Consider the following 233661-nt stretch of genomic DNA (forward strand, 5'->3'; position numbering starts at 1 on the left):
TGTTACAGGGTGAATAGCAATATAAATTACTTTTCTCCTACTTCCATGTCACTTACAGTGGATAGTACAAATCTGAGTGATCTGACAGGTGGAGTTGGACAAGTCCATCTTCTCATGGGGTATTCTCAGGGATTTCTGTATTTTCAAAAGCACGTACTGAAGTTGGTAGGTGCTCAGCCCAACTGCCAAAATGGTGTGCAAACTTATGGGAGTAGGTAAGGAGAAGCTGGGCAGCATCTTGAGGGCTCGTTTCCACTATAGCGAATCCGCATGCAGGCACTGCATGCGGATTCGCATAGGCAATACAAGTGGATGGGATTGTTTCCACTTGTGCGTCGTGCGGGTGCGTTTCGGCGTGCGGGAAAAATCTGCACGACAGGGTCAGGGTCGTCAGATTTTGCGTGCGGCAGGAATGCGGGCGAATCGCCGCTAATGCATTCAATAGGGAAATCGCATGCGGCTTTGCCATGCGGATTTCCCCGCGATTTCGCATGTAAAGCAATGGAGCTTTACACAGGCAGTGACATGGTTAAATTCGATTGGCTCCTTGCCATGCGAAATCGCGGGTAAATCCGCATGCGGAAACGCAGCCGCATGCGATTTCTTCTGCGGTGGAATCCAGGCGATTCCGCACCGCTACAGTGGAAACGAGCCTTTATATAAATCCTTTCCAGGGGGTGCTTTTCTAAAGAATAAAGGAAATATTTAGTACCCTTCATAACGAGATGGACTAGCCCAAAAACTGTCAGATTTTCACTGCATATTGTAGTAACTGTAGCAACACAGGACAAAAGTAATTTATAGTGGATCTTACTATGGGAGAAATGTAATTATGAGTATGTGTACACATATATTTTAAATGTTACAATTTTTCATGATAGTGGTCCTTTAAAGCAGGGGTCCCCAACCCTTTCCGGCCCGGGAACCGCTTTCCGACTACATTTTTCTCCGGGGACCGGGAGAGGGGGGGCTGGAGCATAGTGGACAGTGTCGTGCGCAGCGGGTTACGGGGGGGGGGGGGGGGGGGTGAGGATACTGGGGTGCAGCGGCATAGCTAGCATAGCTGCCCCAGTATAGGGAGTTTAGTTGCCCCAGTATGGCTAGTATAGTTACCCCAGTGTAGCTAGTATAGTGCCCAGTATGGGTTGGTAGTGCCCCAGTATAGCTAGTATAGTGCCCAGTATGAGTAGGTAGTGCCCCAGTATAGCTAGTATAGTGCCCAGTATGGGTAGGTAGTGCCCCAGTATAGCTACCCCTGCCCCCCACAGCCGCCGCTGCTGTTACCTTAGCTGGCGGCCTCTTCTCCTATATTCCCCGCTCATGCTTGTGTTATGATTCACAGCAGGGCGCCCCGCAGCTGCTGTAATGAGGAGGAAGCAAGAGAGCGTTACCAGGGGAACCTCTCTCCTGCTTCCTGCCTCATCACAGCAGCCGCGGGGCGTGCTGCTGTGAATCACATCTGTGAATTGCGGGGGGCGGGGTAGCTATACTGGGGCACTACCTACCCAGAAGCGGGGGCGGGGAGGCAGGCAGGGGGGGGGGCCAAGAGGAGAGACCCACGGCCCAGCTGCAAACGGCCCATGGACCAGCAGTGGGCTGCGGACCGGAGGTTGGGGACCCCTGCTTTAAAGAACCAAGTGAATAGGCCTTCTTCAGCTGTGAGAGGGTTTGGGCAGCGAGGACTCAGCTGCCCATCTTTTGGAGATTATAGTTGATGTTTTTCCTTACCCCAAACCTTGTTTTTTTTAGTTTGTTTTTTGTTTTTAATTTTAAATAAATTAACCTCTCCCGGATCGACGCAGTACGAATCTACGTCCAGCAGGTGGTGCTGCGGGCCTGACTGGATGTAGACTCTACGTCGCAGTAAATCTCCCGTCCCCGCCTACCTCGCTGCTCTGCCGCCTAAGATGTCAGAGCTCTGTGAGCTGGCCCGGAGCCGTTTACATTGGCTCCTGGCCCTGTCACCACTGTAAGCCAATCCCATTGGCTTACATTGATTGATAAGGTCAGGAGCCAATGAAAGCGGCTCCTGACTGGCACACAGCGCTCTGCCGTCATACAGAGTCTGGGCGGGGACAGAACGGCGTGATTGGCGGGGGCGACGGATTATTGCAGCGATTCGTCGGTATTCATTGGTAAGCACAGTTGTACAGTACCAGCAGTCTCTGGTCCTTAAGGGGGCAGAGACTGCTGGTATGGAAGTGGTTAAAGAGGAATCCCTTATTTTTATTTATTTCTTTATACTATAGGATAACATGGATAGGGGTTAGAACAATGATATCAACACAGATGATCAATGAGATGCAAATATTTTTAACTTTCAGGTGAATTTAACTAAAATTTAATGCAGCTATGAATTGGACCAAACCAATCAAACAAAAGTAGGAAGTGCATCCAGTTGACCTCGATTTCAAGCTGGATGCAACTAGCATAATATCTGCATGCAGTGGGGAACTGGGCTGATCAAAGGAACTCTGCCTAATTTTTACCTACTGTTTGGTACTATTTCATAAGCAGAATGCTGAGAAGTTAATTTAACCACTTCAGCCCCCAGGTGTTTTCACCTCTAGGACATAAGCAATTTTCCTGTGTCAGCACTCCTCCCATTTATTCCCCAATTGTTTTATCACACAAATGATTTATATCTGTAACGATTAGTGTCAGCAAAGAACAGAATTCTGATTATTAGGCGATTCTGCAGTATCACCTATAATGCAGATATATACCTGATTATATGGTGATCTGCAGAATCACCTATAATACTGGTATATAAGAAGCTGATGTGACAACAAATAGCAATGAGTGATTGGTGCAACAGTAGTACTGATAGCTTTAGCAATGGCTCACCAGAGGAGCTGGTGGGTACTAACAGTACAGTGCCCCTCACCAGAGTCAAGGGCTGGTGCAACAGTAGTACTGATAGCTTTGACAATACCTCACCAGAGGAGCTGGTGGGTACTAACAGTACAGTGCCCCTCACCAGAGTCAAGGGCCCTCTGGTGAGAGTAGAGTGGTCAGACAGATCAGGTCCGGCAACAGACAGATGCAGTACAAAATCAGGAGGCAGAGACAAGAAGGTATAAGCAAGCAGAGTCGGCAGCAAGATCAGATGGGCAAAGGTACAGAATCAATGAGCAGAAGAGTAGTCAGAACGAGCCAGAGTCATGCACAAGTAATAACACAGTAATGTAAATCTTTAAGGCTATTACAACAATTCCTATCTTGTGTGAAATCCCCGGATTCCTCCTGGATCAAAGCACACCGGAACTCTGAGCGCTAACACAGAGTATTCGCAACAGCAGACAAGTTGCGAGTGATTCAGCTAGGCTTAAGTAGCAGAGGAGACCCTTCTGGCACGCCTCCTCCTATCAGCCAATGAGGAGCGGCGAGCTTCTCCTCTGACGTCAGCCGACTGGCCGGTCAGCTGACGCGCCTCCTCCTCGCATAAAGGTCCTGTCTGTGCGTGCGTGCACACTACAAAGCAACCCTATGTGCAACTGACAGACCCATCCTCGGCGCGCTAGACGCCTGAGGCACGGAAATATCGCTGAACAGCGAACTGGAGGCAACTGCGGTGGTAGCGCTGTTCACCGCGGCTGCCTCTCCAACATTTGTTACAATATCTAGGTTTTTTCACCACCAATTAGGCTTTTTTTGGGTGGTACATTTTGCTAAGAATCATTTTATTCTAAATGCATTTTAATGGGAATAGTAAGAAAAAATTCATTATTTCAAAGTTTTTGGCCATTAGTTTTAAAATAAAACATTCTACTATGCATAAAACCCAAACACTGTATTTGCCCGTTTGTCCCGGTTATTGCAACGTTTAAAATATTTCCCTATCACAATGTATGGCACCAATATTTTATTTGGAAATAAAGGTGCATTTTTTCAGTTTTGCGTCCATCACTAATTACAAGCCCATATAGGCAAAAGTTAAAATATACTCTCACAACATAACAAAGTTCAGTCCTTAACCACTTTCCCCTCCACTACAGTATATCTACGTCAGCTGTGGCACCCTCCAAGCCACAGCCACGTAGATATACTGACCTGGCTGCAGCCCTGCTGTGCACGGTCGGGTGCTCTTTAGAGTGCACCCTCCGGCACTGTCAGCTGCAATACTAATTGGTGGAAGGGAACATGTTCCCTTTTGGCCAATTAGTATACCCTCCTCCCATGAATGATCGCTGCAGTAGTGAACTGCAGCGATCCTTCACCTGTCCCCCTCGGCGCACATAGAGTTAATAAACCCCCCCCCCCCCCCCTTTTTCCCATTAACATGCATAGAGAGGAACATTTTACTTGGGACCAAATACCCCCCAATGAAAGCTTAGTTTGTCTTGAAAAAAAAGATATATAGATCATTTATGTGGCACGAGTACAGATGAAGTTATTGGTGATTAAACAGGGACACCGCAAAAGCGTCAAAACTGCTCTGGTCAATAAGGGGAAAACAAGGTCTGGATGCGAAGTGGTTAACCACTTCCCGACCGCCGTATGTACAATTGGCGGCCGGGAAGTGCACCCCGCAAGGACCGCCGTATTGACAATTGGCGGCGGTCCTTGTAGGGGCATGGGCGGAGCGATCGCGTCATCAGTGACGCGATCCTCCGCCTCCGCCTGGCGCCGCTCACCCGCCGCAACATCCCGCCGGCCATACGGAAGCGCCGGCGGGATGTTAACCCCGCGATCGCCGCATACAAAGTGTATAATACACTTTGTAATGTTTACAAAGTGTATTATACAGGCTGCCTCCTGCCCTGGTGGTCCCAGTGTCCGAGGGACCACCAGGGCAGGCTGCAGCCACCCTAGTCTGCACCAAGCACACTGATTTTTCCCCCCCCCCTGCCCCAGATCGCCCACAGCACCCATCAGACCCCCCCCTGCCCACCCCCCAGACCCCTGTTTGCACCCAATCACCCCCCTAATCACCCATCAATCACTCCCTGTCACTATCTGTCAACGCTATTTTTTTTTTTATCCCCCACCCTGCTCCCTGCCCCCTCCTGATCACCCCCCACCCCTCAGATTCTCCCCAGACCCCCCCCCCAGACCACCCCCCCTGTTTACTGTATGCATCTATCCCCCTGATCACCTGTCAATCACCTGTCAATCACCTGTCAATCACCCGTCAATCACCCCCTGTCACTGCCACCCATCAGCCAGCCCCTAACCTGCCCCTTGCGGGCAATCTGATCACCCCCCCACACCAATAGATCGCCCGCAGATCCGACATCAGATCACCTCCCAAATCCATTGTTTACATCTATTCTCTCCTCTAAACACACACTAATTACCCATCAATCACCCATCAATCACCCCCTATCACCACCTGTCACTTTTACCTATCAGATCAGACCCTAATCTGCCCCTTGCGGGCACCCAATCACCCGCCCACACGCTCAGATTGCCCTCTGACCCCCCCTTATCAATTCACCAGTGCATTAATTACATCTGTTCTTCCCTGTAATAACCCACTGATCACCTGTCAATCACCTGCCAATCACCTATCACCCATCAATCACCCCCTGTCACTGCCACCCATCAATCAGCCCCTAACCTGCCCCTTGCGGGCAATCTGATCACCCACCCACACCATTAGATCGCCCGCAAACCCGCCGTCAGATTACCTCCCAAATGTATTGTTTACATCTGTTATCTTCTCTAAACACCCACTAATTACCCATCAATCACCCCCTATCACCACCTGTCACTGTTACCTATCAGATCAGACCCTAATCTGCCCCTTGCGGGCACCCAATCACCCGCCCACACGCTCAGATTGCCCTCAGACCCCCCCCCCTTATCAATTCGCCAGTGCATTAATTACATCTGTCCTTCCCTGTAATAACCCACTGATCACCTGTCAATCACCTGCCAATCACCTATCACCCATCAATCACCCCGTCACTGCCACCCAACAATCAGCCCCTAACCTGCCCCTTGCGGGCAATCTGATCACCCACCCACACCAATAGATCGCCCGCAGATCCGACATCAGATCACCACCCAAGCGCAGCGTTTACATCTATTCTCTCCTCTAAACACCCACTAATTACCCATCAATCACCCCCTATCACCACCTGTCACTGTTACCCATCAGATCAGACCCTAATCTGCCCCTTGCGGGCACCCAATCGCCCGCCTACACGCTCAGATTGCCCTCAGACCCCCCCTTATCAATTCGCCAGTGCAATATTTACATCTGTTCTCCCCTGTAATAACCCACTGATTACCTGTCAATCACCTATCAATCACCCATCAATCACCCCCTGTCACTGCCACCCATCAATCACCCCCTGTCACTTCCACCCATCAATCACCCGCTGTCACTGCCACCCATCAATCAGCCCCTAACCTGCCCCTTGCGGGCAAACTGATCACCCACCCACACCAATAGATCGCCCGCAGATCCGACATCAGATCACCACCCAAGCGCAGTGTTTCCATCTATTCTCTACCCTAAACACCCACTAATTACCCATCAATCACCCCCTGTCACTGCTACCTATCAGATTAGACCCCTATCTGCCCCTAGGGCACTCAATCACCCGCCCACACCCTCAGAATGCCCTCAGACCCCAGCCCTGATCACCTCGCCAGTGCATTGCTTGCATCTATTCCCCCCTCTAATCACACCTTGAGACACCCATCAATCACCTCCTGTCACCCCCTAGCACACCTACCCATCAGATCAGGCCCCAATTTGCCCCGTGTGGGCTCCTGATCACTCGGCCAATCCCTCAGATCCCCCTCAGACCCCCTTCCGATCACCTCCCCAGTGCATTGATTGCATCTATTTTCCCCTCTAACCACCCCCTGAGACACCCATCAATCACCTCCTGTCACCCCCCTAGCACTCCTATCCATCAGATCAGGCCCAATACAACCTGTCATCTAAAAAGCCACCCTGCTTATGACCGGTTCCACAAAATTCGCCCCCTCATAGACCACCTGTCATCAAAATTTGCAGATGCTTATACCCCTGAACAGTCATTTTGAGACATTTGGTTTCCAGACTACTCACGGTTTTGGGCCTGTAAAATGCCAGGGCGGTATAGGAACCCCACAAGTGACCCCATTTTAGAAAAAAAGACACCCCAAGGTATTCTGTTAGGTGTATGACGAGTTCATAGAAGATTTTATTTTTTGTCAAAAGTTAGCGGAAATTAATTTTTATTGTTTTTTTTTCACAAAGTGTCATTTTTCACTAACTTGTGACAAAAAATAAAATCTTCTATGAACTCGCCATACACCTAACGGAATACCTTGGGGTGTCTTCTTTCTAAAATGGGGTTACTTGTGGGGTTCCTATACTGCCCTGGCATTTTAGGGGCCCTAAACCGCGAGGAGTAGTCTAGAAAACAAATGCTTCAAAATGACCTGTGAATAGGACGTTGGGCCCCTTAGCGCACCTAGGCTGCAAAAAATTGTCACACATGTGGTACCGCTGTACTCAGGAAAAGTAGTATAATGTGTTTTGGGGTGTATTTTTACACATACCCATGCTGGATGGGAGAAATTTCTATGTAAATGGACAATTGTGTGTAAAAAAAAATCAAACAATTGTCATTTACAGAGATATTTCTCCCACTTAGCATGGGTATGTGTAAAAATACACCCCAAAACGCATTATATTACTTCTCCTGAGTACGGCGGTACCACATGTGTGACACTTTTTTACACCCTAAGTACGCTAAGGGGCCCAAAGTCCAATGAGTACCTTTAGGATTTCACAGGTCATTTTGCGACATTTGGTTTCAAGACTACTCCTCACGGTTTAGGGCCCCTAAAATGCCAGGGCAGTATAGGAACCCCACAAATGACCCCATTCTAGAAAGAAGACACCCAAAGGTATTCCGTACGGAGTATGGTGAGTTCATAGAAGATTTTATTTTTTGTCACAAGTTAGCGGAAAATGACACTTTGTGAAAAAAAACTATTAAAATCAATTTCCGCTAACTTGTGACAAAAAAATAAAAACTTCTATGAACTCACCATACTCCTAACGGAATACCTTGGGGTGTCTTCTTTCTAAAATGGGGTCATTAGTGGGGTTCCTATACTGCCCTGGCATTTTAGGGGCCCTAAACCGTGAGGAGTAGTCTTGAAACAAAAATGACCTGTGAAATCCTAAAGGTACTCATTGGACTTTGGGCCCCTTAGTGCAGTTAGGGTGCAAAAAAGTGCCACACATGTGGTATCGCCGTACTCGGGAGAAGTAGTATAATGTGTTTTGGGGTGTATTTTTACACATACCCATGCTGGGTGGGAGAAATACCTCTGTAAATGACAATCTTTTGATTTTTTTACACACAATTGTCCATTTACAGAGGTATTTCTCCCACCCAGCATGGGTATGTGTAAAAATACACCCCAAAACACATTGTACTACTTCTCCCGAGTACGGCGATACCACATGTGTGGCACTTTTTTGCACCCTAACTGCACTAAGGGGCCCAAAGTCCAATGAGTACCTTTAGGATTTCACAGGTCATTTTGAGAAATTTCGTTTCAAGACTACTCCTCACGGTTTAGGGCCCCTAAAATGCCAGGGCAGTATAGGAACCCCACTAATGACCCCATTTTAGAAAGAAGACACCCCAAGGTATTCCGTTAGGAGTATGGTGAGTTCATAGAAGATTTTATTTTTTGTCAAAAGTTAGCGGAAAATGACACTTTGTGAAAAAACACAATTAAAATCAATTTCCGCTAACTTTTGACAAAAAAATAAAATCTTCTATGAACTCACTATACTCCTAACGGAATACCTTGGGGTGTCTTCTTTCTAAAATGGGGTCATTTGTGGGGTTCCTATACTGCCCTGGCATTTTAGGGGCCCTAAACCGTGAGGAGTAGTCTTGAAACGAAATTTCTCAAAATGACCTGTGAAATTCTAAAGGTACTCATTGGACTTTGGGCCCTTTAGCGCAGTTAGGGTGCAAAAAAGTGCCACACATGTGGTATCGCCGTACTCAGGAGAAGTAGTATAATGTGTTTTGTGGTGTATTTTTACACATACCCATGCTGAGTGGGAGAAAGATCTCTGTAAATGGACAATTGTGTGTAAAAAAAATTAACAAATTGTCATTTACAGAGATATTTCTCCCACCCAGCATGGGTATGTGTAAAAATACACCCCAAAACACATTATACTACTTCTCCTGAGTACGGCAATACCACATGTGTGGCACTTTTTTGCACCCTAACTGCGCTAAGGGGTCCAAAGTCCAATGAGCACCTTCAGGCTTTACAGGGGTGCTTACAATTTAGCACCCCCCAAAATGTCAGGACAGTAAACACACCCCACAAATGACCCCATTTTGGAAAGTAGACACTTCAAGGTATTCAGAGAGGAGCATGGTGAGTCCGTGGCAGATTTCATTTTTTTTTGTCGCAAGTTAGAAGAAATGGAAACTTTTTTTTTTTTTTTTTTTTTTCTCACAAAGTGTCATTTTCCGCTTACTTGTGACAAAAAATAATATCTTCTATGAACTCACTATGCCTCTCAGTGAATACTTTGGGATGTCTTCTTTCCAAAATGGGGTCATTTGGGGGGTATTTATACTATCCTGGAATTCTAGCCCCTCATGAAACATGACAGAGGGTCAGAAAAGTCAGAGATGCTTGAAAATGGGAAAATTCACTTTTTGCACCATAGTTTGTAAACGCTATAACTTTTACCCAAACCAATAAATATACACTGAATGGGGTTTTTTTTATCAAAAACATGTTTGTCCACATTTTTCGCGCTGCATGTATACAGAAATTTTACTTTATTTGAAAACTGTCAGCACAGAAAGTTAAAAAAATCATTTTTTTGCCAAAATTCATGTCTTTTTTGCTGAATATAATAAAAAGTAAAAATCGCAGGAGCAATCAAATAGCACTAAAAGAAAGCTTTATTAGTGACAAGAAAAGGAGCCAAAATTCATTTAGGTGGTAGGTTGTATGAGCGAGCAATAAACCGTGAAAGCTGCAGTGGTCTGAATTGAAAAAAAGTGGCCGGTCCTTAAGGGGTAGAAAGCCCTAGGTCCTCAAGTGGTTAAGGTAACTATTTATGTATTTTTTTAACGTGTTTTTGATTTGTTTGTAGCCAAGGTTAATAAAGCTTTATTAATAATGTATTTATTTTTTAACTTTAATCTTACTTTTTGGCCACTAGGTGACACCAAACACTCTCCTGCTAGTTACCAGGAAGTGCTAGTTTTTTTTTTGTCTTTACATTTTGAAACTTGCAAATTTTATGAATCAACATGCCTCCTGATTTGAGGCATGTCGATTCATTCACACGGGATCGGTTGCCTAGGGGGACCACTCGTTCCCCTTCAGCAATCGATCCCCTGTAATAGCTGCCGGGACCGAGCGCGCAACCACCGGGAATGAGCGCACAACCACCACAAAACTGCTGGACGAATATATCCATCCAGATTGCCGCTAAGTGGTTCCTGCTGGACAAATATATTCGTCCAGTTGAACTTAAGTGGTGAAACAGAGGGCCATATGCAATTCACTTTTTCACCTGACTTTTCTCCCAGGAGATAATTTTTCATCTTTGATTAAAATAACTTTTCAGTACTTTTCAACTAAAAAAAAGTACCAAAAAGTAGGTGAAAAGGTACTATCAAAATTATTTTGAGTATTTTCTTGTTTTCTGGTGGCTTAAAAGGCATTTTAATGACAAGTTTAAAAAATATCATCTAGGAGAAAACTCAGGTGAAAAAGTGAATTGCATATGGCCCCGAATATGAAAAATGATCTCCTAGGAGGAAACTTAGGAAACAAAGTGAATTGAATAAAGGCCTTTGTATCAGTGCTTGCATGGGTGAAAAAGGAGTGGTCTCATTTTTCAAACCATAGGGCCCTTTCACGTTGTGTTCATTGCATCACAACAGACAAACGCAAATGTAATGATAGTCTTATCACATTCATTGCAGGGAAGCGTGGTGGGTTACGACTCAGTAAACCACTACATGAAGTGCATTAAAAGGGTGCCATGCATTTTCATTGACATTGACTCTTACTTACATGGTACTGTACGGTCGCACTGTCAAGGTGTGATGTAACTTTTCTGCAATGTCGCGGTGCTATTGAAGATTAATCATACCACAAAAAGTTATCTAAATAGTGCAAAAGGAGCCTTAAAAATACATATATACAAAAGTAAATAGTTTATGTGTCAGTACAAAAAGCAAGCTTACATATAAAGAAGCATAATAACATTCTAGTTATGTTGCAGGTTTTAAACCAGCACAAGCATTTCCAATATCTAGCCATTTGTACTGATATGTAAAATACTGCACTTCCCTCTATCCAGTCCCTTGCTTAATGCACTGATAATATCTATGCGCAGTTACTATTTTCATATCACAGTAATTTAGAAATTATGATAAGTGATTTGGATAATTGAGATGGAAAATGTACCTTTTGGCAGAAGAAAATGACAAACATAATAACAGAATGACCAATTTAGCAACGGAAAACACATTAGAGGCAAAGGCCAAATGAACACAGCCAAAGTGTGCGGGTTGTGCTAAATTTGAAGCAAGAGGCGTAGGCATAGTTTTCAGAGGGGTGACAGAGACCTTCTTATTCCAACTCTTCACTGAGAACACAATTACTGTGGTGCTGAAACATTTCCATTCTGCTGATGTGAAAGTAAAGACTAATTAAAGTCTCTCTAATATACTGCAAATGATCTATTTCTACAATATTAGCATGCTCAGTTTGATTTAGGAGATCTGGCAGTCTACTGCAAGACGTGGAAGCCTTCACCACAAACTGACAGAGTTTCATGTGACAGAATACTGAAAGATTGCTAGTCAAGTCACAAAACCCCCTTTCCCAAGCATAATTCTATGAAGTATTGGGATAGGCCAAAGTGACATTGGCCTGCCCCATGGGAGAGAATAGTCTCCAGGACTACCAAGTCATCAATTTGTACTGGAAACGAAAATAAGTACTATATAGTCCACCGAAACAGAATCCCCATATTGCTTGTATATGGTGCTGGGGGTGTGTTTAGCTATCAGGGACATCAAAGAGAGGATTTGCACATTCAGCAGTGATGCATTGTGGGACACCTCAGAGCTCACTCCAACCTGAATAATCACAAATACCTTCTGTTTTTACTTCCGATTTTCATAGCTTAAAAATGGCTTTCACTCACTTTTGGTTTAGCCTCAGATGAAGAGCGTTTTTGTGCAAAACAGCTGAGAGGCTCATCAGTGCACTGCACCCATTGCCTGTGCATCCACATGGTATGTGCTCTTCTCCATTTCAAAAGTAGCTTAGATAGGTAGCTGCCCCAGGATAGGTTAGATTAGGTAGCTGCCCCCCAGGATAGGTTAGATAGGTAGGTGCCCCCCATAATGGAGGGGGAGCCGCAGCCGCGGGGAGGGCAGCCCGACCTCTTCCTCCCTTCCTCTCCCCGGGCCGCCCTCCGTGCTCCCCCCTCGGACTGCAAAGCAATGGGCAGGGAAGCGCTATACAAAACTACTCACCTCCCTGGTTCCAATCGCTGCTCACTCGCCGCCGGTCTCCTGCATAGACGCTGATACACACGCTGCTTCCTGTTTAGCCGCAAGCAGCGTGTGTGTGTATCAGCGTCTACTCTATGCAGAGAGGAGACTGGCGGTGAGTGAGCAGCGATTGGAACCAGGGAGGCGAGTAGTTTTGTATAGTGCTTCCCTGCCCATTGCTTTGCAGTCCGAAAGGGGGGGGGGGAGCACGGAGGGCAGCCCGGGGAGAGGAAGGGAGGGAGAGGTCGGGCTGCCCTCCCCATGGCTGCGGCTCCCCCCTTCATCACAACGCCCCCCTCCCAACAGTGCTCAGGGCGCCTGCACGGGCCTTGAAAAGGCCATGCATACACAAGTCAATCTCATGTCACAAGTCACTTCGGGTATACTTTAAAGTGTAACTGTCGGGCATAAAATCAAAAATCTATTCTTTATATTTATCTGGTAAACAAGTAATAAGGATGCTAACCAGGCAATCCAAAATTTGAAAATCACTTACTTTTCTTGTTGTAAAATGATCATTCCCTAGCTTACCCAACTCTTATTTGGTACATTGCTGCACAAAGGAAGTTGCAGGGCATGCTGGGTAGTCTTTTTTTCTTTCCCCTTAGGACTTAACTAATGCAGCCTAATTGGTTGAAGCCTCTTTTCCTCCTGTTTTCCCCTCCCACACCTCTGCTCCTCTCATATTTCGCATGCTGATACAATGCACTTTCTATTGTAGAGCTGGGTGGAGTGCTTGAAGACTGGGAGGAGGGCGGGCAAAGCATCAGGCAGATAAGTGTAAGGGAGGAAATGACATCAGGATTGGCTTCAAGATAGACACAGTTAAAATGGAGAATCCTAAGAAGAATTTTATCTTTCTTTACTATAAAAAAACAGTGCAATACATATGTTATGTAAGTAGAGCAAATAGTTATATACTTATATATGTAATTTTTTTCTGAGATAGTATGGCTGACAGTGCCTCTAAGTCTGAAAGTAATAACAATTTCATATATAGCCATCTAACCTGGGCGATATATTAATCCATTTGCTACTCATTGGCATTAAGAACTGTGCCCACCAAACCTGGATAAGTAACCGTTGTCTGAAAAATCCATCCAAGCAGATTGAGTTACTGGCGCAGAAGAGATAAGAGGACACGACATTGTGAATTTATGGAAACTGGTTAAAGCTGGATGGACTTCTTCCTTCAAATATCTTATGAAAAAGCACAATGAAGCCTGTAAGCAGAGGGCCCAACCGTCCCGACGGTCACGATTTGGGGGGGCTCTCCCGCTATCACGGTATGAGCCCCCCAAGTCCCGGACGGCAGTGGGCAGCGAGTACAAAAAAAATGATCGAGGCGCCAGCCGCGCCTAAGTGGGATGCGGCCATAGCATTACTACCTCCCTCCCTCCTTCCTTTGAGATCTGCCCCCGTGTCCCCCGTTAGCAGAGTGCACAGCGAGCGGAGCGGGCTGTCATCTTACCTGCGTCCATGCACGCGTACCAATGTCCGGCTTCACTCTGCTTCCTGTGACGTCACAGGAAGCAGGAAGCTGGATAAAGACACGGTACGCGTGCATGGACACAGGTAAGATGACAGCCCGCTCCGCTCGCTGCGCACTCTGCTAACGGGGGACACAGGGGGGAAGATCTCAAGGGAAGGAGGGAGAGAGGTAGTAATGCTATGGCCGCATCCCACATCCCACTTAGGCGCGGCTTTTTTTTTTGCAGTGGCACCCATCCTCCCCTTCCTCCCCACCCACGGGCACCCTTATCCTCCTCTCCACCAGGGTGTATGAGGGTATATGTATTAAAAAAAAATATGTAAGGGCATAAATATTTAATAAAAAAAAAAAATCTTCAAAAAACAATGGTAGGCGTGTTGGGGGTGTGGTTAGGGTGTGTGGTTAGGGGTGTGGCCAGTGTCCCGGTTTCTTATTTTAAAATGTTGGGAGGTATGCTGTAAGCTCTGTTTTTCTAGTAATCTACAGTGTTAGAGGTCAAATCTGCTGACTATAAATACGATCATGTGTAGAAACATAGATGCTTTTTAATTGTGGGTATGGAGGAAGCTTCTGAGAGTTCCTTGTTCTACCACATGATCTGACCAACACTTAAAGAAATAAGGCCAGAGTGTTCACTAGAAGGTTTGGTACTACTCAAAAACTTAGGTCACATAGGCCCTTATCCAATTAACTTTTCTCTCAGGAGATAATTTTTAACCTTAACTAAAAAATTACTTTTCAGCATTTAGCTATTGAAAAGGTACTATAAAAGTAGATAGAAAACATAAAGAGAGGGGAGTACATGGCGCATCCGTAGTAAGGAAACGGCCAAGGCATCACCTTGTTCACCGCTGGCGTAGCAATGCTGTGCAAGTTGTTGGAAGTGCTCACATGCTAAAGTGGAGCAACATGGATTTAGTAAAGCAGAAGTAGCCGAGCACTGTCCAAAAGTGTCATTTAACTAAATATCCAGATACAGTGAAAGTACAATGAAAGTGCTCACATGCTGGGTGTAAAGGCACAACAGTAGAGGTGGGGTGGGACGCCAGGCACAGGCGGACTGTCACAACGGCCATTTTGCTTGCTCATGTGTGGGAGGTATTTTATTGTTAAGGTTTAAAAATATCTTCTAGAAGAAAAGTAAGAAGTAAAGTTAATAGGATATGGTTCATAATGAAAAGATTGTTTGGAGAAATCTTTGATGCTTGGGAAAAAAAAGGCAAAAGAAGAAGTGGGTGGCAGAGGCTAAGATGGATAGACAAAATATATGAAGATGTGAACATGCCTATGCAACAGCTGAAAGAAGCAGTGATTGACAGACACATTTAGTGTGCAAAAGTACATATGGTCACAAAGAGTCAGAGTTGAAGTGAATGAGGAGGAGGACAGTCTCCGAGGTCAAATTTTCTCACTTCTCAATATCATCTTTGTCTGCCAATGGTAGGCTGAAAAGTCTTTCTGATCCACCAAAAGCAGCCTCAAACACTTTAAAATATTATCTACTAAAACAGTGGCATGATTACAGCAGACAAACCTCAAAAGAGTATGTGGCAAAGGGAGGCAAGTCCATGCAATGTTAGCCAGCATTTTCATAGATGGTGTCCACCTGAAAACAAATCTATGAAGATATCAGCAGTTGTCATTTACCGGGTGTGGGGACAGTAATATTCTAAACCGGTGGTTGTCGTCCAAGCAGCTTGCATGTCATTGTATCAGGTCTACAGCAGTTCTGAGACTCCAAGGGTAAGATTTCCCACTGTAATGTCTGCAAAGGTGTCACGTTCTCTCAAAATGTGAAATCAATTAAAAGATGAAGAATGCAGTGGTGAGAGTAACACCCTCATAATGTCCTCAGCAGGGAAGTTCCCAAGAGATAAACCGTAGCAACCCTACTGGTGAGTCACAGATCTACAATTACGCTTCAGGGCAGACAGTGAGCGCAGGTGATAGATTTGTGAATGCTGATTCATTCCTGAGCACATCCAACACAACATACTCTATTTTTACAGAAACTAGTAAAAAAAACACCACCATTAATATGTATCCATGTGCAGGACTGGTGCAGAGATAAACATGTCTAGGAAAACTGCATTCAGCTTTTACTAGTTGGAGGCAACAGCAATACCCCCAGACAGTTTGCGTCTGCATTTGTGACTACAAGGAGAGCCTCAGACATTTGTAAAAGAAAAATGGTGCTTTTATTGAATACCAGACAATGCTTAATACATACACCGCAATCAATTCTGTAAAAATATATTACATAAAATACATTGGTCAGCACCATTTTATAGCGTTAACAGATTGGTAAACACAGCAGTATATTGAAATATGAGTACAGTCAATAATAACAAATGTAATTCTGTGTTGACCTGACAAATTGATTCTGATCCCAAGAATGTAACGGAGTTATTTTGCATATGGGATTTATAAATACACTGATGCGTGTGACGTATTACCCAGAATTCCTTGGATGTAGGCTTTAGCAAAAAAAAAAAAAAAAAAACCTCTTATAAATAACTTGTATGGAATACAATAGTTTCATACCATTAAGTACTCTTTATAATATCTATCAGAGAGATGTTTTTAGAGTACAGTTTATGGCCCTAATTCAGTTCAATTTTTCTTCTAGGTGATATTTTTACACCTAATCAGTAAAATGCCTTTTAAGTCACCACCAAGAAAATAATAATTTTACCAGTACTTTTCTGTACATTTTCAATTGCAGAGTGTTAAAAAAAATTATTTTAATCAGAAGCCAAAAATAATAAAATAATAATAATAATCTTCTAGCAGAAAACTTAAAGGGACTCCGAGCAGTGCAGAAACTATGGAAAGATGCATATCATTTTAAAGCTCTCTTTCTCCTCTTTTCAATGATATATAAACCGCCACCCTACGCCTTTTAGTTTTCGCTATCTTTGCGATTGAAATTGCCGCGACCACGATTTCAATCGCGAAAATCGAGAAAACTAAAAGGCGTAGGGCGACGATTTAGGTGTCGCCAGAAAGAGGAGAAAGAGAGCTTTAAAATGATATCCATCTTTCCATAGTTACTTTGTATTACACAGGGCGACTTTTTCTGTTGAATGGAGTTGCTGACACTGGGGAAAGTGTCGTCCTGTGTAATACAAGTAACTATGGAAAGATGGATATCATTTTAAAGCTCTCTTTCTCCTCTTTCTGGCGACCCCAAAATCGTTGCCCTACGCCTTTTAGTTTTCTCTATTTTCGTGATTGAAATCGCGGCTGCGGCAATTTCAATCGCGAAAATAGCGAAAACTAAAAGGCGTAGGGCGGCGGTTTATATATCATTGGAAAGAGGAGAAAGAGAGCTTTAAAATGATATGCAACTTTCCATAGTTTCTGCACTGCTCGGAGTCCCTTTAAAGCGGTTTAACACCCAGCATTACAACTTTTCTTTAAAAGATTGCTTACAGCTTAGAAATTATTATGCCAGATTTTTTTTTAAGCAGAAATTCACTGAATGGGTTAAACATGACATTTTAGGGCCCTTTTCCACTTGCAATCGCTAGCGTTCACGCTGAACGCTAGCGATTGCTGAATCGCAATTACCGGCGATTCCCCGACGTTCGCCGCCGCGATTTTGCTATGCTATGCATTGCATAGCAAAATCGCGGCAATTATCGCTCCGCCGCGCGTTCGCGTTCCCGACAAAAGCGAATCGCGGTAGTGGAAATGACCTACCGCGATTCCTATGTTAAAAAGCAAACCGTAGCGATTGTAAAATCGCTAGCGGTTTGCGGTTTTGCGATTCAGCCAGCGCAAACGCGCTGGTGGAAAAGGGCCCTAAGGGCCTTTTTCCACTAGCCTGCGATTTGCGATTTGCTTCTGATCGCAAATCGCAAGGTACATTAAACTAATGGAAACTGCAGCAGCATTTTCCATTAGTGCGATCCGATTGCGATGCGATTTTGGTCAAAGCGCAATCGTCGTCCTGCCGCGTTTTGTATGCGATTGAGCTGGACTATAATGAATATAGTAGCTCAATCGCAATCGCATAGTGGAAATTGAAACGCGATTGCGATCGCAATTTATAGTGGAAAAGAGCCCTTAGTGTTGGATTTAACTAGGAATCCGCATCCATTCTTATCTTTAGTTACAAATTTATCTTTGTTTGGAATGCAATTAGACCTCTGAAAAGCCTGCCAGGGAAGCCCTCTTTGTTCTCTCAGAGCAGTGTTTGTTTATTACTTTGTAAATAGATACATTTGTAACTAAACCTAAGCACGGTGGAGGATTTCTAGCTAAATGCAGCACTAAAATGTCATGTTTAATCCATTCAGTGAATTTCTGCTAAAAAAAAAATCTGGCATAATCGTTTCTAAGCTGTAAGCAATCTTTTAAAGCAAAGTTGAAATGCTGGGTGTTAGACCACTTTAAGAGAACTGAATAAGGGACTATGGGCCATATGCAATTCATCATTTCTCCTAAGTATTCTCCTAGGAAATACGTTTTCATCTTCTCTTTAAAATAAGTTTTCAGCACTTTGAAATTTTAACAAGTACAGCAGGAGAAAAGTACTAACAAAATTATTCTGAGTATTTTTTTACTTGCTGATGGTTCAGAAGCCATTTTATTGATAAGGTGTGAAAATATCAACTATGAGAAAAGTCAGTAGAAAAAAAGGAATTGAATGACCTATGGGCATATATGCAATTAACTTTTTCACCTGAATTATCTCCTAGGTTATAATTTTCATCCTCTCTTTAAACTAAATTTTCTGCATTTTACAATTGAAAAAAGTACCCAAAAGTAGGTGAAAAAGTACTGTCAAATTTATTTTGTGTATTTTTTTGCTTGCTGGTGGCTTAAAAGGCATTTTACTGACAAGTTGTGAAAATATCACCTAGGAGAGAACTCAGGAGACAAGGTGAATTGCATTTGGGCCATGGAGCTATACACAATTCACTTTTTCACCTGAGTTTTCTACTAGGTGATATATTAACGACTTGTAAATAAAATGTCTTTTAAACCACCAGCAAGTAAAAAAACGCTCAAAATAATTTGGACAGTACCTTTCCACCTACTTTTTGGTACTTTTTTATTGTAAAGTGCTAAAAAGTTATTTTAAATCGATGATGAAAAATTATCTCCCAGGAGAAATCTCAGGTGAAAAAGTGAATTGCATATGGGCCATGATCTTTTAACTAAAGATAAGATCAACAATAATGCATGGTTCCTGCCTTTGTAGTATTTTGGACCTTTCTGGGTAACTGGTTTCTTCATGGAGAATCTTATATCTGATAATATAAATAGATTTCATTTTCCAGTCTTTGATGAGTACACTTCTTGTGGATTTAACCACTGAGATTCCTGTCAGTGACCTATGGGCAGTAAGATGTACACAGTCACAAAAGCATACTGTAACATATCATGTCCGTAGAATATAGCAGCTACCACAAGGGTGAAGGGAGCATTACAAGTACAATTCCAGGGCTGACCAACAAGCAGCAAGATGTGGCTCTAGTGCACTTTGTTATAGCATAATTAAGGAATCAACATGTCATTACCCACATCTGCCTATAACACAGAAGCACATATTGCAGTAATCTATCAACATATAACACTTTTACTAAACACCTATTATATAGACTCTGTTAAAATGTATTATACCGTTCCATTTCTTTGAAGGCAAAAGTAAACATGTATTTTAAAAATGTGTAGAATAATTCTAAACATTGATACTATTTGTTTTGGATGTCTTCACCACGTTTGACCCAATTAAGAAGTTCAGGAGGACAGCATCAGTGCCAGTCTGCTGTTCTTAAGAACCAACTTGTTTGGTACCAGTCACATGGTGCTGGACTGACAGCTCATGTTACAACTAAAGGCAATGTTCTACTAGTGCCAAGTACCAGCTCAGATCATGACCTTTCCCCAAATTACCACTGTGATCTGTTGACTCACATCCTATATAGACTATAAGTATGCTAGATGGAGTTGTCCACAGACAAGCAGAACTTCAATAACAAAGAGACCTATCTGACCGTTATGATAGCTGTCAAGATCCCATGGCCTCTCTTCTTCCAGAATCATAAAATTGTTCATTAGTGCAAGGATAGATCCCTTGCTGTTTCTCAGCACTAAGAAATAATTGGTTTGCCTGTGACCAATGCTGTGTTTAGCAATTGTTCCTTCATGTCGCTTGCACTGCCCAGCAATCACAATGGGTCCCACACCTCAGAGAAAACTAACGAATCTTGTCTAGTCCAATGAGATCAGCTATGCCTATACCTTACAGCATGTAGTCATGATCATTTTAAAGGAGGAGGAGAGAGGTGTCATCAAACCCTTACTGGACATAAGCATCCTATGAAATGCATGGGCATCGTGTATATACTCACCAACCCCTGCCATTTTAAGAGGACAGTGTGGTACAACATGGGCATCCTATAATAGTCCCAATGCTTTAAAGGTAAAATGACTGTGTTATACACGGTCTGTTGGCAGAAAGCTAAGAAAAAAAAAGCTACAGCCATGGCTTATGACCTATGCAGAGCAGTAAGCACATATCACTAAATACATAGATAACATCACATCACGGGAATAGAATATCATAGAGCTGTCAGGCTAATTCCTAAAAAGGAATAACAGATTTGGTATGTACAGTATATTCTGCTTTACAAGCCTGTTTAGAATACATAAAATGCAACCAACGTAATAGTGTTTCTCCAGAGACATATGGAAAATCTCTAGAAAAATGTACAACATTTTACCCAGGCTCACTCACAATTTAGTGCAACTGCAATATGTGGTACCTGCACTAATCACTTACAGTAAGACACATGCTAGATACCTGTTTTGGTGCCGGTATATACATTTACAGGTAAACCATTCTCCCCATTTATTATAAATGCCACTTTTCAACAAGAGATACAGGAAGTCTGGGACTTGAAGTGGAAGCTCTTGCATCTGTATGTAATAACGTAAAGTGGACCTACCACTTACACATTAACCTCTGTGTGAACAGACTCCATATATAAAAAGAAAGCTAGGATTCATTTGCTATGCATTGCTGCTTCTGTAATGGAAATTTGTGTGCATGTGCATGAGATGGTCATCTTCTGAATACATAACTATCATGATTAGGCAGGGGAACCTAAAGACAAAAGGTCGTGCTAACACCATTCCTGAGACATTACTGGCAATTCATGCACACCCCAATGACTGGCTATAAATGGACGCATTCAACAGTAACTATTGTCATGACAACTGATCCAATGGAATGATGGGGCAGATTTTTTGCAGGTTTCTATTCTCATGAAAGATATATGGGACAGCAAATACTCATTTGGGTTAATTTACCATTAGATGGCAAAAGTTGAAAAACCTTGACTGGGTCATGTCAAAGACATAAAAACTAAGTGACTAAAGGTGCATGTGGCACAATAACTGTCGCCTGTAGGGATCAGGACTCAATACTTCAGGCAACAGTTTGGGGCTAAGTTCTGTAGAGACACATCGCTAGCATATTCTATTGCCATGGAGAAGGGAGGAAGGATGATGGCACTGCACACAATGGAGGGGCTTCAAGCTAACTGGGAGAGTAGGTAGACAATGAGCTCGGTCTGTGCTTGCCAGAGAGGATCAAGAATCCAGATTTCTTGAAGCATCCGGATGCTGTACACATGTTGAAATCTCAGCAAAGAAACCCTGATCAGCCACCTCGATTTAGAACCCACCAGCGTATGTATGAGACTTTAGTGGAACGGTTTTGTAACAAAACAAGGTCATTTTAAATGTAAACATTTGATTTATAAAAATAATGGTTCTCATGGCAAGTGTGAACCTTTTACTACAATTATACAACTGCTAAGTCATTTACCTTTCAGCAACCTCCATCTAAGGAATAAAATGACCCCGGCAAGGTCTGCAGGTATTGCCACATAATTGTTATATATATATATATATATATATATATATATATAATATGTAGACCAATTTGGCACTATAGCCATATGCGCTCAAACATTCTGCAGCCCACAGAACTGTGGTAAACCAGGCCTGTTAGATTTCAGAACTCATGCAGGATGAGGATTTTTCAGTTTGGCATTACAGGTCCACTTTAAGAGCTGGAAAGTGAAAGCAGAGCATCCTTATAACAAAACAAAAAATAGCTGGCCTCGTTTTACATAACAGATGCAATGGCTTAAAACCAAGCTTTTCCGCAGACTGAACATGACATTTGGTTCTGAGACTATTTACAAGACTGCACAGTGACTGCAAAGACCCTGTCCATAAAATGCCTGTGCAGACAGAAAGAATGTAGACACAAAGAAAACTCTTCCCTGTTTACCAGTGTATGGCTGCTGGCATAGGCAGCATATACCTTGGAAATTCAGATTTTTGCTTAATAAGCCTGAGGTGCTTTCATGTAAGTGCTGAACAGGTATATGTGCCTGATCCAGAGACAGTCTCAGAAATTCTGCAGTTCTGGGATATTGCGGTACAGATCCAGAGACTGAGGATTGGAGAACGCCCCGCGATGCGCTACCTCCTTGCCAGCGATGATTTGTTTCACTGCAACTTCAACTTTCTTCCCACTGATCGTGTACTGAAAATCAAAGGCAGACTGGAGTTACACAGGGAAACTAAAAGACAGGTATGAAAACATTTAAGTCACACACACAAAATGTTCTATGCGTCTGATGCTTAAAGGATACACGAAGTGACATGATGAGATAGACATGGGCATGTACAGTGCCTAACACACAAATAACTATGCTGTGTTCCTTTTTTTTCTTCCTCTGCCTGGAAGAGTTAACCACTTCCCGACCGCCCACTACACAGGGGCGGCGGGGAAGTGGAGCCCTGCAGGACGGCCTCACCCACAGAGGCGGCGGTCCATTTAAGGGCATGGGCGGAGCGATCGCGTCATCCGTGACGCGATCCTCCGCCGGCGCCTGTCACCGCTCGCTCGCCGCAACATCCCGCCGGCTATACGGAAGCGCCGGCGGGATGTTAACCCCGCGATCGCCGCATACAAAGTGTATAATACACTTTGTAATGTTTACAAAGTGTATTATACAGGCTGCCTCCTGCCCTGGTGGTCCCAGTGTCCGAGGGACCACCAGGGCAGGCTGCAGCCACCCTAGTCTGCACCCAAGCACACTGATTTCTCCCCCCCCTGCCCCAGATCGCCCACAGCACCCATCAGACCCCCCCCCTGCCTACCCCCCAGACCCCTGTTTGCACCCAATCACCCCCCTAATCACCCATCAATCACTCCCTGTCACTATCTGTCAACGCTATTTTTTTTTTATCCCCCCCCCCCCCCTGCTCCCTGCCCCCTCCTGATCACCCCCCACCCCTCAGATTCTCCCCAGACCCCCCCCCCAGACCACCACCCCTGTTTACTGTATGCATCTATCCCCCTGATCACCTGTCAATCACCCGTCAATCACCCATCAATCACCCGTCAATCACCCCCTGTCACTGCCACCCATCAATCAGCCCCTAACCTGCCCCTTGCGGGCAATCTGATCACCCCCCCACACCAATAGATCGCCCACAGATCCGACATCAGATCACCTCCCAAATCCATTGTTTACATCTATTCTCTCCTCTAAACACCCACTAATTACCCATCAATCACCCATCAATCACCCCCTATCACCACTTGTCACTTTTACCTATCAGATCAGACCCTAATCTGCCCCTTGCGGGCACCCAATCACCCGCCCACACGCTCAGATTGCCCTCTGACCCCCCCTTATCAATTCACCAGTGCATTAATTACATCTGTTCTTCCCTGTAATAACCCACTGATCACCTGTCAATCACCTGCCAATCACCTATCACCCATCAATCACCCCCTGTCACTGCCACCCATCAATCAGCCCCTAACCTGCCCCTTGCGGGCAATCTGATCACCCACCCACACCATTAGATCGCCCGCAAACCCGCCGTCAGATTACCTCCCAAATGTATCGTTTACATCTGTTATCTTCTCTAAACACCCACTAATTACCCATCAATCACCCCCTATCACCACCTGTCACTGTTACCTATCAGATCAGACCCTAATCTGCCCCTTGCGGGCACCCAATCACCCGCCCACACGCTCAGATTGCCCTCTGACCCCCCCTTATCAATTCACCAGTGCATTAATTACATCTGTTCTTCCCTGTAATAACCCACTGATCACCTGTCAATCACCTGCCAATCACCTATCACCCATCAATCACCCCCTGTCACTGCCACCCATCAATCAGCCCCTAACCTGCCCCTTGCGGGCAATCTGATCACCCACCCACACCATTAGATCGCCCGCAAACCCGCCGTCAGATTACCTCCCAAATGTATCGTTTACATCTGTTATCTTCTCTAAACACCCACTAATTACCCATCAATCACCCCCTATCACCACCTGTCACTGTTACCTATCAGATCAGACCCTAATCTGCCCCTTGCGGGCACCCAATCACCCGCCCACACGCTCAGATTGCCCTCAGACCCCCCCCCCCCCCTTATCAATTCGCCAGTGCATTAATTACATCTGTCCTTCCCTGTAATAACCCACTGATCACCTGTCAATCACCTGCCAATCACCTATCACCCATCAATCACCCCCTGTCACTGCCACCCAACAATCAGCCCCTAACCTGCCCCTTGCGGGCAATCTGATCACCCACCCACACCAATAGATCGCCCGCAGATCCGACATCAGATCACCACCCAAGCGCAGTGTTTCCATCTATTCTCTCCTCTAAACACCCACTAATTACCCATCAATCACCCATCAATCACTCCCTATCACCACCTGTCACTGTTACCTATCAGATCAGACCCTAATCTGCCCCTTGCGGGCACCCAATCGACCGCCTACACGCTCAGATTGCCCTCAGACCCCCCCTTATCAATTCGCCAGTGCAATATTTACATCTGTTCTCCCCTGTAATAACCCACTGATTACCTGTCAATCACCTATCAATCACCCATCAATCACCCCCTGTCACTGCCACCCATCAATCACCCCCTGTCACTGCCACCCATCAATCACCCGCTGTCACTGCCACCCATCAATCAGCCCCTAACCTGCCCCTTGCGGGCAAACTGATCACCCACCCACACCAATAGATCGCCCGCAGATCCGACATCAGATCACCACCCAAGCGCAGTGTTTCCATCTATTCTCTACCCTAAACACCCACTAATTACCCATCAATCACCCCCTGTCACTGCTACCTATCAGATTAGACCCCTATCTGCCCCTAGGGCACTCAATCACCCGCCCACACCCTCAGAATGCCCTCAGACCCCAGCCCTGATCACCTCGCCAGTGCATTGCTTGCATCCATTCCCCCCTCTAATCACACCTTGAGACACCCATCAATCACCTCCTGTCACCCCCTAGCACACCTACCCATCAGATCAGGCCCCAATTTGCCCCGTGTGGGCTCCTGATCACTCGGCCAAACCCTCAGACCCCCTTCCGATCACCTCCCCAGTGCATGGATTGCATCTATTTTCCCCTCTAACCACCCCCTGAGACACCCATCAATCACCTCCTGTCACCCCCCTAGCACTCCTATCCATCAGATCAGGCCCAATACAACCTGTCATCTAAAAGGCCACCCTGCTTATGACCGGTTCCACAAAATTCGCCCCCTCATAGACCACCTGTCATCAAAATTTGCAGATGCTTATACCCCTGAACAGTCATTTTGAGACATTTGGTTTCCAGACTACTCACGGTTTTGGGCCTGTAAAATGCCAGGGCGGTATAGGAACCCCTCAAGTGACCCCATTTTAGAAAAAAAAGACACCCCAAGGTATTATGTTAGGTGTATGACGAGTTCATAGAAGATTTAATTTTTTGTCAAAAGTTAGCGGAAATTAATTTTTATTGTTTTTTTTTCACAAAGTGTCATTTTTCACTAACTTGTGACAAAAAATAAAATCTTCTATGAACTCGCCATACACCTAACGGAATACCTTGGGGTGTCTTCTTTCTAAAATGGGGTCACTTGTGGGGTTCCTATACTGCCCTGGCATTTTAGGGGCCCTAAACCGCGAGGAGTAGTCTAGAAAACAAATGCTTCAAAATGACCTGTGAATAGGACGTTGGGCCCCTTAGCGCACCTAGGCTGCAAAAAAGTGTCACACATGTGGTACCGCCGTACTCAGGAAAAGTAGTATAATGTGTTTTGGGGTGTATTTTTACACATACCCATGCTGGGTGGGAGAAATTTCTATGTAAATGGACAATTGTGTGTAAAAAAATCAAACAATTGTCATTTACAGAGATATTTCTCCCACTTAGCATGGGTATGTGTAAAAATACACCCCAAAACGCATTATACTACTTCTCCTGAGTACAGCGGTACCACATGTGTGGCACTTTTTTACACCCTAAGTACGCTAAGGGGCCCAAAGTCCAATGAGTACCTTTAGGATTTCACAGGTCATTTTGCGACATTTGGTTTCAAGACTACTCCTCACGGTTTAGGGCCCCTAAAATGCCAGGGCAGTATAGGAACCCCACAAATGACCCCATTCTAGAAAGAAGACACCCAAAGGTATTCCGTACGGAGTATGGTGAGTTCATAGAAGATTTTATTTTTTGTCACAAGTTAGCGGAAAATGACACTTTGTGAAAAAAAACTATTAAAATCAATTTCCGCTAACTTGTGACAAAAAAATAAAAACTTCTATGAACTCACCATACTCCTAACGGAATACCTTGGGGTGTCTTCTTTCTAAAATGGGGTCATTAGTGGGGTTCCTATACTGCCCTGGCATTTTAGGGGCCCTAAACCGTGAGGAGTAGTCTTGAAACAAAAATGACCTGTGAAATCCTAAAGGTACTCATTGGACTTTGGGCCCCTTAGTGCAGTTAGGGTGCAAAAAAGTGCCACACATGTGGTATCGCCGTACTCGGGAGAAGTAGTACAATGTGTTTTGGGGTGTATTTTTACACATACCCATGCTGGGTGGGAGAAATACCTCTGTAAATGACAATCTTTTGATTTTTTTACACACAATTGTCCATTTACAGAGGTATTTCTCCCACCCAGCATGGGTATGTGTAAAAATACACCCCAAAACACATTGTACTACTTCTCCCGAGTATGGCGATACCACATGTGTGGCACTTTTTTGCACTCTAACTGCGCTAAAGGGCCCAAAGTCCAATGAGTACCTTTAGGATTTCACAGGTCATTTTGAGAAATTTCGTTTCAAGACTACTCCTCACGGTTTAGGGCCCCTAAAATGCCAGGGCAGTATAGGAACCCCACAAATGACCCCATTTTAGAAAGAAGACACCCCAAGGTATTCCGTTAGGAGTATGGTGAGTTCATAGAAGATTTTATTTTTTGTCAAAAGTTAGCGGAAATTGATTTTAATTGTGTTTTTTCACAAAGTGTCATTTTCTGCTAACTTGTGACAAAAAATAAAATCTTCTATGAACTCGCCATACTACTAACGGAATACCTTGGGGTGTCTTCTTTCTAAAATGGGGTCATTTGTGGGGTTCCTATACTGCCCTGGCATTTTAGGGGCCCTAAACCGTGAGGAGTAGTCTTGAAACGAAATTTCTCAAAATGACCTGTGAAATCCTAAAGGTACTCATTGGACTTTGGGCCCTTTAGCGCAGTTAGGGTGCAAAAAAGTGCCACACATGTGGTATCGCCGTACTCAGGAGAAGTAGTATAATGTGTTTTGTGGTGTATTTTTACACATACCCATGCTGAGTGGGAGAAATATCTCTGTAAATGGACAATTGTGTGTAAAAAAAATTAACAAATTGTCATTTACAGAGATATTTCTCCCACCCAGCATGGGTATGTGTAAAAATACACCCCAAAACACATTATACTACTTCTCCTGAGTACGGCAATACCACATGTGTGGCACTTTTTTGCAGCCTAACTGCGCTAAGGGGTCCAAAGTCCAATGAGCACCTTTAGGCTTTACAGGGGTGCTTACAATTTAGCACCCCCCAAAATGTCAGGACAGTAAACACACCCCACAAATGATCCCATTTTGGAAAGTAGACCCTTCAAGGTATTCAGAGAGGGGCATGGTGAGTCCGTGGCAGATTTCATTTTTTTTTGTCGCAAGTTAGAAGAAATGGAAACTTTTTTTTTTTTTTTTTTTCCTCACAAAGTGTCATTTTCCGCTTACTTGTGACAAAAAATAATATCTTCTATGAACTCACTATGCCTCTCAGTGAATACTTTGGGATGTCTTCTTTCCAAAATGGGGTCATTTGGGGGGTATTTATACTATCCTGGAATTCTAGCCCCTCATGAAACATGACAGGGGGTCAGAAAAGTCAGAGATGCTTGAAAATGGGAAAATTCACTTTTGGCACCATAGTTTGTAAACGCTATAACTTTTACCCAAACCAATAAATATACACTGAATGGGTTTTTTTTATCAAAAACATGTTTGTCCACATTTTTCGCGCTGCATGTATACAGAAATTTTACTTTATTTGAAAAATGTCAGCACAGAAAGTTAAAAAAATCATTTTTTTGCCAAAATTCATGTCTTTTTTGATGAATATAATAAAAAGTAAAAATCGCAGGAGCAATCAAATAGCATCAAAAGAAAGCTTTATTAGTGACAAGAAAAGGAGCCAAAATTCATTTAGGTGGTAGGTTGTATGAGCGAGCAATAAACCGTGAAAGCTGCAGTGGTCTGAATGGAAAAAAAGTGGCCGGTCCTTAAGGGGTAGAAAGCCCTAGGTCCTCAAGTGGTTAAATATCAGGTATGTAAGTGGCTGACTCAATCCTGACTCAGACAGGAAGTGACTACAGTGTGACCCTCACTGATAAGAAATTCCAACTATAAAACACTTTCCTAGCAGAAAATGGCTTCTGATAGCAAGAAAGATAAAAAGGGGAATTTCTTATCAGTGAGGGTCACACTCAGGACTGAGTCAGGACTGAGTCAGCCACTTACATACCTGATTATTAACTCTTTCAAGGCAGAGAAAGAAAAAAAAGGAATACAGCATAGTTATTTGTGTGCTAGGCACTGTACATACCCATGTCTATCTCATTCTGTCACATGTTACTTCAGGTATCCTTTAAAGAGACTCTGTAAGGAGAAAGGGTCCTACAACCTCGTACATATACAATCAGGTCCATAAATATTGTGACATCAACAGAATTCTAACATTTTTGCTCTATACATAACCCCAATGGATTTGACATGAAACAGACACGATGTTCTTTAACTGTAGACTGTCAGCTTTAATTTGAGGGTATTTCCATCCAAAGCAGGTGAACGGTGTAGGAATTACAACAGTTTGCATATGTGCCTCCCAATTTTTAATGCGTAACTGTCAGGCATAAAATCAAAAATCAATTTTATTTTTATCTGGTAAACAAGTAATAAGGATGCTAATCAGGCAATCCAAAAGTAAAAAATCACTTATTTTTCTTCCCCATAAAAGATCATGCCCCAGTTTCTCTTGCTTTTATTTGGTACATCTGCCACAAAGGAAGTTGAAGGGCATGCTAGGTTTTTTTCTTTACTTTCCCCTCACACATAACTAATGCAACTTGATTAACTGAAGCCTCTTTCCCTCCTGTTTTCCCCTCCCATATATCTGATCCTCTCTGATTGGCCAATAGTTCTCATGCTGAGACAATACACTTTCTACTCCAGAGCTGGGTGGGAGTGGCTGACGACTGGAAGGAGGACGGGCAAAGCATACACAGACAGGGAGTAAGGGAAGAAATGATGTCAGGATTAGCTTCAAGATAGACAAAATGAAAAATCCTAAGAAGGATTTTTCTGTTTTTTTACTAAAAGAAAAATCACTAAAATCAAGATGTGGACAGTGCAATACATAGGTTATGTAAGTAGAGCCAGTATTAGAGCAAGTATTTATCTACTTTTATATGTGGTTTTTTTCTGAGTTAAGGGAGCAAAAGTAATAGGACAGAATAATAATCATCCTGCTGCTTTTGTTATAAGAGAACCAGTTCCATTGGCAGCCATCCATGCCCACGCCATGACACTACCACCATCATGCTTCAGTGATAAGGTGGTATGCTTAGGATCATTAGCAGTTCATTTCCTTCTCCATACTCTTCTCTTCCCATTACTCAAGGTGCAGGTTAATCTTGGTCTTGTCTGCCCATAGGATGCTATTCTAGAACTGTGAAGGCTTTTTTTAGATGTAATTTACAAACTATAATTTGTCCTTCCTGTTTTTGGAAGTTTAGCAATGGTTTTCATCTTGTGGTGAACCCTCTGAATTCACTTTGGTGAAGTCTTCTTACATTACTTCTCTATGGGGTGGATCATACATGACATCACCGACGTCATGCGCAGTCACAATCCTCTTCATTGAGAAGACCGTAGTTGTGCGCGGAGGATGCGCCGATCGCTGGAGCCAGGCTGGGTAATGTATAAGCGGCTGGATCGGGCGGATCAGAAGCGATCGGGGGGTGCTGGCCACCAATACTAGCTAGTCTAGTGCTAGCTAAAGCTTTTGCAGGAATGTGATCTGCTAGATTTTTACTGGGGGTATTCTAAAGCCAGCGAGCGGCATGCCTGACAGTGTCGGGCATACAGAGAAGGAGGTTAACAAGTGGGAGGCACATTTGCAAACTGCTGTAATTCCTGCACCGTTCACCTGATTTGTATGTAAATACCCTCAAATTAAAACTGCAGTTAAAGCTCACCATGTTCATTTTATTTCAAATCCACCCTGGTTGTGTATAGAGCCAAAAATGTTAGAATTGTGTTGATGTCCCAATATTTATGGACCTGACTGTATGTACGCTGCCGGTGAGCTGGGCACAGGGTGAGCCGTGCTGCCTCTAAAATCCCCGGTGGTGTGAAATACTATTCCCCCTCTGGACTGTCACAACTCAGAGGGTAATGTAATTCGGGGTCTGGCGACAGACCTTACGTGCCACGCGCAGTATAACATCATTGTTACGGGGATGCTTAGAAGATACGGCGATGAGCGCTGTAACCACCTGCTTCGCTACAACCCTAATGTTTGTAGGAAAGTAATCAAAACAGCCCCAAGACCATACCATCCAGAAGTTTAACTGAAAATCAAAACATTTTAACTTTATTACACTTCAATACAATTTGCATAATGATTGGGAACGACATGTATAGGAATCCAGTAGCAGTGTATATATGTCTGTACTAGGAAAAGGATCCGCAAAACAGGCAGTGGTTGAACAAAACGCTGGTATTCTTACTATCTTTACTACATCTGTACAAACATGGTAAATATTATTATGCTAGGTACACACCATACAATTTTGTGTTAGATAGATGGTTCGATAGATCATTTCCGACATGTCCGATCTTATTTTCGATCGTTTTTCTGATCGATTTCTCTTAGAAGTGAATGGAAATAGATAAGAAAAGATAACAGATCCGAATTGGAAAGCGATCAGAAAATCGAATTGGAAATTGATCGGATGGAAGATAGGCTAAAGAAACGCATCGTGTGTACCCAGCATAATGCTGGGAATACACGGCTCGATTCTGAGCGGATAAGATGGCTCGATAGATAATTTCTAACATGTCCGATCACCGCTCGTTCCTTTTGCCGCTCGATTTCTCAGTGAAGTGAATTGAAAAAAGATAAGAAAAACAAGCGAAGATAAGAGAATCGAGCGTGAAAAACGATCAGGCGCAGAATCGAGCGCCAGAATCGGCCAGTGTATTCCCAGCATTAAATAGGGAAGTACAGTCTATTTTTCACTATCTTCCAGTCACAATGGAGGAATTAAGCATGCAGTGCATGTTTAATGGGATAACAGGTGTACTTACAGTTATAAAAAACAAACAAAAAAAATACACTGCAACCAGTTTCATGGAGCACTATAGGGCAAATTTAGCTGACTGGGTTTTCAATAAACAGCTGTGAACTGTTGCATCCCCAGAGAGGTATAGGGAAAATCAGCCAGACTGATGTGCTAGTGTCCACTTATCACACAGCCTCTGTGTTTGCTTCTACAGCACAACATTCTTATGATGTGGTCATTCTCTTTGTGCTGTCCTACATGTCAGTGAGGAAAGTGAATGCAGATACAGCCCAATAAGAGAAAACAATCATCAGATACTAAGGATGTCATAGTAAGCGACAAAAACTTTTCGTCTCATGTGCATCTAGTATAGTGTATTTCAATAAGATAACCATCAGTTTCCACCAATTATCCTTCCCTGCTGCTGACATCCAAAATCTGCTGTTCTTTTCCATTATTTAAGGCAATACTGAAAATTACACTTAAAAGCCCTCTCTGAATATCAACTAAATGTGAAGTAACACATTTAACACATATACATAATTTGTTTTCAAGAAAAAAAAAATCCCCTGAAAACGACAGAACAGATCTGCGTATAAAAAACGGGCTATACTCTTGGGACCTCCCAAAGTGAATAAAGTGAACTAGAAAGTTATGAAACGGGCAGAATAAAGACATTTTCTATCCCACAGATACATTAGAGGCAGCTTAGGAATGCATATCAGTCTCCGCTGTTCTCTGCCAAACTCATAGTTCCTTATATTAAATCTAGTGAGGCAGCATTATGTTAAATCCTGTTTTTCAGATGCTTATGACTTATGGGAAAAGGACTCAGATCATGATGAAACTTGGCAGTTCTATAATCATTCAAGGTCACAATTCTTTGCCAAACTTCCATAACATTTTACTCGGTAGTTTGTGATTCTCTTTTGAACATTTTAACACTATCAAAGCTGGAGGACAGGATGTAACAAGTAGGAAAACCGTGCCAGTTTGCAACTAGAAATATGAAAAGGCTCGCTTTCTTGTTGGGTTGAAAGCCAGCTAAAACAGCTTATGGTTATGTACTTGTATGGCTTCATGGCATACCAAGATGTTTTGTACACTATGCGCCACTCTCTGCCCCCACCCCCGCTGTCACCTCCCGAAATTGCAGACATGTCGCTTGTTAACAATCTCGTGGCGAAGGGGGCGTCGTTTGAAGGAGAGCCACTCCTGCAAAGCGCCCACTAGGGGTGTTCCTAACAACCCTTCCCCAGCTGTCATTGGGCAGCTCTGCCCAGTTCTGCATCTCCTCCACCCATTCCCTGCTGCTCCCCCACCTCCCTGCACTTTGCTCTGTGATGAGACACACAGAGCAGAGATTGCAGTGATGTGACCCCAGGGGTCAGTGGAAGTGGCTGATATCTAGCCACAGGAGCGGTGCCAAGTGCCGGGCTCTCATGTAGATTGTTGTACATGGAAAAAGGAAATGGAGATTTTTGTTCAAGAATTGCAGTAGATTGCGGTTGATGAAAAAATAAGACCATACAATAATAATAAGCCCAAATGCATCTTTTTGATCAAAAATCACGCAAGACCCTTACTTATTTTTTTACAGGAAAATATGGCATTAGAGGCAAAGCATCAGCACAGAAGTCAGGCAACTGGTATTGTTTATTAAAGAGTGAAGATGGTAGCCTCTCACATCCTGTCCCTGTAAAAGCAAATTTGAAGCTGCAGGAAAAAAAAAATGATACTTCGCTAAGAAGGATCTCTTTCAATCCTTCCTCCACTGACTGGGACCCTCTTAATTTGTGGCCACCCTCCCCTTTGTGCGCTAGCGTGGATGTACTGCACCTGTGCAAGCACTGCTGCGCCTTCAAAGTAGCACAGAGCCGCTTGTGGACAAGCAACTTGGGCTAACCGCACAGGTGGGGCCATACTTGTGCAGGCATAAGACGGCCGCGCTTGTACATGGCAGGAAGCCCAGCCATGAGAACATATCACTTTAGGGCTATTTGTTCTCAGAAGGAAAAAAAAAGTGTCTTCAGCAAAAACATTCACAAGATAAAGTTTTATATAGAGTGGAGAAGACAAAGAACCTTTGTCAGATTTTTATTGTCGTCCTTAAAATGTATTTCCCAAAGAGGTCCCTGAGTCCATGTTAGAAATACATGCCTATTTCATGTCACATGGATAGCCAGCAGGATGAATGAGGGTTTACCTACACATTCTGCTCATCAATATCTGGTGCAGGGGCGTAACTAGGCCCCACCGGGCCTCCTGCAGAAATTCTGAGCGCCCCCCGGGGCCCGCTCGGGGCCGTTTTGGGGGGCTGGAGGGGTCACAGCATGAGGGAAAAGCCATACCCACAGTCGGCGGGGAGGGGGCTCTCCCCTCCAGCTTAAGGAGTGTCCGGGCAGCGGCAGGCAACGGCTTACCTTACGTCTTTTGTGCGCTCCAGCATGCGTTCCTCACTCTAGTCTCTGACGCCACTTCCTGTATAAAACAGGAAGTCGCATCAGAGACTAGATTGAGGAACGCACGCTGGAGCGCACCGAAGACGGAAGGTATGTATCAGCCGTTGCCTGCCGCTGCCCGGACACTCATTAAGCTGGAGGGGAGCGCAGAGGGGAGAGCCCCGAGGTGAGGAGGGGGGGGGACCGTCCCCCCCTCCCCGCCGATTGTGGGCATGGCTTTCCCCTCATGCTGCGACCCCTCCAGCCACCCAAAACGGCCCCGCGCGGGCCCAGGAGTTGCATCCCCTATTGTTACGCCAGTGATCTGGTGCCCCTCATACTACATGGAGGTGGTGAAAATGGTCAGATATTGGCCAATCATAATTAAAAGAGTGTACCAGGCTTAATTAACTCAAAATAACTGCAGTGGTTTTAGATTAAATCCAATCATTTCATTAAAGGATAAAATAATACATTTAATAGCATCAAGCAGATCATTTGAAAACATTCAACAGTTTCAGATTCTTTAAGATCTTTTCAAAATCAGTAGTGACAGTCCTGCACATGCGCGGTTTTCTAACTCTAAACTGTGCATGTGCAGGACTGCCGCCCGATATGCCTCATCACAGCGGCTGGCGTGATGACACCAAGCGTCAAGATCCAGGAAGTGCCAGCCCGACAGCTGCCAGAAACGGGAGCCGCCAGAGGGACACGGAGAGGTGCCTGGAGGACACCGGGGGACCTCGCGGCCTACGGTGGGCTAGAGGAAGCCACGGGTAAGTGAATTTTTTTTATTCTATGTACTGCTCAGGGTCCCTTTAAGCACTTGACCACTGAGGGTTGTTTCTCCTTCTGGACCAGAGCAATTTTCACCTTTCAGTTCTCCTCCCTTTCATTCGCCAATAACTTAAAGGGACACTTAAGTCAAACAAAAAAAAAAATGAGTTTTACTCACCTGGGGCTTCCAATAGCCCACTGCAGCTGTCCGGTGCCCTCGCCATCTCCCTCCGATCCTCCTGGCCCCGCCAGCAGCCACTTCCTGTTTCGGTGACAGGAGCTGACAGGCTGGGGACGCGAGTGATTCTTAGCGTTCCTGGCCACAATAGCGCCATCTATGCTGCTATAGCATATATCATATACCATATAGCAGCATAGAGGGTGCTAATGTGTCTGGGAACGCGAAGAATCACTCGCGTCCCCAGCCTGTCAGCTCCTGTCACCGAAACAGGAAGTGGCTGCTGGCGGGGCCAGGAGAATCGGAAGGAGACAGCGAGGGCACCGGACAGCTGCAGGGGGCTATTGGAAGCTCTAGGTGAGTAAAACTCATTTTTTTTGTTTGACTTAAGTGTCCCTTTAATCACTACTAAATCACTACAACATGATCTATATCTTGTTTTTTTCCACCAATCAGGTTTTTTTGGGGTGGTACATTATGCTAAGATTAATTTTATTCTGAATGCATTTTAATAAGAATAGTAAAAAAATGGAATAAAATCATTTTTCAGCCATAGATTTCAGCCATTATAGTTTTAAAATAAAACGCTCTACTGTGGATTAAACCTACACATTTTCTTTGCCCATTTGCCCCTGTTATTGCAAGGTTTAAACTATTTCCCTAGTACAATGTATGGTGCAAATATTTGATCTGGAAATAAAGGTGCATTTTTTTCAGTTTTGCATCCATTACTAATTACAAAACCATAATTTAAAAAAAATAAAAAATATATATATATAATAAAAAAAAATAAAATTATATCCCCTCCGACATGCATATTAAAAAATTCAGTCCCTAAGGTTTCATTTTTTTTTTGTCATTTTTTTATTATGCAAAAGTTTAATTTGGGCAACTATGGGAGAGTGTGAGAGGTAAGGGGTTAATTTTAAAGAGAACCCGAGGAGGTTCCATGGGGGCCGATGGGACACAGAGGCATGTTCCCTGCCTCATGACATGCCTCTGTGTCCCCACACCGCTCTCTCTGCCCCCCCCCCCCCCCCCCCATTGAGATTAGTGACAAAATTTGTTGCTATCTCAGAGGTAAACATAGGGAAGAAGAATTCCATGGTTAAAACACCCTCCAGGGGCGTTCCTGCAGGGTTTCCAGAGCTGCCATTGGACAGCTCTTTCTCCCTGGCCGCGCCCCCACCTCCCTGCACGCTGTGGATGAGAGACCATCTCTCATTCCTGCCTCGTGACCCAGAGGTTACGAAAGTGGAAGTGGTTCAGTGTGGCCCACAGGAGCGTCTGTTTTTGCGGCTACCTGATCTGCTCAGCCCCCGAATTCAAGTAGCCTACTTTTTTTTTTTTTTAATTTTATGAACCCATCTTGGGCTCTCTTTAAATGTATGTGTAGGTCTTTTGTTAAAACAAAACAAAAAATAATTGTATGTAGGTGTCATTTTACTACTTGGCCACAAGATGTCCTTGCGCATTACTTTCCTGTACCTACTATTAGTACGTGAACAGGAAGTAATGCGTGGACGTGTTACTTCCATAATTACAATGACCGCAGGCATCTCATGGATGCCGGAAATCATTGACACAGGGACCAGGGCCAGTTCTCTCATGAAGCAAGGTGAAACATTTGCATCAGACACAGATTTCAGGGGCAATATTTTTGTACTGTGTGTACCTTCCTGTGGAGGAATGGAGTGGCTGAGGGTGAGCAGTTTGTCACAGACTCACAGCCAGCCAGTGTGCTACTGTGTTGAGCTGCAGCATGTCATGTGAGAACATTAAATGAAGCAGAGTAAATTGTTGGGTGCTGTGCGATCATTCCAAATCTGGGTGGGGGCACATCTTCACAAGTTTGCCTCAGGCAGCAAAAAGCCCAGAACTGGCCCTGACAGGGACTTAGATCAGATTAAAGGATACCTGGGGTGACATGTGACATGATGAGATAGACATATGAATGTACAGTGCAAAGCCTACAAATGGACTATGCTGCCTTTTTTTCTTTCTCTGCCTGAAAGAGTTAAACATCAGGTATGTAAGTTACAGTTTCTGTCAGGACTGGGTCAGACTACAGTGTGACCCTCACTGATAAGAAATTACAACTATAAAACACATTCCTAGCAGAAAATGGCTTCTGAGAGCAGGAAATAGAAAAAAAATTGGTCAATAGTTCAAATATTTTAGCTTCTGCAAAATTCAATGAATGTTTTATTGAGCAAAAACAATAAAACAGTAAAAATTAAAAAATTAGATTTAAATAAAAAACAAAACAAAACTGTGTAATATCTTAAAAAGTAATTTTTAGGAGGAGGATAGATCTAATTGTTTATTTAATTCGTTTATTTTCACCTCAGGTGTCCTTTAATGAATGGGAACTGCGTTCCTATTCCTGTATAGCGTATATAGTGTCATTTTATTGTCCCTCAAGAGGATTCACAATCTAATCCTTACTATAGTCATAGGTCCATCCTAGTCTACTAACCATTTAGGGCAGGTATGTCAAACCGGTCCTACGAGGGCCGAGGTCCTCACACATTTTTGACACAGCTCAATGGGTCTGAATCAGGAAAGGCGTGGTCCATCAGGTAGAACACATTTTTCTCATTCTCAGTGCATCCTAAACACTGGCATGGATCTGGCCCTCCAGGCCTGGAGTTCGACACATGTGATTTAGGGAGAAGCAAATTAACTTATGTGTATGTTTTTAGGAGGTGGGGGCAGCCAGAGCGCCCAGAGGAAAACCACACAAACATGGGGAGACCATACAAACCCCATGCATATAGTGCTCTGGCAATCTGGGAATCAAACCAGCGACCGAGCACTGCAAGGTGAGAGTGCTAACCTAAGACAGTGGTTGACATTTACATGCAGAGCACATGCACTGCAGAGTGTAGTTAAACCTTCAGCAGTTGAGCCATCATACCCTGTATAATCTAACCATTGTTTCTAGATGTGGATAAATACGATATTTTTTAATGAATCCTCTATATCACCCTCCTAACCAGCTAACCTGTTAACCAATTCATACCGGATTCATTGAGCAGTTCTTCTTCCTTCGTGGTAACTTGCGGTCACTTTCACACAACAGCCGAATGGCTACAGTGAAGGTATGTTTATATATTATCACAAAGCATCCAATTGTAATTAAGTCAAATGATACAGTTTTTTTTAGTAATGAAGTCTCCATAAACTTACTGGAATGTCTTTGGTTTCAAGGATCACACCTGGAACATGCCTGGCAGACAGCGCCACTCTAATAGCGTTCCTTATCCTCTTCACTAAGTCACCGCCAAAACTGTAGTTGTTGTTCATTTTAAGAAACAGAATCACTCGCTCCTCTCCATCCTTGTTGTACTGGGGAACACACAAGCTGTCTGACACCTCCACAAAAGATTCAACTGTGAGGAAAAAACGTTCATCCAAAGTCATAATAAGAAGAAAACAACATCCCATAATGAGAAACAAGACTACCTTAGAGGACAAATTAGTATGTTTGGGGGTTGAGGGAGGTCACTTTTCATTTCTTTATCAGGGGTCTGTAAGGATCAGACACCCCAAATTTCCCCTTTGGAACCTTTTATGAAAGGATTATGAAAAGCTCTTAGATTGGAGGTATGGTTAGAATTTTGAGATGTTTGTCAAGGTTGGTAAACCTGCTTAGGTATTCTACTTAGTTACCCCCAGTAAGTTAGTTAACTTATTAACTTATGCAGACATACTCCACTAATATTTTTGCTCCCCAACCAAACTAGTGCTCCACAGAGCTGCACATACACCCTACAAACTGGAGGGTTGTGCCAGGACCTTTTGCCAGAAAGGGGACACTCTGTTCCAAAGCAACTACCACTCTGTGGATGTTGGAATCTCAAAACGCATGAAGATGGTCTGCATAGAAGTTCAGAGTCAATCTGCAAAAGTGCATACAAAGCAGTCGGGATACTTCCTGTACAGCAAACACAGAGCCAGTAGCTCTATGGAAGCCAAATGGGAAAATGATGTAAGAAATCTTGGTGAAATGTAAAATGTTTAATCCCAGTGGAGCTTTTGAAAAACCAACCCAGATAATCACGTTACAAAATTCCAGTTCTTCACCTTGCCTGCTTTGCTATAGTTTTTGTCTACACTTTTGATGATTTTTGGCTGCCAAATCAACTCACCATTCTAATTGTGGCAATGGAATTCACTACTGAAAGCACAGTGGTGCTTAAAAGTTAATGAACCTTGTTTAGTTTAAATATTTCTGCATAAATAAGGCCTAAAACACTAGCTTTCATGCAAGTGCTAACACTAAGTAACGAAAGCAATATTTACATAATCAAAAGAGTACAAAACATTATGCCTGTTCATTTATTTGATGAAAACAACCCAAGGTTACCATACGTGTGGGCAAATTATGTAATGTGGCATTATCAGTTCATTAGAAGAGTAAATTAGACTCAATCAATGGGGTGATATATCTGGTGTGAGTGTGACATATGCCCTGTCTTATTAAACAGAAGAGGAATGATTTTTCATTATTTACTTCAAATTTTTACAACACGGGTCAGTACATGCATGTCATGGTTCAAACAGAAGAAGATTTCTTAAGACCTCAAACAAACAGTAATTGCCATTCACCATGCAGGAAAAGGCTACACAAGTATTTCTAAAGAAACGGGACTCCACCAGCCACGCTCAAGCAAGCCATGTGCAAATCTCTCCAAGACAGACAGAGGCATCATCAAATAAAACTTTATTAAATGTATGCAAATAAAACTTTATTCAATCCAATTTATGGAAATCCTAAAAAAGCAAAGTAAAGTCCACACGTTGGTTTCACTTTAGAGGTAGGACTGAAGTGGTTAAGCCTCAGTATCTACAGCAAAGCTCCTGCAGTCTATTCACAGCTGCTAAGAACTAATTAGACACTTTGGTCTGGCTAAATATGTACAGGAACACAGAGCCGTGGATTTCAGCAACTACATGTGAAATAAGAACTTTTCATTGTGTGCAGTGCAAGAGTTTGGGCCCACTTTAACCGTAATCAAACTTAAGACTAAATATGGTTACAAATGAAATAATGTTAACCATTTCTCAGGCTACAATCAAAGACATTCATTTCACTGGGTGGAACGCTGTTCCCAGCAGACTATAAGTGAAGCTGTATTACCTTTAGCACGCTTTGCACTACTTAAATCCAGCATTGTGAAGTTTTGCCATATTTGGATGTCACAGAATTCCACAATAATGACATCTGATTTAGTCAGGCAGAGTGATGAGTGGAGTGAGGAAGTGACCACAATCCATGTCCATCTTCTCTTTTACCTGCAATCTCTGCACAGCAACCACCACCCAAAACAAAGAGTGTAGTTTTGGATGAAGGTCTGCCTGTTCTCATTGCATTCGTTTATTTTGTGGAACAGTGTTCCTCTAAGCATCTGTGAACTGCTTGCTGTCCCTTCTATTTGGAATGCAGATGGAGCTCAGTGAGGTTTTTCCAATAATGACTATGTGACCTGATCTATCCTCTAAGCCCCAGTAATAAGCAGCAGTTAATGTCTGATGGAGAAGCGTAAAAGGGAATTGGAGGGGAGCAGTGGGAGCCTAATCTGTATCTATTCAGGAGACGTAATAATGGCTTTGTTAGTGTAGCCAGTCAGCAGCCGAATGCTGAAAATGTGTTTAATTAGCAAGTCCCAGAAGTGAACTTCTGCATTACAAATCTTGGCTTCACATTAGTCATTTCTTCTCACTTAAAATTCTGACAGTTTCCTATTTTACAACCTCCTCTTTACCATTAAGCAGAAAATTAACCTATTCCCTGGCTGGAGGGCTTGTGCAAATATACATAATTCACTTTATAGAGAGGGGAAGATTGCTTACCGATATTGTAGATTTCAGAGCTTCCAAATCTCACCCCATTCGGATTCAGGGTGCCGTCACTGCAATGCAAGGGGGGGGGGATAGAATATTACCAAAACTAAAGTTTGCCCGTTTGTACACTTGAAACTTGAGGTGGCCATTTGCGATACAATTCCCCAGGCAATCAATCGTCTGATTCAGTCGTTAGATCGATCAGAAATTATCTTTCAGGCCCACTTAATGAAGGAAAACTGCTCACCAATTTGATCAGATCGATGGAATCCGAAAAACTGAATGATCCCATTAACCTGATCAAACTGGTTAGCAGGCTTCCTTTTGTTAGTGGGCCTGAACGATAGTTTCTGACCGATGCTATGATTGAATCGAACAATCCATCAACCAGCGAATTGTACCGTTAATGGCCCATTTGATGTGAAAACAACTAAAGATCAACATACAAAACTTTTTATTTTCTACTTTTACGCTTAAATCCCACCCGAGGTGGGATTTACTTATGCTAGTGGGGCACAGAGGCTGGTTGTGCACACTAACACCAGCCTCTGCTGCCCCATGGTGTGCCTCCAGGAGAGTATATTTAAAATCGGCGCCCGTAGACTTGGGCGCAGGATCCAGCTGTTATATGGCTGATCCTGCTTCTGCACAAGTCCGGGCCGATTTAATTACTATTCCCCCTCCAGGCCGCCATGGATAGTGGGGAAATGAAATAATTCTGCTTCCTGCAATTGCTGGAGGCCGAATTATTAAGTTTTTAAGCAACCTCGGCTCCGTCCTCTGACGGAGCCGACGTTACTGAGCGCTGCAAAGAGGAATGATTCCTATTGTAGTCTATGGAGGTGCCGGCTGCGCCCAAATCTATCAGCGCTGAAAAGCACTGCTCCGCCTCCAGGACCCCCCTGCATGCCGCTATACCCCCCGCAGTGCTGGCGACACGCAGCGTGTCACCAGCACAATGTTTACCTCTGCCTGTCTGTTAGCGCCGCTCCCCCACCTCCTCCGTATCGGCGCTACCCGCCCGCGTCCCTTCCCTCCCGCTGATTGGAGGGAAGTGACGCGGGCAGGTAGCGCCGGTACGGAGGAGCAGCACTGCGGGGGGTATAGCGGCGCGCAGGGGGGTCTTGGAGGCACACCATGTGACAACAGAGGCTGGTGTTATTGTGCACAACCAGCCTCTGTGCCCCACTAGCATAAGTAAATCCCACCTCGGGCTCTCTTTAAAGAGGATCTGTAACCTCAAAAAATCCCCTGGGGGGTACTCACCTCGGGTGGGGGAAGCCTCCGGATCCTAATGAGGCTTCCCACGCCGTCCTCTGTCCCACGGGGGTCTCGCTGCAGCCCTCCGTGCAGCCGTGACGTAATATTTACCTTCCTGGCTCCTGCGCAGGCGCTCTGACGGCTGTCGGCTCCGAACTACACGGAAATACCCGATCACCGTCGGGTCTGCTCTACTGCGCAGGCGCAAGTTTCCGGCGCCTGCGCAGTAGAGCGGACCCGACTGAGATCGGGTATTTCCGTGTAGTTCGGAGAGGAAAGCAGCCACAGCGCCCCCGCTGGAGCCAGCAAAGGTAAATATTGAACTGACAGTCGGCACAGTCGCCGGCTGTTCGGAGGGCTGCAGCGAGACCCCCGTGGGACAGAGGACGGCGTGGGAAGCCTCATTAGGATCCGGAGGCTTCCCCCACCCGAGGTGAGTACCCCCCAGGGGATGTTTTTCATGTTACAGAGTCTCTTTAAAGAACAACTGAAGCAAAAGGGATATGGAGGCTATCATGTTTATTTCCTTATAAGCAATGCCAGTTGCCTGGCAGCCCTGCTAATCCTCTGCCTCTAATCCTTTTAGCCATAGACCCTGAACAAGCCAGCAGATCAGGTGTTTGACTTTTTTTTTTTTTTTAGAATATTTGCTCTTTACTATAATCATAGGGATTTAGAAAATCAAACATTTAATTTGATATTACATGTAAATATGCTATATTAACACTATTAAAGGGAATCTGAGCCGCAAAAGGTCTTAGGTTCCATACTTACCTGGGGTTTCCTTAAAGAGGAGCTGTTAGGTATAAGGTCTCAGAGAAAATAAACACATATCAGTAGCTAAAGATTGGCTGTACTTACTTTACATATGCATTTCACTGTCCACGTTTGGATTTCACAGAATTTGTATATAGTATATGCAGAGATAGATGCTCCTGACAGCTCATGGCAGGCTCCATGTTTTTCTGTCAAATGTGTCGTTATGTCCTGCCTGCTTCCTGATCACAGAAAAGCTCATACTGAATAACACAGTGTGCAGTGAATATTAATGAGCCATGTGGCTAGGAACAATAGCTGACTCCTGCAGTGTACTCTGCCCAGAGATTTATCAGTGCTACGCGCTGGACTGATTACAAGCTGCTGTAACGTCTCATTAGCAGCCGAGGGGAGGGCCCCAGAATGCTTTGCAGTATAGTATGCGGCTTGCGTCCTCTTGGGTCTAATTAGCTTTGCTGATAAGCACACAAAGGTAAGAGAGATTTTTATCTTCACTAATGCCTTTCTGGCTTCCTTCTAAACTGTTTAACACAGGAGAATAGAGGTTTAAATTAGCTTCTGCAGCCTGACAGTTACTCTTTAAGCCCCCTTGAGGCCGCACAGTCCCTCACCGTCTACCTGGGTGGCTCCTATCCCCCGCTGGATGGCCAAATAGCCTGGCAGAGTCACTCTTCGTCTCTCATGTCTGGTCCGCACATGTGAGACGAACTGCGACTCTGTCAGGCTATTGGGCCATTCAGTGGGGGATAGGAAACCACCCAGGTAGACTGTGAGGAACCGAGCGAACTCAAGGGGCATAAGGAAAGGCCGTCCTACTTACCGGTAGTAGTGTTTCGGCGAATCCTCCAGGACAGCCACCTGAGATTACCATTGAGCCCCTCCCCTGTGGAAACAATGCACATGCAATTAATTAATTACTCCTCTGGTCCACCCTCTATATAACCAGCCTCCTCCTCTACCTCCCTAGTTCATTACAAGAGTAACAGGCTCACCCTTCTTTAGTTTATACTACCGAATCTCTTAGGGCTGGGTACTAAGGCAGCTGTCCTGGAGGATTCGCCGAAACACTACTACCGGTAAGTAGGACGGCCTTTCTCTCATCATCCTCCAGGACAGCCACCTGAGACCAGCGAGAAATCTTTACCTTAGGGTGGGATGACTGCTTGGAGTACTTTACGACCAAACGCCTGATCCTGGCTGGACAACAACTCCACCCTGTAGTGCTTCACGAATGTAGAGTGTCCTGACCATGTAGCCGCTTTACATATCTGGTCCAGAGTTGCCCCGGATCTCTCCGCCCAGGATGCTGCCAGTGACCGCGTAGAGTGTGCTCTAATGTCTGGAGGCGTGTCAGTCTGTGAGTTGTTGTACGCTAGCTGTATCAGCTGCCGAATCCATCTGGCTATGGAACCCTTAGTTGCCTGTAACCCCCTTCGGGTGCCAGAAAATACAAATAAATGGCTGGACCTTCTCCAATCCTGTGTCCTCTGCAAATATGTGATAATTGCTTGTCTCACATCTAGCTTTGCTAGCTTTCTTTCCTTATTCTTGGGGTCTGTAAAAAAGGATGGTAAAACAACCTCCTGCAGTCTATAAAATTGCGTGGCTACCTTTGGCAAATATGTCGGGTCTGGTCGGAAAACTATTCTGTCCGGGTGAATCACCATATAGGGGTCCTTTATTGATAGTGACTATGTCCCCTACTCTCCTTGCCGTTGTAATCGCCACCAAGAAGGCCACCTTTAGCGTTAATAACCTAATAGGAACGGTCTCTGCTGGTTGGAACGTGTCCGACATTAGAAAATCTAGGACCAGTGCCAGGTCCCATGGGGGCGCCATCTTTACCGGGACCGGCTGTGATCTGGCCACCGACTTCAAGAAGTTCTTTATATGTAATTCAGTGGATAGTTGTCTATCTAAAATACAGATAAGGCCGATACCTGGACTCTGAGGGTGCTAACTGCCAATCCTATGTCCACCCCATCCTGTAGGAATTCTAAAATAAATCTTGTTTCATTCGAACTAATCCTATTCTTGTCCTTCCATGAACAAAAAACCTTCCATACTTTGGAATAAATCTTCCTAGTATTCTCCTTCCTGCACTTTAGCAGAGTATTAATTACTCTACCTGAAAATCCTAGTCCCTCTAAAGTCTGCCTTTCAGGATCCAGGCTGTGAGTTTTAGGAATCCTGGGTCTGGGTGCATCTGTCCATTCTGTATTAGTAGGTCCCTTCGGTCCCCTAAGTGCCAGGGCCCCTGTACCTTCAAGGTCTGTAGAAAGGGAAACCAGGCCCTCCTTGGCCACCAGGGTGCTATGAATATTACTCGTGCCTGGGACTGCCTCAACTTGCTGAGGACCCTCGGAATTAAATTGAATGGGGGAAAGGCGTATAGAAGGCCCTTCGGCCATTCCAGTGTCAGGGCATCTAACCGGTCTGTTGAAGATGAAGGGTGTAGGGAAAAGAAATCCTTTGTCTTTGCATTTTGGGGTGTGGCAAACAGATCTATGCTTGGTCTGCCCCATTCTGCTATGATGAGCTCGAAGACCTCCTGATTCAGCTGCCATTCTGCTTCTATTAAGACCGACCTGCTGAGGGCATCTGCCCAGCGGTTCTGACTGCCTAGAATATGGGTTGCTGCTAGTGACTGTAGATTTTCCTCTGCCCATGTAAGAATCTGCATTGTTAGCTCTCTGAGAGCCTGCACCCTGGTGCCCCCCCTGTTTCCTGATATAGGAGACTGTGACCATATTGTCGGAGAACAACAGTACCTCCCTGTTTATGTGCGGCAGCAGGGCCTGTAGAGCCAATCTGACCGCCATTAATTCCCTGAAGTTCGATGATTTTCGGCTGAGTTGAGGGGACCACTGACCCTGTACCTGCTGATCCAAACAGTGGGCGCCCCAACCCCATGCACTGGCATCCGTGTATAGTTTCACTGGAGCCTTCTGCATCCAGGGACGTCCCCTGGACAGGTGGTCTGCATTCACCCACCATTGGAGGGAGAGCAACACCCGCTGTGGTGGGTTTAATCGTTGATCTAAGGAGGACCTCCTTCTGTCCCAGACCTGAAGAAACCAGGCCTGTAATTCCCGAGTGTGTGCCTGAGCCCACTCCACTGCCGGGATCACTGAGGTCATTAGGCCCAGTAGGGACATTGTCTGCCGTAGGGAAACTGACGGGGCTGATGTATACTCGGTCACTGCTCTCATCAGCTTGCTGACCTTCGGTCGAGGAAGCAGAATCCTTTCCTGCTCTGAGTCCCAGATTAGCCCCAGAAATAGCGCTGTTTGGGATGGCTGAAAACACGACTTCTCTCTGCTGACTAACCAGCCCAGACTCTCTAAGGTCTGGACGCAGAGATGTAGGTTTTCCCTTAAAGACTGTTCGGTATTTGACAAAATCAAAAAATCGTCCAGATACGGAAGAACCCTTACATTCTGGAGATGTAACTGTGCGACCGCTTCTGCAACAACTTTCGTGAATATCCTCGGGGCCGAGGATATTCCCGAATGGCAGGGCACGGTATTGGTAATGGCATACCGCATCCCCCATGACTACCGCAAACCTCAAAAACCTCTGAAATTGCGGATGAATTGGAAGGTGGAGGTACGCGTCCTCCAAATCTAGCGTGGCCATAAAAGCTCCTGGCCAAATTAAATTGCGGATTGATGCGACGCTTTCCATTCGAAACCTTTTCTCCAGAATGTAAGGGTTTAGGGGCTTCAGGTTGAGTATCATCCTGTACTTTCCTGACGGCTTCTGTATTACAAAAACTCTTGAATAAAACCCCCTGCAAAACTCCTGGACCGGAACTCTTTGAATCACTCTCTGTTGCAATAGTTTTATCACAGAAGAGCGAATTGCTTCTGCCTTCTCTGGGTCCCTGGGGGTCCCCGTAATCACAAAATTTTTTTTGGGGGGGGGGGCTCTCGGAATTCTATCCTGTACCCATTCCTTATTAAATCTAAAATAAACTTGTTTCCTGTTATACTCTGCCAGGCCTGAAAAAAATAAAGAAGCCTTCCCCCCACCTGTAAATCTGTGTCATTTGTCGGATTTTGGGGTGGCTGGCTGGGCTTTATTGAACAGGAAGGTAGATCTTCCTCTCCCTGTACTATAAGGGCCCGTTCAGACTACAAAATGCGGACCGCAACGCATGCGGACCGCAACGCGTACGAACGCACGCATGTCCGCGTTCGTATGCGTTGCGTGGCTGATCCCATCACTGAAAAGTGAATGGGACAGCCGCGCGTTTTTGTAAAATCTGCGTGCAGCATGCGTTCCCGGACCGCATGCTGTGTGAACATCAGACATTGCACTCTATGCAATGTCTGATGTCGTGCGTTTTGGCCACCTGCACGCGTTTCCAAAACGCGGCTGGAAACGCGTGCAGTGTGAACGGGCCCTAAGTCCACCTTTTGGATCCCTGCTGCTGCTGCTGCCGGGACCCCTAACTTCTCTCCTGGGAACATAACGTCTCCCCTGAAAGGGCCTATTTGTTCCTCTTTTCCTCTTGTCCGGGAATTTCTTAGCTTTATCGGAAGATCTCTCTAGAATACCATCTAGATCCTTCCCGAATAACAAGTCCCCCTAAAATTCCATAGCACATAACCTGTGTTTGGATGAAACATCACCCTCCCAAGTGTTTAACCATATTGCCCGCCTAGAAGAGTTTATCAAGGCTGCTGTCTTTAGCCGCAGATCTTAATGATTCTGTGGCCCCATCTGCTAGGAAAGCTACTGTCTTCGACATGACTGGAAGGGAGTCTAAAATTTTCTCATGTGGGGTACCTGCAATAAGGTGCGCCTTTAACCCTCTCATCCATTTCTCAAGGTTGCGAGTAAGGCATATGGCTGCAATAGCTGGCTTAAATCCGAAGGATGCTGCCTGCCATGCTCTTTTGAGGAGGATTTCCGCCTTTCGATCCATAGGATCCTTCAGGCTGCCTGAATCTTCAAATGACAAATCTGTGGACTTGGAATATTGAGCTAATGATGCGTCCAATTTTGGGCATTTTGACCATAACTCCTGGTCCTCTTGCTTAAAGGGGAATCTCCTTTTAAATGATCTAGGGATAAACAACCTTTTCTCAGGCTGCTTCCACTGAGAAGATATGACTCCTTTAATCGATTTGTGTACCGGGAAAGTTCTGCTATCAGTCTCTTCTAATCCCCTGTATATATCGTCTTGAACTGACGTAGTAGGGGTGGTCTCCTGAATATGCTCAGATTCGTATACAGCTATCAGGAGCTCCGATGTATCCTCTATACTAAACAGGTATCTAGGCATTCTGGCCGTAGCCCTCACTGGATCGTCCGAATCCTTAGCCTCCCCCTCCTCCAGAGATTCTCCTGAAATATCTTCCCATGAATCATCTGGAGAGTCAGGTTCTACTGGCACAGCTGGTAATATACGCCTGGGTTGGGTCAGATCCTGTCTGAGCCCTGAACCTTGCGGCTGTTCCGCCGGTGGAGGTTGGATGTTCACTGCCACCGCTTGCGTGCTACTGTCTGTTATCGATGTAGTCGGGGTTGTGGGCTGGGCCTGTCCCTGTACTGGAGGCTGAGTGGGAAAAGCTGCCCTGAAGGCTGCAAAGGTGGTAGTCAGTTCTTTTTTCATAGACTTCATTAAGTCAATCATTATCATATTAGTGTCTGGGATAGTGTCCCCTCTATGCCTGCACTTGTCACATGATGAGCGTGTGCAACTTGGTGGCATCACCTCCCCACACTTTGAGCACTTATTAGTCTTTTTCACATGTTTCTGTAAAACAAACAGACAAGAAAAATAAGGCTGTTAGTATCTTCTGCAACCCCAAGCCATGTATAGTGTAGCGCTTATGGGGTGCAGAGTCACTTTCAGCTGTACCTGTGCCGGCTGGCTGTGTGTCTCTGCGGCTGGTACATTGCTGTTGTCCGCTGTGGAGGCCTCTGACTGATCCATGCCCCGCAGCGTGTCGGCGTTCCACGTGCGCTCTGCAACTCGGAAGCTGCCTCTCCGCTTGTAGCCCCGCCTGCCGCCTTCCGAAGATCTTCCGGCTACTAGCCCATGACGTCCTCGGTTGGCGGAGCGTACACGCCTGGTCGCGTCCGCCCCCCTGACATCAGGGCGTCACGTGACTCTCCGGCTCCCCGGAACAACGCCGATGGTACTCGGCAGCGGCCACAAGAAAGGACGCTTCAGGCCTTCTTCCCAGCCTTCCACGCCGGCAGGTAGTGTATGCTGGGCTCCGCTCACCACCTCCTGCCCGTTCGGCCGACACAAGCCTGAACTGCAGTCTCATGGGGAAAGGTCAACATACTCCTGCTAACTATAGGTGCGACACACGCTCCCCTACAGCATAACAAAAAAACTAGTGCACTGTCCACGGGTGAGTGGAAACAATGAAAGAACTAGGGAGGTAGAGGAGGAGGCTGGTTATATAGAGGGTGGACCAGAGGAGTAATTAATTAATTGCATGTGCATTGTTTCCACAGGGGAGGGGCTCAATGGTAATCTCAGGTGGCTGTCCTGGAGGATGATGAGAGAAACCCCAGGTAAGTATGGTACCAGAGACAGTTTTTGCCTAAGGCGCACTAGAATGCAGTTATAAAGCACTATTATTATTATTATTATTATTATTAATTTATAAACTGCCTTTCTGAAAAAATATATGGAAATACACAGTTTGTTTAAATCGGTCTCCTATACAGCAGTAGTACTTATACACATAGGGATGGTAGGGAGACTTATAGGAAGCTGTCAGCTGTTGCACCTCTATAAAACTGAAAACAGCAAGACATCCAGGAATTTAAAATACATCCATAGTTATGTTGTCCTGTGGCTCATCGCTCACCAAAAATCTGGTTAACAATTAATAAGAATGCTATTCAGGCAATCCAAAAGTTAAAATCACTATTACTTTTCTTGTTGATAAATGATCATTCCCCAGTTTACCCGACTCTTATTTGGCACACACAAAATTTGGTACACAAAAAGGAAGTTGCAGGGCATGCTAGGTTGTCCTTTTTTGCTTCTCTACTTCCCCTGAGACTTAACTAATGCAGCCTGATTGGCTGAAGCCTTTTTCCCTCCTCTTTTCCCCTCCCACACCTCTGTTCCTCTCTGATTGGCCAGTATTTCTCATGCTGAGACAATGCACTTTCTATACTGAAGGGCGGACAAATCAGGCAGAGGGGAGTAAGGGAGGAAATGACATCAGGATTGGCTTCAAAATAGCCACACATAAAATGGGAACTGCCAAGAAGGATTTTCTCTTTTTTTAACTGTAGAAAAATCACTAAAATCAAAACGTGGACTGTGCAATACATAAGTTATTTAAGTAGAGCAAGTATTTATCTACTTATATATGTGTTTTTTTTCTGAGATAGTATGGTTGACAGCTCCTCTTTAAAAGGGTTCGTAACATCCCAGAAAAAAAAAAAAAAATTAGTGCCCCAAACATATTTGTGGAAACCCTGTTTTTGCTATAATAGGTCCCTATATGCTACCTATTTTACCTGGTCTGAGTGCATTTGTCGAACTGTACAGTGACAATGGGATTGTGGGAAGTCCTTTCTTTTTTTGCTATAGGAACAAGCTTTTCTAAAAATGCAACAACGTAAACTTCTCATTTCGGATAAGAAATCCCCCCCTCCCCCCTTTAAAGAGTTTACAAGAGTTTTATACACTAAGCTGGGTAAAAAAATAAAAAAAGGCCAGAAGTGATGTCACTTTTGGGATCGCATAGAAAAAAGATGGAAACCAGCAGAAATATTCTTTTCTTTTTTTCATATCACATTTCTCTTAAAGGGAACCTGAAGCGAGAAGTATTTGAAGGCTGATCTATTTGGCTGCAGTAGTGTCTGAAGCACACCAGAAAGAAGCATCAGTGGGAGGGCAGGGCTACATACCAACATACGCAATATATATGTCTGACACTAAAACCAGAAAGATTAGCATAAAAGTGGGTATCCTGAATAATTTACTGCATTCTACCATGTGTCACTGAGGTGTCTCATTATAGCTGAGTCTGTCTTCTCTGATGTCTTTCCAAGCCCAAGCCTGCACCCTTCTGGCTCTACTATAATGACTCCGCTATAATGATTCCAGAGCAAAGCCAGACTGATTGCTCAGTCGGGGATTTTATCAGAGCTGATAACAGGCAGGTTCAGCAGTGATGGATGAAACAGAGAGCAGGGTGGGTGTTTTCTGTAATGTCCCCACTGATATATATGGTAAAACACATGAGGGCGCTTCGTCTCTGGTTCACTTTAAAGCGGACCCAAACCCCAAAAATTTTTTAATTAAAGATATTTAGTTGCACCACTCTGACACATACAAAGATAAATAAACACTCCTTCAAGCCTATGAGCATTTTAGTGCATGCTTTTCACCCTTCTCTTTTCATAACTAGGGTTATACTGGGGGCAGCCATTAGCAATTCCTCCTTTGCCGGACACCTGCTACTCCACCAGTTTGCCGGATTCTGTCCCGGCAATATGAAAGGAAGGGAGGGGTTCCTCCAATAAATGTAAAATATTTTATATTTGTCATCATGCAGCTGAAAAAAACGCTGCTATTTATTGTTATACGGTAATTTAGAAAATAGATTTTATTTCTGAAATCTTGTATTTTTAATTTGGGTCCACTTTAAGGACTTGTTCAGATGGACGGTTGCAACATGTTGCTTCCAGGATCGTTTACCGCACTGTTCCGTGTCCCCCTGCAGGGATGAAAAATGCTGCATGCAGGGAATTGCCGCTGAAGGCAGACAAATGCTTTTATGCAGGCTTACAGAAAAGCATCTGGAATGAGATGCTGGGCTCCCGGTCTGGCTGGTTCAGACATCTGTCTGATCCAGTCCTTACCGCTCACGGGAGCCTGGTGTCTCATTCCAAATGCTTTTCTGCGAGCTTCCATAAAAGCATTTGTCTGCCTTCAGCTGCGTGCGTTTTATTGCTTCCAGGACCGGCTAAGCGGCCTGAACCAGCCCCGAGTCATCCACCACAGACGAATACACTGCTCTGCTATAGCAAACAACAGTCAGATAATCTACCTTGGATATGAATAGTTATGGTGGCACTTTACAATTAGCCAAGTAGGCATAGTCCATGAGATGTAAGAGTAGGAATTTGTTCAATCTGTATAGATTTGCATACAAAATTTGTATAATCCTGAATGAACTTGAAATGATTAGCATTTCACGGACCATCCCTATTGCTGATGTAAGGAAATATCTATAGATCTCTCTTAGTTATGCACTTTCACACACCTGCGTCCGAGCATGACAATACCTCCAGTTTTAGGATTAATCTTGCAGTAGTCTCCGTGAGCCCAGACACCTAGAAAACAAGGCAAGAATCTGTTTACTGGCAGTTGTCACGATCAGTTCTGTGAAATTCTGTAGGTTGACCATACACTGTTAGATTCAGTTTATCAACAGTCAACAACTTTTAATCAGCAATAGCATCTTGTCATATTGAGAGGACTGCGTATTGCTGGCATGTGGATGTGACAGGCCAGTTCTGAAAGCATAATTGTATTTGGCCAGTACAAATACATGCACGTTGCTTTTATGTCTTTCAATGGCAGACCAACAGTTCATTTGGACAATGAAACAGTCTGCAAACCTAAGCAAACTTCACCATCTAGAATTAATCATGAACAAATGTTTGGGGTTAGTGTCAAGTGAGAACATGTCACAATTCCTTGGGTTTTTTAGTAGATGTTGTAGGTCTAGTTCCACATATGGTGTAATATCCAAAGTGCCATAGCCCACATCAGTCAAATCAGAAATTCTCATTCCCATATAACCAAGATTCTGGATTACTGATTTGAAGACCTGAATGTAGGAGACTTCCATGAAGGGGAACTGAAGAGAGAGAGGTATATGGAGGCTACCATGTTTATTTCCTTTTAAGCAATACCAGTTACCTGGCTCCCTGCTGATCCTCTGCCTCTAATACTATTAGCCATAGCCCCTGAACAAGCATGCAGCAGATCAGGTGTTTTAGACTTTAAAGTCAGATCTGACAAGACTAGCTGCATGCTTGTTTCTGGTGTTATTCAGATACTACTGCAGAGAAATAGACCAGCAGGGCTGCCAGGCAACTGGTATTGATTAAAAGGAAATAAATATGGCAGCCTCCGTATACCTCTTACTTCAGTTCCCCTATAAGTTCAAAGAAGTCTGGTCTCTCCATTTACAGTTTTAACAGCGTATGAGTTATAACCAGCGGATATTTATTTCTGTGCAGAGGAGAAGCAGCAATTATGTAGAGAAGAATGAGACAACTATTATGCATCCGGGTATAAGACATCTATTATTATGCACCCAAGGATATTATGCAGCCTAGGATGTGACGCTGTGCACAATATTGTGTCTGTACATGCCACCTGCATTACAGCCTATGACAGCGCTATATAAACTGGAGAAAATGCGACTGCATCATAGATGCAGAGTTTTTTTTTCTTGCATCAGATGTGGTCTTGTAGGACATGCTCATACTCAGAATCTTAAGTTACGGTAACAGGCAATGGAACTGCAACGCAGCTTACTTTACAGGAAAGTGCTGCACTCTGTTTAAAGAATGAGGTTAAGCTTTACAAAAAGGTGTCTGGTGAAGATTTCTAAGAGAGGCTGTAGAACAGTTAAGGGGAGGGTAACAATCTGGTGCACAGCCTTGAGGCGAGACAATTCTGATGGAAAAATGAACAGTATGTTCCAAGAGTGACTTCAGTACCTCACACATCCAAATGAATGGAAATGACACAAGCTTATGTGACAAGAGAGCAATATTTGCTCCTGAAAAGGTTTGAAGTTTATTAGAAAGGTTCTTTTGGAGATGTAGCTTTAATGTGCAGTCTCCCAGCATGCATTTCTAAAAGCATGAAAATGTAAGTGATGCAATTCAGTACCTCTGACCAATCACATTCATTGTTAATGAGTCGGTTTGGCACTGCCCTAAGTGAGTAAAGCCCAGGACTGGGTGTTCCCCACTAATGAATGGCACTCACTACTGAGAACACAGCCACTACACCTACCTCCTCCACCAGCAGACTACAACACTGCCGCCCTCTCTGCTACACAACAGACTCTCCTTTGGACAAGTAAGCATTTCTTTTCACTGCTGTCCATCTACATGTTAGCAGTCACAGTTGCTCTCCCCTCCTCCCTCTCCCAACACATCCATGCCTCAGCTTGATGTCCTGGGACCCTAATAGCCCCCTTCAAACATCTTTCTGCACCCAGTGCTCCTCCACACCGAGATGGCTCAGTCTTTCCAGATATAACCCATTTAACTGATCTATAGTTCCTCAAATTGTTAATGGACTACTACAACAGGGTGTTCTACTCCCCTTTACTTCAGAGTACACTGTATCAGGAACTGTAGGATGCAGTGTTTTGGGTGGCACTATTTTCCAAACTGCTGAACTTTCTCTGGCTGTCCCTCCATCCTAAGCTTGCCTGTAGTTCCTCGCTATGCCTGTAGGTGGCAGCAAAACAATGAAGTATTTTGGACTTCTACCTCTTACCACCTGATTTGTAGGATATCTCCAGCTGAGGCTCCAGCTTCCAGCTCAAACGGAGAACCCATGGAAATATTGGATCGAGGAACTCCACTGACAAACGATCCTTCCCAATCCAACTTTCATCATCGGGAATGATGGGTCGCAAAGGATAGTTAAAACAATCTTTTACATTTTTGTTAAAGTCGTGTGTGATCCGTCATGACGGTCGTTCAAAATGAACAAGTGCCACACTTCATCGTCCGGCTTTTGATTAAACGCGATGTCAAGCAAAACATTCGCCAGTCAAAATATTACACAATAATCTTGCCACGGGTATGGACCTTCAGTTTGACCTCACTATAAGCTGAAGGGGGTGAATGCACCCTGTCAGCTGGGCTTGTGCCTGCTTGCTAGCACCATGCATGAGCAGTGGAGAGGATTCCGCAGCATTGAGCCACATCTGAACCTAGCAGAGGCTGCACTCAGACCACACATAAAATATATGAACTACTGATTTATCCTCTGCAGTTAAACTATTCTCTGCCAGGAAAGAGTTTTATGGCTAGAATTCCTCATCAGAGAGGGTTATTATGCATTAATCTGATTGGGTCACAGTTGCATACCTGAATGGTTAACTCTTTCAGGTAGTAAAAGAAAAAGAACATAGCCTAGTTATTTGTATGTTTGGCACTGAATATACATATGTCTATCTCATCATGTCACTTAGGGTACACTTTAAATCTGTGTAGTCACTCAGCTACAGAGTTTGTTAAATGGGTGTACAAACCCTTTTATGAAAGAATGATAAATACCTGGTAAGAAGCTAAGACACCGACTACTTTCTTCACCTGTAACGGTTTGTGCTATTGGCTGCAATCTACTTACACAAATTCAGGCTGTTTCTTCCTACTTGCAGTCTAGTGGGGATGATGCAGCAAAGACATCAGCAGCTCCCCACTCACAGAGCCAGAACACCAACCCCCTAAACCCAGCTGCTTCATGTATTGAAAATGTCAAGATGGTTTCTAACTACCCATTTCACATGAGAAATGTTACATCTGTGTACAGTGATTTCTAAGCAGCTAGAAGTATTTGTATTTTCCTCTCTTTTTCATTTCACTTTCACCACCTCTGTTTCTTCTCCACCTCTTTTTCCTCTCTCTCTAGTTTCGACATAGCTGACCCTGATCTATAGCCCAACACATTATCCTACCAGGCTATTTGGGTTCTACTAAATTGATAGACACCACAGTTCAACTGCATAATGTTTTATCCTACTGTTATGCATATAGACCAGTGATGATGTATGAAAAAGAAATTAAGCGCTACTATGTATCAGTTATGAGGCCTAAATACTCATATTGGCTCTATGTCTGAGTCTCTGTGCCATCTCTTGTAACGGTTTTTCTTTGTAAAAACAATACAACTGATTAGTTTAAAAAAAGAATGGGTTTTAGGCCCACCAATCCATCCACAATTGGCACATGGGACAAGGAGCTTAGCATCTGGACTGTTAACAGGTTATTGCAGACTTCTTTCCACAAGGTGTAGACAGTAACTACTAACAGCCGGAATTCCCGATGGCTGTTTGACAACAATCACTTCCCTCGTATAGTAGAAACATGGGTGCTAAATGAAAGGCTAGCGCCCTGTTTTCATTACAAGTACATTTTAGTTAGCATTGCTGTGAAAAAACAACAACCTGACAGCTTGCTGCATTTCTCTGCATGCCGCAAATGTTTGCATCCCAATCACGCATAATGATTCTCATTGAAAATTTGCATGTGCTCTATAGAGGAAGCAATGTAAAGAAAAGTGGTCACATATGCTAAGCAAATGTGAAAATTCACAAAAAATTCTTCTATTGCATGTAAAAAAACAAGACACAAGCCTGTAGTGGAAAGAAGCCAAATGCAAGTGATATGCCACAAGTCTATCAAGTTCAGCCACTCACTCCTCTAGTTATTTTGATCTAGGGCAGGGGTCTCAAACTTAATCATGTAAGGGGCCAAAATGTAAAACATAGTCTAAGTCGTGGGCCAAATTGTTTATTGAGATTCAACATTTACTGAACAGTCTCAAAGTGGTGTAACTATTATTATTATATTTAAAAAGCCGCCAACATATTACGCAACTATAGCGACTTTGGGGGGGGGGGTCCTAAATCCCAGCTCCATCCCCTTCTGTAGAGTAGCGCAGTTGAGCAGATTAATATCTACCTGCTCCAGGGCTGCTCTAATCATCCTGACAGACACATGCTGTATGATGTATACCTCTGCCTCTGAATGCATGTCACGTGATCGGAACCTGGAGGTATAGAGTGTGCAGCAGCTGGAAGGACAGAAGAGACACCACACATGGCTGGAGCAGGTAAATATTACAGGGGAGAGGATACCAGGGGAAAGGTGGGTGTGTTTTATCAGCCACAGGGGGATTTGAAACTAAGGAGGGCGCCACATGCTAATTTTGCAGGAGTCCCGTGGGATTTTTCTGCACCCATGCTCAAACTAAATGTTTTAACCAGAAACCAGGTCATCCTCTGGATGGGAAGGCAGTGAACTGTTGTTCTCTTAGGCCTGGTGCACACCAAAAAACGCTAGCAGATCCGCAAAATGCTAGCAGATTTTGAAACGCTTTTTGTCATTTTTCTGTAGCGTTTCAGCTAGCATTTTGTGGTTTTGTGAAGCGTTTTTGGTGTAGTAGATTTCATGCATTGTTACAGTAAAGCTGTTACTGAACAGCTACTGTAACAAAAAACGCCTGGCAAACCGCTCTGAAGTGCCGTTTTTCAGAGCGGTTTGCGTTTTTCCTATACTTAACATTGAGGCAGAAACGCATCCGCAATCCAAAATCTGCAGCAGCCCGGGAGTATGCGTTTCTGCAAAACGCCTCCCGCTCTGGTGTGCACCAGCCTATTGAAATACATTACCCTAGCAGATCCGCACCCGCAAGCGGATCGCAAACCGCAGCAGAACCGCTCTGGTGTGCACTAGGCCTTACTGCTTACATTGATAAACCTTTGAAGCTCTGGAGGGACACATAAAAAGGCAAGAGGGGCCGCATTCGGCCCACGGGCCTTGGGTTTGACACCTGTGATCTAGGGGAAGGCAAGACATTAACCCCTTTTTCATCTCAAAAGTGACATACCAATACAAGAACATTTTGCATATAAAGAAAAGTTCTGCCTCAACTTTTCATACACAGCTGAATGAACCTACAGTTACAGGACATTTAACTGGTTGAGACGTGACAGCTGCAAACTGAAATCCACTTACATATTTCAAATAAAATCTCTACCACCAAGAAACTGGATTTCTGCCAACAAGCAATTAAAGTTGAATGTGCAACTTTAGGCTGGCTTACAAACCAATACAGATACAGTGGCTCATTAAGGACAATGCAAAGTATTAAATGCATTTTTCCCACTGACTTTTGGTCAAACCTGGCCGCCCACTGCCTCTGTGTGCTCTCTAATTGCAGAGGATAGCTGGCAGTGTCAGACAGTTTATTCATTAATAATGCTACATCTTAATGCGGTACCTGGGAATTTGGAGAAATACGCTTTCTGGTATTTGCTGCCATCTTCATCATTCCAGAAGTGCGTAGGCTGAGATGGTAGCGGAATTAAGCACACCAGCTCCCCGCTTTCCCCCCACACCGCTTTTCCTAGAGAAAATGGAGAGAGCTAAGTATGAATATCTATTTGCATAATTAGATGATAATGTTAGCATTATGATGTGCAGAAAAAGAACGATGAAGATTATTCACAAAGTGCAATACAAGGGTCTTTAACAGCAGAAGCAAGCAATTCAGTACTCTTACCAACCAACCATTTGCATTTGGCTTTGATACATCAGACAGGCCAAAAGCAATTTCTGATTGGCTGCTGAAAGGGTACACCACAACTGAGCTCTTCAAATCACGCTATTTCTGATCTGTTAAAGAGTGTATGAAGATCAGACACTGCAACAAGCATGTACAATTGTCACTCAGAGACACTACAAGCAAGTTCCCTTCTGATCTAGCATTCACCATAAGAAATGCAAAATAAGCTTGCTTGCTTACGGTTTTAAGACTTGTTTGTGTGGAATGTAAATTTGGCTGGCATAAACGTAACTGATTCACAGATTGAAAGCTCAAAGAAGTGTGCTTAGTGTGACCCACTTAATTAAGTGTATTCATTGCAAATCTGACATTAACACCTTCACAGAGGAGTGCAATGGATTGACACAACAAACCGACAACTATGGCAAGGTGTGTTGCTCTGTCAGGGTGTTAACTAGTTGTGTGACATACGGTAGATCTTTATAGTTTGAAGAACCCAATGTTAACCTGTTGGGACACAAATATGATGCCAATACAATTATTCATCAAACATGCAGTTACAGGGACTGTCGTCCTCATCTAACTAGAGACACCTGGAACAAGTATGCAAGACAAGAACTCAAGACTTTTAAAGCTGGCCATAAAGGCATCGATTTTTACCGGCAGATTTGATCACTGTGATGGAATATGACGGTTATCAGTGGCGCAAAAAGCCACATTGATCACAATTTCGAACAATTTGCTGCAAAAAACAATCAAAATTAAGATCAGTCCGTAAGGTAGATTTCAGTTGATCGGACTGTGCATGAAAACGCCGGTAGATCAATGGCCCATAGTGTTGCAATAAACACTGCACTGCTGCAGTTCAATAGATTTTCAATATATTTCATGATGAAACCTGTGTGCAGCGAGTGTGTGGGTGTGTGTGCGTTCCAATTCCTCTCTGATCAGATTCAGATCAGAGAGGAATTGCTCTGTTAGCCACATTGGGCAAAAAAGCTATGCACGTATAGCCACCTTTAAGCCCCTTTTACACTTGCCTTGCATGTGTGTGTTGCGTTAAAGAGAATCTGTATTGTTAAAATCGCACAAAAGTAAACATACCAGTGTGTTAGGGGACATCTCCTATTACCCTCTGACACAATTTCGCCGCTCCTCGCCGCATTAAAAGTGGTTAAAAACAGTTTTAAAAAGTTTGTTTATAAACAAACAAAATGGCCACCAAAACAGGAAGTAGGTTGATGTGCAGTATGTCCACACATAGAAAATACATTCATACACAAGCTGGCTGTATACAGCCTTCCTTTTGAATCTCAAGAGATCATTTGTGTGTTTCTTTCCCCCTGCAGCTATCTTCCACTGAAGTGTCAGGCTGTTTCTTCCTGCAGAGTGCAGACAGCTCTGCCTGTATGTAATTCCTCAGTATGTGAAAGCCCAGCCAGCTCAGAGGAGGATTTATCCAGCTTGTAAAAGATAAGAGAGAAGAGAGAAGCTGCTCTAATCTAAATAATACACAGGCAGTGTGCAGAGAGGGGCCTGGAAGGGGGAGTTCATAGCAGAACCACAACACTGAAGAACTTGACAGCCTTCCAGACACAGGCTGACAAGTCTGACAAGAGAGAGATAAGTTGATTTATTACAGAGATGGTGATAGTAGAACGTGCTGCAGTAAGCCAGAACACATTAGAATAGCTTTTGGAACTTGTAGGATGATAAAAAACAGGATGCAATTTTTGTTACGGAGTCTCTTTAAAGCAGGCTTTCTCAACCAGGGTTCCCTGGAACCCCAGGGTTCCTTGAGGACTCTGCAGGAGTTCCTTGGCATTTTACCCCATCGTGGGGGAAGTATAATAAAGCACACTATAATAGGTGGTACTGTAACAAGAAGCACTAAATTGGGGGGTCAGGAGACAGTATAAGTGGCAGTGTAATAGGAGATCGTGAAATTAGCAGCCTAACCTACTTAAAGATTATTCCTCCTGAAAAATAAATGTAGGAGTTCCTCGAGACCAAAAAATTGTTTGCAGGGGTTCCTTGAGATCCAAAAGTTATTTACAGGGTTTCTCCAAGGTAAAAAGGTTGAGAAAGGCTGCGTTAAAGTGAACATCCACACTAAAAATCTACTCAGCAGCACTAAAAAGGCTTGGTCTTTCTTGAACAGTTTCACAGTCCCAGAACTTTGTGTAGAGCTGTACAGAGGCGCCAGTAGGATAAAAGTCATTAAAATGTTTAAAACATTCGGGATGCGGTGGTGGACCAGCCAACCCAAAACAGACACAGGTACTGTCGATTCAAGTAATAAATAATTTATTTATATACTCCAAAGACAAGTTGCAACGCGTTTCACGGGCAAAATCCCGCTTCCTCAGGCAATAAACAACTGGAGTGATACACAGCACGGAGTCCAAAATACGCTTGGCACCTCTGAATCGACAGTACCTGTGTGCTTTGGGTTGGCTGGTCCACCACCGCATCCCGAATGTTTTAAACATTTTAATGACTTTTATCCTGCTGGCGCCTCTGTACAGCTCTACACAACAAGAATCCACCCTTGGTGGAAGGGTGGTACACCCTCTTTTTTTCCTCTATCCACAGAGAGCGACGTCTTAATCCTGAGTGGGGACAGGTTTGGTCTCCCCACCTGCCTTTTCAGTGGTTGCCTTGGAGGTAACCCTGGTTTGTAAGTACAATACTTACGTTTCATCATTATCATTCGCACTCCTCCAATACAAACTACACTATATTGGGCTCTCGGTTTTCTACCTTTTATAGTCCTAGAACTTTGTTTCTCTTACCAATGCCTCATTTTTAGCTGCACAGAAGAAAACTGACCGGGAATTTTCCCCCTGATGCTGTACAAAGCATGATAGGATTTCTGATGTTGTTCTCGTTCTGCTGTTTTGGTGCAATTTTTTTTTTTTGGTATTTGAGATTTGAAGCCTAGCGCAGCAACTGGGAGGGGTGATCAGGACACAGGACAGTTGGAACTGTGTTTCATGCTCCCTGTCACCTCCTTTCAACCAAAAAGATGGCTGCCCCCATGAAAAAGATGGCTGCCCCCATGAAATCACAAACATTTGCCCGTTCTTTTAAAACAGAGTGGGTAAGAGATTATATTGCCCATTTTAACTAACATAACTAATGTAACTTACTGACAGTATGTTTGTTTAGGCTGAAGTTCCCCTTTAACCTATTTTGCCTCAAGGTAAAACAACGTCAGTGCAATGCAATGGGGCCTAGAACGCTTACCACCGCACCGCCAAGTCAACAGCGCATTACCGTTGGTTTGGACTTCTGCGGCGATGCAGAGGAAGTCAGGTAAGTCAATGGGCGACAAAGGGGTTTTAAATTTGCTGGTGGCTGCAGTGTGGTGCGCATACTTGGACTGACAGGAATACAACGGAGAAAGCCAGGAATCCCGGTGGCGTACTTCCTGTCTAGCAGGGAGTAGGACACTGGGTGAGGGTGGCGTCAGGGAACAAAGCGTAGGAGAAGGGTCAACCAGCCTCAGGATAACATGTATCTTTACAGGGAGTCTTAAAGGAGAACTGTAGTGAGAGAAGTATATGGAGGTTGCCATACTGATTTCCTTTTAAGCAATACCAGTTACCTGGCAGCCCTGCTGAGCTATCTGCCTGCAGAATCACACCAGAAACCAGCATGCAGCTAATCTTGTCAGATCAAATGTCAGAAACACCTGATCTGCTGCATGCTTGTTCAGGGTCTGTAGCTAAAAGTATTAGAGGCAGAGGGTAAACAGGACAGCCAGGCAACTGGTATTGCTTAAAAGGAAATCAATTTGGCAGCCTTTATATACCTCTCACTACAGTTCTCCTTTAATGGGATAAGAGGTCCATCACACCTCTCAATGTCCAGCATTCCAGAATGCACAGTAATTCCCCTAAGACTCAAACCTTAGCGGATATTACAGTGGTTTGCAAAAGTATTCAGCCCCCTTGAAAATTTTCCACATTTTGTCATATTACTGCCACAAACCTGAATCAATTTCATTGGAATTCCACGTGAAAGACCAATTCAAAGTGGTGTACATGTGAGAAGTGGAACGAAAATCATACATGATTCCAAACATTTTTTACAAATAACTGAAAAGTGGGGTGTGTGTAATGATTCAGCCCCCTTTCGCCTGAGTGCAGTCAGTTGCCCATAGACATTGCCTGATGAGTGCTAATGACTAAATAGAGTGCACCTGTGTGTAATCTACTGTCAGTACAAATACAGCTACTCTGTGATGACCTCAGAGGTTGTCTAAGAGAATATTGGGAGCAACAATACCGTGAAGTCCAAAGAACACACCAGAAAGGTCAGGGATAAAGTTATTGAGAAAGGCTACAAAACGATTTCCAAAGCCTTGAACGTCCCACAAGCACTGTTCAAGCGATCATTCAGAAATGGAAGGAGTATGGCACAACTGTAAACCTACCAAGACAAGGCCATCCACCTAAACTCACAGGCCGAACAAGGAGAGCGCTGATCAGAAATGCCGTCAAGAGGCCCATGGTGACTCTGGGCGAGCTGCAGAGATCTACAGTGGGGGAATCTGTCCATAGGACAACTATTAGTCGTGCACTGCACAAAGTTGGCCTTTATGGATGAGTGGCAAGAAGAAAGCCATTGTTAACAGAAAAGCATTAGAAGTCCCGTTTGCAGTTTGCCACAAGCCATGTGGGGGACACAGCAAACATGTGGAAGAAGGTGCTCTGGTCAGATGAGACCAACATGGAACTTATTAGCCAAAATGCAAAATGCTATGTGTGGTGGAAAACTAACACTGCACATCACTCTGAACACACTATCCTCACTGTCAAATATGGTGGTGGCAGCATTATGCTCTGTTGGGACTTCTCTTCAGCAGGGACAGGGAGGCTGGTTGATGGGAAGATGGATGGAGCCAAATACAGGGCAATCTTGGAAGAAAACCTCTTGGAGTCTGCAAAAAGACTTGAGACAGGGGCAGAGGTTCACCTTCCAGCAGGACAACGATCCTAAACATAAAGCCAGGGCAACAATGGAATGGTTTAAAAAAAAACAAAAAAAAACATATCCATGTGTTAGAATGGCCCAGTCAAAGTCCAGATCTAAATCCAATCGAGAATCTGTGGCATAGGAGTCATAATTGACAAAACTGGTTGGGCGGAGCCTAGCAGAACGGGAGACGCTGGCCACACGTGGATTTTAGGATATGCACATTATTTTATGGAGCTTGTAAGTGCACTACTTTTTTAACTTTGATAAAATAAAACAGTATTACCCTATGTGAGCGTTCTTGTGAGTTTGAAGGTGGAATCACATGCTGGAAAAGATTTGGATGAAACACAAAGGAATAAGCGTTGTTGCTGGTCTGTGCTGGGTCAGCCAGACAATCTGGTAAGCGGCCTATGTTTCTCCAATGGTGGTGTGAGGAGCATGTTGGAACACTAGTGGGGATTGCATATTCCTTGAGCATACTACACCATAGATTGTTTTTTGTTTGTTTCTAATGGGCACTCAGAATATCTGAAGATCGATCAGGAAGTAAGGGAGAAGGTTTGTTACTGGCTGGGCCGAATGCGAATTCAGCGAATCTGTAGTCGGTTAGCCTACAAATCTGGTGAGCGCAATCTGATTATATGTTCCTTTGGATCGTTGCCTAACTTGACTTTGTGATATTTGCATTGCTGGAGGAGAAGTGATTAAAGGGAATGTGCAAGCAAAATAAAAAAATGAGTTTCACTTACCTGGGGCTTCTACCAGCCCCATGCAGCCATCCTGTGCCCTCGTAGTCACTCACTGCTGCTCCAGTCCCCCGCTGGCAGCTTGCCGACCTCGGAGGTCGGCGTGTCACATTGCGTACATTTTTACGCATTCCCACTAATGCAGGAACATTAACACATACATTTTTATGCATTACTGGTTCAAGGCGTAAAAATTTACGCATTGAACCAGTAATGCGTAAAAATGTATGTGTTAATGTTCCTGCACTAGCGGGAATGCGTAAAAATGTACGCAATGCGTCCCGCTGACCTCCGAGGTCGGCAAGCTGCCAGCGGGGGACTGGAGCATCAGTGCATGACTACGAGGGCACAGGATGGCTGCATGGGGCTGGTAGAAGCCCCAGGTAAGTGAAACTCTTTTTTTATTTTGCTTGAACCTTCCCTTTAAGGACTGTGTTGAGCACTATGCCTGTATACTAATAACTAGATCTGCTCTTACCAGATCTCTAAGGAACTTACCTTTCCTGTAGATGAATCTTGGTGAGGCTCTACAGATAGGAGCAAGTTAAAAAAGCCTTAAAAAAGCGAAAGAAGGGGAGGTCAATACCAGCAAAGTATCCCCTCTAGCGCGACATTTTGTTGAGCAGAGACACAACGTGAGCCAGCTTAGGTGGCAGATACTGGAAGTTGTTAATTGTCCGGATAGTATGTCCCACAGGAACATACTCCTTAGACGGGAAGCTTTTTGGATGAAGCGATTGGGAACTCAATCACCCAATGGTCTTAACGAAGAATTCAGTCTCAGTTGTTTCCGTTAACAGGTATGCTGCTCTTTTCCATAGGGAAGGTTAATCAGTAATGAAGCATGTGCCTGCCACCCCAATGCTTGGGGTGTGGTGTGTAGTGGTTGTCTATATACATTGTATGTTGGATCAGAAGTTCAAGCACTTGATAAAGGGCCAATGCCCGAAACGTTGTGCGGTTTGTATGCTGTATATCTGGCATTATTAAATAAACACAAAATTGGATAGAATATTCGCTGAGGGTTGAGTCTTATGGGAATTACTGTGCATTATGGACAGGGGGCAAAGGGCATGAGGTAGAGAGCACTATGCATATGACCCGTTGATCAAATTAAACAGAAAATGAGACAGAGCTGCAGGACTTTTCAGCTCAACCCGTGTACCGCGTAGGACCTGAGTTTGGTGCGGCTTTAGCAGCCTCAAAATTACTTTTCCCCCTGAGTTGCTGCAATTCAGAGGGGGAATAGTCATTAACGCCGCCCGGAATTTCAGCGGCAGCAGGGTGAGCTGTCATGCAGTTCACCCTGCATCAAAGTGACCGGGCGGCAAAAATTAATGTACGCAGAACTTCTTAAATGCTCACAAATAGACTATGCTACTTCACCGGAATTACGCTATGTCGTACAAGCTTAAAAGGTACTATAAAAATGAATAACTAGCTTATTTACTCTACAGCTTTACTGGTCCATGAACATGTTCTGCTACCATACACACACAAGACATGAACACACAATTGCCTATGGATGGCGCTGTGCTGAAAAAAACAAAAACACATAATCACGATTCATGAAGGCTTTTTAAAGCCACGCTCAGCTATGCCTCTGGGGCTAGATTTACATTGCTTGCAATTTTTCCAATCATGTTACAATTATTCACATCACACAAGTAACCTAATTTTAATCAGCTCAGAGTGTTTTACAAAGTGTATATATTTAAATGAAATGAAGTGTGCTTGAGAGCCTGACTCTCCTCAGAATGAGCAAACAAATGATTTCTAAAGAGTGCAATGTGCCATATACCAAAGTCCTTCAGAACATGATGGGCTGATAATCAGCAGGCAGGGGCGCTATACTGGTGGTCATTTACAAATCTAATATAAACACGTATGCCAACATAGTTATCTAGGGTTTCTAGGTGACAGAAAAGGAGTTTTATCCTTTGGTTGTCCAACCCTGGACCATATTGTTACATAGCAAACTGTCAGGCTTCTTTCCCACAGGCAGGTGACAATGTGGTGCAACCACTGCCTGCTGCTGGCAGCTGTAAGCACTCCGCACAGGAAGTGGAGTGGCACCTGCGTCTTTGCACCATGCAGCCACCCAACTGACGTAACGTGGCAGATTTATTTTGTGGAGTAACCTCACGGTGTGTCAACTGCTGACATACGTATGATTACAAATGTTACTACTTAGGTTCCCCAGCAGATCAGTGGATGAACTACCCAGTTCAGCTGTCTGTGTGAAAGGGGCTTTAGGATATACAGTATTTAGCATGTGACTGGGAGTCCTGGGTAGTACAAGTACATAGTACATAGTTATTTGGGTTGAAAAAAAGACATGTCCATCAAGTTCAACCAGAAAAAGTAGTTTCTCTCAGTGGAAAAGTGTAAAAAACCCACAAATGTGTGAAATCATTTTTAGTTCTCTGATTCTTCTACAAATTACAGAATAATACGATTATGGTATAAATGCAAGATTGTTAACAAGACTGAGGCTATATTACCTTCTTCACTCCATGCCTCCACTCCCATTGCCACATTCCTGGCCTGGATTTCTCCTCTGTATACAGGAATGGTCGGATTCTGTCCCATGAAGCAAGCTATGATGTCTGTGCCACCTACAATGAAAGCAGCGCATTACACACAACGTAACAATATAAGCTGGTCCAACAACCAACATAATAAATGCATTCTACCATTAACAATGTCTCTTTGCCATCTACATTACCCAACAGAATCCAACCCTTACCAAAAAATCCATTAAACTTATGGATTCGTTCTTCTACCAAAGCTAAATGCTGGTATACACAAAGCAGCAAGTGTCAAGTGTAGAAAGATGTGTCTGAGAAATCCTCATTACACTGACCTTACCAATCATGCTATTTTCCAGTTCATCCCTATGGAAGTACTCTTATGCAATACATTGTTTATTTCCATTGGCCAGCATTTATGATGAATTTATAATGACCAATGGCATTCTGGAAATAAGACAAGTTAGTGAATGCTATTTCTATTAACATTTTGCAAGGGACGCAGTCCAAGGATCACCATAATTTTGCCACCTCTGCTGCAGTTCATAACAACAACATATTTTTGAAGGTTCTAGTCTAGGCACAAAGGTTATTCTAGATCTATGTAGGCAATCAGTTGCAGAGCTTGTGTTGAAGTCCCTTGATCAGCTTAGGAAAGTATTTTTAAAAATGCCTTGGCAGAAGTCCAGACACTTGCCAATCCCTACACTACACAAAGGCATTGTTATAGGCTGCCATTTTTACAGAGAGATTTAGTCTATGCTTGCAGTCGGAACAGCAGAATGAGGCAATCTAGGAAGAAGCAGCAGCCATAGGCTTTACTGTAATCTGTGCCCCCATCTGGAGGTATTAATCACACCTCCTGTCCTGACATAAAGTTAGTAACTCTCTCCAACAGGGATAGAGGCTGCAATCAAAATACTTTTTTTTTATTTTTTTATTTTATTATTAAGAGGAGTTAAGATTTTGTATAGATGTTGAGGTCACCCCTTTCTACTTAATCCCAACATCACCTGGGTACACAAATAATGGAGGTCACAACATTTTATCTCCACAATAGGAGGGACAGACAGAACTTCCAATCCTTAGTCGTTATCAAAAACACCACCAACATATAGAAAACACACACACACACACACACACACACACACACACACACACACACACACACACACACACACACACACACACACACACACACACACACACACACACACACACACACACCTCACCTGATATAGACCCAAGGAGGACATTGCTTTTAATATGTTCATAAACATAGTCATAGCTTTGTGGTTTCAGTGGTGACCCCGTTGAAAGTATGGTATGGAGTGTTTGCAGGTTGTTGGTTTCACCTGTTCAAAAATATTATGAACGCCATCAGTCAATGAAAATTAAAGACCAAATCACTATGTACTTTAAAAGGGAAATTCCCTTTCATTAGAAAATTACCATTAACATAGGTCAGTAACTTCAAGTCCTTTTTCAAGTTAATGTTAAATGACAATTATTCCTACTTGCAGACCATTACCATTTCTAAAACTGACAGTAAACCCAGACTGCACTGCTTTACAACCATATCAGCAGTACGCGATTTGCATTGCAGATTGCTAATAAAGTCCCACCTTGCTGCATGTGTATTTAGCTGCACATAATTGTTAAAAGCACCCATACACAGACAGATCTTTCCAGCAGAATTGGATCCATTAAATCCAACACATCTAAACAGTAAATGTCCAATCACTTTTCAACCATTTGTCACTCACTCCCAGAGTAGTGACAAGGGGAACAGCAACAGCTGTTGAACATTGTTTTCTGCAAGCCTGATGGAACATTGATCACTATTGTTCTATTGATTTCTGATCAGTATACAGCAGGTCTCTACAGCATCCCAAGGTCAATTCATTCACCAGTATTTGGGGGCTGTAGGAGGAATACAGGGCAACCAGCAGATAACCAAGTACAAGGTAATACAAAGTTATCTTCTGGGGTGTGGGCGAATGATTATTCCTTTTATTTTTTCCTATCTGTCTAAAGGTGGCCATACACTCGTTAGATTAGTAGCAGCTAGATCATTAGATAGATTTTCTGATCTATCTGATGTGTTTAGGAACATTTTTTAATAGGAACAGATTTCCAATGGATTTCAGTATGAAATCTATTGAAAATCGATCTGATGGCATTTTTTTGCCATCAGATTTCCATTAGGTCCAATGCAAATTGATAAGCAATCATCAGATCGACCTAGATTTTCCAGCATGCCAGATCGATTGAAATCAATCGAAATCGCCCGCAAATCGATCGGGCAATCGATTTCGATCGATCATCAGCTGAGTGTATGGGCCCCTTAACTATTGCAAGACTCATCTCATTCCCTATAGAACCGTTACGAGTTACCAGGCATCTGATTGGTATGCACTGGTCACCTGAGTTGCAGAGCAGGCTGTACAGGTGATAAAAAGGAAGTCTCCCAGTTTACTTAAGGTGGATCCGAGATGAAATTTTACTCATTGCATAATTGTGTTTCTTTCCTATTGTTTATAGGGCATTCCTCAAGCCAAATACTTTTTTGTTTTTGTTTTAATACTCTAATTACCTATAAACTAAACAAGCCACGCCCACAGGTTTTCAGAGAGCCAAGGCACTTTCAGACAGTAGCAAGGGCTCATGGGAGCTCAGTCTGGGAAGGAGAAGGGGAAGGTATTACTAGCCAGAGATTTCAGAGGCAGAGGGGAGGAGGAAGGAAGGGGGGGGGGGGGGGGGGGTAATTAGGGTTTTTTTGCTCAAGATGCAGATACGCCTGCCTCTGTGTAATGTTTACAAACAACATGGCTGCTGTCATTGTATCACAGGAAGAAATAATCATATTCTATTAAAGCTGTTTGCAGCTAGATTTACTGTGTAAACTATCTAAACTTTAGATAAGATATATAGACAGGTTACTTGTTATAGTTAGTTTTTAATCTCGGATCCGCTTTAAAATCTACATTGGTGGTATTTGATTTCATCTGAGAATGCAGGGATTGCTACGCAGCTGTAACATTTCTTTCATGGGCCCTGGATACATGAAAGAAATGTTACAGCTGCAGAGCAATCCCTGCAATCTCAGATCCACAGGTTCTAATAATCGAGTCATACCAAGAGTTAACTTGAAAACTTTTGGTCCCAGAGCCTTCTGTCATGCTGCTCCTACGTTTTGGAACTCCTTACCTCATGCTGCATGCATTTTTTTGCATTACACATGCGATTCCCCATAGCCATAAATCACATGCATATTCCCAATATAACAAGTGCCCGCATGCGATTTGGAAACGGCACCAGGCACAAGTGGAAGCCGGCCCTTAGACACATCAGCAAAATTCAACTTACAGGGCTTGAAGTCCTTCTCCTCCAGTACCGCCAGCCACTTTGCTCCAGTCCCCAGAATGGTGATCCTTCAATAGGAGAAAACGTTTCAGGACAATATGTTTCAGATTAATGTAAATTATATTTAATGTGTCACGAAAAAAAACCCTAGCAGTGCAGAGAAGTGAGAACACGACTTTGTAGTAGAGTATTTGGTTCTCTCTTCCCCTACCACTGACTGCTGCCTTTCTTTCTCTATATAAAGGCTGATATTCTGGATTCAACTATACTGGATAAATTGTTCAGTGGTCAGTTGACCCCCCCATGTGTGTGTGAGTGCGCGCGCACACACACACACACACACACACACACACACACACACGTCTACTTTCACACTGACACACTGCCTAAAACAGTATAACCGCATAGCAAACGCATAGCGATTGTATTATAATAGGACATTCACATCGACGCATTCATGGCAGATGAGGCATGTCATGGGGTATTAGAGAATGTGTGAATTTACAGTTGCAATGAAGCATACATTTTGTCTACTGTATGTGTCACATAATGCACAAAGCGCCTACTCTTCCCCCTGGCTCTGATCCTGTTTGTTTTTTACAGGGTATGCAACATCCCATTGTGAAACTAGCCTTAAAGTGAACCCAAGGTGAAAATAAGCTTATGAGATTGCTACAATGGGGCCCTGAGGCAAAAGTAACTGGGGGGGGGGCACCCTTGCAACCAAATCACCCCCAGGGCCACTGCACACACACACAGTAACATAACATTAGGTGTCCATCATATGTCTCCTAAAAGGCGTTTTTGGGGTTTCCATTATTCACCTCCTCATTTTCATATGCGTAGTGTACACAGCATCCCTGCTCACAGCTGGAGGGAGGAGGGGGCACCTTGGGGGGGCCACCACAGGCTCTGGGGCAATTACCCCCTTTGCCTCTATGGAAACGTGGCCCTGTATTTATACTCCTACTTTTTTTAGAGATCACATGGTTTTATTTTAGATTTAACCGGTTCAGCACCGCAGTGCCGAAAAGCTCATGCATCCAATGTTCACCTCCCATTCATTCGCCTATAACTTTATTGCTACTTATCACAATGAATTGATCTATATCTTGTTTTTTCCGCCACTAATTAGGCTTTCTTTGGGTAGTACATTTTGCTAAGAATAATTTTTTTCTAAATCCATTTTAACAGGAAGAATAAGAAAGAAATGAAAAAAATTCATTATCTCTCAGTTTTTGGCCATTATAGTTTGAAATTAATATATGCTACCGTAATTAAAACTCATGTATTTTATTTGCCCATCTGTCCCGGTTATTACACAGTTTAAACGATGTCCCTATCACAATTTATGGTGCCAATATTTCATTTAGAAATAAAGGTGCATTTTTTCAATTTGCGTCCATCACCATTTATAAGCTTATAATTTTAAATAATATAATAAAATACTCTCTTGACATGCATATTTAAAAAGTTCAGACCCTTGGGTAACTATTTGTTGTTGTTTTTTGTTTTGTTTTTTTTGTTTTTTTTAATTGTATTTTTTAATGTATTTTTTTTTTTTATAAAAAATGTATGTGGGTAATTTTTGGTGTTAGAGGGAAACTGCTAATTTTAAATGTAAGATAATATAATTGTTTAATTAAAACTGTATGTGGGTACAGTCCTGGATGCGAACGATCTCGCATCCAGGAACTAAAAAGAAGAGGAGAAGTTTCCTGGGGGCAGAAATACCGCGCTCTCTGAATAGAAAGCGTTGGTATTTCTGCGGGGAAGTTAGATCGGTGAATGGGAACCATATTCCCATTCAGTGATAGGGGGACTAGCGGCGGGCGGTGGGAGCACGCACGCACCATGCGGCGGGAGCAGCAGTGCCAGATAGGCCGAACTGGTTAAACATTTGCCAAGTAGATTGAAGGTTTTCTTGTCTCTGCTCAATGGCAGCCTATTGTGTCCCAGAATTAGAATACATGAACTATTGACCTTTTTCTATCTCTTCCCTGCCCTCAGACTATGTATTCTGCCAGGAAAACCTTTATGGCTGTAATTTGCTTATCGATGATATTTACTATATTCCCAACAAGGTACTGACAAAACAGAAGCTGTCACTTCCGTGACTAGAAATTAACTCTTTCAGGCAGCAAAATAATATAAGAAACACAGCCCGTTTAGAAATATGCTTTGCCCTGTACATACACAGGTTTATCTCATGTCACATGTCGCCTCAGGTACACTTTAACCTTTGTATTAGCATCAGATACTTTAAACCTGATTGGATATTTAGTAAATATTTGTCAGACTGGTGGGTAGGGGAGCAACAGGGGACTGCTGTCTTATCAATTTGTTAGGGTTATGCTGGGAATACAAGTTTTTACTTTAGATAGATGGGTTCGATAGATAAATTCCAACCTGTTGGATCTGGTCGATTCTACTTTCGTTTCGATTCTCCTCATTCAAGTGAATGTAATTGATAAGAAAAGATAAGGAATCGAGAGGGGAATCGAGCAGTGAATCGAGAGTAGAATCGATCGAAAGCGAAAACGACGGCAAAAACGAACGCAAAAACGCATCGTGTATTCCCAGCATTAGATGTAAGCAAGCAGGGGGAGATCAACTTGGGACAGCAGAGCAACAGGATACAAGAACTGAAAACAAAGGTGAAAGGATTATCACAGAGCCAATAATGGAGAGTGAGGAGTGAGAGAGAGAGTGAGTGAGTGAGTGAGTGAGTGAGTGAGTGAGTGAGTGAGTGAGTGAGTGAGTGAGTGAGTGAGTGAGTGAGAGAGTGTACATGAATATAACTATTTGAATGTTTACCTTGAGAGTTAAGGTAGCTCTTAAACCCAATAATTTTTAAACGATTCCATTAACCTTTCACTGGAAAAAGCCATCTCAGTGGGGTGTAGCCTTTCATCAGGGCTCTCAGCAAAATGTCATTAGAGAAATACAGCAGCAACATCAAAGCCGAACAAAATAAGCACAGTGACTTATTTACTACCACCACCACACAATACTGCACAATATGGCAAGCTCTTTGCGGTGTGAGGTGAATGTACCGTACATACGCCTTGCATATATATTCTGCTGTGAGATTCCCAGGCATATCTTCTCTGGTTCTCTACATAGACAAGATGGGCGCTGGACAGGCAAGCATGATCAGGAGTCTTCTAGCTTTTTACATGACAGCAGCATGGATGCTGGACTGATCACTTCAGTACTATGGAAGCAGAGGGGGAAGCCAGAGTACAAACAAAGCCAGGGCAGGCGTATTACAGGACAATAAGGCTTATTTATTAAGACTAGAGACAGCCAATCAGATGCAAATAATTCCAGCTTGCATACAAATGTAATGCAAACTGTATGTAGTTCTCTACCATATTCCTGTGCAGATATTAAATTGATCTCTGATTATAATCTAGTGTTCACAGCCCTCCTGATTTATTGCAGAAAAAGCCGGATCATCTCTGGCGAGTACATGGTTACCCTATGCCCCACTATGGTACCTCCTCCTCCTTCCATAGCAACACAACAGGTCGCTTGATTCTAGCCTAGCGACGAGTCTTTGCAGCACTAGGCCCGAACTGCCAGCCGAGGGTCCAGTCCTATATGAGCTGATGTCATTAAATTATGCTGCACTGCTGTAAGTTTTTTTCCTGCAAGTGATATTTACATTTAAATGTGAACTACCCTATTGACTTACATTGGTTTTAAGTTGTAATGCTGGTGAGCACAGGAGCTCTTCAGGCAAAGCCCTTGGCTAATAGGGTGTCTGGTAATTGGAGCAATGATTTACAATGCTGTCTATAAAAACATGAAATCAGAGCCAAGCTATAAGCACCTTGGCTAATGTATACAGGGGTCTCCTGACACCATTTATACATCTGCTCAAACTGTGTAAAAACAACAGCCAAACCGACAGAGAGGAGAAGCAGGCAGCTAGAGGTTGCATACTAACATATGGCTGTAAAGGTTGGACTATAGATACGGCCATGCGTAGAAAAAAATTATGCTTTTGAATTGTGGGCGTGGAGAAAGCTACTGGAGAGTTTCCTGGACTAGAGGCCTGTATTGGGTCAGGTACCCGTGAGTTACCCAAAATGCGGGATGGGTTCGGGTAGTCTTTTTTCTTGTGCAGGTCTGGTTGCGGGTAGCATGCTGCAGGTAGGAATTTGGTAGAGTAGGCGGCAAGGAGCTGCTATAATTACCTGGCTGAATCGGCTTCTTCTCCTCCACGCCGGACAGTGCTACACTTCAGACAGTTATGCTAGTTTTCGATTACATAATAAGACATGTAATCGTAACCCGGAGGATGGTGGAAGTGTTTCTTCCATCACCCCTCTCCCACCACCGGGTGGCGATGTAACGGTGACACCATGCTGTGGGACCCGATCACATATCATATCATGAGATCGGAAGCAAAAAGGACACGTCGGAAGTGCAGCGCTGCCCTGAATAGAAGCAGACAAGAAGCCGATTCAGCCATCCGGACAGGTAATTATAGCAGCTCCCTGCAGCCCGGCCTTCATGGCTGCATTAGGCAGCCAAAAAGTGGGTTGCTGGTCTGCAAGCTCGCGGGTCGGTGCGGGTAACAGATACCCCAGAAACCAGGTCGCGTTGCGGGTACGGAAGCTTGTGGGTTGGGTGTGGACCCACACAGGCCTCTATCATGGACTGCTAGAAGATCAAACCAGTCAATATACTTTAAGAAATAAGGCCAAAGGGTTCACTAGAAGGGTTAATGCTACTATTTAATCTCAAATCCTTTGGTCACACAATGAGAAGAACGGATTATTTTGAAGAAATCCTTTAGGTTTGTCAAAACTGAAGGCAATAGAAGAAGAGGGCGATACAGGCTAAGATGAATAGACAGCATATGTGACGCTATCAACATGCCTGTGCAACAGCTGAAAGAAGCGGTAATTGACAGACACATCTGGCGTGCAAAATTCATATGGTCATGTAGAGTCGGAGTCACCCAAATGAATTAGGCGTTTTACCAACTAATTCTATAAAAACGGAAAATGTTTACATGATTAAATTAAAATAATGTTGGATTTTTTATGAAATGAACTTGGACTTATAGTTATAATATGCAATGGATATTAGTTTTTATTTAGTAGGGGGTTCCCTAATTTGCGCGATTATGTATTTCCTCTATTATGCAGTTCCCCTGTGACGGCACACTGGGTTGAAAACCAACAGAAAACAATATATAAAAAAATAAATAAAAAACAAAAACAAAAAAAAGGTTTGGCTTTCTATTCAGAGAAACTGCTTAGTAGTTCTCTCTACTTCACACTTAATTTGCAGTGACTAACATGAATACACTTAACAGCTACGTCTATGCATCACACACTCTCCATGCCACATACTGCGATATGCAAAACACATGAGCATTTTTAAGAACAGGGTATGAGCTCATCACCTTTTGGAAGGTAAACACTGGTGTGTAATCAGAGCAGATGACATGACTAGACATGCAATCCATACAGCACACCAGATGCGTAAATGGATCTGACCAGATCATCCGGTGTCTCTAGTATAATGTAATAATGCTCTCTCAAGGTGATAGAAACACTATTAAAAGTGTTGGATTGGTGACTCAAGTAACAACATACCATGTTGTCTGACAGAACTGTAGATTTTCCCCTAATGTAACAACATAAGTACATTTCTTGACTGAAGTCCCTGGGCCTGATTGGTCAATACCTTGGAAATAAGTGATGCTCAAAGCACAGTTGTCAGCACTACTAGCGATCCAGATTCTTTCAGACCTGTTTTTAGCACTACTAGGGGCCCAGATTCTTTCAACCCGGTTTTCAGCATTACTAGGGGCCCAGATTGTTCCAGCCCTGTTTTCAGCATTACTAGGGGCCCAGATTGTTCCAGCCCTGATTTCAGCACTACTAGGGGCCCAGATTGTTTCAGCCCGGTTTTCAGCACTACTAGGGGCCCAGATTGTTTCAGCCTTGTTTTCAGCACTACTAGGGGCCCAGATTGTTTCAGCCCTGTTTTCAGCACTACTAGTGGCCCAGATTGTTTCAGCCCAGTTTTCAGCACTACTAGGGGCCCAGATTGTTTCAGCCCTGTTTTCAGCACTACTAGGGGCCCAGATCGTTTCAGCCTTGTTTTCAGAACTATTAGGTGCACAGCTGCATTAGCTAGCAACTTGTTTGAGAAGGACACCAAGAAGCTGATCAATTCATGGCTTAATCTAACCTATGTAGCCAAGCCTTCACTCATTTCATATACTGTGCATAGCAGTATAGCAAAGTCCATAGTATCCAGTCTCCTCCGTGTACAACTCCTAGCGTGTCACCTGACCCACGTGAATCACAGGGAGCCGCTACCAGCCCTCTTGGGAGTTTAACAATGTCGCTGGAGGCTTGGTGAGTATTTTGTGGTTGGCAAAAAAAACCCAAATCAGTCCCTGTTATCTCCTCAGGCATGGCGGTTAGTTGAGTTCCGGATAACATGGACTTTGCTATAGAATGTTTTACAGTGTTGTAGACCTGCAATAAAATGGTAGACTACTCAATCAGAAGACTAAAGGCACCCTCTAATACTAGGTACACACCAAGCAATTCCCCGTCAGATCAACAGGTAGAATCAATTTCCAACATGTCCAGTCTGCTCTCAATCGATAATGGGGATTGATTTTCAGATCACTACTGCACAAAATCTATACCGTTATCAATCAGAAGCAGATTGGGCATATCAGAAATTACTGATTCAACCCAGCGTTCTGATGGGACATTGTATCATGTGTACCTGGCAAAATGAGACAATTTTGATTGTACAATTTTACCAAGTCTGAAGTAACTTTGGCTCAAACTCACAAATAGCCACCAGATACACACAACACCTCTAAATGAGATTGTTGTTTCCACATAACAGTCATGGGTAAGGCCCTCTATTGGCGGCAAGGCCAAACTCATTGAGGGGCCCCTACACTAATGTTGGATTCAACGGCATCCTACCCATACAATAAGTGTATCCATGATTGGACACACAGCTGACAGGAGAGCAGACTTACTTGCGGTTGCCCACTGGGACTTGAACCCCAAACCCCATGGGGTGCAGTTAGACATCAGGGGCAGCAACAGCAGAATCCCCCTTTCCAACTGCACTCACCATGCCCCCCTATATGTTGCAGTCAGGAAAACAAATATTTTAAATGCACAATTATTTTTTCTTTAGAACTGCAAATGTTGGCAGATATTTATCCATGCATGTGCCTTACCCAAGTCGGTCCACGAGATCCCAAAGGACATTGGGATTAGGAACAAGAGGGGACCCATCATACAGCACCACTGATGCGCCAGTGGCTATTGCTGTAACTAGCCAGTTCCACATCATCCACCCGGCCTGTAGGAAAACACACACATTACAGTCTATAGAGAGTTTCATGGCAGACAGCTTTCACCTCACACAATGCAGGAAATAAGTAAGTCATCATCACAGATCCATGGAGGAAGTGCCACAGCTAAATGTTGCTTAGAAAATTAGGTTTCATACTTTTATATTATTTAGTGCAAAAGTGAAATTACCGTGGTGTAGTACATGATGATGTCACTGCTCGTAGTATTTCCATGCAAAATGTGTTCTGATAGATGCTTTATCAAGGTACCCTGCAATGAGGATAAACAGTATTACAGTATCTGTACTGAACGCTGCTGCTCGACTCATTCATCTCTCCTCTCGCTCTTCCTCTGCTGACCCTCTCTGTCAAGCTCTTCACTGGCTACCAATTAATGAGAGGATTCAGTTCAAACTCTTAACCATAACCTACAAAGCTCTCCACAATCTCTCTCCCCTGTACATCTCCTCACTAGTCTCCAGATACCAACCCAACCGCAATCTCAGATCTGCACACGAGCTTCTTCTATCCTCTTCTACAATTACCTCCTCACATTCACGTGTACAAGACTTCTCACGTGCCTCACCCCTCCTCTGGAATGCCCTTCCACAACACATCCGCCACTCTCCCACCTTTGAAATCTTTAAACGCTCCCTCAAAACCCACCTTTTCCGACAAGCATATTCTCTAGCTTAGGCCATGCACCCACTAAATAACCTAATTACGCACTGCCTGTACATATACTGTATACTTCCCCCACCTCTTGTTTCCACCCCATTCCTTTAGATTGTAAGCTCGCAAGGGCAGGGCTCTCACCCTTTTGTGTCATGGAATGTTATTAATTCAATTGCTTGCACACTGTTAGAAATTTATACATTTTAGTCATCCTGTTAAATCAAATTGTAATCAGCAGTGCTGTATCTTGTATCAGTGTTCATATTTCCATGTATATCATTGTCTGTATCATTATGTATCCCTTGTTTGTTTTCTAACATTGTACAGCGCCACGGAATATGTTGGCGCTTTATAAATAAATAAATAAATAATAATAATAATATTAGGGTTTATAGTCTAAGGCCTTTACATTTGGTTTAAAGCAAGCATGTAGTGAGATAAGCGAAGATGGCTTTCTTCTATATAATGCAGATTATTATGCAGATCACCTCACTTTCATTCTGAACCATAGAACCTGAGTGCAGATCAGGTATGTCTTCAAGGACTGTGTGTTTGTTCCTTGTAAAAGAATCACAAACTACTGACACCAAAACACAAGCATGACAGTGAGATACAGTGGTGTAGCTAAGAAGCTCTGGGCCCCAGTGCAAGTTTAGCATTGGGGCCCCCAAGCATGCTATAGATACATTGATAGAACACACCAAAACCAATCAAGGACAACCACAGGGTCAGAGGTGCAAGAAGGGAATGGGAAACTGTGTGTCAGTGATCACTACTATGCAAATCAACTATAGAAGTGAATACTATCAGCACAGGACCAATAAAGACCTAATACTGTGTATGAGGGATGGACCCTTCGGGGACCCTCTAGCCCGAGGGACCCGATGAGGTTGCCACCTCTGTACCCGCTATTGCTACGCCACTGATAACATAGCAAACAATGGCAGCCTCCTTACTGTGCTTAAAAACAATTCCTGATTTGCTTTCACACTCCCCACCACTTGACCCCTTTACTAGTTATTTTTTCATTTACCACGCTGATCCCAACCTGGCTGCGCACAATGGGGGGGGGGGGAATTCATTGAACTGCGCTGCTAAAGCAGCATAGCTTAATGAGAGGAGCGCCCATTATGCGCATGCTATGTGCGGTGGTGTACGCTGCTAACTACCTCGCGTTCCTTGCTAATAACAGCCGCTCCACTGAACCTGCCCTGCGCCCCGGCGGGTCCAGTGGCTTTAATAGACGTGATCCCCGCCTTTGATTGGTCCAATACGCTGCCTATCAAGTGGCTAGTTTCTCTTAAAATTCCACAAAAAAAGTAATATAAAAAAATTAAATTGAACACGTGGTAAAAAGTAAATCATCTTTAGCACAAGACAAAAATCATTAAAGAAAACTTGTACCGAAAAAAAAAGTTTCCCTGTGGGGTACTCACCTTAGTAGGGGGAAGCCTCTGGACCCCATCGAGGCTTCCCCCGTCCTCCTGTGTCCCACGGCAGTTACCCTGCAGCCCCCGGAACGCACAGGCGACAATTGTCGGGCTGTGCAATATTTACATTTTCTGGCTCCAGCAGGGGCGCTGTTGCGGCTCTTCCCACGGAGATAGGCGAAAATAGACGATCTCCGTCGGGTCCGCTCTACTGCGCAGGCGATTTGCGCCTGTGCAGTAGAGCGGCCAGACGGCTATTTTAGCCTATCTCCGTGCAGAGAGAGGATACTGCGCTGGAGCCACGGAGGTAAATATTTACATCGCCGCCACTCTGGGTGGATTTTCGCCGCCGCCGTGGTACCGAGGAGGACGGGGGAAGCCTCAATAGGATCCGGAGGCTTCCCACACCCGAGAAGAGTACCCCCCAGGGGAGGTATTTTTCATTACAGATTTTCTTTAATACAGTACTTGTGCCATTTCAAACTTAATGGGCTCGATTCACAAAGCGGTGCCAACCCAGTTAGAGACTTTAGGCGTGATAACCATTGCACCACGCTGGTGAAAGCCAGTTTAGGCGTGATGAGTTTAGGCGTGATAAGTTTAGATCGCGTGCAAAGTCCCGCACACAAAGCAGCGCCATTAAAAACTCTATGCGAAGTGCACTAGACTTTGCTAGCGCAAAACTTTTGATCAGCTGTGCACTGCGGTGCTAACCCAGTTGGTGCTATAGTTATCACACCTAAACTTATCACACCTAAACTTATCACGCCTAAACTGAGTTTAGGCGCGATAAAGGGCTTTTCACCAGCGTGCTGTTTGCACCGCTTTGTGAATCAAGCCCATTGTCATGAAACATCACTCGTCTGTAGTCTGCAACTGCATTTGCTTTCTAGAAAACTTGCATGCAGCTCAGTGAGAAGTCTACACAAAGCAGAAAGTAAAATTTGACACATTGCTTTGCAACCCTAAATTCTGTTTGTTTGTTTTACAGGGACACATATTACAGTATAGAGGAGAGATGCTGCTCATCAGTGAGTTTGCTAGGGATGAGTCAGCAATGCACAGCAGTGGTGCTGCACAATGGTGTTGTAAAGCTCCAAGGTTTCCAGGTTGTGGCCACATGCACACTGCACACCATGGTAGCAGAGGGCAACTGCTCAGGATACCTGTTGGGAGTGTGTGATAGAAGGCAATAAGGAGAGCACAGTAAAATTATGCCTTCATATTTATCTACAGTACATATGTGGAAGAGCCAATGAACCCACAGGCTTGAAACTTCAGTATCCTATCCTATTTCAGACATTTAGGCAGGATTAATGTAAAAACACAATCAGCGCCAACAGGTAATTAAAAATAACCGCTGCTGTGAGAGAACAGTGTCCAAAGTTCAAATGCGTAAATGTCAATGGTAAAACAGCACAGGTCTCCACAATCCTAAAAAGGATTAAGAATGACATCAAATCACCAAACGGTGTCCAAAGCTGTCTCAAACATGTTCACCATCACCAATATAGGAAATGAAGTTTACCAGATACTAACAACCCACATTATAAGGTTGCATATAGGCTCAAGACACATCCCATGGCAGTGGTAATCATCAATGGAACGTCAAGGCGTTACTCCCAGGAAATGCCACAAGTGGTAACAAGCAATGTATGAAACACAACAAAGGCAGTGCTAAGTGCAGACTGCTTTATTCTCCACAACAGTTATATGACAATCACTACATTGAAATAGGATAAAATGGACTAAAAACAAACACTTGCATAGGGAACCCTGGTATAAAGATGCGCGTGTGAGTTATCCAGACAATGGAAAAAGGTCTATAGGTGCCGCCCGTCTCCTTCCCGACTGTTTTCGCAAACTTGCATCACCAGGGGATCCTCCATTTAGGCAGAATTACTTGCTTTTCTCATTTAAACACAATGCACAAGTTGAATAGTGCAGCTTTTGTGCGGTTTTGGGCTACCAGAACCCATTAAGAAGCTTATGTTTAGTACGATAAGATGATAGATCTGGGTATGATTTGCTAGCCACAATTATATGTCACCTCTGTTTTATGTGTAGGCTAAAGCAAGTACACGGCATGAAGTTTGTAGATTGTACTATTTGTGTGAGATTTCTCGGGACACTGGTGTTTTCCCACATACTCCATAAACATACTGGTAAGTTGGTCCCACCCACTCCCTAATGTATTAATATAGGAGTAGATTTCTTCCAAAATTGCCACATTCTGGGAACAACCCTGTAGGTCTTATGTACTGTATTCAAATGTACTTTCCATACAGCATTGTCTGAAATACCAAACTGGATGGAGATAGGCCAGATTTATGATAGTCAAGAAGAGGAATGGCAATAAAATCCAATTTCTAGAGATCCACTGTAACAGAATCAGTAACAGGCTGTGCTAATGACAGGAGAATAGAAGACGTGTAAAAGGTAGATGCAGTTAATCTGTGCTGATTCCCAAGCAAATACAAGTATGTAATGTAGGATAAAACAAATTTACAGAGATTAGTCACCTGTCTCTGGCTGCAACAAAAGCCCTAAGTATTCAATCTGTTTCTGTCGTGAACTGCCAATAAAGTGTAGACTGTCTAGCTAGGGAGTTCTATATGACTGTGCTGTGAGGTACTGTAATACTTCAACAAGGTAATGACAACTCTCATAGCTGTGTGTGTAATATTCATACAGAGGATGAGGGGCCCAGGAAATGACTCCATTTAACCTCTGTCTGCCCCATGTGTGAGTACTCCGTGTGTCTCTGTGTGCAGTGAGCAGGTTAAAGTGGCTGCTGCAGTCTCACACACGGCATAAGTCTCCTGTGTATGTCCCATGTGTGAGTACTGCGTTTCTCTGTGTGCAGTGAACAGGTTAAAGTGGCTGCTGCAGTCTCACACACGGCATACGTCTCCTGGAAGTGCTGAGGACGCAGCAGCTCTGTAGGTGAGACTTCACACTGCAGTCAGCAGACAGACTCGTGCACCGTTCACACATCGTCTGCTCTGCTGACGTACTGTCAGAGGAGTAAGTGCTTGGTGATAACTGTTTATTTCTGCATTCTAAGATTTGCAGAACAATGACAGCAATCATTTTCACCAGGCGTGACAGATACAATAATAATACTAGAACTGAAGTCATAAAATATAAACATTAGCCATTACTAACCACACAAGAGTAGGACTCCACATCCAGCTCTTGCCCAGTAGTGCAGTGCTACACATATATTAGCAGTTCATTCAGGTGGGACACAAACGTGATGCAGACACATTGTACATGAATTCAGTATTTGGGCTACACAGCTGCTGATGCTACGGCCACTGTAAAGACCTCACAGAACTACAAAGTACATTACCTAGAATTCAATTCATAAAGGGCTGTTTGATTAAAAAAAACAAAAAAAAAAAAAAAACAATTTGGCATTTTTTTGCGAATTCATTTTCACAGGTTCGGTAGAAGTTTGGTAATTTACCAAAAACATAACTTCAATTCACAAAGACTTGTGTGGTAGAACAGCATGGCGTCTCTGTTTTGTTACATGATGTTCTCCCACTTCTGTGCAGTGAGGCATTACAATAGTAAAAAGCATCCCCGGCATCCTTTTAGATGTTCAGGTTTGCTATATGCTGGGTACACGTCACTTTTTTCGTGCGATAGATGGATCAGATAGATAAAATCCGTCATGTCCGATATTGCTTCCGATCGTTTCCGCTCTCGATTTCTCATAGCGGTGAATGGAAAAAGATAAGAAAAACGGAAGATGATAAGAGACTCGAGCGCGAAATACAGTGTGAAATCGTTCCGAAAAAAAAACAATCAGGTGGCTAAATCGCACGAAAAAAAATGTAGCGTGTGTACCCAGCATTAGACCCTTTGAATCTGTTCATTAGTCTTTCTGAAAGCGGTATCGTCACCATAAAAATCAAATTTCAACAGCAACTGGTCTGAGTGTATTAAGTGATAAAGAGGTTAATCACATACTTAAGGAACACTGGCCCTTTAGTAGTCGTGCCAAAGAATTGCATGCTGGGGGTTCTTTTTATCTATAATCTATTCCTCCCTCTTCCATTTATTTCCCTGCCAGCTGCTTATCTGAAACCTAATCCCCTACTCACTTTTATTTACAAGCAAGGCTGAGGCGACTCAGCGACTGGAGGAGACCAGAAAAAAAGGGCAGAAATGACATCACGAGTTAGCCTTAAGGGCCTTTTTCCACTAGCCTGCGATTTGCTTCTGATCGCAAATCCCAAGGTACATTAAACTAATGGAAACTGCAGCAGCAATTTCCATTAGTGCGATCCGATTGCAATGCGATTTTGGTCAAAGCGCAATCGTTGTCCTGCCGCGTTTTGTATGCGATTGAGCTGGACTATAATGAGTATAGTAGCTCAATCGCAATTGCATGGTGGAAATTGAAACGCGATTGCGATCGCGATCGGAATCGCGATCGCATTTCATAGTGGAAAAGAGCCCTAACTGTGGGCAAAAGACATGGCCCCACCAGGAACAGAATTATCGTCATTTACTATATAACATTCACTGAAATCAAAACGTGGACAGTACAATACATGTGTTATGTAAGTAGATCAAGTATTTATCTACTTATATATGTGTTTTTTTCCCTGGCATAGTATGGCTGATCCTACTGCTTTAACATTTTATTTAATGGTCCAAGTTTAGATGAACTTCCAAGAAACTTAATGCACATCATTCTTGGAAGATTTCACTAGTTGCTCCTCAGCATCTTCAAACAGGAAAGTAAAGCGTTAAAGGACATCCGAGGTGAAAGTAAACTGATGAGAAAAATAATTGTATCTATACTCAGTCTCCGTAAAATGACTTTTTTAGATATCCCCCAGTTTTATTTTATATCTAACTCTAGTTTTTACGTTTTTACTGTTTCAATGCCTCAGGTCAATGATACCTTCATTGAAGTATGTCAGAGCTCAAATCTATGAATTATTTTTTATCTCTTTCCTGCTCTCAGAAGCCATTTACTGACAGGAAAGTGTTTTACGGCTATAATTACTTATCAGTGATGGTAATGCTATAGTCTGACCCAGTCCGACCTGGGCAGAAACTGTCACTTGCATACCTGATTAACCCTCCTGGCGGTTTGCAAAAAAATCGCCAGGGGGCAGCAAATCTTTTTTTTTAAATTTTTTTTTTTTTTTTTCATGTAGCGAGACAAAGTCTCGCTACATGATAGCCGCTGCTCAGCGGCATCCCCCCAGCCCCTCCGATCGCCGCCGGCGATCGGAGATCCCGTTCAAAGAACGGGATCTCCCGGAGGGCTTCCCCCGTCGCCATGGCGACGGGGCGGGATGACGTCACCGACGTCATCGACGTCGTGACGTCAAAGGGGATTCCGATCCACCCCATAGAGCTGCCTGGCACTGATTGGCCAGGCAGCGCACGGGGTCTGGGGGGGGGGGGCGGCTGCGGCGCGACGGATAGCGGCGAATCGGCGGGTAGCGGCGGCGATCGGGCACTGCACGCAGCTAGCAAAGTGCTAGCTGCGTGCAGCAAAAAAAAAAATTATGCAAATCGGCCCAGCGGGGCCTGAGCAGTGCCTTCCGGCGGCTTACCCCGAGCTCAGCTCGGGCTTACCGCCAGGAAGGTTAACTTCTTCAGGCAGAGAACGAAAAAAAATGAACACCGCCTGGCTGGATAGTGTAATGGTTAAGGGCTCTGCCTCTGACACAGGAGACCTGGGTTCGAATCTCGGCTCTGCCTGTTCAGTAAGCCAGCACCTATTCAGTAGGAGACCTTGGGCAAGACTCCCTAACACTGCTACTGCCTATAGAGCGCGTCCTAGTGGCTGCAGCTCTGGCGCTTTGAGTCAGCCAGGAGAAAAGCGCGATATAAATGTTCTGTGTTTGTCTGTGTTTGTTAATTACTTGTGTGCTTGACACTATGCATACACATGTCTATCTCATAATGTCACATGTCCCCTCGGTTGTCCTTTAACATCAGAAGGGCTGCAGGGGAAATCTATTTTGTGCTGTTTCTCGCCTCTGCTGCCTGGGGGGTAGAGAAACTCATCCTTTCTGAGAACATGCCGGAGCCAATAAATAGAAAGTAGCAAGGGGAGGGGGGCTGTTCCTATTGGCTCTCTGCTTCAGTCTGTCATGTGCCATCACAAGCTTAAGTTTCTGACACATCAGATCTGGAGGTAAATACCGAACATGTTACTGGACTTTACCACATGCTCTAATCTTAATGAATTGAGATTTACTGACATGTGTTTAGGAATTTACCGCACAAGTCAGTAATTTACCTCAATTTACCTCACTGCACGGTAATTTCAGCTTATCATGCAGTAACAGCCTTTATGAACTGACATTTTACTAAATGCTCGGTAAAATCAGCTGCTTTATGCATTCATTAGCGCATGCGGTAATGCATTATGAATGGAAGCCCTAATCTATTAAGAAATTGCAAAGTCTTGTATACTTGAAGTGGAACTAAACTTAGAACACCCTCTCTCCTCTGAAAGATTAGCCGCAGCATGATAACCTTTATGGGAAAAAAAAATCTTCATTACAAATTTATGGAAATTCTAAAAAATTCCTGATGTTTTACTTCGTTTCACTTTTGCAGAAGGCATGAAAAATGTTTACTATATGGAAAACTGCCTTGGCAGGGCCCTCCTGCAGACTATTCACAGTTGCTGTAAGAACTAAATTAAACAGGTTGATCTGCCAAAACAAACACAGAACAAAGAGGAGTGAATTTCTTCAGCAACTATATGTGGAATAAAGACTTTTTGCTGTGTGCTGTGCAAGAGTTCTGGTCTGCTATAATTTACCAGAGGCTTTTTTACAAGATTAGAAAAATACAGCCTGTTGTAAGCTGCTCCACACATGCTCTAGGGAACTTTGCACATTGTCATTGATTGGAAATGATTCTTGTGTAGACAAAAGGCACAGGAATCCTCCTCAGTAATGAAGATCATGCCTGTACATCCAAATCCTATTAGGCTGTGAGATTGCTGATAGCTGATGTATAATGATATCATGCTATATCTATGATAATATCATCCCAGCATATATTGCTTATGGTAATATAGTGTTTATAGTGAGATGCACAAAGATGTAAGAATACCATACAATAACCCCATTACACAAATGTAAGAGAATAGAGACAATGTGGTGTGTGAAAACATTGGTTAGCCAAGCACTGACCCAGGTTACTATAATAGGCTTGTTTGAAATTTTCCGTTCAGAAACAGTATTAAGGTACAAAAGCATATTGAAAAAAAAAAGGATTCAAATCATGACCACAGCAGATTAATAAACATACAACTATATAGAATACAGCTAATGCAATATGTATGCAAATATATCTATAGTTGACTTCTCACTTGTAAATTAATTTGGTTTATGAGAACAGCATGATGGCTGCACAACACAAATGAACACAGATGTAGCTCAGCGCTCTGTAACTATGAGCTGCTGCGCTGCATAAAGGGAGAAAAGGGGTTCCTGCAATGCATACTCACTCCTGCAGAGTGCACCATACACTTTGGTGCTCCAGTGGTGCCAGAAGAATACATAATGTACAGGGGGTGATTGAAGGGCAGTTGCTCAAATTCCAACTGTGGATCTTGGTCTCCAACTTTGCCGGTTGCCAGGAAATCATCCAGGAAGACACTAAGAATAGACATACAGGATAGTAAGAAAGGCTTAGATTTGGCAACTGCCATACCATAATGATAATGAGTGTTTGAATCTAAGGCCAGTTTCACACTGCGGATTGGCAGTAGCGGTGCAGCGCATGCGCAATGCATAAAACTTGCAGCAGGCATTTTAAAAACACGCGTCGCTATAGACTTACATGACTTCCGGTCCGCCACAGGTCTCTGTACGGAAACATAGGTTTGCCCTCATGCCGGGGATGTGGCGAAAACACCACTTCTGTCGCATTGAGTCAGTAAGAAAAGCCCCACAGACTAACATTGCCCTAGCGGTGGGCTGTGGTAAAAATGCTGCATTGTACCAGCATAAAAGGGCCCCAAAGGGTCAACAGGTTTTCTGAACAGGGCAAAAGTTAGGTTATTGACTGGCATAGACTATTTGTATACATTATATAAGCTTTTTATCTTCAACTACAATTCCAGTGGACAGTTTACATTATCCAAAAACAGCAGAATACTACCCTCCAGTCCCCATTTCTGCCGCCAATCACAGAATAGGCTGACTTCACTGGCTTGCAGTACAGCCAGAGCAGTAGTATACTTCAATCACAAGGTTATAACCAGTATAGAAGTCTCTAAAGTGATTGGGCTGGAATAGAGCAAGGGAACACTAACCATCAGCATGTGAGACACTGTCAGATTCTGCTTCAGATTTCATCTGTCAAATCAGCGCAGTCACATGCGCTAATGCAAACCATGTGGTGAACAGATAAAACCTCACAGTGTATGGGCAGCATTAGAGTGGTCATACATGGCTCAATAGCAGCCTGCCTATACAAGTGATTGATTGCACCACAGACACATTGCAACATTCAATCGCTAGCAGATTTCTGTACTTCTGTACTGCTCAATCCAATACAAAACTACCCAGCTGCTGGCTTAAAGCCATTCCTGGTCATGCTTTTGATCAGTAAATTGTCTAAAATTGATTGTAAGCTAATCAGTCACAAGGTAGCAGTTAATAGATTAGTAACAGGTTTCAGCAAAGTGATTGGATCGGTTGGAAGAAATCGACCAGTGCTAACTTTAGTGCTTCATGACTTTAGGAGCAACTGAAGAGGCTTTTGAGTAAGATATTACAGTTGTGGTGTAAAATACCAGGATACGTCTATGTTTTGATTTTCATGTTCCTTTGATAAAGCCGTCAGAACATCACATTAGATAAAAGTAATCAAAACCTGCAATGAACAACTACATACGTTACCACTGGTTAACCCATATGGTTCTCCTCAGTGGTGTTCCATATGCCTGCTTCAACATAATCTGCCCTGCTTTCCTTCATTAGGTAAGCCATCTCTGGTGCTGTGCATGGTCACAACTGAAGTGGTATTTGGTGGATGTACAGACATTACCTTTATACGGAAGCAATTGCAATTTTTTTTTTCACAATTTCACAAAGCGATTTGATAGTGAATTTGTGTTCCTATACTTACATAATCGCTCACAAAATGCTGCATGTACCGCATTTGCACATTTATCAAAATGGAATCACTGCAGTAAGAACACCTCCATTGCTTTACCTTGTCATAGTGCTTTGCTGATCAGCAAAAAGCGCTGAAAATCACAAAAGCTCTGCCATGGGAGTGAGCCCCAATTGTGATAGCATTTCAGAGAAGTCCTGTAAGTTGTGAGGTGTGGACTTGATGGATCGCACTTGTTACCCAGCACATTCCACTGATGTTAACTGAGATATGGTGAATCTGGAGACCAGGCAACCTTCTTCCACTGCTATAGGGTCCAGCTTTGACGCTCATGTGTGTACTGTAGGTGCTTTTTGCTTAGGATAGGGATAAGCATGGGCATTCTAACTGGTCTGCAGCACTTTACACCCCATACTGTGATGCACATTGGCTTCAATTCATCAAGCATTACCGCATTCGGTAATGCTGAAAACAGCTGACTTAACGAAGCACTTTAGAAAATGTTAATTCATCAAAGCTGTTACCGAATGAGAAGCTGAAATGACACAGCAATGAGATAAATTACCGACATGTGCTCAACAAATGTTAATTCATCAAGGTTCCCACATTCGCTAACACATTCGGTGTTTATCTCAAGCTCTCCCCTGTCGTTACAGGCTTCGAAAGCCTTCTGTGTGAATGTTTTCATGATTAGCAGGAGCAGGCAGCCAATAGAAACAGCCCCTGTTCTCCTGCAAGTGCCGCTGATAGGTCACACAGGCTTCTCCACACAAGCTTTCAGACCCCCCAAGCAGTGAGCAGAGAGAACGGGTCAAAATATATCCCCAGATTCCCTTCGGTGGTGTAACCCTTTCAGGCCCTGTTTGATAATGCAAAGATGCTGGTGGTGAAATCACCAAGCATGGCATTTATAATGTCTCCAGGAAGTTCATCTACGTTGTGGCAAATAAATAAAATGTTAAGAAAGACTGATGGACAGATTCAGAGCAGCAGAGGCAGTATAAATAACAGTAACTATAACACCTTTACATGTAAAGGGATGTCTGGATGCCTTCTATTGTTATCAGCTTGTAACAACACAGAGACATTCCAAGCTGCTCTGCACCACTCTGCTGTTATCTAACAGCCTTTGATGAACTGAAGCCGTAGTACTTCGGTAACTTAACGAACCTCTACCACACATGGGAAAATATTGATGAATTAGCACAGTGAAGTGTAAAATACCGAATGCGGTATTTTAAGGACTGGGGTTTTGTTATCGAACACCCTTTGATGAATTGAAGCCATTGTGTTCTGTTCCAGTTTACTCTTGGCCAGCATAAGGAATTTCAGCAATTTGTGCAACAGATGCCTTTCTGTGAATAACGGACCAGATAGGTAATGCTCCCCCACATGCACATTCTCTGTCCTTGGATGACTTTTAGTAGTTACTGACCACTGTGTAGTGGGATCACCCCACAAAGCCAGCTATATTAGAGATGCTCAGACCTGGTCTTCTGGATGGCACAATTTTTGCTTGCCCCTTATTTTGTTGCTTGCCCCTTTTCCGGCTTTCGACATGTGCTCTTTAAGAATGGACCCTTTACTTGCTGCTCAATATATCCCATCCCAAATGATAAGGATTTCTCCTTTCAGTGGTTTTATCATTGTAGTTGATTGGTGTGTGAAAAAAATTATATTAAATAAAATTTTATATATAGCAAAAGCAAAAATGTCAAGGTCTGTTTCAATGCACAGCGCAGGCCCAGACCATACTGGGCCTGCGCAGTACGCTCCTGGTGCCATCAGCGGGAGTGAGGACACGGCAACGCAGGCGCAGTGGTTTTCAGACTTTAAAGTCTGAAATTCCAGAAGTGAACCAGAGGCGGGGCCGGAGCATCGGCGAGTGGCTGCGTGTGCACAGGATGTCTGCGGGGGACCATTAGAAGCTCCAGGTAAGTTCAACTCATTTTCCCCCGACCCCCCCCCCCCCCCCCCCCCCTACAGTATCCCTTCAAGTTCTACCTGGTAGACAATGTACACAACTTCCACTGAACTGAAATAAGTCAGTGCTTTTCATAATATCAGGCTGCGCACACCTCATATTTTTATACTGAAGTTCACAAAGGCAAACTGCTGTCACTGAATAATTTTTCAGTTGCTTTAGAAAAACATGGGACGTTTACTTGATTTATAGTGAAACCCAACACAAATACACATGTGGAGAAATAGATGTCCACACATCATAGTCATTACTGAACTGCGTATTCTGACTGGCACCTTTCTAAGCCTCTATTTTATCTGTCAGGGAATTTTTTATTGTTGCAGAGAAGCCTACATAGCTGTGCAGAATAAGAATGATGGCCAGTGAAGCACTGTGCGTTTGGCATGCAGTTATCTGTAGCCAAATGCAATGGGCATTGAGGAGTGCCCACTAAGCCCTACACGTCTGCTTGGCTGTACTGGAGGATGACGATATTGTCTATCTAGCCTGCAAGGTCTTGTATTATAAATGGATAACTGCCAGAGCACGCTATGAAAAATTACACTCGGAAGAAAAATAATCAAACAAAAAATAAATAAAATAACAGAAGAAAAGGGAGGGGGAAACGCTATAATATGAATTTCAATTTTCACTCATTATGAGAAGATAAATCTTCTCTTCCAGACGTTCAAGTGAATGCATGCCCCAGAAATTTACATGAAAAATGTCAATGCATTACCATAACTTAGCAGCTGCTGAAGAATCTGTTAACTGCTCAATGACCGAGGGTGGAGCACATGCTGCAACTCTCATTTAGGGGAAAACAAAAAAACGATAACTTATAAAGCCAATGAAAGCTGCAGTGATAACTATTAAAATGCACATTTGATTCACTACCTATTGTAATGAGATCCAAGAAGGAAGATTGTTAGTCTGTTGATATAGGTTACTGAACAAGAAAAAAACACACGACTGCTATTTCTGTAATCTTTTAGCAAATGCATATGCTCCGATATGAGAAAGATTGGATTTCAAAAAAGTCCAGCAGGACCCTAGTCTCTAAACACGCATTTATATAATGAATCAGTGCAGCTGTATGGATGCTTAATATGAGCATTACCAGCTGCTGACATCAGTAAAGACCTATTGAACCACAGAGAGTCCCCAAAATGAATAGAAATCTGACTACAAACCCAACAACTTAGCCTAGTGACCCTACAACACACATAATTGCAGCCTAGTCTCTGCAGCTCTTCCAGCTAAAATCAGAGACTACTTTATAATTTATAAGGGAGGGGGTGTGTAGGGAGATAGAAAACAGGCTGGGTAGAGCTGCAGGATTAACTATACTTGGTCAAATGTAACCAGTTTTTAGCTGGCTGGCTTAGGAAAAGGAATTCTGTACAAGGTAAGACACAGGGTAATAAACATCAACAGTACTTTTAGTAATGATATCTCTGAGGATACACTACTAGTTCATATATACGGATCCACTATGGGAAAGCTCTCAAACCACTCTCTGCCTGCTCAGATTGGATATTTTAAAATATATACATATAAAATGTTTATTTCTCCCAGAGCAAAATACACTACAAATTACTTTGTTTCCTATGTTGCTGTCACAGCAGGTAGTAAATAGCTGACAGATGTTGGACTAGTCCATCTTCTCAAAGGAGATTTTCAGTATTACCTTTATTCTATACAAAGATTTCAGTCAGCTTCCCTACTTTTTTAAGTAGCTCGACCAAGCAACTGCAGTTCAGTAAGTGCAGCAAGTGCTTTTTTCAAATAAATACCTGGGAATCCCCTATGAGGCGATAGACTAGTCCAAAACCTGACAGATCAGATTTTCACAACCTACAGTAAGTGACAGTGAAATTAGGAAAAAAAAATACATTTATAGTGTATTTTACACTGTGTAAAATGTACATTTATATGTATGCCTTTTAAATGTTATATTTTTTCATTACAGTTGTTCTTTAAACCTTAAGTTAATAAGCAGGTCTTTTCCCTTTTCTATACTGCTAAAATACTAGGGGCTTGATTCACTAAACCGTGACAACTCGTATCACGGCCGTTTTCGCGTGCATTTTCATGTTTGCACACGGTCGCGAATTTGCACGCGCAATCGTGCATTTTTGCGTGAAAATGATATCATTTGTGTGTGAAAATCCACGATCGCATGCAAACACAAAAATGCACGTGAAAGCGGACGTGATACGAGTTGTCACGGTTTAGTGAATTAAGCCCTATATATGTTTTTTTTTTTAAATTAGGCACACATTTGGATTAAAGCTATATATATATCAACTAAACATACTATGTGACTGCAATGTCTTTAATGGTCATCTTAAGGCTTTCAATTAGAAGTTAATCTGATTCCTGTTCACCGTCTTATCCATCTGTTAGCGTTTGTCTTCCACAGACATGTAAACAGCTGACGCTTTTGGGTTTTCATTCATGCACACAATGTGCAGTAGGCAGTAATGTTTACTCCAGAAATAGTCCATGTCACAAAAATACATGCTTAAAAAAAAAAATAAAGATCAACAAAATATGGTGTAGATGTGCAAATGAAGCCGCAATGTGTTGTAATAAAGTGCCCTGTCTCCTTCTATAAGCGTATGGAACTGTAACGTCATTATATTTAAGTACTTCCCTTTCACTGTAACCAAGTGAGACAAATGCATCCATTTGTTATTAATTCCTTGCTGGCTCAGTCATGCTGCTTTCAGACCACGGGAAATTAAATGAACGCACACTAGAACACATTTCAAAGCAACACAGAGGAATACAGTGGTTACTGTGACCGGTACCAATTAAGTGCCTGAAATTTTGAACCTGCACTGGTATAATGCCAACTGGAACCTGAAGTGTCTCAGGACAGAACATATACTATGCTTTGCTGACATTTTTCTATTACAGAAGCTACGTCAACCCTCTTGTTTACCAATCAGACCTGACAAGTGCCAATGCTCTGGAGAGAGCTGGATGTGGCCGGATCAGAAAGGGATTCCGCATTAATGTACTCGTGCTTCTCACTGAAACACTGTGCAGCTGCACTACCCCAAAATACATTGGGACAAGAATTTAAGGACACCACAAATGCTACTTGCTTGTCTGTTGTATTGATCCTCTCACCTTCTACCCTTATTGCCTTAGCGGAGTCTCCCATTTTTAAAGCATGTGATAGTAAATTTGCATCAACCAGCAACAAACAACATTTTATGCACTGAACATTTATAGTTATCGCAATAAACATAATTAAAACATCTGGCTGGTTTAGTCATATAGCACAATTTCCATTTTTATTGGACAGACAGCTGTCTAAACATCTCTGCCCGCCCATTATAACTCTCATAAGATAGTCAGGAAGAAGCATAGGCGTAACTACATTGGGCCAGGTCTCTCCCTCCCCTTGTGATCTTTTGACCCCCCCCCCCTCAAAACCTCCATCACAAGGGAGGGTGGGGGGTGGAGGCCCAAAGCTGTGAGGGGGCACCTGTACATGTAAACGTGGATCGCCAACAAAGCATTGCCTGCTCCCAGGAGCGATACAGGTCCTCTTCACGTTTGGTTTGGCTTGCAAGCGCCCTGCAGCCAGACAATCACAATGCAGTCCCATATCATGTGACAGAAGCTGCATGGCGATTGGCTGGCTTCCAAACTGAACAGGAAGTGAAGAGGACCTGCATGGGCAGAGCTGGCGGGTGGCCCAGCATAGTGGCATCGGTGCGTTATACCTTATTTGCTCCCAGCACCTATACAGGCTGTATAGTTGCTGGGAGCAAACAAGGTATAACGCACCGATGCCACTATGCTGGCCCCCCCCCCGCCTCCCTCAATTGCAGGGGTCATGTAGCTATTGTTACACCCCTGGGAAGAAGCTAGAACTAGACAGCAGCCAGTCTATCTGCAGAGTGTTATCTCCCTGGTCCTGCCTAAAATGTAAAAAAAAAAAAAAAAAAAAAGTATTCAACAATTTCCACTCCTCCCAAATGTCTTTACAAAAAGTATTTTTTTTTTTATAACATGAAAGGCAATGAGAAGCTTTTATAAGCGCATTGAAAAAGGGTGACAGAAGGATGAAATGTTCTATTATACAATGAGCAAGGAGAACTGTAGCTACAGTGTTTGCCACAAGCAGTAATCATTGTCAGCTCTATGCTTATGAATAGGGACCCCACACACAGCAGATACTTCTGTATTACAAGAAACGCAGAAGGGAGAGAGCGAATTCCCCAAAGAGGAATAAGAACACCAACCTGTTGGGAATCTTGGAGATATCTATTTTCTCTTTGGCATTGATGTAAGGGATCACCACCACCTTCTTCAAGTCTGGCAATCCTGAGAAAATGACATGTGGGACATGCAGGTTTAGATGGTGACATGAAGACATCAAATACAAACTAAGCAAAAATACACAGACATCTGGAAGAAGAAAATCACTTACGTATATTTGATACACATATAAAAAGGTTTTTCTATCTATTCTCAGTAAGAACTCCATTTCTTCCTTGCACAATGAATATATTGACTAGACAGCCTTCTTCACCTGCCATGTTACCTTAGTACTAGTATGAGGTTTCATGAGAAGAATAAGTGTGGTGTTTTATGGAGACTGACAGATTCAAGAGCTGTCATCCGACATTTCAGCAGGGCCTTAGTAGGCTACTCTAGAGAAGCTATGTGGTGTTATGTATGTATGACAAGTTGGGTGACACTTGTGTCACTGAGTAGTATTGGGACTTGGCACTATGTACTGATTGTCTGTGTATGAGCACATTATAATTTCACACAAGAAGGTCAGCATCTCAGCCGTATGTATTCAGCTGACAAAGTTTAAAACTATTGCATCTACTTGCAATATACACTTTGTAAGAACCTGAGAGGTTCTTGCCAGGTATTGCCCGTATTCTAAATGAACCATTGTTTCCTGAAAAGACTGAGATGCAAAGGTCTGTTTTAATATATATTTAGAGTATAGAGTATATCTGAAGGAGAACAGTGAACAGCTTGCTCAGTGAGTAAGGTCAAAATGCATCGTTATCTAGCATATGTGCAGACTGACCGTCTCAGCTTAGAGTTGTGAATTCTAAACAATGGCCTGGTGTTCCTAAACATGTATTTCTATGTATTGAGTACAGGTCATAAAATGTTCCTAATATGGACCGAGGTTTTACGCTTGCGCAGAACCATCTGTCAATCACAGAGTTATATAAGCCAATAGCACGTGTTTAATAGGGGTGACACCTGGAACCCACCCATATCCCACCTTCGGGGGCGTGTGGTTAGTTAACACTTGTGGATCTGGAGGTTTTTCCATATATAAGGTTGATCCCTAAATGTCTGTGGTAGCGCGCTCATATTAATCTCAGCTTTGCTCAATATCCGTATTGTTACATGCTGATGTTTGCTTTGCTTCGTGTGTTTTGGATTAATGGAATGCCATTTTCAAGATAAGTTTTGTAACCAAGATTGCACCAAGTATCCCGGTTGGATACAATACAAACTCTTAACTGCTCTGGCGTTCCAATTCTGTGGAAATCTGCTAACGGTTGTATACTTTCCGAAGGTGATAAGGATTTCTAAAACTTGAGGGGCAACCTGAGCAAAGCTTGGATCCAGCACAACAGATAGCTGTATTCCTGGAAAGCTCTATAATTGTGGTTCTTCAACTATTCACCATTTACCCGCCCTAGCGCCCACTCAAAGCTGACTCATAACCAGGGCCTTGGAGTTGGTACAAAAATCATCCTACTCTGACTCCTCAGTTTATGAAACCACCAACTCCAGGTACCAAAAAACTGCTCAGACTCCGACTCCACAACCCTGCCCACAAGAGACCCTCTGTACTTTGAGTAGTAGTCACAGTGGTTCTTATTCAGGACGTGTCATACTAGGATACTAGGCACAGCTCACCATTTTATCTACTGAAATGTGGTTCTGGAGTTGAGAAATTTTGGGAAGCTCATGGGATGAAGTGGCTCTTCTTATTATCCATCAGTTTAGGAATCCAAAACATACCAATGAAATGCTGGCTATTGACATTCTTTGCACAAGAGAAAAATGTAAGACATTCATAAGCATTTAAATGCACAACTTAACCCATAATTGAGGCAAGTTTTATAGGTGTGCTTACCTGCAGCTGTACACCTGTCCATACAGAGGCAAGACTCTAGAAGCTTGCTGCTTCTGGTTTACAAAGTAGGGTCTTGAGATCACACTTCCTGTGAACGTCAAGTCTACAGCAGGCTATGTCTGCATGGTGACTGACGCAAGCTCCCATCTCTGACATAAAACAGAATATGTATCATGTGGGTGGTGAACTATACAAACTAAAGAGGTCTTAATTTCTGAAGACTGTCCTGCTGTAAAATGATCACAATGCAGAGATGGCAGCAGTGGAAGCACTTTGCTGGGAGCATAGCAGACCCATGCATTAAGATTCTGCCTGGCGAAGCAGGGGTCAACCTCCCTTCGCTTCCATTAGAATGCGGTGCATCATATGAGAGTCAGGCTGCTGCTGAGCTGGTCAGGGAAAGCTCTCATTGAAGCAGTCTGCTGTGCTTCTGGTGAAGGGCTTTTACTACTGACATCTCTGCATTATGACAACAAAACCACAGAAACAGATTCCTTAGCATGTAAGACCTAGAAGTGTGCGCGTGATTGTGCATGTAAATCAGGTTGCCCAAAACAACTGTTGATGATAGTCTTGAGCACCATTTCAAATGGGGTACAGGTGCCCCCTGAATATTTGCTGGCTGATTGTTGGTGATCAGGGATATTGTTGCAACGTTCCTGTTACAGCTCACTCTAGCTTGTTATCCCCCCATTATCTATACAGCATAAGATGAAACTTGGTCACAATGGTGGAAGAAGGTGAGGAGCTCAGAAGTGGTGCAGGCTGCCTACCACATAGGTGGGATGAAGAACAAGGATATACAGAGCAGACGGATCAGCTTATTTTACTGGTCTTACCAGGTAGCAGTGCCAGTCGGCCTGAGCCTCTGATGTTATCATTGTGATCAGGCACAGCAAGTACTGGTTGTAGTGTCTTGATGATGGCTCTTTTTATTATAGTACACAGTATTATACAGAAATATGGATGACAAGAGCACTGTACCTTTCACTACACTGTGCAGTTTATCCAGATGAATATGTTCCTTCCCATTATAAACCACTGCTTCCACAGAGAAGATCAGTTTAGGCTGGATTTGGGAAAATCTGTCTAGGACGCCCTAGAGACAAATAAGAGTAATAAAAAACACATGAATAAAAATAGTGACTTATGCAACAAGACATGACCTTTGTTTTGTTTTTTTTCCTTTCTTTAAAGAACATCCGAGGTGAAAATAAGCGGATGAGAAAAACAATTGCATCTATCCTCCTCCTAAAAATGACTTTTTTTTTTTTAGATATCCCCAATTTTTTTTTATATTTTAATCTAGTTTTTAAGTTTTTACCGCTTCACTGTCTCTGCTCAATAACACCTTCATTCTATGAATCCTCAAATCTATGAACTATTGACCCTTTTTATCTTTATTGCTCTCAGAAACCATTTACTAACAGGAAGGAGGAGGAGGAAGAACAAGGCCTACCTTGCCTACTGTGAAGCATGGCGGGGGGTCAATCATGGTTTGGGGCAGTTTTGCTTCTGCAGGTACAGGGAAGCTTTAGCGTGTGCAAGGTACCATGAATTCTCTTCAGTACCAGGAGATATTGGATGAAAATGTGATGTAGTCCGTCACAAACCTGAGGCTTGGGAGACGCTGGACCTTTCAACAGGACAATGATCCCAAGCATACCTCCAAGTCCACTAGAGCATGGTTGCAGATTAAAGGCTGCAACATTTTGGAGTGGCCATCGCAGTCCCCAGACTTAAATCTGATTGATAACCTCTGGTGGGACTTAAGGTAGCCATACACTGGTCGATTTGCCATCAGATTCGACCAACAGATAGATCCCTCTCTGATCGAATCTGATCAGAGAGGGATCGTATAGCTACCTTTACTGCAAACAAATTGTGAACCGATTTCAGCCTGAAACCGTTCACAATCTGTTGTGGTGGTGGTGGTGCTGCTGCTGCCGCTCCCCCGCCGCATACATTACCTGCTCCGCCGGCGCGACTGCCCCTGGTCACCGCTGCTCCGTCTCCACTCTGGTCTCCAGGTCCGGCAGGCTTTACTTCTTCCTGCCCGGCAGGAAGTTTAAACAGTAGAGCGCCCTCTACTGTTTAAACTTCCTGCCGGGCTAGAAGAAGTGAAGCATGCTGGACCCGGAGACCAGACCAGCGTGGAGACGGAGCAGCGGTGACCGGGGGCAGTCGTGCCGGCGGAGCAGGTAATGTATGCAGGCTCTATTGCGTCGGTCGTCGGGTACTCGAACGCCGCTAGCGACACGCTCCCTACCCGCGGGCGATCGACAGTAATTTCCCGCACGGAGCGATCGGACGAAATGGATCGAAATTCGGCGTGTTGCAGGAATGATGTGACAGCAGATTCGATCCCAGTGATCGAATCTGCTGTCGATCTGGTGGGAATCTGCCTAGTGTATGGCCAGCTTTAAAGAAAGCAGTTGCAGCACGCAAGCCTAAGAATGTGACTGAACTGGAGGCTTTTGCCCATGAAGAATGGGCTAAGATACCCATAGATCGCTGCAAGACACTTGTGTCAAGCTATGCTTCACGTTTAAAAACTGGTATAACTGGAAAAGGATGTTGTACTAAGCAGCAGATTGACCTAGATCTTTCATCCCGTCAGATAGATCAAATCGATCAAAATTGGTCGCAAATCGATCGAATGGGGAATATAAAAGAATCGACTTCTGATCGATTCTATAGAATCGATCAATGGCGGAAATCGACTAGTGTATGGGCCCCTTTAAGGTGCATACACACGTCAGATTTTTGCAAACGACGGGTCGTTTGGACGTCAAATCGGACGTGTGTACGGTCAGTCGTTCACCTAATAAGACTGGATCTGGATCCAGTCTTATCAGGTGAACCACCGACCTGTCGTTTGCAAAATAGCTTTGGGCCCCCTTATGGCCCTTTTGGTAAGCTGAAGTGAAGAGAAGACAAAGAAGGTGACAGGTGGGCCCCCTGACACCCACTAGGCCCCAATTACCTGCCTAGGTTACCTAGTGGATGATCCTGCTCTGCTTCCACTAGCCGGATGCTTTCTGCATCCAGCTTTCCATATCGCAGACCGCCACAAGTGTCTTCCGGAAGTCCGGATGCGGCTGTCACTCACTGCTGGTGGGGGATAAGATGCATGCTGCAGAAATACGCACCGTATTGCAATGGCACAACCGCAGTCAATGGAAAATTATTCCATTGGCATGCATTGGTTGTGGAGCCATTGTATAATAAGTGGAAATAGGCCCTTAGATAGAATCGTTTACTGTAAAGCACTTTGCGTGGAAGAGAAAAAAAAAAAAGGCATCAAAACTGCAGACACTAGTAAGGAGATAGGCCTGGTGCACACCAGAGTTTTTCTGAGCGTTTTGAGTTTTTAAATCTGCTGCTAATGTTATCCTATGTGTCTGTGCACACTGGAGGAATGAGGTTTTGTAAAAAAAAACCCATAGCATTACATTGGGAAGAGCTTTTAGAGGTTTAAAAAGCTCTTCCCAATGTAATGCTATGGGGTTTTTTACAAAACATCATTCCTCCAGTGTGCACAGACACATAGGATAACATTAGCAGCAGATTTAAAAACTCAAAACGCTCAGAAAAACTCCTCTGGTGTGCACCAGGCCTTACAGCTGGTTTTAGGCAAAAGTGAGAGAGGAGACAATGGTTGGACACAAGGCTGTGAGGTGTGGCTGACATAATTGGTATGGGGGAGGAGTTTTTATAAACCAGTTAGAGCACTAGAGGATATTGAACAATTTACAGATAGGGGAATAAAGTTTTCCTGCCATCTGTGGCCACTTTCAGCAGGCACTGAGGTTACACAAACTGATTACACCCAGTGATCTGTGTGCAGGTACTAGCTGGCACAACCTAGATGCATGCCTAGATTTGTGAAAAGTCAGAGGAACAACTGCTGAACAGAGGTAGGCCACGGCTGAACCACCCCAGTAGAGGATAATTAAGAAACATCCAGATATTGTAGTTGCTAGATTTAACTTGTAGTTCAGACTCAGTAGTGTCCTCTCCATTTGCCTTTTGCACATCAGACAGCAGACCTACAGACGTCAAGGCTACAATCTGCAATGCTCAGACATTGAGGAATTAGTGAAGAGGTCAGATCGTTGGAAGAACTGCATGCTATATACAGTGGGATGCAAAAGTTTGGGCAACCTTGTTAATCGTCATGATTTCACTGTATAAATTGTTGGTTGTTACGATAAAAAATGTCGGTTCCGGCGCCCGGATGGTGGCAGGCTGAAAGAGGAGCTCCGCGTACCGATCCCCCTCCGCTAGGCTGCACAGCAGAAAAAGCACCCCCTGCACAGCCACAACATAGAGGGAGGACACCGGAGCACTCAGGCACGGAAACCGCCGCTTATGGATCGCTATTTGCTACGATCCGTCCCGCGCAAAGGAAAGGCCGACACGGAGCACACCAAGATGGCCGCCGCGGCCTCTCCACAGCACATGGAACAGTCTCAGCCCCCACAGGGAGAGGACACTTCTCAGCGGGCGGCAGATTGGGGGTCGGAAGACGAATTCTCCACACAGCAATCAGGTGAGGGGGATAAACTGGCCATAGACTATAAACTATTGGCAACGGAGGTGGCCAGACAGTTAGCCCCAGAGCTGCAGGCCACGCTGCAGGCAACTCTGGATAAGTCCATCCAGGCCATTAATAGCAATCTCCAGGCACATGCCCAGAGGCTGACACATGCTGAATTTAGGATCCAATCCTTAGAAGATGAAGTGGCTAAAGAAAGCACAGATCATAAGAAACTGCTTGAGGAGAATAAGGCTATTAAAGACAAGTTACAGGACTTGGAAAACAGGTCACGGAGAAATAATATCAGAGTGGTGGGGGTCCCTGAAAATATAGCAGCTCCAGCTCTCCGAGAACTATGTATGACAACAATTCCCAAAATGCTGGGGTTCAAAAGGCCCATGAAAGTAGAACGAGCCCATAGGGTCGGGCCACCCCGCTCTGACCAGGACACAAAGCCCCCCAGACTGGTGCTCGCTTGCTATCTAGACTTTGCTGAAAAAGCAGACCTGTTAAGAGCCTACAGGGACCTGGGACATCCGCTGGAATACCAAGGCCGAAAAGTATTCTTGTTTAATGATTACTTGGTGGAAGTGTCTAAAAAACGTCAGCTATTCAAGTCTGCATGTGAAATGTGTATAGGCATGAATTGGAAATTCGCTTTACAATATCCAGCAACAATGAGGATCACGGACGACAAAGACAAGGATCATATATTTACAGCCGCTAATGAAGCTCTATCCTTTTTACGTTCAGTGTCTGAAAATGCCACAAATGATTAACTTTCTTTCTATTAACCTTCAAGCTTGAGGGACTGCCAGCAGGGGGTGCTGTTGTATAACTAGAGAAAGGTTTGTGCCAGAATGACATAGTACATGTTATTTTCTATCAATGATAGCATTCTGGTATACTATGGTATTAAAGTTTGAGTTAATGCTCTAGAAAAATGTCATAAAAGAAGCCTGAGATTAGTGAGAGGGGGACCGGTTTTGGAGTTGGAGGAAGGTCATCCGGGAAAAAAGTGAAGTCACATTATGTGGGGTTATAGATGTTGGATAATAATTTTTGTTCGGTTTTTAAGTTGGGGAATTCACAAGGGGGGGAAAGGGGAGGGAAGGGTCCTGGCTAAGCCACTCCAGATCAGACGGGTCAAATTGTCAGTGGACGCTTGGTGGTCATTAGATCCAACATTTTCGTGGAAATGGCATTACGAATAACAACATGGAATGTTAAGGGACTTCGGTCCCCGGGTAAGCGATCTATTATCTTAAGACATCTGAAGAAGGTAAAAACCGATATTGCACTGCTACAGGAATGCCATCTAACAAGAGACCAATTTAATTATATGCGTAAATCCTGGGTGGGACAAGTATATGGTTCACCAGCTCAGGGGAAAAAGGCGGGGGTACTTATATTAATACACAAACAAATACAGGGTCAGGTAATTGAAGAACAATGTGATAAAGAAGGGAGGTGGGTAAGGATTAAACTTCGTTTAGCGGGTGAGGAGGTGTCGATCATGAGTGTCTACGGGCCTAATGTTGAGGATAAGTCCTTTTTAGCAGATCTTTTGACTAATACCCTTTCTACAGACACGTGCAAAATTATTCAAGGGGGAGACTTTAATGCCATGGCCAACTTGGGGGAAGATAGGTCCAAAAGAAGGACAGCCAGCTCTCAAACCACAGCTAAATCTGTCCTATTCCAGGATTATATCCAAACGGCTAGCCTATGCGACGGATGGAGGTCATTACACCCAGATGGTGAGGAGTTTACTTTTTATTCACCCCCCCATGACATATGGTCAAGGTTAGACTACTTTTTACTATCCCAACGGGCCATGTCCCAGGCTCTAACCATTGATATCTTAGACCTAGTAATTTCCGACCATGCTCCAGTACAACTGACCTTCTCCCCTACGGTACCTAAGGGAACTGACATATTATGGCGGTTCCCGTCCTATTTGTATGAGGATGAAGGATTCGCACAACTGCTACAGCAATGGTGGTGGGAGTATAAGGAAGATAATCAGGCACATATAAAAGACATCTTCTTATTCTGGGAGGCAGCTAAACCCACATTAAGGGGAAGAATTATTAGCTATGTAGCGGCCAAACGTAAAGCAGCACATAACCAGTACACGAAATCAATAGAATCGCTACGGGCGGCCCATAAGAAATTCCTAGATAACCCCTCTCCTGAGACAAGACTAGAATGGCAAAGAGTTAAAAGAGACACGGAAATAAATCTAAAGACACGGGACATGTACCTAAAATCCTATAAAGATCTATATTTTTACAAATTTGGTAATAAAATAGGTACATTACTTTCACGCATGTCAAAACCCCCTTTTAACGCCACAGCAATCACTTCCCTCCAATCGCCCCTAGGTCAGGTAGAACATAACCCGAAAAGCATTAACACCATATTCCAAGAGTTTTATAAAAAAATTATACGCTGATACTACCACTAAAGGGACTAGGGACGAAGTGCAGAGTTGGCTGGACAGAGTGTCTCTCCCCTCTCTTTCAGAGGAAGACCTTTTGGAACTAAACTCCCCTATAACCGAAAATGAAGTCCAAAGCACGATCAAGAATCTTGCTAATGGTAAGGCGCCAGGTCCAGACGGACTATCCTCGGAATTTTTCAAACTGTTACGCCAGGACCTGGTGCCATATCTGACGACTCTTTTTAATACAGTTCTGAGGGAGGGTAGGTACCCCACGTCGGCAAACACGGCTTATATTAAACTTCTCCCCAAAGCTGGCAAGGATTCCCTACTACCAGGATCATATCGGCCGATATCCCTAATTAATCAGGATATAAAAATATTATCAAAAATAATGGCAGACCGATTGGCCAACCTTCTTCCTAAACTTGTTAGCCCAAACCAAGTGGGATTTGTCAGAAATCGGTCAGCAGTGGCCAATGTTAGGAAACTACTCCTGGTTCAGGATTATGCTAAGGCCTATCCCGAAACATGCAAAAATTATGCCATTTTAATGATCGACGCGGAAAAGGCCTTCGATAATGTATCCTGGGAGTGGCTCGAGGGCGGGCTGGATAAAATGAAAATTACTGGCTCGATACGAAATTTAATAAAAGCTATGCATATAAATCCCAATGCCCGTATTTATACCCCAGGTTTCTTGTCTGATCCTTTTACGCTGGAGAAAGGCACGAGACAGGGGTGCCCCTTGTCACCTCTGCTCTTTAAATCTAGCCTTGGAGCCTATGACCCGATTTCTTGAGGCAAACATGGCGGGAATCACTATCGGGGGACATAAGGTGTCTCAAGCCATGTTTGCCGACGATATTCTGCTATTCCTACAGGATCCTAGGATACAATTAGAACAGGTACTCAGGAAAATCGAGGAAATAGGCAAACTAAGTGGCTTCAAAGTCAATGTATCTAAATGCAAACTAATGTACTTGTCAAAGTCAGCCCCGAAGATAAATATGACACACCTCCCAGTGAAGATATGCTCACAAGTAACTTATTTAGGAATCAAATTTCCTAGAGACCCATCTCTTATGTACTCAAAAAATTATTACCCCCTGATACTGGATATTAAGCGCCAACTAGCTAATTGGGAAAACCTGCCCATTAATTTGATGGGACGGGCTTCATTAATCAAATCGGTGTCTTTTGGCAGATTGCTTTACCCTCTACAGACAATACCATTGCTGATGAGGCATTCAGATGTCAAAGATTTATACAGTGCATTTACACGCTTCCTGTGGAAGAAAGGGAAGGCAAGAATAGCTCTCTCCAAGCTACAACTCCCTAAAATTTGGGGGGGCCTAGCTATACCTGATATAAGAAGATACAATATAGCTTGTCTAACCCGCCATGTAAGGGATTGGATTAATGGCTCGAGCATTTACTCAAATTATGACCTAGAGTCCTCATATGCCGAACCATGGTCCCTCTCTGGTTTGCTACATACATCATATAAGCATTTACCACCAAAATTTAGAAGTAGCAAAATCTTGAATGATACTATAGTGACTTGGAGGGAGCTGTGCAAAATATTTAACATGCCTTACTTGGTCTCTAAATATATGCCCCTACGAGGCTTGCCGGAGTTCCCGGCAAGTCTTGCCCATGGAGGTTTTTATGAATGGCAGGACAAAGGAATTCACCGGTTGGGGCAATTATTAGATCTGAATGCAGGCAAATTACTATCCTTTATAGGTATCAGGTCAAAATATGGCATTCCGCGCCACCATTTTCTTTATTATGGCCAATTGAGATCATTTCTAGAAAGCAAGGGAAACCAATTTAAAAAAACAACCACATTAAATAAATTGGATGAATTCCTAGCCCCGCATATTCCTAAAATATCACTGTCTGCGATCCAGACGGACCTCCAGCAACTAACAGTTGCCAAAAAAGCAGCAAACAATCTAGCCAGCTGGTCTAAGCATATACCAAGCGATGACCTTCCACAAAAAATTCTTGAGGGATATGGGGTGATCCATAAATTGATAGTGGGGGAAAACTGGCGAGAGTCCCATTTAAAATTTATCCATAAGGCGAAGTATGCCTTCAATATTAAATATAAAAATCCACCAGCGTATTACACAGCTAAATGTCCTAAGTGTAATCAAGCGGATGCAGATTTATACCATTGTGTGTGGAGCTGTCCAATTGTGGTAGATTTTTGGAAAAAAGTGACGCAATATACTAAACAAATGTGTAAAATCCAATTGGAACTGAGCCCTCTGTTAATGTTGTTTAACTTTGAAGAATCACACACAGAGTCAGAAGGCAATCCACAGGCCATCACTAAAGTCTTGAGTAAACTAGCTCATCTGATCCTAATCACAGCTCGAAAGGTGATCTTCAACAAGTGGATCTATACAAGTCCTCCCACATTGTGGGATGTTAAAGAGGAACTCATGCACCTCCACCAATTGGATAAAATGGACACATTAAACCACAAGGACAAGAAAACAAAGACATTCTTTAAAAAATGGAAACTCTTTATTGAAAGGATTTACACACAACAGGAAATAAGAGACTTGATGGAACACTTCAAGTACACAAAATGGTACCTGACAGAACATTTGCTGGGCACGCTTGGAAAACTAGACATTTCCTAAGGTCTTTTTGAAGTGTATGGTCTGGAGTGACAGGGAAGGGTGGAGGGAGGGGGGAGGGAGAAATGGGGGGGGGGGGGGTGAGGAGAGAAAGGACGTTCCAAATAACTGCTCCACCACGGCACTACAGGGGGAATTTCCCATTGGATCTTTTATGCTTATATAATTTGGTTTGTAAAAGTTACTTCCTGTATGCTAAAATCGTTAAGCTCAATGCCTCATGGAGGGAATGAAACGTTGCTAATGTTAATTGTGAAAAGTTTAATAAAGTTTTGTTAAAAAAAAAAAAATGTCAGTTAAGTATACCATACTAGCGGACCTAAGCCCGTTTAAAATTGGCTCTAGGTCTGTGTGTTTCGCCATGTGCCCGGTACCCGCCACGCACGCACCTGCCACACACCGGGCCGCCCGTCGCACACCTGGCTGCCCGCTCACATGCCGCCCACTCGTCTCCCTGGCCCCGTCCCCCTGTCTCTGTGAGGCTGGGTCCGTGCTGCGCACATGCGCAGTAGCAGAAAGCATGGACAAAGCTACACAGGGACAGCGTGACGCAGGGACACAGGGGTTTTATTATAGAGGATAGGAGACACACAGTGATATTTGAGAAGTGAAATGAAGTTTATTGGATTTACAGAAAGTGTGCAATAATGGTTTAAACTAAATTAGGCAGGTGCATACATTTGGGCACCACAAAAAAAGAAATGAAATCAATATTTAGTGGATCCTCCTTTTGCAGAAATTACAGCCTCTAAACACTTCCTGTAAGTTCCAATGAGAGTCTGGATTCAGGTTGAAGTTATTTTGGACCATTCCTCTTTACAAAACATCTCTAGCTCATTCAAGTTTGATGGCTTCCGAGCATGGACAGCTCCCTTTAACTCACACCACAGATTTTCTATTATACTCACGTCTGGGGACTGAGATGGCCATTCCAGAACATTGTACTTGTTCCTCTGCATAAATGCCTTAGTGGATTTTTAGCAGTATTTAGGGCTGTTGTCTTGTTGAAAGATCCAGCCCCGGCGCAGCTTCAGCTTTGTCACAGATTACTGACTGAATCCATGCGTCCCTCAACTCTGACAAGATTCCCAGTCCTTGCACTGGCCACACAGCTCCACAGGATGATGGAACCACGAACATATTTTACTGTAGGTAGCAGGTGTTTTTCTTGGAATTCTGTGCTGTTTTCCTCCATGCATAACATCCCTTGTTATGCCCAAATAACTCAATTTTAGTTTCATCAGTCCACAGCACTTTATTCCAAAATGAAGCTGGCTTGTCCAAATGTACTCTTGCATACAGCATCTCCTTGTGTAAAGTGCGCCGAATGGTTTAACAATGCACAGTGACTCCATCTGCAGCAAGATGATGTTGTAGGTCTTTGGTGCTGGTCTGTGTGTTGACTCTGACTGCTCTAACCATTCATCGCTTCTGTCCATCAGAGATTTTTCTTGGAAAAATGACAAGTGCCTAAATTTATGCGCCTGTCTAATTTTATTTAAACAATTATTCCGCACTTTCTGTAAATCCAATAAACTTCATTTCCCTTCTCAAATATATCTGTGTGTGCCTCCTATATGATATATTTAACTGACATTTTTTATCGTAACAACCAACGATTTATACAGGAAAATCATGACGATTAACAAGGTTGCCCAAACTTTTGCATCCCACTGTATCTATATAGAGCTAAAGTAGAAGTATGGCTGTCTGCATCTCCTGCTACAGAAAACAAAAAAATTACCAACCAGAGTTCTACTTTAGCACATTCCAAAGCAACATAATATAGGATATGAAAAGAAAAGATTAAACAGAATATATTATTCAACTGTCACACAGATAATCTGTAAACATCAAAGTTCTTATTTCCCAGCAAGATGCATTAGTTCCATCAAAAAAACACTACATTCTGTGCCTGCCTACAAATAGCATGATATGCAGCTGCAGGAGCAGTGTGGTTTTGTGAGTGTTCCGCAGGCATCTTAACCAAAAGACAAAAACACAGAACAAAATTCCATCTAGAAACCTTGGCTATGTAAATTTAGGGTTGCCAGGTGTCCGGTTTTACACCGGACAGTCCGGTTTTTGTGCGCTGTGTCCAGTGTAAAAAAACATGCTAAACCGGACAATTAAGTTGTCCGGTTTTAGAGCCCCCCCGCAGCGCAGGAGGAGAACAGCGCAGCAGAGAGAGCTGGGAGCAGCGGTGGAGAAGGGGGGCAATCTCCCCCCCCCCTTCCCTCACCTTAGGGTGCTCTCTCTCCCCCGCTGTCTCCTCCAATATGATGTGCAGGGCTGGCGAGTGGCTGCAGGCGGAACTTACCTCTGTGTCGCTCCAGCGCCGGAAGTTCGGGTCCCGCAGCCGCTGAGAATCTCATTCATGAGCCGGACAACACTATCAGTCTGAATAGTGTTGTCCGGCTCATGAATGATTCGGATCTTTGATCCGGATCTTTTTTGAGTCGAAACTCAGCGGCTGCGGGACCCGAACTTCCGGCGCCTGCGACACAGAGGTAAGTTCCGCCCGCAGCCACCCGCCAGCCTGCACATCAATATTGGAGGAGACAGCGGGGGAGAGAGACAGCACCCTAAGGTGAGGGAAGAAGGGGGGGGGAGATTGCCCCCCTTCCCCCCGCCCCTGGCTACCTATTCTGGGCACATATAGCCCCTGGCTACCTATTCCGGGCACATATACCCCCTGGCTACCTATTCTGGGCACATATAGCCCCTGGCTACCTATTCCGGGCACATATACCCCCTGGCTACCTATTCTGGGCACATATAGCCCCTGGCTACCTATTCTGGGCACATATAGCCCCTGGCTACCTATTCTGGGCACATATAGCCCCTGGCTACCTATTCCGGGCACATATACCCCCTGGCTACCTATTCCGGGCACATATACCCCCTGGCTACCTATTCCGGGCACATATACCCCCTGGCTACCTATTCCGGGCACATATACCCCCTGGCTACCTATTCCGGGCACATATAGCCCGCATTTACTGGTGAAAAGCTGTCTCTTATGTGCATTTACTGGTGAAAAGCTGTGTCTTATTATGTGCATTTACTGGGGAAAAGCTGTCTCTTATTATGTGCATTTACTGGTGAAAAGCTGTCTCTTATGTGCAGTTACTGGTGAAAAACTGTCTCTTATGTGCACTGGACCAGTACTACTGGTGAGGACAGTTAGTGACATGGCTATGTACTCTGTAATGTGCTGCAGAAGATGTCAGTGCGATATAAATACTATACATTTTTTTTTTAAAAAGCCCATTGCTTAGCCCCACTCTACATAAAAGTGCGCTTCTGACTCCGCCCCTAACTCCACCCCCTGTCCTGTTTTCTCCATCAGCCGACCTGGCAACCCTATATGTAATCCAGATTAATTAATGGTTAATAGCAGAACTGGATTTCCTGTATTTTTAGTACAAAGCTAGAGGCTGCAGCAGAAAGAGCTATATTAGATTTGACCTAGCTGAGTTCTAATTTAACATCAAGAGGGCCACTGTGGCAAGGGGCAAAAAATAGCACCACCACTTGTTTTTGCTAAATGGCTTCCTGTGTTGCCTACAAGCTCATTAATCACCCAGAAACGGTCAGGAAACACAAGCAATCAGAGACTGTAGTCCTGCCTAGATTAGGTAATTCTGTGCTGAACTATGGCAAATACCTTGATGACCACACACTTTAGTTATCATCCAGGCATACTAGTAAGGCCACACAGTTTGTATTAAACTCCATTAACCACTTCTGGACCATAGGCTCCTCCCCTTCTCATGCTCAGACTATTTTTTTTACAATTCAGGCCACTGCAGCTCTTTAACAGTTCGTTGCAGGGCCATACAACTTAGCACTGCATCTGCCCCACTTTTCTGCCCACCAACAGAGATTTCTGTTGGTGGGCTCTGATCGCTGCTGCTATCAGTATTTATCAATTTTTTTATTTATTTTTTTATTAATAGCGATTATTTTTTTCATCCTCCCCGACAGCCAATCAGCAGGATTGTCTCTCATAGGCATCAGTCTATGAGAGCGCTCCTTTTTGTTTGCCCTCCAGGGGACAGCCAAGTGACAGGGCTGTCCCCAGTACAGCGCTGTACAACAAAAAGAAACGGCCGTTTGTTCTTTTCGGTCTGCTAGCGGCGATTGCCACTGGCAGTCACTCAAGCGGGGATGCGCGTGCATCGGCGCGCACAATCCCCTCTAATCTCCTCCCCCAGGACTTGATACCGATCACCGTTAGGCGGTACTGGGGGAGCAACCTTCCCGATGCCTATCAGCATTAGGCAGTTGGGAAAGGGGTTAATGACATTGCTTAGTTTTTCTCCTGTGCACAGACCACTTTTGTTCTGATGTTTCTGGTTTACTGCACACAAAATTAAGACTTAACTTCACCAAAAATTAAATACTATATATTGCCTTTGAAAAAACCTCAAGGCATTTCATCTGGTTTCCTCGGGTCCTCACACCTATAACTGTAATTTACACAGAGCAAGGCTGGGTTCCCACTTCAGCAGATGCAAAATGGACACAAGTGCATACGCTAACCGCTCCGTGCATTTTGCATCAGCTGTGTGCTGACCGCTCTGCATCCGCTTGAAGCAATCGCTGTGCACGTGTCCAGTGAGGATTTTCAATGGTCCACCATGAACCAATGGGAATTCTCCGTTGCTGCGGATTCCCACTGGTCTTTTGCAGCCCAATGGCGAGCCCCATGTTTCTGCCAGCCACCAAGCTGTGTAGGGGGACCAAGCGGCGGCGATTGCCGGCTGGATATGTGGGCTGTAGCCTGCTGTGGTCCTGTTGTAGCCTGGGGCAGATGCGCTCCCCACAGGCTATATGGGGGGGGGGGAATAGAACGCACCAGACTTGCCCAGGATTATCACGGACTGCACAGAAGTGAGGTCTGCTTACTGCAATGGATTACAAGGATCCACAGTATGGTCAGTAAAAAAAATGTTTTTATTGAATATTATGTCAGTGTTTAATCCCGCTTTAAGCTTTCAATGGAAGCAGTCATTTTATAAGTTCTGGGCACCAAACATTTGCACTATACAGCACCAAACAGAAGCTATGAGGATGAATCTATTGCTGAGCATACAAGTGTGCTGATTAGTACAGAAGAGAAATCATGAGCTTTACTCCTATTGAGATCTTTTCACGGCGAGATACTGCTTATCTGACCATTTTCATTGCAATCGTCTTGAACTGGCTACAGACAAACCCATTAATTTAGTATCAAGATCTATGCAATTTGAATCTCTCTTCAAACTTCTGCATGTAATGGAAGTGACTAATGTAAACGTTTTTACGTCAGCTGAGTGGCTTGAACATAATACAGTGAAAAGACAGATAAGACAATAGTTAAATTAAATGTGATGATGGCAACAAAGCACAGAATTATTCTCCCAGAAATGAGTCAGAGAACAGCTACTGTGATAGCGCATTACTGTGTAATTTTGCTTGAGCAGATGATTTAGTGCAATGACCCCAAGTCCTGTACAACTGACTGGTCAGCAATGAAGAATTATGGGAAGGGACTGATTTTTAATGAAGTGAGAAGTGCAGAACAAGCGAACATTTACAAAAGAAATGAAAACCTTAAAATATGGTTAACACATTCACGTCCCTGCCTGTAAGTACAAGTCTAATGCAATTCCTAAAGATTTTTTACTGTCAGTACCAGTAATTAGCTTGAGGTTGATGAAGCTCTACTGCTCTCTGGTGGTCACATGCGGGAAGGCAGATGTAGAAAACAACAAAACAGATTTCCTATTCCCGTCTATTTAAATTTTTCTAAGACAGCCCTTAAGCTGATATTTAACAAGTTAAAGTCTCGGTATCATAAATGAGAGACATTTTGTCTGTTTTTCACATTTTATTGTCCACTACCATGTTGCACGGTTTACGCAGAAAGTTAAAGTTATATTGCAGAGAAGGCAACACTGTTGATAATCAAAACACTCATGCAGGAGTATTAGGCCCCTTATACATAGACAAGAAGATTTTCCACTTCTCCCACATTGTTAAGGCATGAATGACCAATGCTCCAATGAGTAAAAAAGAGAGGAGCGCTCTGAAATCTCAGAGCGCTCCTCTCTTTTTTACATATTCCTCTAGTGATTAACATGGGAGCAGCCGAGTGATTGTCGGGTGGCCAGATCGCACCTTGAGGGGCTCACTACCCCAGAACTTTTTACTCAATGCTCCAATGAGGACTGCTTGACCACATGGTGCACTAGGAAGCATGGTTCTGGGCTGCTGCTGCAGAGCTCCACGTGTCAGATGTCCTGGAGATGCATGCTTCAGAAGTAGTAGCATCTTATCTGCATCTCTGCACCTGAGCTAGACCAGACAGGCTGCAAGAGTGGTGAGATCTACACACCTGGGAGATCTACACTTGTCCAGTTGTAGTTCTGTGTAGCACCATGACAGCGACTGTTGTGCCATTCTGGCATGCTCTTGGACATTATTTCCAGCTTTGTCCAAATATCTGCCATTTCTCATTTACAGCGAGTGTGTGGTTTGATAGAGGAGTGCAGGGCTAGTCCTGGAGTCAATTGTTTTTTTTAGATACCAAGCAGTTGGCTCTTGCTATGGTGCATGTGTGTGTGTGTGTGTGTGTGTGTGTGTGTGTGTGTGTGTGTGTGTGTGTGTGTGTGTGTGTGTGTGTGTGTGTGTGTGTGTGTGTGTGTGTGTGTGTGTGTGTGTGTGTGTGTGTGTGTGTGTGTGTGTGTGTGTGTGTGTGTGTGTGTGTGTGTGTGTGTGTGTGTGTGTGTGTGTGTGTGTGTGTGTGTGTGTGTTGGATGACCACTAACAAGTAAAATTTCCACTGGCCCAAAAGTTGGATGCAATGTTAGCAAATGAAAGTCAGTATCTGTCAAACCAAGCAGCAGCTACTGCAGTTGATCATATGCCAATGAGCTGACCAGCAGCCAATAGCTTTCATTTGCCATCACAGCTTCATCTTCTGGGAGGTTAGCATGTTAAAATTTTCATCTCCTGGATGACAACTTATTGGGGATAAGAGTCTTAATAATGAAGACACTACACTGATCTACAAATACTGATAATATAATGATAATACTGATAATATAAGAGCTACAATATGCATACTTCCATTATGGCTGTGTAAAATTACAGAGCTCATTTTTTGAGTTACCTATATTACCAACCACTTTATGGAAACAAAGGATATGACTAGTTTGTCTACCCCAGATTTATTTATTTTTTGGATACAGGAAAAGGATATGTTATTCCTTCACATCACATGTCAAAAACTATCTAGGGCTACTAACATGGTGCTATGAATGCAAAAAAAATCTAAGTAAATCTCAGAAAACTGCGAGGAAATCTATATATCTGTGGCCCAGCTAATTATCTACCTTACTGCTGGACCCTGTGCTGGCCTTTCACACTTATATGCAGGCCACCAACAGGAGAGGATTGAGGATCAAACAGAAGGTTGAGGAAGCTGTGGTTCCAATTGACTTACCTATACCTAATCTAGCACCAGTTGCATACAGTATGGACTTATCAGGGAGGGAAACTGTACCCACTTGTGTCTGAGGAGGAAGTGGCGGCAGAGAGGGATCATTTGCTCGTATGAACACCTCTTGCCGTAGCGCCCCATTCTCCTGACATTTCACAGCCAGAACCCAGGAAACTGCTTCCGAAACTCGCTCATCTCTTGTGATCATTTTGTAAAGACAGGGGCCCTTATTCAATTCACTTTTTCCCCCTAAGTTTTCCCATAGGTGATTTTCACACCATCAATAAAATGCCTTTTAAGCCACCAGCAACAAGTAAATATTATTTTGACAGTACTTTGTGCCTGTTTTTTCATTTGCAGAGTGTCGAAAAGTCACCGTATTTTAAACAGAAGCAAAACTTAATAGAAAAAGTAAATTGGTTTTATTTCACACAAAAACCTGAGTACTCAGATTACTGAACATTTAGATGGTATTTGTAGGTCTGTGTCAGGAGATAAGCTTCAACCTCCTCGGTGGTGTTCCCAAGTGTGGCTCAGGGTTAATCATTTCAAAACCGGTAACCATGAGCCACATTCGGAGAAACAGGCCTGAGTACAGAGTAATTAATAGAGGGGTGAATAACTCACCTCTCCAGGACCTAGCAGATTCAACTGACCTGTTTTCATCCCCTTGTCCTAAGCACTCCGTCTCCATTGCACATGGGAATGGGGGCATCCTTTCCAGCTAACTATACTGGTGGCCCCCTGGCTATATATACTGGGAGTACTGGCACTGTCTAGCTACCTATACTGGGGGTAGGAACTCTTTGGCTACCTATACTGGGAGGGGCTCTCTCTGGCTACCTATACTCGGGGGGAGGGGGCACTCTTTGGCTACCTATACTGGGGGTACTGGGGGTAGGAACTTTCTGGCTACCTATACTCCGGGGGGAGGGGGCACTCTCTGGCTACCTAAACATGGGGGGCACTCTCTGGCTACCTATGCTGGGGTAGGGGGCACTCTCTGGCTACCTATCCTGGGGGGTGGGGGGACACTGGCTACCTACACTCACCTAAAGGCTTATTAGGAACACCTGTTCAATTTCTCAATTAATGCAAATATCTAATCAATCACCACATGGCAGTTGCTTCATTGCATTTAGGGGTGTGGTCCTGGTCAAGACAATCTTCTAAACTCCAAACTGAATGTCAGAATGGGAAAGAAAGGTGGTTTAAGCAATTTTGAGCGTGGCATGGTTGTTGGTGCCAGATGGGCTGGTCTGAGTATTTTACAATCTGCTCAGTTACTGGGATTTTCACGCACAACCATTTCTAGGGTTTACAAAGAGTGGTGTGAAAAGGGAAAAACATCCAGTATGCGGTAGTCCTGTGGGCAAAAAATGCCTTATTGATGCTAGAGGTCAGAAGAGAATGGGCCGACTGATAGAAGAGCAACGTTGACTGAAATAACCGAGGTATGCAGCAAAGCATTTGTGAAGCCACAACACACGCAACCATAAGGCGGATGGGCTACAACAGCAGAAGACCCCACCGGGTACCACTCATCTCCACTACAAATAGGAAAAAGAGGCTACAATTTACACGAGCTCACCAAAATTGGACAGTTGAAGTCTGGAAAAATGTTGCCTGGTCTGATGAGTCTCGATAGAGTCAGAATTTGGTGTAAACAGAATGAGAATATGGATCCATCATGCCTTGTTACCACTGTGCAGGCTGCTGGTGGTGGTGTAATGGTGTGGGGGATGTTTTCTTGGCAAACTTTAGGCCCCTTAGTGCCAACTGAGCATCGTTTAAATGCCTGAGCATGGTTTCTGACCATGTCCATCCCTTCATGACCACCATGTACCCATCCTCTGATGGCTACTTCCAGCAGGATAATGCACCATGTCACACGGCTCGAATCATTTCAAATTGGTTTCTTGAACATGACAATGAGTTCACAGTACTAAAATGGCCCCCACAGTCACCAGATCTCAAACCAATAGAGCATCTTTGGGATGTGATAGAACGGGAGCGTTGTGCCCTGGATGTGCATCCCACAAATCTCCATCAACTGCAAGATGCTATCCTATCAATATGGGCCAACATTTCTAAAGAATGCTTTCAGCACCTTGTTGAATCAATGCCATGTAGAATGAAGGCAGTTCTGAAGGCGAAAGGGGGTCAAACACTGTATTAATATGGTGTTCCTAATAATCCTTTAGGTAAGTGTATACTGGGGGTCCCTCTGGCTTTATATACTGTGCATGGGCAATGTCTAGCTACCTATACTAGGGGAGCACTCTCTGGCTATATATACTGGGGGTGGGCACTGTGTTGCTACCTATACTCGGGGAGTGGGGGGGGGGGACACTCTCTGGCTACCTATACTGGGGGGGGGGGGAGGCACTCTCTGGCAATCTATACATAGGGGGCACTCTCTCAATTACCTATACTGGAGGCCTCTCTGGCTATGTATACTGTGGGTGGGCAATGTCTGGCTACCTATACTGGTCATGCACTCTCTGGCTACCTATACTGCAGGGGGCGCTCTCTGGTTACCTATAGTGCAGGGGGGCTCTCTGGCACAGAGAGAGAAGGGGCACTCTCTGCCTACCTGTGCGTGGGAAATGTCTAAATACCTATACTAGGGGGAACTTTCTGGCTACCTGTACTAGGGTGGTAACTCTCTGGCTACCTATACTGCGGATGGCACTCTCTGCCTACCTATACTAGGGGCCTCTCTGGCTACTTTTATTATTTTTGCACGTCAAAGTAGTACAAACTAATGACAAAAATCAGACTGCCAAAGAGGTTAGGCAGTAGCTTTTTAGATTTGTGTTACCAGAATAAAGCCTTGAAAATTTAATATGTTGATTACATGACGTTTTGCACCACTTCATGGATAAAATCAGTTCAATGGATACATACAATACAACAGCTAACCCCCCCCCCCCCCCCCCCCTCCCCCCATGCTAAACCTGCATAGCTCAGGTTCAAGCAAGTTACCAGATATTTGAGGAAAAGTTTGTCTTTTAGAAATGGAAGGTCATCACACTTTCTGCATAGAATGAATACAACATGGGTGTCTGCAGTCCTACTTCACGTATACAAAGGTCTTCTGTACCCCACTGGCTTCAGGATAAAATGAACTTTCAAGTTACTCCATTTAATGTTACTTTTCCTGATCAATGTATTTTCTACTCAATCTGGTTAATTTCAGTTCAAACAAATTACATGTCACTCCAATCTACTGACTTTGGCTTCACGTCCCTACTGTAATCATACCGTCACATCTCAGTGTACCGGGCAAACACAATATTGGCAGCACACAGGAGGAGATCTGTGGGAAAGAACTGTACCAGGAAAACAGCCAATATGAGTGGCAACGTGGCATGGCAAGATACAGCTCAAGAAATCAGAAGTACTGTATATTCAGCACCCAGTCCGTGCAGTCTAGAGCACAGCAGGAATTTTAAAGTGGCCCCGAATGTCAAAGCACAGGTCCACTTATTAAAGGACAACTGAAGTGAGAGCGAGATGGAGGCTGCCATCTTTAGCAACAATAGGCCATCAAACTTTTTGGGAAATTTGCTCATCAAAAGGATAAATACCAATCATTCTCAAACATTTTGGGGAAGACTATGCACTACTTTTAATCTTAATCTTGTGAAAATCGTAAAATTTTAAATACATGTAAAAACATACAAATAAGCACGTTTCATCCAAAGCAAATTAGCTAGAAATTAATTTTCTTCTATGTTGCTGTCATTTATAGTAGGTAGTAGAGATCTGACAGAACTGACAGGTTTTGGGCTAGCCCATGTCCTCATGGGGGATTCAAACTGTTTCCTTTATTTTTAAAAGCACTAGGTGAATGGCAGTTGCTCTGTCCAATTTCCATAAAAGTTATCAGTGAGCAGGGAGGCTGGCCAACATCTTTGTATAAACCCTTAGTAGGGATTCATACTAAGGCCATGCTGAGAATCCCCCATGAAAAGATGGATTAGTCCAAAACCTGTCGGTTCTGCCAGATTTTTACTACCTACTGTAAGTGACAGCAACATAGGAAAAAAGTAATTTATGGCTCATTCCTCCCTGGAAGAAAAGTACTTCTTATTTCGACTCCTCTCTCTTTTATTCCTCATGTTCACTCCATAACCAGCTCCTGCCATCTCCAACTCAAAAACATATCTTGAATCCGTCCTTTTCTCACTCAAGACACAACTAAAATGTTAATACATGCTCTTATAATTTCTCGTCTGGACTACTGCAACATACTACTCTGTGGACTACCTTCTAACAGACTGGCCCCGCTCCAGTCGGTACTGAACTCAGCTGCTCGTCTCATTCATCTTTCTTCTCGATCTTCCTCTGCCAACCCTCTTTGTCAAGCTCTTCACTGGCTGCCAATTAACCAGAGGATTCAGTTCAAACTCCTAACCCTAACCTACAAAGCGCTCCACAATCTCTCTCCCCGGTATATATCCTTACTAATTTCCAGAAACAAACCCAATTGCAATCTCAGATCGGCACATGATCTTCTGTTGTCCTCCTCTAGAATCAAATCCACACATTCCCCTTTACAAGACTTTGCATGCGCTTCACCCCTCCTCTGGAATGCCCTTCCACAACACATCCGTCACTCGCCAACCTTTGTTGCCTTTAAACGCTCTCTAAAAACACACTTGTTCCGACAAGCATATGCTCTACCTTAGGCCACTTCCCTTTGTCCCAAGACCAAATTGCACTCCTACTAGGTATCCTAATACACACAGCCTCTATATATTTGCTGCATACCACCCCTCCTCCTGCCTCCCCCCCCCCCATTCCCTTTAGATTGTAAGCTCGCAAGGGCAGGGTTCTCTCCCCCTTTTGTGTCTTGGTAACCATTATACATTTTATTCATCATGTTAATTTTATCACTGTCATTACCAATTCTGTAATTTGTTTTTGTATCATTCTTTGTATTTTGTCACTAATTATGTATCTTGTATTTTGGTGTACACCATTGTCTGTATTATTATGTACCCATGTTTGTTTCTTACTTTGTACAGCGCCACGGAATATGTTGGCGCTTTATAAATCAATAATAATAATAATAATAATAATAAGTGTTTACGCGTTTTAAATGTTACATTTTTTTTGCGATAGTGGTCCTTTATTCGTTGAGCTACTGGACGTTATTACTTCCGGTTTTTAGATTATAGATGCGGACTGTTCTTCAATTTGTTTGTTTATTTCAGCCATGATCAGGAGTACGCAAGGTAATTCTCACTGGTATTTATCTATTTCAGTGGAGCAGCACATGAAGTGGTTTATACAGAGTTTAATGTTGGTCTTTGTGTTTAAAGAGGAGCGGTCAGCCACACTATATCAGAAAAAACACACATATATAAGTAGATAAATACTTGCTCTACTTACATAACATATGTATTGCACTGTCCACATTTTAATTTTAGTGATTTTTTCTATAGTGAAAAAAGAAAATCCTTCGTAGGATTCTCCATTTTAACGGTGTCTATCTTGACGCCAATCCTGATGTAATTTCTTCCCTTACTCTCCTCTGCCTGATTGTGTATGCATTACCCTGACTCCTCCCAGTCTTCAGGCACTTTCACCCAGCTCTGCAATAGAAAGTGCATTGTATCAGCTTGAGAAATATTGGCCAACCAGAAAGGAACAGAGGTGTGGGAGGGGAAAACAGGAGGAAAAGGGGCTTCAGCCAATCAGGCTGTGTCAGTTAAGTCTGAGAGGAACGTAAAGAAGCAAAAACAAGACAACCCAGCATGCCCTGTAACTTCCTTTGTGCGGCAATGTACCAAATAAGAGTCAGGTGAACTGGGGAATTATTTATTAACAAGAAAAGTAATAGCGATTTTTTACGTTTTGGATTGCCTGGTTAGCATCCTTATTACTTGTTTACCAGATAAAAATAAAGAATTGATTTTGGATTTTATGCCTGACAGTTAGGGCCCTTTTCCACTAGCAATCGCTAGCGTTCACGCTGAACGCTAGCGATTGCTGAATCGCAATTACCGGCGATTCCCCGACGTTCGCGATTTTGCTATGCTATGCACTGCATAGCAAAATCGCGGCAAATATCGCTCCGCCGCGCGTTCGCGTTCCCGGCAAAAACGAATCGCGGTAGTGGAAATGACCTACCGCGATTCCTATGTTAAAAAGCAAACCGTAGCGATTGTAAAATCGCTAGCGGTTTGCGTTTTTGCGATTCAGCCAGCGCTGGTGGAAAAGGGCCCTTACACTTACAAAGAACACGGAATAATAAATCATAAGTGTAATTTGATCTCTCAGATGTGTCAGCAGAGACATTTGGCTGTCCTCAGCAGACACAGCTAATATGTAAACACAAGATGTTAACCCTTTGTCTGCTTTCATGAAAGCAGAAAGTAGACACACTGCAGATTTATTGCAGGAATTTAGTAAGCTGTAACAAAGAAATGTTTTTCTTTAAAGGTTATTATGATGTTGCTTATCGTTTACAGCAGAGAGGAAGTTCTGAGTTCAAGTCCGTTTTCAGACAATTTACTGGGCTATATATATCTAAATGTTGATTACTTACATTAACCCCAAAGTCTGGTGAAGTAGCACTCCATATTGCTCCAATACTTGCAGCTGCCAGCATTGCTTCCACGGTCTGGATACAGTTTGGAAGATAGCCTAAACCGATAAAAAGGAGACTGAACAGATACACCTTGGCATGGTACGTACAAGCTGCAACTGATACCCTGTGAATTGCAACACATTTTCAATGCAATTCAAGAATGTCTGCCCCAAGCTAATAATTCAGGTGTAGCAAGTCACAGATACGTCATTAGAGAATTAATACCTAACACTCCAGTGGGGTTAAATCGTATAATGTCTGTGCAATTACCTCACCTAGTTACAGTATATGCAGAACAATGAAGTTCCTAATCCCTGCTAGATTCACTCCCATGAAGAATTCAGCAGATACAGTGGGTTGCAAAAGTATTCGCCCCCCCTTGAAGTTTTCCACATTTTGTCATATTACTGCCACAAACATGAATCAAATTTTATTGGAATTCCACATGAAAGACCAATACAAAGTGGTGTACACGTGCCAAGTGGAATGAAAATCATACAAAATTTCAAACATTTTTTCACAAATAAATAACTGCAAAGTGGTGTGTGCATAATTATTCGGCCCCCTTTGATCTGAGTGCAGTCAGTTGCCTATAGACATTGCCTGATGAGTGCTAATGACTAAATAGAGTGCACCTGTGTGTAATCTAATGTCAGTACAAATACAGCTGCTCTGTGAGGGCCTCAGAGGTTGTCTAAGAATATTGGGAGCAACAACACCGTGAAGTCCAAAGAACACACAAGACAGGTCAGGGATAAAGTTATTGAGAAATTTAAAGCAGGCTTAGGCTACAAAAAGATTTCCAAAGCCTTGAACATCCCACGGAGCACTGTTCAAGCGATCATTCAGAAATGGAAGGAGTATGGCACAACTGTACACCTACCAAGACAAGGCTGTCCACCTAAACTCACAGGCCGAACAAGGAGAGTGCTGATCAGAAATACAGTCAAGAGGCCCATGGTGACTCTGGACGAGCTGCAGAGATCTACAGCTCAGGTGGGAGACTCTGTCCATAGGACAACTATTAGTCATGCACTGTACAAAGTTGGCCTTTATGGAAGAGTGGCAAGAAAAAAGGCATTCTTAACAGAAAGCATAAGAAGTCCCGTTTGCAGTTTGCCACAAGCCATGTGGGGGACACAGCAAACATGTGGAAGAAAGTGCTCTGGTCAGAGGAGACCAAAATGGAACTTTTTGGCCAAAATGCAAAAACGCTATGTGTGGCAGAAAACTAGCACTGCACATCACTCTGAACACACCATCCCCACTGTCAAATATGGTGGTGGCAGTATCATGCTTGGGAGGTGCATCTCTTCAGCAGGGACAGGGAAGCTGGTCAGAGTTGATGGGAAGATGGATGGAGCCAAATACAGGCATACTTGGAAGAAAACTTCTTGGAGTCTGCAAAAGACTTGAGACTGGGGCGGAGGTTCACCTTCCAGCAGGACAATGACCCTAAACATAAAGCCAGGGCAACAATGGAATGATTTAAAACAAAACATATCTATGTGTTAGAATGGCCCAAAGTCCAGATCTAAATCCAATCGAGAATCTGTGGCAAGATCTGAAAACTGCTGTTCACAAATGCTGTCCATCTAATCTGACTGAGCTGGAGCTGTTTTGCAAAGAAGAATGGGCAAGGATTTCAGTCTCTAGATGTGCAAAGCTGGTATAGACATACCCTAAAAGACTGGCAGCTGTAATTGCAGCAAAAGGTGGTTCTACAAAGTATTGACTCAGGGGGCTGAATAATTACGCACACCCCACTTTGCAGTTATTGATTTGTAAAAAATGTTTGGAATCATGTATGATTTCCGTTCCACTTCTCACATGTACACTTTGTATTGGTCTTTCACAGGGAATTCCAATAAAATTGATGCATGTTTGTGGCAATAATGTGACAAAATGTGGAAAACTTCAAGGGGGCCAAATACTTTTGCAACCCACTGTATGCACACCACCTCTCCATATTTGGATTCTTATTGACTTTTTCTGGGGAAATGTAGCCAGCACAATCAAATTACTGTAAACTAATTGCATTGGTCTTATTAAACAGTAAGTTTTAGAAAAGCAACATAAGTTAAAGTGGATCTCCATCCTAATATGAAAAATCCTGCAGCGCTGCTTTAAGCAAAAGTTATATTTCCCTGTGTCTTGTCCCACAAAGCCGTCCCGAAGACCCCGCATCACTCCACTTCTGGCGCTTGGCCCCGCCTCTCGTCACACCTGAGGCCGGAAGTGGAGAGATGCGGAGTCTTCGGGATGGCTTTGTGGGACATCACAAATAATAGTAAATATAACTTTTGCTTACAGCAAGGCTGCAGGATTTTTCATATTAGGATGGAGATTCACTTTAAGCCTGGCACACACATTTCTATTGGCCAATGATTGGCCGATCACTACTTTCATGAAGTATGAGAGCTTCCCTGCACAATCTGTTCACAGTATCCAAAAATCTGTTGGCCCTAATTCTACATACAGGTGGTAAAATTGGGCAATCAAAATTGGAGGTGTGTACCAGGCTTTAGAGTTAGCTGTATTTTTGGATCACCACTTCCTCATAGTCCCACAGGATGGATCAGCATGTCCTTTGTAGGGCCTAGTCCTCAGAGCTCCATTTCTTCCCACAGCACACTGCCGCTGTGGCCTGTTCTCTCATCAGTATTATTCTTTTGCTCTATTGAAGACCCCCATAATATCCAGGTGCTTGCTACTCCTGATCACATGACTGCACGAAGCTAGCCAATCCCCAACAGTGATCCCCTGCCAAAAGATCTCCAATTCTGTTTTGCATTGTATGGTTGACCCAGAAAGTGCAGATAAACTGACCTGTGTTCCCCACATTTCAACACACGTAGATAGGTCTGAACATATCAACTCTAGTTAAGGAACTTAGACCTGGTTAACAACATAAAATGCAATAGTTGGTCCTGTACGACAGGGGTCCCCAACCCCCGGTCCGCGGCCCAATACCGGTCCGCGGGACGTTTAGCGCCGGGCCGCGGCAAATCCCCTGCCTCACAATGATTTTTTTATTGGTGCCTGTGTAAATCTACCGTCCCGCCCACCTCCTTCATTAGCCGCGTGCACGCGGCTATAACTCCGCCTGTACGCATAGCAGAGGCAGATGCAGAGCGCAGCCGCGGAAGTCACGCCCAGCCCATCCCATTGTCTCGAGAGTGGCGTCAGCATGTGTAGCCTGTGCAGCTGCGCTTTTCCCGGGCAGTGTGAGGCAGCGTGAGACAGCGTGGCAGTGAGACGGAGATAGCGTGGCCGTTGCGGACCGTATTCCAGATACATTGTCTTCTGGGTAAGTTGGCTGACAAGTCAGTTTCTATATGCCTTTAGTCTGCATTTTTCCACCTTTCCTTTGAATGTAGCCTCAGTACCTTATCTATTGAATGTATCCTCACTATACTTCTGTGCTGCATAGGGCAGGCCCTAGGCCTGGGATTGTTCTACATGCATTTTAATACTTTGCAGTGATCATAATTATGTGCAGTTTTTGATCCACCTCTTGCTGGCTTGTTTTTTGAAAGGTATCCATGACTGAACAAAATACATTATTATTCATTAGGCCCTAATGAATAATAATGTATTATGCAAGAGGTGGATCAAAAACTACACATAATTATGATTAGGGGTTGGGAGAGAGAGATGTGGTTTCTGTGGATTGCTGGGGAAGGTTAAATCCCATGATTGAACAAAATACATTCCTTCTATATTTGTCTTAACACAAAGTGTATTAGGGACTTATCCCAAATAGAGGTTTCATATTTGGGATAAGTCCCTAATACACGTTGCACAATTATGTGTTGTATTACAATTTATTTGCTTTTGTGTTATAATGTTATAATATTACAGTGCATATTATGCAGATGACACACAACTGTATCTGTCCTTCAAGCCTGGCACCCAAGACCCATCAGCATCCATAAATGCGTGTCTAGTGGATTTACAAAATTGGATGAACACCAGCTGGCTGAGGCTGAACTCTGACAAAACAGAGGTGTTGGTGGTAGGTGGTCCACACATGATGGATAAAGTTCAAAACGCTCACCACCTCAAACTAGCAATTGGGGGAGATACTGTACAGTATAAAGACTCTGTGCGAAACCTTGGGGTGATCCTGGATGGAAATCTAAAACTCAGACAGCAGGTATCAGCTGTCGTCAAGTCTTCCTTCTTCCATCTAAGAAATATAGCGAAAATAAAACACCTTATCCCAGCTGAAGACCTACCTGCCCTGGTTCACGCATTTGTATCCTCCCGCCTAGACTACTGCAATGCCCTGTTAATCGGATCTACAGATAAGGTTCTGCGCCCCTTACAGCTAGTACAGAATGCTGCAGCCAGACTCCTAGCCAATGCCCCCCGCAGCTCACACATCACCCCAGTACTGCAAACTCTTCACTGGTTGCCAGTAAAATGGAGAATCAATTTTAAGATCTGCCTGCTGACATTCAAGGCTCTACACCACATGGGACCCAAATACATAGCGGATCTATTGGAACTTTATGCCCCTCCACGCACCCTCCGCTCTGCCAACAAGATGAAGCTGGTTATTCTCAGGATACACTTAACATTTGGTGCTCGGGCCTTTTCCTATGCAGCCCCTACTCTATGGAACTCACTTCCACAATCAGTACGAGAGGCTCCTTCTCTGGACAGCTTTAAAAAAAGGCTAAAAACTCACCTCTTTTCCCTAGCCTTTGAGACTGCATAATGCAGGGTCACAGCGCTTTGAGTCCCCAGGGAGAAAAGCGCTATATAAATATTATTGTTATTGTTATTGTTGTTATTGTTAATATAATATTCTATTTGGGGATAGAGATACCTTCTGAGTTCAAGAATATCTTTAAGCTAAATTAGGATGCACTCTTGAAGTCCAAGGTGCAGATGGGTGGTTAGCAGTTAGCAGTAGACTGGTAGATTGGCCCTGTAATGGTTCTGATAAAGATTGGGTACAATTTTGGAAAGGCAGTTTTATTGAGTGGATGTAGCTTGGTTACCGTGGAATCGGGGTGATAGAACAAGCTTGGCCCCTTTTCATATCCTCTCACCCTCTGATATGGGCTACTATTGTGGGCTTTGAAGGCGCTACCGGGAAACGAAATGACCAGGTCTATTGACTTCCTTAAAGGAGAACTGTAGAGAGAAGTGTATGGAGGATGCCATATTTATTTCCATAAGCTATACCAGTTACCTGGCTATCCTGCTGATCCTCTGCCTCTAATACTTTCAGCCATAGACCCTGAACAAGCATGCAGCAGATCAGGTGTTTCTGACATTATTGGCAGATCTGACAAGATTAGCTGCATGCATGTTTCTGGTGTGATTCAGCCACTACTTCAGCCAAATAGATCAGCAGGACAGCCAGGCAACTGGTATTGCTTAAAAGGAAATAAATATGGCAGCCTTCATATACCTCTCACTACAGTTCTTCTTTAAGCTTTCAGAAAAGATTTGTGCCTGGGCATAGTTCAAACTTTCTCCCAAGACTTACAAACCTCAAACAACTGTTACTTCATATTTATGGCCTGATGGGAATGCTATTTCACTGGCTGAGCTGACTGCTGATTTGTTGGTTGCACTTCCTTTCTGGCAGTACTTACAAATGAGTTTTCTCCTGGCTATAGCATCACTTGAGATGGCCAAACTAGGGCTTACTTGCTTTCAGCACTTAGTACAGTACAGCTGACTTAGTCTCAACAAAATTTAATCTCCAGATTCTATCAACAGAAGGTGTTGTTAAACTTAGGAAACAAAATGACCAGGTCTATTGACTTCCTTTTCTATAGTAAAAAAGAGAAAATCCATGTTAGGATTTTCCAGTTTGACTGTGTCTATCTTGAAGCCACTCCTGACATCATTTCCTCCCTTACTCTGTCTGTGTATCATTGCCCTCCCTCCTCCCAGTCTTCAGACACTCCCAGCCAGCTCTGCAGAAGAAAGTGCACTCAGCATGAGTGTCTCAGCATGAGAAATATTGGCCAGTCAGAGAGGAACAGAGGTGTGGGAGGGGAAACCGGGAGGTAAAGTGGCTTCAGTCAATCAGGCTTTAGTATTTTAGCTGTACTCATCACACTATGACGGTGTTAGTTGCAATGTCTGATTTGGAGATATGGATCTGCTGTAATTTTTATATGTGCTCTTTTCCCTTGTTTATGTTGCTGAGAAGCTGTTTTTCATAAGGGCTTATTTGGTGTGTATGTTTAAAGAAAGAATTGTTTGAAAAAATATATATATTATATATACACTTTGTCGTGTTATGTGCTTGATTTCTCCCCATCCCGGTCTGCCGGGCCTCGGAAAGAATGTCTTATGTCAAAGTGGGCCTCGGGTCCAAAAAGGTTGGGGACCCCTGCTGTACGATATACCGTAAGGTGAATGTAGTGCATTGATATACACTGCAGTGCAAAAATGGATACTATTCTAATGTAATCCACTGTACAACAGCAAAGTGTTTTCAAGTGAAAGTTAAATAAAGCTGTCTGTTGCCTATTCAGTGACCTTGTAGGTTTCATGTGCATAGTATGGATGGCATAGCACATGGAGCAAACAAGTCCTTGCTGTGCTCTCAGCTAGTTAGGCAACTTACTCAACAACACATGTGATTTTTTAAACCAGACAACCAATCAGATTTTATCTTAAAGTATGATACTGGCAGGAAATTCATACTATTCCGCCCTGCAAGTAAACAAGCAATGTCTCCATAGAGATCCAGCAGATTAAAAATTGCCAATAGATCAGAGATTTATAACTCCAGCCCTCAAGGTCCATATCTATGCCAGTGTTTAAAATGGATCTTTATGGCCAAAGCAATTGTAAGCACAGTATCTTTTATTAGATACTGTGCTGCTTACCATCAATTTTGCAACAAATGGAAAGAAAACCCATTATTTATTATTAAATCCAAATAGTGTGTTTGGTCAACCTGACACTTTTTTTTAACCCTTTGGAGCTAGAAAATGGACACAAAGAAACAAAAATATGAGTGAAGGGTTCAGAGAATTCTGAAAGCTCCCAGGCTGCTTTGCCTACAGCGGTCACCTGGTCTGCATTTGCCAATGGCCAGGCTGCATGAATTACAGGTCTGGCTGGACAGGTCTGCTAATCTTTTGTCAGGAGATTACCTTCTGGCTTCCTTTAGTTTATACTGGAGATTCAGTGTCAAGAGATTGTAAATAGAGGAGACTCAGAAGTCATGGAGCAGAAGAAAAAAAAAAAAAAAACTGGCACAGTGGCAGTGTGCCGTGGGAGGGGGTGGAACAGGATACTATAGATGCCTTGTAGGAGAGGCATAACCATCATGTTGGTATGTAGGGAGAAAACAAAAGAATACTGCACACAACAAATTATGTTGTTTTTTTTTTTACAAAAAAAAAAAAAAATCTGTCTGTTTACTGAGGCCAGTATGAGTAATCTGTAAATTACACTTACCTGTAGCTGCAATCAGAGTCGTAGTTCAGGACGGTTAAGGCGCCCATACACTCGTCAGATTAGCAGCAGATAGATAAGAAATCCATCTAATGATCTGATGTGCTTTTTGAACATTTTTTACTAGGATAGAATTCCAATAGATTTCAGTTTGAAATCTATTGAAATTCGATCTGATGGCATTTTTTTGCCATCAGATTTCCATTAGGGCCAATGCAAAATGAGAAGCAATCTCATCAGATTGACCTAGATTTTCCATCCTGCCAGTTCGATGGAAATCCATCGAAATCGGCCGATTGGCCAACCGATTTGCAACCAATCAATCGATTTTGATTGATCGGTCGGCCAGAAAATCGGCTGAGTGTAATGGCCCCTTTACTCTTTATATGGCGGAGCACTGATGTAGAAGACTACCTGAGTCTAAATACCATCCAATCCCGTTAGTGCTCGTGGCTCCAGAAATTGATCACATTCCTAACGACGCAATCCTCTTCTTGCCAAACATACCTTAAATCAAATGCATATCCATAGTGCAAACGTAGCTTGAAATGCACCCCAAGCACACGTTTTTGCACTGCATGCAGGTTTCAGATCATAAGCAGGAATTTGCCACCAGAGATCGGGTCACAACCCCCCTTCTTAACCCTGCTCACCAGATCACTTCTTTACATCTAGCTTTCCTAATTGCTGGCACTCCCTTTATAAGACAACTGGAGCGAGAGCGATGCGGAGATTGCCATATTTATTTCCTTTAAAGCAATACACATGTATTATTTGAGGCTGTTTTATTTGAGGAGCGTGGATGGCTTAAAGTAGAGTTCCCCAATCCTGTCCTCAAGGCCCACCAACAGAACCGTTTTTCAGGAAACCACAAACATACATAGGTAAGGTAATTAGTGTCTCAGCAGAGCTGATCAACTACCTCTGTGGATTTCCACAAAACATGCACTGTTGGTGGGCCTTGAGGACAGGGTTGGGGAACACTAACTTAAGCCTGGTGCACACCAGAGGAGTTTTTCTGAGCGTTTTGAGTTTTTAAATCTGCTGCTAATGTTATCATATGTGTCTGTGCACACTGGAGCAATGAGGTTTTGTAGAAAACCCCATAGCATTACATTGGGAAGAGCTTTTGAAACCTCTAGAAGCTCTTCCCAATGTAATGCTATGGGGTTTTTTACAAAACCTCATTGCTCCAGTGTGCAGAGACACATAGGATAACATTAGCAGCAGATTTAACCCTCCTGGTGGTATGAAAAATTCCGCCAGGAGGCAGCGCAGCAGGTTTTTTTTTTTTTTTTTTTAAATCATGTAGGGCTCGCTATATAATAGCCGCTGCTCAGCGGCATCCGCCCGCTTCGATCGCCTTCGGCGATCTCCGATCAGGAAATCCCGTTCAAAGAACGGGATTTCCTGGAGGGCTTCCCCCGTCACCATGGCGACGGGGCGGGATGACGTCACCGATGGCATTGGGAGTCCCGATCCACCCCTCGGCGCTGCCTGGCACTGATTGGCCAGGCAGCGCACGTGGTCTGGGGGGGCTGCGCGCCGCGACGGATAGCGGTGGTCGGGCGCGGGGCGGCGGCGATCGGTGTGCTGGCGCAGCTAGCAAAGTGCAAACTGCGTCCAGCAAAAAAAAATTAAGAAAATCGGCCGAGCAGGGCCGGAGAAAACCTCCTGCGCGGCTTACGTTCGGGGTTACCGCCAGGAAGGTTAAAAACTCAAAACGCTCAGAAAAACTCCCCTGGTGTGCACCAGGCCTCAAAGGGAGTGATACTAATTAGGAAAGCTTGGTGTAAACAAGTGATCTGAGGAGTAGGGATAAGAAGGGGGTTGACCCCAATCCCCGGTGGTGGATCCTGTCGGTCCTGCTTACCAGGGCTGTAGAGTCGGTACAAAAATCATCTGACTCCAACTCTGACTCCTCAGTTTAAGAAACCACCGACTCCAGGTACCCAAAATGGCTCCGACACCTTGACTTGGACTCCACAGCCCTGCTGCTTACATTCTGAAGCCTGCATGCAGTGTAAACACGTGTGCTTGGGTTGCATTTAAAGCTACGTCTGTATTTTAATATGCTGTTTGTCTCTGCTTTGATTTATGCAAGAAAATTGTATACAAGCGCTCGCAGTACAAAAGATATAATACACAGGCTGAAAAACACCAGTTCAATGATGGAGCGCTCCCTGGCTATTTGTGCGTAGCTAGGAAAAAGTAAACAATACAAAGGGTCAGCGCTCAAAACACAGTCTGTGTAATAAAGTTCTTCATAGTACTCCACACAAAGGCAGCAGATGTCAACAGGGCACTTGATGCCCACCCCCCAACATAGAGAGACTCACCGGAAGATGCGGCCAAGATGGGCCCGACTGCGCTTTAGGGGTATTGGCCACCCCTCAGCCTCCAAGGCAATCTCCAGTATCAGTAATAAGAAATTAGATGCGCTGCAGTGCCATGCTGGAGATGCTGCTGAGTGCACTGCTGACTTACTGTCAGTAAGTCAGCAGTGCACTCAGCAGCATCTCCAGCATGGCACTGCAGCGCATCTAATTTCTTATTACTGATACGCAACAGAAGGGGGAACGTAAAGTGTACCTGAAGTGACGTGACATCATGGGATAAACACAGGTTACAGCAAAGATTATCCCCTGAGAACACGGAGAGCTGAGTCTGGTGAAGTGTGGAGATTGCCTTGGAGGCTGAGGGGTGGCCAATACCCCTAAAGCGCAGTCGGGCCCATCTTGGCCGCATCTTCCGGTGAGTCTCTCTATGTTGGGGGGTGGGCATCAAGTGCCCTGTTGACATCTGCTGCCTTTGTGTGGAGTATTATGAAGAACTTTATTACACAGACTGTGTTTTGAGCGCTGACCCTTTGTATTGTTTACGTTCTGCTTTGATTTAGGTGTGTTTGGCAAAAGGATTGCGGCAGTACGAACGTGATCAATTTCTGGAGCAACGAGCGCTACTGCATTGAAATCCAATCGCAATAGCAGCGCCAACAGAGTCCAACCTTGTCAGATCCAGACCTTAAATATAAACATACAGATAGAGGTGATCCTCATAGCAAGTAACGCCTTATCACAACACCCGTGTGCTTAAAAAAGGGTTTGGAGGTGAATAGGCTGCCATCAATAGAAAAGGGATATGACACACATTTCCCCCCCCCCCCCACAGTTTTCCCCTGCTCACCTGATCAATGTCTTTGCATACAGCATATCATACCCCATAAGTTGGCGTCTAAAAAATATAGGGGATACAACTCCTCATAGTGGAAGTTTAATAGAGCGCCCAATGGCCCCAGTTAAAATCCACGTACATAAAAGAAACTTGTAAAACAGCGCATCATAGTTACTGTCATCTGCAGCTCCGGTCGCCTCCTGCGCATGCCCGGCTCATCTCCTTGCTCAGCAGCGTCTGCGCACTGCCTTTATATGTGAATACAGTTTACAATATAAAGAGGTAAAAAAGATCTTTAGAAGACATTGGGGAGGTACTTATGTGTGACCAGATGTTATCCAGGGCAATACCTGATAAGCCCTCGTTTATATATAGAAGGGCACCTAACCTGAGGGACAAGCTAGTCCCGAGTTGTGGAGCCACCACGAATACAGCGAGATAATCTACGGCAGAAACCAGGGTTCTACTCATGTGGTAAATGCCAAGGATGCAGATTAAACCCTGATAACAAACGTGTGAAATACCATTTTGAGTCATCTGCAACAAAGCAGCAGTTTAAGATAAAATCATTACTTGCTCTACAAAGTATTTGGTATATCTAATTATCTAATATGGTGTGGCTGTGGATATCAGTACGTGGAGTATCCCCTCTGTCTGTTTATATTTAAGGTCTGGATCTGACAAGGTTTGACTCTCTTGGCGCTGCTATTGCGATTGGATTTACTGTGATTGGATTTACTGTGGGAAACATACTCTTTTACTCATACTCATTTTATAACGTGCTGTCTGGAGTGACTGGTCGAAATAGGACACTAAGCGCAGTTTCACTTGATAAGTACTGCATTGGAATGGCTGACTAATTTGTAGTAGGTAAACAGTGCATGCATTATCCAATCTTAGACCTATACTTTTTTTATTTATTTATTTTTTAAAGCCAATACGATTTAGCTGATGATGTCAGGATTGCATCTTGCTGACGTCTAGATAATATGACCTAGTACATTAGAGTTATGTGAAGGCTGAACAGGGATCCCCAATTCATTTGTGGCTGTCTGAAGAGATCTGTGGATGCCTAATTCTTTCACTGAAGTGACAGGTGCAAATGGAAAAAAAAAAAAAATAGATATATAAATTGACCTTACCAACAACACGGTCTCCAGTTTCAATACCCATCTTCCTCATGGCGGCTGCAAACAAGGCTACATCTCTTCTCAATTCTTCAAATGTCACCTTTTCCACACTTTCTTTGCCTTCCCCTAGTAAAAATGACAGATGTTCACTTTTTTCAGTATAGGAATATCAAGTAAGGCTAATGAATAGTTGATAAAATCTAACTAGTTTCAAGTAAATAACCGGACAACATGCCATATTCCATTTTATTATGTCCAACAGAAAATCATGGAGAAGGGTTTGGTTTTTGGGAGACATCAGACACACACACAGACACACACACACACAGTCTGTCAGGAACCTACCTGAGGGATCCCGCGCGGCTCCAGGTTCCTTCGGGACTGAGGGCTGGTGCACACTGCAAGAGCTTTTTAAACGCTAGAGAAAAACTCTTCGCTAACACAATGCAATGCTATGGAGGATTTTTACAAAATCACATCGCTCAGTGAGCACACACACATAGGATAACATTAGCAAGAGCTTTTAAAATCACAAAGCACTCAGAAAAGCTCTTCTGGTGTGCATCAGCCCTCAGTCGGATCCTCGTGTCTCTTTGTGTGCGGCGCGCACAGCCAGTAGCATCCCCAGCATCCCTGTGGCTGGGAGCATGCATACGCATTTCCGCGTTGCGCAAGAACGGACGCATGCAGGAGGACCTCAGTTCTTGTTCTATGCACTTAGGAGAAGAGTTTAACAGGAGTTTAACAGCAGGTTGGGGTAAAGTTCTGGCTGGAGGCTGCAGCCAGAGCTCAGGCACTCCAGCCAATCTGTAGCCACATCTCTCCCCTAGCAGTACTTAGAGGAAAAATCCAAGGAATTAAATAAATAAATAAATAAAAAATCCACTTACCTGGGGGTTCCTCCAGCCCGTGGCAGCCGTCCTGTGCCCTCGCCGCAGCTTCGGAGGCTCCAGGTCTTCTCCGCTGCAAAACCTGACCTCGCCAGGTTCCGGGTCAGCGTCTTCTGCGCTCCAACGCGTGGGTCACGTGGTCTGGCCGACATCATCAGGACGGTACTGCGCAGGCGCAGTACTACTGCGTCTGCATAGTACCCCCTTGAGGACATCGGCCGACCAAGTGACCCGCGCCACGGAGCGCAGAAGATGCTGATCCGGAACCCGACCTGGTGAGGTCGGGTTCTGCAGCGGAGAAGACCAGGAGCCTCCGGAGCTGCGGCAAGGGCACAGGACGGCTGCCACGGGCTGGAGGAAGCCCCAGGTAAGTGGATTTTTTTCCCTTGGACTCTTACTTTAAGCCTTACTCCTGCAGTGTTCCCTTGCCCGTAATAGCGTTAGCTTCTTGGTGTTGCGCTGGGTGCGGTTTCTTGTTGGATTCTTTGTGAACAACCCTTGCCTCATATTTGGACTTCGTTATGGATTGCTGCCTGGACCGACTCGGATTTGTTCTCGACTTTGCCTCTGTCTTACCCACTGTACTGCGACTCTCGGATTCTAGTATTGACCTCGGATCGTTTTTGGATTGTCTTGCCTAGCGACTTGGTACCTTGCATTTTGAAGCTTTGTTGCCAACCCAGACTGTTGTTGACCTTGCTTTCTTTCCAGTGTGGTTCTGGTGGTTTATTTGCCTACCATCCATTCAGCTCCAATACCTTGCACATTTAAGGCCTTGGTGTAATGGTAGTCAAGAAGGGGTTTGTTTCCTCACCTCCCGTTCAAGCGGGGACCCACCACATAGGGTGAAGACTGCGGTGATAGATTGTGGCATTGGAGCTGATCTGTAGGTAGATATTCTGCCAGGCCTCCCAGTGTCCACGTCAAACCAGGAACTTAGCACTTTTAGTGGTTAGACACAGTGATTAGTCGGAGCCAACAGACTTGCATTAGAAGAAAAGCTTCTGAAACTTCAGTTGCTTCCTTGAGGCCTTGTTAACATTGCATTCTGATCGCGTTAGCATTCCAGTTGGGCATTTGACTTTTTCTTTTTTTTTTAGATTCTTTTCTAAGCGCTTTTCCAGAGAGGTTTTTTAATTCACTCCCTGACGCAAGTCAGGAAGTGAACTCTTTGACCTGGAAAAGAATAAATACAATGTATTTATTCTTAAAAATGCTAACGCAATCGCTGCACAAATCTATTTTGTGAGCGTTTGCGTTTTTTCCTATACCTTCCATTGAGGCGGAATCGCCCTGAAAATGGTCCATGCTGCGCTTTTCAGATCGGAAAGCGAACAGAACGCCCCAATCTGAACTAGAACATAGGAAAGCATGGTGTAACTGCTTTCAGGGCGATTTTGAAAAAAATCGCCAGTGCTTAAAAAAATAAAAAAAAGTGCCTCTAGTGTAGTGTGAATGAGCCCTGAGTCACTCAATAACTGAAGTTGGTCAGCATTTGAGAGGTGGAATACAGTCACTGGAAATACTTTCTCCCAATGTCGGTCTACATCTAGTTACCAGTCACTGCATCAAGTGACCTGCCTTTATGGAAATTATGTAATATGTTACATCTCTGCAACATAACGTGCAGCCTTCTAGTAATTGTGAGCTACATGTGAAACCCAAGAAGACAAGACAAGCCAAAAAATAGTTGCCCACTGACCGAAAGTAAAAGCTGGACACCATTTACAATGAGGAGCTACCAGCTTTACTGGCAACACAACCTGTGAACTTTTTCACCTTTTCCTGTCCATTATGCTGCATAGTTTTCCTGTCAAATCCATGGTAGCATACTATGGGTTAACCCCGCCCCTTAACCAATCAGGACTGGTATCTATAAATTTTTCCACCCCATCATGGCTCCCTGCTTTTTTTCCTCTGTCCGAATCGTCAGGACTGGTTCGTACATTGAAAAGTACAAGTTTTTTCTTTTGGCCTTACCTGACTGTAGTCATGCAGTCTCCGCGCAGGGTGCCTCCCCTCAGCGAAGCTCCCTCTGTGAACCTCTAAAGGAGTGTGTGAGTGGAGATCCCCCTGTCTACTGTTCTCTCCGGGGATGTGTGGTAATCTGGCACTGGCAAAACTGGCTGCAAGGCAGCTGTGCATAGGGTAGAACGGGCACCGCCTCTCTCTGTCTCTCTTGTCTCTACTTCCGCAATGACACGCGGAAGCGCCTGAATCCTTGCGTCCCACGAGCCGGGACTATTATTACGGAAGTACAGGGCAGCTCGGGCTTCCGGAAGTGGGCGGAACTATGACGTCAGGCCGCACACACACCCTATAATACACATGGCGGCGAGTAAACAGAGTCGGCTAGCAAGGAGGAGAGCGGGGCGCGTCTTCGTGACAAGTTGAGAGCAGCTGATGGCATTAATGTCAGATTTGCGATGGCAGCGTTGTTGAGCTGGATGCTTTTGATGTTTTAGCTGCGCAACGCTTACAGGATTGTTTTTCTGCTGTTGATTACAGCATCCTTCCTCTGCTCCATCCGTGTCAGGCCAAGTTTGTTGGTGAGATGATTGATTAAGCACGGTTTTTTTTTGTTTTTTTTTTTGGTTTACAATGCTGATTGTCCCTAATGTTGTCATTACATTATAGTTTGCTGTATCTGTTGCAGCACCTCTAACATCTAGGGAATTATTTATTGCATTACCTCTTCTGAGCTGCTGATTTTGTTCAGGTACATTTGCCATGTTCTTTAAGCTAGTGCTGTGGATATATGTATATAAGATACGTATAATTTGTTATTTCTTTCCTTGTCTTCTGTTGTTCCATTATTCATGGTGCTCCATTGTTTTTCTTTTGTAGCATTTTACAAAGGAAATAATGGAAAGTTCTACCCGCGATAGAGATCAGCATACTGATGATAGGTAAGGCCGTAGTCAGGTAGGTATTCAAATAGGGATAATAGAGGCAGAGGGTCATTCTGTGGAATTAATACACAATTGTGTATTTTATCTTCCCAGCCCTCAAGACCACTTCCTCATCCTCAGGGCGCAAGTCTACCTCCAAAACTAACAGAACGACTAAGGAGCCCCCAGTTCCCACAGAGAGGCCGGATAGGAGATATTGCTGGGCATGTGGTCATAGGACTCTACCTGGGAAACTTGTATGTGCAGATTGTTTTTACACGTTCCCAGTGGAAGAGGAAGCTCCGCAACATGACTTACCTACTTTAATTAAGGAAATAGTGCAGCAATCTTTGAATGAACAGTCTGCAACCACAATGAATGATAACAGACTTACGGGCGGCAGTTTCAGTACTACAGACACGCTGCCCTCACTAGAAGAAGGAGAAGTAGAAGAGGACTTTACCATAGGTTTTGATTTTGCACTTGTTGACCCGTTCATAAGATCAGTCAGAGAAGCAATTCAGTGGGAGGATCCTCAGGAGCCACCAGTGAAAAAGATGAAATATTACCCCCATTTAAAGAAAAAGGTGATGTCTTTCTGTCATGGAAGAAGTCTCGGAACTTGTAAAGGATGAATGGTCCAGATTAGAGAAGAAACCAGCTATGGGCAACCGCTTATCTAAATTATATCCTATTCAGGGAGAGTTGGCAGAACAACTAGAGGGAGCTCCTCTGGTTGATGCATCAGTCATGAGACTGGCCCAGCACGTTACGCTGCCGTTAGAGGATTCAGTAGCATTCAGGGACTCGCTGGATAGAAAAATGGACCAAGACTTGAAAAAAGAATACATTAGTACTGGAGGTGCCTGCAGGCCAGCGATAGCATTAACCTCAATAGCGAAAGCTATAAAAGTATGGGCAGATAATCTCAAGGGGGCAATCCAGGCCGACGCAGATAAACAAACTTTGATCGCAGGGTTGGAAGAATTTCGGATGGCTTCAGATTTTATAGGAGAAGCGTCGTTTGACATCCTAAGGTGCGCTACGAGAGGTATGTTATATGATGTAACGGCAAAGAGGGCGATGTGGTTAAAACCTTGGTCGACGGATCCAAATTCCAAAGCGGCGTGGTGTAAGATCCCGTTCGACTGTAAGAACCTTTTTGGGAGTAAGATGGATACGGCAATCGCGAGAGTTACGGGCGGTAGGTCTGGGTTGCTCCCTCAAGACAGACGCCCTAATAGAAGGCAAGTAGACAAGAGACCTTTTCAATCAAAAAACAGGAACTACAGGACTCAGAAGACGAATCAGGGATTTCGTAAGCAATGGCAAGGAGCACAGTCCAATCTATCAAGATATAACAAACAGCGTAACACGGCCAACACCCAGAACGCCAAATCCTTCTGAAATAGGGCCCGCCCGTCTGGAGATAGTTGGTGGACGACTGCGCAACTATGTTCAGACGTGGGCGGACAACATTCAGGACCCATGGGTCATAAAAACAATAAAGTGGGGCCATTCATGGCACTTCAAAGAACATCCCCCAGCGGATCACTTTGTGCCAACCCGAGTACCAGGCAGTTCAGGAACGAAATTAATTCTTCACCGGTACATAAACGAATTAATTCAGAAGAAAGCTATCGGAGAAGTTCCACAGCAGGAAAGATACAAAGGTTTTTATTCACCCCTATTTTTTTGTCACCAAAAAGTCGGGAGATCTACGACCTGTACTAGATCTGAGACTTTTGAATATACAGATCCAACAACAGAAATTCAAAATGGAATCTCTACAGACCATTGTGCCATCCATACAGGTGGGAGATTGGCTGCTATCAGCAGATCTGGAAGATGCGTATCTGCATATCCCTATACGCATGCATTTCCAGAAATATTTAAGGTTTGCTGTGGAGGAAAAGCATTTCCAGTTCCACGTATTACCTTTCGGCATCTGCACGGTGCCGAGGACATTCACCAAGATATTAGTGACTGTGATAGCGATGCTAAGAGAAGTAAAACTCAGAGTGCATCATTACTTAGACGATGTGTTATTAATAGCAGAATCGCAAAACAAACTGACGAAGCACAGAAATATCCTCATAAGTACCTTACAACAGTTCGGCTGGCTCATAAACTTAAAGAAAAGTCAGTTGGAACCGACCCAGGAATTGATCTTCTTGGGAGCATTGATCAATACAAAACACAACACCATATCCCTGCCGGAAGTAAAGAAGGCACAACTCAAACAGCGAATATTGGAAGTTATGACCCGTCAAAGATTAACGGCCAGACAATTCATGAGCATCCTGGGCACCCTTTCGTCGACAATCCCGATGGTGAGGTGGGCCGCATGGAACATTAGGTCATGTCAAAACAGCTTCTTGGATGAGTGGGACGGAAAGAATCTACAACAGACAATCTGGTTGCAACAAGAAGCGAAGTCGGAATTAGCATGGTGGCTACTGGATCACAACCTCAGCAGATGTCAGTCTACAAGTCAACAAACACTACTACATAACTACCGATGCGAGTCTTTGGGGTTGGGGAGCCCACACGGACACCAAATATGTTCAAAGTATGTGGATAGAGCCTGCCAGTGGAGTCCCAGCAAATGTATTAGAAATCCGGGCAGCACACAATGCACTTCTCAGTTTCAGGGAAACGATACAGGACAAGGCAGTGATCCTCAGAATGGACAATTCGACAGCTGTCGCATATATAAACAACCAGGGAGGTACGAGGAGTCGATCTCTACTGAAGGAGGTTTCTCCGATTATGATGTTAGCGCAGCAGACGGTGACCTCACTACAGGCGATACATATACCGGAAATAAGGAACACATTAGCAGACACCTTGAGCAGGAAATGGTTCGACAACAACGAATGGGAGTTAAATCAGGAAGTGTTCGTCCAGATCTGCCAGAGATGGGGCCATCCAGAGGTGGACCTCATGGCAACCCCACACAATGCCAAATGCACAAAATTCCTATCCAGGTACAAATTCCCACAGGCTGCGGGCTGGGACGCACTAACGACAAAATGGAACTTTCGGTTGGCCTATGTATTTCCTCCAGTCCCCCTCATCTATCGACTACTCAGTCGGATAGGGAGAGAGAGGAAGACAATAATTGCGGTGCTACCATACTGGCCGAGTAGACCTTGGTTTCCCATTTTGAGGAAGCTAGCAGTAGAACCTCCCTGGACTCTACCTTGCCCCAGGAATCTGCTGACGCAGGGGGACATTCTTCATCCGGATCCCAAGATCTTAGCTTTGACGCCCTGGAAACTGAGAGGTCTAAATTGACAGCACTAGGATGCTCAGCAGCGGTTAAAGACACATTATTAAAAGCAAGAAAGGAATCTACTAATAGAACCTATCATCGTGTATGGGACAAATTTTTACAGTTTGTAAAGGACAGGTCCCTGGACCCCAAAGCTCCAGATATCCCTACTATACTTGAATTCTTACAGAAAGGAGTGGAAATGGGGTTGGGAGTACGAACTATTAAGGTCCAGATATCAGCCTTAGCTGCATTACTAGAGGCTCCATTAGCCACCAATCCTTTGATCGTACAGTTCACAGGGGCGGTAAACAAATTAAGACCCGTAGGTCGCAAGCTATACCCGCAATGGGACCTGCCCACAGTTTTGAATGGATTAGCAAAGATTCCATTTGAACCGTTGGCACAGTGTAATTTAGCTAATTTAACGCTAAAGACTGTTTTTTTAGTAGCCATAGCGTCAGCAAGACGGGTGTCCGAAATCCAAGCTTTAAGTTGTTTACCATCTTACCTCCATTTCTTTCCGGACAGGGTAACTTTAAAACCTATGACACAGTTTATACCTAAGGTGGCCACAGCCTTTCACTTCGCACAGGAATGGCACTTACCTACCTTTCTTGACGAGAATTCGCAAACACCATCAGCATGGACATTCCGGAGATATTAAAACAATATATAGACATGACGAAGACAATACGAAAATCAGACAGACTTTTCGTGATTCCGGAGGGATATCGCAAAGGTCAGGCAGCGTCCATTAGGACCATAGCCACCTGGCTAGTGAAAACTATACGTACAACGTATAGTATCATGGACAGGATGGCACCGACGACAGTAACAGCCCATTCAACAAGGTCGATCTCGGCATCATGGGCTGCGCAGGCAGGGGTGTCAGCAGACGTCATATGCAGGGCGGCTAACTGGTCATCCGCTAATACATTTGTGAATCATTACAAGGTAGACCCGGCTGCCTCTTCGTCAGTTCAGTTTGGGAGAAGTTTAATTACTACAGCAGTAATGTCAAATAGAATGTGAAAATAAACATAATTTGCATGTTTGGTTCTATGTAAATATGATATTCTGTATGTAAATATACAAATTAAATGTGTGCAAGCATCAAAATGTGTGCCCTCCCAGTTATTATTATATGGATAGTTAAATCCCATAGTATGCTGCGATGGATTTGACAGGAAAACGGAAAATTGTATACTTACCTACCGGTAATTTTCCTTTCCTGTCGAATAACCATGGCAGCATACGGGATACCCACCCTAGGGAGATGCAGTCTTTTAATGGACATAGTTACAAAAGCAGGGAGCCATGATGGGGTGGAAAGATTTATAGATACCAGTCCTGATTGGTTAAGGGGCGGGGTTAACCCATAGTATGCTGCCATGGTTATTCGACAGGAAAGGAAAATTACCGGTAGGTAAGTATACAATTTTCCGTTATAATGCAGTACAGGGAAACATCAAGTTTAATCCCCAAGAATAGCTCAATAACACTGCTGTCGTCTGCATGAATACAGTTACTAGCCCTGATCACAGATGAACCTACCCACTGTTTCCAACTGCTGTGAAAGCACAGACAATTAACAAAAAAAAAAAACAAAAAAAAAAAAAAACACACACACACAGTATACATGTATTCATATTCCTCAAGTACACATAGCCTTCCCCTGATGTCTGTACAGCAGTGATGACATCACATCAGCACCAGACCAGCATCACTACAAGTCTGCAAAATACATCTGTTTAGAATGGAAGCAGGAAGCCCAGTATCTAATGCTGGGGATACACGGTACGTTTTCTAATTTTTGTATTATTATCTTCAAATATTTATAAATAATTGCATGGTGCTGGTCCCAATTTTTATGAGTAAATTCTGTACCGTGTATCGACCAGTTGATCCGGCCAGCTGAATATTCAGCTGGCCCGATCAAGCCGCTCGACCCCCGCCGGCGGACAATGGCAGGGAATCGAGCGCTGATGAGGAAGCGCCGGCGGGGACGAGCGGCAATCGATCCATGCGCACGAGCGGGGACGCGGCTGGGGTCGATCCGGCGGCTAATCGAGCCGCCGGTCGACCCGTGCATTCCCACCTTAACACCCTGAACAGTCCGTCCAGGCTTTCCCCACCAACATACTACTCTGAGTGCGTCTTAAGGTGGGAATACACGGGTCGACCGACGGCTCGATTAGCCGCCGGATCGACCCCAGCCGCGTCCCCGCTCCTTTTCAACGCTCGATTCCCTGCCATTGTCCGCCAGCGGGGATCAAGCGGCTTGATCGAGCCAGCTGATTATTATCAGCTGGCCGGATCAGCTGGTCGATACACGGTACAGAAACGTACCGTGTATCCCAAGCATTCGTACCCACGGCCACATGGATCGGAGATCTCCACCGACGAACAAACACTCCCCAATCCTACGAAAGGCAATAAGGATTAAAACGATCCTTTGCAATTTAATCCAGCATGGCGGTCATTAAAAAAAAAAAAACAAAAAAAACAACAATTGGCGTACGTGGTGTGCGTTGTAAAACCATCATTAAACAAATTTTCCTTAGACAATTTTATGCAATATCGCGGAAAAGAATTGACATGGAAAACAGCCCCCCCTTTCTAAAAAAAAGGCATTGTGGGTATGAGCTGTTATAAAGAGCAGAACAGGCAATTATGGGAGAAAATCACAGCAAATTTTTGTGAATGGAGAATATATATGGTTTTATTTGTCTGCAAAGTTTTTAATGCCCTTGGTTATTAAAAGCATATCTATTCGCTGTATTTTAAAGTGACACTAAAGTGAAAATAAACTTATGATGTAATGATTTATATGTGTCGTACTGGTAATTAATAACATTAGTAGCAAAGAAAATAGTGTCACATTTCAATTTTTATGTATATAGCTTTTTTTTTTTTTTTAATAAAACATTGCATAATTCAGTCATATTTGCAATTATAAGCCACACTCTGGATTTTAAACTATAATGCTGGGAATACACAGTACTTTTGTACCGCTCGTTTGATAATTTCCGACATGTCCTATCACCCGACGGATCGATTCCGTGCTCGATACTGCGGGCGGGACAATGGAAAAAGATAAAGAAACCGAACAGAAGATAAGAGAATCAACCGTGGACATCGATCCGGTGGCATAATGGAGCTGTACTGTGTATTCCCGGCATAAAACAAGCAGAATTAATGACCCTTTAACCCTCCAGGCTGTACAAATCTTATCCAAATCGGACTCTGACTGTTTCTTTGATAAGTGCTCCAGAAAACAGAGACCAAAGTTAAGTCAAAGAGCTCAGAGAGGCTCTTTTGCATAGATAACAACTGAAGTTTCTTAACTTCTCCTGTACTGGAAACACTACTAGATTCATATCTGTTCTACTATTGTTCTATTTCTTAGCTGTACTACAAATACAAATCATTATCTCACAAGTATATTTTCACTTCAGTTTCCCTTTAAGCAGGTCATGTGGTCAGGGTTTTCCATACTCTTGCCTAGCCCTGTCCCACTTCCGTTTTGTCTGTGGTATGTACAGTCAATGATATGAACTGTAATGTAATACAGCTTATGTACAAGTTTAGTAGTAATGTACACTTACTTGCAGCATACAGAGCAATTTTATCATTGTCCTTGTGTTTGAGAAGGTTCTCAGCATAGTTTATACGACTTCCATGAAACCATTCAGGAACATCAGAAACCCCTTTGGATCTATCAATGACCTAAGAGAAAAAAAATAAAAATCAATAAAATAAGAGTAAAAAACGAATTATCAACATAAAGAGAAAAAAGAGGTTAAAACAAAAGTCAGGGGTCAATGGAAAGCTTGGACACACAGCAGGGGTCAATGGAAAGCTTGGACACACAACAGGGGTCAAGGGAAAGCTGGGAAACACAGCAGGGGTCAAGGGAAAGCTGGGAAACACAGCAGGGGTCAATGGAAAGCTGGGAAACACAGGAGGGGTCAATGGCAAGCTGGGACACACAAGAGGGGTCAATGGCAAGCTGGGACACACAAGAGGGGTCAATGGAAAGCTGGGACACACAAGAGGGGTCAATGGAAAGCTGGGACACACAAGAGGGGTCAATGGAAAGCTGGGACACACAAGAGGGGTCAATGGAAAGCTGGGACACACAAGAGGGGTCAATGGAAAGCTGGGACACACAGCAGGGGTCAATGGAAAGCTGGGACACACAGCAGGGGTCAATGGAAAGCTGGGACACACAGCAGGGGTCAATGGAAAGCTGGGACACACAAGAGGGGTCAATGGAAAGCTGGGACACAGCAGCGTTCAATGGAAAGCTGGAACACAGCAGCGTTCAATGGAAAGCTGGAACACAGCAGGGGTCAATGGAAAGCTGGGACACAGCAGGGGTCAATGGAAAGCTGGGACACACAGCAGGGGTCAATGGAAAGCTGGGACACACAAGAGGGGTCAATAGAAAGCTGGGACACACAAGAGGGGTCAATGGAAAGCTGGGGACACACAAGAGGGGTCAATGGAAAGCTGGGACACACAAGAGGGGTCAATGGAAAGCTGGGACACACAGCAGGGGCCAATGGAAAGCTGGGACACACAGCAGGGGTCAATGGAAAGCTGGGACACACAGCAGGGGTCAATGGAAAGCTGGGACACAGAGGGGGAGGGCACTAAAAAGTTGGAACATACCGTCTTGTGCAAATCAACTGCAACAGTGTGAAAAACACACAGAATATTCTTTAATGTCAATTCCAAGTTATTTAATTAACTAATATGATGCCTTTTAACATTCAAATGTTGATTAAAGGACGACTGAAGCAAGAGATACACGGGCGCTGCCATACATATTTCCTTTTAAGCAATAACACTTGCCTGGCTATCCTGCTGATCCTCTGCCTCTAATACTTTCAGCCATAGACCCTGCTGAACAAGCATGCAGCAGATCAGGTGTTTCTGACATTCTGACATTAGCATGCATGCTTGTTTCTGGTGTTATTCAGACACTACTGCAGCCAAACATATCAGCAGGGCTGCCAGGCAACTGGTGTTGTTTAACAGGAAATAAATATGTCAGCCTCCATATCCCTCCCTTAATGGGGCCATCAGATGTAGGCACACTTAAAGGGAACCCGAGGGGGAATATTGAAACATTGAAATCTTAATAGGATCCAGAGGCATGTCATGTGCACCATGACATGCCTCTGTGTTACTCTATTGCCCCCCCCCCCCATGTGCTCTTTTGTCCCCCTTAAAATATCGCCAGACTAGAGACAATCTTCTTGTCACTAGCCTGCTTTGTTTACTTCCTGGATCGCAGCTTAGCTTCTGATTGGAGGAAGCTAGCGGGTCGGAGAGCGGCGGGGGGAGCTACGCTATGAGGAGGCTATGCTGCAAATATTGACACATTCCAGGTAAACAAATCAGGCTAGAGACAAGCAGATTGTCACTAGCCTGGCAATATTTTAAGGGGGGACAGCAGAGCGCAGGGGGGGGGGGCTGGTGGCGGTAATAGAGAGACACAGAGGCATGTCATTTGGCACATGACATGCCTCTGACAAGACAAATAACATTTATATCGCGCTTTTCTCCTGGCGGACTCAAAGCGCCAGAGCTGCAGCCACTAGGACGCGCTCTATAGGCAGTAGCAGTGTTAGGGAGACTTGCCTAAGGTCTCCTACTGAATAGGTGCTGGCTTACTGAACAGGCAGAGCCGAGATTCGAACCCAGGTCTCCTGCGTCAGAGGCAGAGCCCTTAACCATTACACCATCCAGCCTCTGGGTCCCATCAAGATTATAATATTCCGCCTCGGGTTCTCTTTAAGCAATGCCACTGCCTCCTACTGTATGGATGAATAATTGGGCAATTTACATTCTCATGCAATCTACACTGTACATAGTTCATGGGTAGTGAGACAAAGTCAGATGGTAGAGAAACCTAAAAGTTAATGGTGAATACATTGAGTACCATCTGGGCCCCCTGTGCTTCAGGGCCCCGTGGCACCTGCTATGGCTATTGCTACGTCCCTGCCTCTAAATGTGTAAGTCAGACAGGGAAACTTGTGGACAAAAAAAAATAAAAATCTGGGGCCATATGCAATTCACTTTTTCACCTGTGTTTTCTCCTAGGTGATATTTTTAAATTTGTCAATAAAATGCCTGTTAAACCACCAGCAAGCAAGAAAATACTAAAAACTTGTAGTTACTTCTCAGTACATTTTCAGTTAAAACTGGAAGTTGCTGGAAAGTTATTTTAAATAGAAGATAAAAAAGTATCTCCTAGGAGAAAACACAGGAGAAAAGTGGAATTGCATATGGGTCCTGGTGTTTTTCAACAGTTGAAACTGCACCATTAGTTTCAGTTGAAAGAATGACAGACTGTCTGGCGTATACAAAAGTGCTTCATCCTAATTAGTTCTGGAATCGGCAAATCTCTACCCAGACAAATCAGGGGATTTTCAGCAAGACTTGGCACAATGCCATACATAAAAAAAAAAAAAAAAGGACAATGGTATTTGTGTGCTGGACCAGCCAGGTAACTTGTCACTGATGGAGAATCTCTAGGTCACATGTAAAAGTTGACTGTTCAAGCTTGATTGCACGACCAAAGAGAAGTTGATATGTGCAGTTATCAGTGTGGTACCATGATCCTGACATCAAATAACATATGCGGTACATATACAGAATCCTGTCACTAAGAACTATTGAAAGCCTAACCTCCCTGGTGGTAGCTCGGGCTAGCCGCCAGGAGCTCAATACAGAGTATAGCGCACAGTGGGCCTTTTTACTAACCTCCCATGTGATCCAGACGTCCGTAGCCATTCTCCTTCCTGTCCTCCGAGGCTCTGAATTACTCTGGTGGGAATCACCTTCAGTGATCTCATTAAAGAGTTACAGCGCCACCCGGAGGACGGAGGGAAAATTGCAACACTGGAGCCCAGGGAGGTGAGTAAATGCAGAGACTGATGCTGGCATTCTGGCAGTATGATTTTTTCCTGATTTTAAGGCCAGAAACGTGCTGAAAAGACCCTAAAATCTGGAAATAATCCAGTGAACATTTTACTGTTGGCAGGTGATGTAGCTGCTGCATGGTTTTTGGCAGTTGGAAACAGCTGTAAACAGCTATTTCCCACAGTGCAACAAGGTTCACAGACAGGAAACTGCCAAAAGTTTGAACTTTTCTTGTGGGAGGGGTTACTTGTGGGAGGGGTCTCACCACAATATCAGTCATACAGCGCCCCCTGATGGTCTGTTTGTTAAAAGGAATAGATTTCTCATGTAAAAGGGGGTATCAGCTACTGATTTGGATAAAGTTCAATTTTTGGTCGGAGTTTCTCTTTAAAGGGGTTATATTAGTTACACTGACATTAAGGGAAAACTTAAGTGAGAGTGATATGGAGGCTGCTATATTTCTTTCCTTTTTAAGCAATACCAGTTGCCTGGCAGTCCTGCTGATCCTCTGCCTCTAATACTCTTAGCCATAGACCCTGAACAAGCATGCAGCAGATCAGGCGTTTGACATTATTGTCAGATCTGACAAGATTAGCTGCATGCTTGTTTCTGCTGTAATTCAGACCCTACTGCAGCCAAATAGATCAGCAGCCACATCAACTGTTGCACAGGGAACAAGTGTATCTGGTCTATTAGACCTATGTGCTTGCCGGTGCCTTGTCTCAGCCGGATTGCCCCAACGGCTTCAGGTAAACGTCCTAGTAGCAATAAGAGACAGCACATTACTGGCTGCAACAATTTTGCTGTATTAAATGAACAAGTACAATACATGTTACGAATATTACATTCTTCTTAACACCTGAAGAAGAATGTAATATTCGTAACATGTAGTGTACTTGTTCATTTAATACAGCAAAATTGTTGTTTAAAAGGAATTAAAAACTTAACAGCCTCCATATCACTCTCACCTCGGGTTCACTTTAAAGTGACCCTGAGACAAAGGGATAGAGAAGGGGTTTTTTTGTTTGTTTTTTTTACATACCTGGGGCTTGCTCCAGCCCCCTTTGCACTGATTAGTCCCTCATCGCTGTCCTCCATCACCTGCAGCCCCTGGTAACTTCAGGAGTCGGGGGCTTACTGGCCATGCGTGCTCCCCCATCATGCTCCTGTCAATGAGAGAATTCTGCTAGTACCACTGCGCAGAGCGCTACCAGCTGCGCGAGCACGGCTGGACTGCGTATGCGCTAACTGGCTGAATTTCCAGGCAGGATAGTGGAGGCTGCAGGCGGCGGCAAGGGAGCGATCAGGCTCAAGGAGGCTGGAGGAAGCTCCATGTATGTATAAGGCTGGGTGCACACATAATATAGCGTGTAGTGTTTTAGGTCATGTTTTATGTTAATGTTGTGTGAGTTTTTTTGTGCGTTTGTGATGAATTTTGCGTGCGTTTTAATGCGCTTGCGGTTCACATATACAAAACGCATATGCGTTTTTAGATTTCCATTTATGCAAATCACTAGGAAGAAGCGGAAATACAGCATAAAAAAAACATTTTGTGCATTTTTGATGCGTCTATGAATAGTATGCAACAAAAGCAGCGTTTTAAAAACAAAACAAAACACAGGTTTGAAAATGCATATGCGTTTTTTTTTATATGCGTTTTTTCCTGCGGCCCATAGACTTCCATTAGCGCCAATAACGTTTTACGGTAGTGTTGCGGTAGTGTTTCTGCTGTCTGCACCCAGCCTACAACTTTTTTCTTCCGTCGTCTCAGGTACTTTAAGGCCCGGTTCACATGAGCGGTTGCTATCCGGAATCGCCGTGCCGGAGCCGTGCCGGAGCCGGACCGCATGCGGACCGGACGAAACGGACGCACGGCATAGCAATGAAAGTCTATGCGACCGTTCACATGCGTCCGTTTCGTCCGGACCGGAGCCGGACCGGATCCGGACTCCGGCGTCCGTTCCAACATGCGCTATTTTTTGGTCCGGCTGACGTATCCGGACCGGAGCCGGAATGTTGCATCCGGCCAATGGAAACCAATGAGAACCGGAGAGCGCACAACACACTGGCTATAAAAACCGGATGTTATACCACACTTCCTATGCTGACTCTATGGTATGGTGGCCATTTTGGATGGGGACCACATGGCACCAGCGTTCACAGAGTGGAGCAGCAGTGACTTCATGCTGGAGCTGTTTGGCAGCAACATGTCTGACGATCTGTCTGATAACGAGGGGGTGAGGCCCTACACATCAGAAGACCTCATCCTACAGGTGCAGCAGGTACCAGCCCTGTGGGACAAGGGGGATGCGGACCACAGCAACATCAAAAAATGCAGAGGCCTGTGGAAAAAAATTGCCAAGCTGTATGTGGAGGACTTTGAGCACTTGAGCAAGAGACAGCAAGGCACAGAGGGTATGTTGACTAGAAGTTTTTGGGGGGGCTTGTGGTTAGCTTGTGATGTATTCCACTTTTGCTATGGATTTGTGTCACCCACGTGTTGCCCACCCACCCGTGGCCCACCCACCTGTTCCCCACCCACCTGTACCCCACCTGTGATGTATCCCACCCACCTGTGATGTATCCCACCCACCTGTACCCCACCTGTGATGTATCCCACCCACCTTTACCCCACCTGTGATGTATCCCACCCACCTGTGATGTATCCCACCCACCTGTGATGTATCCCACCCACCTGTGATGTATCCCACCCACCTGTACCCCACCTGTGATGTATCCCACCCACCTGTACCCCACCTGTGATGTATCCCACCCACCTGTACCCCACCTGTGATGTATCCCACCCACCTGTGATGTATCCAACCCACCTGTGATGTATCCCACCCACCTGTACCCCACCTGTGATGTATCCCACCCACCTGTACCCCACCTGTGATGTATCCCACCCACCTGTGATGTATCCAACCCACCTGTGATGTATCCCACCCACCTGTACCCCACCTGTGATGTATCCCACCCACCTGTACCCCACCTGTGATGTATCCCACCCACCTGTGATGTATCCCACCCACCTGTACCCCACCTGTGATGTATCCCACCGACCTGTGATGTATCCCACCCACCTGTACCCCACCTGTGATGTATCCCACCCACCTGTGATGTATCCCACCCACCTGTGATGTATCCCACCCACCTGTGATGTCTCCCACCCACCTGCGATGTACCCCACCTGTGCACATAAAACATACACAATGACCAATTATTAAACATCAATTTATTGTAAAAAATTAAGACATTTAAAATCACTTAAAAACTTGAAACTCCAAAATAAACACATTTCAACAAAACATATTAAAAACCAAACATTCACCCTCGTCCTGGTGGTGTGGTAAAATAAAGTCTCAGTTGGTCCCTGTTCCGCAGTGACACTACCCTTGGCCTGGTTGCATACCTCCGCAGGGGCATTAGTGGAAGCACATTCGGGGGTTCCGGAGTCTCTCTTTCCTCCTGCCGCACAAAGTTGTGGAGGATGCATGCTGCCTTCACCACGACAACTGCGTTGCCCGGTTTCAGCAGCATGGGCGTGTGGAACACCCTCCACTTTGACACCAGGATCCCAAATGTGCACTCCACCATTCTCCTTGCACGGCTCAACCGAGCATTGAAGTGTAGCTGGCTGGCATCAAGTCCCCTGTCTGGGTACGGACGCATTACATGGTCGGACAGGGCGAAGGCCTCGTCCCCCACAAACACATAGGGGTAGGCCGGTGCCCTTGTCCCAGGCCAGGGTCTGTCACGGGGGAGACGCAGTCTGCCTTCCTCCATCAGCCGGCAAAGGGTCGTACGCTGGAAAATTCCAGAGTCATTGGAACTACCGTACGACCCCACGTCCACGTACACAAACTTGTAGTCCGCATCTGCCACTGCCATTAGAACAATGCTGAAGTATTTTTTATAGTTGAAATAATGGCTGCCACTCCCCACGGGTTTCTGAAGCCGGATGTGTTTCCCATCCAGTGCGCCAACACAATTAGGAAACTTGCACTCGGTCCAGAAGCCCTGGGCGATCTCCTCCCATTTTGTGGTGTCCGGCACAGGCATGTATCTGGCCCTCAGTCGCGTCCAAAGGATCCTCGAAGTCCTCACGACGATGCCTGCCACCGTGCTCTTCCCAATACGAAATGTGACATGTAGCGATGTATATGTTTGTCCAGTTGCGATGTACCTACAAGAGAAATAATCGAAATCAATTTTTCATGTCGTTACAGGAGAAAGGTTCAAGACAAGGTGGCGCAATATACGTGATGCATACGTGAAATGGCTACGGAAGAAAAAACTTGCCGAACGAAGTGGCAGTGGCGGGGGAAAGCGACAAAAAGACTACCAATTTGCCAAGCAATTGTCTTTCATCAATGCAAGCCTGGAACCTAGACTGTAAGTACCACTACTGTGGGCAGGAACTGAGAGCTCATTTTAGCAGACAACTACCATGACTTCGGCCATGTATTGCTATAAACTGGCCTCAATTCCCATGGCTAGCGAACTTTTCTCACAAGCTTTATCAAATGTTTGGTAGAAACGGTTGATAAAGTGTTTGCTAGTGTTTGCTAGCTCTGTGAATTGACGCCACATGCTGTTTGGCACACCAATAAATGTTGTTTTTATCTACAGGACTGAAGACAATTTGGAGCAAGAGGAACCGACCCAGGAGGCACGGTTCAGCAGTGAGGAGAGCTTGGTGGATGATGACGTCGCCGATGTAACCTATTTCCCCGAGGAGAGGAGTAGGAGGAGGGAGTCCTTAGCTATCCCAGCTCTCTCCTTTGATGATGACTTGGGAGAAGAGAGCTTGGATGTTGAGGTTGCAGGACCGAGTGTGGAAGAAGCTGCACCTCCACAATCGACCGCTATGGAAGCTCCAGGGGAACAAGAACAAAGTGAGGAGCACCGAGAGACTGCAGCACAACCAGCGCGCAGGGCAACCCCGACACAGGCCAGAGGACGGGAAGATGCTGCCACACCACCAGTGAGGACCACCCCACCAGTGAGGCGTCGAGGTACCCTCCCCCCAACAAGGAGAGAGACAGAGTCCGAGATGTCCGGGGCTGTCTCCGGACTTCTCGGGATTCTTCAGAGCCACCAAACTCTCATAACCCGGCAGTTGCAAGATGAGGACAGGGGCCATATCATGGAGCAGTACAAGTCCCACATCACTTCACTGCAATGTGAGCTCGACGCTGTACATGGGCACTACAGGGACGAGCTTAAAATGATGCATGAGATGCACAGAGGAGAAATCGACCAACTGCGTGCGCAGCATCATCAGTCGGTGGGCCAGCTGCAGAACATGATGCAGCAAATGCACCAACAAAGCAAGGAACTACTGAAATTGCAGGCACACCCGTGTTTTCACACTGTGATGTCTCTAATACCATATTTGGAAAAGGTGCCTTCCCAAAACATGATGGCGTGCCATTCCACTTTGCTGGAGGTGATCAAACAACACATGGACACGCCATTATTGCAACCACCAATTTTTAGACCCCCACAACCAACAGCGGTGCCCACCTGGCAATCATCACAGATGTACACCGGCTACAGAGGCAGTCAATATGGGCCACCGCTGTCAGGGTCCAGCTCATCCACGACCAGCACCCAAGAGAGTCCAGATTTCCAGGCAGCAACTCCCACCTTTTCTAGTAGTGGTGCCGATACAATTTGAAAAAAAAAAGTCAGATTGTTCCTGGACATGCTCCTCTGAATACCTCCGATCCTCGGAGGAAGGATACCATCACAGGGCTTTTTAGCCCAACCTTTTCCCTGCCCCATCTCCTTCAACCAAGGTTCAGAGGTGTTCAGATGACCATGTCAGGGAACTTTTGTTTTTGCTGGACTTGAACTTTAGGGCCTGGTGTCCCCGAAAGACACTACCTGGGTCACAACCTTGTGCCTGTTGCACTGCACCTGTAGTCCTGCACCTGTGCCTTTGATTCCTCTTGTTCCTTACTTTGTTGTTCCTAATCACTTGCACAAGACCCTTGGAGCCATGGGTGAAGGACACCTTCACTGGTCGGTGAGAGGCCTAGCCTTTTCACTGACCTGTGTCCTTCATCCATGGCTCAGAGGGTCATGTGCCAGTGGTTAGGTTTTTAAAGCACTTCAATTTTAGGGCCTGGTGTCCCCGAAAGACACTACCTGGGTCACAACCTTGTGCCTGTTGCACTGCACCTGTAGTCCTGCACCTGTGCCTTTGATTCCTCTTGTTCCTTACTTTGTTGTTCCTAATCACTTGCACAAGACCCTTGGAGCCATGGGTGAAGGACACCTTCACTGGTCGGTGAGAGGCCTAGCCTTTTCACTGACCTGTGTCCTTCATCCATGGCTCAGAGGGTCCTGTGCCAGTGGTTAGGTTTTTAAAGCACTTCAATTTTAGGGCCTGGTGTCCCCGAAAGACACTACCTGGGTCACAACCTTGTGCCTGTTGCACTGCACCTGTAGTCATGCACCTCTGCCATCGGTTCCTCTTGCTCCTCACTTTGTTCTTGTTCCTAATCACTTGCACAAGACCCTTGGAGCCATGGATGAAGGACACCTTGACTGGTCGGTGAGAGGCCTAGCCTTTTCACTGACCTGTGTCCTTCATCCATGGCTCAGAGGGTCATGTGCCAGTGGTTAGGTTTTTGAAACACTTCAATTTATTAGGGCCTGGTGTCCCCGAAAGACACTACCTGGGTCACAACCTTGTGCCTGTTGCACTGCACCTGTAGTCATGCACCTCTGCCATCGGTTCCTCTTGCTCCTCACTTTGTTCTTGTTCCTAATCACTTGCACAAGACCCTTGGAGCCATGGATGAAGGACACCTACACTGGTCGGTGAGAGGCCTAGCCTTTTCACTGACCTGTGTCCTTCATCCATGGCTCAGAGGGTCATGTGCCAGTGGTTAGGTTTTTGAAACACTTCAATTTATTAGGGCCTGGTGTCCCCGAAAGACACTACCTGGGTCACAACCTTGTGCCTGTTGCACTGCACCTGTAGTCATGCACCTGTGCCTTTGATTCCTCTTGTTCCTTACTTTGTTGTTCCTAATCACTTGCACAAGACCCTTGGAGCCATGGGTGAAGGACACCTTCACTGGTCGGTGAGAGGCCTAGCCTTTTCACTGACCTGTGTCCTTCATCCATGGCTCAGAGGGTCATGTGCCAGTGGTTAGGTTTTTAAAGCACTTCAATTTTAGGGCCTGGTGTCCCCGAAAGACACTACCTGGGTCACAACCTTGTGCCTGTTGCACTGCACCTGTAGTCCTGCACCTGTGCCTTTGATTCCTCTTGTTCCTTACTTTGTTGTTCCTAATCACTTGCACAAGACCCTTGGAGCCATGGGTGAAGGACACCTTCACTGGTCGGTGAGAGGCCTAGCCTTTTCACTGACCTGTGTCCTTCATCCATGGCTCAGAGGGTCCTGTGCCAGTGGTTAGGTTTTTAAAGCACTTCAATTTTAGGGCCTGGTGTCCCCGAAAGACACTACCTGGGTCACAACCTTGTGCCTGTTGCACTGCACCTGTAGTCATGCACCTCTGCCATCGGTTCCTCTTGCTCCTCACTTTGTTCTTGTTCCTAACCACTTGCACAAGACCCTTTGAACCATGGATGAAGGACACCTTGACTGGTCGGTGAGAGGCCTAGCCTTTTCACTGACCTGTGTCCTTCATCCATGGCTCAGAGGGTCATGTGCCAGTGGTTAGGTTTTAGAAGCACTAATAATTTAGGGCCTGGTGTCCCCAAAAGACACTACCTGTATGCTCCTCTGCCATCGGTTCCTCTTGCTCCTCACTTTGTTCTTGTTCCTAATCACTTGCACAAGACCCTTGAAACCATGGATGAAGGACACCTACACTGGTCGGTGAGAGGCCTAGCCTTTTCACTGACCTGTGTCCTTCATCCATGGCTCAGAGGGTCATGTGCCAGTGGTTAGGTTTTTAAAGCACTTCAATTTATTAGGGCCTGGTGTCCCCGAAAGACACTACCTGGGTCACAACCTTGTGCCTGTTGCACTGCACCTGTAGTCATGCACCTCTGCCATCGGTTCCTCTTGCTCCTCACTTTGTTCTTGTTCCTAATCACTTGCACAAGACCCTTGGAGCCATGGATGAAGGACACCTTGACTGGTCGGTGAGAGGCCTAGCCTTTTCACTGACCTGTGTCCTTCATCCATGGCTCAGAGGGTCATGTGCCAGTGGTTAGGTTTTTGAAACACTTCAATTTATTAGGGCCTGGTGTCCCCGAAAGACACTACCTGGGTCACAACCTTGTGCCTGTTGCACTGCACCTGTAGTCATGCACCTCTGCCATCGGTTCCTCTTGCTCCTCACTTTGTTCTTGTTCCTAATCACTTGCACAAGACCCTTGGAGCCATGGATGAAGGACACCTTGACTGGTCGGTGAGAGGCCTAGCCTTTTCACTGACCTGTGTCCTTCATCCATGGCTCAGAGGGTCATGTGCCAGTGGTTAGGTTTTTGAAGCACTTCAATTTATTAGGGCCTGGTGTCCCCGAAAGACACTACCTGGGTCACAACCTTGTGCCTGTTGCACTGCACCTGTAGTCATGCACCTCTGCCATCGGTTCCTCTTGCTCCTCACTTTGTTCTTGTTCCTAATCACTTGCACAAGACCCTTGGAGCCATGGATGAAGGACACCTTGACTGGTCGGTGAGAGGCCTAGCCTTTTCACTGACCTGTGTCCTTCATCCATGGCTCAGAGGGTCCTGTGCCAGTGGTTAGGTTTTTGAAGCACTTTAATATTAGGGACTGGTGTCCCCGAAAGACACTTGGGCAGCTATGCCCTGCAACTCTTCCAGCACAAAGTTGGTGGTTGGTGTTCCTTAAAACTGACCGGGCTATACCATAGATATGTTATTTTTTTGTCTTCCATGTTGGAAGAATGTTTCCATGTTGGAAAGTGGCTGTTTTTGCAATAAAAAAATTTGTTTTTACATACCTCAGTGTGATGAGTAGTTGTTCTTGTGGTGTGACTACTCTCCTGAACGTGGTATCCTTCTTCCTAAGGTCATCCTTCACCATCTCCAAAAGGGTATCAAACCTGTCAGGAGATGGAAAGGAAGAAGCTGTAAAGTATGTTGTGGGACAAGGTGTTGGGTGGAGGATGGGGGAGGTGTGTTTACAGAGGTTTGGGAGTGTTGTGGAGGGTGGGGGTGTAGTGTATAGCTAGGTATACAGGGGTGTGGGGGTCAGGGTGGTGTGTTTAGCTAGGTATACAGGGATGAGGTGTTGTGGGGGTGAGGGTGGGGTGTTTAGGAATGGTGGGGGTTGGTGTATTTAGGCCTATATACTTACAGGGGAATAGACATCCGAGTGTAGCTGTAGAACTTCTGTGGGTGTCGTCTGAGGTCCCGGTAGAGGGCCTGGAACTCTCCCTTCCTCTGCCTCCTGGCTAGTAGAGGGTGCACCCACCATCTCCTGCGAGGAGCACGCCTTCTCCCCACATAGTAGTAGGTAAACAACAGGAAGGAGAGAATTCCCAGGTAATAAGCGTAAAAAATGACTGGATCCATGGTCCCAACTGCTGTCTCTGTATCCAAGGATTGTCTCCACACGTCCAGCTGTCTCCAACAATGACCCCAGAGCTTCTGCTGACCTCCCAGAACCCCAGGTATTTATACAGGTTGTTATCTCTTTAAGAATCCGGATCCGGACCGCAACCGTGTTCATACCGCATGGAAACCGTATGCAACCGGACCGGATCCGGACAGGAACCGTACGGTTCAGGTCCGATCCGGCTCCGGTGCGGTCCGGACATCCGGTGCGGTTTTCGCAAAACCGCAAGTGTGAACGGGGCCTAAGGGAGTAATATTAGTTGTATAGACATGTAAAAGGATAATCTGTGTGTTTTTTGCATTGTTAGTATTAAAAAAAAAAAAAAAAAACACAATGCTTTGCTGTCACTGAACAGCGGCCTAACAGTGCCCCCTAGTGCAAAGAAAAAAAATGCAATAAGGTGATAAGCTCTAAAGGGACCCGTGGCTAGAAAAAAAAAACATTTTTACCACAATTTTAAGCAAATAATGTAAATTAAAGTACATTTGTACTGTAAGCAAAAGCTGTATTTGACATACCTCATCATACATGCAGGAATGCACAAGGCCACTGAAGTCCCAAAACTCTCCCCAAAACTCTGGATAGGATTTCACAGTCCACTGGTACAGTTCATTGTAATTGGCTGCAACAAATAAATAACATGCAAGTTAGAGGTACCTTAACAGACATCTGACACTTTACAAAAAGACTCTGAGGTACTATTCAGGGGCGTACCTAGAAATCACTGGGGCCCCCTGCAAAACTGTGGATGGTGCCCAACATCTCCCCCCACACCACCACAAAAACAAACAAAAAACAATCTTTTTTTTTTTATTACGAATAATGGAAAGACAGGCCAGACAGGATGTACAAAACACAGTATAGGTAGCCAGGTATAGGTGCCTCCAGTATAGCCAAGTATGAGTGCCCCCAGTATAGATAGCCAGCTATAGGGTCCCCAGTATAGATAGCAAGCTAGCCAGCTGCTCCCCCTACCTCCATTGTACCCCCTTCTGCCCCTAAAAACAGTCCTGGAGGGTCCCCGAGCCACAGGTCCCCCTAAGGTTTCTCCTCTTAAGGGGCTATTGGTATGCCCCTAGTATCATTGTTACCACAAGAGGGGTAGTGGCATTGCAGAGAGCAGCTACTACTGCCTGAAACTGAAGGATAAGACAGCTAATATTTCCTACTTTAATGCAAATGTACTGCAAATTGTCTGGAGCTTGGAACCGGGAAATCAGAATCAGTCAAGTGCATTTAGCCCAATTCGAAGCTGAATACTGTTTGCAAACTGGAACCAAGAGCAACTACAGACATCAAATTAAAAAAAATTTTGGCTCGGAGGAAAACCTAAAGATAAAAAAAAAAAAAAAAACCACCATCATGACACCTAGGGTAAAGCCACACTTTAGGCGCACTTCATTCCTGGCAGGGATGTTTGATTTACAGTGAAAGGCTTGGTTTAGATGGATGTCCGAACCAGCTGCGTGCAGCAGCCCAGCATCTCCTCACAAATGCTTTTTTGCAAGTGTGCAGCATTTGTCTCCTTTACCCTACAGGGGGACACAGAAACGTGGCGGTAAACGATCCTGGAAGCAACCAGGATCATCTAAGCTCCAGGCAGACAGCAGCGAAACTGGGATTGTATGGATGGCTGTCCATTCTAATGGACAGCATTTAAGGGTCGAACACCAGGGCTGTCCTTTACTGCCGTGCATGCGTCCGCGTATACTGGGCCTAATTGAACTGCAATGTCTGTGCCATTGCCTGATTTCTGTATATGTGCAATGGACTAAACCCAAACCTATCATCCATCAAAAGTCCTAAAGCTTTATCTGGGATCGGTTAGCGCCCTTGCTTCTATTTGCCAACCTTGACACCCCTCCCCGCTCAGAATGCACTGGTTGCTCAGCAGCAGGACAACAGCATATAATGTGTGTGATTATGTGTGGAAAGAAAAACGAACACCAGGAGAAGGGCAATTAATACATATGGGGGTGATGGGGGGGGCGCAACTAGCTTGAGGCACTGAGATAGTGAGAAATGGCTCGTCAGACTAACACGACACACCACGTTGTACAATGTAGTATGTTCTTATTAGTAAAGGTATTTATAGAGTGCTGACATACAGTGGGTTGCAAAAGTATTCGGCCCCCTTGAAGTTTTCCACGTGTTGTCACATTACTGCCACAAACATGCATCAATTTTATTGGAATTCCACGTGAAAGACCAATACAAAGTGGTGTACATGTGAGAAGTGGAACGAAAATCATACATCATTCCAAACATTTTTTTACAGATAAATAACTGCAAAGTTGGGCGTGCGTAATTATTCGGCCCCCTGAGTCAATACTTTGTAGAACCACCTTTTGCTGCAATTACAGCTGCCAGTCTTTTAGGGTATGTCTCTACCAGCTTTGCACATCTAGAGACTGAAATACTTGCCCATTCTTCTTTGCAAAACAGCTCCAGCTCAGTCAGATTAGATGGACAGCGTTTGTGAATCGCAGTTTTCAGATCTTGCCACAGATTCTCGATTGGATTTAGATCTAGACTTTGACTGGGCCATTCTAACACATAGATATGTTTTGTTTTAAACCATTCCATTGTTGCCCTGGCTTTATGTTTCCATAAGAGGTTTTCTTCCAAGTTTGCCCTGTATTTGGCTCCATCCATCTTCCCATCAACTCTGACCAGCTTCCCTGTCCCTGCTGAAGAGATGCACCCCCGAGCATGATGCTGCCACCACCATATTTGACAGTGGGGGATGGTGTGTTCAGAGTGATGTGCAGTGTTAGTTTCCCGCCACACATAACGTTTTGCATTTTGGCCAAAACGTTCCATTTTGGTCTCATCTGACCAGAGCACCTTCTTCCACATGGTTGCTGTGTCCCCCACATGGCTTGTGGCAAACTGCAAACTGGACTTCTTATGCTTTCTGTTAACAATGCCTTTCTTCTTGCCACTCTTCCATAAAGGCCAACTTTGTACAGTGCATGACTAATAGTTGTCTTATGGACAGAGTCTCCCACCTGAGCTGTAGATCTCTGCAGCTCGTCCAGAGTCACCATGGGCCTCTTGACTGCATTTCTGATCAGCGCTCGGCCTGTGAGTTTAGGTGGAGCGCCTTGTCTTGGTAGGTTTACAGTTGTGCCATACTCCTTCCATTTATGAATGATCGCTTGAACAGTGCTCCGTGGGATGTTCAAGGCTTTGGAAATCTTTTTGTAGCCTAAGCCTGCTTTAAATTTCTCAATAACTTGATCCCTGGCCTGTCTGGTGTGTTCTTTGGACTTCACGGTGTTGGTTGCTCCCAATATTCTCTTAGACAACCTCTGAGGCCGTCACAGAGCAGCTGTATTTGTACTGACATTAGATTACACACAGGTGCACTCTATTTAGTCATTAGCACTCATCAGGCAATGTCTACAGGCAACTGACTGCACTCAGATCAAATGGGGCCGAATAATTATGCACACCCCACTTTGCAGTTATTTATTTGTAAAAAATGTTTGGAATCATGCATGATTTTCGTTCCACTTCTCATGTGTACACCACTTTGTGTTGGTCTTTCATGTTAAATTCCAATAAAATTGATTCAGGTTTGTGGCAGTAATATGACAAAAATGTGGAAAACTTCAAGGGGGCCGAATACTTTTGCAACCCACTGTATTCTGCAGTGCTGTACAGAGTATATAGTCTTGTCACTTAGGGCTGGTTCACAAGGGCGTTTTTGTGCCGTTTAACGCAGTGTTTAAGACACAGCATTTTTTGGATCTACCGCCGTCCCATTCAAGTCAATGGGAGCGTTTAGAGCTGGCTTTTGCAGGCTTTCATGAAAGCCTGGCGGTAGATCCCAGCATTGCGTCCAGTCTCGAAAGCAACATGTTGCTTTCAGAGGCGGTAAACGCCAGGAAACAATAGCAAAGACCAGAACTGCTAGCCTAGAACGCTTCCCAAAAGCCTTCAAAAGCTAGCGTCTAAACGCCGGCGTTTGAACGTGGCACCGAGCAAAAGCTCGGCAGAAGCCCGTGTGAACCAGCCTTAACTGTCCCTCAAAGAAGCTCACAATGTAATTCCTATAGTCATATGGCCATTATAGTCTAGGGCACATTTTTTAGGGGAGGCTATCTGTATGTTTTTTGGGATTGTGGGAGGAAACCGGAGTACCCGGAGAAAACCCACCCAGACACGGGGAGAACATACAAACTCCCTGCAGATTTGAATTAGAGACCCAGCACTGCAAAGTAGCATTCCTATGAGGTAACTTTACACATAACTATCATGACAAAAACAAGTGAATGTTTAGGCAGAAGTGTACTCCGTATAAACAGGAAAACCTCTAGTCTTATTAACATTTACCCTAAAAAGCAACTTTTCTTCATGTTCCTAAGTGCTCTTTGTGCTACTGTTGGTGGCTTTGTGCCAGTGACTCTAAACTGATCTAAGACTGCATGGTCAGGAATGGCCAGAGATTCTTCCCATTTCTTGGCTTAGATGCAACTGTAAAGCTAAGAATATAGTGGTGCTTTGTCTCATGTGACCGGCAGTGAATGCAGGACATTGTTCCTGTCTTTTGTTTGCATCACCCTATGGCCAGTCAAATGCAACATTTGTCATTTAGAATGTCAGTTTAATTATAAGTCAGCTTTAAAACAAGCAAAGACATAGTTCTAGTAGGTTTGCAAAACTCACCTATGTCAGATTTTGTGCCGCGCTTTTTGTTTAGTGTTCAACAGAACAAGAATCACAACGCCATCGTCCCCCAAATATATACAAATCGCAAACGCTGCTGTGAGAATGATACAATTTACAATAATACAATACAATAACATTTCTATAGCGCTTTTCTCCCATAGGACTCAAAGCGCTTAGGCTCTCTCAGATTCAGTAATTAGTAGGATGAAGTATTCACACAACAAAAGTTATATTTCAGCAAATGCCAGACTGAACAGGTGGGTTTTCAGTCTGGATTTAAACACGTCCAGGGATGGGGCTGTCCTGATCTGTTGAGGTAAGGAGTTCCAAAACGTAGGGGCAGCATGACAGAAGGCTCTGGGACCAAAAGTTTCTAAGTGGACTCTGGGTATGACTAGATTATTAGAACCTGTGGATCTGAGAATGCGGGAATTGCTACGCAGCTGCAACATATCTTTCATGTATCTAGGGCCTAGATTATTCAGGGATTTAAATGTCAGTAGGCCGATCTTGAATAGGACCCTCCATTCTATAGGTAGCCAGTGAAGGGAATGCAGGACTGGCGTTATGTGGCAGTGACGGGGTTGGTTGGTTAGCAGTCTGGCAGCAGTATTCTGTATCAGCTGTAGGCGGTACAAGGCCTTTTTTGGAAGGCCAGTGTAGAGAGCATTGCAGTAGTCCAGTCGGGATGTGATGAAGGCGTGGACTAAGGTTGGCAGATCTTCTGGGGGTATGAGGTGCTTGATTTTTGCAATGTTCTTCAGGTGAAAATAGGATGATTTCACCACAGCAGAGATTTGAGTTCTGAAGTTTAAATCCCCATCAATTAGAACTCCCAGGCTACGCACATGATCAGAGCTGCGTAGATCCGTGCCTCCTATTCCCAGTGGTGAAGACTGCAAGTTAAGTTGTTTTGTTATCATGCTCTGCCCTCCAATCAGAAGGACTTCAGTTTTGTCTGCATTTAGTTTCAGCCAGTTGTCATTCATCCATTGCTGTAGTTCACGTAAGCAGGCGTTTATAGTTAGAGTTGGGTCTGTCACACCAGGCTTGAAGGAAAGATATAGTTGGGTGTCGTCTGCATAGCAGTGGTATGTCAGGCCATGTTTTTGGATTAGTTTTCCCAACGGTAGCATGTAAATCGTGAAAATCAGGGGAGAGAGGATTGAGCCCTGGGGCACCCCATACTTAAGTGTTACAGGGGTGGACAGGAAGGGCCCCATAGACACTTTGATGATCCCATAGGGATACATTAGCAGCCAGCAGCGCTTTGCTGATCGCCCGGCAATCAGCAAGGCGCTGAAAAGCTCTCAAGTGTGAACCAGCCCTAAGGGCTCTTTCACATTAGGGCAGATTTTCTGCGTTTCAACGCAAAGGATAAAGTTTGCGTTACCCAAGGTGAAATGAAAGTCCATAGACTTTCATTTTAGCTTTCACATATAACGCAGCCTTTTTGTGCGTTGCGTTACACTGCACCCAGGCGCAGTTTTTTGGCCAACGCTAGCTTTATGCGTTACAATGTTAGTCAATGTAAAACGCACACTATGCGCGTTTTTAATCCGTTAACGCAGGCAATCAGTCCCAGAATGCAACAGAGGAACAATGTAGAAAGTTGACAACTAAAAGAAAAAAAAAATTACCTGCGTTTTTCTATGTGCAGTAACGCATTGAAAACGGATTAAAAACGCACACTCACTGCAGTGCAACGCATATCAAAACGCAGTAAAAGGCATACAACAAAACGTATGCTTTGAGCGTTCTCCAACGCAAGCTCTGATGTGAAAGAGCCCTTAGACAGAGATACTTTCTCATAAAAATGGCCAATTGTATCATTAAGAGCGCTTTCACATTACAAGATGTGTGAATGAATACGATTTCCTGCATGCATTCCTGATGTACAACATGCTTGTCGTAGTGCATTATAGCAGAGATTTTGGCAGCCGCAGCACAATAGAACCCGATGGCAAATCGTGTGCGTTTTATTGTACCTGGCTACATTACATCGCATTGCGGAGAAATGCACAGCTGTACTGTCAATGGTAACATGAAAATAGCTGGGGGTGGGTGCAGGTTAATTATGCCTGGGGGGCCCCACTGTAGCTACAACTGGCCTAACCTCCTCATACTCCTTTGTTAGGTCCTCTGCTTCTGTGCTATTTTGTTACTATGACGACTTCTTGCACTTGCTATAGATGTTTTTTAGAGATAGTAAATGGCACCCTTAGTTTCCTTGATTATGGAAAGGAATATATTGTATTTGGTTGCACATTTTCCTAAGGCCCCATTTACACTTAATCAGTTGGTATGCTTTTTTTTCTTCTGCATAGCACTGCATTATGAAACGTCTTTCAGTTGAAACGCGTATAGGGGTTGGCTCACAAAAGCGTGATAACTGCTATCACGGCAGTTATCACACGATCTGCCATGCGCGAACGTTTGAAGCACACGTGTGATCATGTGCAAACGGTCCTTTATCACGCGAGGTAATGCTTTACGCACGCAAACCTTCGCGTGCAGCAGATCGCGTGATAACTGCCGTAATAGCAGCTTTTGTGAATCAACCCCATAGTGTGAACTGTGCCATAGGAAAACATGGGTATTAGTTGTCCTTTAAGTTATAACTGAGAGCAACTGAATAAGTGTAAGTGGGGTCTTAGGCTACGTTAACAGTGGGGCATTACACGGTTCAATGTGGCGAAGCCAGTTTAACCCTTTAGGAAATGCAGGGTCGAAATTTTTCCTGCCGCTGGGGAAGTATGCCTTTCCCAGCCTGGCAGGATTAGCAGGGTATGCAGAGTGGGTGGCAGGGAGTTTTCATAGTTACCTGTTCGGATGGCTGGACCAGCTCCTTCCTCCACCGCAGTGACGATGAAAGCCTGACATGTCTCCTCTGTTTCGATCACAACAAGATGTGATAAGGACCCAGGGAGACCATGTCAGCGTTACATCGCCACCCAGTGGTGGAAGAGGGGTGATGGAAGAGTCTCTTCCATTACGGCCATCCACAACTGGATGACCCCCAGTCATTTCAACTCTATGCTCATTTGAGGCATTGGCCTAATATCCACCCAGTGACCAATCTTGGTCTAGAATTTACCAGTCTATGCTCTGGTCAGACGAAAGGGACGCTTGCTGCATATCTAACTCTGGATGTACAATTGATCATACTAGGTTTTTAAAAACTTGTAACAAGTAATAAAACCTCAATGGTCTGCCTCTGAAGAAGCAACTGGTTAAAAGGTCACAAAATGTGCATCAAGCACAAATTTGATATCAATAATAGTAATATTTTATAGCGCTTTTCTCGGTGGGGACTCAAAGCACTGTGACCCTGCGTTATGCAGTCTTAAAGGTTTGGGAGAAGAGGTACGGTAGGTTTTTAGCATTTTCTTAAAGCTGTCCAGAGAAGGAGCCTCTCGCATTGATTGTGGAAGCGAGTTCCATAGAGTAGGGGCTGCATAGGAAAAGGCCTGAGCACCAAATAAGAGTATCCTGGGAATAACCAGATTCATCTTGTTGGCAGAGCGGAGGGTGCGTGAAGGGACATAGAGTTCCAATAGATACGCTATATACTTGAGTCTCATGTGGTTTAGAGCCTTGAATGTCAGCAGGCAGATCTTAAAATAGATTCTCCATTTTACTGGCAACCAGTGAAGAGTTTGCAGTACTGAGGAGATGTGTGAGCTGTGGGGGCATTGGCTAGAAGTCTGGCTGCTGCATTCTGTACTAGTCGTACGGAGTGCAGAACCTTACCTGGGGATTCGACAACAGGGAATTGCAGCAGTCCAGGCGGGATGATACAAATGCATGAACTAGCGCAGGTAGGTCCCCAGCTCGGATAAGGGGTTTATGATTCTTGCTATATTTCTCAGAGGGAAGACTTGACGACAGCTGATACCTGCTGTCTGAGTGTTAGCTTTCCATCCAGGATCACCCCAAGGTTTCGCACAGAGTCTTTATACTGCACGGCATCTCCCCCAATTGCTAGTTCAAAGTGGGAAGAGTTTTGGACTTTATCATGTGTGGCCCGCCTACCACCAACACCTCTGTTTTTTTTTAGAGTTCAGCCTCAACCAGCTGGTGTTCATCCAGTTTTGTAATACCACTAGGCAGGCATTGATGGATGCTGATGGGTCTTGGGTGCCAGGCTTGAAGGACACATACAGTTGTGTGTTGTCTGCACAACAATGGTATCTTCGGTCCTCATTCTGGTCTATTTTGCCCACTGGGAGCATGTAGATTGCAAAAAGTAATGGAGATAGCACAGAACCCTGTGGAACTCTATAGGCAAGTGGCACTGGATTAGAGAAGTGTGAGCCCACACATACTTGCTGTGTTCTGCCAGATAGGAAGGTCTGAAACCAGCTAAGAACAGCACCCATTAGGCCACAGTAATTCAATCGCTGGATTAGTATTCCATGATCCACAGTATCAAAAGCTGCAGACAAATCAAGAAGAAACCGAACTGAGCACTCGCCCTTGTTTCTTGCTGTAAGTAGATCATTCATTACTTGTTGGTCCATATGTCAACAATTGTGTTGACATATGGACTTTTATGATACTTGTTATATCCACTGGCTAATTTTAAGCTTACAATTAAATTAAATTAAAAGCTATGTTTTACATATCCCACAGTGTTAGATTTGCTATGAACCTGTTAAACCCTCAACCTAATTATTGTGTGTGTATTGTTCTATGGAGGGGTGGCCTAATATATATATATATATATATATATATATATATATATATATATATCTCATTTTTATACAATATTACTTTATAAATGTAGTCAGTGTTTTCCCATCACCCTTTCCTCTCCCGGATTTACATTCTGAAATTTATCACAGGTGGTGTCATCTTTAGTGCTGTCAGGTGCTCTCTGCGGAATGTTTACTGAGAGTTCTGAAGTCAGAAACAATACCTGGTCTACCAGAATACTCTGAGAGGAGAATCCCACATAGCTAAACAGCCAAGGTAAGGTTGTGACATTACTATATAATTTTTATTTTAATTTTCTTTCAGAAGTGTTTCTGATGTTGAAAACCAGGATAATTAACATAAAAGTGAGTATCCTGAATAATTAGCTACATTCTACTACGTCACTACAGTACCACATTGTTGCTAAAGCAGAATCATTTATTTTAGCGAGCAAACACGGGGGGTTGGGGGGGGGGGGCAGAGTTTATATCCGGAATTTGTTTTGGCTCATACAGGTCCTGGAAGGATGGAGGGATAATGTCAGAAAGCCAAGAGCCGAGGCTGCCATACTACGGCTCCACCAGTCACATTTGGCAACCATATGTCATCCCTAAGGAGACATTGGGGGGGGGGGGGGGGGCAGAGGGAGGCGAAGGTTCAGCAGTGATGACCCAGTTCTCCGTTCTTCATGAAAGAAACCTGTGATGATGGCTGACGCTGCTGAGGATGCCGATTGCTAACATCTGGCAATGCAGGCCAAGGTGTTCCAGTTCAAAAGGTGCAAGTGTTCTGTGGTGGGCCCCGACTCCTGGGCAGCATTCGGCAGGACTTGTCAGGATAGTCTGGCTGTTTCAGAATCATTCAGATGCCTTTACTTCCGGTTTAGTGGCTGGCATCATGGAGGAGCTGAACCAGGTGTCCCTGCTGCGGTGAAGCAGCAGCCGCCAATGGATGGGTGGATGGAACCAGCATCCAGCGAGGCCAAAGATGTCCCAATCAGCGCGGTGTCTTTTTACTTCAGTGGAGCCTGATCCTGGGTAGCAGCGCTGGACACGGCCAACAGACCCAGGCAGCGGCAAGGCGGAAAAAACTCCAGGTCCCGGACTCCCCACATCCTGCACCCGCATCCCAGGCTACACTACACACCTTCAGGGGGAAAAAAACAGGTGAATTGGTAGGGAAAAAGGGAAGAAAAACAAGAAAAAGCCAGAAACCTGTGGCCATGGCTGCCAATGAAGGCGCCATCTTCCTGAACGGCAGTTTAAATCAGAGTGAATAGAGTTGGCGTGAGTGACATTACAATTCTAGGAGTACAAATATACTCAGAAGGTAACATGACATTGAGGAACACCACTGTCCCTGGAAATGGGAAACAAACAGCTTATAAACACGTACTAAAATTTCCTAGTGTATACCTGACTCCATTTGCACACATTACAGACTCTCCCATTTGGCCTTTTCACTAAAAAGTGACACCTGTTGCAATGAGCTCACTTCAAAAGTAGGTTACCGCAATAGCCTGGAGCTACATGGCCAGAAGTTGGAGTACCATAGTCGGTATGACAACAATTAAGGGAATCTAACTAAACGTGTTCTCCTTTTAATGACCTGGAGTAGACTTTAGACTAGATCTAGACTGGACTTTTTAAAGAAAACCTGAACTGAAAATTAAAAGTCAAAATAAGCATACACAAGTCATACTTACCTTCCATGTAGTCTACTCCTCAGTGTCTTTCTCCTGTCCCGCGTCCTGTTTGTTCACTGTGATCAAGGGAATTTTCCACCCTCCATTTTGAAAATGGCCATTACCCATAACAGCTTTTTGGTCAGCACACAGTTAAACTGTAACATCGCCCACTTGAGCCATAGGGAAAACATGGACATTACCTGGTACATCAGTTTTCCTCTCAGCTATAACTGACAGCAACTGATACATTTCAGATCTGACAAAATATTGTCAGAACTGGAAGGGATTATTATCAGAAGAAATTGGTGAGCTTCTAAGATGAACTGATGGCAAGGTAACTATGTAATGTTCATTTGAAGTTACCTCATGTGTTTATTTTAAATATTTTTACTCAGTACAGGTTCTCTTTAAGTCACAAAATGACAGCAGAAGTCTGATGAAGCCCCACAGCTTGATGGTGCGTTACGGCTGTAGACCTCCCACTGCCTGTACCTCTCTCCATCACGTGCGGCACTGTTGATGCAATTTTGGAAATAAAGCGAGTTTTAGCTTGATGTGCGCTGCCTCCTACATTCGAAGATTGTCTTTCAACTTTGGTAAGCTGCACTCTAGCGTTTATTCTGGTCACTGTCCTAAGCATCGGTATCTTCTACCTTTTCCTACTAGGCAGACATCGGATTTGGTTGGAGACTGTTTGCTATGACAACATGTCATGTGGCTGTGACAGCTTCTTCTCCCCTTTTCATTTCTTTGCTTCTAATAATAATTTCAAGTTGATGCATATTGTATGTTAACTTTATGCAGATGTATGCAACTTTCAATTATTATACCTATGAAAATCATCAGCTACTCAACCTGACCGGTTTCATTCCAAGCTGCATAAGCTTGCACATAATGAATATAACATTTGCATCAATGTGAGGTGATAAGCATTTTGGCAACCATCTCTAGGGGTTATCAGAGACGGCCAATGAGATGTAAATAATTCTGGATAGCATTCAGATTTCACACAAATTGTACGCGGTTTGAATTTGGGCTGCAGTACAACTTTGATTGGTCCAAATTCAAGCTGTATACAATTGGCATAAAGTCAGAGTGCAAGCCAGAATTAGGGTATCTGAATCTCACTGGCCATCTCTGGGCGTTCACAGTTACATCTTTTTGCTTTCTGACAGGAATATTGTTCCACTAGTAAATGTGCCTTAGAAACGTGAAACTGGCCTCAGTGCTTCCTGTAAACGTCTTGCCTGAATGAGGTCTGTGATCTCCCTGCTTGGAGCCACTTCAACCCACTGCTATTCTCTTTATTGCTGAAAAAAATAAACATGCTGAATCTTCTGCCCAGCAGAGGGAGCAGTGAGTACAAACCAAACATCTCTCCATTAAAAACAGTAAGAAGACTTCTTATGTACTCTGTGGACATACTGTACATCAAAAAAGGCATCAAGAAATGTGGGTGCCTGGTAAAGCCGCTAGTAGAATATTGATAATTTTAGCATTATGCTACGATCCCTGACCTGATAGTATAATATCGGTAACCATACTGATATTCTACTGTCTCCCTCTATGACCTAACCCTCCCCTAGCTATGCCTAACACTAACCGCCCCCTACCTAAACGTAAAACACAAAACGCCCCCCCACACCCACAGATAACACTATTATCAGCCAGCGTGTGTCTTGCAGGCTGCACGTCAGCACTTGCAGTGATGGGAGTACAAAACCGAATCCCTGTACTTACGATATGCACATCTATAGGATTTGGTGCATGCTGTGGTAAAGTGCAGCACGCTGTCACATAAGGCTATTGGCTGAGTATGCAGCGTTTCCCCACTCAAATCACTTGCGGGGAAAGGCTGCGGATTCCACAGCAGAAGACATAGGCCCGTAGTGGTGATGTAGTGTTCAGCTACATAATATACAAACCCGGCCGCCCAATCACTTACCCCACCTGCCGTTATCTGTGTGCCTGCTGCTATCTGTATGCCCACCAATATCTGCAGCATTATAATCACTGCTGTTTTCAACTGTTGCTTTGGCTACATTCAGCTCTTAAGGGCTGGTGCACACCGAGCGGCTTTTTCCGCGTTTTCAGATCCGCTTGCGGCTGCGGATCTGCTTGGTCAATGTATCTCAATGGGGTGGTGCACACCAGAGCGGCAGGCGTTTTGCAGAAACGAAAAATGCCTGGGTGAGGCATTTTTTGGATTTCGGATGCGTTTCTGCCTCAATGTTAAGTATAGGAAAAACGCAAACCGCTCTGAAAAACGGCACTTCAGAGCGGTTTTGCAGGCGTTTTTGTTACAGAAGCTGTTCAGTAACAGCTTTACTGTAACAATATATGAAATCTACTATACTGAAAACCGCAGCAGCAATCCGCAAAACGCTAGCAAAACGCCTCATAAAAATAAAAAAAAAGCGTTTAAAAATCTGCTAGCATTTTGCGGATCTGCTAGCGGGTTTTGGTGTGCACCAGCCCTAAAACTGTCCACTAGGCACCACTATAGCTGCAATTAACATTGCAGACTATGGCGACACCCAAATTTCCTGTGGGTCCCAAATTTCCCACTTCCCTCTGTGGCCTTTGCTGGCTGGAAGAGGTTTTCCCCTCCACAAATTACAGCCAAATGTATCAGGTTCCACTAGGGAAACACAATGGATCATGCACTCTTATTTCTGTTTGAAGGCGCCCATGCACTAATCAATTTTCCCTGTCAATTCCCATCAGATTCAATTGCTGTGATCAAATCTGTCAGATTAGTGCCCCAAGGGGCCCACACAATTGTACGTTTGGGGAGACACACCGTCTGGAGGTCCATCGGGAAATCAAATGCCGTTACCAAAATGCACCCAATGAAGCCCTTATGACCGAGATTTTCCAGCAAGTTCAATCGATCCCTTTGAAATTGATCAATCGGACGGCGTGTTGCAGCATATCTGCCAGATTCAATCATTCAAGTTCTTGTTCAGGAGATTTTCCCTCACGTTTAGTTACTGTAAATGAATCATTGTTAAAAAAAAATAAAAAAAATAAAAAAAATTGTATTTCACTGTGGAAATCTTAGAATCAAATGTTGGTTGAATTTTCCACAGTTCAGTTTGGATTCAATTGAGCCAAATTAGTGACAATTTTGGGGATAATTCACAGGTTGATTTTGAAATCCAGGAAAGTGCTGTACATGTCAATTTCCAATGGATTCGTTTTTCGTCGATGATATCCAAGTTGGACTCCAAGTTTCATTAAGTTTTCCAGTAAAAATGGGCAAAAAAAAACAAAAAAAAACGCATTGCACTACACATATTGAAACAGAAAACTGACGACAATGGACAGCTAAATAGCCACTCAAATGCAGAAATCTGAAAGTAGAGAGTAGCCATCTATCAAAACCTGTGGCAAGAGATAGCAAGCAACTTGCCAATGAAGAAGAGAGGCTGCCGGGTGGTGAATTTATTACCTCCCGAATTGTGGAGAACTGCTCGTCTGTAGATGCATCTGCAGATAGGTAACCCCTGACAACTAGAACATATTTCTCACATGCATGTCTTCTACTACTGATGACTCCCACTGATTCATAGCTCAAACAAAAAGCATGAGAACCGCCTTTGTACTTTCCCACAGACTTCCAAGAAAAAAAAGACTAAGGTAAAAAAAAACACCTGTCCTGTCCTTGATGTATTCATACCGTGCCAGAAGAGTACCGCCTGTTCAGTAATGAAAGCATATTGCCTCACTGATGTTGACACATTTATAAGCTATCCCTGCACTAGGCAAGTACGGTATACAACAAAAGCAGGCACAATGCCGAATATCAGCAGCATGTCCATTTGCTTGAAGAAACAGCTACACTATCTCACAAAAGTGAGTACCCCTCATTTTGTAAATATTTCATTACAGTAAACTTGGATATAGTGGAATAATGACTGGTATAGTAAACCCAGGCAGATATAGTAGAACTTCGGTTATAGTGAATCTGGTTTTGGCCCTACTGGTACTCTGAATTTAGCTATAGTGGAAAGTGGGCGGGCACGTGTCATGCATCAGTTAAAGCACTGTGCATTTTACGGTTTTCAGTGGCATTTTATTGAAAATGCAAGTTTTTTCATGGGATAAGCAGTGAAGATATGAGACTTTGATACAATGTAAATTAGTCAGAGTACAGCTTGTATAACTGTGTGATATTTGCTGTCACATCAAAATAACCCAGCACGCCACCACTTAACGACCGCCTAACGCCCATAGGCGTCGGCGGGTCGTTAGTAGTATAGCATGGAAACGGCCGCTCGATCGAGCGGCCTTTCCATGCCAGGTCACGGAGACTGCCTCCGTGAACAGTGTGCGAGCCGCCGATCGCGGCTCGCACGCATAATGTAAACATGCGGGGAAGGAATCCCCGCTGTTTACATCACACGGCGCTGCTGCGCAGCAGCGCCGTGACGTAGATCGGCGGTCCCCGGCCTCTGATTGGCCGGGGATCGCCGGCATCTGATAGGCAGAAGCCTATTCTATCAGGCGCAGGACGGATATCCGTCCTGCGCCGCACACAGGAGAAGGGAGAGGGAGGGAAAGCAGGGGAGCCCGGAAAGCGCTGCGGAGGGGGGCTTTGAGGAGCCCCCCCCCCGCAAATCAATAGTAGCCGGCGGCGATCAGACCCCCCCTGCAGGACATCCCCCTAGTGGGGAAAAAAGGGGGGGGGGGAAGTCTGATCGCCCTGCCTTTTACCTGATCGGTGCTGCGGGCTGTAGAGCCCACGCAGCACCGATCATTCCAAAATCCCCTGGTCCTTAAGTGGTTAAGGTCTAAACCGCTGCCAACAAAAGTGAGTACTCCCCGAAGTGAAGAATGTCAAAATTCTGCCCAACAAGACATTTTCCCTCACCAAGGTCATGTAACTCTTTAATGTCACAAGGTCTCAGGTGTGAATGGAGAGCAGGTGTGCTAAAATTTGGGGTGATCACTCTCACTTTCTGAAACTGGTCACTGGAAGCTCAACATGGCACCTCATGGCAGTAAACTCTCTGAGGAACTTCAAGAAAAAACAAAAACAATTGTTGCCCTACATGTAGAGGGACTAGGCAATAAGGATATTGCCAACACCCTGAAACTGAGCTGCAGCACAATGGTCAAGACCTTGCAGCTGTTTAACTGGATAGGTTCCACTCAGAACAAGCCTCGCCATGGTGAACCAAATTAGCTGAGAGCACGTGTTCAGCATCATATACAGTGGTTGTCATATGCATATAGACATATGAGTGCTGGCAGCATTGCTGCAGAGGCTGAATGGGTGTGGGTGGGGGAGTAGGGTCAGCCTGTCAGTTCTCAGATCATACGTCAAACACAAATTGTTCTGCATGACTGTAGTTCCAGAAGGAAGCCTCTTCTAAAGCCCATACACACGCTCAACAGCGGTATTTTATGCAGCACAAAAAAAAAAGTTTGCTATTGTTCACACAACTGATAAGACGTCAATCCAACTGTTGGACTGACGTCTTATCAGTTGTGTTAACTATAGCAAACAACTTTTTTTTTGATGTTTTACAACAAAAGTTGTTTGATAATTGTGCTGCATAAAAAAATTGTTGTTGAGCGTGTGTATGGGGCTTAACCTTCCTGGCGGTAAGCCCGAACTGAGTTCGGGCTATGCCGCCGGAAGGCACCGCTCAGGCCCCGCTGGGCCGATTTGCATAATTTTTTTTTTGCTGCACGCAGCTAGCACTTTGCTAGCTGCGTGCAGTGCCCGATCGCCGCCGCTACCCGCCGATCCGCCGCAATTCCTCTCGCCGCGGGCCGCCCCCCCCCCCAGACCCCGTGCGCTGCCTGGCCAATCAGTGCCAGGCAGCGCTATGGGGCAGATCGGAGTCCCCTCTGACGTCACGACGTCGATGACGTCGGTGACGTCATCCCGCCCGTCGCCATGGCGACGGGGGAAGCCCTCCAGGAGATCCCGTTCTTTGAACGGGATCTCCGGATCTCCGATCGCCGGCGGCGATCGGAGGGGCTGGGGGGATGCCGCTGAGCAGCGGCTATCATGTAGCGAGACTTTGTCTCGCTACATGAAAAAAAAAAAAAAAAAATTTAAAAAAAAAGATTTGCTGCCCCCTGGCGATTTTTTTGCAAACCGCCAGGAGGGTTAAGGTACATACACACGTCAAATCGGGCGAATGTGCAAACGATCGTTCGGCTGATAAGGCTGGTTTTGACAAGCGGATCCGTCAAAATCAGCCTCATCAGCTGAACGATCGTTTATACACAAGCCCGATTTGACGTCCAAATGACCGGTCGTTTGCAAAAATCTGGCGTGTTTATATACACCTTTAAAGATGAAGCCTGCAACCAGTTTGCTGAAGACAAGCAGACTAAGGACATGATTACTAGAACTATGTCATGTGGTCTGATGAGACCAAGATAAACTTATTTACTTCAGATGGTTTTAATTGTGTGGTGACAACCAGGAGAGGGGTACAACAACTACTGTTTCAAGCCTACAGTTAAAGTGAACCTCCGGACTAAAAATCTACTCAGCAGAACTGAAAAGGCTTGGTGTTTCTTTAACAGTTTCACAGCATCAGAACTTTGGTTTTCTTACCAAAGCATCATTTTTAGCTGCATTTTTAGCTAAGCTCCACCCATCAAAGAAAAAAAGCCCAGGCTTTTTTCCCTGATGCTGTGCAGAGCATGATGGGATTTCCTATGTTGTTATTCGCGTTGCCTGGCAACTGGGAGAGGTGCTCAGGACAGTTGGAACTGTGTCTCATGCTCCCTGTCACCTCCTTTCAACCAAAAAGATGGCTGCCATCGTGAAATCAAACCTTTGCCTGTTCTTTTAAAACAGTGTGGGTAAGAGATTACCTATCTATTTTAATTAACATAACTAATGTAACTTAATGACAGTATGTTTGCTTAGGCTGGAGTTCCTCTTTAAGCATGGTGGTAGGAGAGCCTTGCTTTGGGGCTGCATGAGTGCTGCGGGCACAGGGGAATTACAGTTCATTGGATGATTCATGAATGCCAACATGTACTGTGACATACTGAATCAGAGCATGATCCCCTCCCAAACAAAAAGGTGGAACACCCTTAGGCTCCCTGCACACTGCAAATCCGTTTTGCGATTCCGATTCTGCTTCCGATTTTCTATTCCGATTTTCCCTGAATGCAGTAACGATTAAAGAGAATCTGTATTGTTAAAATCGCTCAAAAGTAAACATACCAGTGCGTTAGGGGACATCTCCTATTACCCTCTGTCACAATTTCGCCGCTCCTCGCCGCATTAAAAGTGGTTAAAAACAGTTTTAAAAAGTTTGTTTGTAAACAAACAAAATGGCCACCAAAACAGGAAGTAGGTTGATGTACAGTATGTCCACACATAGAAAATACATCCATACACAAGCAGGCTGTATACAGCATTCCTTTTGAATCTCAAGAGATCATTTGTGTGTTTCTTTCCCCCATGCACTGAAGTTTCAGGCTGCTCTTTTCTTCTTGCAAACAGCTTTGCCCTTGTTTGTAATTCCTCAGTATGTGAAAGCCCAGCCAGCTCAGAGGACGATTTATCCAGCTGATTAGAGCAGCTTCTCTCTTCTCTCTTATCTAAATAACACACAGGCAGTGTGCATAGAGGGGCCAGAAAGGGTGAGTTCATAGCAAAACCACAACACTGAAGAACTTGGCAGCCTTCCAGACACAGGCCGACAAGTCTGACAGGGGAAAGATACATTGATTTATTACAGAGACTGTCATAGTAGAAAGTGCTGCAGTTAGCCAGAACACATTAGAATAGCTTTTGGAACATGTAGGATGATAAAAAACAGGATGCAATTTTTGTTACGGAGTCTCTTTAAATGTCGGAATTGGATGTAAAATAGGATTTAAAAAAAACAAAAACAAAAAAAAAAACCCAATTTCATGCAGCGTGCAGGGAGCCTTAGGGGGTGGCAGGTGTAGAAGAAAGCTGGGAGAGATTTGGAGGTGCTGGGATACACTGTGAGAAAAGCACTATAATACTGTACCAATGTAGGAGGATCACAGAAAATATTCACCACAGAAATGCTGATTCAGGAACTTTGGCACATTCTATTTGTTGACTACTGGACTCATTTTTTTTTTTTTTTTTTTTTTTTTTTTTTTTTAAACTATCCAGATAACATACCTTACTACAGATCTATGACCCAAGACCTGCACCCTATCCACAGCATACTTATAAAAACCTATAGTAACCAAAACTCTAATCAAACCTACTTTTACTATTGTTGTGATAGAATCACCCTGAGGATACACTCCATACACTACTGTTGCCAACACAGTCTTTTGTAGCTGTCTCCAAGTGACAGTCTGCTGTGGGTACAAGTGTCCCCTTACATCAAAGGCCATCTCTTCAGCAATGTTCCAAGGTGACAAGTTCCCTACAGATTACTATTGCTATGTAATTTCCTGCTGCATTTGCGGTGCAATGCCTTCTGCACACTATTAAGGCCTCGTTCACATTAGGCAATGCAGACGGCCGTGCGTTCGGAACACATGTGCACACGATCGCACGCCATCTGCATTGCACTGCTGATCCCATTCATTACTTTGAATGGGATCAGCGATGCCCTTTGACAAAAAGACAGAGGTGGAAAACTTGTTTACACTGAAATTAAGTAATCCATTTAAAACATTATATTCTAGATCAATAGTAAAAAATAAAAATAATCAATCTATGCTTATCTAAAAACTAAGAAAAAAAATGTGATATCCAAAAATGTTCTGCAGGAAGAATTCATGTAAAATCCAAATAGCAAAATACTGGACCAAAGAATGTGTGACAACACTACACCATCTCCAAGCAATGAATTGCTAGACAGGATCTTGTGTGAATGATGCCCTCTTGGCATCATCAGACCGGTCCCTGGCCGCTCCACTGATATGAAATGGTTGTCACACAGCCAAGTCGAAACTAACTCTGTGGTAATTTAAGGCAGCAGCCACTTTAGAAAGGGGGTTATTTGGTCAGAGGGGTAGGGCAGTACTGTCCAACTTTGTGGACATGGAGGTCCAAGTTCCAGGGAGACTCGACTTGGAGGGGACAGAGCAGCAATGTTCTATCTTCGGGGGCGGAGACGAGTAGAGAAGAAGAGGTGGGACTAGCAGAAGTAGCGAGAGGAGGTGGAAAGACACAGCAAACAGAAGGATGCACGTGTGACAGCACCATTCTAGAGAATAGAAGCAGTATCATTTTTTTACATTAGGAGGGAATTACCTTGGGGAAGGGCAACTGCTAGGACAAGGAAAAGTACTGCAGATTGGGGGCTGAATACTGTAGGGGGGAGTGCTCACGGGTGGGTGGCATTGAAAGTGCGCCAACAGCTCCGGGACCAACTATAATGGTGCCAAGTTGTCAAAAGCCAGATCTACATGTGTGCCCCTCAGGGGCGTATTTGTTAATGGTGTTAACACATATAGTAGCTCTACACTGTGTCACCATCAGCTGCATCACATAGGTGACTCGAAAAGGGATAGAAAAAAAGTCTCTTGAAATATGCTGTGAAAAAAAAGCCAATTCAAAGTACCATAATATTACAGAATTCTTGCCTGGCAACACATCCAATTGCATTAGTCAGTGCTCTATTACTGAGTTAATGGCCCAGAGCATCTGTTCACTTGGTAATTACAGAGCCATGCCGTATACTGTCAGATGTTCCTGCTGCACATCCACAAATGGCACAGCTGTGCAGGGGAGGAGTACATTTGAAATCGGCGCCGGTAGACTTGGGCGCAGGATACAGCGGTATATAGCTGATCCTGCTTCTGCACAAGTCCGGGCCGATTTAATTACTATTCCCCCTCCAGGCCGCCATGGATAGTGGGGGAATGAAATAATTCGGCTTCCAGCGATTGCTGGAGGCCGAACTATTATGTTTTTAAGCAACCTCGGCTCCGTCTTCTGACGGAGCCGACGTTACTCCCTGAGCGCTGCAATAGGAATGGATTCCTATTGAAGTCTATGGAGGCGCCGGCTACGCCCAAATCTAGCAGCGCTGAAAAGCACTGCTCCGCTGGGGAGGTGTACAGAACCGAGAATACAGCACACTAACACTAGAGTGTGTTTTGCAGGGACAGATCCAAACCCATTATCGCAAAATCGCCCTGAAAATGGTCCATGCATCGCTTTTCAGATCAGAAAGCGAACAAACGCCCCAATCTGAACTAGCGCATAGGGAAGCATGGTGTACGGGCTTTCAGGGCAATTTTGAAAAATCGTCAGCGCTTAAAAAAAACAAAAAAAATGAAAAAGCGCCTCAAGTCTGAACGAGCCCTTAGGCCTAGTGCACACCAGAGCGGTTCTGCTGCGGTTTGCGATCCGCTTGCGGATACGCTTGGGTAATGTATTTCAATGGGCTGGTGCACACCAGAGCAGGAGGCGTTTTGCAGAAACGCATACTCCCGAGCTGCTGCAGATTTTGGATTGCGGATGCGTTTCTGCCTCAATGTTAAGTATAGGAAAAACGCAAACCGCTCTGAAAAACGGCACTTCAGAGCGGTTTGCCAGGCGTTTTTGTTACAGTAGCTGTTCAGTAACAGCTTTACTGTAACAATACATGAAATCTACAACACCAAAAACGCTTCACAAAACCGCAAAATGCTAGCTGAAACGCTGCAGAAAAAGAAGAAAAAGCGTTTCAAAATCTGCTAGCATTTTGCGGATCTGCTAGCGGTTTTTGGTGTGCACTAGGCCTGAAAGCTTATTTCCACTGGGAGCAGCAGCATTGCACAGCTTAGTGATTTGGCTGCATAAATGTGCAGTGCGATCTGGACGGCAAGCGATAGGAAAGATCGGCAGCGTTTCCCCACCCTTCTTCTATGCGGGGAAATGCTGCAGATTCAGCCGATTCAGGTTTAGTGGAAATAGAGCATTAGTGACGACAAGACGCAGCAGAAGATGTGAGCCCAGTTTACACTGAGAACACCGCAAAATCTGTGCAATCTGATGCACAGCGCAGAGGAAAGAATTTTCCATGTTTCCTATAAGGGAACAGGTCCCAACTGACAAGATGTAGAAGGTGCTGTGACTGGAGAACTGTTCCCTATGAGGTTTCCTGCTGGGTCCCCTAAAGTAGACTAGCACCGCACCCTCTACAGCACAAAGCATTGTGATTGGCTTAATAGTGTGGGCATAGTTTACTACAACCCAGTGTCCTCCCCGGGCTCTTTTAGCCGGGTGCTCCACCCGTCTAGTTTTGATGAGCACCCGGCTGTCATCGGCTCACCTCCTCCTATGCTATAAGCAGAATTCCGCACAGAAGCACCAGCCCTACATTTTCTCATATTGTCCCACCTGACTACTTTTTCATGCCACCCAGCTACTATTTCATGCCACCCGGCTGGAAAAAAAATCTGGGGAGAACCCTGCAACCTATTAAAAGCCTCAGCAGTCTGAGAGGGTGCCATCCACCCAATCACAATAAATTAATTTCCCTATGAGGTTTCCTGCTGGATCCTCCAAGGAAGACTAGTGCCTGAAGTTTTTCTGTCATGCATCGCAGCTGCGCATCATCTCTCCTCCTTGCACCAGAGCAATAAGACGCATCACTAGCCTCAAGGCTAGCTGCACATCTGTACAACACTCAGCCCAGAACTGTCACCAGAAGGACTAAATACCAATCCCTGATGGTGACAGTCCTCATATGTGTGTAAAAGCCTTTATACTAAGATGGACATATAGCTATGGTAAGGATTAGATCGTGAGCACCTCTCAGGGAAGGTTAGAAACAAGACTATGTACACGGTAAACCAGAAGATGCCATTGCTATATAAGTAGGTAAAATTAGTAGTACCACACTAGTTACACATTCTTACCCAATAAATCCAAGGAAATTACCTTTTCAAGAAACACAACATACATTAACATTAGTAAAAGCGATGTAAATGCAATGCAGAAGTCCATATGGATATCTAATTTAAAGTACATGCACTTTCCAGCATTTAATGTGAATATGCCCTCTAAGCAGGGACACTGGCTAGTTTATTGGCTAATGAGACTTGCCGGTTGATAGGCTAGCCTTGTTCCAATGGCTGTGAGTGTAGCTCTTGTTAAGACTGCCACATGTTGCTCAGGGAAGCTCTCTTCCTCTCTCACTAGTTTAGCATCCGTCACTCACCCAGGCTGAGACCATAGTTCTTGTTCACCCTGGCCCTGAACTGATCCATCTGTGTGATTCTCTTGCTGTCAGGGTACCACATCACTTTAGACTCCATGATCTCCTCCATCGGCTCCTCCTTCTTAGACATGCTGGAACTGCCTGTGTGTCTCCTCTAGTGCTGTGCCTGCCTGCCCGGCTACAACACTCACACGCTCTTATTTACATGTGAGCGCAATACCTGTAACCCTCCGCTCACTTGATAAAATAGTTCCTCCATCTACCATATAAGAGCTCATGAGCTTGCTTAGCTACTGTTGTGTTATTACTGCTGTGTACGTTTTGCGTTTTGAAGATACTACATCTGAAATGATGCCTAAAAATAATGACAGTAAAGGTAAAGCATTCTGTCTGTCGATAGGGTGAGGTGAGGTCACAGCATTACATTAAAGTTTTGTCTAAAACCTTATAGCGGGGACATCTTCGTGCATGTTAAACTTGCTGCACCATTTTAGTGATAAAATGCTTGATTTCCAGCCCTATTAGCACTCCCTGCAGTAGCTGCACTATCCATGCACTATTCATCCTCTTGCTGTTAGCTACTGTATATTTTACACGCTCTTGATACAAACTTTGTGCAGTGTGAAACAGGCTGCTGCTGTAAATCTTTACTTGATATCTGTATGGAGTGCATTTAAAAAAGGGGAACACCGAAGAACCAGAGTGATCCGACCAACCTAGACTGGATTTAAAAGCACACGCCTGGATTTATCACAGATTTATTTCAAGAAGTTTTGGATCAGGATGATACCATTTATTGGCTAACTAAAAAGAATAAGAGTAATGCCGGGCATACACGGCATAGATTATGCGGCGGATGGAGCCGCTGGCTCGATGCCGGCGCATCCCCACACGTGAACGCGTATCGATCCCCGCTCGTCCCCGCGGGCGCCGGCTGCTAATCAGCCGCTCGTTTCTCCCATTGTTCTCCCCGCCGGTATCGAGCGCACTATCGATCCGGCGGGGTATCGGACAGGTTGGATCTTATCAATCGAGCCATTAGGCTCGATTGATAAGCCTCCCTCCTGTCCGTGTATGCCCAGCATAAGCTAGCTTTGGGCTGTAATGCCTTCGTCTGGCTTCAATCCTGTTTGCTTGCAAGCTGATGGAACAGACAACTATATACATGCAACATCAAAGGGCGTACACAGATTTTTTATTTATTGGATTTATTTTGAAATGCCAGATTAAACGGGCGTTAGTTAAGGACGGTGACACATTAGAAAAGTGTGATTGCTGATAATCTACTATCAGCTTTGTGACAGTTTTGCTAAAGGCAGGGGCATAGCTAGAAATCATAGGGCCCATACCAAAGTTTTTATCCCCCCCCTCTGGAACCCCTTTCCTCCCCCCCACCTCAATTTTAGGTAGTCAGAGGTGCCCTCCAGTACTAAGTAACTCTCCATTAGGTGTGGCCAAAGGTACCTCCAGTGGTAGGTAGCATCCCCCAGCATAAGTAGCCAAAAGTAGCCCCCAGTATAAGTAGCCAGATGTGACCCCTAGTATAGGTATCCCCCCCCCCCCCCTATAATTAGTCAGAGGTAGTCCCCTCAGTATAGGTAGCCAGAGGGGCACTCCAGTATAGGCAGAGGAGGCTCCCGAGAATAAGTAGCCAGAGGGAAACCCCAGTATAGTCAGAGGTAGCACTCCAAAATAGGTAGCCAGATGTTGCCCCCAGTGTGAAGGTGCACTGTGGGTCCAGACAATGGCATGTTCACATCAGATCTGCTCAGGATACACTGTGTTCAGTTGCATGTCTGCACGTGTTGTTCACATTACCTTCTGTTGTACATTTGTTCTGCTTTTGTTGCCACATGTCCAATTCACCTGCTGTCGTCACATTAAGGTACCCCGCCGCTACTGGCATCACCACTCGGGTCCACTGCAAGGGAGAAACACCAGTAGACAGATTGGAGCAGAAGCATCAGGCTCCCACTGCATTGCAAAAGATCAATGGGAATCCTCCCCGAGCAATGGGGGCCTGATGCCTGTGATGGGGCTCAGATATGTATGCTGGCACTCCAATGGGAGCCTGATATGTGTGATGGGGCTTGCATCCATACGCTGGTGCTCCAATGAGGGCCTGATGCCTGTGATGGGGCTTGCATCCATATGCTGGTGCTCCAATGGGGGCCTGATGCCTGTGATGGGGCTCAGATATGTATACTGGCGCTCCCATGGGAGCCTGATGCCTGTGAAGGGGTGTGCCTCCATTTGCCTGGTATCGGTCCTGGTAACCAGGCTCATTCGCACCAGTCGGCTAGTCTTGCGCATGTACTGTGCCTCCACGCATGCACAGAAGAGCCGGTTGGCGAAACTGAGCCAGATTACCGGGACTGATAACAGGCGAACAGAGGCACTCAGAAAGACAGCGAGGGAGGCATAGCTGCTCATGGGGATAGAGGTAGCCCAGGGTAAATATAAAATCTTTTAGTGTGCCCATCTCAGGTACACTTTAACAATCTGAACTAGGAAGTAGAGGGCGAGTTCAAACATCAGTGTTCTGACGCTATAAGAGTGCTAACAAAACTACAATTATCTGACAGTTTAGAGAAATGTGGTATAATGGTAGTGACATGCAGGTACCTTCAGGGCCTGAGCCCACTAAGGCCCCGTTCACACTTGCGGTTTTGCAAAAACCGCACCGGATGTCCGGACCGCACCGGAGCCGGATCGGACCTGAACCGTACGGTTCCTGTCCGGATCCGGTCCGGATCCGGTCCGGTTGCATACGGTTTCCGTGCGGTATGAACACGGTTGCGGTCCGGATCCGGATTCTTAAAGAGATAACAACCTGTATAAATACCTGGGGTTCTGGGAGGTCAGCAGAAGCTCTGGGGTCATTGTTGGAGACAGCTGGACGTGTGGAGACCATCCTTGGATACAGAGACAGCAGTTGGGACCATGGATCCAGTCATTTTTTACGCTTATTACCTGGGAATTCTCTCCTTCCTGTTGTTTACCTACTACTATGTGGGGAGAAGGCGTGCTCCTCGCAGGAGATGGTGGGTGCACCCTCTACTAGCCAGGAGGCAGAGGAAGGGAGAGTTCCAGGCCCTCTACCGGGACCTCAGACGACACCCACAGAAGTTCTACAGCTACACTCGGATGTCTATTCCCCTGTAAGTATATAGGCCTAAATACACCAACCCCCACCATTCCTAAACACCCCACCCTCACCCCCACAACACCTCATCCCTGTATACCTAGCTAAACACACCACCCTGACCCCCACACCCCTGTATACCTAGCTATACACTACACCCCCACCCTCCACAACACTCCCAAACCTCTGTAAACACACCTCCCCCATCCTCCACCCAACACCTTGTCCCACAACATACTTTACAGCTTCTTCCTTTACATCTCCTGACAGGTTTGATACCCTTTTGGAGATGGTGAAGGATGACCTTAGGAAGAAGGATACCACGTTCAGGAGAGCAGTCACACCACAAGAACAACTACTCATCACACTGAGGTATGTAAAAACAAATTTTTTTATTGCAAAAACAACCACTTTCCAACATGGAAACATTCTTCCAACATGGAAGACAAAAAAATAACATATCTATGGTATAGCCCGGTCAGTTTTAAGGAACACCAACCACCAACTTTGTGCTGGAAGAGTTGCAGGGCATAGCTGCCCAAGTGTCTTTCGGGGACACCAGGCCCTAATAAATTGAAGTGCTTCAAAAACCTAACCACTGGCACAGGACCCTCTGAGCCATGGATGAAGGACACAGGTCAGTGAAAAGGCTAGGCCTCTCACCGACCAGTCAAGGTGTCCTTCATCCATGGCTCCAAGGGTCTTGTGCAAGTGATTAGGAACAAGAACAAAGTGAGGAGCAAGAGGAACCGATGGCAGAGGAGCAGGACTACAGGTAGTGTCTTTTGGGGACAAAAGGCCCTAAATTATTAGTGCTTCAAAAACCTAACCACTGGCACAGGACCCTCTGAGTCATGGATGAAGGACACAGGTCAGTGAAAAGGCTAGGCCTCTCACCGACCAGTCAAGGTGTCCTTCATCCATGGTTCAAAGGGTCTTGTGCAAGTGGTTAGGAACAAGAACAAAGTGAGGAGCAAGAGGAACCGATGGCAGAGGTGCATGACTACAGGTGCAGTGCAACAGGCACAAGGTTGTGACCCAGGCAGTGTCTTTCGGGGACACCAGGCCCTAAAATTGAAGTGCTTTAAAAACCTAACCACTGGCACAGGACCCTCTGAGCCATGGGTGAAGGACACAGGTCAGTGAAAAGGCTAGGCCTCTCACCGACCAGTCAAGGTGTCCTTCATCCATGGTTCAAAGGGTCTTGTGCAAGTGGTTAGGAACAAGAACAAAGTGAGGAGCAAGAGGAACCGATGGCAGAGGTGCATGACTACAGGTGCAGTGCAACAGGCACAAGGTTGTGACCCAGGCAGTGTCTTTCGGGGACACCAGGCCCTAAAATTGAAGTGCTTTAAAAACCTAACCACTGGCACAGGACCCTCTGAGCCATGGGTGAAGGACACAGGTCAGTGAAAAGGCTAGGCCTCTCACCGACCAGTCAAGGTGTCCTTCATCCATGGTTCAAAGGGTCTTGTGCAAGTGGTTAGGAACAAGAACAAAGTGAGGAGCAAGAGGAACCGATGGCAGAGGAGCAGGACTACAGGTGCAGTGCAACAGGCACAAGGTTGTGACCCAGGTAGTGTCTTTCGGGGACACCAGGCCCTAAAATTGAAGTGCTTTAAAAACCTAACCACTGGCACAGGACCCTCTGAGCCATGGGTGAAGGACACAGGTCAGTGAAAAGGCTAGGCCTCTCACCGACCAGTCAAGGTGTCCTTCATCCATGGTTCAAAGGGTCTTGTGCAAGTGGTTAGGAACAAGAACAAAGTGAGGAGCAAGAGGAACCGATGGCAGAGGAGCAGGACTACAGGTGCAGTGCAACAGGCACAAGGTTGTGACCCAGGTAGTGTCTTTCGGGGACACCATGCCCTAAAATTGAAGTGCTTTAAAAACCTAACCACTGGCACAGGACACTCTGAGCCATGGGTGAAGGACACAGGTCAGTGAAAAGGCTAGGCCTCTCACCGACCAGTCAAGGTGTCCTTCATCCATGGTTCAAAGGGTCTTGTGCAAGTGGTTAGGAACAAGAACAAAGTGAGGAGCAAGAGGAACCGATGGCAGAGGAGCAGGACTACAGGTGCAGTGCAACAGGCACAAGGTTGTACCCAGGTAGTGTCTTTCGGGGACACCAGGCCCTAAAATTGAAGTGCTTTAAAAACCTAACCACTGGCACAGGACCCTCTGAGCCATGGGTGAAGGACACAGGTCAGTGAAAAGGCTAGGCCTCTCACCGACCACTCAAGGTGTCCTTCATCCATGGTTCAAAGGGTCTTGTGCAAGTGGTTAGGAACAAGAACAAAGTGAGGAACAAGAGGAATCAAAGGCACAGGTGCAGGACTACAGGTGCAGTGCAACAGGCACAAGGTTGTGACCCAGGTAGTGTCTTTCGGGGACACCAGGCCCTAAATTATTAGTGCTTCTAAAACCTAACCACTGGCACAGGACCCTCTGAGCCATGGATGAAGGACACAGGTCAGTGAAAAGGCTAGGCCTCTCACCGACCAGTGAAGGTGTCCTTCACCCATGGCTCCAAGGGTCTTGTGCAAGTGATTAGGAACAACAAAGTAAGGAACAAGAGGAATCAAAGGCACAGGTGCAGGACTACAGGTGCAGTGCAACAGGCACAAGGTTATGACCCAGGTAGTGTCTTTCGGGGACACCAGGCCCTAAATTATTAGTGCTTCTAAAACCTAACCACTGGCACAGGACCCTCTGAGCCATGGATGAAGGACACAGGTCAGTGAAAAGGCTAGGCCTCTCACCGACCAGTGAAGGTGTCCTTCACCCATGGCTCCAAGGGTCTTGTGCAAGTGATTAGGAACAACAAAGTAAGGAACAAGAGGAATCAAAGGCACAGGTGCAGGACTACAGGTGCAGTGCAACAGGCACAAGGTTGTGACCCAGGTAGTGTCTTTCGGGGACACCAGGCCCTAAATTATTAGTGCTTCTAAAACCTAACCACTGGCACAGGACCCTCTGAGCCATGGATGAAGGACACAGGTCAGTGAAAAGGCTAGGCCTCTCACCGACCAGTGAAGGTGTCCTTCACCCATGGCTCCAAGGGTCTTGTGCAAGTGATTAGGAACAACAAAGTAAGGAACAAGAGGAATCAAAGGCACAGGTGCAGGACTACAGGTGCAGTGCAACAGGCACAAGGTTGTGACCCAGGTAGTGTCTTTCGGGGACACCAGGCCCTAAAGTTCAAGTCCAGCAAAACCAAAAGTTCCCTGACATGGTCATCTGAACACCTCTGAACCTTGGTTGAAGGAGATGGGGCAGGGAAAAGGTTGGGCTAAAAAGCCCTGTGATGGTATCCTTCCTCCGAGGATCGGAGGTATTCAGAGGAGCATGTCCAGGAACAATTTGACTTTTTTTTTCAAATTGTATCGGCACCACTACTAGAAAAGGTGGGAGTTGCTGCCTGGAAATCTGGACTCTCTTGGGTGCTGGTCGTGGATGAGCTGGACCCTGACAGCGGTGGCCCATATTGACTGCCTCTGTAGCCGGTGTAAATCTGTGATGATTGCCAGGTGGGCACCGCTGTTGGTTGTGGGGGTCTAAAAATTGGTGGTTGCAATAATGGCGTGTCCATGTGCTGTTTAATCACCTCCAGCAAATTGTAATGGCACGCCATCAGGTTTTGGGAAGGCACCTTTTCCAAAGATGGTATTAAAGACATCACAGTGTGAAAACACGGGTGTGCCTGCAATTTCAGTAGTTCCTTGCTTTGTTGATGCATTTGCTGCATCATGTTCTGCAGCTGGCCCACCGACTGATGATGCTGCGCACGCAGTTGGTCGATTTCTCCTCTGTGCATCTCATGAATCATTTTAAGCTCGTCCCTGTAGTGCCCATGTACAGCGTCGAGCTCACATTGCAGTGAAGTGATGTGGGACTTGTACTGCTCCATGATATGGCCCCTGTCCTCATCTTGCAACTGCCGGGTTATGAGAGTTTGGTGGCTCTGAAGAATCCCGAGAAGTCCGGAGACAGCCCCGGACATCTCGGACTCTGTCTCTCTCCTTGTTGGGGGGAGGGTACCTCGACGCCTCACTGGTGTGGTGGTCCTCACTGGTGGTGTGGCAGCATCTTCCCGTCCTCTGGCCTGTGTCGGGGTTGCCCTGCGCGCTGGTTGTGCTGCAGTCTCTCGGTGCTCCTCACTTTGTTCTTGTTCCCCTGGAGCTTCCATAGCGGTCGATTGTGGAGGTGCAGCTTCTTCCACACTCGGTCCTGCAACCTCAACATCCAAGCTCTCTTCTGCCAAGTCATCATCAAAGGAGAGAGTTGGGATTAAGGACTCCCTCCTCCTACTCCTCTCCTCGGGGCAATAGGTTACATCGGCGACGTCATCATCCACCAAGCTCTCCTCACTGCTGAACCGTGCCTCCTGGGTCGGTTCCTCTTGCTCCAAATTGTCTTCAGTCCTGTAGATAAAAACAATATTTATTGGTGTGCCAAACAGCATGTGGCGTCAATTCACAGAGCTAGCAAACACTAGCAAACACTTTATCAACCGTTTCTACCCAACATTTGATAAAGCTTGTGAGAAAAGTTCGCTAGCCATGGGAATTGAGGCCACTTTATAGCAATACATGGCCGAAGTCATGGTAGTAAATGAGCTCTCAGTTCCTGCCCACAGTAGTGGTACTTACAGTCTAGGTTCCAGGCTTGCATTGATGAAAGACAATTGCTTGGCAAATTGGTAGTCTTTTTGTCGCCTTCCCCCGCCACTGCCACTTCGTTCGGCAAGTTTTTTCTTCCGTAGCCATTTCACGTATGCATCCCGTATATTGCGCCACCTTGTCTTGAACCTTTCTCCTGTAACGACATGAAAAATTGATTTCGATTATTTCTCTTGTAGGTACATCGCAACTGGACAAACATATACATCGCTACATGTCACATTTCGTATTGGGAAGAGCACGGTGGCAGGCATCGTCGTGAGGACTTCGAGGATCCTTTGGACGCGACTGAGGGCCAGATACATGCCTGTGCCGGACACCACGAAATGGGAGGAGATCGCCCAGGGCTTCTGGACCGAGTGCAAGTTTCCTAATTGTGTTGGCGCACTGGATGGGAAACACATCCGGATTCAGAAACCCGTGGGGAGTGGCAGCCATTATTTCAACTATAAAAAATACTTCAGCATTGTTCTAATGGCAGTGGCAGATGCGGACTACAAGTTTGTGTACGTGGATGTGGGGTCGTACGGTAGTTCCAATGACTCTGGAATTTTCCAGCGTACGACCCTTTGCCGGCTGATGGAGGAAGGCAGACTGCGTCTCCCCCGTGACAGACCCTGGCCTGGGACAAGGGCACCGGCCTACCCCTATGTGTTTGTGGGGGACGAGGCCTTCGCCCTGTCCGACCATGTAATGCGTCCGTACCCAGACAGGGGACTTGATGCCAGCCAGCTACACTTCAATGCTCGGTTGAGCCGTGCAAGGAGAATGGTGGAGTGCACATTTGGGATCCTGGTGTCAAAGTGGAGGGTGTTCCACACGCCCATGCTGCTGAAACCGGGCAACGCAGTTGTCGTGGTGAAGGCAGCATGCATCCTCCACAACTTTGTGCGGCAGGAGGAAAGAGAGACTCCGGAACCCCCGAATGTGCTTCCACTAATGCCCCTGCGGAGGTATGCAACCAGGCCAAGGGTAGTGTCACTGCGGAACAGGGACCAACTGAGACTTTTTTTTACCACACCACCAGGACGAGGGTGAATGTTTGGTTTTTAATATGTTTTGTTGAAATGTGTTTATTTTGGAGTTTCAAGTTTTTAAGTGATTTTAAATGTCTAATTTTTTACAATAAATTGATGTAATAATTGGTCATTGTGTATGTTTTATGTGCACAGGTGGGGTACATCGCAGGTGGGTGGGATACATCACAGGTGGGTGGGATACATCACAGGTGGGTGGGATACAGCACAGGTGGGGTACATCACAGGTGGGGTACAGGTGGGTGGGATACATCACAGGTGGGGTACAGGTGGGTGGGATACATCACAGGTGGGGTACAGGTGGGTGGGATACATCACAGGTGGGATACATCACAGGTGGGGTACAGGTGGGTGGGATACAACACAGGTGGGGTACAGGTGGGTGGGATACATCACAGGTGGGGTACAGGTGGGTGGGATACATCACAGGTGGGATACATCACAGGTGGGATACATCACAGGTGGGATACATCACAGGTGGGGTACAGGTGGGTGGGATACATCACAGGTGGGTGGGATACAGCACAGGTGGGGTACATCACAGGTGGGGTACAGGTGGGTGGGATACATCACAGGTGGGGTACAGGTGGGTGGGATACATCACAGGTGGGGTACAGGTGGGTGGGATACATCACAGGTGGGGTACAGGTGGGTGGGATACATCACAGGTGGGATACATCACAGGTGGGGTACAGGTGGGTGGGATACATCACAGGTGGGGTACAGGTGGGTGGGATACATCACAGGTGGGATACATCACAGGTGGGATACATCACAGGTGGGGTACAGGTGGGTGGGATACATCACAGGTGGGGTACAGGTGGGTGGGATACATCACAGGTGGGGTACAGGTGGGTGAGATACATCACAGGTGGGATACATCACAGGTGGGGTACAGGTGGGTGGGATACATCACAGGTGGGATACATCACAGGTGGGGTACAGGTGGGTGGGATACATCACAGGTGGGGTACAGGTGGGTGGGATACATCACAGGTGGGATACATCACAGGTGGGGTACAGGTGGGTGGGATACATCACAGGTGGGGTACAGGTGGGTGGGATACATCACAGGTGGGGTACAGGTGGGTGGGATACATCACAGGTGGGATACATCACAGGTGGGGTACAGGTGGGTGGGATACATCACAGGTGGGGTACAGGTGGGTGGGATACATCACAGGTGGGGTACAGGTGGGTGGGATACATCACAGGTGGGATACATCACAGGTGGGGTACAGGTGGGTGGGATACATCACAGGTGGGGTACAGGTGGGTGGGGAACAGGTGGGTGGGCAACACGTGGGTGACACAAATCCATAGCAAAAGTGGAATACATCACAAGCTTAAACCACAAGCCCCCCCAAAAAACTTCTAGTCAACATACCCTCTGTGCCTTGCTGTCTCTTGCTCAAGTGCTCAAAGTCCTCCACATACAGCTTGGCAATTTTTTTCCACAGGCCTCTGCATTTTTTGATGTTGCTGTGGTCCGCATCCCCCTTGTCCCACAGGGCTGGTACCTGCTGCACCTGTAGGATGAGGTCTTCTGATGTGTAGGGCCTCACCCCCTCGCTATCAGACAGATCCTGCTCCATATTGCTGCCAAAGAGCTCCAGCATGAAGTCACTGCTGCTCCACTCTGTGAACGCTGGTGCCATGTGGTCCCCATCCAAAATGGCCACCATACCATAGAGTCAGCATAGGAAGTGTGGTACAACATCCGGTTTTTATAGCCAGTGTGTTGTGCGCTCTCCGGTTCTCATTGGTTTCCATTGGCCGGATGCAACATTCCGGCTCCGGTCCGGATACGTCAGCCGGACCAGCCGGACCAAAAAATAGCGCATGTTGGAACGGACGCCGGAGTCCGGATCCGGTCCGGCTCCGGTCCGGACGAAACGGACGCATGTGAACGGTCGCATAGACTTTCATTGCTATGCCGTGCGTCCGTTTCGTCCGGTCCGCATGCGGTCCGGCTCCGGCACGGCTCCGGCACGGCGATTCCGGATAGCAGCCGCTAATGTGAACCGGGCCTAAAACGCAGTTGTGTGCTATTGTGTCCGCTTTTCAGCGACGCATCAATGTTACAGATGCTGAAAAGTGGACACAACTGCGTTAGTGGGCTCAGGCCCTCAGAGTTTTTCTAAAAAATGTTTAAAAAGTACACCTGAATTAATTGCAGACATTTCTCCCTGCAAGTATGTGCATGCAGCCGCATCTGCCGTTTCAATAACTCTTTAGCTATCTTTGCTATACATTGCCAAGACCCCAGTGATGATTGCAAATTTGGTACTTTTCCGTTAGCCGGGCGCAACCGCTAGGTGGCGTTAATTACTATTCCCCCTCCAGGCCGCCATGGATAGTAGGGTAAGATGTAACTCCAGCGATCACTGGCAGCAGAGTTACATCTTTCCCTACTATCCATGGCGGCCTGGAGGGGGAATAGTAATTATCACCACCTAGCGGTTGCGCCCGGCTAACGGAAAAGTACCGCAAATTTTTGCTACATTCTAGCAGATGACCTTTAGGAAATCCAGGCCAGATTTGCCAAATCACTCATATCACACTCCTCTAACTCAAAAGAAGGTAAAGCAGGTCCTCAATATGAATGGGTGCTTGCAGGGCATAATACAATTAGCTTCTCCTACCATGCATTTATTTGTTTAAAGCGGGATTGTAAAAATCTAATTCCTGAGGCCTCTTTCACAGTACGACATTAAAGTCGCATGTTAAAACAACATTTAACGCAGAATAACTCACTGCAATGAAAAATCAATGCCCCATTCACAGTGCACACGTTGCGTTGGTGACCAATGCTGCACGTTAAGTGAAAGTACTGCATGCAGTGCGTTATACACGTTATTAGCTGCGTTGGACTGTTTGCACATGCTCAGTAATGACTTGGAAACATACTTTTCATTGCCTGTATGCTCTACTGTATGCGACCGTAACGGGGCATTAAGTTGCGTTGCGACTTTTTGGGGGCATTGCGTTGTAATCTGCGTTGTGACTTTAACGTCACATCAAAATGAAACGTCCTACTGTGAAAGAGGCCATAAAATCAAATTCCTATTACCCACTGTTCTGTTTATTATGCAGCCAACAACCTGACTGTGCATTTTAAGCATTACAATATAATCATAAATGTTTCTGCTGTAATGAATCTTATCTCAGTCAGCTTGGCTTTATTTGGTACATTGCCGAGAGGGAAGCTTGTCATCTTCCCTTCCATATTGCTGCTCCTTACTGAGGGCAGTTCAGTGTGACACGAAACCCCTCTGCAGAAGCTGCTGAAATATGATATATGCTATGCGCACATGTTTACAAAGCAAGTTAAATATGACAAAGCAGTTTCTGAGAGGAAAAAAAGAGAAAGTGAGGAAATGACATCAGGATTGGCTTCAGTCAGAGGCAGTTAAGATGGAAAATGCCTTGAACAATTTTTTCTATCTACAAAATTCAAAACATGGACAGTACAATACATACAGTGGCTTGCAAAAGTATTCGGCCCCCTTGAAGTTTTCCACATTTGGTCACATTATTGCCACAAACATGAATCAATTTTATTGGAATTCCACGTGAAAGACCAATACAAGGTGGTGTACACGTAAGAAGTGGAACGAAAATCATACATGATTCCAAACATTTTTTACAAATAAATAACTTCAAAGTGGCGTGTGCGTAATTATTCAGCCCCCTTTGGTTTGAGTGCAGTCAGTTGCCCACAGACATTGCCTGATGAGTGCTAATGACTAAATAGAGTGTACCTGTGTGTAATCTAATGTCAGTACAAATACAGCTGCTCTGTGACTGCCTCAGAGGTTGTCTAAGAGAATATTGGGAGCAACAGCACCATGAAGTCCAAAGAACACACCTGACAGGTCAGGGATAAAGTTATTGAGAAATTTAAAGCAGGCTTAGGCTACAAAAAGATTTCCAAAGCCTTGAACATCCCACGGAGCACTTTTCAAGCGATCATTCAGAAATGGAAGGAGTATGGCACAACTGTAAACCTACTAAGACAAGGCCGTCCACCTAAACTCACAGGTCAAACAAGGAGAGCGCTGATCAGAAATGCAGTCAAGAGGCCCATGGTGACTCTGGACGAGCTGCAGAGATCTACAGCTCAGGTGGGGGAATCTGTCTATAGGACAACTATTAGTCATGCACTGCACAAAGTTGGCCTTTATGGAATAGGGGCAAGAAGAAAGCCATTGTTAACAGAAAAGCATAAGAAGTCCCGTTTGCAGTTTGCCACAAGTCATGTGGGGGACACAGCAAACATGTGGAAGAAGGTGCTCTGGTCAGAACAGACCAAAATGGAACTTTTTGGCCAAAATGCAAAACGCTATGTGTGGCGGAAAACTAACACTGCACATCACTCTGAACGCACCATCCCCACTGTCAAATATGGTGGTGGCAGCATCATGCTCTGGGGGTGCTTCTCTTCAGCAGGGACAGGGAAGCTGGTCAGAGTTGATGGGAAGATGGATGGAGCCAAATACAGGGCAATCTTGGAAGAAAACCTCTTAGAGTCTGCAAAAGACTTGAGACTGGGGCGGAGGTTCACCTTCCAGCAGGACCACGACCCTAAAGATAAAGCCAGGGCAACAATGGAATGGTTTAAAACAAAACATATCCATGTGTTAGAATGGCCCAGTCGAAGTCCAGATCTAAATCCAATCGAGAATCTGTGGCAAGATCTGAAAACTGCTGTTCACAAACGCTGTCCATCTAATCTGACAGAGCTGGAGCTGTTTTGCAAAGCAGAATGGGCAAGTATTTCAGTCTCTAGATGTGCAAAGCTAGTAGAGACATACCCTAAAAGACTGGCAGCTGTAATTGCAGCAAAAGGCGGTTCTACAAAGTATTGACTCAGGGGGCTGAATAATTACGCACACCCCACTTTGCAGTTATTTATTTGTAAAAAATGTTTGGAATAATGTATGATTTTCGTTCCACTTCTCACGTGTACACTACTTTGTATTGGTCTTTCATGTGGAATTCCAATGTGGCAGTAATGTGACAAAATGTGGAAAACTTCAAGGGGGCCGAATACTTTTGCAAGCCACTGTATGTTATGTAAGTAGAACAAGTATGTATCTACTTATATATGTGTTTTTTTCCTGGGATAGTATGGCTGTCCTTGCTGCTTTAAAAAAAAAAAAACTGTGGTGTGCTGTTTGTGTACTGATTTTTTTCTCCATTTTACTTTTCTTAATGGCAAGGTCTTGGCAGGCCAGTAGCTGCTGACTCAGTGCTGACATTTGTCTGATATTACACGATAAGAAAGCAAGCTCATACAAACAAATAAGCTGGTCTCATGCCTTGCTGCCACTGTGCACAGAGGGCAGAGGAACTCATGTTCCATTCCCAAATGGGTTTTATATAAAGTAATCCTCTCATGCGTGAAGCTTGGAGAATAGCATTGCTGACCGCCTTTTAGAACTTGCTGCCAGTGTGCATTACTTGTGACCACATACCCTGTCCGAACAAGGTTAATTGTATCCTAAAGGTACATGCACACATGCAGTACATGCACACATGCAGTACATGCACACATGCAGTACATGCACACATGCAATAATTGTCAGCCAAAATGTCCGATAACGTGTCAGCTGATGATCTCTGTGTGTACAGCAGCTGCCGATCAATTCTGCTAGGGCACAGGGAGTCTTTAAGGATTCGTCTTGCCGGATCCTTAACGGCCCCCGATGTCCGAGCATGAGTGCGATCACAACATTATTTTCAAACACATCCCCAGTGTGAACCAGCCCTAATTTAGGTTTCTTCGTTGCTGATATGAAATGTGAAGCTTCAGCTCTGTCCACAAATTTTCTATAGGACTGAGAATTTAGAGACTAGCTAGGCCACTTCATGACCTCAATGGGTCTCTTCTTTAGTCACTCCTTTATTCCCCTGGAGGTACTGTATGTTTAGGTCATTGTCATGCTGGAAGATCCATCCATGACCCATCTTCAGTGTTCTGCGTGAAGGAATGAGGTTCTTATACAAAACTTTGAAGAGCAAATACTGTATTGCAAAAAGTGCATTTATTCCAAAGTAATATGCACTAGAAATTATTTTTTCCTTGGCAGCTGTCACTTGCTGTATGTAGTTAAAATCTGACAGGATTTGGACTAGTCCATCTCCCATGGGGTATTCTCAGGGTTTCTTTTATTTTCAGAAGCGCTTACTGAATGGCAGTTACTCAGTCTAACTGCCAAAATAGTTTGTGAAGGAGTATGGAGGCTGGTCAGCATCTTTGTATAGATCCTTGACAGGGAGTGTAAATAATAAAGTAAATGTGTTGCATTACATACAGTGAAACATACAGTCAATAAAAAACGAAGTTTCACTGCTAACAGTTTTGCATCAATGCATTGCATGCATTCGTCCTTTTTCAGGACTGATGATCAGAACTGTAATATATATATATATATATATATATATATATATATATATATATATAATGCAGTATAGACCAAAAGTTTGGACACACCTTCTCATTCAAAGAGTTTTCATGACTATGAACATTGTAGCTTCACACTGAAGGCATCCAAACTATTTTAACACATGTGGAAGTATAGTACATAACCAAAAAGTGTGAAACAACTGAAAATATGTCATATTCTAGGTTCTCCAAATTAGCCACCTTTTGCTATGATCACTGCATTGCACACTCTTGATGAGCTTCAAGAGGTAGTCACCTGAAATGGTCTTCCAACAGTCTTGAAGGAGTTCCCAGAGATGCTTAGCACTTGTTGGCCCTTTTGCGTTCACTCTACGGTCCAGCTCACCCCAAACCATCTCGAGTGGGTTCAGGTCTGGTGACTGTGGAGGCCAGGTCATCTGGTGCAGCACCCCATCACTCTTCTTCCTGGTCAAATAGCCCTTACACAGCCTGGAGGTGTGTTTGGGGTCATTGTCCTCTTGAAAAATAAATGGTGGTCCAACTAAACGCAAACCGGATGAAATAGCATGCCGCTGCAAGATGCTGTGGTAGCCATGCTGGTTCAGTATGCCTTCAATTTTGAATAAATCCCCAACAGTGTCACCAGCAAAGCACCCCCACACCATCACACCTCCTCCTCCATGCTTCACGGTGGGAACCAGGCATGTAGAGACCATCCGTTCACCTTTTCTGCGTCGCACAAAGACACGGTGGTTGGAACCAAAATCTCAAATTTGGACTCATCAGACTAAAGCACAGATTTCCACTGGTCTAATGTCCATCCCTTGTGTTCTTTAGCCCAGACAAGTCTCTTCTGCTTGTTGCCTGTCCTTAGCAGTGGTTTCCTAGCAGATATTCTACCATAAAAGCCTGATTCACACAGTCTCCTCTTAACAGTTGTTCTAGAGATGTGTCTGCTGCTAGAACTCTGTGTGGCATTGACCTGGTCTCTAATCTGAGCTGTTGTTAACCTGAGATTTCTGAGGCTGGTGACTCGGATAAACTTATCCCCCGCAGCAGAGGTGACTCTTGATGTTCGTTTCCTGGGGCGGTCCACATGTGAGCCAGTTTCTTTGTAGCGTTTGATGGTTTTTGAGACTGCACTTGGGGACACTTTCAAAGTTTTCCCAATTTTTCGGACTGACTGAACTTCATTTCTTAAAATAATGATGGCCACTCGTTTTTCTTTACATAGCTGCTTTTTTTCTTGCCATAATACAAATTCTAACAGTCTATTCAGTAGGACTATCAGCTGTGTATCCACCTGACTTCTCCACAACGCAACTGATAGTCCCAACCCCATTTATAAGGCAAAAAATCTCACTTATTAAACCTGACAGGGCACACCTGTGAGGTAAAAACCATTTCAGGTGACTACCTCTTGAAGCTCATCAAGAGTGTGCAATGCAGTAATCAAAGCAAAAGGTGGGTACTTTGAAGAACCTAGAATATGACATATTTTCAGTTGTTTCACACTTTTTGGTTATGTACTATACTTCCACATGTGTTAATTCATAGTTTGGATGCCTTCAGTGTGAATCTTCAATGTTCAGTCATGAAAATAAAGAAAACTCTTTGAATGAGGTGTGTCCAAACTTTTGGTCTGTACTGTATATATATATATATATATATATATATATATATATATATATATATATATATATATATATATATATATATATATGTACTGTATGAAAGTGTGTCTTTAAAGGGAGTCTGAAGCAAAAATAAAAACATAAAACATATACTCACCTAAGGAGAGGGAAGGCTCTGGGTCCTATAGAGCCTTCCCGTTCTCCTCATGGCCCCCGCGTTCTAGTGCTGGATCCTCAGTTAGCAGTCTCTGACCAGTTGGAGACTGCTCTCCACCACTGCCCGAGGCTTCGGAAGTCCGAAGACGGGCGACTCCGTACTGTGCATACCTGAGCACGGAGCCACCTGTCTTTGGGAGCACTTGGACTCCTGAAGACTTCTTAAGTCTCCCGCGGTGGGAGATTTGAACTGGGATCCAGCACTGAAATGCAAGGACCGTGAGGAAAATGGGAAGGTTCTATAGGACCCAGAGCCCTCCCTCTCCTCAGGTGAGAATTGATTTTTTGTTTTCATTTTTACTTCAGATTTACTTTAACCCCTTCAGTACCAGCGGTCTCTGGGCTCTTAAGGACCCAAAAATGGCTCCTTCCAACGAATCGCCGCTACCGCCTTACACGCTGCACCGGAGCCGGATTTACAGGTCAGGAGCCCGTAGGCACAGGCGTTCTGGTGCCCTAAACTCCACCCCTCAACTCAGGTTACACCCCCATATTAGGTAGGTATCCCTCCTCCCGATTTGGTAACCCCATTAATCTATGTAGTAGATGTGTCCCCCACCCCAAGTATAGGGGCCTCCATCTTAGTATTAAGTAGCCCCCCAATTGGCAGGGGAACACTTGGGGAGGGGTGCCGCCTCTCCTACATAAGGAGCCTGTAGGCACGTGCCTACAATGCCTTATGGTAAATCCGGCCCTGCGCTGCACACCCATCGCCTCAGGCCACCCACTCTGCTGTCTCTATGATGACAAGGCTCTGTGAGCCGGTCAGGAGCTGCTTTCATCGGCTCCTGACCGTGTGATCAATGTAATCCAATGGGATTCGCTGACATTAATGACAGGGCCTGGAGCCAATAAAGTCGGCTCCTGAGCGCCTCCTGGAGCTCTGCTGTCATACCGACAGCAGGGCAAGTGAGCTGCGACTGGGAGACAGCAACGAGATCGGCGGGAATGATAAGAATGCTCAGCAGCGATGAAGTGAAATCTACGCCCTGGCAGGAATAACAGCCTCCATACAGGGCGTAGATTACAATCAGCGCTGTCCAGAAGCAGTTAAGGAAACCCACCACTTTCAAAGAAAATTTACGGTAGATACTTGTCCAGAAGCTTCCTAATCCATCTTGGAGAATCCACCGATAGTGTGCTTGTCGGATGTCTTCTTGTGGCTGTGCAACCCTTCTTGTACAAATGCAGTCCATGTTCAAGTGTAGGCACACTGTGCATTCACAAAGACGGTAGCACCTGCGCAGTAAGCATATCATGCACAGCTTAGCTTGGACCTGGCCATCAGAGCTGGGGTCAAGGTCAGGAAGACATGGAGTCTCTGGAGGATCCAGAGGTTTCCTTCTACTTAGGTATCTTTTTTTTTTTTGGCATTACACATTTGCTATTTGACTTTATTACCACTCTCTAAATTGAATTATCACTTATTTTTAAATGCTAAAATCACTGGAAAGGAAATAGAAAGAAACAGCATGGTTTGAATTTCCAGAATAGGTCTTCTGTTGAATCATTTCTGTGTTATGTGACTACAGGTGTGGAGGGGCGTGGCTGAAGTTGTGGCAGAGGCACGTCAGGTGTCCCTCTTCCTTATCTCACAAACTTAGGAGGCATGAAATATAACTACCATTTATTGGTTGCTTCCGATCAGTCAAAATAAAAAACAACTTCCCATCGGATCACACCCCTGTCGCCATTAGTTAGATAGGCGAGTCAATCAGAAGTGACTATTGGATCACATGCAGTAGTCCCGAGCTGTTTACACTTAACACATAGCAGCAAATGCCACGACCATGCCAATTTTACTACCAGTATTCTGTACATAATTACGCTATGGAAAGTCAGTGTGCTGCTAACAATTACAGGGATAACCTTCCTCGCTGTCTATGCAGGACAACGGGATATTTCCCCCCACCACCTGAGCAGCAACACGCCACGGGAACTCCTCATAGTGGGCGGCACTGAACGCTGTGACGATTGCGACACGGCGGAAGGATACCTTACTACGCTACACCGTACCCAGAAGTCTATTGGCTACGGCTGTACTGGTTCCATATCAGCCGAGCGCTTGGTGTACGCATGGAAAGCTGTCAATAAAGGGCACCAATCAGAACAGGGCACAGTTTGCATGGCGACCAATCAGTGCGTCCCATCTGGGGGGTGCGCCCTTTATTGCGTAATTCTGAGTTTCAACAGGAAGATGCTTGCCAGTGATGCTGCTAGGTGGAATCACACCCACCTTTACACTGGTCGTTAACTATGTGGCACTGGTGACTCTCTCATCACGTGCTAAATGCTGCCAGAGGGAACATTTACATTGTGATCTATCACTATTCACCATTTTGTAGAATGCTTCCTTAGTTACACAAGTTTGTACAACTTGTAGCAGTATTTGTTATAATTTTTCTTTCTGTTAAAATTAAGGTTCGCTGAGATATAAAAATTAGTTTGGCTCTATATTTTTTAGGGATTAATGCTAGTGTTTAGTAATTAACAAACAAACAGATGGACAGGAGTCTGCTGCCACTCAATGGATGTGTACGGTGTTACACAAAGGATATTGGCAACTGCTCTGTGAAGCTGATTTCTCTTTTCCACAGGTGGCTGAACCAGAGTCGGTTCTAGACTTTTTGCCGCCTGAGGCAAATTTGTGAAAAACCGCTGAAACCTCCCCACCCCACATAATAGGTAGCCTGAAGGGGGTAGCGGGCAGAAAGGGGGTACTGGGCACAGAGGTGGGCGGCATTGCAGGAAGTGATGTGAGTGGCAGGGGCGTTCCTAGCGCTATTCATTCGTGGCCCTGCCACGAACCTGGCCTAGGGTGCCCCTAATCTGTGGTTATGGGGTGCCCAACATAGGTGCCCCGAATGTATGGGCACAAGTTATCACCAGGGGCGTTCCTAGGGTCCTTGGAGATCGGGGGCACCTGTGGGCACTAGGTGGGGTGTATATGGCAAAAAATGGGAGTGGTCATGCGGTGAGTGGGCGTGGCCATGGGTGTGGCCAAATGTACATGAACTTAGCAGCGGTGTAAGCTACAGATAACGGGCCTGCCCATCGAAATATTGGATGGAGCCCCCCTGTCCTTTATTTAGATAATTTACAATCAGTATAGGCATAGATCAAAGATGTATGCGCACATACAATTTTGATTGGTCAATCACTGACCAATTTTACCACCCCCATGCAGTAAGTGGGCCAACAGACAATGAATTTGATGAACAGAGCTAAAATTGGCTAATCAAAATTGTATGTGTGTACCAGGCTTAAAGCCCCATCTACACGATACGATTCTATTTACGATCCGATTAAATCCGACATGTCCGATCAGGATTCGATTCGATTCAATTCGATTTGCCATTGCGAAACAATGGCAAATTGAATTGAATCGAATCCCGATCGGACATGTTGGATTTAATCGGATCGTAAATAGAATCGTAGACGAATCGTAAATAGAATCGTATCGTGTAGATGGGGATTTACAGCTAATACTGTACATACTGAAAGAAGCAGAGATCAGCATACAATACAGCTGGTTTACAATCAGTAAAAAGCACAGAGTAACACCTAAGCCCAATCTACAAGATACGATTCTTTATACGATTCGATTACGATTCTATTTACGATCTGATTAAATCCGACATGTCCGATCGGGATTTGATTCAATTCGATTTGCCATTGTTTTGCAATGGCAAATCGGATTGAATCGAATCAAATCCCGATCGGACATGTCGGATTTAATAAGATCGTAAATAGAATCGTAATCGAATCGTATAAAGAATCGTATCTTGTAGATTGGGCTTTATACTGTACACACTGGAGGTAGATCAGCACACAGTGCAGGCACTAGAGAACAGCGTATACTGTACATACTGTAGGCAGCAGAATTCAGCACACTGCAGCTAGCGCGCCGAAAAATATGAGGGTTACTTTGTGCGGCGCTCCGCGCCGCAAAATGGGTGGGCCATGGTCCAGAATGGGGGTGTGGTAACAGGTGGAGACAAATTTACATGAACTTAGAAATGGTGGGACATTAGATTAGGACAGTGGTGGCGAACCTTTTTGAGGCCGAGTGCCCAAACTGCAACCCAAAAGTCAATGATCTATCCCACAGTGGCAACAGCAATTTAAGCTAAATACTGTACAAACGTTTTAACTCATACATGAACATTATGGAATATCCAAGTTGAAAATAAACTGTGAAAATAAACAATTTCATCCATCCTACTCCTGAGAAATGTATTCATTTTTTTAGAACCTCCCAGTTTTATTTTCTGTTTTAAAAAGCTAAAAAAGTAGGTTTAATGCTATTGTCTTATATGATGATGATTCAGCTTTTCTTATAGTCTCGCAGTTAGCAATCATGTGACGCCCAACAAGACAAATTCAGCAATCATGAGGCCCCTATCAAGACAAATTCAGCAAACGTGAGGCCCCCAACATGACAAATTCAGCAATCGTGAGGCCCCCAAGAAGACAAATTCAGCAATCTTGAGGCCCCCAACAAATCATGAATCAGAATCAGAATCACTTTATTTTCGCCAAGTACAGCAAGAGCTGTAATCGAAATTGCTTGTGGTACACATGGCAAAGGCATAATTGGTATAATACAAGACAGACACACAATACATGGCATAGGCATACATGGTATAATACAAGACAGACACACAACACGTACACTTGAAATGCAGTCAGTCCGTAACGGCCATATTTACACTGCTGTGCAAGCACAGGCAAATAATACTAATGATAATAATAAGGAAGTAGGTAGTGGCCTCGAGTCAATTTGATGAGCCCAGGCCAGCAGCGGCGGGGGCCGGCTGGCAACCAGCTAGAGTACGCTGGTATGTGGGCCAGGTAGGGGGAGGTTGGAGTTCAGAAACCGAACAGCTTGGGGGAAGAAGGTGTTCATCCGCCTGGTGGTTTTGGATGGTATAGCCCTGGGTTAGGGTTTCTCCTGAAATCAGTGACTAGCTCGACAGTCTTTGCTGCGTTGAGGACTAGGTTGTTGTCCTTGCACCAGTTACATATTCTCTCTACTTCGCTGCGGTACTCCAACTCCCCGTTCCTACCAATAAGGCCGATGATAGTGGTGTCGTCTGCAAATTTGATGACTTTTTACAGAGTCCGCGGATGAGATGCAGTTATTGGTATAGAGGGAGAACAGTAGAGGTGACAGAACACAGCCTTGTGGAGCCCCTGTATTGGTGGTTCGAACGCTGGAGAGGTGGTTACCGAGCTTCACCTGCTGCGTTCTGTTTGTCAGGAAGTCTTTGATCAATGCCCGAAGAGTAGGGTCAACTCCGAGCTGCGTCAGATTGGTGTTCAGGATGTCTGGGCAGATGGTGTTGAACGCTGAGCTAAGATCAAGGAACAGGATCCTAGCATAGGAGGCAGGGCTGTCTAGATGATCGGTGATGTATGCCATGCTGGCATTGATGGCGTCCTCCACGGATCTGTTTGCCCTGTATGCAAATTGCAGCGGGTCTAGGAGGGCGTCCATGGACTTCTTCAGGTGGGCCAGGACTAACTGCTCGAGGAGCTTCATGATGTTAGAGGTTAGGGCCACTGGCCGAAAGTTATTGTGCTTAGTACTGCCTGGTTTTTTTGGGACTGGTATAATTTTAGATCTCTTAAAGCAGGAGGGGACTGTGCCATCCGATAAGGACTGCTTAAATAAGGTGGTGAGCACAGGGGCTAGCTGGTCGGCACAGGATCGCAGGCAGAGAGACAACACTTCGTCCGGGCCAGAGGATTTTCTTGGGTTTAGCTTGCAGAGGAGCTGGAGTACCTCTGATTCCAGAACAGCGACAGGAGCCAGGGGGGCGAGTTCCCCAGAGGGGAGGGTCGCCAGAGTCGAAGCTGTTTGGCCCACGGGCTGGTTGGGATGCTGCTCGAATCTGCAGTAAAACTCGTTGAGCTCCTCCGCCAGTCGAGGGCACGGGGTCGCCGTCTGGGGTGCAGGTTTGAAGTTCGTGGCTGCTCTCAGGCCCTTCCATACCTCCCGTGTATTGGAGGACTGAAGGAAGGCAAAGCCCCAGTTTTTCGGTGTAGGCCCTCTTTGCAGATCACAGTTTTCTTTTCAAGGCGAGCTTGGCCTCTCTGAATTCCTCTGGGGAGCCAGACCTGTGCGCTTCCTCTTTGCATTTCCGGAGTCGGCGAAGCTTGTCATTGAACCAAGGCTTGTTGTTGGGGTAGACTCTGAAAGACTTGGATGGGATACATGCTTCTTCGCAGAAGCTAATGTAAGAAGTGACATTCTCGGCCCATTCATCAAGGGTGGGTGCCTCCAGAGTCGTCCAGTCTGTGGTTTCAAAGCACGCTTGGAGCTCCAGTTTGGCCTCTGCGGTCCATTTTTTGGTGGTTATGACGGTGGGCTTTGAGGTCTCCAGCAGCCTCCTGTAGGTGGGAATCAAGTGTATTGAGTTGTGGTCGGAGTTTCTCAGAGGGGCGCCCTTGACGGCCTTGTAGGCGTTCTTATGGACCGTGTAGCAGTGGTCCAGGATGTTACTGTTCCTGGTAGGGCAGGTGATGTGCTGCTTGTAGCGGGGCAACTCGTGCCGAAGGTTCGCCTTATTGAAATCGCCCAGAATGATGAACAGGGCCTCCGGGAGGGCAGTTTCCCACCGCGAGATACAGTCCCTGAGTGCATACAGGGCAGTCTTGGTGCATGCGTCGGGGGGAATGTAGACCCCAACAAGGACAAGGGAAGAGAACTCCCGTGGGGAGTACCGAGGCCTGCAGTTTATGGCAAGGAACTCAACATCTGAGGCCCCCAACAAGACAAATTCAGCAATTATGAGGCCCCCAACAAGACAAATTCAGTAGTCATGAGGCACATAAATAGACAGCATTTAACATAAATAGGAAGAATGCCCCCTTAATATAGTAGACACCTCTCACCTGGCTTCTGAATTCTCCTCTACTGGCTGCTGTGCCTGGCAATACTGTTTTTGGCTGGATTGGGGATGATGTGTGGGCTGAAAGGCCTGGCAGTGATGCTGTGGCCTGGCTGGCGGTGATGCTATGGCCAGGTTGGCTGGCGGTGATGCTGTGTTGCGCGCGCCGCATATACACCCCACCTAGTGCCCCCCATCTCCAAGGACCCTAGGAACGCCCCTGGTGAGTGGAACGCGGAAGAGGTGAGTCCTCCCCGCCCGCTGCCTGACAATATATGCTGCTGCATTAATAGCCGGAGGGGGAGCGCAGATCAGGGGACTCAGGTGAGGGAGCCCCCCCCCCCCCCCGCCACTGTGCCCAATACCCCCTTCCTGCTTGCTACCACCCCTCCCACCTATGCCCCCCCCCCCCGAATATGCCACCTTAGGAACCCGCCTCATGGGCAGACTGGCCCTGGGCTGAACTGCTCGCTTGCCAAGGCATACAAGAGATACAGCTGATATTTGGCTTATCCTGCTGCTGCGCAAGTCCCGGTGGAGTTCATTACTATTCCTCCTCCATGTCCACGTGAATGGTGGGGAATGATGTAGTTCGGCTTCCAACTATTGCTGGCAGCCGAATTGCAGAGTTTTAAAAGTAACTGTCTTCAGCTCAGTCTTCTGACTGGCGCCAAAGTTACTAACTGTGTGGCCGCTATAGCCTGTTATAATTTAAGTAGGCCTCAGTTATTTGGACTGAGTTAGTCAAAAAGGCATGGGGAGCAGACCTGCCCTTTAAGGGGATTTTCTCTTAGAGAGAAAATCTGCAGTTCTGTCAGCAGAACCAGAACATACCAAGAAGCTGTTCTATGGACAAGGCCACAGGTCTCCCTGACCTGTGCATGTACAACACTAGAACAATAAACATCAGCCATATTTACTAAATACCGAAATTCTTGTATGTATGTCAAAAGCCTCATTGAATATTAATCGAGTAGGTGTGTATGATGACACCACGAGGGGGTCCACCAATAGTCTGATCTAGGGGATGGCGAAGATGATGTCATATTTAACTCTTTCCTAGTCGGTATTAAAGCCCGAGTGAGCGATGGGAGCTCACTCTGCTTCTTACTTTCACACTAGCTCTCAATGCTGACTGGAACCTCTAAGTATTTTTCATTCTATATGTAATCTGATATAATGTATGCTGTACATAGGTAGTCTAGTGTAACGTAGGTTAGAAAGAAGGTACCTGATTGACTTCAGCAGGAAGTTTAATCAAGAAGCTTGTAACGCAACATGAAGATTGCCGTGGCTAGGATATGATGAACTGTATCTATCTGTATTTCTGTTTCCTGAATAAATAACGTGAATATTGAAGAAGCCTGAGAAAGTCTATCTCCTGCTTGCTGTGATGAGTCGTATGTGCAACTCTTGCTGATGAGTTGCTGGTGCCGGAAAAAGGTGATTAGAACAGTTTATAACAATGGTGCCGATTAAACCCTTCGCTGCCTAGCAATACGAGCAGACAGGGGGCCGGGGGCCAAAGAAGTTTTCAAGATATTCCACAGCGACACAAGCGGAATAGACGCGGACTGGAAAAGCTTATCAACCTGATAAGTGGTGTGCGTGAGCCAAGCAGACGGGCTGCAATTCGAGGAAATCAGCGGCGAAACTCTTGGACGTTACACTGTAACTGCATGTGCACAACAGTTACCAGCCTAAACCTGGGTCGGAAGGAACCCTCCGAGGCTACGGCTGCTCTCAACTTCCGCTGGAGATCGACCCGCTGTGGGGGAAGGTGGGAGCCCCCCAGAAGTTCCGGAGTCCAATCTGACGTTTCGCGGATGAAAGTTGCGAAAGCTGGTGAATTGCGAAGAGTCCGCAGATCAGGCATGTATGATTTACGTTGTTATATTGCATTGTCTGTGTTGTATTTGGTGTTATAACAATGGAGTTGTTCAGGTGTACATTCTGTGTTAATTTCAGCTTGGAGGCTGCGTGCTTCATTTTTTTTCTTTCTTTCTCCCCTCCTTCTCTGTTTTTTTTTTTTTCTTCTCTCCCTGTCCAGAGTCTGGGAAGGATGCCAGATGTGAGGGGGGGGGGGTCCCCCGCGGCAGAGAGAAGCCAGCAGTGTTTCAGTCTGTTAGTAGTGGATGAGGGGGAGAGGGAAGGGTGAGAAGAGAGGAAAGGAGTGAGAGACAGTGGTAAGCTGGGTTTTTTTTTTCTCTTTTCTCTTTTTTTCGGTGAGCTGGGGAGACAGGAAGGCACAGCCCATGTCTCTGGGTCGCTGTGAAAGTAAGTTTGTAGCTACAGCTGAGATAATGGGTGAGGTGCCACTGTACTCTGGCGTTTTTTTTTCCGATCAGTGTGTTTTTTTTTCTGTCCGTCGTGGAAGGCGTAGAAAGAAAAGCAAGTTTCTCTCGTTCCAGTCAGTGCTGCTACAATGGTGTAATGTCTGCTTAAGTTTAATGGTTTCACGCTCTAGTAATTCTGAGCTATGTCTGTGATAAGCAGATGTTTGTGTAGAGAGAGAGATTCCACGTCACTGGGTGATACTAAGGTATATAGCATTTAGAATTACAGCTGTGACGGGGTTTGTCTCAAGTTTTGGCGGGCATCCCAGAGAATGGAGGTAGCGGAATGCTGACTCTCTGCAATATGTATCGATGCTGTGTATAACTATGCATAAAATGTTTGTGCTGTTTGAGTTTGTTTTTTTCCTAAGGTTTATAGGATTGAGAGGTTGCTATGGGAGCAGCCATCTTAGCTGGCAGTCCAGGACTCAACATGGCGGCAGTGGGGAGGGCCCCGCCCCCTAGAGTCATGGCCCCCACACGTCATGGCAGGGGGGGAGGAGGGGCTGTGGGGGATCCACGTCACGTCAGGCTGTGCTCGCGGCTCCGGGCAGAGCAGCTGAAAGGAAGGGGGGTAGAAATAATGAGACATTCTACTGAGTATCTCGGATCCCGAATATTTCCCCATAGCCTGGGTCCAGGGATAGGAATGCCAGAATACGTGCACCAAGCTATTACTGTAAGACTAGCATGGTCACGGATAGGAATTGTTTCCCAGCTAGGTGCAGGGTGACACGTAGCAGCGCAGAGCAGGAAAGTGTCTGTACTGAGTTGCTTATGGGAATATTCCTTTAAGTGAGGCACCTTACCGGGTGGTGCAGCATGAGTTCCCAATAGAGAAAAGGGGGGACAGTGCATCAGGGGGGTGCCGGAGTTAGAAAAAAAAGGGAGTTGACCAATCCAGGTATCCGTCGCCGCTGCTGCAGAGCGGTAACGTTTTTTTTCCGTTTTTTGTCGTGGACAGGTCCAGAGTTTGACTAAGCGGTCTATGCTAAGCTGGGGCTGTTTTTTTTGTGCGTTTTTTCCGTCCACTGATTGGTCAAATATGTTTTTTTCCAGCTCCTATCAAGTGTAGCACAAAGAACAAGAACTGACAGCAGTTCATGGGGCAATTATAAAGATGAAAGAATTGCCATTTACAGAGTGACAGTGTATCAGGACAGGTTTGCCATACGACTACCTACCAAGTGGGCATTCAGGGATCTGCATACAGGCATTTGATGCTGGAATGCTTAGCCCTGCACCCTGTGTAGTTTAAGTGCAAAGTGCTCCTTCCTACAGGGAGGCAGCCATTTTTTTTTTGTAGTATGAGGGTAGTAGCACGGCAAACATTGGTCAGAGGGTACAACACACAGAACTTCTAGCAGAGCTGGTATCGCAATGAGGTTCTAGGTAAGTAAATGTGATCATGAGTAAGAGCATTGCAGGCTCACCTGCAAAGCAACAACAGGTGTGGCATCCGTAATCTGTGCATGCGACGGCCGCGCATGGACAGATAGGGGGGGGGGATGTGGAGGGAGCTTGCAATGAAGTAGGTGAGAGCTTCCAAAGGTGAAGTCCGCGGGAGCATATTTTACACAGGTAAGTACTTCGGATAGTACTTAAGTAGGGGAGAGAGGTTTAACTCCAATCTACCAAAAAGAGTAAACAGAGTTCATGAGAACCATAAAGCAACAAGATCAATTACGGTATATATTGATCAATTTAAAGTGTACAGAGTACAAGCCACAGGGCGAATCCCAAATCAGTAATAAGAATTGATTTGTTTGTATTTCGATTTCAGGAGTTTGGCAATATGGACTCGAGACAGCTGCAGTGCTGGCAGCAAAGATGGAGATGTCAGTCGGATAAGCGAAAGGTTCCAGATGCCAATCTGAGGTTGGAGAACAGCGAGATTCCTGAAATTGGAAAGAGACTAAAACACGAGATTCCTGAGATCGGAAAACGACTAAAAAAACTGACTGAGCAAAGCATAGTGCAAATTGCTAATGTTTTTCTTTCCCAAGGTGGTGCTTTTATAATGAAGAGTACCGTGCTGATGGTGATCTTAGGTTGCCATTTCGTCCTAGGAGAACGAAGAGAGGACATTCTCATGTATAATAAGGGGTTAATGAGAATGCAAGGCCCAAGCATGTTAATGTTTGGTGACAAATGTACTAATCCTTTCACACCTCCCTCCGCTTGGCACAGATGGACCAAGCAGGGATGGAGGAAACGAGCACTTGTGCCAGGTTAAAACAAATTTCAGGGCACAAGGTGGGTGACAGGTCTGAAGGGTCAGGTGTGCGGGCAGTATGAATTGAATGGCAGGGTAAATCTGCTATTGAATGCCACACTCCCAGAATCGATGCACCGATCCAAAGTTTTGTTAAAAGGTACATTGCAGTACAATGGGTACATGCAAAAGGTGGAGAGTGTGATTCAGGGGTACCTTGTCTTGGTTATCCAGAGTGAGATGGTTCCAGATTGGAGAGGAACGAGCAGGAGGCGTCAATTCTCCTGCCGGAGAGACGCGGGCGACAACATCACACTCTGGAACTACCAACAGAGAGTGCCTCTGAACCAACTATACACACGTAAAGGCTGGAAAGCCGAGGGGTGGTGGTTCTCGAAACAACAAGTAAAAATCGAGATCGAGCCACATTTCCAGGTGACAAAGAGGGTGGGGAGAGCGGTCCCGGGGGAGGGAAAGCCAACACAGGGAACCCCATTCACACTACACGGGTCACAACAGGGGACGATATTACACAGTCCATATGCAGCCGCTTATCCTCATGCTAGTTGGGTAAGTGAAGAGGTACTCTTAATTGAAAGATTGCAGAGAGTACAGTCTTCCCGACCTCTGGTACATATTGTGCCTCAGGACATAAGGGGGGAAGAGGTCCAATCAGGACAGTTGGGGACATATTTTGTCAGGGAGATGCTTAAAGAACCTGTCCAACTGAGATTGGACAAGGGGAGGTATATCGATTTTTCTGGAGAAGGATCTTTTGCATGGAAGCTTCAAGATGTTTGGGTGAACAAATGGAAACGGTGCAACATTCCTTTACGCACCGCCACTTCCTTAGTTCCCACCTCAACACATGTCTTACACCATGACCTGAGAGGTCAACCTTTTTTGGTGCTAGACGGGGAGGTGAAACGAGTAGAGTTGTCCGCATGCGGGCAATTCTCCCAGAGGTACCTGTGTTTGCCGGGGCAAGTCAAATTTAGTGAAGAAGCCTGCGGGCTCAATAACACAGAATGCGAGGCTACCATTCAAAAGATCCACCCTGAAGCCAAACCGATAGTTCCGGTGGCTGAAGGAAAGGTTTGTTTTTTTAGCATCATGTCTAAGGACACATTCAAGGTACATGTTCATAATTGTTCTGATAAGGGGGATCTGTCAAGGGGAACATATTGGGTGAGCGGAGATCCCATATGGATCCAGTCATCCAGGTTTGATGACGTTATTTCTCAAATTGATAAGAGAACTCTAAAGTTCAAAGTTTCACTGGAAGTTCCCCTCCTGAAGGAGAACACGACATGGGACAAAGGGGAACAGGGTTTGATCCAAGATGACCACACTTTGTTACAACGGTTAAACAAACAGTACACTAAGTTAGAGGTAAGATTTCACCATGATCCAGGTGATCTTAACGAGGTAGAACACAAAAATAAGCAGGTGAGTTCCAGTCTGACCTGGTGGAAAAGGTTTCCGGTGATGTTCCAGGGACACTCGGACTAGGCCTCTGCAGTTCAAAAGTTCTTCCTACACCCACTGGTCGTCTGGATGGGGATGACAACTTTAGGCATCATTATCCAGGTGAGGTTGCGTGTTAAAATTACGTAAAACAAATTAACCTGGTCAAGAGATTGGTGCCTCATAAACAATCTCATGAACCAATATGTTCAAATTAAGGGATATACAGGGTTACGGGTATAGGTTTAGTAGTACCGGTGATGGAGCTGATTGTATAAAGGCGCTCTTTTAGAAGGCACCGAGCACTGCTCCGTTTTGTAACAACCAAACGAGTTTCACTTTTCTGTGGTCATGCAAGTTTGTGAGTGATGCGCAAGTGACGCAAATGCTGAGCATGTGGTATAGAGGGACTTAGAAGTAGGGCCTCCCCAGAGAGCCTGGTTACAGGAAGACCAAGAGGTCTTGCTCTCTCTCTTCCAGGGATAACCACCTAGAGCAGAGAAGTTGTGTGAGCACGAACATCGAAAAGTGAAACCTAAAGAAAAGAAACCAGGTACTGGTGGGTTCAGAAGCTGGGATCTGCGGGTCAAGCCTTTTTAGGGGGGATTGTTATAATTTAAGTAGGCCTCAGTTATTTGGACTGAGTTAGTCAAAAAGGCTTGGGGAGCAGACCTGCCCTTTAAGGGGATTTTCTCTTAGAGAGAAAATCTGCAGTTCTGTCAGCAGAACCAGAACATACCAAGAAGCTGTTCTATGGACAAGGCCACAGGTCTCCCTGACCTGTGCATGTACACCACTAGAACAATAAACATCAGCCATATTTACTAAATACCGAAATTCTTGTATGTATGTCAAAAGCCTCATTGAATATTAATCGAGTAGGTGTGTATGATGACACCACGAGGGGGTCCACCAATAGTCTGATCTAGGGGATGGCGAAGATGATGTCATATTTAACTCTTTCCTAGTCGGTATTAAAGCCCGAGTGAGCGATGCGAGCTCACTCTGCTTCTTACTTTCACACTAGCTCTCAATGCTGACTGGAACCTCTAAGTATTTTTCATTCTATATGTAATCTGATATAATGTATGCTGTACATAGGTAGTCTAGTGTAACGTAGGTTAGAAAGAAGGTACCTGATTGACTTCAGCAGGAAGTTTAAAGGGATACTGTAGGGGGGGGGGGGGGGCAAATGAGTTGAACTTACCCGGGGCTTCTAATGGTCCCCCACAGACATCCTGTGCCCACGCAGCCACTCACCGATGCTCTGGCCCCTCCTCCGGTTCACTTCTGAAATTTCAGACTTTAAAGTCTGAAAACCACTGCGCCTGCGTTGCCATGTCCTCAATGCTGCTGATGTCACCAGGAGCATACTGCGCAGACACAGACCATACTGGGCCTGCGCAGTATGCTCCTGGTGACATCAGTGGGAGTGAGGACACGGCAACGCAGGCGCAGTGGTTTTCAGACTTTAAAGTCTGAAATTCCAGAAGTGAACCGGAGGCGGGGCCGGAGCATCGGTGAGTGGCTGCGTGGGCACAGGATGTCTGTGGGGGACCATTAGAAGCCCCGGGTAAGTTCAACTCATTTTCCCCCGACCCCCCTACAGTATCCCTTTAATCAAGAAGCTTGTAACGCAACATGAAGATTGGCGTGGCTAGGATATGATGAACTGTATCTATCTGTATTTCTGTTTCCTGAATAAATAACGTGAATATTGAAGAAGCCTGAGAAAGTCTATCTCCTGCTTGCTGTGATGAGTTGTATGTGCAACTCTTGCTGATGAGTTGCTGGTGCCTGAAAAAGGTGATTAGAACAGTTTATAACATAGCCGTAATTCCTATTACGGTCTACGGTGGCACTGGCTGTGCCCAAATCTCCTGCGCTGGATTCCTTGTGTTTGTTGCCAGGTAGCTGCACTGCTCGTTTGTGGGGAAGTTCAGGCTGAAGGTCACAAGCTCAATGTAGCTGCAATTACATACAGTAGAATTGAAGCATTTGGTCACGTGTTACTCGGTGGAGAAAAAAAAAGTCTTGTCATATTTGAGGAAAGTTACTGCTGTAATCGGGTGCATCTCCATGGGGGAGGGGGGCTGCCTGTCCACTGCCCTTGCCGAGTTCTAGCAAGCACCTGATTGGTGAATGGGAGCAGCTGACAGACAGTTAATTCACTACTTTCAGCTGCCCATGAAAAATAGGCCTAAATATTGCAGCAGAAAGGTGGGACTTTCTGTTCATGCTCCTCATGGCCGTACTCAAAGCAGAGAACTGTTGCAACTGGCGGGAGATGCTGCTACAGGCTGAAAAGGGATTCCATCACTGTCAACAGTTCAGGCCAGAGTCCAGTACCTAATGCACATGTAGGTACACAGGATGCAATTTTCTGTCAGATTTACTGTCAGATCGATTTCCAATATATCCAATGTGATTTCGAATCGATTTTCCATTCACTTATATGGAAAATCGTTTAGAAAATCGATTGGACATGTTGAAAATAATTGATCTGACAGTAAATCTGTCAGAAAATTGTGTTGTGTCTACCTAGCATAATACTGAGGGTCCTCCTGCTATCAAAGTTGATGATCGTAATCTGCTAATTAAAATTGCTCAAAATTTAGGTGAATTTTCGCTATTACAGCCATACATTAATTTTCAATTGATTTTTTTGTAATTCTTTTGTCATTTCTGCATAACTTTGAGCCGACTACAGTAACAAGACAAGACAAGACAAATAAGACAAGACAAATAACATTTATATTGGTGGTTAATAGCAAAGCCCCCATACTTGCTATCGTAATCAAAATTGCTACTTATGCTAAGAGGAATAATGGGTATAAGCCGAAAACAGGGAATAGTGCGAATAAGCGGAAAAAATAATTTGTAAAAAATACATTGTAGTTCTTGAGAAAATCAGTTTTAAAAATGCAAAGGAAAAAATGTCAAGGCTATGCGACATTCACAATGCGCCATTGACATTGTTATTGCTGCGTATTGGTAACGCACTGCTGCAGTGTGTTAGCTCTAAATGCACATGTTAAACAGATATAGGGAAGCATACTTTTAATTGACTGCATGCTTCACTGTATCTACTGTATGGGACGGTAATGCAGCGCTAATGTGCATGGCAACTTTTTTGTTGTGATGTAATCTTGCTTTGAGACTTTAACGTTGCATCACAATGCAATGTCCCACTGTGAACCTAGCCTAAAACTGTATTTTTCTGAGTTTAAAAACCATTTTTCCTTTGCATTTTTAAAATCGATCTCCTCAAAAACTACAAGGTCTTTTTGAAAAAACAATTGATTTGTTTCCACTATACCAGGGCTTTTCAACTTTTTCACTAATTGTACCACTTCTTTCCCGTGAAAATTTTCAAGTACCACCAGTGTGCCTGCGCCGTCAAGCAGACCCGATCTGGCTCAGTTGCATCTGCCGGAGCCCGAGCAGAGAGCTGTTACTGCGCATGCGTGAATGTCTACAAGCCCTGACAAGGAGATCTTTGGAGATCCTAGCTCTGGATTCCCTCTACTGAGGAGGAAGGTGGAAGCCTCTTTAGGATCCAGAGGTTTCCCCCTTCAGAGCTAAATAACCCCCAGGGACACTGTTTTTTTTTTCCTTACAGGGTACACTTACAGCTTTTCTTACAGGTACAGCTGCCGGGTTACCGCTGATCTGAGGTACACTCAGACCAGTGGTAACCTGGCAGCAGTGAAGAGACAGCCAGGGGAACTGTGCACAGTGATGGCGCGTATACTTCAAATACAAACAAATATATATATAAACTGAGATATGTGGTTTTGTTCAGTCGGGTCATGCCTAGTGATGTCGCGAACCTCCGATTTTCGGTTCGCGAACCCTGTTCGCGAACTTCCGTGGAAGGTTCAGTTCGCGGAAAAGTTCGCGAACCACAATAGACTTCAATGGGGAGGTGAACTTCAAAATTTAGAAAAATTTCTACCGGCTGGAAAAATGAGAAAACATGTTTCAAGGGTTCTAATCCCTGGAGTAGGACATGATTGAGTGAAATACACATCAAAAGTTCCAGGCAAAAATCTAGATTTCACATAAACCCCTATTTTAAGGACACAGATCTCATTCAATGTTCAATTACAGGCCTACACTGGCGGTTCCCGCAGGGCAACCGCTTTGCGGCATTGGTTTTTGACCCTGCATAAGTTGGCATGCGAAAGCGAATGCATATTTGCATGAGCATTGCCTCATGAATAGCCAATTAGGCCAAATTTGCTTAGCCAGATATGTCAGGTGTTCACTTGGTATTTAATGCACCCATTTAATTCTCTGTGCAGTGATTTATGAATGCCTCTCCTTTGGAGGCGGGTGGTGGATGGCTCATTCCAGGTGGTGTGAGCCCTGGAGTGGGCTGTCTGCGCCTGTCCTCCCCCCCCCCCCTTGGAGTGCCCTCCCCCCCCCCCCCCCTTGGAGTGCAGTGTGTGAGCCAGCCCTGAGCTCCAAAGCTCTGTGCGACCCATGCTTCATTCCTTTCCTTTTCAAATGTGTTGCACCCAAGCTATGCTCAGCAGCAGAATGCAATGGATGTTAAGGTAAGTGCCTGTTTTTAAATTTTGGGAGGTGGGTGTGGATGACTCTCCCCAGCACTGGCCACGCTTGGGGGGGTCGCCTGCGCCACCCAGCCTCCCCCTCCGGGGTGCTGCTGTGGTTCCCAGGCAGTGAGAGCGCCCCACGGTTCCCCGGTTGTATGGGGGCATTGGGAAGCCTCCCCGTGGCGCTCCTGGATAGTGCTATAGTAGCATGAACTAATTCCCGCAGGGCAACCGCTTTGCGGCATTGGTTTTTGACCCTGCATAAGTTGGCATGCGAAAGCAAATGCATATTTGCATGAGCATTGCCTCATGAATAGCCAATTAGGCCAAATTTGCTTAGCCAGATATATCAGGTGTTCACTTGGTGTTTAATGCACACATTTAATTCTCTGTGCAGTGCTAGATTTCACATAAACCCCTATTTTAAGGACACAGATCTCATTCAATGTTCAATTACAGGCCTACACTGCTTTACAACATCAGGCATTGTATCCCTCTCTCTCCTCCCGGAGGGAGGAGGGTCTCATCTTCCAGGGAATTGTAGGCTTTTAAGAGCCAGCTTACATACCTTGGCCGGGAATTGAACTCAGGTCTGAGTGCTTGGTAGTCAGCTCTCTTAACCGCTATACCACAACCAACACTACATACTGAAGGCAGCCTAGCATGTACCATTATGATATATCCTAGAGAAAAATGAGCTTGCTTAAAGATTTGTAGGCTTTTAAAAGCCAGCTTACATATCTTGGAGGGGAATTGAACCCAGGTCTTGGCCGGAAATTGAACCCAGGTCTGAGTGGTTGGTAGTCAGCTCTCTGTGCCACAGAGACTGTGTTCTATTCCTGGCCAAATGTGATTTGGCTTTTGACATACTACACATCCTTAAGCAAGCTCATTTTTCTCTAGGATATATCATAATGGTACATGCTAGGCTGCCTTCAGTATGTAGTGTTGGTTGTGGTATAGCGGTTAAGAGAGCTGACTACCAAGCACTTAGACCTGGGTTCAATTCCTGGCTAAGACCTGGGTTCAATTCCCCGCCAAGGTATGTAAGCTGGCTTTTAAAAGCCTACAAATCTTTAAGCAAGCTCATTTTTCTCTAGGATATATCATAATGGTACATGCTAGGCTGCCTTCAGTATGTAGTGTTGGTTGTGGTATAGCGGTTAAGAAAGCTGACTACCAAGCACTCAGACCTGGATTTAATTCCCGGCCAAGACCTGGGTTCAATTCCCGGCCAAGGTATGTAAACTGGCTTTTAAAAGCCTACAATTCCCTGGAAGATGAGACCCTCCTCCCTCCAGGAGGAGGGAGGGAGTGAGGGAGCCTAACTAAACTCTCCCTAGCAGTGTCTGTCAGCAGCTGTCCCTTAACTAATTAGTGCAGGCAGACTAGTGAGTAAAATGGCACAAGGACCTTGACTTTTATAAAGGGGGGTGGGGCTCCAGGAGTGAGTGCAGTCTGATTGGCAACAATGTGCCTGCTGACTGTGATCTAGAGGGTCAAAGTTCTGCTCAATAGTGCATTATGGGGCGAACCGAACTTCCGCAAAAGTTCACCTTCCCTAGGCGAACGCGAACTACCAAAGTTCGCCCGGAACCGTTCGCCGGCGAACCGTTTGCTACATCTCTAGTCATACCCACTTTCATATTTATCTCACTGTGTTTTGTTCATGAAGTAGTGTATGGCAAGCACCAATGGTGGACCAGGGAATCGTCAAGTCGTGCTATAGACTCCAGTCACCTTTGCATCTCAGGTGTCTCCTCCAGTAGCATTCCAATGAGTCAGCACCGTCTTCATTAAAAGCTCTTTTATTCAAATCTTAATAAAATTCCATGGCATGTAAACAAGCGATCAGCTGCTGATCGCTTGTTTACATGCCATGGAATTTTATTAAGATTTGAATAAAAGAGCTTTTAATGAAGACGGTGCTGACTCATTGGAATGCTACTGTGTTTTGTTCATACTTCAAATACAAGTGAGCAGTGATGTCACTTCCTGTATTTGAAGTATATGTGCCATCAATGTGCACTGTTCGCCTGGCTGATCTGAGGTATGAAGTATTGAGGCAGCACAGTAAGGAGCAAGTGAAGGGGAGTGAACTTTGAGGAGACAGGACCAGGACAAGTGGCAGGCAAACCTGTCCCGTACCACCTGGGCAACAGCAGAGTACCACTGGTGGTACGCGTACCACATGTTGAAAAGCCCTCCACTATACCTCTTAAAATATGTAGCTTTGCTATCAACTGCTAAAGTCAGCACAAAATTATGCAAAAGTTACACTAAATTACGATCACTAATTACTGTTACAAACAAAATTAGGTTTGATTTTCCCCGAAATTTCACAATTTTCATAATTGCAATGCAAAATTATGATCATGTGAAATTGGTGCTCATCACTAATGCTGAAGATGGGGATATCTAATACTTGGGGTACATCCTGCATGAGAGTGGGCATACCTAATACTGGTGGTACCTCTTGCTACTTAGTAACAGGCTGTCAAGTGGCTTTGTTCTTTTTATGTTTGTGTATATTATTCTGTGCCTCAAGTCATTAGTGTATATTACCAGTTACTAATGAAGCAATTAATATAGGTTACAATCTTCCTATTCACAAAATTATGGGTGAAAATTCATACGGTAATTTGGGCACAGCCGATGCCGCCATAGGCTGTAATGTAAATTACGGTTATAGCAGCGCTAAGTCAGTATTTTGGGCGCCATCAAAAGACAGAGGCCAAATTAGGATAAAAACAGCATACCGTAATTTTGACACCAGTAATAGCTGAGAGCCAAATTGCGTGTTATCCCCAGTGTCCAGTGCACAGCAACCCTAGAGGAGGAATAGTAATTAACGCCACCGGGACTTTTGCAGGAGCAGGTTTAGCTGTTTTTTGGCTTTAGCTTGCGCCCAAATTTCCCGCTGCAGCATGTTTGTGGAAATAACACCAGAGCTGTAAAGAAGGTTGTGTTTGCCTTTAGACAGAGGTGCTTTGTTGCTATTGAACAGCCTGTGAGTGTTCTGGTAGAAGTGAATCTGCAGCATCTACGAATAACTGAGAATTTAGTAAAACATATATACTGTACATCTGCTGTAAATGACAAATCTAAGGGACCTGTAGGGAAGAGGGCATTGGCAATAGTTCCAGAAGCAAGAAAGAATGTTAATAAAAGCTTGCAGAAATACTTGCTGTATAAGCACGTAGTCGTGGACTGAAGAGCTTATTCAAGGACAGCATTTTGTAATGACAGAACAAGCAAACACATCATTTAATTCACTACCAGGTTATTGGAAGAGCTAAAACTGCAATCTCTTTATCTGAATGTGACCTTCACAACCTTCTGCAGCAATAGTTGAGTTGATGATCTGCCAGTTCATACAGCAAACACTGAGTATGGGCAGTATTTTATTTAGCTTAAAGTGAACCTGAAGTGAAATTAAATGGATAAAATCGACATTTATCTATAGCACTAAACCTGAATAGGACTTTCCTGGAATCGTGTTTCTTTTTTTTGTTTTTAAAGGTTAAAAATGTAGCACTTTCAATATTAAACTGTCATACTGGCACCTACTGTTCTTTGTTTGTTCAGCTCTCTATACAGAGCAGTTATGGCCTATTGAACCTCTTAACTATTGCCTGCAGTGAAAAGTGTTTGTTACAGCCACACATCATTTTTATGGTCTGTGATCAGTTAGGAAGAATAGCACTGAAATTTGGTTGCAGATATTCAGAGGTCACCTACAGTGTTAATTGCAGTGTTACCTTAGTTGAGCAGCTCAGCTGACATTACTGAGATTTCCACTTACTTTTACTCCAGTCTTGATGTGCTCAAAATTTGGACATGCACTTTTTATTGTTGGTAACTTCTGAGTATGTAAGTAAGCATCATATGTATAGAGGCACATAGGCACAAATCATGTGAGACCCCAACAAAACCTTGATTACCCCAATGACCCCAGACAACATGTGCACCCACTATCAGTCTCATACCTACCATAAGGCTGCAGGTTCTCACATGGCTAGGGGTGCTGCTGTGGTGCTCAGTCACTACGTTCTTCCACCTGGGACCTTTTTCCATAGTTTGGGCAACGTTCAGGAATATAGCAACAGGCAGTGCAGGGGACTGTACTACTTCCTACACTAGATGTAGCACCCCTCCCCCTTCCTGTCCCTTGGACAATGTGTCTCCTTGCTCTCTACACACAGCCAGCAGTGAGTGAATGTGCAGAGCAGCAGCGTGAGTAGAGAGAATTATTGCTGTGCTGCAGCTGGGACATTAGCAGGGAGAGGTGGCAGGATGCGTTTAGTGCTTCAGAAGTTGCCTGTCATTAGTAGCCATGTGCCCTGGATTATTGATTATTTATCCTGATCAGAGTAATTAATCAATAATGCAGGGCAGTCTGCTGTTGCAGAAGCCAGTGATACAGGTGCTGTAGTGAGCAGAAAAGCAAGCTCCAGGTAATTTAGATTAGCCTTATTGCAGGTAACTTTATCTCTTTCCCAGCTCCCGCGCCCGCTCTGTTGTCTTCCCCATGACCCTTTCCTCTTTCAGATTTTAGTGGCTTCTTTTAACAGCATGTCCCTGCCAAACAGTACTGATGTTGTCTGCAGTCCTGGTGAGAGGTCTTCCTGCCATTTCTCCTCTCCCACCAGGCTCTCTGTCTTGTGCCTCTACCTTTTATCCCCCCTCCCTCCTATGCATCCCCCTCTTTCATATGCCTCCCTTTTCTGACTGTCCTCAGAGGAACTCACAATCTAATCATACCATAGTCATCCTAACCTAACCCTAATCCCCCCAAACCTGCAGTGACGCGCTCGGCATCCCCACCCGTCAACCCTCCCATCAGAAAATTGATTGTCTTTTTTTCCTTTTTTGGGGGGAGGGAGGAGTGTGTGTAAATAATCAGCACTGAGTGTCAAATTCCCTAGGTACACCACAGCCCACTATGTGACCCTCTTCACTATCATATCCATGCAGAGAACATAGTGGAGAAGGTCTATTACCTGCCCAGTCTTATTCCATGTAGCAACCCACACCCACTCTCTCACACTCACTCTCTCCAGCTGGGTGAGGGTGACAGCATGCAGCTGCATGGAAGAGGAAAATGTGGGGCTTGAGCAGGACTTCCTGTATTAAGTGAGAGCAGACAGACATTGCTAGGTGAGCTCAAAAGGAGTGAAGGAGGAAGGCATGTCCAGAATATTGTCCAGACTACTGTCTGATGGTACTATACACTAACTAGCCCTGTGGCACCCTGCCCTGGTAGTGGGTTGCCCAGTTCAAAGAACAGCATCCAAGTTAATGCACAGGCTGCCCAGAGATAACCACCAATGAACATTGTTCGGAGTGTATTCATGATTAGTTGTTGCATGTTCTTGATTTCCCAACACCACATAATGAAAAATTAGAATTTCCTCTGCGTTGTCTGACCCATAGTACTACTGTACTGGAAATTACAGGCTTAGGTAACAAATACACTGTCTGACCATAAGAAAGGCTGCTTGTCATTAAGAGTCTCCTGAAATGTTTGCTGTATCTTGTCCTCTGATAAGATCATTATATTATATGCCAAGGTATTAGATTTATCATGGATCTAATCACCTCTTGTTGTAGTTATTCGTTCAAAGTAATACAATAATACAATACCATTTGTAAAGCGCTTTCCCTTTATAGAACCCAAAGCGCATAGATTTGTCTCAGATCAATACAGGGTTGCAGGCTTGACTGTGTTACAGAGGAAGTAGTCAGGTGTTCATAAATGCCAGACTAAACAGGTGGCTTTTCAGTTTGGACGTAAATGCTTCCAAGGATGGAAATGCCCTGGTTGGGAGTGATGTGCACTCTGGGGGTGACCAAGTTATTAGATCCTTTTGATCTAAGATTTTGGCAGGGTAGGGGAGGCTAATGCAGATTCAACAAATCCATCAGGTATCCAGAGCCCAGATTGTGCAAAGATTTGAAAGTCAACAAGCCAATCTTAAAGAGAAATCTCCATCTTATCAGTAGCCAGTGGATTGAACGAAGGGTTGGTGTTATGCGGCAATAGCAGTTTGCTTGATAGCAGCCTTGCAGCGACATTCTGTAGTAATTGTAGGTGGTGCAGGTCTTTGTTTGGAAGACCTGTATAGAAAACATTGCAGTAGTCTGACCGTAATGTGATGAAGGCATGGACGAGGGTTGGAAGATCTGCTGGAGGAATGAGGTGCTTAATTTTTTCAATGTTCCTTTGGTGAGAGAAGGATTGTTTCACAACAGCTGAGATTTGATTCCTGAAGCTTAATGTTCTCTGCCCAAATATGTTTGAATGCCAAGTGCCTGGCACCTACAAAATAAAGGAATTTTTCACGTTTTCAATTCAGTGCGTTATACCAATTATTTCCTATTCAATTTCTCTGCCTGGCACCAACTGGACTGGGTTTATCTCAGAAAGGCTTGTTGTTCTATTCCTGAGTCTCTTGGACCTTCCCTTTGGTGCTTTAAAGAAAGGTACTCTAGGTGCCTCTTCATTGATTTGTTTATTGTTATCCTGGTCTACAGGATTTGGCCTTTTTTTTAGTGATCCCGATCCTGACCTTTTAGACCTGGCCGGTAAAATCAGAGCAGGTTTTGTGTCTCTAACTTTTACCTTCCCCATCTGACCAAGAAGTAATTTAGACCAAGTATCTTTTAAACTAGAACCATGCAAACAAAATAATTATTCTACTTATATTTTACCTTGTGGTTTATTTTGTTTTACTTTACTTCAGCCACAATTTCAAGGAATGATTACAGAGAGTGTGTGGAAAGATAATTGGTGCGTGCATCCGCCACCAGAAAGCCCAGCGTATCATCAAGGACCCTGCTCATCCCTGTGCCAATCAGTACATATGGGTCACCCGAGGAGGAGATGTGGAGTGTTACCACTGGAACATCTGTCCAAATCTCTAAACATGATAATCCAAGCCTTCTCCATCTGTGTCCAGAGGTCATTGAGACCCTTAGCTCCCCTCTTACTTCAGATCTGCTTACGTACTTTACATCCTGGCAAATCAGGGAATATGTTGGCGCTTTATAAATAAATAATAATCATTCCTAGACAAGGAATAGGGAGCATTCAAGGGAGTAGCCTTTCCTAGGGGACAGAACAAAAACAATAAATTGGAGCACGTCCCCTTGCTCAGCATTTGATTGTTTTGTCAAACATTGAGTAGAAAAGGCTGTTCTTTGGGAGATCAACATGGCCCAGAGCACCACAGGCAGAGAGTGAGGTTGCATTAAGCAATACAAAACCTGGGATTGCAGAAGGGCGGCAATAGATCTCTGCTGACATCTGATCATATATGATATGGAGCACATACATGTTGCCCTTTGCACCGCTGGAGAGGGTGGGGGAGAAAGCGGGCTGGCGTGTAATATTTTAGGGAAAGAGGGCAGATGGCAGAAGTGGATCAGAGACTTTGTACAATTCAATTATGTGTTCAAGGGTCATTAGATTCCAACTGTGACTGACTTACTGTAGATTGGGAGTAGCTGGGAATACAAATTTGCCATTCATTTCTATACAGATCATTGACTAATGTTAATCTGAACTTCTGTGTATTCATTGCTCTGACTTTTGAATACTTTTTTTGTGAATCAATGAGTATTTTACTTGTAACAAACCCTGATGACTCCTATTGCTAATTTTTTTTATTTTTATTTTTTAGAGCTACAAAAATGCTGATTTGCACCCTCACTGATGTCTGTACCTGACTGCACTGAATGGGAGAAACAGTTTTAACAAATATATCAACACCAATCACCCAACTTTAGGTTTAGTGTACAATATTTTCTATTGTGCTGCAGCCCTGTACTTGTGCCTGCATGGATTTTTTTTCAAATTCTCAAGTTCCCCAAGACACGACCTTTGCTTTATTTATAGCACAGTCCAGAAAGAAATCACTTTGGTTGTTCTGCTTAGCAAGAGGTACAAAATATACCTTTAGCATAAAAGCATGTGAGTATAGACAGTCCTAGCAATAAAATGCTTAGCTATATGGACAGCCAGAACAGTATTCACAAATCATCTGTTTCTCATAAAGCACTGTGACCTTTGTGCAAGAAAAGTCAGCAATGTGTCCATGAGCTTCATTCCATTTTCTCCTAGTTTATTCCTTCCTCTGGTTGGTGTAAAATTACCAAAACCAGTTTTCTGAAAAGGTTTATAGGACTAAGGCCTTGTTCACATCTTAAATCGCAATCGCTGACGCAAGTGTCCAGCACCCCCCAATCTCCGCAGCTCCACCATTTATACATTACACAGCCTGGATCCAGCAATCGGCTCAGCCTCCCCACACAGCTCTGGTCTTCACTATGGGGAGGATCGCACATAACGTCATACGCAAACCCGATCCTCCCCATAGAGAGACCAAAGCTGTGCAGGGAGGCTGCGCGATCGCTGTATCCAGGCTGGGTAATGTATTAACGGGGGGGGGGGGGGGGGGCACCCCAGGCAATCAGGGGGATCTTGACACTTGTACTAGTTAGCCTAGCTAAAGGTTTTAAAGCGATTGGATCACATTTATTATGCATAGGGGTCCGGGACCCCTGAGGCCAGCAAGCGGTATGCCATACACAGTGTCGGGCATACCGCTAAAGGAGGTTAACACAAAGAGAATGAAGATGATTTTTCTTTACCATTTACAAGAACCAGTTGCTTTTAGGTCTGTGAAGCTGGTCTCCCTACAATCAGCAAAAATAAAAATTCAGTTGTGTTTGGTTAGTGCTTCATGTGTACCCATGCATACTGCAAAGATTAAGATTTGTGCTGTTTTTCTTTTTAAAATAATAGTTATTTTCATATATCACCCAGCCTCCCTACAACAGCTTATGATCATGAAACAGCTGTATTTATTATCTTTTAAGCAATACAAGTTGCATGGCTACCCTGCTGATCCTCTGCCTCTAATACTGTTAGCCATAGACCCTGAACAAGCATGCAGCAGATTGGGTGTTTCTGACATTATTGTCAGATCTGACAGGATTAGCTTCATGCTTGTTTCTGGTGTAATTCAAACACTACTGCAGCCAAAAATATCAGCAGGGCTGCCAGGCAACTGGAATTGATTAAAAATAAATAAATATGGCAGCCTCTTTATACCTCTTACTTCAGTTCCCCTTTAAAAGGAAATAATATCACTCTCACCTTGGGCTCACTTTAAAGATTTCTATAAGAGACCTTTCACATTGTGCATGTGGCATTGCCATACCAACGTAATGCTGCAGAAAATTGACACTGCACATTAGACTTGCAGTGCAGCTACAGTGAAGCATACAGTACAGTATAATGAAAGTATGCTTCACTGCCATTGTGAACACGCTCATGATGATGTCAACACACAGCATGTGTCAGCACCTGCCGCACCACACACAATGTAAAAACTCCATAGAAATATTATTGCATTGTGTTACGATGGGTTATTGGCCATTGCAATGCTACGGGCAATGTGAAAGGGCCCTAAAGGTCAAAAGTTCACCCAGAGTTAGGATGAACTAGAAATTGTTTATGCTTCCATAACTAAAAGAGCTAGAGTAGTAATTTCTCAGGCACCAACCAGCCATATCGGTTTCATGTCCGTAAGCTGTGTTACACCAGTAAGCTCTCAAAACTGTTCAGGATACACACTATAGTTGTGAATGGCCCCTTAGATCCAATAAATGATCCCTTCCATGTAAAATTAAACTGGCTATCACACAGGAGCCTAAATCTATGTACTGTATGTAAAATGTATCAGAACAATTCTTATACCATCATAGATGGCGGGTATAATATTTATTTACTTATAACCCACACACAAAAACAAACACACACACACACAGTGCTGTTAAAAGTGAAATTCCCAATCATCGCACTTTTCCATGACACTGTTCTTTTTTCTTCAGATCTTTTAAACCAAATCAATTTTTTGAACTGATAAAACTTCAAAAATCAAACCTATCGACCATACACCCATGATTGTAATTATCTCCCCCACTGTAACCTACCCTGCTGTGCAATGGCATACATTTGTAATGGCCTATTTCCACTAGTTCTGCATCCAGATCTCTGGACGTGGCTATATGCCATTAGCCGCGATTCGCATCCAGATACCACCCGCATGCAGAAAAATGCAGCATACCATCCAGCGTGTGTCAAAACCCTTGAAACTCTACCCTTCTGTAGAGTTTCACCTAGCATTTTGCGGTTTTGTGAAGCGTTTTTGGTGTAGTAGATTTCATATATTGTTACAGTAAAGCTGTTACTGAACAGCTTCTGTAACAAAAACACCTGCAAAACCGCTCTGAACTGGCGTTTTTCAGAGCGGTTTGCGTTTTTCCTATATTTTACATTGGAGGCAGAAACGCCTCCGCAATCCAAAAAAATGCCTCATCCCGGGAGTATGTGTTTCTGCAAAACGCCTCCCGCTCTGGTGTGCACCAGCCCATTGAAATACATTGACCAAGCGGATCCTCAGCCGCAAGCGGATCACAAAACGCTGCCGAAGTGCTCTGGTGTGCACTAGGCCTCAGTGTCTGTGGCTAAAAGTATGAGAGACAGGATCAGGAGAGGACTGCCAGGGAACTGGTATTGTGTAAAAGAAAATAAATATGGCAGCCTCCATATCACGCTTGCCTCCAGTTCCCTTTAACCCTGTCCTTTGTATTAATGTTGAAATACAGTAAAGAGAGTTTATGAAAAATATACAGAGTGGGGTATAGTATTTTTTTTTTTTTTTTTTTTTTAGCTAGGTCTATTTTTAACATTGACTCAAGAAACCAGAAAGCACATTCATCCAGCATCAGCCGATCCCCGTTGGTGCCAGTTAATCTGGGTTTTACTGAAATGATATAGACCTGTAAGTCATAATAAATTCTCAATTTCTTAACTGGACCAGCCAGTGCAGGGGCTTTGCATCTGTAGGGATAGGTGAGCAGCTGCAGGCAAGCACAGCTTTAAAATATTAAACTTCAGTGGCAAAAGTAATACTTATAAATTTACACTACATATATGTGCTTTCAGAATTGAGCAACTTTAGGTTTAGGAAAAGTTAGGCTTACCCCCTGCTTATATCACTCACTATGGCTGTCCTTGGAAAGCAGGGTTTGGCACTTGCTATTGTGCAGTGCTGTAGGGGTCCAGTGTAAAATGTACATTTGAGCCCATAAAAGGTAGCTATGTCACTGATGTTAATCAACACACACTGTTTCAATGTTTTGAGAGCGAATTCAGCTGGAGAAAAAAAAAAAAAGACGAAGTTTGTTTCAAGTTATTTATTAATACCATCTTTTATTGTAAAGTAATAACGACAGCAGGTTTGATTCTTAGTTATAAAGAAACTCTAGTATATAGGTCAGGTATAAGGCTGCATTTCCACTTGTGCGGTGCGGGTCCGCATGCAGGTCTATACGAATTTTCATGCAAATTCGCATGCGAATTCGCATGGATGACGATGTATGCGAATTTAACCATGGCAGTGCTGGTGTGCTTTTCCATTGTTTCTATGCGAATTCGCATGCCCAAACCTCATGCAAATTTCCTATTAAATACATTGTATGCGATTCGCATAGCGGTATGCGAATTCTGATGGCTCTGCCATGCGAATTTTTTCTGCACAGAAAAATGCAAAGGAATCCTGACAAGTGGAAACAGTCCCATTCACTTGTATTGCTATGCGAATTTTCATGCGAAAAACGCATGCGAATTCGCTATAGTGGAAATGAGCCCTAAAGTGAACCTGTTCAGGTTCGCAATACTAGTTAACGGACACTGCTAGGTAAGAGGGGAATGAACATGGTTTATTGAGATTTTGATTTATATTTAATACTTCACATTTCAGAATATATATTACCCACATGTGCACCATTACTAATGTCTTTGTGTAGGAGAACACCACCTGCTTGGGCTGTGGTGTGTTAAGCAGAACTTTATCCCTTACTTTAATCCTTCCTGTGGATGAAGTTTATTTTCACTATGCTGTCTTGGTCCTGCATGAGAAGGTCACTTAACTCCACCCTTTACATGGATTAGCCCAGCACTATATGTGTGTGTTACAAGGAGATCTGAAGTAACATATGAAAGTCCACAGACTTATATTGTTGATACCAGTGCATTGCTGTTAAACGTGATCAAATAGGAGTATGTTTTTTGTGGAGCAATGGACAATGTGTATAAGGGCATAAACTGTGCAGTTCAAAAGCAGAGGATTATTTTCTTCCATTCCTTCACCCCCTCTAGAAAATGCACACTAAAGCACCTAAAGTACACATGCCAATGCTTAAAAAATGTAAGGTATATCCGTTTCTTCAAATTTATATAGTGCGAACACAGCATAAGATACCCCTCCTATATGCCTAATATTGCAATCACCTGGATTTGGGTCCAATACTAACATATCCCTCCCACATGCCAATCAGCAAAACTCTGCCCCATCTTACTGTTCACAACCCAGCCAGAACATCAGAATAGCCAATGGCACTGTCCTTGCTGGTATGTACACAGGACTGACCAGGTCAAAGCTACAAGTCAGAGGTGTAGGCACCTAATTCAATGCAAGTCTGCAATAATAAGGGTTCCTTTCATGTAAATGAAAAAGGGCAGGCACTTTCGAGGAAGCAGCAGCGTCTTACAATACCATAACAGGTTCACTTTAATTGTATGATGTCAATACAGTAATACCATTAGTTTTACTCAAATATTTCACAGTGTGGTCATATCAAATAGAGCTGTAACTATAGATAGAAAAAAACACAAAGGTGCATGCATGAAGATGGCAATTCTTTATTAAATACTTTTATTAGTCATAGGTGTAACTACATACACATATTGTAACCTGCAGTCACCACTGTAACTCACAGTATCCAGGCAGTAAAAATACAGGATTCTTAGTCATGAACAGCAATATAAAGAACAAGCGCTACTGGTCTATAAAATGCAATATGCATCTAAAGCTATCTGAGGATATTACAAAAAAAAAAAAAAAAAAAAAAAAAAAAAAGAGAACATTGTTAGTTGGAGCAACTTCAATGGTATTTTCACTCATACTGTATTCTGGGTGGAATGGGAAGCATCAGTTCTCAGATTCCCCCCAGCCTTGGCACTAAGCCATGGTGTCATGGTTCACTAGCATTATTTGTCCTATGCCACTGAAAAACCTAGCAATAGTAAGAGAACAGACACCTCCAACACCCAAGAGGAACTCCGCCCTTGTCTGTCTGCAGTGGAGCAGTCTGTTCTGGGTAAAGCTCTCATAACAAGCACCCTTGCCCACATTTGATCAGTGAAATGCCCATGTCAAATATAATCTTTACATGATCAAGTTTTAAATTTGCAATTATGACAGCACCAGCTTCTTTGACACACTCAAGGGGATCTGCATAACAAGTGATGGTGACAAATTAGTCCATTAACACTCACAAAGCACAGCTGGTGAATAGAGATGGTGCAGAAGATGCTATTGAACCCAACTTGCATGCAAATTCCATGAAGCTTGGTATTGGGCCAAATGAAATTGAGAGGAAGGTGATTTGATGTACACATCAAGATGCACACACTTTGGTTAAATCTGCAGAGAGACAAGTGTGATGCAGTTCGGCTCTATATTAAAAACGTTCACATTACCACCAGGCCTGGGATATTTACTGCACAGAAGATAATCAGCACAAATCCTGGAATCAGAACTAAAAAGGTTTACATCTTTAGTAGGCATTTGTATGGATAATCCTTTTCAATTTAGATTGCATGGAAGCTAGAATTATCAGCATCTTATTGCCCATCTCTCATAAAGAGGTGTTGGGATAGACTGCGGTCTGAAATTCAAGAAGGAGATCTGGGCAATCATGAGGCCACCAGGTTTTATATCTAAATACAGTAGATGTAAATCATACCTAACTCCTCCCCCACTCATTTCTGTAACACGCGGCTTTCAGGCGTGGTCAGGGTAGGTGGCCATATTTCATACTGTATGTGATGTTATACTTTATGTGCTAAATTTGAATACCTTTACAGTAGACGAACTAGCAAATCAAGAATTCGGCTTGACCACTATACTTAAGCTTCTAAAGTACGTTTCAAACACTGCCAGGGATACTTTTAATTTGATTTCATACTAAGCAGATACCTTGGAAAAGTAGTAAGCAAAACTAAAGGCATATGAGAGAAATTGCCGCCGGGAGCCTAGGGTGCAGGATACAGCCTATATACGGCTTATCCTGCTCCTGCACAAGTCCGGGCAACGTTAATTACTATTCCCCCTCCAGGTCCACGTGGATGGTGGGGAATGAAGTAATTCGGCTTCCAGCCATTGCTGGCGGCCAAATTACAGTGTTTTAAAAGTAACTTCAGACGGCGCTGAAGTTACTCACTGTTCGCCGCTATAGCTGTAATTCTTATTACGGTCTATGGTAGCGCTGGCTGCGCACAAATCTCCTGCACTCTGACAAGCAGTAAAGTCACCACCTGTCTCTCCTGCACTAGCTGGGGGCGTGTTAGCACCCGGTACTGGCACTGAACAGGCGCCCCCAGAACCCCCCCCCCTTCCCCGAGTTAGATCCTAGCATGGCTGCAGGTTGTCTGGCGCCCAGTATCACCACCGTGGGGTTACAACCGCTGCAAATTTTGCTGCATTTAAATTGCACCCAAATTGTACTGGCAGGCGGAAATTTGAACTGCTCAGCAAACACGCAGTTCAGCCGACCGTCTGAAACGGGCATTAGCGCAGGGCACTGACAAAACTCAGAAAATTTCTTGTCTGCTCACAAACTGCTAAGGGTGCAAAACAAATATGAAATTTCCAACAAAATGACAACTGCATATGTAGCCTTTTTGTTATACTGTATAATTCTTATTTACAGGAAACTTTTCATTGATCTAAGCCTCTAAAACAGAGCACATACTGTAATGTGTAGTTACCATGCACATAACTGAACTTGAAGCCTGGATTGCTTTCACAGATACCTAACCATCTCTCTTGCTGAAGAGTTAAACACTGCCCTCCAGTGTCCCATACCTAGTCTGATTTTAGCAAGCTCCAAACAGCCAGTTGTGTTCTACAGGCAGAATACAAGGCTCAGTATCAGATATCTAGATTTCAGGGCCACTCATATGAAAAGCAAACAGCTAATATGCACTTCTGAGATTTCCCTCTCCCTACAGAGTTCCAAAGATGATATCAAGCATCTAGATCGCCACTTGTCCCTGGAAGCCTTCTGCAATATCATCCCAGCAGCCAGGCCACCTAGTCACTTCTGGCTGTGGAAAATAGAGGGGATGTCCATGATGTACTCAAAACAAGGAGATTCTCTCCCGTGGATTGACCATACAATACCACTAAAATCTTGACAGATGTATATAAATGTGTCACTCACGCAACATGCAGGGAAAAAGGATGACCTCCTATGGCACATTATGCCAGATTATAAGCACATTTACCAATATCTGAAGATGACCACTTGATAGATCCATGGGAGTGAACCTCCTGCTTTGAATACAGCTTACAATTCATGTGGGGTGGAAAGGAGTAGGTATTACTTTGGATTCTGGGACACATTTTTAATGAATCTCATATCATAACATAGATCATAACATTTGGTGCTTCAAAATTAAACCTTGTTCATGAAAAGAGCCGTAAGTCACTGATCAGGACCAACCATTGAAACACAGTCTACTTGCGTTCAATACACTTTATTGTAAGACTGTGAAAGCTCAAACACCAAAATCATGGTGGCATTTTCAGCAGGACTATGACCATGCATACAAATAACATACCACATCTGCTCTCCCATTATTTGTGACTAAATGAGTCAGTCACCAACAAGCATTAATTAGTTGGAATTAGAAAGACTAACTGCATCACGATTTTCTCCCTCCCCTCCCAGCTGCCCTAACACCACGAAGAGGTAACCTCGCTGTAATAAAAAACTGTTACTCCTTTCACTACTCTGCCTGCCCCCCCCCCCCCCCCCCCCAAATCACCTAAGCCATTGCCATGTGTTACATCCATGTCCCTCCATTCTCCATTTAACCTAACAGAGGAGACCATAGAGCCTGCATGTGCTACCATGTCTAGACAAGCTGTATGGAATGTTGCCTCCATAACCTAACCCAAGTGCTACACTAACTCCCCTACAGTTAACATGAAGGAGACGTTGATAGTGCCCACAACTGACTGCCAACCTGTCCCTGCCCAACCCCCTCCCCCCAAGAGAGAATGTATCATCTTCGTCTAACCAAAACCCTCCTGCTCAACTGATTGCACCCATGGAGGCAGTCTAATCTTTTGATTGAGTTCAGCACAGCACAGGTAACAGTTATAATACTTCTGGCATGCTGTTAAAACTACAGGAAAGAAAAATAGAAGCTTCGTTTTTACAAAATTTGCCAGCACATTATGACATATGTCTATTCATGATTTTATTTCATGCTGAATTTTTTTTTTATTTTTTTTTAGAATTGCAAGAGAGAAACCAGTTTTAACAAAAGTAAAACTAACACTAGTGAAATCCATCCCTTTGTCACATCACAGTCTATGAATCAGTAGTAGTCTACACTAAAGAAGATGATCATGTTAGATTAACAAAACTATAGAAAAATCGCACACTACAAAAATACTACTACAGATGTAAAAACACATTTCTTATTAAAAGAAAGAGGAAATTAAATGGATACCTTGTAATAAAATTGTATACAGTAATATGACAAATACTGACTACAATACATTTTGTCATTTTGTAAATATATGTAAGAATATACTCGAGTGTATTAACAATGAAGCCACAACACACAATGATGAATAAACTAAAGGCAAAAAGATCAAGGAAAAAAAAAATAGAAGAAAAAACAAAAACCCTTCAGAAAGGAAAAAAAAAAAAAAAAAAAAAACCACATCCAGCATAATGTAAGAATATCCAATATAATATGGGCATTTTACAGTCTTGCTAACAATATCTATAGCTACAGGTGACTCCTGTACACCAAACATAAGGCAAATTTTTGGCACTACGTGATAATATTTCACAACGCACATTGATCAACGTATTCTATTCTAAACTTGAGAATCGCAAAAATAACCCAAAACTAAATGTACATACACAATCCACTAGAGGGAGCAGCTCTACAAAAATACTAACTAAAAAGCTTATAATTAGTGATCTGTAGTTCTCTATAAATAACCCTACCAGTTCTTCCAAACATTGGATAAGAGGGGAAAAAAAAATACACCCACAAGCACTACTAAAAAATGATCAGGAAAAAAGCATTAGATTCCAAGGAGGGCGCTTAAACTCGTTTTTAAAGCTATAGCAAAACAAAAATAGAACTATATAAAAACTAACAAAAAACAGACAAGTGTAAATGCTGAAACTCACACGGCAAATTACATAGCAACTAAGGAATGTACAGGATACCTTAGTAAACTGCGATTTACTACTAGCATATGTAAAATGTGACTAATCACTCAGAGACGGGAAAAACAACATACACAAACCTGTTCTCTATACATTAGAATTTTGCTTCAACACCATACAAGTTTACCATAATAACATCAAACTGTTATTACTACTTTTCTCTATTATAGCAGCAAAGATTTAAATCCACTAGAAAGTAAAGACCAACTACCCGGTAACTAAAACCATAACCATTTCAACAAGCGGCAAAAACGGTTCTCAACAGAGTTAGGATTTAGCATTATACTCAAAGCACGAACTGAATAAAGGCACAGGACAGAATAGAAATAAAGGAAAAAGGAAAAACAGAATTAGTATATCAGGGGTTAACAGCTAGCCCCATCACCTTAGGTAAGCCTGGAAAAATCATTTATATACATCCTCAGTATAACATATAGCATCACAGAAGGGTCACTTAAAAAGAGAATGTAAGCAGAGTTGTACTGTACTTGTAACAAACTACAACTGACATTTTGCAGCAAACTATGCATGTAATACTTATCCGATTAAAAACTTGAAGCAATATAAAAGTTCTATAAATATTTTCCCTGAGGTAATACAAGTTCCTTCACAGCACAGTCACATCAAATAGACTTCATGATCCATGTCTGATGGATGAAGAGGCCTTGTTGCTCAGATTCCGCATTCCCCTTTTCTAGTGCAATATGTAATTATGAAGCGGAAGCCAGGATGCTTACTATAGGTAAAATGGTAGACCTTCCTTCAGGGAAATTGTTATAGTCTATATGAGACGAAGAACTAGTAAAACCAATGACAGCAAATTCTTAGTTGGTACCACAAGTTTACACATGATCTAGATACTAAGGATACTGCAAACTGCATTGTGGGTAAAGAATACACTATATTCCAAAAGCACGCTGTGCACTTCCTAAAGACAACAAAAACTGTAGATCTATATGCAAAGCATTATATACAGTATACACACACAAAGATACATAAACCATGATTTAAAAAAGAATCAAATAATGTGCTGTGTGTGTCATACAATCTCATTGGACGCAGCATGAAGAACGTAGCCATTGTTTTTTTTTTTTTTTTTTAAGTCATCCCCAGGTTACCTTCTACCAAGGAGGTTAGGTAAAACAAAAATGTGTCCAGAGAGACAAAAGACCCATCACCTTACACCAGCTATTTCTATTCAACATCCACTGGGGTGCCTATTGAGCATACCACGGAAACTGAAGACCAAGGAGAAATGGCTGAGAGGGGGCACCCAAGTTTTGGTGAAGAGGAATTAAAGACCCAAAAATCCTCAACTCATCTCACTCACTACTGCACTGGACTGCTTGTTAAGTCTCAATTAACAGGGTATTGCTCCTCTATTGCTATTCTGCTAACAGAGGCATGTACAATATGTCAGACTATAAGAAGCACACGTGTGTTTCATGGCTTTAGACAGACAGTGAGGCAATTACAAAAAATGAGGTATACTGTATACATTTAGTAGAAAAGACACACCAGTAACTCCTAAATTATAGAAGAAGACGACATACCAGAGGTCCTAAACTAAACTTTGTGAAACTGCAATACTCCTGTATGGCTGATAACGCTCACAGCAGCCTCTGAATACCTAGGGGCTCTTCAGCTGCCTGTCTAGAGGGTAGTTTATGGGACAGAAGATGGTCCTATCAGTTACATGCAAAATAAAGGGCAAAAATAGATATTAGCCTCTAGGTAAAACTTCATTCTGCATAAAGTTTAGTTCTAACCACAAAGCAAACAAACCTTAGATTGTAGGTTTCACTACCTAAAGGAGTATTATTAGCACAGGATAAACTTGCCAGCCTGTCATAAGCATCCATGGCTTTCCAGTTCTAGGACCTAGTTCCAAAGTAGCAGTGCCAATATCTGCAGTGGTGATTAATGCTGGATACACACGGTTCGTTCCCACAATCTATTCACGTCGATGCACCGCTCGATTCGTTTATTTCCGACATGTCCAATTCGCATTTCGATGGATCGTTAGGTCGATTTGCCATACTTTACATGGGAATCGACCTAAAAATCATCGGAATGCGCTCGGAAATGTTCGGGAATAATAGATACATCGGGAATCGAGCGGCGCATTCGATGCGGGAACGAACCGTGTGTATTCACCATAAGACTACGGACATCAGGGCTCACTCTGCAGCTGTTGCAGGGTATACGACCCAATGCATTTTTTAACACATGCACTGAAGTATACCAGAACTAAAATATATGAACTATTGACTCTTTTCTGCTCTCAGAAGCCATAGTCTGCCAGTAAAGTGTTTTATGGCTGTAATTATTTATCAGTGTGGGTTACGCTATACTCTGACCCAGGCAGAAACTTGCATACCTGATTTTTAATCCTTTCAGGCAGAGAAAGGGGAAAAAAAAAAAAAAAAAAAAAAGCAGTATAGTAATTTGTGCGCTTGGCACTGTACATACACATGTCCATATCATGTCACCTAGTGTAGCCTTTAAAAGAATTAAGCCTTTTAACCCCTGCAGCATCCCATTTACCAGCTTTCCCTACCTAGACTCTAAATTTAAGTTTAGGACCTCTTTCAAGCAAATATGGCTTTAATATAATGTCTTAGTGGACTTGTGTGGCATTCTTCTCTTTCTATACAATACGTATCTGATCTATGGCATTTCCGTAGTATGCACCATTTCAGTGGAGGAGCTT

General features: G+C 44.5%; 1 protein-coding gene across 2 annotated transcripts; it reads right to left on the reverse strand.

Moving 5' to 3' along the window:
* Positions 1-17474: 17474 nt before the first annotated feature.
* AACS (acetoacetyl-CoA synthetase) lies at positions 17475-179135 on the reverse strand. 2 transcript variants are annotated; one of them, XM_068243805.1, is made up of 18 exons: positions 178950-179135; positions 156275-156378; positions 142855-142975; positions 132198-132311; positions 120400-120497; positions 97684-97798; positions 94823-94904; positions 86979-87129; positions 77560-77640; positions 77253-77377; positions 70013-70077; positions 67876-67998; positions 66617-66730; positions 58096-58221; positions 52316-52385; positions 41031-41089; positions 38364-38566; positions 17475-22591 (listed from the first exon to the last, which is right to left on the reverse strand). In XM_068243805.1, exons 1-18 carry the CDS (start codon positions 179077-179079, stop codon positions 22454-22456), a joined length of 2019 nt encoding a protein of 672 aa, XP_068099906.1. In that variant the 5' UTR covers positions 179080-179135; the 3' UTR covers positions 17475-22453. The 2 variants fall into 2 exon arrangements, with proteins under 2 accessions (XP_068099906.1, XP_068099915.1); XM_068243814.1 differs by lacking the exons at positions 156275-156378; positions 178950-179135 and adding an exon at positions 146024-146310.
* Positions 179136-233661: the final 54526 nt, after the last annotated feature.

This window comes from Hyperolius riggenbachi, chromosome 1 (genome assembly GCF_040937935.1).
Source record: "Hyperolius riggenbachi isolate aHypRig1 chromosome 1, aHypRig1.pri, whole genome shotgun sequence".
NCBI lineage: Eukaryota > Metazoa > Chordata > Amphibia > Anura > Hyperoliidae > Hyperolius > Hyperolius riggenbachi.

Bases quoted from the DNA above. Each gene is read 5' to 3' on its own strand.
- AACS (XM_068243805.1), bottom strand. From the start codon at position 179,079: ATGTCTAAGAAGGAGGAGCCGATGGAGGAGATCATGGAGTCTAAAGTG. The intron at 120,498-132,197 runs GTAAGGTCAATT...TTATCGGTTTAG, and splicing joins AACTGGAGACCGTGTTGTTG to GCTATCTTCCAAACTGTATC. The intron at 66,731-67,875 runs GTGAGGTGTGTG...CTTTCATTGTAG, and splicing joins CCTCCTTGGGTCTATATCAG to GTGGCACAGACATCATAGCT.